The sequence below is a fragment of the Oreochromis aureus genome, linkage group 7 (assembly GCF_013358895.1).
Source record: "Oreochromis aureus strain Israel breed Guangdong linkage group 7, ZZ_aureus, whole genome shotgun sequence".
Lineage (NCBI taxonomy): Eukaryota > Metazoa > Chordata > Actinopteri > Cichliformes > Cichlidae > Oreochromis > Oreochromis aureus.
The window spans coordinates 31,894,067-32,169,508 of NC_052948.1; the positions used below are offsets into that span (position 1 = coordinate 31,894,067).

The 275,442-nt window shown below is 39.8% G+C and overlaps 15 protein-coding genes and 1 long non-coding RNA gene across 28 annotated transcripts; 7 read left to right on the plus strand and 9 right to left on the minus strand.

Annotated features, from left to right (window-relative positions):
• Positions 1 to 272: 272 nt before the first annotated feature.
• LOC116311376 (midasin-like) lies at positions 273 to 12,831 on the minus strand. Its single transcript, XM_039614554.1, has 6 exons — positions 12,770 to 12,831; positions 7,922 to 8,063; positions 6,911 to 7,358; positions 6,387 to 6,629; positions 6,022 to 6,269; positions 273 to 4,117 (listed from the first exon to the last, which is right to left on the minus strand). Exons 2-6 carry the CDS (start codon positions 8,053 to 8,055, stop codon positions 2,119 to 2,121), a joined length of 3,072 nt encoding a protein of 1,023 aa, XP_039470488.1. The 5' UTR covers positions 8,056 to 8,063; positions 12,770 to 12,831; the 3' UTR covers positions 273 to 2,118.
• A 4,807-nt stretch (positions 12,832 to 17,638) lies between these two features.
• On the minus strand, positions 17,639 to 23,208 carry LOC120441281. The gene is made up of 2 exons (XM_039615696.1): positions 23,095 to 23,208; positions 17,639 to 20,419 (listed from the first exon to the last, which is right to left on the minus strand). Exons 1-2 carry the CDS (start codon positions 23,181 to 23,183, stop codon positions 17,683 to 17,685), a joined length of 2,826 nt encoding a protein of 941 aa, XP_039471630.1. The 5' UTR covers positions 23,184 to 23,208; the 3' UTR covers positions 17,639 to 17,682.
• Positions 23,209 to 26,830: 3,622 nt separating this feature from the next.
• LOC120440908 lies at positions 26,831 to 27,772 on the minus strand. The gene is made up of 3 exons (XR_005613615.1): positions 27,554 to 27,772; positions 27,393 to 27,479; positions 26,831 to 27,111 (listed from the first exon to the last, which is right to left on the minus strand). It is a non-coding gene; the product is annotated as an uncharacterized LOC120440908 (long non-coding RNA).
• A 16,456-nt stretch (positions 27,773 to 44,228) lies between these two features.
• LOC116311377 (GTPase IMAP family member 9-like) lies at positions 44,229 to 44,960 on the minus strand (the record flags this gene model as incomplete). The annotated part of the gene is made up of 1 exon (XM_031728477.1): positions 44,229 to 44,960. A coding segment is annotated over one exon (732 nt), but the record flags the coding sequence as incomplete, so codon positions are not given.
• Positions 44,961 to 46,642: 1,682 nt separating this feature from the next.
• LOC120441340 (GTPase IMAP family member 8-like) lies at positions 46,643 to 49,968 on the plus strand. The gene is made up of 5 exons (XM_039615901.1): positions 46,643 to 46,811; positions 47,567 to 47,659; positions 47,856 to 47,893; positions 48,603 to 48,677; positions 48,874 to 49,968. The coding sequence occupies exons 1-5, from the start codon at positions 46,663 to 46,665 to the stop codon at positions 49,497 to 49,499; spliced, it is 981 nt and encodes a 326-aa protein (XP_039471835.1). The 5' UTR covers positions 46,643 to 46,662; the 3' UTR covers positions 49,500 to 49,968.
• A 4,416-nt stretch (positions 49,969 to 54,384) lies between these two features.
• On the minus strand, positions 54,385 to 55,645 carry LOC116311378 (GTPase IMAP family member 7-like). Its single transcript, XM_039615902.1, has 2 exons — positions 55,461 to 55,645; positions 54,385 to 55,306 (listed from the first exon to the last, which is right to left on the minus strand). The coding sequence occupies exons 1-2, from the start codon at positions 55,486 to 55,488 to the stop codon at positions 54,588 to 54,590; spliced, it is 747 nt and encodes a 248-aa protein (XP_039471836.1). The 5' UTR covers positions 55,489 to 55,645; the 3' UTR covers positions 54,385 to 54,587.
• A 9,541-nt stretch (positions 55,646 to 65,186) lies between these two features.
• On the minus strand, positions 65,187 to 81,914 carry LOC116311379 (GTPase IMAP family member 7-like). 5 transcript variants are annotated; one of them, XM_039615900.1, is made up of 4 exons: positions 81,800 to 81,914; positions 81,576 to 81,650; positions 81,076 to 81,164; positions 65,187 to 66,896 (listed from the first exon to the last, which is right to left on the minus strand). In XM_039615900.1, the coding sequence occupies exons 2-4, from the start codon at positions 81,602 to 81,604 to the stop codon at positions 66,154 to 66,156; spliced, it is 861 nt and encodes a 286-aa protein (XP_039471834.1). In that variant the 5' UTR covers positions 81,605 to 81,650; positions 81,800 to 81,914; the 3' UTR covers positions 65,187 to 66,153. The 5 variants fall into 5 exon arrangements, with proteins under 5 accessions (XP_039471834.1, XP_039471833.1, XP_031584339.1 ...); XM_039615899.1 differs by lacking the exon at positions 81,800 to 81,914 and having other exon boundaries at positions 81,576 to 81,736; XM_031728479.2 differs by lacking the exons at positions 81,076 to 81,164; positions 81,576 to 81,650; positions 81,800 to 81,914 and adding an exon at positions 67,025 to 67,187.
• Positions 67,183 to 86,584, plus strand: LOC116311381. Of its 2 annotated transcripts, none has more exons than XM_039615895.1 (10): positions 67,183 to 67,242; positions 67,465 to 68,005; positions 68,493 to 68,530; positions 69,107 to 69,178; positions 70,038 to 70,112; positions 83,415 to 83,489; positions 83,824 to 83,898; positions 84,296 to 84,370; positions 84,640 to 84,747; positions 84,973 to 86,584. In XM_039615895.1, exons 1-10 carry the CDS (start codon positions 67,221 to 67,223, stop codon positions 85,599 to 85,601), a joined length of 1,710 nt encoding a protein of 569 aa, XP_039471829.1. In that variant the 5' UTR covers positions 67,183 to 67,220; the 3' UTR covers positions 85,602 to 86,584. The 2 variants fall into 2 exon arrangements, with proteins under 2 accessions (XP_039471829.1, XP_039471830.1); XM_039615896.1 differs by having other exon boundaries at positions 84,640 to 84,714.
• A 2,132-nt stretch (positions 86,585 to 88,716) lies between these two features.
• Positions 88,717 to 95,820, plus strand: dnajc25 (DnaJ (Hsp40) homolog, subfamily C, member 25). 2 transcript variants are annotated; one of them, XM_031728485.2, is made up of 6 exons: positions 88,717 to 88,747; positions 90,602 to 90,981; positions 93,224 to 93,376; positions 93,468 to 93,838; positions 93,926 to 94,025; positions 94,923 to 95,820. In XM_031728485.2, exons 2-6 carry the CDS (start codon positions 90,640 to 90,642, stop codon positions 95,043 to 95,045), a joined length of 1,089 nt encoding a protein of 362 aa, XP_031584345.1. In that variant the 5' UTR covers positions 88,717 to 88,747; positions 90,602 to 90,639; the 3' UTR covers positions 95,046 to 95,820. The 2 variants fall into 2 exon arrangements, with proteins under 2 accessions (XP_031584345.1, XP_039470483.1); XM_039614549.1 differs by lacking the exon at positions 88,717 to 88,747 and adding an exon at positions 89,570 to 89,595.
• Positions 95,821 to 97,619: 1,799 nt separating this feature from the next.
• On the minus strand, positions 97,620 to 115,838 carry LOC116311386 (spindlin-1). Of its 4 annotated transcripts, XM_039614550.1 has the most exons (9): positions 115,665 to 115,836; positions 115,357 to 115,445; positions 110,582 to 110,685; positions 108,914 to 109,009; positions 105,278 to 105,326; positions 105,032 to 105,167; positions 104,080 to 104,197; positions 103,733 to 103,966; positions 97,620 to 102,178 (listed from the first exon to the last, which is right to left on the minus strand). In XM_039614550.1, the coding sequence occupies exons 4-9, from the start codon at positions 108,951 to 108,953 to the stop codon at positions 101,979 to 101,981; spliced, it is 777 nt and encodes a 258-aa protein (XP_039470484.1). In that variant the 5' UTR covers positions 108,954 to 109,009; positions 110,582 to 110,685; positions 115,357 to 115,445; positions 115,665 to 115,836; the 3' UTR covers positions 97,620 to 101,978. The 4 variants fall into 4 exon arrangements, with proteins under 4 accessions (XP_039470484.1, XP_031584346.1, XP_039470485.1 ...); XM_031728486.2 differs by lacking the exon at positions 115,357 to 115,445; XM_039614551.1 differs by lacking the exons at positions 115,357 to 115,445; positions 115,665 to 115,836 and adding an exon at positions 112,847 to 115,309.
• Positions 115,839 to 120,395: 4,557 nt separating this feature from the next.
• Positions 120,396 to 132,962, minus strand: zmp:0000001301 (rab9 effector protein with kelch motifs). 2 transcript variants are annotated; one of them, XM_039615538.1, is made up of 19 exons: positions 132,824 to 132,962; positions 132,227 to 132,313; positions 130,991 to 131,063; positions 130,855 to 130,897; positions 129,933 to 130,011; positions 128,366 to 128,454; positions 127,779 to 127,925; positions 127,595 to 127,646; positions 126,584 to 126,684; positions 126,117 to 126,202; positions 124,618 to 124,699; positions 124,441 to 124,526; positions 124,251 to 124,338; positions 123,021 to 123,069; positions 122,780 to 122,870; positions 122,547 to 122,647; positions 122,291 to 122,375; positions 121,121 to 121,225; positions 120,396 to 120,752 (listed from the first exon to the last, which is right to left on the minus strand). In XM_039615538.1, exons 2-19 carry the CDS (start codon positions 132,286 to 132,288, stop codon positions 120,648 to 120,650), a joined length of 1,524 nt encoding a protein of 507 aa, XP_039471472.1. In that variant the 5' UTR covers positions 132,289 to 132,313; positions 132,824 to 132,962; the 3' UTR covers positions 120,396 to 120,647. The 2 variants fall into 2 exon arrangements, with proteins under 2 accessions (XP_039471472.1, XP_039471473.1); XM_039615539.1 differs by lacking the exons at positions 132,227 to 132,313; positions 132,824 to 132,962 and adding an exon at positions 131,661 to 131,680.
• A 4,332-nt stretch (positions 132,963 to 137,294) lies between these two features.
• mfsd14ba (major facilitator superfamily domain containing 14Ba) lies at positions 137,295 to 153,372 on the plus strand (the record flags this gene model as incomplete). Its single annotated transcript, XM_031728489.2, has 12 exons — positions 137,295 to 137,450; positions 144,786 to 144,884; positions 145,916 to 145,978; positions 146,221 to 146,348; positions 146,727 to 146,841; positions 147,029 to 147,247; positions 147,675 to 147,788; positions 149,391 to 149,462; positions 149,768 to 149,880; positions 150,018 to 150,115; positions 150,266 to 150,429; positions 151,394 to 153,372. Coding segments are annotated over 12 exons (1,614 nt in total), but the record flags the coding sequence as incomplete, so codon positions are not given.
• Positions 153,373 to 155,441: 2,069 nt separating this feature from the next.
• LOC116311388 lies at positions 155,442 to 164,547 on the plus strand. Its single transcript, XM_031728490.2, has 7 exons — positions 155,442 to 155,632; positions 156,552 to 156,671; positions 157,721 to 158,101; positions 158,242 to 158,355; positions 161,238 to 161,819; positions 162,092 to 162,208; positions 162,293 to 164,547. The coding sequence occupies exons 1-7, from the start codon at positions 155,551 to 155,553 to the stop codon at positions 162,892 to 162,894; spliced, it is 1,998 nt and encodes a 665-aa protein (XP_031584350.1). The 5' UTR covers positions 155,442 to 155,550; the 3' UTR covers positions 162,895 to 164,547.
• A 2,872-nt stretch (positions 164,548 to 167,419) lies between these two features.
• Positions 167,420 to 234,929, plus strand: shroom3 (shroom family member 3). Of its 3 annotated transcripts, none has more exons than XM_031728491.2 (26): positions 167,420 to 168,009; positions 174,306 to 174,460; positions 194,652 to 194,849; positions 208,934 to 209,059; positions 213,169 to 213,381; positions 214,048 to 214,367; positions 214,465 to 214,693; positions 216,678 to 216,727; positions 216,867 to 217,269; positions 217,843 to 218,076; positions 218,190 to 218,583; positions 218,685 to 218,824; positions 218,907 to 219,056; positions 219,143 to 219,618; positions 219,745 to 219,972; positions 220,102 to 220,300; positions 220,438 to 220,741; positions 223,569 to 223,645; positions 226,549 to 226,634; positions 226,769 to 227,495; positions 227,604 to 227,832; positions 228,732 to 228,877; positions 231,506 to 231,605; positions 231,797 to 231,962; positions 232,254 to 232,375; positions 234,136 to 234,929. In XM_031728491.2, exons 1-26 carry the CDS (start codon positions 167,851 to 167,853, stop codon positions 234,520 to 234,522), a joined length of 6,018 nt encoding a protein of 2,005 aa, XP_031584351.2. In that variant the 5' UTR covers positions 167,420 to 167,850; the 3' UTR covers positions 234,523 to 234,929. The 3 variants fall into 3 exon arrangements, with proteins under 3 accessions (XP_031584351.2, XP_039471631.1, XP_039471632.1); XM_039615697.1 differs by having other exon boundaries at positions 214,114 to 214,367; XM_039615698.1 differs by lacking the exons at positions 167,420 to 168,009; positions 174,306 to 174,460; positions 194,652 to 194,849 and adding an exon at positions 203,037 to 204,033.
• A 3,849-nt stretch (positions 234,930 to 238,778) lies between these two features.
• On the plus strand, positions 238,779 to 248,617 carry LOC116311391. The gene is made up of 5 exons (XM_031728492.2): positions 238,779 to 241,244; positions 243,378 to 243,614; positions 243,832 to 244,211; positions 244,398 to 244,585; positions 244,794 to 248,617. Exons 1-5 carry the CDS (start codon positions 238,883 to 238,885, stop codon positions 245,248 to 245,250), a joined length of 3,624 nt encoding a protein of 1,207 aa, XP_031584352.2. The 5' UTR covers positions 238,779 to 238,882; the 3' UTR covers positions 245,251 to 248,617.
• A 2,457-nt stretch (positions 248,618 to 251,074) lies between these two features.
• ccni (cyclin I) lies at positions 251,075 to 273,163 on the minus strand. The gene is made up of 10 exons (XM_031728493.2): positions 272,943 to 273,163; positions 271,503 to 271,662; positions 263,606 to 263,740; positions 258,266 to 258,340; positions 258,039 to 258,179; positions 257,653 to 257,781; positions 255,818 to 255,919; positions 253,360 to 253,492; positions 252,897 to 253,129; positions 251,075 to 252,491 (listed from the first exon to the last, which is right to left on the minus strand). Exons 2-10 carry the CDS (start codon positions 271,614 to 271,616, stop codon positions 252,294 to 252,296), a joined length of 1,260 nt encoding a protein of 419 aa, XP_031584353.1. The 5' UTR covers positions 271,617 to 271,662; positions 272,943 to 273,163; the 3' UTR covers positions 251,075 to 252,293.
• Between the last annotated feature and the right edge of the window lie 2,279 nt (positions 273,164 to 275,442).

A 275,442-nucleotide genomic window follows, 5' to 3' on the forward strand; every position in this document is an offset into this window, starting at 1 on the left:
AATTGATTTTGTTCTCTGTTTGAGCATACACTGATCTGATCACAGGAACCAGACTGACATCAGTCTTGACCGGAATAAACTACAATACTGAAAATGTGCCTATGTAGTACCATTAAGTGTGAATAAATCGTGTGAAAACAAACACGCAGTTTTTGTCTGAAAATTCACAGTTTATAACTTTAATAAAAGTTGCAGTTTGATCTTTACTGTATCATAAAACAATGCAGTAAAGACGCACATCATCATATAAACGTTTAAGACTGATCTCTGCACAGCCTCTTCCATCCAACAACCCCAATATGACATTTTCTTACTTTAGAAATCAGAGAAACCTCAGTCATCTCTCTTAAAGTGCTTCATATTTTACCCTGTCAGTAAATCGTGTTAACCAATTACAGCCATTAGATCAAGATTTGATCAACATTGATTTTTATGTTTTGATGTGGGGTAAACTGTACATCTTTATCACCCTCAGAGCTTTGCTATTTAATGGCACAAACAGTCTAGCAGTGGAAGGCAGTTAGCAGACATTTAGTAACAGAGGATGAAAAAGCAGCTACAACTGTAAACGTGAAAATAATAATATTGTAATCTTACAGCAGGACACTTCCTTGTGCATTATCATTTTTAATATTAAATTTCTCAAGTCAAAGACAAGAATTTTATAAAGTTTAATCAAATGATACTGTGGAGCATCAGCCAGTGAAGAACCCATAACATTTCATGCTTTTTATCTGGATAACTTTTTTTTTAACTGTGAAATTTATGTTGGCCTTTGTGGAGGATATGCTCCCTGAGTGTACTTATCAAATTAATTGCTATAATTTTAGGATGATTAATTATAAATGGGTCTAGAAGGAAACCAAATGTCATGGCAATGGCTAGCACAGCCAAAAGTATTATAGTTTTTAAACTTGTCAGCATTGAATGCTGAGAGTAAAGAGGCCAACTGGCTTTTGGCTCCTTTGCTACATTCTTCTTAAGCTGTCCAGCACTTTATCTTCGTTTCAACCACTCCAAGGCATTTGATACCATATATTAGTCAAACATTACATGGCAAGAATATGCAGCTTTGTGCTGAAGTCTTGAGCCAACACTCATTTCCTTAAATGATGCAGCTATTAACTAAAAAGTGCATTTTCAGTCCAGTACTTGTGTAATTTGGCACTCCTCAGTCTTTCTCCCTGTCTCCCCTCTGTATGAATGGCTTCTCGACAGCCACCTTTCCACTGAGACCATTTCTGATGTGACTTTGGGAAGCAGCAGATGAATCAAAAGCCAGATGCATCTCACTCAATTTACGCCAAGTTTTCAATTAATAGTTCTTTGTTCATGCAGAAATACTATTTCATGGGTTTTATGATTTATGTGTCTTTGTAACAGACTGCTAGTAAAATAATGCTTTAAAACAGGTTCTTTGCTAGGTTATGTATAGGCTACACTGTTTTATCCATTGAGTTAGGCCAGTGTTAAGTGGCTCATGCTTAACAAATACTCAACAAAAAATTATTTCTCTGAAAATGGGAAGGAAAAGGAATGGACTGAAAATGACTGAAAAGAAAAACCTCTCAAAGACCTTCAGAAAACCTGGAGAACTCTTGCTGAAAGCCACTGATAATGAACTGTGGATTTCCGGGCTTATGTTAATGCTATTGTTTTTACTGACTGAGAGCTGGCTAGCTCACATAGCTACTATTAATTGTCATGCTAACTTTGTACTTTCGATTGTTGACATTCAGGCAAGCAAGGAGGCTCACAAAACAGCACCAAACTATATAAGAAGCATAAATTCTCTGAAGCTTTTAAAGAAAGAAAGAAAAAAAATCACGACTCTAGTTTTCAAATCTGTCCCAAAGTAAACACATAAATGGCTAACTGCATTAGCAACTTCCTTCTGGGCATGTGAGGTTGTTGATGGCATCAACAGTTGAAATAAACATGTTTTTGCAGGTTTCCAGTAGCGTAGCCTAAACCTGAACATGCAGAACAGACGTTTGGATTAAATGCATCTCTGTTCAGCGTCTGAAATAAGACATGACAGTCCCAGCTTTTGGCACATTTAGTTCATATCAGGTATAAATACCATCCAGCCCTTCTAATTTCCCCTCTCAGAAAATTTTAACTTTCCTCTTCTTCTTCTTCCTCTCCTTCTTCCTCTTCTTCTTCATCTTCATCTTCATCTTTTTCTTTGTTCATTTTCCAGCTCAGAGTCCACTCACTCTTTGGCATGCCGTCTTTTTCATGCGTCAGTCCCATATACCGCTGACTCCGGTGCTCCATAGAGAAACACACCACGTCATCATCATCTGGCTTCCTATAGCGACAAATCCTCCATGAATCCTTCCAAGCTCTCAACTCCGATTCCTCGCCCGCTTCATAATCCTCATCCTCACCATCATAACCTCCTCTGTGAGCTACTGCCACCATCCATGATTGCTTCCAGGAGGGAAAGCAGGCGTTCAGTTTGTGGAACTGCAGATGGAGTGGGACAACGGGCTTATATTTCATTTGTTTCTGTGACTTCTTCACCTTCTTTTCTTCTTCTGTGTTTTTCCCGACTATAACCTCTGCTTCATTTTCTTTCTCACCAGCCTCCTCCTCTTCATCCTCCGCCTCCTCTTCCTCATCCTTGTGATGGTCAGCTTTTTTGTCATTCTCTTTCATTTCTTCTTCATCTTTCTCAGATATTACACCACTTTCCTCCATGTCAACATTTTCATTCTCCTCTTTGTCTTTACCATCCTCATCACTCCCCTGGTCGTCGTCTGCTTCTTTCTCTTCTTCTTTATCCTCACTATCTACTTCATTGCCTTCATTCTTTTGCACATCATCCTCTTCTTCATCTTCATCAGCTTTGTCTTCATCTTCATCTTTTTCATCTTCCTCCTGATCTACATTAACCCTACTACTCTTATTTCCTTCTGCTTTATTTTTTACATCCCCACCATCTTCTCTGTCTTCTTTTTCTTCCTCCTCCTCTTCTTCTTCTTTCTCTTCTTCTTCTTCTTCTTCTTTTTCTTCTTCCTCTTCTCCCCCTTTTTCTTCTTCGTTTTCTTCTTCACCTTCATCTTTCTTGTCCATCTCTTTGTATTTTTCTTTCTCACATAAATTTGTGTCATCCTCATTGTTATTATAATCCTCATCTTCCTCGTCTTCCTCATCTACCTCTGCATCTTCATCCCTGCCACCATCATGGTTTTCTTTCTCTTTATTTATGCCATTCTTGTTCTCCTCTTCCTCATCTTCTATGTCTTCCTCCTCCTCTTCTTCCTTTATTTCTGCATTCACTTCCTCTTCTTCGTCTGTGCCTTCCTCATTTAGCGTTTCCACTTTGTCATCCTTTTCATGTTCATTTAATTCACTGTCCTGCTCTTCCTCTTCTACTTCACCCTGATCATTTTGATTTGTGTTATCTTTTTCCTGCTTCTCTACCTCAATTTTTTCATCCCCGTCCTCCACCTCCTCCTCTTCTTCCTCCTCCTCCTCCTCCTCATCATCATCTGTTTCATTGCCATCTTTTTGATTGGCTTTTTTGTTTCCATCCTCCCTTCCACCATCTTCATCCTGTTCCTCTTCATTGTCTTCTTCCTCTCCCTCCTTCTTGTTGTCAGTATCTTCATACTCTTCTTCCTCTTCCTCCTCCTCATCATTTTCATCCACTCCTTCATCTTCTTCCTCATCATCCTCATCATTTTCAGACTTCTTGTTAAGGTCTTTTTCTTCTGTTTCTATAACTATTTCTATTTTCCCTTCCTCTTCTGGTTTTTTGTCTACATTATTTTTGTTGAAAGCTTCCTCCTCTGCAACTCCTTCATCCTCCTCCACACCATCCAGATTTCCATCCTCGTCTTCCTCATCCATATCTCCATCCTCATTATCCACTCCTTCATCCTCCTCCTCCCCTGTGTCATATATTTCCTCTGCTTCCTCCTCCTCCTCTGTTTCCTCCTCCTCTACCTTAAACCATCCTCTTGGAGCCTTCCAGGCGTCCATCCACTCAGTGCTGTCTCTCATCCCCTCGTCCAACTCTGATGTCAAGAGGAAGTTTGTAGCTTTGCGTTTTCTCTCCAGCATGGCACTGTGTTGATGATTGGAGTTCACAGAAGCTTTGCACCACCTGTGGATGAAATCATGGTTTGGTTCAATGAACATAAAGAAAAACTTTACACAGAAATATAATACTGACAGTAGAAATAGTAAACCACGTGGGATTCAGGCCCCATCTTATCTTAATGACATGACAATGTCATGACAATGACTCATGACAATGACGTACGAGCATGCGACATCCATGGCAGCAACAGACGTGTGTAGATCAACAATGGATAATATGGAGTGCGGGAGAGAGTACGACCATGTAGTGTTTAAGCTTGGAAGTAAGAAATGACAAAACATTAGCATCCACTGTACACTCTGCGTGGGAAGAAAATGTCTTTCTACAGCGAAAAATTAAACTTCAAATCTGAGCAAGCAAGAAATCCCCAGATGCCCCACTGACATGGCCACTATGGCACTGGGCAAACCTCCACTCGCCCCACTCAAGGTGAAAATAGATTTAGGAGCGACAGGACTTATTATTTTTTGCTTTGTTTTACTTGCATCTATTTGAAAGATTGAGTGTAAACAAAAAACATTATTTTTATTTTATATGCTGGAATATGCAGAAAATAAGTTTAAATGTTAAACAAATTCTTCAAGTCAAAGACTGTTGCATCAAGCAAAAATTAAATTATATGCAATGTGCATAGTTAAAAGATTAAAACTAATAAAACAATTTTTAAAGAAAGACTTTTCCATTTGATAAAATTTTATATGATGGATTATGCATAAAAAATAGAATTGGGCTGAAAGGTTTATTGTTTTATTACATATTCAGGTTGTGTATCATGCTTTTAAAAAATAAGTAGTAAAGTAAGTAGTAAAGTAACTAATTACTTTTGAAAATAAGTAATCAGTAAAGAAACAGGATTACTTTCTTGGAGAAGTAATCAGTAATTAGTAACTAATTACTATTTTCAAGTAACCTGACCAACACTGATCGTTGTTCCTAGAGTATTTCAAAGTAGAATGGGAGGGAGAGCCTTCAGTTTTCAGGCCCCTCTTCTGTGGAACCAGCTTCCAGTTTGGATTCAGGAGACAGACACTATCTCTACTTTTAAGATTAGGCTTCAAACTTTCCTTTTATGCTAAAGCATATAGTTAGGGTTGGACCAGGTGACCCTGAAACCTCCCTTAGTTATGCTGTAATAGACGTAGGCTGCCCGGGGATTCCCGTAATGCATTCAGTTTTTCCTTTCCAGTCACCTTTCTCACTCAACATGTGTTAATAGACCTCTCTGCATTGAATCACACTTGTTATTAATCTCTGGCTCTCTTCCACAGCATGTCTGTTATCCTGTCTTCCTTCTCTCACCCCAACCGGTCACAGCAGATGTCCGCCCCTCCCTGAGCCTGGTTCTGCTGGAGGTTCCTTCTATTTAAAGGGCAGTTGTTCTTTCCCACTGTTGCCACGATGTGCTGATGATGTATTGTTGTAGGGACTATATTGTAACAAAAAACTACTTGAGGGGACCCGTTTTGTGATTTGGCACTAAATAAAACTGAATTGAATCTGAAGACATGTGAACTGATTTGCCCATCAGGTCCATCTTTGGTAAGATCACAAAAACAACCAAAAAGAGATGCAACACCACAACAGAGAGATGGGTCTTGTAGCTGTTTTGTTTCTGTTTGGGTGTCTAGCTTCTCTGTACAAACACTGCTGATTTATTATTTATTTGTTTGTTTGTTTGGTTGGTTTTGTTTTGCTTTGCTTTGTAATAGTTGACAAAGATAACCTGAGTAAATACAAAATTGTTTTTAAATGACCTGTTCATTTATTAGTGAACAAAAGCTTTCAAACCTTTTTACAAAATATCAAGTTGCCTTATCATAAGACAAGATAAGTAGTCTACATAACTCTTATTACAAATATAGCCTTTTTATGTTTACTATCAGGTTCAGAACACAGTGGGAACTCACCTGAGCTGCTGCTTGTATCCCCAGCACGTGCTCCAGCTTTTCTGGCGTTCTTCACCTTCCTCTGGAGGAGCTGCTGAAAGTAGCCAGGATTTGCTCCATCCTGGCACGCACACATCAGTTATAGTCATCATAACTTCAGTGTCTGCACTGAAGGAACTCTCACTTTGCGTCTCATCATCTGTGAACTCTTCTGTTTCAAATTCTGCTCCAGACATTTTCCATGAATCCTCCCAGTCAAAGGGTTCATCCTGTTTGACCATTCAAACACAGAGTGGTAATAAAAATATTAAGAAGTGTATGTAGCATGTGGCCAAACCATAAAGAGCAGAAATCAATGATACAACAGTCATTGTAATGATCCCCACCTCCTCCTCTAGTTGTTGTACTTGATCAAAGTTGTTGCTTAGTTTTTGTTGGTAATCAGGCCAGAGATGATCCCAGTCCTTTTTCTCCTGCCTGAAAGGAAAGTTCATGATCTTCCAGGTGCCAGCCCAAACAGGAAGAGAATACGTTTCTATATCAACCTTACAAACGTTCTCTCTTTCAAATAGAATATCCCAATGAAACTGTTTTGCCTCAGAAAGCTCCAACTGGGCTGGACTCTTCACCTGGAAACAAGAAAAACAAGATATCACTGCAATTTTATCTACAAAATCTGAACAGGTCGTTAATTGAACAGCACACCCTGTTTGATTAAGATCAGGTGACTGACTTGTCCCTTGAAGGATATTTAAAGATTTATTTTGTTCACTTTTTTCTGCCCTTGTTTCAGTGTTTTAGGCGCTTTTACATGTATGGCACCTTGGAAGTTCCTTCTATTAAGCTACGTTGTGTAGTCAGGACTTTACCCAAAACATGTCCCAGACCCCAAAAATTTCAGTGTTTGTACCTGTTTCCAAGATTGATTCCACTTATGCGTAGGAAACATCCATTCACCCTCCAGTCCGCTCCCCTTTGCTTTGTACTCGGTGTTCTTAGTCAGCTCTATGGTTGTGAACCCTAGAAATCTAGTTTGCAACTCTTGGGCTCTCAAAAAAAGATACTTTGGTGGCTTCAAGCTCATCCAGGAGTCCTTCCAGCAGATCCGAAATGCATCAACCTCTACTTTGCGCTTTTGCCTTCGAAGTCTGGGTGACGCTGAACTTCTCGGAGGAGGTGGAGGAGGAGGGTCGGCTTTGGGTTTGGGAGGAGGAGGAGGGACAACTTTGAATCGAATTCTGGGCTTGTTTTTTTCTGCTTCAGCTGCACTGCTCGTGACCCTCCTAAACTCACTTATGCCACCTTTCATCTTGTCTCCATTAGCAACAAGCCAGTGATAGTTCCATTTTGAGAAGAGCCTGCAAATCAAAAGAAAAAATAAGTTGACTCAGTGTACATGTACACAGAATCTTAGGTACAGAAACATTCATCAGCTGTGGACCAAGCAGCAAACCTCCTGGATGGTGATTACAGGCTGGTCTCAAATTATTAATTAAATGATTTATGAAAATTAAAATGTATTTCATGTAAAACTTACTTTTTAAAAATGTTCAACCAGAAACAAACTTGTGTGTCTTTTCAAGTCAGCCCAAGTTCCATAAGCAAGTTTGAGCTGATTTAAGTGATCACTTTGGGACCAGTTAAATGTGGTAAAGAACTTTGGAAAAGCTTTTTCTGTAAACTGAATTATTAGAGATTATTCAGCTTTTTAAAGTAAACTGATCTGTTGACAATTAAAGTTTGATTTTACTGTTGTCTTTGAATGTTGGGGGTGATTCAGGAATTGGTAAAATAATGTGATGATAAATTGGGAAAAAAAATGCTAAAAATGTTTTATCTGAAAATCTTTATAGCTGTATTTTCAAATTTTACAATTTTCTTTACGGTGTACAGAAACCCCCCCACAAATGTTTATTCTCACAGATTGATGGAACTTTTCTGCTTCCACTCTTCCTCTTTTTTGTTCTCGTTGGCGATGCTCTGGGCTCTCTTCTCCCACTGGTCTCTCAGACGCCCATTGCTGAATGTTCTCTGCTCCCCCTTTGTTGACAACATCTTGCTACCTGAGAGATGTTAAAAAAAATAAAAATAAAACAACAATCAGAAGCCCTCAGAGTTTGTTTTTTTCTTCCAAATGACAGAAACCTCATTAGGGTCCAATCTCAGATTCTTAAGGCCAGCTCGGAGACCAAATGTAACCCAAAACTCCTGAACTATAGGCTTGACAGTAGTTTCAGCTTTTTGGCTTTTGAAGGGTTTCTTAATTAGGCAGCAAGATTTGGGACACCTTTATTTTTCCTTTATTTTTCAAGAATTTGCCATCACTATCTTCAGCTATTTATAGCCATTACCCATATAAAAGAAATCACATTAGGTAGTTAATTTAGTGTTTTACTATCACAGTTGTGAAAATAATCATATGGAGTTTTTGTAAGTGCGTTGACTTTCCTCCATAGTGGACACAAAACAGCTGCTCCACAATCACAAAGGTTAGTAAACCTGCGTAGATGAAGACTTGTTAGATGGCTTTATAAACTCATTGATTTGAAATGGCATTTGTGGCGCACCTGCCATGAGAAAATGTAAAAAAAAAAAAGTGGAACATCATTTAAGAAAATTAATAACAAAAAGGATAAAGATTGGAGTTGTTGTATAGAAACAAATCTTGTTTCTCATGATCAACTGTTTAGACCCTAACACATTTTAAAGGGTCATATTTGTCTATCTGAAACTACTCTTGTATATGTTTTTCTTGATTTGTGATCAATTTTAATGTGCGGTTTTATTATGTAGCTGTTTGTCTCAATATTTGGACACGTTTTTGTACACGTCTCTAAAAATAGATCTAAATTTCAATGAGACTAGCTGTTAAAATAAAGATTTTATAATAACATTAATGTGACAGTGGCAGGAAGAACGTGTAAAAGCCAGACTGGAATTGGATGTCTGTATTCCTCATTTAGACCCTGATTCATCCACTGGAAACTGATGCAGAGAGTTGACTGAGTTCCTGTAAAGGTTTTGTCTCTTGCAAAGGCTCCTGTGTTGAAAATGGGGCTTTTTTGTTGTGCTTGTAAAGAATCACCAGAAATCTGCTGATTCTTTTACTCCTCTTGAAAATACATCATGGGCTACTTCTGACTTTAAGTATTATTAGTTATTCAAAATTGCAGGAAAAAACAATAAGACATATGCTGCACGTTCTTGGAACAATGCGCCTCAAAATGAAAATTTTTACATAGATTATTTTTATTAACTTTCTTGTGGGGTCTTGCAACATACAGAGGCACAGGTTTCTATCTGGTCTCAAAGTGGAGCTCTTTGGAGTGTAAGGTGAACGACTCCACTATGGAGCATCATTTGGTTACTCATTACAACATTTTAATTATTGAAATATCCTTTAAATATCCTTTCCAGATTTTTATTTCTTGGTTCCAGATGTCATATTGTCTACCTTGACTGTATTCCTTGAAGTTTAGTTTGGTTTTTCAGTTATACCACAATAATTTCAAAGACATGAACTAAACTATGAAGTAGTGAACCTATTCAGAAGATTATCACAATCCCCACAGTACACAAATACAATACAACACACAAATGTAACATAACATTTGCAGCCTATAAACACAACACACCAAATGTCCATTCTTTACCTTGTTTTCTCTGTATGGATTTTCAAAATATGTTTCCAGTTTTGAGTAATTAGTAAATTAAGTTACTAATACACCACTGAGCTTATCTAGATAAACAGGGTTTCATTCCGTATTGAATTCAGAAACGTTATTCAATATGAAACAGTCGCGACACTTTAAATTGGTACTTAAAAAGTAATCACCACCTCGTCTCCTCTTAGATACATACCGATAATTCAACACAGTTATGAGCCCAGCTTTGGTCCAGTTCTCAGTGCAGCGTCTTGTTGAATACTGGCTCATGTAACTGTGACACCAGACCACCACCGATGCTCTAAAATTAAACTCATCTCATCTTCAAGGAGCGAAAACAACAAAACATCACAGCACTGATTCAGGAAAGATGGTGATTCTGTGTCATTTAAACATAATAATAAAGTCAGTTTCTTCATTTTAATCTGAAAAATGTTATATGTTAATACCTTTGCTGTCAGTCAATGGTTTGTACTATTATGATTCAAAAATAGTGAGAGGCTTTCACTATTTAAATAAAATGAAGATTCTCAAAATCTTCTATAGATAATGAGTCAAATTATACACAGTATATGTGTATGGTACTTTGATAAACTATAATTATATGGACCACAAGAGTCAGAGGTACAGTGAACTCAGAAAAGTCCCCGAATTTAATCTTTGTCTGTCTGGAAAACTGACTCTGGACTTAGCAGTGTCTGTGTAAATAAATGAGCATACTTAACAGACTAAAGATGACCTAAAATTAGAAAATGACCTCACATCTTCTTCACCACCTCAGTGCAGAGGATTTCCCCATTGGACACTTAACAAGAATCAAATGACAATAATTTCAAGAAAAGAAATGACTACAGGCCTGGAAGGGTTAAATATATAAATGAAATAAAACCTTTCCAAACATATCCCAGTTTGCAAGTATCAGCTGTGATAAGCTAGGCTAAAGATGCATCTTTCTCTTTATATTTGACACATAAAGCTAAAACTGTTATCGATCCTCTCCTCGGAGTCTGGGAAAGTAGTTAACAGTTTTCATTTTTCTTTGTAGGTTGGAGGATGTGGTGGTACGAGAACACACAGGTTTCTAAGTGCTCCTGTTCTAAATGAACTTTTGTGTTGAACGTTTAGGTTTTGGCAATAAAATTACTTGGTTAGAAAAGTAATCGTGCCACAACTGGTGGAGTGCAAATATGAGGACCCAAAGGCAGGACAAATGATAATAATAATGGATTGCATTTATATAGCGCTTTTCTAGGCACCCAAAGTGCTTTACAATTGCACTATTCATTCACTCTCACATTCACTGGTGAAGGCAAGCTACAGTTGTAGCCACAGCTGCCCTGGGACAGACTGACTGAAGCGAGGCTGCCATATCGCGCCATCGGCCCCTCTGGCCAACACCAGTAGGCGGTAGGGTAAGTGTCTTGCCCAAGGACACAACGACCAGGACAGACAGAGCAGGGGGATCGAACCGGCAGCCTTCCGGTTACAGATGAGCTTCCCAATCCCCTGAGCCACGGTCGCCCCATAGCAATAAGTGAGCTTTAATGGCTGATAAAAAGTCAATTATAAACTAGGACTAAAGGGTAATGATAGAGAAATTCAGAAAAACAAAAAAATCACACAGAATTGTAAAAATTACAGCATAAGAGAGAACCTAAAACAGCAAATCAGTAAAGAAAAAAAATGGACTAAACATGAACGGTGGACTAATTACACCACAAGAAACAGGAGGGAGCATAAAAAAGCAACCATCAACAGGCGAAGAGAATCAGGGAAACAGGGGGAAGCTATACAGGAAATAAATATGACACAAGGCCACATAAAGAATTTTCAAAGTAAAACAGGAAATAACCAACAAAGAACTAACACAGACATATCAGTGAGAAAATAACACAGGGGGACAAAGGTATTAACACGGTACTACAACTGCTCAGTACATAAATCAGAAAAAAAGATATGACAATAACCTAAACTCTATACTATAATAACCATAAAGTAAAAAATGGAAAAAAGACTTAATATCACATCAATTAAAACTCACAAAAGAGATCAAAAGAAACCAAAAATCCAAACACTAACCAAACAAACCAAAACTTAAGTTCGTTAAAAAAAGAATCCAAGTTCAAAAACACAAAACCAAAGCACCATGACACATGCTTCGTAATGGTGCTAATAAACACTTTCACAATGTCTTCAAAAGCCCTGAAGGCAAACTTCTCTCATATTCTGTACCTGATAAAAGATGTTGCTTTACTGAAGCGAAGTACAGGAATCAGAAAAGTTAATAAAAAAAGGAAATAAGAATAAACCTTGGACAGACATTCAGAGCTCCTGGGCTAGCAGTTAAAGATTAGATGAACGTCTGACCAAAGTTGCCTTTTGTTTTTGCATTCAGCAATATTAATTTATTAATGGATAATGTTGGCTTTTAATTTAACCATATGTAAAATATGCATCAATAAGGTCTTTCAAATACTGCATTTATTACAGTTTTTCTGTGAATGGGTGGAAGTGATTTCTCTGAGGTCTAAGTCATCAGGTGCTAATCCTATCCAACATTTTAGAGAAAAGTAAACAGGCTATTGTGGAAAGGTTTTTAATGTTTGTGAAAATCGTTGTTCTCTATGTTCCCTAATTGATGAGACCTGAGAGAACATGAAAAACAAATTTTAATTACAAAATCTGACTGTCCAGGGTTAGAGTTCAGGTTTGGGTCATCACGGATGGTGATGTAGACCTGAGAGGGTTAAAAGTGTCTTTTAAGTTTTGCTTTTATTAATGTAATCCTTTTGTTACTGTAAGACTTGACAGTCCAAGCAGTTAACCCTGGGAGCCTACATTACCCATAGTGAAACGTGACCACTGACATGTCCAAGATATAAGTGTTTTATGCTTCTAGCAGTTTTTGAGCCTTGAGCTTCTGTGTTATAGTCTAGCCCTAGCTTACAGATGCACACAGACGTGTAATGTAGCTTTCTTCATTCTGTATCTGTAGTATTTTTTCTTCAACAATCTAATTGAAATGACTTATATGAGTAACCAATTCACTACAACATACAGGAAGGTCAGTAAATGTAAAAATAAAAATAACAATTCCAACTTACCTGAAGTCTTTCTGTGTCTCAGTTGTTTTATTTACATTCCTTCTTACATGTAACTCTGCATTAATGTGGATCACAGTTTGTGTTCACTACTGACTGTCTGTGTGCGCGCCTGTCTGCCTCTACACTTTACAACAGCTCCAGAGGTTTCTGTCTTACTCTCTTTCTGTTTTTAGTCCGTTTCTGCTTTTAACTTTTACCAGCGTACACTCAGTGTGTCCTGTGTCTCTGCTCTGTGGTGAGAAGGCTTCCCTTCTTTGCTATTTTTACATCATACGCTAACAGATCCAGAGCTCTAAATTTAGTTTTCAGGGTGAGGCAACGAGAAACAGGACAGGAGCAGCCGGCTGCATGGAAATGCAGAGAAGTGACATGAATTGTGCACAATCTAAATGGATTTTTAATTAACAGGTGCAGCTGCATAGACAAACAGGACAGCTGCTTGCAAGTGTAAACCAATCGCAAACCAAATGGTTTTTAAATCAGCTGTAACATGCACATTTACTATTACAAGGATCCAAGCCGTCGCTCCTCCTCCAGAGATTTCTCAGTCAGTCAGTGCTGATTGGCAGTCAGCCAATCAGCACAAAGAGTCTGAAACACCTCTCCATGTCAGATTGCAGGCATCCAGGCTTCTGTGGGAAAAGCTGGGTTAACTGTCTTCCTGACAGTTGGAGTACTTGGAAGTGAAGCTGTCCTGGTTTACAAAATTGGTTCTAGCTTTCAAAAAGTGTGAAGCTTGTGGGAATGAAAGCTGAAGGAAACTGTGCCATTAGCCTGTGTAATCCAACCAGATGTTTGGGAAAGGGACACTCTGAAAAAGAAGAAAAGGGCAACCTCCTTCATGGTACCCAATTAATTTAAAAGCTGCTAAGTGGGAAAAGTTTCCAGTTTCCTCCACAATAGCAGTTTGTTGGCTGCAACTAAAAAATAAAGGCAATACAGGAGTTTCACCAAGGGTCCCACATTAAAATGTTCAACGTTACAAAAGAAATAAACAAGTGTACAACCTCATAAAAAAAGGTTTCTGTGGAGTGCTTCCTGCTTCATAACAACAGTGAAGTGACAAACCTTTTCACAGCTCATGCTTGAGGCCTAAAGGTAATGATTGTCTCATCTCTGCAAAGGCCTCAGACTGGTAGGTAACCATCTGGAAACCACCGATAAACTGAGAAAAATTTACTCTTTCCAGCTGGTTGGTGAGTGGTTCCTGGCTCTTGCTAGATAGAATCAGTCATAAAGAGGGTACGTCACCAAAAACATCCTTGTGATTGGTACTAAATTGCTACAGTTGCCTGTAGCAAACCAGCAACAGAACATTGATCTCTTCAAATTAAAAGATGTGCCTTGCCACTGTCAGCACACAGTCAACACATTTCAACAGATGCAGTTTTTCACAATTTTTTTTTCTACATTATTCATTTTTGGTGTGTGTTTTCATAATTTCAGTACTGTCTGGACAGTAGTTGCCATGTTTGGAGACAAGTTTGCTAGCAGCCAAACTTTACTTAGGTAAAGTGCCTGACCTTTGGTCATGAAAACCTGGGCTTTCCAAGGTGGATGGGTGACTTAACATTGTCTACATTCACCTTTTATGGTTTTTGAGGCCAATTCCTGTGAAATATTTGGGAGGTTTCAATATTTAACATATACTCAGATGGGGCTTGATTTGTTCATGCTGTCTACACACCTCACCTTTTCTGTGACATTTAGATTTAGTGGTTTATTGTGTTTATTGTGTGATTTATTTCTAGTGATGTTAGCACATTTCCAGTTACTAACTTGGTGAAAACATTATAGAGTCCACAACATCTAATTTCTTCATTATTTATGGGAAACGTCCTGTGGTTTGGACTAATAAAGCTTTGTAAACAACTATTTATACTTCAAGGCTACCTGAGATGACTGAAATAAGGCTGCAAGGCTCAGTGCCGTGTAGTGTGACTCAACAAAATACACTGTTGACATATAAAGACTGATGGCATCACCAGAACTGTCCAATGACTTGTTTGCTGGTCTGCTCATGTGACCATATACTTCCTAAACATCTTACTGAACTCTCTATACATACTGAAGCTACAGACCAGATATTGCTGCTGCTCTCGGGTCAGGTGTCAGTGAGGTCAGACAGCAGCAGGAGTCCACTGCACCTGTAATGGGATCCTCAGATCATCCTGCTGCTGATGACAGAAAACTACAGCAGGTCAACACAATCTGCAGACCAGAAAAACAGGCTTTATCACGATTTCTACAACAAAAATTGATTTAATGTGAAGGAGTCTTCACTAAGTTATAACTGCTGCGTATACAGCATTTCTTGATTCAAATCAAATGTTTATTTAATAAAGTTGTTTGATAAGATTACTGCTGCTTTATTGTGTTAGTTTGTAAGGCAACTAAATGGCAGAACATGTGGGTGGTTACACATGTGTATTTTTTTCACACTCATAAGTTTTTTGCCAGGTTTTGAAGAGATCATCAAAAAAAAAAACCAACAACACTCTGTGGTGTCATTTAATTAATACGACCTTAGCTAATTTTATTAATCCTTGTTAATAAAGTAAATAAAGTCCTTGTTATTAAAAAATATCCTTTTCAAGTCTGACCTGGCAACAAATGCAACAAATTCTTTAAAAGTGTTTTACTCTATAGTGTCAAACGTATTCACTCACCCGTTGAAATCGTTGAATTCAGATGTTCCAGTCACTTCAGTTCACTTCAGTAGAGCTGTGCTGTTATGGTCCGGGTGAGTATTTAAGACCAGCATTCACCACTATCTGCCACCAAGTGATCTGCTAACCTTAGTTAGTGTCGGCCCTCACAGCTCACGTCAAAGTCTAAGTTTGTTGAAATAACAAAGGTCTTCACAGGATCCATGCCGACTTTCTCATACTCACCGCTCATCTCGATACCAAAGTTTTTAGCTGCTAAAGGCTTCAATTTGTTCCTCATCTAGTCTCGATGCTGAGCAGGTAATGAAAAGGGGATATTAGAAATGTACTCTCTGCAGACAGCTACCTGTTCTTACCAATAACGAATAAGATTACAATATAATCTGTGACAGTGAACTGTTTGTTGGTGAGAGAGCAAGAAAATTAGCTGATAGTGTTGATTGTGCTGCAGATAATTTTATCTAGTTTAATAACTTTCATGTTGGCATTGAGATATTATTAGAAAATGACTAATTCTGACTATAATCTCATTAAATGATTATAATAACAGTCCTCAAGTTTTATCACCAAAGTAACCCTTTAATAATAGAGCGTGTTACAGCAAAGTAGTCTCAAGAAATATATCAAGACAACCATTAGCAAGAATAATCATAACTTTATTTATTGCTGTACCATCTGTATTGTAGTACAGGTACATAATTCAAAAACAACACAGAAAACCTTCAAAGCAAACAGCATAATAGCCTCAATGTAATAATAGCAACAAATTTATATTTTCATGCTTATATACTTTTAATCAGGGGAAGCACTAAATGTGTCTGACAGCATTAAAACTCTAAACTTGTTTCATGTTGATCCTGTCCACTAGGTGTTCTCAGTGAGCCTGCTACTTTTATAAGCATGGCAGTATAATAAGTGAATTGCCTCAGCAGATGCTATTATGAACTTATATATTTCCAAAACATGTACTTCATAAACATCCAGATTTTCTGTTTCCTTGGCACTGAAGAGGTCAGATGCATAAGAGTGACATGTATCTGACCCATTATTTAAACCAGGTTGTTTTTAAAATAGCAACAGTGTCTCTGTTAATTTTAACTACAAAGCTTTACTTCTCAAATATCAACTGCTATTAAGAAAACAATCAGCAAAATGTGTAGAGAAAGAGTAAATCATTTTCCCCCTTGGTTTGAACCAAATGAGCTGAAATACAGGTATAAGAGTGACTTAAGGGTCCAATTTTATGGTACTTTTTCTGATGTTCTAACTTTGACATTTGGGCCAAAGTGTGAAGACTATGCATTTTAAAAACTGACCTTATATTTAGCACTGCCCTTCAAGCCAAGATACAGGATTTTAATAAAAACAAACATTCTTTTATTTAATGTGCACCAATATCAGTATTAAATGTAAATATCATGTCCTATAACAACAATGAATGCAGGAAATTAAGTGAAGGAATTATGAAACTGTGATGCACAAACATTTAATGTCTGAAACCAGATCTGAAGTTCCTTTTAGCCACTAACGTACAAGTGAACATGATATTCATAATTATAGTAGTTTTTGTACCACGGTGCAGAAATTCATGAGACTAATTTTTTACTCCCTCAATTGAAATACCCTATTTGACATTATATTCACTTTCATAAACACTACCAAGCACTTTCATGTATCTTTGTCCAGCTACTACAATTCCTTCCTCAACAATTCAAACTTCACGTATAACTTCACTTACTCTGTTTTTCCTCAATCATAAATACTAGTTTTGATTGTGCATACCAGAAATTAATTGGTTCAGCTCTTACAGTAGCCAGAATATGTTAGGGGAATGCTTTAGCGCACTTTAACAAGACTTTTAGCCACTGAATTAATTTTTAAAAAAGGCACATCCTTGCAAATGCTAAAATTAACCTTTGCCTTTGTGTCCTAATGATTGGAAAAAGTGTGCAATGCCAATCAAACATTTTGTCCAGCCTTTTTAAGTTACTTGTGAAAAAGACCAAGAGTCCCTTCCTCTCCTTGTGAAACTGACAATACAATAACTCATCATTTATTTTTAGTATTTTTGTTGTGAAGCTCTTTATACAAAAAGGGGAAAATGTGTAAATTTCTTTCTAGAGGCCAATTTAAAAAATTAGCTTACCAAAAATTAGCTAGCCATTAGCTTGTTAGTTAAGGGTTTGCATATAATCTGAAAGACAGAGATTCACAAATCTAATGAACTACATAGTCATGTTCTACTTATTTTGCTTTTGGGCCATTGAGAGGTTTGTATGGTGGAAATAGGAACTTCCAGGATTCATTCCAACCTGACAGCGACTTGAAGGACATCTGCTTTTTCAAACTATCAGGCCTAACCAAGAATCTCCAAGATTCTTCCCACTCTTCAAGGAACTTTTCATTGGTTTTATCCTCAGGATTTAGCTTTTTTTCAGAACTACCTTTCCTTGAACGTGGTTGGGTTTTGCCCAAGAGGTGGCATCCTGCCCACTTCTTTTCTAATTGTTTGTCCTTGTCATTGTTGGAGTACAAATGCCTTCTTGTTTTGGCTGTTTTTGTTATGATGACCCTTGGGTCACTGGTTCCCTTTAGCTTTCTTTTCTCTTTGTTATGCACCTTGGCACTCTGCAGAAACTCATGGGAGTTTTTCCAAAGGCTGTAGTTTGGTGTATTGTTGTCACACATGTTTCTGATGTTATTTTGTATTTTCTTTTCTCTTGACCATTCGACTGTATACTGATGGTTAGAAGGGGACTCCAGCCAGGATTTTTCCACTTGTGGCATTGGGTTGGCAAGTCTGAATGACTTTCCCCACTTGCATCCATGCTCGTGTGCACTGGCATGTTGCTGTTGAATAGTGTTGCTTATACTTTGCCTAACTATTTCTGAAGATCCAAAATGACTTGGCTGATGACTTAAAAGAGATGCAGCTTTCCATGAAGGGCTCCAGTCTTTCTCAGGGTATCTTTCCCTGAAAATCTGGCTGTCAAAAGACCAGCTCATTTTAGCTTTGATTCTTTCCATGGAAGTCTTCCTCTTTAGGTGTTCGATTTCCAATGATTCATTCACCCAGTTCTCTCTAGGCATTGATTCAGTCCAGTGTGTGTGGTACATCGACCACTTCCAGGCTTCTCTCCACTGAGTTAAGGAGGGTTTATCATGATGCAACTGAGTCTCTGAGACCATCCAGGATGCCTCCCAGTCTGAAATTGCAGTGACATGTCTCCCTTGTGTCCATGATTTGTCAGGATTGTGAGAAGTACCATTTCCTTGGTGGATTTGCACCTTTTTCTGTCCAGGATCTGATCGATTCTGGTTTCTTGAGAACTTCCACGATTCCTTCAAACACCACTCCCTAGTTCCCTCACTACTAGGGAATGCCATAAGTACAATGTGGCTCTGGTACTTTGCTCGAGCTACACGGTTTTGAGCTGGGGTGGACCAACCCTGCTGCCACAGGTCAGGCACTTGGTACAAGGGCTGGCATGTAAACTTCGATGAGTCATTCCACTCTGCAGCAGCTGGCTTCATATAACCCCCCTTTTGTGAATCTTTGAAAGAGCTGAGTAGGTTTATCCTCAGTCTTCTTCTCTCCAACGTCATTCTATGCTTTATTGTCCTCCAAGAGTCCCTCAGTTCTGAGAAAGGCAGATTCTTTTCTAAATATTTCAGAAGAAATAACTTAGACTGGCTGAATTCTCTCTTTGGCTGATATATTATGTTGTGTTTCAGTTTTTCATACTGTAAATCTGCTTCTTCTGAAGTTGAAAAATACACCTTAGTGTTGTTGTCCAACAACTGAGACTCCAAAGCAGTTTCTGCCCTTGGTGGCAAAGCCTTAAGGACTTTCTTTATTTCCTCACACGGTTCTGAGTTGTTTTTGGTCACCTGCCATGACTTGCTCCACTCAGAGACTCCATTAAATTCTTTGCAGTGCTGCAAGTATAGATAGTTGTCTTTATGCTCATGTGACATAGGCATGATTTTGTGGAAACAGGGCTCTTTGTGTTGGTTGTGGTCATTAAAGTCATCATCTTTTCTCAAAATGGGATTTGAATTCTGAGACTTGTTAACGACCACCGTAGCTACTCGCCATGAGTTTGCCCACTCTGGCCTCTGAGATTTTTTGTGTTGAGGCACCTCAGATTTTTTGCAGCTATGGTGGTTTACAAGCCTCCAACATTCTTCCCACTTGGAGCTTATCTCTTGATTGTTGTCTTGCTTCCTAGCAACACACTCATTCAATATACCATCATCTGAAACACTGATGGGATCCTGCTGAATTGCTGACTTGGTTGATCTCCATGACTCACTCCATTCAGATGAGTGCAAGACTTCATCGTGGTGCTCAGTCTCAAGCAGCAATGTGAAAAATCCAGATTTGGGGATATTCTCTCCATTTGTATCTTCTTTGCTGCATGGATCAGATTTTTTCCAGGACATCTGCCAATCTTCAATGGGAAGACTCAAATTTAGCTGCTGTGAATCCATCTTCCTATTGTCAGGTTTTATCCAGACATTAAGGTTCTGTGGATTCATCACATTTGGCTCATTTGACCAACGTTTCCCAGTTTCAGAGCAAGGTTGCTGGGTCGCAAACATCCAGCACTGGCCCCAGTCTATGGCGCTCTCTGTTGGTGATCGCAAGGATTTATTGTACTTCCATGACTTCCCCCACACCAAAGTGGAAGGTTGAGTTTGAGTTATGAACATGAGTAATTGCAGCCTATTTATTTTTTTGTCCTGAGCCTTTTTGTCTTTAAGGTTGGGAACTGCAGTAGAGAGGCCTTTGCTGTGGCTTCTTGGTCTGCTGAGTGGACCTGAGCCTGTGACATGAGGAAGAGTACGAGGAAGCTGGGGCTGTTTGCTCTTCCAGATATTGTTGTCTATCTGAGCCTCAGGTGGCTTAATTTTCCTTTCCACCCTTTTGTATCCTACCACTTTAGCAACCATTCGATTTGCCCAGTCCTGGTTAATTCTGTAGAAACACACATAGACGAAAAAAAAATGCATAACCTATAACAATCATCACACTTTAATGTAAACAATAAGCCCATGATGATTATGTTGTTCTTGCACTTGAATTTTTACAACCTGGAGTGATTATCATGTGATACAACTAATGTTATTCATAAAGTACATAATTCAACTTTCAGGTAAAAGCCTAAATCAGTAAAAGAAAGCTGATTTTGAAATTAGAATAAAGAGCACTTCATGTTTGTGATTTTTACAGTTATAAAATGAGGACTTTTCAGACAAATTGTTTTTATCAGGCACTAATTTGTTCAGGACTGAATGTTTTTAGCTTCATTCAACTTTTTCCAACTACATAAACATGGACATAAATGCAGGAATAATTGCCTTTTTTACAAAAGACTGAAGGCTGGAACTTCATATAATGCTCATCTTGACAACCGGAAAATTTTCACCACCTTTAATTGGAGATTAAGTATCAGAATTTCAGGAGCGGGACCACGCCTCCAAACACGCTCCTTCCAGTTCTCATCTATATAGGTTCCCCCAGTTCTACAAACTGTTCATTCTCGTTTACGTGCCCCACCCACCCTCCCTCCCTCCCCTTTTCAATTCTTTAACTTCTTCACTTCTATTTAGTACATGTGGATCTGCCAGGCCCGGGAGCCACCACCAGTCCCCCTCGAGGCCTTCCCCAAACCGCAGCTCAATTCATGTCCAAGCCATTCACCTTTACCTACTAAAATGCTGTCAAACTTAATATGAGGACATGGGCCTAGCTAGTAAAATCCAGTTTAAAAACTTCTGCAGTGGTTTTTCAGAAAACTCAGGTATTCATTATGAATCAGCTCACCACAATTTATTTTATGTTTATGTTCTTTTACATTGTCCTGCTTATGGAGTCTTACTGTAATATACAAAGCCTGTCTTTATTTGGAAACTTATTGGAAAAATCTTACATAATCAGGAGACAAGAAATTAAAATTAACACACAGGTTTGGCTTAGGGCCCTGAAGATTTTTGTCTATATTTTCATCTATATCATTTTATCTATACTGATTCTATGATATCATTATGCTGCCTAGCAGTCAGGAGGACCATGACTTTACAGGTGACCTTGCACTTCTTAAAGTTGATGGGTTCAGAGAGATTTTACTGTGCTTGTGCCTTAAAATCATCCATTAGAACAATAAAGTCCTGGAGATCTACAGCAAACAAAAGGAGCTATTGGGTTGATGGACAGGCAATGGAAAATACGAATGAATTCACCTTACATGGAGAAAAATAAGCATTTCAAGAGATACAGAGAAAGGCACAGCCAGAATCAAGAAAGCTCAGCAAGCCTTCACAATCCTGCGACCTGTCTAGAGATCTAGAGCTATGTTAAAACCAAGCTCCCAATATTCAACTCTAAACTGAACCTTTCAGTGCAACCAGTCAAATGTCACTCGAAAAATTGTTTAATTGGAATCCACAAGAAAAGGTGAAAAAGAGAATGCCCCAACATGACATGAAACTGCTGAAGCCCTATGCTTCTCAAAGAGTGTTGAAGTTACAGTCACAACTTGGCTTTTGACTTTAAGGTATTCGTTTTATAAGAATATTAGCTCTAACTACTGCTAAACACTGAATTCAAATGCACTTTAATGAATATAGCAAGAGAGGGAAATTCATAGACAGAAATAGAACAGAATCTGATTTTCCTGGTTCAGGAAATTAAGAAACCTCTGTGCATTTTTGTGGTTTAAAGTGTCTTAATTTTTATGTTTCATGTACAGTGAAAAATTACTTCTCTCTTTCAGTGTTGAGTGCCAACTGTAATTTGTGTCACTTTGTTCAGGTATTCATTACACGTCCCAATAAATCAGTTCAGCTGCCTGAGCTACCCAAAGTGTCATGACATCTAATGCATTCTAGCACATGTACCTCCTCTCTTAGCTCTGATATCAGGGTTAACTGTTGACCTTTTAGTCTCGTGATGGATCAAATTCTACTTGTAGGACACACTATAATTTCTACCTTTTTATTATTTTTATTATTATCATCCCTGATATTTTATGTTCATTTTATGAAAGCAAAGTTTAGGCATAAGAAACACTTTTAATTTCAATAATTTGTCAGTCTTTCAGCATTATCATCTATAAAACTTTTCTTCTCTCCCCATTACTTTCACCAGAACTCTGGATTTTCTTGGGTATTAGAGATGAAGAGAATCTAGGTGTCACTGAAAGAAAGTGCTAGTGCAAAAACATGTACACTGTGACAGCAAAGCTCATATTTAGAGAAATACAAAATGTTAGAAGTTAGTAAAAATCTAGTTTAAACCATTTTAAGACATTTTAAGATTTGGGCTCATGTTACTGAATTGGACATAAGCCAAATGAAAAAATGGAAGTGCAAATAAGTGCAACAAAAAGTCATATAGAAACCAGCTCACCTCTGTAAGACTTGCACATCAAAATGACTTGTTCTGCTTTATCAGAAGTAACTGATATTCTGAGAGATTAAGACAGTAAGTTCTGTAACACCGTTATACTTTAGGGCTGTCAGAAGGTAGAGTTTACTGTGCTCTTGACTCAAATAACTAACAAAAATGGTCTTATTAAAGCTTTCATAAATAAAATAAAATAAAATAAACAAACAAACAAACAAAACACGTATACAAATGCATTCCCTTACGAGGGCAGAGCACTCTTCAGTATCCGTTCCTGCTCCAGTTTTATCTTCAGTTCATACTCTCGCATTCTGATCTCCCAGACGTTCTTCATGATGGAGGCACCGCAGCCGACCACCTCTGGGCTCCTCTCACTGGACATCTTTAAGCTGCTTCAAACTCCCTGCACACAGAGAGAAACAGACCATTTGAAAAAGTATTATATTTGTATTTTGACTCAGTTTTGAATGCCATTAATATCTCTCACTTCCTCCAGAGATCAAGGAGCTGTTCCTTGAGTGGTGATAATCTGAGTGAAAAGGGTGGTGACACTGCCAACAGCTCTGCTGCTATATTTACGGACAGTCTGGGAGTCATTAACCTGCTGTTAGACATTTAGATAGGGACAGCCCTATCTAAAAATATAACAGCCTCTAACACACAGACTCACAAGATAATCTACACACATACGCCTGCAATATTACTGTTGTAGTAGCACCTACTGTACTGCAGTTGGATTAGGGAAGGTATCTTAAGTTTGTGATTAAGTTTGTGATTTGTGTATTTTGTTGTACTAATATGCTTGTCTATTTACTAGAAAATTCACCTTGAGATATATAATAATAACCTTGTAAAGCAGAAAGGCTGAAGGCAGTGCCTCTTTACTTTCTGTTGTGTTGAATAAGAACTGAGAGTTGGACAGATACCTACAGAGATTCTGTATAATGTATTCTGTATGACTAATGAGCATAATGAAATAAAGCTCTAGTGTGGAAGTATTCATTGCCATGTCTGTCAAATTTCTTTTTTTCTTTTTTTTTTGTCTGTCAAATTTCTGAGCTAAAGCCATCCCAGAGCTCATACTAGATAAGTTATAGGTATACATTGTTAGCTCTGTTAGACAGACAGATTCTGCACCCTTATTTTTTGGGAATATGTCTTACTTCCACTTTTTTTTTTTTTAACAATGTAGAGGCTGCAAAGCATCCTTTGTCTGATTGCTTCTTGTAGATCAACTTGGCTTGCCGCTGTAGCTCCATAAACTGGCCCTGTTGTAGTCAGTAGTTAACTGATTTTTTAAACTTCTCAATTTTGGCTGAACACAATTAAAAAAAAACATCAGTGCTGCAGTCATGTTTACCATTGTTAGAACTTACGAAGAGCAACAGATATGGACCAGCGCTGGTACTATGTTGCTTGGGTGGGAAAGATTGTTTGTGGCACTCCGCACTGTGACCATTTTTCATCTATAAAATGGTTGGGTTAGAAGAAATATAAGTGAATCCAGTTACCTGGGTCAAACAGCTGAAACACTTCTATTGGTCAAGAAATTACACCCACACTATGTTCGAACGGCACTCGCGTTGACAGAAGTCTTTATTCTAAGTCTTCATCGACTGAGCAGGCCTGAAGCACTGCATGAGTTCAGTCATGAGATAAGTCGGAGACCTTTGGCTGCCTGCAGTGGTCTCCTGCTGGTCCCAAAGCCTGAATCTGATCACCGCTGTCATGTGTTATTTCAGGTTTGAGTTTTATGGAGCGTCTATCAAGCTCACACCTCGTCCCATAAATGTACAGTTGGAAATGTCAGACATCCTGGAACATGCTGAAACAGTCCAGTAAGAGGCTTATCTTACAACAACCAGAAACATTTAGTGCAGACATTATTTTAAACCAACATAACTCCTTTTTTATTACAACAAAATAATTTTTTCTCTTGTTGACAGATCTTTGGCATTCTTTCTGGGCGGCCCCCTAATAGGGGTTCTTTAACCTATAACCTTTCTTCCCTCACCTCCAACCTACAGCTTAGATTTTGCCTGGTTTGAAGTGTGACCCTCCACACCACACCTTTGGAATGCAGAGTCTGGTATTCTGGGAATTCACTGTCCTAAAATAAAATGGATCTACTAAAATAAATGAAAGCCATTTAGTGTCTGGGTATGACATTATACAACTAGAATGGAGTCATACTGAAAAACAGTACTGTATTGATTGACAGGAAATAGATCAGACAGTGATCTGATCTGTCATATAAGTTATCTAAGTATACATGCACTGGCAGCTGCTGCCTTTATAGTGCCACACACATCGCATGTCTGCTTGAATAGTTTGTGTAGACATGGAGGACTGACATCTTCTTTCATACAGAAAACATCAGATAATTCTAGATGATGTGTCAAGAGAAAAGCTGTCCTAAAATTCACTTTATTAAAAAAAAAAAAAAAAAAAAAAAGCGGATGGAGAAAGGGATCCTGGGTGAATCATTCACTCTAAATGGGAATTAATGATTAATCAAGATTTTGGATTTGTATTCAGATCCGTACTGGTTAAATGTGCTTCCTATGATTTTCTTTTTTTCGCTTTGGTATTTTTCATGTTTCTGTATCTTTACCGGTTCTTTAAACATGTATGATGTCTGCTAAAGCCACTTTCCTTAAGCTCTGTGAATCCTCTCAGACTGGTGTTAAATCTGGTGAGGCTCTTACCATCAAATACAAAGATTGCAAAACTTTGGGTACTGATATCAGGTGGCCCCACATTCAAGTTTAACACTCACATGTTCAAGATATTATAAGCCACTTCCAGTTATGTTTTATCTTATATATGGTCATGCACTCATTTACACAAGCGCTCTCTTTAAAAAATTACCAGTCCATTTCACATTCATCACGAGTTCCTGTGACTGGTTGATGCTATTTCCAGCACTTTTTGTGACATAAACAAAGCTGAAACTTGTAATCTAATCATGACCCCCCCCCCCAAAAAAAACCCATAGAGGAGAGAACAAAAAAACTCAACTTTACAAGTGAAAATGCTAACATGCAGCCTCATTTAGGTCTGAAAAATAGATTGCAAAAGATTGACTTATAAGATGTCACAAAACAGAACAAGATTCATTTAAATAACAACTGTGATGGAAAAACCTAACTAATCAGTAACAGTGCTGAAAAGTAAGCATAAAGCAAAGAAAAACAAAGCAAGAACAAAAAAATTTAAAAAACCTTTTAAAAATCTAAACTATTTGACAGTGATTTTAAATTATGGTTAATGATTTGTAATTACCACGCAGTATCATTTTTATGAATGTTTAGTATTCATAACCTTGGCTTTAAATTATATTATTTTGCCTTACCAGTCATTACTGGTCATTACAGTACAGTCATTACATCTTAATTTCAAACAAAACAGAACAAAACTGCTGAGAATGCTCAGATGACAATGACAGTGTTCCTGTCTAACCTTTTATGTTCTTACAACAGGCTAACACATCTTCCTGTGTTAGTTGAATTCCTTATGTAACAGGTTGTTAAATCACCATCATTCATGTTCTTTGACATAATCAGTAAAGACAGTGGCAGTTTCTATGATTGTTTTTCATCCACTTTGCATTGTTAACATCATTCGGTTAGCATCATATCACCTTGAAACATCCATTCTCCACTGGCCTCTGGCATCAACAAGGAATAACCAAGAGAACTGCTGCTCACTGAATATTTTCTCTCTCTCTCTCTCTCTTTGTTTTTGGTTGAATATTAGACAGAAAGAAGAAAGCTGAAGAGGTGTACTTAAAGTGAAAGGCAGACGTACATTTTTAATTCCGTGTATTCAATTTTTTTTTAAAATTATGAGATAACAAATACTCTTATTGTGACCAGTGGTAGGTACCTATTTAAAATAGGACAGAGTCGTAGGCGCAGAGTCAGTTAAGAAGGGTTTAATTTTAATACAAAATAAAAGTAACTGTGTAACAGCGGCACCTAAAAACAATTAAAAACCTTACTTTATTAAATACGATAAAAAACGATAAAACTGTATGATTGCCCGTGAGACAGGATAAGCACTGCGGGGAACCGTTTAAGAACAAATCAACATATCACACAAGTTAAAAAGGGACGGCAACTCACACATAACCCCAAATGGGCAAGACACTATAGAAAAAGGCAAATCTTCAGTGCCGTCTTCACTCAGGCCCACCGCTGTGCATGCAAAAAGCGGCAAGACAAAAAAGGGATTTGTTTTCCACGCAGCGCCTTCACCATCTGCAACAATATAAAAAGGTAAAACACTAAAAGACAATCAACATCTACAGTGCCTACTGATACAGAGGGACAAAACAACAAGCAAACAAAATCGACAGCCGCAGCAGTCAGTCTGTCGAATTACACCGAGTTAAAACAAATTAAAATACAATGATGTGTCGGGTCCTTTGCCTGCAGCCAGAAATCCACTTGGCAAAGCAGCAGCTCGGTACTCTGTAAATAAAAGGCAGGAGATGACTTAACGCAGCGGGAGTATCCCTCAACTGTATTGTTTTCGTTACCTGTCCACAAGTTCGCGTCACACCCTAATAAATGTGGGTCAGTGGTGGTGAAGTCCACTACTCTCACAGGAACGCAATGTTTCCCACCTACAAGGGTGCAAATAACTGTAAATCTCTGCCAACAGCCAGAACTCAAGTGGTACATTTTTTGTATAACCTACCGTTCTAACAGAAGTTTAGGGGGACCCGCATCAAGCTTTCATAGAAAGAAATTTTTTAAAAAAACACCAACTTGCCCAGCTTGGACCAAGCACTCGCAGCTTCAGGTTTGCTAGAGGATACCTAATTGCCCACACCTGAGCTTATGAAAGGGGCAAAGACCCGCTCCGCCCACCAGGGGCGGTTCCCAGACTCAGGTCTCACCTGTCACATTCTCCCCCCTAGTTTTTTCATTGGTGACCCGACAATGAAACTTCAAAGCCACGGTCTGTAAAAAGCTATAACTGAATGTACACTAGGTGGCCTGGCTTCAGCTGATTGGGGCAGATGGTGTGGATTAGAATGGTGGCCAGCTGTTGCGCGTGTCGTTCTTCTAACTGTACCGCTTTCAGCTAGTGGAGTAGGGACACCACACTGTTGTGCTGGGTTACCAGGCTCAGTCCCTCTGGACTGTGGCCTCATTACCGTGACCAGGTCCTCTGGGGGTTGTTGGAGACAAGGTTCAGAAGCCGTTCGTGAACATTAAGGGTTACCTGTCGGGGACTCCCTTCGTTGCCACACATAAAAGTCTCCAGCATCCTCAGACAGGGATAACTGCTCAGGTGAACTTCTAGAGTTAAGAGTTTGCTGGAACTCCGCTTTGATTTTCTCACAGATATCAGAAGGAATAGGCTTAATCAATTGTCTATTAACCTGCCTTTTCTGTTCTGGGTCATGGAGTGGGGCCACTGTATACACAGGACCAGAGTCAGCAGGGACACAGACAATACAATACGGTGTAGCGCCCCCAAAATCTTGGATTTTATTCCGGCCCCGAATGCTATGATCTCTCAAATACACTAACTGATGCAATGGCAAGGGGTCAGAAGCTGGGGCAGGTTGACGATCTCCACGCAGCGTTGCGGCTGCTTGGGTGTGGTTTCTCACACCTTTATAAGCAACATCTAGATGTTTCCGATGCTCTTGGACCCAAGTGTTCACCGGGCCTTGTGTGGGTTCCTCTACTCGGCCTAACACGAAGTCAATTGGGAGCTGGGGCTCTTGGCCAAACATAAGAAAATATGGTGACTCACCCGTAGTTTGATGGATTGTGGTATTGTAGGCAAAGGTAAGCTGCTGTAAATACATGGGCCAATGACGCTTTTGCTCAGGGGGCAGGGTTCTCAACAGATCATGCAGAGTCCGATTAAAACGCTCACACTGGCCATTACCTTGTGGGTGGTAAGGAGTGGTGCGAGTCTTTTCCACACCATATAACTGGCACAGTTGCTGAACTACTGCTCCTTCAAAACTCCTCCCCTGATCAGAGTGGATCCTAGAGGGGACGCCAAAGCGGTAAAACCACTCATAAACCAACACACTGGCCACAGTAGTTGCCTTTTGATCCTTAGTAGCAATGGCCTGAGTGAACTTTGAAAACACATCAGTAAGAATCAATACATTTTCACGGCCATCAGAGGGTTCAAGGCATGAGAAATCAATTGCCAGAATCTGATTGGGCCTCGCAGCCATGAGGTGACCAATGGTTGTTTTAGGTTTGGGATAAACTGCTTTAGCCTGCGCACAACGTTCACATTGCTGACAGTAATCCTGAACCTCTTTAAACATACCTGGCCAATAACACCTCTTGCATATCAAGTCTGCAGTCCTGTCAGTTCCCTGGTGACCATGGTCATTATGCAAGCCATGTAAAACCTCATTCTTGAGACTCTGAGGGACCACTAATTGGCACACGGGTTCCCCCCCATCTGGCTGAAAACTCTGCCGATAAAGGACGCCCTCCTTTTCCACCAGTTTCCTCCACTGGCGCAACATTTCCAGCACTGCTGCTGGTAAATCTCTCCTCTCCTGGCAAGTAGGGCCAGTTCCTCTGCGCCAAAACTTCAAAAAGCCACTAATCGTGGGGTCATCCCTCTGCAAAGTAGCAAGGTCTGCAAGTGAATGAGAGGGTAAAACCAATATCATAGATTGGATTACTTGCTGGGGTGGTAAAACTGTTTGGACTAAAGAGTCTGGAAGCGAAGTACCAGGAAGCAGTGTTTCTAAAGACACAGTTTGCTCTGATGGCTGACACTGTCGGGACAAAGCATCTGCTTTGCCATTTGTACGACCTGGACGATACTTAATTGAAAAATCAAAAGAAGAGAGCTGAGCAGCCCAGCGCTGTTCCAAAGCTCCAAGCTTTGCTGTAGTCAGATGGCTCAAGGGGTTGCTGTCTGTATAGACAACACACTTGTTAGCCAGCAGCTCTAAATTTTTTAGTCATAGCCCATTTCAAGGCTAGGAATTCAAGTTTCATGGAGCTGTAATTGGACATGTTACGCTCTGTGGGCTTTAGCCCTCGACTAGCATAAGCTATAGGACGCACCTTGCCATCAGCTTGCTGTTGTGAAAGCACTGCCCCCAGACCCCAGTGGCTGGCATCAACCTCCAAGATAAAAGGTTGTGAAAAATTAGCATAACCCAATACGGGGGAATGCACCAACCGAGCTTTCAACTCTTGAAAGCTATTTTCACACTGCTCTGTCCAAACATCCTGCAGTGTACGCTTGGAGGGGCGTTTGTGCTTAGTCCCAGCCAGCTCGGCCACCAGCTGGTGAAGCGGAGCAGCTAGGGATGCAAAACCTGGAACAAAGCAGCGATAGTAACTAGCAAACCCTAAGAATGACCTCAATTCAGCAACAGAGCTAGGAGTTTGCCAATTAGACACATCAGATATTTTATCTGGGTCTGTGGCTACCCCATCCTTGGAGATCACATGCCCAAGGTACTTTACCTCTGTCTGCAGAAAACAGCATTTTTCCAACTTGGCCTTCAAGTTTTGTACCCGCAAGGTCTCCAGTACTGCTCCTAGGCGCTGGATATGCTCATCTACTGTGGTAGAGAAGACAATCACATCATCCAGATACAACAACAAGGATTGGTGATTCTGGGAACCAAACATTCGCTCCATCAATCTCTGAAAGGTGCTTGGTGCATTACAGAGGCCAAACGGCATACGGTTGAACTCAAATAACCCGAAAGGAGTGCAGAAAGCAGTTTTCTTTTTGTCTGGCTCAGCAACAGGGACCTGATTGTAGCCACTAGCCAAGTCCAAGGTGGAGAACCAACGTGCACCTGACAACACGTCCAAGGACTCCTCAATTCGGGGCAAGGGAAAAGCATTCTTCCTAGTCCTTGAGTTCAACAGACGGTAATCCACACAAAGCCTGATACTGGAGTCCTTTTTTCGTACTACCACAATTGGAGATGCAAAAGGCCTACAACTTTCTCTGATCACCTGACTCTCCAACAGGTGCTGAATATGGGCCTTAACGCTCTCATACTCTGAAGGTGGAATGCGTCGATACCGCTGGCGGACTGGAGTCTCATCTAAAAGTGGGATCTCATGAGTAATTAAATTGGTACACCCTAAATCACCATCATGAGAAGAAAAAACAGATTGGTAGTCACGCAAAAGGGCTCTTACCCTGTCCTGATCCTGTGCAGTGAGGGCTGACAGATCAATTGCATCAATCCGGTTGTTCAGTGATGACGTGACGAATCCTACTTCCGGGCCTAAAGTAGTCTGCGTTTAATATGGCTTTTGTGTTGTTAACATGTTTAATGCTTTGTATTTTCTTCTATTTAATCTCAAAAAGCTCCTAAAACAGTCAGTGATCACTGTTGACCTCCCTCGGCTTTTATTACTGCTAATAATTTATTTAAGCTCAGTTTTTAAAACCTTACGATGTAACTACAGCACAGCCCATGTAGCAGTATATGAATGACTAACCTCGTATTGTGGATGGATTATCTCACTTGTTCTCCTGGCTGAAGTTTAGTCCTTTTACAGCATCCTGCCATGCGATTACATTTGTTCCTGACCACCGAGAACACTCACGTTAACTTTTATCGAGTGGAAAAAAAGTTAGCTTGTTTATGTTATGCTAACATAGCTGCTAACGTAGCACATCATTATATACCAGCTAGCCATACTTCAGTAACCCTACAAACGTCACTGCTGTTTAGTTTTCTGTCTTCATTTATGTTGTAAGGTATAGCAGAGCTGTACGTTTGAATTTTTTTCCAAAACCCCGCAGTCAGGACATGCTATATTGTATTTAGATAGAAGCTAGCGAGCTAACTTCCTGCTAACTTGTAACGCCGTTAAATGTCATAAATTCCATTTTCATGGATGCCTGGATGTTAAACTCAATTGTTACACCTGGTAGAGCAGAACACTGATCATTTTATTAAAGATGAAAGACTTTAGACAGTTTTTCAACTCTCAGTAATGCCACAGTGATCGTTTGATATATGGACCTGCAGCGGAGTTTAGGCCCAGACACGGCCAGTGACGTCAGACTGAACAACCGGATTGCAGTTTTCAGAGGGTTGGGTTCCACACTCTGAGTTGCCATGGTAACACATTTTCCTCTCCCAAATCTTCCAACAGACTGGTCGAGCCATCTGATTGGCTGACAATTTGCGAGGTGGCAAAACGGCCTCAGTTAATCCCACATTGGTAACGGGGATAAATGCAGTGCCACTGACCACTTGGACCAAAACTGGAGAAGAAAGGAGACCATGAGGCAAACCGGCATCTAATGGTTCAAAAAGCGCTGTTCCAGTGTGTGCTGAAGGGGCTTTTCGACATGTGGTAGGTACAAATTTCAATGTGCCTGCAGGGATGCAAATCTTTCTCCTACACTTAACTTTCACTGGGCCACTAACCTGTGCTTCGGGCTGTAGCTGGGCTATATGGCAACGCTGCAAAGCCTGCTGCCAAGGATCTTCCTGCACTAAAGGAAGGTCAAAAAGAGCAGAGCCATGTTCCAAAAACTCCCTATAACACTTGCGGATCACACTCATGCCGAGTACTTATGAAAGGGGCAAAAACCCGCTCCGCCCACCAGGGGCGGTTCCCACACTCAGGTCTCACCTGTCACATTCTGATCACTACAATTACTCAAACAATGAGTTTGTGGCACCTTTGGACCTATAAAGGTTTCTTTATCAACACACATTTTGGTTTTTCAGTACGACGTCTTATGACACAATGACTTAACAGGCTGACATCATCATATTGTAATAAAAACATCATGAAACCTCAGAGTTTTAGTATAGGCTTTGCCCTTCGGAGGGAGTTGCACTCCCTGAGTGCTCTTGTTACTAGGTGTAATTACTTGCCATCCTGAAAGACTAGCTCACAATTTTGCTTGAAACAGCCAGTGTTCCCATTACTGTCAATTCTTTATATTTTACACAGTTAGCTGTAAAACTTTTATCCACTTTAACAATGAGTCTTGCTGAGTCAAAATGGTGCCTATGTGGTTGGCATGCCATCTACCTTGTCTCATTTTATTGTTTTTAGCCAATGTTGTGTAACATGTGAGTTTCACACTGTCTAATGATTGCCAGACATTATTGAAAATTGATTCATCTACCAAAGTTTTAGCTCGGCTTGGTAAAGGTATCCAGGATTCTCTACCTCCTTATCTACAAGCAATACCATCATGCTCACATCCCATACCACTGCCACCATCTACCTGGAAGCGATGCAGGAGACGGGGTACCCATGGAGGTCGCCTCGCTAAGCTGAGAATCTCGATTTCTTACCTTCCCCGCGATCTTCACTCCATTCGTCAATTGTTTCCACGACTCCTGGTGCCATGGTGCGCTCTGGACCCTCCGGACTCTTGGTTGGTTCCCGTTGTCGGCTCTTCAAGAGAAGCCCTCTTCAATCCTACCCTCCTTCCTGGTTCAAGTTTGCTTATTTCTTTTCAGCCAATTGCTCTACCTGAACTTAGTCAGTAGAGCAATTGTTTACAAATGTGTACAATGATTTGTGTGTAACTGTTGAGGACTCACAAGCACGTGTTTCCACACACACATATGAAGCAATCTGACTACACCTAAAACTCTTTTACAAATGCGTTCATCCAAACCTAAATAATAATAATAATAATGGATTGCATTTGTATAGCGCGTTTTGAGGCCCTCAAAGCGCTTTACAATTCCGCTATTCATTCACTCTCACATTCACACACTGGTGGAGACAAGCTACAGCTGCCCTGGGGCAGACTGACAGAAGCGAGGCCATATCACGCCATCAGCCCCTCTGGCCAACACCAGTAGGCGGTAGGGTGAAGTGTCTTGGCCAAGGACACAACGACTGAGACAGACAGAACTGGGGATCGAACCAGCAACCTTCCGGTTACAAGATGAGCTTCCCAACCCCCTGAACCATGGTCACCCAAATAAATACTGATTCATAATATTGAGTATTTATATTTATATTACTCATTTATGCACAATTTTATTGAGTTCAGCTTCATGACTTGAATAATTCTTCTTTCTCAAAGTCCTTTCTGTGTACACAAATGTTTAAAATTAAACACGACCAGTGATGGGAATAACGGCGTTACAAGTAACGGCGTTACTTTTTTCAGTAATGAGTAATCTAACTAATTACTATTCCTATCATTACAACGCCGTTACCGTTACTAACAAGAAAATGCGGTGCTGTTGCGTTACTATTTTTCAACAAACCGATGGTTGAAGCTGTCTTCAGCTTACCGCATCTTATACCAGTTGCACGGAAGTAGCTGTAAGTAATCTGGGCGCTACAGCTTTAAGCAGCTGCGCGCACTCCTGCGGGCGGCAATCACTTTCTTGCAGACGATCCCTTTTTGGCACAACACCTGGAGCTAAGGGGGCAAAACAATCTCATGAGTGCTGCTGTTTGACTGAGGAAGAATAAAGTAGTCGTGGTAAGCCAATCACATGACCACTTAAAGATTACAAAGCAACAAGGTGATATATACCAGTTTTTAAATTGTGCTGATAGGCCACGTAAAACCACAGTCATGATAAACAATATATACGCCTGTTTTCAGGGGTGGAAGTAACGAATTACAAATACTCACGTTACTGTAATTAAGTAGATTTTGGGGGTACTTGTACTTTTATGAGTAATTTTTCAGGTGTGTAATTTTACTCATACTTGAGTACAACTTACATCATGTAATCTACTTTGCTACTTATAAAATCAAAAGTCGCTACTGAGTACGCCCACAATTTGAATTAATATTCAAAACTTTCATCTGCATTTTTGCAGCCAATAAGGCCGTGCAATCGGGACCATGCCAATTTAAGACGTAAGTGTAACCCAGTGTTAATTTGGTTATCTGATATTGTGTGATATTCAGTATATATGTATATATCTATATTGGGTGTTCAGTTATAAACTGTTCTTTAATATTATAGCATCAGGAATTATACATTCAAATATACATTTAGGACTCAATTACAGTATTTTTGTAGCTATTTAAATAGAAATAAAAAGTATTTAAGATTTGGCACTGAATTTAATATATGTTTATCAATTATTAATCTCAGCAGCAATTTGTTTTCTTACACATCCAAACTCTGTTTCATATGAGCTAAGTTAATGAGAATTCTTTTATATAATACTAATTCTAAGGACAGCTCAAACCTGGTGGTTAAATAATGACCCAGTTATATAGAATCAGTATACTACATTTGTCAAATTTTCCAAACAACATTGAATGTGTCCTTAATTTAATATTATATGTTAATAAGATATAGCTGTTTTGGTAATATAATATGACAAACACTGGCTTATTTCTATTGCAATATCTGGTTTCAGTTTGTAATGGTGGCTTGTTCTTAATAATAAGAAAAAGTAGGATGCAGACTTCTTAAGCAGGGCTTCACTCTTCTCCACACTTGATCAGCTTCACTGCAACAACCTTCCTTTTCTGAGTAATCAGTGAGACTGTGTGTGAGACTTATACTGTGAGCTAATGTGATCTGTCATGGCAGTGCCCGCTTTGCTTCATCAGCTTTATAAAGTCACTGTTGTATTGCATTGTCCATAATACATGAAGACAATACCTCAGTGAGGTTAATTTAACTGACATTGCCTGCTTAAAAATACAATGTGCCAAGTCAGTCCAGCTGATGGTGGTTTGCTTCACCTGCAGACACATGGTTAGATTAATAAGGTTTTGATCCTTTCTGTTATGTCTCAGGTGATCTCTGATGCCAAATAACTGACTGTTTGCTATTACTATTTCTTCCAGGTGGCAGGCATGATGCATTTAATATCATTCTGTTGGGAAACTCTGGGACTGGAAAGAGTGCCTCAGGAAACACCCTCCTGAATGCTGGAACGCATCAGAGTAGACCAGCTCAGCATTTTTTTTCTTACCCAAGCTCTACACCGGTGACCAAAAAGTGTGAGGAGATAACGGTAAAGATGTTTGAGAGATTGGTTAGAGTGGTCGACACCCCAGACTTCTTTTACGAAGACCAACCTGTAGATGAGGAAGAAATCAAGGCGTGTAAGCAGTACTGCAAGTCAAGGCAGCATGTGATATTACTTGTGATTCAGCTGGGCCGGTTCACAGATGGTGAGGCAGGAATATTAGAGAAGCTGGAGAACAAGTTTGGCAGGATCAGCGACCGTACAATCATCCTGTTTACACACGGAGAAAATCTGCATTGTGATGTGAAGCAGTTTATTGGTGAACGGATTCATCTCAAGCGCATTGTGGAAGCTTGTGGTGGTCGTTACCATGTATTCAAGAACACCTCCAAGAACTCCAGACAGGTCAAGGAACTCATCGAGACATTTGAATACATGTTTCCAGATTTCAGAACAAAAGAATCATTTCGGCTGTTCTGTTGCGGCTAACTTTGGCTAATACACACCGAATGCCCAAATGGTAGTTGTTTATAGTCAGGAAATGTTTCCAGCTTTCCCAGTATAACCCTCAATAACCATCATGTGCTCTGTGAACTTTTTATTAGCTTTGGCTGATTCACCTTCCATTACTGAATAAACTTATTTGAAAAGTACAAGTTTGTAAAGGGTGGCAAGTACAAATATAATCATCTGAAACTGTGTGTAATTTACTGTGACTGTATAATAATTATAATTAAATGCTACTACTGCTAACCTTCCACTGAAATCATACTTTTGCCTTTTTTCAGGGTTTAATAATTTTATTTTTACCTGCTCTCTCTGTCCTATTATCTTCATGTTTGCTCTTCCTTATTCTGATTGCACCACAGCAAAGAAAAAGTAAATATCAGTAAATCAGTCATTTTCCTGCTGTTCCTCATATAAACTGCAAAGGTTAAAGCTACAAACTTATGTCCCCACAATTTAAAACTACAAGACAACACTTTACTCAGACTTCACCTCAATTCTCTGACATTAAACGCATGGCTAATTAGCTTTCCAGGTAACACAGCCAGTTGATGTTAATGATGATTTATTAGTACCTGCAAACTGGTAAGTCTGCACAAATTACATTTGTTTTTTGCTCCAAATTTGCCAACAAAGAGTTGGTCGTGTAATTTACAACAATTTGATTTTACAGATGAAAAAGCAAACCAATAGGAAATGTTGTTCATGGTGCCCTGATGGTGGTGCCTGCTAACAGTGGATTGACAACATTAGGCAGTGGTCCCCAGTTAATAATGAGGAAACAAGCATGAAAACCCCAAATGGAAATAAATAAATGAAACTGTACTGACAATGAAGATAACAGATGAAACAGAGAAACAACAAGCTAGGCCAGATTAGGGAAGACCTAAATGAGAATTAGGGCCTGACACCAATGAGTTAATATATTCTGATCCAACATAAGCTTATCGTGTTCTTCACAATGCCACAGAGGACGATTCTACATGTTCAAGTTGGCAGATTTGATAGGAGACCAAACATTTCAAAAGTCTGACCAACACAGACACCACCCATTCTTAAGCAAGCAGAGCATGCCCCACTGGGTATTCTATGCTGTCCTATCCAGCCTAAAAATACTTTTAATAAAAATATTACACTTATTAAGGAACTCATTATGTAATGAACTAGGGACATAATAAGGAACTCGATACGTTTCTTAGTCAGCAGCTATTCAATCTAATAACATCAATCATTGGGAACATCCAGCAGCCACCATCTCTGAGAGGAACACAGGTTTTCTGAATCCATGAGCTGGATATACAGTAAATTCGTTGTGGATAAAATGACATACCAAAGCCTCTACTGCCATCTAGTGGCAAAAACTAATACTGCTGTACACCTTGGCAATGCTGTGACACAGTTAAATACTAGGGGTGCAACGATACACAAAATTCACGGTTCGGTTCGGTTCGATACTTTGGTGTCACGGTTCGATATTTTTTCGATACAAAAAAATGTTCATCCCTTTAATTTGTAATTTATTAAAATTATAAATACATACATACTTCACAGTATGCTTAATGGTCAGCGTGTACTATGGGACTGGACAATTGAACACATGAAGATGCACTCATAAGACCAGTTACCCCGGACAGGATGGCATATCTTCTGGACTGTGTACAATATTGTTGGGCCATGATGCCAGGACACATAACAGGTACAACTGATCTGATGTGAAAATCACTATACTATAGAGCCACCTTGTACTACCCGAAACTGTTCCGTGGAAAATACTTAATCACATGAAGTCATGAAGTGAATAAATTATTTTAAGCAGAAATGATTCACCTGAACTTCAAAATTTGCATGTCACATCTATCAACCATATATAATATTCATAAATTAAATGGTTATATATTTTCATATACTTTATAAAGCAAGGAGATACACATACATGCCTCCAGTAAATAAGTGAGTATTAAAATTGTGTTATTATAAATGGATAAGAAAATGGTTGGTGATGATGGTGAAGCCATGGCTCTTGCCACTACGTAATAATGCAGAAACAAAATTAACTTTTTCATTTTTGTTTATCAGCAAGACATAACACAAAAATGCATTGACTTTAGCAGTGCTATTTATCAAGTAGCGTTTATAAATCTGCGTAAATACACCAAACTATGCACATGCGCATATGTTAGTATTTAACACATGAGCACAGCTGTAAAATTCAGTGTTGCTGTCAGAGTATTATGTCTTGACTGTGACTCCGTAACTCGCAGTGTTGGTTATTTTCCACTAGGTGTCACCTTTGTTTCAGCTGTTAACAGGTATCAGCTGCAGCGTTTGTTTCTGCTTGACTTTGTTTGCAGGGGATTATCATTATACTTTTTTAAACTAAATTTATTTGATTTATTTGACGGTGGGTTGTTTGGATGTTTAGTCAACATTTAATGAAAAAAAAACTTACAGCATTTGAAAATATCTCATTATTTACTTTACATGAAAGGATCCATTTGAATTCATTCTGAGTTTGAAATTTGAGTACAATTACTTCTACAAATTAAACTACACTTCAAAATATGAAAGTATGAATCAAAGTTTATGAAATCAGTAAGAAATTAATCCAAAGTTATTTATTTATTATTATTACTTGACTTCAGATTGGTAGTTGGACTTCCCCAGTATTTAAAAAGAGGTTAGGCTATTAGATCAAATGTTTTTAAATAAATAAAATGTTATATTTTCAATCAACTGTGTGGAATCTGTAGAGAAGATATTTGGTGCCAGACACTTTGTGGTTTCCCTTTGGCATCTGTGTGCTGCTCCACAGTCACATTTGAGTAAGCTTTGGTTACGTCTGGTAAACACTCCTCATGGAGAGCAAAAAACAAACATAATCAGATAACCCTCTGATGACCTCTGATTCAGCCTTTTATTAGCTTTTTAAAACTTGTCTTAGATGTAAGCAATGAACCCAAATGATCAAATTCAACAGAGACTTCCTTGAATAAGTCACTCAGTTCACATATTTGGGATCGTGCAGATGTAGCAGTTGTTGATCCGCTGTTCTCATTTGGATGTAGCAAAATCAATATCGGACTTTTTTCCTTTCTTTTTTTTTTATTATTTCTCAAAATGTTCCTACTAGTTTTTCTCTTTTCAGCTCTCCCTTCCTGTTTCTTCTTACCAGTCAGAACCAGTTAGTTCTGGCATTGTCACACAAAACATATTAATGTGAATAATAAAAATAATTTTAAAAACAGACTAGTAAGAGGAACCTACAGAAAGTTTATAGAGCTCTTCTTGGAAAAGCAGATATGTTTGGCACAACAGGGATCAAATCGATAAGTAACACTGGTAAAGGAATTGCTAAATTCTTATCAATTCCCTTTCACAGTCATTAGACTATCATCTTAGAATCATCTAGCATTTATTAGCTTTTATATGCACATGTACAAAATGAGCAGCACACAAAATAACAAGTCTGTGACTTTATATGGCAAAATTAGAGGTGGTAAAGCACTGGAAATGGAGATAAAGTGGAATTTAGTATCTATTCCAGTTATATATATATTTTTTATTGTTTTTATTTTGTTTTTGTGAAAAAAATTACCAGGAAGTCTTTTTTTTTTAAAAAAAACCTTTACGGTAAGTTCGGTTTGTGTTTCCCGGTAGGTTTGTCTCCACCTGGATGCAAACCAAAGACACTTTGGCCTTTGAATGTAGAACACTAATAAAATACTGATCTGTTGCTTTTATCTACGGGTTTCATTGTGATTTTTATACCTCTGATGTACTTTGGTTTTAAAACTTAAAACTATTTTTATACTTTTACACCCTGTTACTGTATGTAAAGGCCCAATTATGTGCTATCAATAAAGAAACACCCATAACTATAATGCCAAAACCGCTACCATTACTTATTATAATTTTGCTTTGTTAGGAAAATGCTCTACATTAAATTAAGATTTTACTTTATTTGCAGCTGGACAGAAACTGTAGAGACTTTGAAGTTAAATCATATAAATATGACGTTAGTGTGATTTGATGTTGATAAATAAAGGAGCAGTATTTCAGTATGTGTACCAAATGTCATTCAGATCATTAGAGGTGGTGAAACACTTGAAATGGACATGAAATGGATGTTAATTTGCATCATAGCATTTAAAATGTTTGAACAAATATTCCATCATTACTTGTTTTTGATTTTGTGTTCTTAAAAAAAAATTCTCAGTAAAAAGTAGTCTTTGTGAAAACTGTTCTGAAGGACTTCTGTTTATGTTTCCTGTTAGGCTTTATGTCCATCTGGATGGACACCAAAGAGACTTTGACTTTTGAATATAAAAAAGTGATGACAATCTGTTGTTATCCTCGTGTACTGGTTAGTGTTTTCCTTTCTTTTTCATTGTAATAAAGATAAGCGGGAAAAAAGGCTTCTTTTCCCATAAGCTTTCATAAAAAAATACAATTAGCAATTTGCAGTCTCATGAGGTAACACTACAGTCAGACAACATGTTATCTAATATAATAGTGCTGTATTAGATAACATGACATTATCTGAGATTATCATTATCAGCAGTGGCGGTCCTAGCCTGTTTGGCGCCCTGGGCAAACACGCCCTCTGGCGCCGCCGCACCTAACGGAGGGCGCCCTTACTCCCAGCAAATGGGCGATAGAAAACCGATCGGTGCCTACGACTTTCCCAATATGCGCTGGCTGATGTCGGGGCAGCATGAGTACGAGCAAATTTTTTTTTGTTTTTTGTTTTTTGCCGATGCCCGTGATGCCGCCCTGGGCAACCGCCCGTGTCGCCCGTATCAAAAACCGCTACTGATTATCAGGTTATAATGGCATGTTAGTTGATTTTTTATAGTGGGAAAGACAAATGCTAACGTGCTCTATACATAACAGGCTTTTATACCCAAAAAGTCTGAATCTCTACCAAAGTCTGGCTTCCATCCAGCTATCAATAAAAGCTCAAATGTAAAAGCAGACTTCTGCAATAAATTATTTGGTTTCATTTCTTTATTCTGAGACACAAAACTCATTTAAAAGTGATATTTCATTCTCATTATTTCTCTTGAATGAGGCTTTTGTGTCGCCTGCAGTTTTGTAACTTTCTTCCTCATATTTTCCTGTTTCAGTTTTTCTGGCAGTTTACATTATTTTAAGAAGAAAAAAAATATACTAAAAAAACCCCCAAAGAGTGAACATTTTGAATTTGAAAGCAATGAAATGACAGCAGCTGCAGGGTTTTCATTAAAAGAACTGCACTACGACTCCTGGGGGAAAGAACCACACTTCAGTTTAATTCAGTTCAATTCAGTTTTATTTATGTGGTGCCAAATCACAACAGTTGGCTCAAGACATTTTTGGAAGTTTTCAGATTTTTTCAATCAATCGATCAAAAATCAATCAGTTTATTTATAAGCACATTTAGAAACAACACAGGTTGACCAAAGTGGTGTACATAGCAAAAAAGTAAAAAGTATAACAAACACACACAAAGAACAAAAGAAAAACTCAGTCACAATTAAAAGCTAGTGATTAAAGTTCACATTTTTTAGCTCTTATCACAATTACAAAAATAACACAGACACTGGTTTTGGTATGGCTGAGTTATGTATGGTTATATATAGTTATATATGTCTGTGGTCTGAACAATCCATAGGAAATCCTGCTGCTTACTTTTCAGTTGCTTTTAGCTACACAATTTAATTTGCATCACGATGTCTCACCGCTTTAACATCTCTTTGTTTCTGTCCTACTTTCCTTACTCATTGTGAGGGACCAAGCAGCCAAAGCATAGAGGACACAGGCAAAAAAGTATCTTCAAAAAGGGGTTTCTTTATTTTAACCCTCAAAAAGTCCAAAATTAACAAAATTCAAAAACATACTTAGCAGGCCCATAAAAGAGGTCAACTAAATATAACTCTACAAAAAGTAATTTCCAAAAACTTAAACAAAACAAAGTGAGACACAACTTAACTCACAAACTGACCTAATTAGAAAGACACATGAGGGTAGCTTTTATAATGATTTGGCCAAACCATTTACACAATAGGGGGGGAAAACAAAAACACACTAATTTTAACTAAGCACAGAATAACCTAACTAAACCTAAAACACCCCTGTTCCTGGTAAGCCCATGGTTGGTCCTGCTGAGCAGGCATTTTGTCCCCAGAGTCCTCAGCCACGCCTTTTGCCCACACAGGAAACAGCCACCGCCCAAACCCAGGTAACTCAAAGAGAGAAAAACATAATTAATATAACAAAACATTTTAGAAAAACCACACAATGTTACTATGCGCGCGCCTCATAATACCAGTGTTAGGTGTAACCAAATGATTAATGAATTAAATTAATGAAGAAAACTGCAAAGCAAACTAATAAAGTAAAAAATGGACTGATTTACCCCTGTGTGGCTGATGCCATCACACTCATATCTAATGTATTTTAATGCATGTAACTGAGCCAAAACAGGAGTGATGTGATGTGTCAGCTGTTCTCTGTACAAAGTAAAAGTCTGGCAGCTGCATTTGGAGTTGGACAATTGTATGAGTTTAATGACTGATTAAGGGTTAATCATTTTCTAGTTTTTTGTTGTTTAATTATGAGACAACAGTTGTGAAACACTGTCCTGTCACATGCCTTGCAGATTTATTTACTTAAACAAAGCCATTGGCGATGACACTACATGTGTATCATTCCCAAGTCCAACTGAACCACACCCAGACCCACATCTTTAAACAGGCCAGGGCACTAATCACTTAACTGTGCCCGAGCACAGCAACTAGCACACTAGACTACTGAACCGGGCTTTCAGGTCAAACACACTGGGGCATGGTGTGTATCAGCAGTGCGACCCATGACAGGGTGTCCATTAGTATCCACAGCAGTCAAGATCATGATAGAAAAACAGGTCAAAAATCAGTTAAAGCAGAGAAAAAAATTAAAATAATGAAATGTTTTTATGTGTAATAACGGTATGTACCTTTAAAAAAAAAAAAAGTAATTAAATCGTGCATTGTAACCATTACATCTCAAATTAAAGTGTGTGTTGAAATTCACTGCATTATTTTGAGGTCCAGCACAACCTCCAGGAGTTCTAATCCTCTACTGAGATTTCAGTTTTCAAAGGTTTGCTCCATGCATTTACCCTAAAATGTAAACTCCAGATCATCACATTCTGGTGTGGTGAGGAAAAGACAAAATGTTTTAGAAAAAGTTCTTTATTAAATGAAATCATGTCAGGATTTTATGTATATCTCCAGAATAATAACAAGTGGTGTTTCCTATATTTATAATCATCATAAACAATAAAGGCCTTTACACACCAGATACCTAAAATCTTTGTGAATATTTTGAGACTGAAGAAGTCACTTGGATGAGTGACGAAACGTTTCTCCCACAAAACGCTACGTCCAGATGAACAGAATCAACTTTTGGAGCTTTGTGAATATTTTGTGTTAAAAATATTTTTGGATCTATTCTTTATTCAGCCGTTCACACCAACTTCGTGAATTTCCTCATGAGAAGTGGATGAATTTCTCCTTCTATTACTGCTTAGAAACATCAGCAACAGCTCATCATCCTTTCATGTTGATGCCATGTTTTTTCAGTGCATTTGGTGTATAACAACCTTACATCAGTTGTCACCCTTAGCTTGATAATGTTTGCCCTTATACACATGTATTTGGAGTTCGCATATTTTAAGTGATTTTAAACTTAAAGTAGGAACCAAGATGTGACTAATATGTGAACAAATGGGTGAATTTACAGTGATACACCTGACATGGAAACCAATTTCATACCATATTTTAAATGATCAGCATCAGAATCATTTCACAAAATCTAGAAACTAACAATGGATTCTAACCTGTCATTAACTACAAATTATTATCATTAATTAGCTCATCATATGGCAGATGATCAACTTTAAATAATGGTCAAAATGGTCCTGAATCACTGAGCTAGTCCTCTAAAAAAGCCAACTTTTGCTGAAACTGGAGAGTTTTTTGCCGCAGCTCTTCCATGAAGTCACGGTGGCTGAACAGCTTTTCTGGAGTCTTTTCACGCTCGTGTTGCAGAATCTCCCATGCCTTTTCAAACATTTCATCGGTGTAGTGTGATCCTCCATTTGCTGCTACCATCTCATCGATCTTCTTGATCAGCTGAACCACTTGAACTCTGTTCTTATCTTTGTTGTTGAAGACATGATACCTGTTACAACACCTGCTCACTACCTCTTTGAGTTTAGGGTGGCCTTCTGTCAAATACTCTTGTATGGACTTCTGCTCAGCCAGCTTGTCACCATGAGTGAAGACTACAATCATGTAGTTTGATGCCTCAGGTCCAAAGAGTTTCTCCAGGGCTTCCACACTGTTTTCTTCTTCTGGGGTAAACCTTCCAATCTGAAGGACCAGCAGAAAGACGTGAGGTCCAGGACTGGCCATGTGGATGCATTTCGCAATCTCTTTCTTTATGTCATCTGCCTTTTTAAATGTATCCAGAATGCCAGGGGTATCGACCACATGGATATCTCTTTTGCAGTATTTAACTCGCTCTCTTGCACAGGTCTCTGTCACTGACTCTGAACTCACTTCAGATTTAAACAATTCTTTTCCCACGATGGTGTTCCCAACTGCACTCTTCCCAACACCAGTTTTCCCAATCATCACAATCCTCAGTGGGTCACCTGGAGAAAGAACATGTTTTTGTTATACTTATTGCTTGGATGAATATATTTTAAATGGAGCCTATTCATAAGTTAACTGATAAAGTATTGGTATCTAATCTGGCTGTGTTCATAAAGACTTGACATTCTAGTCTTTTTTTTACATCACCTCCACTTCCCCACACTGATTCTTGCTCACCTGTGTGAGCCAATCAGTCTTCGTTCCCCATGCTACAAACCTCAGTGCACTTCGGTCTTTCAGACTGTCATATGACCCACCTCCTTTCCATCTCCAAGTCATCCTGGTTGCTCGGAGCCTACTAAGCCTCCACCTGCTTCATCTCCACAACCACCAGTGAGTAAATTTGGGGGGATTCTGTCCCCCCTCTATTGCTGCTATGTACTGTAGCTACATCAGAATCCAGTCCCCAAGGAGTTAATCACACAATAAATTAAGTTAAATTATGCAAAATGATCTCTCCCTATCAATTCTTTGTGTTATTCAGTTCTGCTGAAACCCTAAATTTAGTCTAAAGCAAATTAAAGCTCCAACTTCACCTTCTGGTATCGACCCACTGTTGCCCATCTCCTGTCTGTTCGCGACTTTATGGAGAATGAACTGAAACGCAACTACACAGATTTAGTGTGAGGTCAAAGACAGCACTCCGCCCACGGGGCGGATCTAATCTCTCAGCCTATATCAGCAAGAGTCTGACCTGTTTCAAAGGTAGTTCAGAGACTCCAGTGAAACCTGCGGTCTTCATGAATAAGCACTTAACAAGATGAGCTCTGCCCAGCCTCCACGTAAGTTACTGCTATACAGCTTTATTACAATATTATATACCGACAACAGATAGATAGATAGATAGATAGATAGATAGATAGATAGATAGATAGATACTTTGTGTTATTTAGTAGCTGTTCTTCAGCTGTGTGTGCGTGTGTGTGTGTGTGTGTGTGCATGTGTGTGTGTGCGTGTGTGTGTGTGTGTTTGTGTGCTTGTGTGCTTGTGTGTCAGCACAATAGCATTACAGCTTTTAGTGAGTGAGTTTTTAGTAAATGTGACAGAAATTTCTCCTTTTTTAAAATTTGAAGTATATTTATCTTTCATAGATACAGATAAGTGATTATATTGTCTGTTTACTGACATTTTCTTAGTTTTTTTTAATAAGAAGTTAAAAATAAATCTCTAGATAAATATAAATAATCAAAATAAGTATAAATACATCTACTATAGAAGAATCACACCCCATAGGTAGAATGTAGGAGGAACATTGACAGATTTAAGTATTGTACAACATTTTTATGTAAAATTAAGTTAGTTTGTTTTTCCTACAGATTATCCTGGGAAGTTGACCATCGCTCTGTTCGGAAAGAGTGCTGACTCAGTGAGCAGGACTGGAAGTACAATCATCAGAGGTCCCAATGCTTCTGTCACAAAACTGGGCAATTTTGTTGAGCGTAATAACAACCAATACAGAATCATCAGTACTTCTGATTTCTTTGAGGAGCAATATGATTCCCCAGATCAGCTGATCATTGATTTCATGGCTCTTTCTGATCCTGGACCTCGTCTGTTCATACTGGTAATAGATTCAAAAAACACACAGGTGGAAAACGTTGTGACTCAAATCTCTCGCCTTCAACATGTGTTTGGAGAAAATGTCACAGAAAACATAGTTATTGTGTTGGAAGAGAGTCGAGAGAATTTACAAGGTCGCATTAAGGAAATGTACAATATCCAGATGGTAACTATGAATGAAAATCTAGCTGTCCAATGTAAGGAGTGGTGTTCACACCAACGGCCATTTCAGTTTGACTACAGAGACTACCCCCAACACACTGTGAAACGAAGGAAAGATCACCTGATGCGCACTAGGTAAAAATGTTGTTTTCTCACTCTGTGCTGTATTTTATTAACAACTAGTTTGTATTTCTCTGTTGTCTCTATCAATGGTGAAATTCCACAATGTTCAAATACTACAAAAAGTTCTATATTGTGAATAATGCTTAGATCACAATAATTAACTAAACATGTTCAGTCCTCACTGATTTAACACTGGAGCTTTGTTATGATGAACTGCTTGTTGTGAAGTTACAGTAGTATTTCTGACCTACATATTAGACTTACACATTTAGCACACATTTTAAATCTCTCCTTCCTAATTTAACAAGTCCAAACTTCATCCTGTAAAGTAAAATGAGAAATTAGTTGTGTTATACATATGCTATTTCGTGGTCTCCTGAGTAAACACATAGGTTTTAGTTTAATATGATTTAGTAATGTACATTCTCCAATATAGTTTTCACTTTATGCATGGCTTTAAATGCTTAGGAAGATACATACACTGACCACAGTTGGTACTGACCGTAATGCTCACGTCAGAATTAAACTCAGTAAAACTGCTTTTTGCTTTTTACTTTTTCTAACTGAGGAAAAATCATTTCAAGTAGTAGCAAATACTTTGATTTCATTAGCTACTATAATTGTAAATTTTCTAAACATTAATATTGTTTTGTCTTAATATTTTATGATAAAATCAACCCTTTTTTATTGAATGTGAAGCCTAATTAATTAACTCATTGAAGAATTTAGTTAAATTTGGTAATTTTTTTCCAAATCTGTTTTATCAGGAGAAAGTGTGATTATACAGGTGAGACTTATCAGAGCAACACCGGCAGGTCTGCCTCTACAGAGACTGGAATGCAAACCAAAGTGAAACATAGGTAATGACAGAATTCAGTCCTTTGTGATATATTCAAATTGATTTTTCAAAGCAAAACTAAAATGTATTAAGCAGAATTATGTTTTATCTTTACAAAAAAGTTAAAGCTCAATGACCAGCATAAGCATCCATTTCAGAAGATTTACTAAAGGATTTCCTTCTCTGTTGATATTTAATGATCACACTTATTGTTTCAGACACACATGGCATGCTCAGAAATCTCCTTGGAGTACAGGTGAGTTTCTTAAGTCCACCTATGTTAGGAAACTGATCTTTTGGCTTTATGTCATGTGTTATATTATGTAATAAATTATGGCAATAAATAAAATATTTTCATCAGCATCTTAAATTAAATTTCAGACCACAGATCAAAATGAAAAATAATTTTCTGATAAACACACTCATATCAGTTCAAACACTTAGTTAAAATGAAAGTATTTGTTTAACATTATTGCAGCCATAAAGACTGCAATGAACTTGCAGTCTCACTGCCTTTTGAATGGTTGCTTGATAGATGGGAAGCAGAACTGCAATCACTCGCATTATGAGAACATCTTTAAAGTGACTTTGGCGTGTCATGATGTTGATAAAATAAGACAGAGATTCTGGTATCAGTTTCTGATGGTATGGAAATTAACTGTAAGTGAAAATCACAGAAAAATACAGATTTCCGGCAGAAATTTAACTTGTTGTAGGACAAAAAACTGCAAAGTGACTGATGCTTGGCGACCGTGCTGTTATAAAGTAATATAACGACAGTCAAGTTACCTACTGAAAAGAGATTCATCACACACACTGCACTCATAGCATTCTCAGCATTTATAAATTAAACAGATGCTCTCAAAAGCTATCACTAACATAGTTGCTCAGAAGTACAGCATTTGCTGTTTTCTGACTATATTGTTATAAAATGACAGTAACAGTATATGACATGCACTTTTTAGGTGCCAGTTATCAAAGTCACTCCAGCTCACAGCAGATTTCCCTGCCTGCAAAGAGAGCACCCAGACAAGATGATGGTATGCTTTAGAAAACCACAATACATGTAACTTTGACAGGAAAATAAATTAAAGTATTTACGTATTATTTGAAGTATTCCTTTATAAATTTAGAGGTTAAAAAAAAACAAAACAGGCAGTCTTAATGTCTGACTCTAGCAACTGCTAGGACCTGCTGCTACAATAACTAAATATTTGGTCTGACCACATCTTCCAGGTGCCTATGGTTCAAGGGAAGGTCTCTATAATGTGGTTCTTCTGGGGAAAAGTGGAACTGGAAAGAGTGCATCTGCAAACACCATCCTGACTGCTGGGAAGCTCATTGGGGATTCAAACCAACATTTTCAGTCTTATCCCAGCTCCACACCAGTCACCACCAAGTGTGAGGTGAAAATATTGGAGATATTTGGGATACCAGTTAGGGTAGTTGACACTCCAGACTTTTTTTATGAAGAGGAACATGTAAACCAGGCGCAGGTAGAAGAGTGTAAGAGGTACTGTCAGGAAGGTCATTGTGTGATGTTACTTGTGATGCAGCTGGGCAGGTTCACAGATGGTGAGAGAGACATATTAGAGAAGCTAGAGAAAAGCCTTGGCTGGAGGATCAGGGAGAACACAATCATCCTGTTTACACATGGAGAAGATTTGAAAGGCAGTGTAGATAAATTTACTGGTGAAAGAAGTCACCTGAAGCGCCTTGTGGAGGCTTGCAGTTATCGTTACCATGTATTCAGGAACAGCTCCAAGGACTCAAAACAATTCAAAGCACTCGTCAAGAAATTTCCAGATATGTTTCCAAATTTCCCAACAATAAGGACATCTACGGTGTTTTGTTTACGTTAGCCATAGCTGCTTTACACAGGAAGTCCAAATAACAAATTCCTTTATACAGAGAAAACATTTCCAGTCTTTATAGAAAAAAAATATCATATGCACAGTGAAAATTGTGTTTTCTTTGGCTTTTTCATATTGAATGTCCAAATAATGTAATTTGAAACTATCTACCACTGTGCAAGATGGCAAGTATGAATATCATTTTTTGAAGCTGTGTGAACTCACTGCTCTTGCATACTGATTATTATTTTGTGATATAAACTCTAACTTCTAGTGTTTTTTTATACTTATTAGCATCATGGTGAAAATATACAAGACTTGTCTCCACTAATAAAAAATCTTTGATCCAACTTCCTGTCCCGCTGGATGTCACGTTGTCTATGTTGTTGTGAAATTTAGATTACATCAATAATGTCAAAAGGCAAACTAATGGTGGCTATTTGACAGCCACCTTTTTCTGAATTTCACATCTATACAAAGCAAGATTGTAGAGAAATGTACAAGACAGTAATAATAATAGTAATAATAAATAAATAAATAAATGATAATAAATCCAGCATTTGTTGATTTGTTGATGTTGATTCCACTTATTTAATTGTGCTTCAGTTTTTTCTATTACTGACTGTTATAGAGTCTGTCAGTGAACTGTGGGTTTCTTATTAACTCAGGAACCACTAGTCCAATCGATATTTAAAAATATTATATTCAAAGACTGAGACAGCCCATCTGGCCGAAAAACTACATCACTGTATTACACTAACAAGAACAAAATCTAAATTTGGGTAAGATGCTTGTGGTGTTTTCAGATTTACTATGAATTCAAAAACATTGGAGTCTTTAGGGTTGATTCTCTATAAAGTATTTTTTTTCCTTTTTCAAGATGTCTTATTTATTTTTCCAGTCTATATGAATAATATTTCATTCCTATATACATTTGTGTCCATAATTTGTTGACAAAATGCACAATTTTTGCAGGTCTGCCTTTGTATATCACATAATATGTAGTAAGTTAACGCTGAACGGCCAGAGTTTCATTGTTAACTTAAGGGTTTTTATATAAAACATTGCATTAACTGTTTAAGAATCTTGGCTTGGTGGTAAGCGGTAGGGTTGGGTTAGGTTTACACACCGTACGCGCCCAGGGAAACTAGTTAAAGGTTATATGGTCAGACAATGTCATTCTGTGAAGTAAAACTTTGTGTTTGTAATATTCAATAGAAATTTTCCATCAGTGGGAAATGATGGTAAATTGTATGAACTTAAGAGCAACTGCATAAGTAAACACAGCTACCAAGATTAAATATTATTTGATTAATAGATTGATGTCACAGCATGTGTATCTGCCTTACTCAAGGCAGATACACATGGACTCTTCACCCTCCTGCCCTCTGGGAGGCGCTACAGGAGCCTCCGGACTAAGACCACCAGGTACCGGAACAGCTTCTTCCCCACAGCTGTCAGACTTCTGAACTCTGCCTCCTGACATCTGACTCACGTTAAACTCATGGACTGAACATACACACACCCACAACCACTAGCACTTTACCACTACTGTATATCCATCCATCCATCCATCCATTCGCTTCCGCTTATCCTTTCCAGGGTCGCGGGGGGCGCTGGAGCCTATCCCAGCTGTCATAGGGCGAGAGGCAGGGTACACCCTGGACAGGTCGCCAGTCTGTCGCAGGGCTAACACACAGGGACAGACAACCATTCACGCTCACATTCACACCTAGTGACAATTTGGATTATCCAATTAACCTATCCCCTCAAACTGCATGTCTTTGGACCGTGGGAGGAAGCCGGAGTACCCGGAGGGAACCCATGCAAACACGGGGAGAACATGCAAACTCCACACAGAAAGACCCCGGCCTGATGGTGGAATTGAACTCAGGACCTTCTTGCTGTGCAGCAACAGTGCTAACCACCGTGCCACCGTGCTGCCCACTACTGTATAGTTCTGTGTAAATAATCATTCTGTACATACAATAATTTTTAATCCTACAACTGTTTATAACTTGCATAGTTCACATTTCTGTATAACTGTATATCTCAGATTTCTGTATAGTTTTTATTTCATATTTATATCCTGTTCATAGCCTGTACATAGCTTGTACTCACTACAGCCTGTACATACTTATAGTTATAGAATATTCATAACATACTTCACACCGTGTACATTATAACATACCATAATAGACCCATTTCTGTAATATACTTACACATCTATATTATTGCTAATATATATTGTAATATATCTATATCACAGCTAAAGCACTTTCTGGATGGATGCAAACTGCATTTCGTTGCCCTGTACCTGTGACATGTGCAATGACAATAAAGTTGAATTCTATTCTATTCTATTCTATACACATGGAGACACAATCAGGTCCTCGGGTGTCTAGTCAAGAAAGTTGAGTGCAAGAGAAAATCCATCAACGCTCAACTTTTCACGAACCAAGAGGAGCGTCAGTATTCATCAGCATTTGTCCGGGAGGGGGACAAGCTGAGGACTAGCCCTGGGCCCGCTGAAGGTCGCCAGGGATTGGCAGATGCAAGTGGACTTGGATCAGAGACTAATTTTTCCCACAGAGCTCATAACAACTACTCTGCGACCAGACCTCGTCCTCTGGTCTAAATCCCAAAAACTTGTGTACATCATTTAGCTGACAGTACCGTGGGAGGAAGCAATTGAGGAGGCTTTTGAGTGTAAGAAGCAGCGGTATACCAACTTGGCAGCTGAGGCAGAGGACAGAGGCTGGAAGATCAAGGTGCGCCCGGTGGAAGTGGGGTGCAGGGGCTTTGTTGCCAGTACAACATCAAAACTGCTTAGAGAGACTGGGATCAGAGGACAGGCGCAACGGCAGGCTATAAGAGAATTGGCTAACACTGCTGAGAGGACCAGTCACTGTGGCTAAAGAGGGCTGACATCACTTGGGCAGCTAAGGCAGTCAGCCAACCGCGAGGCATGCCCAGGATTGAACGATCCGTGGAGGACCTGCCTCAACAGGGGGCGTCAAAAGGGTAGAAAACCTAAGACTAGAAATTTTGCTGGTTGACTGATACAGCTGTCTCAGGGCCTCCTTGGGGCCATGCAGTTAACCTCATGGTAGTGAAACCTAAAGGAGTTTCCACTGCCTCCCTTTTTGGTACGCTTTTAGATACCGGGCGTACAGTCCGATCCGGTGGGGAGGTGTGGGATGCCAGATCAGGCGCCCCCCTTCCGGCTCTCTCTGCTCTCTCCTACCTTGTCCCCTTTGTCTTACTTCTCTCTATCACCCTTTCTGTCCCTTTGAAGAAGTGAGGCTCCACAAATATTAAAGAGGTAAGTATTACTTCTCAGTTGCAGTGAAAGAAAGTAAAGTAAACTGTAGAAAACTAAACAGAAGAAAGTAGAAGAGAAATAACAATTTAAAATAAACCACTGACACACTCCGGGGCCTGATCAATCCTGGCAGGGCTTCCATGTTGAGGGTGTCTAGTGATAATGGCAGAAACACCCGATGAATGGAAGGTCCACTACTGCAGGGCAGATGGTACATCGTAAATAATTGTTTTTTTCTAGTTTTTTTTCTTTTCTTCCTTTCTTTATCTCCTCTTTTCCCTATATATGTAATAGTAAATGTATGTAATGATTTTAAATATATGTGATTCTGTTTGTTTTTTGTTTTTGTTTTGTTTTCGTTGTTGTGCTGATAATGAATAAAAACTGTAAAATAGAAACTTGCCTCTTGGCTTGTTCTTTTTTTACTTCTTTTTACAAGACGTCATGCTGCTTTGCTTGTGTTGCGGTTATTGGTTTGATCTAGTTTGGTTTGGTTTCCATCTCCAGGCCAAAAACACTTTTTAATTGGGAATACAAAAAGGGACGATAGCCTGTTGTTCTTGTCCTGGTCGGTGCTGGCCTTTCTTTTTCACAGTAATAAGGAAAAAACAAGGAAACTCCTTATCTTCATTTCCAGTAATTTGCAATCTCATAAAGTAATAAAATGGCATTCAGGTATTTTGTGACATGATTATGCCTTGATAATTTTTTAACAGCAGTATGCATAATCACTAATGTGCTCTATGGGAGTATAAAACATTTGATAACATGTTTTTATGTTCAGAAATCTTAGTAGTTTCCAAACAGCTTTAGATAAAGGTTAAAATGTAACAACAGGTGAAACACTAATTTGGATATTTCAATCTCACACATAAAACCAGTAAAAATATAAAGTTACTGGCATTTTATTTTGAAAATGAGTCCTGTGGTCTGCCTGCAGTTTTGTTGTTATCAAGTTACTGTAAAAATGTAAATCTAACACTTTTATATAAAACTTCTCTACACTGAGGATTGATTCCCTGTTACGTCTTTTCATTCCCCGGGGTTTAATACACTACTGCCTCATGTAATTTTGTCACCTCTCTCCCATCATCTATACTTTGTCCTTGTTTTCCTTCTCCCTACATTCTCTCTTTCTCAAGAGATTCCAGAGATTTTATTCTGTTAAAAAGATGCTTTCCCTGCCCACATTCACTTAGTTCTCACTCCTACAGGACTGTTTGTTGATGTCTCTAAAAATGTAAACTACATTGTAGGTAAGAGCTGCTTGTACAAGTGTGTGTTGCAATTTGGCAAGATATAGGTAAAACTGAGATCGATGCTCTGACCTCTTCCTCAAATTATGATATGATACCAAAATAGTAAATAGATAGTTTTCAGTTAGTCATTGAATTTTGGCCAAAAAACGATTGATGTATCAACTTTTATGGTTGATAGTGAAAAAAAAAAAGTGAAAAAAAAAACTTTTTTTCAATTCATGTTTAATTTAATTACAGCAGATCTTGAATTTGTATATATTGCTCAAAACATTTACTAATGAAGATGAAAATAAATGTCATGCAGGTTACATACCAGACATACAGACGTAAATTATGTATACATTTGTTCTCAGGCAACACTATTATACACATAATAACAGACACAGGACAGCTTATCAACTAAAAACATTAAGCAGTTTTTTTAAGCTACTGTGATTACAAAATTAGAAACTAATGGCCATTTATATCAGATTAAGGATCCATTATTGACTCAGAAGATTGGCCAGTGTAGTCCTAGCTAGTCCAGCCCTCTGGATTAGCCAATATTTGCTGAAACAGGATGACTTTTTGCCGCAGCTCTGCCATGAAGGCCTCATTTAAAAGCTGTCCTGATGTTTTTAATTGCTCCTGTGCTTTCTCAAACATTTCATCTGTGTAGTGACATCCTCCATTTGTTCCCACCATGTGATCGATCTTCTTGATCAGATGAGCCACCTGAATTCTGTTTTTATCTTTGTTATCGAAGACATGATACCTTTCACCACACCTAGCCAACAACTGTCTGAGTTTAGGGTGGCCAGATCTCAAATACTCTTGTATGGTTGTCTTCTCTTTGGTTAGCTTATCACCATGAGTGAACAGGATGATCGTGTAGTTTGTTGCCTCAGGCCCAAAGAGTTGCTCCAGGGCTTGCACAGAGTTGTTTTCTTCTTGGGTAAACCTGCCAATCTGAAGAACCAGCAGGAAGACGTGAGGCCCAGGAGTGGTCATGTGAATGCATTTTGCGATCTCTTTATTTATGATGTCTGTATTTTTAGACGTATCCAGAATGCCGGGGGTATCGACCACTTGGATCTTTCTTTTGCAGTCTCTAACTCGTTCTATTTCACAAGTCTCGGTCACTGACTCTGAACTCACTAAAGACTGAAAAACCTCTTTGCCAATAATGGTGTTACCAACAGCACTCTTCCCAACACCAGTTTTCCCAATCATCACAATCCTCAGAGGATCACCTGGAGAAATAAAAACTCTATTATACTCATGATAGGTTGAAAATATTTTAACAGCAAGTTACAATAGTTGTATCATTTGATACATTCTGTGTCATTTCATTTAGTTAGCAATCTAAATTTTAGCTGGAAGTCTAAATTAAAGTCTCTGTTTTACCTTCAGAGAATGACTCGCTGTTGCCCATCTCTAGTCTGTTTAGAGAATGAAAGGAAGCAGGATTCCTCTTAGTGTGACGAAGATTATAGCAGTCTGCCCACAGGGTGGATCTAATCTCTCAGCCTTTATCAGCATGAGCTATTTGAAAGCTAGTTCAGAGCGGGAAGCCTGTAGGATTCATCATTAAACAAATGAGTTCTGCCCAGCCTTCGCGTTATTGTTATATAGTTTTATTACTACTTGGCAAAGTTCATCACATTTATGAATCCATAAAAGTTTTACATATACACACATTTACATATCTATAAATCTATATATGGTCCATCTGTTGTTAAGTTGGATTTTTTGTATTACCTTTTTTTATCTGCTTGATTAAAAAAAAAAAAAAAAAGGTAAGTGGTTGAATATTATCCACCCAACATTTCTGTTATCAAAATGGGTGTCAATTTTACCCATTTTTAACTTTTATTAGTAAAACTACAAAAAAAAAGAGAACAGGGATATGATAGGGTAGAACAAGGACGAGCAATTTATACAGGAAACAAGAAAAGTCAAATAATAAGATGTGACTGTGTGGGATTTGTAGCGTGCTCAGTTTTGTCCATTCCAAGATTGAAAGAGAAAGAGAGAAAAAAGACGAGCTAAATACAAATAAAGAACTGAATTGCAATCGTAATAATAACAACATTTGTAACAATTATAAGTTCACCACGGAAGACACAAAGGCTAACAGTTTGCCATTTCTGGGCTGTGCTGTGTGCAGTGAGGAGAACAGAAACCTCAACACTGCTGTTTACCAGAAGCCCACACACACAGACCAGTACCTATTCTTTGACTCCCACCATCCCGAGGATGGTGGGAGTAATCAGGACCCTGCAACTCCGGGCAGAAAAAATTCCCTCTAAGCCTGAAGGGAAAGAAAAAAAACACACACATCATTATCGTTATCATTTTTATTTATATAGCACATTTAACTACAACAGCAACATTGACCAAAATGCTGTACAGAAATACAAAATAACTATAACCAAATAACTGATAGCCTATAATATTAGTACCAAACACCAAATACTAAATAACTCTTATACTGTATTAAAAGCCAGTGAATATTAATGTGTTTTTAGATGAGATTTGAAAAAATTGACAGTAGGAGCCTGTCTGATGTGTAGATTATTCCACAGTTTAGGCGCTACGACTCCAAACGTTCAATCGCTTCTGTAAACCATCCTAGACCTTGGTATGGCTAAAAGCAAAATATCATTTGATCTAAGAGAGGGTGCATAAGGCTGCAAGAGGTCAGACAAATAGCCAAGAACATATCCATTCAGGGCTTTGTAAGTCAACAATAGAACTTTAAAAGCAATTGTTAGTAATACATGTGCATGTGCAGCGAGGAGTGCTCAGACCTCTACATTGGCGAGACCAAACAGCCACTTCATAAACGCATGGCACAACATAGTTGAGTCACCTCAACAGGACAAGACTCCGTTGTCCATCTGCATCTAAAGGACAAAGGTCACTCTTTCGAGGATGCCAATGTTCACATTTTGGACAGAGAGGACAGATGGTTTGAAAGAGGAGTGAAAGAAGCCATCTATGTCCACTGTGAACGACCATCTCTGAACAGAGGCGGTGGTTTACGACACCAGCTGTCTGCCATCTATAATCCAGTTTTGAGATCCCTTCCTAGGTTCCACATAAGTAAGTTACACTATAGGGTGGGGTAAGTTCTCACAATTAGTTCACCCGAAACCTCTGCTGGTTATGACCTCCACCCAATTTCACACCTTGGCTTGTGTGATTAGGCAGAGGATCAATGGGGGTCCATGACCCTCTTAGGGACACTCGTAATAGGCCTGAAGATCTGGGACAACAACAATTATAATTACTGTCTTGAGACCTGGGGTAGAAAGAGATTGAAGTCCCCCCCGCTACCTCTGCACAGCTAAGAGAGGTTAAAAGGTCTTGATATCCAGCCTTATGTGACTAAATATGATCAAAGTACTAAAACAGAGCTTTTCTCCATTTCCTAATAATAAAGGATTTTAATTCTTAATCAAAGACAAATTAAAATATAAGTTTGATCAATATATGAATGAGAAATGTAGTTTGAGTAGTACAAATGACTGTTCTAATGTCTGAGTTTTGTGGTGTTTGTGCACATGAGCCAGCTTCAATCTTCAACCCAATTTTGTGTGTGTCTGAAGGAATGCAGAAAGATAAAAACTGTGTTGTCAATTCATCATACACATAATGCTAAATATGTGTATGATGATTACAACAATAATATTGTTGTAATTGTTAAACACAGAGCCATGATTTATATGGGGTTACTGATGGTTAATACAGTTGCACAAACACCTAAAACTGACCAAAATATAAGCCAACATACAGTCCCAATCAAAAGTTTAAGATCACTTGAAAAATGGCAAAAAAAAAATCATACTTTGCATGGTTTGATCTCAACAAGGTTGACAAGAAATGGGAGTGAGACAAAACATAATTGTTTTTCTTTTTGATCTATTGAAAACAACTCTTAAACTGAAACAGGCTGTTTTACAGCTGTTCACCACACATCCCCAAAAAAAAAAAACCAACGTAACGTATCTAGTCCAGCTCATTAAAAACTTTATATTTAAAGACTAAAGATTCAGACTTATTCGTTTGTAGGAATTTTTGAAGGAAAACATCACAGCATCATGGAAGAAGCATACTTTGTCTAATATGGCTGCTGAGGGCAATAGTAAAAATAGTGGCATTTTCAAATCCCTCCTTTAGATTTACTTTTGGCAAACAACTGAAAAACGCAGGGAAAGTGTATGTAAAGCACTCAGACAGTCGCAATTTTTGTGAAGGAAATGTTTGTATAGGTCATATTGAATTTAAATTTGCCACTGGTACTTAGATTATAGCATTGTAACAATCACAAAAATAAGACTGTCACACTGTACAAGCAACTGAACACAACATTCAGGTCATCAGTAACATGTCAAAAACAAAAAACGTTTTTAAATGAACTTTAGTGCAACTTCAATAGTAATACCAATTATCAAGAATATTTTTCCTCAGCTAATTGTTTGCCTTATCTTACTCATATCTGCCTTTTATGCTGGTACAGATGTAACAGATTCCGTTCCAATCTCATTCCACAGTTAAGTGATAATCACACATTCCCCTCTGAGCCGAAGCTCCTGTAGACTTTCTCTTCCCAACTGCAAAAGTGACATTCTTTAATGTGAAGCTAATGTTAACCTGACATTGTTACTTACTGGGCTAATCTCACATAAAAAAGAGCTTGGAAAACTATAAAACAAGCTCTTTTTGAGCTAGACTTAGTTGCTTCTGATTTTCTCTTCCAATGAAATGTTTTTTTCAGAAGGAAGTTGACTTTATCAAAATGCTTTACTGTAAGTTCTGTTTCCTGGTTTTTATCTGTAGCTGGATGGAAACCAAAGAGACTTTTGAGTTTACAGGAATAAAAGTGATAAACTTTTATTACATACTCTGAGACGCCCAGCTATATGCAGCTCATCAGTTTTAGGGTTTTTATTAATATTATGGTTAAAGCATCTGTTTTTTTTTTTTAATCAAAATTATCCACTAATACTTGTTTTCCAGTTTCTTTTCCTTTGGAATTTTCAGTCTTCTTCTAATTTTTACCTGTCAATTGTTATTCAATAAATTGGAAGCGCTTTATAGCTGATAGCAACTTAAATTCATACCATCATCTTATGGCTGTTTTTTTGTATTCATGAGACTGAGAAATAAAACCATAAAACTATAACAGATGTCATGATGGAACGACATCAGCTGTTGGTCCACATAGCTCAGGCTAGAGTACTTGCTGCAACACCAACTGTCTGCCATGAGGCCTAAGTTTTAGTCCATTTCAGACATCATTCATTGTTCAAAACTCTTCACAATCCTGAAAGAGTCAGAAAGGAGTTAGAGAAGAGCATAAGAGCAGGATTTAAAGGGTGTGCTCAGGGTGGTATGGCCATAAGCCAAGCTTATAGCACCTGATATTCCCAAGCGGTCTCCCATCCAAATACTAACCAAACCCAACCCTGTTTAGCTTCTGAGATCAGACGAGATCGAAATTAAATCCTATTTCGATCCTATTTCCTATTAAATCCAGAATTAAATTCAAAATCCTGCTCCTCACATACACGGTCTTAAATAATCAGGCTCCATCTTATCTTAATTACCTTGTAGTACCATATCATCCTATTAGAGCACTTTGCTCTCGCACTGCAGGCTTACTTGCTGTCCCTAGAGTATTTAAAAGTAGAATGGGAGGGAGAGCCTTCAGTTTTCAGGCCCCTCTTCTGTGGAGCCAGCTTCCAGTTTGGATTCGGGAGACAGACACTATCTGTACTTTTAAGATTAGGCTTAAAACTTTCCTTTTTGCTAAAGCATATAGTTAGGGCTGGATCAGGTGACCCTGAATCCTCCCTTAGTTATGCTGCAATAGGTGTAGGCTACTGAAGGACTCCTATGATGCATTGAGTTTTTCCTTTCCAGTCACCTTTCTCACTCACTATGTGTTAATAGACCTCTCTGCATTGAATCATACCTGTTATTAATCTCTGTCTCTCGTCCACAACATGTCTTCTATCCTGTCTTCTTTCTCTCACCCCAACCGGTCGCAGCAGATGACCGCCCCACTGTCGCCAAAGTGCTTGCTCATTAGATTAGATTAGATAAAACTTTATTAATCCCTAGGAGGTCATATGATTGCTGGGTTTTTCTCTGTATCTATTATTATAGGATATACTGTACAATATAAAGCGCCTTGAGGCGACTGTTGTTGTGATTTGGCGCTATATAAATACAATTGAATTGAATTGAATTTAAAGGGAAGAAAGATGGGTTTTGATATTTATGAATCAGTGAAAAACGAAGTCATATGCTTATGGTTTGGACCATAGTGCCTTATGAATAGTATGCATATGTATGTTACAAGAGTTTCCTCCGCCTCCCTCTTTCACACTTTTGCCGTTATTACATGTGCCATCATCTGGCAAGCAGTGTTGGGAAGGTTACTTTTAAAATGTATTCCACTACAGATTACAGAATACATGCCCCAAAATGTATTTTGTAACGTATTCCGTTACGTTACTCAATGAGAGTAATGTATTCTGAATACTTTGGATTACTTAATATATTATCATGCTTTTTACAACTACATGAATGTGCTATTGCTGTGTGATTTATTACTGTTACTGAAGGTCCGCGGCTCCGAACCGTAGTACAATTAAAGTGTGGCCAGAGGGGACAGGCGCAGTGCTCCAGGACAGATTTAAAAACACAGACTGGAATATGTTCACCCACACAGACCTGGACCAGTACGCCTCATCTGTACTGGATTACATCTCCAAAACCACAGACAGTGTCACCACCCAGAAACGGATCACCATGTACCCCAACCAGAAGCCTTGGATGAACCGGGATGTTCGTCTCCTCCTGAAGGCCCGCAACACCGCCTTTAGGTCAGGCTCACCAGCGCCTCTTCTTCTTGAGGACTCTGAGGAAGAACCACCTGTCCTCAGACATCCTGGTGAACTTCTATCGCTGCACCATCGAGAGCATCCTGACCAACTGTATAACAGTCTGGTACGGGAACTGCTCTGCCTCGGACCGGAAGGCGTTGCAGAGGGTCGTGAAAACTGCCCAGCGCATTGCCGGAGCACCACTTCCTGCCATAAAGGACATCTACAGGAAGCGCTGTCTGAAAAGGGCTGGGAAAATCATCAGAGACCCCAGTCACCCATCACATAGACTCTTCGCCCTCCTGCCCTCTGGGAGGCGCTACAGGAGCCTCCAGACTAAGACCACCAGGTACCGGAACAGCTTCTTCCCCACAGCTGTCAGACTCCTGAACTCTGCCTCCTGACATCTGACCCACGTTAAACTCATGGACTGAACATACACACACCCACAACCACTAGCACTTTACCACTACTGTATAGTTCTGTGTAGATAATCATTCTGTACATACAATAATTTTTAATCCCACAACTGTTTATAACTTACATAGTTCACATTCTGTATAACTGTATATCTCAGATTTCTGTATAGTTTTTATTTCATATTTATATCCTGTTCATAGCCTGTACATAGCTTGTACTCACTACAGCCTGTACATACTTATAGAATATTCATAACATACTTCACACTGTGTACATTATAACATACCATAATAGACCCATTTCTGTAATATACTTACACATCTCTATTATTGCTAATTTATATTGTAATATATCTATATCACGACTAAAGCACTTTCTGGATGGATGCAAACTGCATTTCGTTGCCCTGTACCTGTGACATGTGCAATGACAATAAAGTTGAATTCTATTCTATTCTATTCTAGTAAAGGGACCTCTGGCTAATACGTCGGGTTCCGCGTCGGCTACGAGCCCGACACGGAACCCGTGGGTCTCTCGCAAGCAAAGTTGTCTGGGTCAACTTTGCTAGCGAGAGACAGAGAGAGGCGTTGAAAGGCTGCTCCAACTGAACTTATTGTTTTGGAGGAAAACTCGAACACAGTGTACAGTCGAGTCTTAATAGCTTACTTACAAATGGGCGCGTCAGGCACTCTTCTTGACTGCAGTGGTTATTATTATATTTACATGCTTCAATCTCCCGTTTCTGCTCAGTGACAACTCGTACTTTTCCACTCGCCTTTTTCTCCCTCCCTCGCGCTCACAGACACATAACAGATATGGCAGTCCATTGTCCCTGCAGCACGGACTACACTGCTCATGAGGCTACATTCTTTAGAGCTATGCCTGTAGCATTCTGCCTATTAGCTTAGGACAACAACAAAAAGTCGCTCTCTCACCCAGGAAACACGCAGAGAGAGAGCGCGTCACCCTGTAAGCATGGCAACCGTAACGCTGCCACCTGGAACAACACAACGTAGCTGTCAAACAAAATCCAAACAGTCCTGACCCGCCACAATATGAAACAGGAAAATACCGCCGGGTAATCCATTTATTTCAACAAAGTAACTGTATTCTAAATACCACCTTTTTAAACGGTAACTGTAATGGAATACAGTTACTCATATTTTGTATTTTAAATATGTGACGGCGGTACATGTATTCCGTTACTCCCCAACACTGCTGGCAAGAGATCAGATTTTTAAACAACTGGATGAGATACACAGCCAAAGCTAAACTGAGGCAACAGGCAGTGGGTTCCCAAACAGCAAAATGGTGATAAGGAAACATCAAAAGTCATTAGATGGTAAAGGACTAGAAATAGAGATGAAGTAGATATTAATTTGTGTTACAATTTTTTTTAAAAGCCCATTGGTACATATTTTACATTTGGTTTTGAGTTTGTTTTCATGAGGCATGTTTCTTCTAAAAAGTATTAGTAAAAAACATTTTTGCAATGAGTTCTGATAATATTTCCCGTTAGCTTTTATCTCCATGTGGATAGATGCCATAGAGACTCTGACTTGAATATAAAAACATGACACGCTCTGTTGTTGTCATACTCTTGTACTGATTACCTTTACTTCTCTTTTTGATAGTAATAAAGATAAGCAAGAAAGTCTCATAAAGTCACATAACAAAGTGGTAGTCAGGTAATTTTATCACAGTGCCATATTTAATTTATTGCAGTAAGACTAAGCACCCTGGTGAACAATCAAACAACTGATAACAGTTTTGTTTTTTAGTCAGAAGTCAAAGTCTTAGTGGTTTCCATCTAGCTGTAAATAAAAGTTTAACTGTAAGAACAGACATTTGCAGCTGAAACACTAATTTGGATCTACTTTTTGATCTAATTATCTAATTGGACTGGTTCTTATATAGCGGTTTTCTGCGCTTTATACGACCTACCTCATTCACATCATTTCATACAAGCCCTTTTTTACACTTTTTCTAAATGCTTTTTCTAAGTGTTTTCTATCTAACATTCAGACACCCATGGAAGCATCGGGGAGCAACTTGGGGTTCAATATCTTGCCCAAGGATATTGAGCATGCAGACTGTAGTAGCCAGGGATCGGAGCTCCAACCTTCCAATTAAATGACCTGCTCTACCACAGTGAATAGGCCTGTGAGCTGCCTGTACTTGCTGTCCTCATGTAAATTAACTGATTTTAAACAGTAACCTCATGCTTCTTCTTGCAGTTTTCAGAAGTTTAAAAAGAAAGCTGAAAGACTGAACATTTTGAATAATGAGTTTGTTACTTCAGAAGTCGTTAGAAAAAAACCACAGCCACACTTAGCCTGCATGATGAAGCGATATTGGGGATTAGTAAGGTAATCCTGAGTTTTCCTGAGGGTTAGAAGTGAGATTCAGTTCTTACTAAGTTACTACAAACATGTAGAAAACTATGTTCCAGATAACAGATCAATACATAAAAAATCACCATGTACTAACCTTCGTTTTTTGGGGGGAAGGAGTACCGTTTCAGCAATCTCCGTTGGATCTTACTTTGTTGTAATAGTGAGAGGGTGTGTTGAGAGACTAAATTTTTTTGAAATTCACAGATAAGGATAAATTGAAAATTCATGTACAACTACTACTACTGGTACCTCCACTACGAGGACTAAAATGGACATAGATTTATGCTACTTCAGTTTTGTTGCATTAAATTTGGTAAAGTCACATATAGGAACTTTTAGAACTTGTAACTGAATAACAACAGGCTTACTGATTTATTATTTTAATTTTGTTATTTACATAAACAATTAAAACAATTAAACAGAATCACAATTTTCAAATCGTTTAAGCTGTTTTGAAAATCACACTCTGTAAAAATAATAATGATAGAAAACAAAGGGAGATGTAAGGTTTGCTCATTTAACTGATTGAATAACAGTTGTTACTGATCTTGGAAGATGATGACAAGGTGCTGGGAACACACACATAGCCTACAGATCCAAACGCACAAACACGCACACACTTCTCTTTTTTTGTCTTTTTTCTTTTTTTTCAACTTCAGATGACTCAAAGATGGACTGCCTTGAGGCATATTGATTGGAAATACACACATGTGCAGGTACCAGGACACACACACGCACACATTATCTAAGCCTTCAATTTAATTGAGAAACAGCGTTTCAACACACATAGCACACCGGAGCTACAAGTGGTCCAGGACTCATTCGATCAACATGTTTTTCTAGCAATCGACACGTCCCGCTCCTGCAAACAGCTTGTTAGAAACAAGCTTTTCACACCAGGATTTTGTCTGGCGTCCATATACATTTGCCTTCATATCTACAAAAGATACTCATGATTTACATGAGCCATGTGGTCTGTGTATCAATTCCCTTATCTGTCACTTTGGCATCTCGCTGCAGCCTCTTTACACTGTAAATGGAACCTTGTTATCGCGCTAGCTGCTGTCACATCATGTCAGAGCAGGTGATTTGCTGCAACCTGGTTTAGCTGTGTGTGAGTGACTGAGTGTGTTTATTTTACGCTCTGCTAGAGGGTTAAGCAGGCCAGCGGGATACAGAAGAGAAAAAGAAAAAAGAAAAAAGAAAAAAAAACAGTTGTTACTGATCGAATTTGGGGAAATTCTTTCTTAAAGAAAAATTAAATGTCCAGGGACTTAAAGGGTTTATTTCATAAAACATAGTCAGCCCTTCTGTGCTATTTACCCTATGACAGCTGAGATTCCTCACCATTTTACTGGAATCCAAGCTAATGCCATCCAGACTCCAGATTTCTAGTGTTTAGGTGTTTCTGTGGCTCTTGTCATCCTTGTCTCTATGTTCATGTATTTCGTGTTTTACTTTGATAGTCTCGTGTCCTGTGTTCAGTGTTTTGAGTATAGCTTCCCCCTGTCTCATTATGTCTGATTTGTCACAGCTGTGTTCAACTTCTGTTTGCTCTGTCCTCGCGTCCCTCTGTGCTTCTCCCTGTTCCTCATCGGACCGTCTGTGTGCCTTCCTCCGTGTTGCCCCTGTGTTTCCTCCATCAGCTTACCCTGTGTTTCCTCCATCAGCTTACCCTGTGTTTCCTGGTCCCTTGTCCCTTGCTTCTGGTCTCTATCCTCAGGTTATGTGTTTATGCTTATTTTCCCTGTCCAGGTTTTAGTTAGTTTCCTCAGTTCCTCCTGTTTGTAGTTTTTGTACAGATGACAATAAAAGCTTGTTTTTTTGTTATCATCCACCCTCCTCTCCGTGTGCCTGCATTTGGGCCCTCAGTCTCCTCCCGCCATGCCATGTGCCTCACCAGAGGTGACATAAATGGCAGGTATCTGAGATATTTCAGAGCATCCTGTCATTTTCTTAAAAGGGTAGGGTTTAGTTTCAAAATCTGTCACAAATCATAGTTTTGTCTCTTGTTTGTTGGCCATACTTGTTTGTGTGTGTAGGTGAAAAAGTAAGACAGGAGGCCTTTTGAAATTTAACTGACATTTTACTTTCAACCCCAATTCAAAAGAAATTTTGGGACAGTGTGTAAAATTTATTTAAGAAAAAAACAGAATGCAATGGTGTGGAACAACAATGACATCAAGAGGAAAGAAAATATGCCAGATGTGCAAACACTATTATACACAGAATAAAAGGCATAAGACAGTATGTCACCTTCAATCTGACAGCTTATTCAATTTTGTTGTGCAAAAAAAGCCACCGTGATTACTAAAGATAGGAGTTAAGAGCTGTTTGTTCACCTTACAGACACATTATCGACTCACAAGAATAGCTAGCATGGTCCTAGTCATCAGTCCAGCCCTTTGCATTAGCCAACACTTTCTGAAACAGGAGGACTTTTCGCTGCAGTTCCAACATGAAGGGAGCGTTCTTAAAAAGCTTTTCTGGTGTGTCTTTATCTTCTTGCTGCAGAATCGTCTGTGCCTTCTCAAACATTTCATCAGTGTAGTGTGATCCTCCATTTGCTGCCACCATGTCATCAATCTTCTTGATCAGCTCAACCACCTGAGTTCTGTTCTTATTCTTGTTGTTAAAGACATGGTATCTATTACCACATCGATTCAGCAACTCTTTGAGTTTAGGATGGCTGTTTCTTGTCAAATACTCATGTATGGTTGTTTTCTTGTGAGTCAGGTCATCACCATGAGTAAACAGAATCATCATGTAGTTTGATGCCTCAGGTCCAAAGAGTTGCTCCAGGGCTTGCACACAGTTGTTTTCTTCTTTGGTAAACCGGCCAATCTGAAGGACCAGCAGGAAAACATGAGGGCCTGGAGAGCTCATGTGAATGGATTTTGCAATCTCTTTCTTTATGTCGTCTGCATCTTTAGCTGTATCCAGAAAGCCAGGAGTATCGACTACATGGATCACTCTTTTGCAATGTTTAACTCGTTCTCTTGCACAGGTCGCCGTCACTGACTCTGAACTCACTTCAGACTCAAAAAGCTCTTTTCCCACAATGGTGTTGGCAGCAGCACTTTTCCCAACACCAGTTTTACCAATCATCACAATCCTCAGTGGATCACCTGCAGAAAGAAAAATTTTTTTTTTTACATTTTATCTAAAATTGAGAGTTGTACCATTAAAAAAAATATATATGTTTAGTTAGAACCCCAAATTTAGTTGAAAATCTCATTTATAGCATCAGTTTTACCTTTAGGGATTGAGTCACTGTTGCCCATCTCTAGTCCGTTTGGAGAATGAAATTGAAGCAGCACAGTTTTAGTGTGCACTCCGCCCAGAGGGTGGAGCTAATTCTCAGCCTATATCAGCATGAGTCTGACCTATTTCAAAGCAAGTTCAGAGACTCTGCTGAAACCTACAGCACTCTTCATTAAACAGTTGCCAAGATGAATTCTCCTGAGCCTTCTCGTAAGTGACAGTTATTTAGTTTTATTACTTCTTGTCAAAGTTCATCACATTTATGAATCATTTGCTGGTATAATAATGTGTGAATTTCTGACCTCGAGATACCTGTATTGGGACAAAGTACCACGTATTTATTTGAAAATAACTTGAAACACAAACAGATTTAACCGTTCCTGCATTTTTACAGTGTTTTAAGAGTAACTTATTTGTTCTTTTTTCCTACAGAACGTCCTGACAAGTTTACCATCGCTCTGTTTGGAGAGAAAGCTGGTTTTGTGAGAAAGATTGATAATATAATTCTCAAAGGAACCAACCCTGCAGTGACAAATGTGAACAACTTTGTTGAGAGAGAAAATGACCTTTACAGAATCATCAGCACTGCTGATTTTTTTGATGAAAAATGTCATCAACAAGACAAGCTGATTATTGATTTCATGGCACTTACTGATCCTGGGCCTCATCTGTTCATACTGGCAATCGATGCAGAAAACGACCAAGAAGATCATGTTCGGGCTCAAATACTTAAACTTAAAGATATCTTTGGAGCTAATGTCACACAAAATTTAGTTATGATCTTAGAAAACAAAAAGAGCCATGGTTTACTGGAGAATGTGAAACAAATGTTCTATATCAAGATGGAAATTGTGGATGAAACTATGACTGTTCAGTGTAAGGAATGGTGTTTACACAAGTCATTCCGGTTTGACTACAACAGCTGCAGTAAGGATGTTGTGGAACAGCGGAAAAATGATCTGAAACACACAAGGTAAAAAACTTCATTTTCTTCCTTTCTCTAATATACTGCATTTGAATAACAAGTCTAATTGTATTAACAGCTAGCTTCTGTTTCCTCTAATAAGGGTATCCATCAACGGTGGAAGAAGTAATGAAATCATTTTTATTTAGCTGAAATGACATAATCTTAAAATAATATAATATAAAACATTAGGTTATGTTAAACAAGTTTCATCCATTTCTTGCACTGCTGAGGTTTGGTGGTGTTTCCAGCTTACATAATATAATGACACAATACTATGACACTTCAGGCAGATTTTCTGCATTGCATTTTAATTTTTGTTCTTTTCATTTAACAGTAAAATGGTTCTGGTTAGGGATTAGGTGTTTTATTAGTCCACACTACATTCTCTGAAATGACATGGGCAATTATTTGAGGAAGTGTGATTATACGTGATTATATTTTTTATGTTTTGTCATTTGCTTTGTAATTACAATGATCACAATAACTCTTTCAGAAACACAAAGGTTCCACCTTATAATCCTGCAAGCAAAGGTGAGTTTGTAAATTCAATATACGTTATAAAACGGACTTGTTTGTATTAAATTATAAAGTGAAAGTACACTCACAAAGTTAATCAATCCATTCTATTACTGACTATTGAAAACAGTCATAGTAATAATTTTCTTAATTTTTTACCAGGTTGCATACTAAATTTGCAACAGGTAATGGAATAATGGACCGGTATAATGGAAGTTAAATAAAACAGATTTTTTTCAGAGTGAATTAGAAAAAAAAGTATTTGGTTAGATTTCAAAACATTTAAATATGTTTCATAATGTGATGCTTTAAAAAGTAATTTTACTAGAAAAGTCTTTTTTTTTATTACATGTACACATTAAGAATAGTATAAAATAGACAATTCACACTTTTATCAGTAACCCTGTAAAGATTTTGTAAGATTCTGAAGAACCTGGAATTATCTTGCATAAACCATTTAAGCAAAGCTAGTCGTCTCTACCGTATTATCAATAGTGGATGATGAAAAAGCCTTCTAATATTTATATATAACTTACATAACCAAACCTGCTTAAAAATAACTGTTGTAATGATAAAATAATTTTTTCTCAGAGGCAAGGAATCAAAGCACATCCATCTCAGAGCAGACTGCCCCACCAGCAGAGGCACCTGGACAAGACAAAGGTATGAAAGACAAGATGTGAGTTCGGGAACTGAGTTAAAGACAGTTTAGTGCTATTTTTGAGGCTTTTCAAGAACCAGTGCTCACTCTGCGTAAGACATTTTCAGAGCAGTTTTAATTATATGTGTTCTTGTACAACACTTCTATTGTATTGTAGACCACAATATCAAAGTTTCATTTTTTTCATATTTATTTTTATTACAAACATTATGTGTATGTTTAGCTAACATTGCCAAATATGTCTGCTTATGAATACCAAGTCAGCTGAGGCCCTCAACATATTGTTGTACTGTGACATAATTTTATCCACTTTTCCACATATCACCCACTTTTCCTCTGGAGCAACTCATCAAAATACACCAGCTCAGAGCAGACTGCCTCACCTGCATTTTTTCACCATAAGCTATATCTGTTGTGTCATCTACAACTCCCAATGACAAAACCTTTTCATATTTATATTTTTAGTGAATGTGAGTGCAAATGGTTGTCTCTCTATGTTAGCCCTGCGTCAGGCTGGCGACCTGTCCAGGGTGTCCCCCACCTCTCACCCTATGGTATCCAGGATAGGCTCCAGCCCCTCCGCAACCCTGACGAGGATAAGCGGAAGAGAATGGATGGATGGATAATGGATGGCTGTGTAGTTTAGATTTTTAAAGTATTGAAGATCCTACAAATCGTCCTATGTGAACCTTTAGGTCCAGCTAGTGATCTCTAGTTTATTATCTACTGTTCATGATGACAAAACCTTCTCATATTTATAATTAACTTATCCTATCAAACATGTCTGAAAATGAATACACTGAGGTTTCTGAACATATTGTTGTACTATGACAAAAGTAAGCATTCTTCATTTTTCTTCAGGAGCAACTGATCAAAATACACCCAGCTCAGAGCAGCCTACCACACCGGCAGAAAAAGCACATGTACAAGACAAAGGTATGCTTAAGAAAACCACAATATATTTAACCTCAAAGTAATAGGAAGTGAGACTGTCAGTTTGCTGTTTACTTTGGGTAAGTTTTATTTTTTCACCATAAACTATAACCTAAATTCCAGAAAAGTTGGGAAGTTGTTTAACAGAACATAAGTAACAAAATAAATGTTCAAACTGTTAAGTTTTACAATTTTATGCACAAAATTGGCTAATTTCAAATTTGATATTTGCCACAGGCCTCAAAGTAGTTGGGACAGGGGCATTATTACCATGGTGTAGCATCTTCTCTTCTTTTCAAAAGTTTGAAGACGTCTGGGCATCGAGGTTATGAGTTTTGGTGTTGGGTCCTATTCTTGTCTGATATACACTACTGGTCAAAAGTTATAGAACACCCCAATTTTTCCAGTTATTGCAGTTATTAATTTATTGCAATTCAAGTCATTCACGGTTACCCAACACTGAAAAATAATTAAAAAATAAATAAAAAATAGATTTCAGAATTATACAAAAAGGCCTTTTTCAATGAGCACAAAAAGGCGATTAACAATGGAAGAGAGACAGACCATCATAACACTTAAAAATGTAAGTCTTTCCTATAGAAAAATTGCAAAGACAGTCAAGGTCTCAGTGAGTACAGTTTCCTCTTCACCATCAAAAGGCTCTCAGAAACTGGGGAAAACTCTGACAGGAAGAGGTCAGGCAGACCCAAAGCTACAACTGAATTAGAGAACACGTTTCTGAGAGTTAACAGCTTGTGTGATAGGCGGCTCACAGGACAACAACTTCAAGCACAGTTGAAGTTGTGTGGTCGTAGTAACCAAGTCTCAGTTTCAACTATGAAGAGAAGAGCTGCAGGTTTGACAGGACGAGCTGCAGCAAGAAAGCCATTGCTAAGACGTCAGAATAAGACAAAGAGGCTTGCCTGGGCCATGAAATACCACCATTGGACTACTGAGGACTTCAACAAGGTATTATGGAGTGATGAATTAAAATTTGAAATCTTCGGTTCGTCACACAGGATCTTTGTACGCCGTTGAGTAGGAGAAAGGATGGGTCCACATTGTATGGCATCAACTGTCAAACATGGAGGAGAAAGTGTGATGGTTTGGAGCTGTTTTGCTGGATGCAGGGTGCCACAGGTGGCGACTTTGATAAGTCAAAGGTTTAGAATACATTTTGTATATAAATTGATTCCATGATTTCTTTTTTAACTCCAATTGTTTATTTGTACTATGATTTCATTTCAGAGTGCAATGAGACATTAAACTGCATAATTTTCAATAAAAAAATGGAAAAATTGGGTTGTTCTAAAACCTTTGACCGGTAGTGTAGGTTTCCAGCTGCTAAAGAGTTTCTGGTCATCTTTATTTTTCATTTAGTAATGCGGCAAATGTTCTCTAGAGGTGAAAGATCTGGACTGTAGGCAGGCCAATTCCATACTCTGACTCTTCTTCAACAAAGCCATGCTTTTGTAATACCTGCAGTATGTGCTTTTGCATTGCATTGCATTTGTCCTGCTAAAATACACAAGGCTTTCTCTGAAATAGATGTCATCTTGAGGGGAGCATATGTTGCTCTAAAACCTATAAATCTTTTTGCATTCCTAGTTCCTTCCAAAACATCCAAGCTGCCCATATCATATGAACTTATGCACCCCCACAACATCAGAGTTGCTCACTTTTGAACTCAATGCTAATAACATACTGGAAGGTCTCCCTCCTCTTTAGCCCAGAGGACATGCTGGTGATTACCAACAAGCATGTCAAATGGACTCGTCTAACCAAAGCAAACTTTGAAACAGTCCATTTCAAATGAATCTTGACCCACAGGACATGCAATGCTTCTGGACTATGTTCGAATATGGCTTCCTTTTTGCGTGATAGAGCTTAAGTTGGCATGTGTAGATGGCACGGCGGATTTTGTTAACTGACAGTGGTTTCTGGAAGTATTCCTGAGCCCATTTAGTAATGTCAGTGACACACATGCCGATGAGTGATGTAGTGTTGTTTTAGGGCCCGAAGACCACAGGCATCCAATAAAGGTCTCTGGACTTGTCCCTTAGAGACATCCAGTTTCTCTAAATCTTTTGACTATATTAAGTACTGCATGAGAGTGAGACTTGCAAAGCCTTTGCAATTTAATGTTGAGGAATATTGTTTTTGAAGTATCCACAATCTTTACAAGCAGTATTTCACAGACTTAAGAGGCTCTGCCCATCTTTACTTCTGAAAGGCTTTGCCCCGCTAAGACATCCCTTTTATAGCTAATCATATTACATGTAGCTGCCCACTTGGAATTACCACTCGTGATGCAGAGAGCTTCGACTGATGCAACTTTATTCTCCTTTTTTAACCCACCGACAATATGGCACCATGAAAACTATAAAGATGCACAAACAAATGGCATTATAATATTTAAGTAGAAAGTGCAGAAATGTTCACATTTTACTATATAGAAAATTATTTTGATGAACTCAAATCGTGACATTGACATAAATCAAACAATTATGTTACAGAATTTAATAAAATGAATTAACGACAACCTTTCTGTCTCTTAAATACGTAAACAATCATTTGCAATCATTAAACCAACCTCTTTCTGCTTCCAAGGGTGCTAATCATGGTGAACCAAATAGCCAACCTCCTCCATGCGCATCTCTTAGCCAGTCTTTCCACACCACAAACAAATGACATACATATACAAAAAAAACCCCGAATTCAACCACATTGTGTAAACTTTCAAAGTTATAGCATGTGACAGGTAAATAAAATACATAGTTTTGCATGAGTATTTTCAAAAAATAAAGGTTTTTACTCGCTCTGAAGCAACGTGCTTGTGTCGTTTCACTGAGAACAGAACAGGAAGTCTGACACAATAAAAGAGGAAGTGCTAAGGTACTCTTCAAAATAAAAGCGCAAAGTAAAGTGGTTTTGCCAGCATTTACACTCCCACCAAATCCTGATACAATGAACGAACAAATTCACAAAGCAAGTGAATTGTACAGGATTTCTTATACTACTAAATGGATGACTGAATTGAACTATCAGAGTTATACAGGTAAGTGTACTTCATGCATTGAGATAGTGTATAAACATAACTATTATTGTCTTAACATGTGTTGTTTTATTTAATTCTCAAGGAGTAGTACTAGTTTTTGGATTGGTCTCTCAATAACTGAAGGTTTAGAAGGGACATCTTGCTTTCTTTGAGGCTTTCTCTCCCCGACTCGTACTTTAACTCGACGGACTAAGCCATCATGGTCTTGATTTTGTCTCCACAACTCAACCTAGTTGCCAATGGTTTCGTGGGAGGTTGTCGTCCTTGATAACGATGATATCATTGACCTTGAGGTTACGCCGAGGTGAGTGCCATTTTTGCCTTGTTGATATGTTGAGCAGATACTCTCTTTTCCAGTGGCCCCAGAATTGTTCAATGAGATATTGGACTCTTCTCCATCTTTTTGTAGCATATAAATCTTCCTTCACGAACACTCCGGGGGGTGGAAGAGCCACCTTTGTTTTCATCATGATGAGATGATTTGGCGTTAAAGGTTCCAGTGCATGAGGATCATTAATTCCATCAACTGATAATGGGCGACTGTTGACAATAGCCATGGCTTCATATAGCAGCGTTCTGAGAGAGGCATCATCAAGTCGACCTGGGCACTGTGCGAAGGTAGCATTCAACACATTCCTGACCGTTCTTATTTGCCTTTCCCAGACACCTCCTGCATGGCTGGCGGAAGGGGCGTTGAAGACAAATTCGCACTGTTTTTCAGATAAGAAGGTCTCCAATTGCTTGGCGTCGCATTGCTTAAGCGCTTCCTTGAATTCGTTCCTGGCACCAACAAAGTTTGAACCTTGGTCGCAGTGTAATTCTTGGACAGCTCCTCTAAGGCTGATGAAGCATCTCAATGCATTGATGAAAGAGTCTGTTGACAAATCTTCAAGCATCTCAATATGGACAGCTCTTGAGTACAGACACGTGAAAATCAGACCATATCTTTTGTGCTCTTTGGGTGCTGTCTTTACAATGAACAGGCCAAAGCAGTCCATGCCGCTAAATGTGAAGGGTGCTGAGGCTTCAAGACGTTCTTTAGGGAGTTCAGCCATTCGCTGGCTCTCTGTAGGTCGTCGAAGTTTACTGCAAAGCACACAGGTGTGTATCATTTTGGCCACCAGCTTGCTCCCACCAATGACCCAGAATCCATTTGCTCTAAGCTCCATTTGTGTCTGGCTTTGACCTTGATGGCATGTCTTAGCATGGTAGTGGGACACAATCAGCTTGGTTATATGACTGTTGCTTGGTAAGATGAATGGGTGCTTCACTTTGTGGCAAAGAGACAACCACTTTAATCTCCCACCAACACGCAAGGGTCCATCAGACCAGATGGGGTCAAGACTGAAGAGAGAGCTTGAGTTTGGGAGGTCCCTTTTGGCTTGAAGCGTTTTTATTTCATGAGGGAAGGCGTGCTGCTGTACGATCTTTATCACTGCTTCGGCAGCCTTCTCACGCTCCTCGATCGTCGCATGTTCAGTATGCTTTTGTTGAGACCTCAGTCTTTTGATTCTTGCAATCACCTTTATGAGTTTCGTCCAAGATGAAAACTGATTCAGACGATCGAGAATATCATTGAAGGTACTGACGTCAGTTGCGACCACCTGAATTGTCTTGACTTCGGGATCACCAACAAGTAACTCAGCTGGAGTGCTGGGTGTTAGACGTAACTCGCGTTCCCAGAGAAACTTTGGTCCTCGCAGCCAGTTTGTAGAGTGGATGTCTGAAACATGGAGCCCTCGGGATGCATGATCCGCTGGGTTTTCTGAGGTGTCCACATAATACCATTGATTGGGATTGCTGTTGTCTCTAATGAGTTGAACACGGTTTGCAACAAATATGTGGAACCTGCGAGCGTCATTGTTGATGTAACCAAGTACCACTTGGGAATCGGTCCAGAAGAACTCATCATCAATTTTCATGTCAAGCTCAACCTTTAACAGGACGCTTACTTTTACAGAAACCACCGCCGCTGCGAGTTCAAGCCTCGGGATACTTGTGACCTTTGAGGGTGCCACCCTTGCTTTTCCCATCACAAGGCTGCAATGAACCTCGTCCTTGTCATTTTTATATCTCAGGTAAGAACATGCACCATATCCTACGCAGCTGGCGTCCAAAAAATGGTGTAGCTCTACTCTGACAATGTTTTGGAAGTTGTGTGGGTGGTAACATCTTGGAATCGAGACCTCATTCAACTTGAAAAGACCATTTATCCATTTCTCCCACCGTGGCTTCACATCTTCTGGGAGCGGGTCGTCCCATCCAATTCCTCTGTGACAAAGCTCTTGTAGGATATGTTTTCCACTTAGGCTGAATGGAGCAATAAATCCAAGTGGATCGTAGAGTGAGGCAATGACAGACAAACAACCACGGCGGGTCGAAGACTGATCTTTCAGGCTGATGTTGAAGCTGAAGGTGTCATCCTTTATCGACCACTGAATGCCAAGAGCGCATTCTGAAGGGGATGGGTCAAACCCGTGAGGTTCAATGGTTGCTGCTCTTTCAGAAGGGTCTAAGTTAGAGAGAGCAGCTTCTTCATTTGAGTTGAATTTGTGAAGGCGCAGGCGTCCTTTTCTGCACAACTCTTGTGACTGAGTGATCAGTTCTTTGGCTTCCTCAACTGATGAAACGCTGGCTAATCCATCATCAACATAGAAGTTTTTCTCCACAAAGGCTGATGCTAGAGGATAGTCGGTTTGATGTTGTCGTGCAAGATGCTTTAAACCGAAATTGGTGCATCCTGGAGATGATGCAGCTCCAAACAGATGAACTGCCATTCTGTACTCCTGAGGTTCTTTCTCCAAATCACCTTCTTTCCACCAGAGGAATTTCAGACAGTTTCTGGATTCAGGGGTGACAGCGAATTGATAGAACATTCTTTCAATGTCACAGATTACGGCCACGGCTTCTTTCCGAAATCTGCAAAGCACTCCAACTAGAGCAGGGGTCGGCAACCCGCGGCTCTTTAGTCCTTATACTGCGGCTCCGCATGGTTTGGGAAAATAAATTAGAAGTATTTAGCTGAAGTGCATTTTATTTGTGTTTAGTTCTTTTTTTTTTTTAAAAAACTTGTAGTTCTATATTGGAAGATTGTTGTGATTTTGAAATATAAAATAAAATTATACATACATATATATATATATATATATATATATATATATATATATTATTTATTTATTTTTTTTTTTTTTTTTTTTCATCGCTCAAAATAAGCGTCACACTCGGGAAGCGGTGTACCCGCCCAAACGCCGTGCATGTATCGAGACTTTCAACCCCAGATAGGCCAATATGGATCTTCGGATCCACATTATGTCGGCAGCTGTTCTCAACCGTGAACTATGTTAAAACAAACACCGCTCCCGCCTCACAGATGACAGCTTACAGTCCTGCGTAAAGATGAAAGCCCGATTTGCAGGCGCTGTGCGCAGAGGTTCGGGACCAGAAGTCTCATTGTAAACATATCACGGCAGACCCGGCGATGTTTGCGTGAACATGCTTTTCAGCATCTCTTTATTGACCACTTTTCACACACGGTTGGTGTGCGGCGACAGCCGGCTGTAGCTTTTCAGCTCACAGCCCGACAACACAACAACAGAGAGAGCACAGGCTTTAAATGGCGCGAGGCGCGATTGCAGGTGCCGCTCAGGTGGGACCGACTCCCATTCAGCGGCACTGCAGACCACGCCCGCCACACACATTAACCAGGTAAAATAGATATTTAGGCAGAATTTTGCAAATATCTTTTTTTTTTTTTTTTTTTAGCGGCATAGTACTTTTTTTCCAATTACTTTTTAAAAGGGTATGCTCACAACAGTTTTTGTTTGCTACTTGGATCGTTTTAGTTCAGCTGGGTGTCTTTCCTTTTGTTATATTTCCTTAAGAGTTCAAAATGTGTTCATTACATAAATAAAATGTAATTTTCTCTGTAGCACTTCATGGATTTTATAAGCAACACACCTTAGTTGCTCTGTGGATTCTTTTTAAAAAGCAGTTAAAAACCTTTCTGTTCAAACAAGCCTTTTGTTGATCTATGTATTTTATATTCTTTACATTATTTACATTTGATCTTTTACATTGTGTATAATGTCTATTGATTGTATTGTTTATTTTAATATTTGTGTACAGCGCTTTGTGACTGCCTGTCTGTGAAAAGCGCTTAATAAATAAACTTTACTTACTTACTTTAGTTGTTCACACAAAGCATAAAGGTAAAAAAAAACAGTATATACAGTGTTATCTTCATTTTAGATTTCAAAAAGTATTTGCGGCTCCCAGTGTTTTCTTTTGCGTGGAAACCGGGTCCAAGTGGCTCTTTGGGTCTTAAAGGTTGCAGACCCCTGAACTAGAGGATTGATGAGATCAGGTCCAGTTAATAGGATATCATTTAGAGAGACACCATGGGATTTGGCTGAACAATCAAAAACAACTCTTAGTTTGTCCGGCTTCCTGGGGTGATAGATTTCATGATGTGGCAGGTACCACTCGGTCTGCCCCTGAGATGTTGTAGGAGCAGGCTCTGCATCACCCCTGTTGATGGTTTCTTCCATGAATGTTCAGTACTGATCGTAGTATTGTTTGTTGGCCTTTAGTTTTTTCTTGAGACACTGTAGACGTACCGTGGCTAACCTCTTGTTGTTTGGCAGGTTGGGTGGGCTGTTCCCTTTGAAAGGGAGAGGCATTTCGTAATGTCTGTCTTCCCTTTGTGTGATGTGGTTACTGAGGAACTGTATGAAATGGACATCTTCTTGGGACACATATTTGTTCTCATAGGTTCTCTCAGCAAAATCCGATTCCAGGGCTTTTAGAACATCTGTCGCTGATGGAACAGGCAACTCTTTTACTGTGAGCCGATGCACAAAGCTCTGGTTTTCTTGTCTGTCTAGGTCTGTCTAGGTGAGGGTTTGATTAGCCAATTATACTCCATCCTAGTTCTGACCTTTGTGCGAAGGGTTCATGCTTGTCACCTATGATGACTTCAAGAGGAGCCAGCGCAGATGGACAGTCATATCCAATCAGGAGCCCTACATCACAATCTTGGAGAGGTGGCAACTTATTCGCCAAGCTTCTGAGATGAGGCCATAGTAATGCTGTTTCCTTCGTTGGGATGTACGACTTGTCCACTGGGATAAAATCGTGGCTGTAAGCCTGTTGTAGTTGGATACAACTCTCAGAGTGGAGTCCTCTAACTTGTAAACCATGAACACTCTTACTCGAGATGACTGTATCAATAGCCGTCATGGTACTGAGTTTCAGTTTCACTGGTTGGACATCCACATTCAGCTTATCAAGTATGTCCTCCAAGACAAATGCTGAGTCACTTTGTGTGTCTAGCAATGCATAGGTGAGTATTTCTCTCTGTGGTTCTTGTACAGAAGACACAAAGACTGGGACAATACTTGAGGTGGCTGAAACGCGTTGTGTTGATGTATGAGACATGACCTTGTGTGTTTCCTGGCTTGCAGGTTCTTCCGTGGGAGTGGAACTATTTGTTACTGCTTCTGCAGGGTTTTGCTTTCTGTTTTCGTGCAAGCAGGTTGGATGACGACGCTCACAAATGTTGCACGTGTGTCACCTTTTGCAATCTTTGGTGATATGACCTTTTCTTAAACATCCAAAGCAGAGCCAGTTTTCATGGATGAATGCCTTTTTATCTTCAACACTCTTAGCTGCGAAGATGGGACACTTTGAGATTCCATGAGTTTCATTTTTACAAACAGAACAAGGTGATTTTGGTTTACTAATGTTTGTGTCTTGTTTCTCTTGAGCGGAACTCTTTGGTTGCATGTTTGTGTTGAAGACTTTGGCTCTCTTTGGGATTCAATCATCTACAGGTTTGAAATTCATCAACAGTGGAGAAGCTATCGGGTTGCAAGCTATCTGTGCTTCTCTACTCAGGAAGTCTGTGAAGCATGCAAGATTTGGATAGGTGCCAGATTCGTCAAGTTCATCTACAACAATTCGACTCCACTTGCGCACGATCCATTCTGGCAGTTTTTTGAGCAATTTGTGATTTTCTTCACAATCATTTAGGATAGCTAGTCCTTTGACATGTGGGATTGCTTCAGAGCATCCTTTGAGGAAATCGGCAAACTCTCGTAGCGCTAGTGGGTCATTTGCACTGATTTTCGGCCATCCCATGAGTTTATCACAAAATGCTTTCTGTATAATGAATGAGTTCCCATATCTGTCCTCTAAGACCTTCCATGCTCCCTTGTATGCATTTTCTGAATCTTGGTAAAAGAAACCTTCTACCGCTTTGCGTGCTTCTCCTGCGAGATAATTTTTCAGATAAAACATCTCGCTTGCTGGAAGGGGTTTTCGGTCAATCAGATTCATGAATGACATTTTCCAATCGGTAAACTGCAAAGGGTTCCCACTGAATGTGGCAGGCTCAGGGACTGGCAAGCGATTCATACTTAATGAGCTAGCGATTGCTTGTGCTAAGCTGACAGACTCCTGGGTCATTGTCATTTCTGGAATTGCTTGGTGAGGTTGGAATGATGCGGCATTTGGATTCAGCTGAGGTTCAATTTGCCTTCTGTAGCAAGCAGAGCTAATTTTACTGTCAAGTTCCCCGTTGTGGTTCTCAAACCCTTCAAGGCTGTTGTACGCTTTCACGCGAGCTGTTGCTATAGCAACTTTTTTGTCTGCTTGTAACTGCTGTAGTTTTGCTCTTTCTTGTTCCAACTGTTGTTGCATTTCCACCTCTTTTAGTTTAATTTCTGACAACATTTTTGCCTCTTTGAGTTTCCATTCACTTTCTAACTTGTGAAGATGTGCTTGCTGTGCTCGAATTTCTTCCATAGCCTTTGATTGCTCCAGCTTGGCAGCAAGCTCTGCTTCCGCATCTTCTCTACTGCTACGGGTACAGGATGAGCCAGAGTGATGGCTCAATTGCTCTGACAACTCTATAGAGCTTGCAGTTTCCGTTATGCTGTCGCCAAAAACAGACCCGTATTCGTTCTTGCTTAACACTTCTCTTACTCTTTCTTTCTCAAGATGGTTATCATATTCCTCATGAACAGTCTTTAGACGGTCACTTATGAGGTTACATACCTCCTTTGTTAGCGCAACACAGGCGTCCATTTTGTTGACAATGTCAGGTGTGATGTTACTGTTACGCAGGATAGGTTCATACTGTGAACTTACAGCGTCGTGCTTTGCTTCAATATTTTGCTGCAGTTTATTGAGGTCTTCTGCTGAGCAGAGGGATTTTAGTTATGTTCTAGTTTACCTTTCTACGAGCTTCCAAGAGTTATAAGTCTTGTTGAATGATTTTTCACGTTTTCTGATATCGTGGTTTTGCATCTCTAGGCCTTTCTCTGTTAATTTTCTCTCACGTGAGCTAGATTTGCATGGTGCGTTTGTAGGGTTGCCGGTTTCTTCTTCTGGTGAGCTGGATTCGCATGGTGCGCTTGTGGGGTTGTCTGTTTGCTCTTCTGGTAGTGACATTTTGTTTCTGTAGGTGCCTAAAGTCGACTGTAGCTTTGATTGCCTTACTGCCTGACTATACTTTTAAGCTGTAGTTAATCTTTACCACAGAGTAACGCTGTGTCAAACAATTACTTATTATGGACATTCAAAGGTATGTTTAGTGTAAGACAGCAACAACAAATGTTCATAAATTAGCTAATGAGGTTCACCCTTTAAACCTTTTTATAAACAGACATCCTGTGAATTATTATTCCACAAAAAACACATTTCGCTCACCAAGAAACATTAACCAGATTCAAGAATATTATGTGTTGGAAGTCCATGAATTATTTTGGCCTTGTAATATTATTTAAAGGGTTTCTAGTTATGCATTAAGCTTGTGCATGTGTGTAAGCAGTCCCGTGTTTCTTCTTGGTAGTCAATGTCTCTTTCAGTATCTGGAGTCCTGAGCTTTAGTGTGCTGTTCTTTCTAACCTTGCAAGTGCACTTTGTGGATGCGAGCGGAATCATCTGGCTGGTAACAGGTTGGTAGCTGGATCTCTGATGAAATGGTGTCAGGTTCTCTGCAGGGATGGCAAGTCTCTTGCAGTCAATGAGTTTTCACTTTGCCCCGCTAAGACATCCCTTTTATAGCTAATCATATTACATGTAGCTGCCCACTTGGAATTACCACTCGTGATGCAGAGAGCTTCGACTGATTTAACTTTATTCTCCTCTTTTAACCCACCGACAATATGGCACCATGAAAACTATAAAGATGCACAAACAAATGCCATTATAATATTTAAGTAGAAAGTGCAGAAATGTTCACATTTTACTATATAGAAAATTATTTTTGATGAACTCAAATCGTGACATTGACATAAATCAATAGCTTTTAAACAATTTATGTTACAGAATTTAATAAAATGAATTAACGACAACCTTTCTGTCTCTTAAATACGTAAACAATCATTTGCAATCATTAAACCAACCTCTTTCTGCTTCCAAGGGTGCTAATCATGGTGAACCAAATAGCCAACCTCCTCCATGCGCATCTCTTAGCCAGTCTTTCCACACCACAAACAAATGACATACATATACAAAAAAAAACGAATTCAACCACATTGTGTAAACTTTCAAAGTTATAGCATGTGACAGGTAAATAAAATACATAGCTTTGCATGAGTATTTTCAAAAAATAAAGGTTTTTACTCACTCTGAAGCAAAGTGTTTGTGTCGTTTCACTGAGAACAGAACAGGAAGTCTGACACAATAAAAGAGGAAGCGCTAAGGTACTCTTCAAAATAAAAGCGCAAAGTAAAGTGGCTTTACATTACATACTACCTGATATCAGTTAAGTTAATTACTTGCTAGATATTCTCCCAGTTTAATCTATTTGAACTTCAGAACTGAAGAAGTTTATTGGATGAGAGGTGAAACATCCTCAAGAAACTTGAAATCCAGACGCTTTTCTGTCCAAGCTCCTTAGACCTTTTTGAACTTCCTTTTTAATTTCTCTTTGACATTTGGCCATATTGGGGCCCGATGAATGTAAAAACAAAGAATTACCAGATTTTTTTTTTTTTACCTGATTTTTGTTTCAAAGAAATTAGATCCACATATGAGGATATTCATTTAAAATGTCGATAGAACAGTAGCAGTATAATGTCCTCGTAAGTGGATATCAGGCCCTTGTAGAGCAAAATTGAGTATTTTGGTCTAAATAACCCAAAATGTGATGTCCACATATGTGGATACCAGGTCCTAGGAGGCTAAAATACTCTTACTTTCCCGTAAGGACGCTGCATTGCTAAACCGTGATTTTGTTTGTCAGTGTCTCATGACAATGACGTACGAGCGTGCGTCGTCCGTGGCAGCAACAGAAATGTGTAGATTAACACTGGATGATATGGAGTGCGGGAGAGAGTACGACCATGCAGTGTTTAAGCTTGGAAATACTGACATTACTTTGAGTTTAATTTCGTAAAAAGGGACATTAACGTTCGCTGTACACTCTGCGTGGGAAGAAAACTTCTTTCTGCAGCAAAAAATTAAACTTCAAATCTGAGCAAGTACCGAGCACGCTGCCACGGGAATGTGAAATTCACAGAGAAACCCCCGGATCCCCCCACTGATATAACCGCTACGACCCCGGGCAAACCTCCACCCGCCCCAGTCCTGCTAAACAGGTGAAAATAGATTTAAGAGCGACAGCACTTAGTGCTGCTGAATCTTTGATTTTATTTATTTTCTGCTGTGTTTTACTTGCATCTATTTGAAGGAGTGAGTGTAAACACAAAACATTATTTTTATTTTATATGCTGGAATATGCAGCAAATATAGGTTTAAATGTTAAACAAGTCAAGGACTGTTGCATATAATTTCAATTTTGCTTGATGCATAAAGTTAAAAGATTAAAACTAATAAAACAAGTTTTAAAAAGAGACTCTTTTTATCATACTGGCTCATGTAATTTGAAAGTATCTTAGTTTTCATTTTGTTCAAATTTAAAGAAAGTCCCAATGGTTCTGGAATTTGGGTTGCATATCTGTTGTGTTATATGCAATTCCCAATGACAAAACCTTTTCATACTTATGCTTTTTAGTAAATGTGTAGTCCAGATTTTTTAAGTATTGAAGAACGTACAATTATCCTAAATAAGCCACTTAAGGACAGCTAGTCATCTCTATTTTTTATGACGTAAAAACTTTCTGATATTTATAATTAACTTACATTACCAAACATATCTGTTTATGAATAACGGGTACGCTGAGGTTTCTGAACATATTGTTGTAATAAGACAAAAGTATGCATTATCCACTTTTCTTCAGGAGTCAGTACTCAAAGTACATCCAGCTCAGAACAGCCTGTCCGAACTGCAGAAGAAGCAGCTGTACAAGAGAAGGGTATGCTTCAGAAATCCACAAAACATTTTATCTCAAAATGACAGAAAATGAGACAATTTAAATATCTGTACATGACCAACACATTTGTGACCAATATAAACAAATTCCAGACAATTTAATACTTTTGTTACATTTTTAACACTTGCTGTGTAAGCCATTTAATTTTTTTTAATCATATGTATAAAATATCTCTTTTTTTATTTATAAAATGACAGTGTGAAAACCTTATGTGTATGTGTAGCTAATGTTACCAAACCTGCTTAGAAATAACAAATGTGCTGAGATTCTGAACATATTGTACTGTGACGGTATGTATTATCCACTTTTTCCTCAGGAGCAAGTAATGAAAATACACCCAGCTCAGAGCAGACTACCAAACCAGCAGAAAAAGCACTTGTGCAAGAAAAGGGTATGCTTAAAACAAAAACAATATATTTAATCTCAAAATAATAGGAAGCGAGTAGTTTGCTCTTTATTTTGTATAACACTACTATTTTTTTCACCATAAACTATATCTGTTGTGTTATCTATAATTCTCAGTGACAAAAAAATTCTCATATTGATGTTTGTTAGTAAATGTGTAGTTAAGATTTTTTAAGTTTTGAAGATCCTACAGTCACCCTATGTTAAGCCATTTAAGTCCAGCTAGTCTTCTTTATTTTATTATCTATAGTTCACGATGTAAAAACCTTCTCATACTTTTTAATTAACTTACATTACCAAACATGTCTGTTTGTGAATAACAAGTATGTTTAGGTTTCTGAACATAATGTTGCAATAAGATAAAAGTATCCACTTTTCTTCAGGAGTCAGTAATCAAAGTCCATCCAGCTCAGAACAGACTGTCCTACCTGCAGAAGAAGCAGCTGTACATGAAAAGGGTATGCCTCAGAAATCTATGAAACATATAATCTCAAAATGAAAGAAAGAAGAGACCATTTAAATAATATTTGCACAACATGACTAAAAACATTTTAATTATATTTAAATTGAATAATAATACATTGAGTAATTTAATACTTTTATAAGACATTTTATGTCTTCTTGAGAACTTGTGATCACCCTGTGCAAAAAAGTGAAAATTTTTCATTATATGTGATATGTGTAGACAAGATAAACTTGCTTTCATGATAAAATACCAATCAATCAGGAGCCAGGAATCACAGTACATCCATCTCAGAGCAGACTGACCCACCAAGAGGAAAAGGACCTGGAAGAAACAAGGGTATGCTTCAGAAAACTACATCTAATTCTAAAAGTGAGATCATTTAAATAAACTAATATTTGATGTATATTGTTTTTTAAAATACAGTTAAAAAAAATCTAATTTTAAAGCGGTCACAAGTAAGACAACTTAAACATAACAAAGCTTGGAGATCTAAAATTTTCTGCATTTTATTTAAAGCTGACATATCAGCACCCAGAGGTTGAAAACCAACACTATTGGAAACTACTGATGAAATAATCTAGCATTTACTTTCAGCTGAGAGGGGCAGTGATGCAAAGGAAGATATCATATTTAACATCATTCTGCTGGGACAAACTGGGACTGGGAAGAGTGCAACTGCAAACACCATCCTGGCTGCTGGGAAGCACCACAAGGACAAAGGCCAGGGTTTTGAAGCGAAGCCGAGCTCCATACCAATCACCACCGAGTGTAAGGACAAAATAGTAGAGATATATGGAACAAAAGTTAGACTGGTTGACACCCCAGACTTCTTTTATGAAGATAAACCTACAGAGGAGGCACAAGTAGAGGAGTGTAAGAAGTACTGTCAGGAAGGGCAGTGTGTGGTGTTACTTGTGATACAGTTGGGCAGGTTCACAGATGGTGAGAGAGGAATATTAGAGAAACTGGAAGACAAGCTTGGCTGGAAAATCAGGAAAAACACAATTGTCTTATTTACACATGGAGATGATTTGAAAGGCACAGTGGAACAGTTTATCGGCAACAGGAGTTATCTCAAGTACATTGTGGAATCTTGTAACAATCGTTACCATGTATTCAATAACAACTCCAAGGATACTAAACAGGTCAGGGAACTCTTTGATAAATTTCATGAAGAAAGCTTCTTAAACTCAAAACCACATTCACAGTGCCATTTATTCTAGCTACTGCTGATCCAGGGGTGTGAAGTGTAATTTATTGATGGCATGTGAACTATTTTTACATTAAACCTAGATATCATGATTTGCCATTTTGTTTCATCTTGAATATTTAGCCAAACTGAATGGAATTAGTAAACGATGTATAATTTTTCATAAGACTGCTAAAGACGGTGATACAACTTCTAGCTCTTATGTATGTATATGAAATAGTGCAGTCAGTTATAAAGACTAACTCTAAAAGACTTAGAAACATGTTGAGGAGGGCTTGCTGTGAAATTAAAGTGGTGACTAAGCAACATACAGATAAAATGTTTATGAATAAATTGAATACATTTTTGATTTTATACCTATTTTTTTCTGTGACTGATGTTTGGACAACACAAAAGACTTCAAACAGGAAATGCAGTGAAAAATAAATTATACAAAACACTCACGTAGCCTTAACACATGTTAAAGCTATAATATGCTTCTACTTATTCCATTACTGGCCCATTAGGGTGTTCTCGAGAGTTTGTTGAAATGAGCATTGGGGAAGCTTCAAACTTCTACTTTCCACTGTGTAATCATATGAAAAGTTGTAGCTTTTTATGTTTGTAGCCGGATAATTCAAATTCATCAGATCTGACTGTTATCCCTTCCATATCACATCTACATCAGTGCTTTTTCTCTAGCTCAGTGAATTCCTCTCTAGTCCCTAAATGGATCTTTCAGGCCAAAGCCGTCTTCTAAAAATACATGGGCATCTGGTATTCTAATGACAGCTTGTTTTACTAAACAATAAATGTACCAACAGCATACAGAATACATGGGCTAAACACAAATAAAAGTTATTATTCAGAGGACAAAGGTGACACCTGGCAGTTTGTAATTTGCAGATGTTTGTAGATTTAAACATACATTCATTTTCTCCTCTGAATGGCAATGACTGTAGTATTGTAGAAAAAAAGTCATCAATATATATATTATCATTTGGCATTAATTTTCTCACAGTTCAATTTTTTTTCTTGTTTCTGTGCAATAAACTGTGCCTGCTACCTGTACTCTTGCTCAGGAACACATTCATTTATGATAACATTACTGCTACCATCAGTGAAAAGGTACTGTTAACTGTAGTACTTTATTTTGCAAAGGAGATGTAACTGAGTATGAATATTTTTGCTAAAACTGTCAGGAGTCCCTGAACTAGAAAAAAGAATGTTTGCAAAAGTTAATCAAACATCACTATCATCAGCTAGCTATAAAATAATAGAACATTATTAGCCAACTCTTTAAAATCTTTGTTATATTTGTCAGAAAGCAATGGTTGAAATTATGCTTTTTTTACCTAATAAAAAATGTTGCATAAGCAGCTGATGAAACCAAATCGAACCTGATATTATGCAAAGCGAGAAAATAGAATATGCTTCTAAGTTAGTAAACTTTCTGTCCGGATTAGCCTCAGCCAACTGGAGTGTTCACTCTACAGTGTCTTAGGTGTTTGCCATTTCTTTCAACATTTCTTTTAACACAGTAGGTTAGTTTGATTGCGCCGACAATTTCAGAAACATATGTGGTAAAGATAGTGTTGCTAATGGCAGCGCCAAGTCATAGAGAGCAGATAATGCTTCCTGCTAATATTGAAATAACAACAATAGACAGTGGCTATCACTCACTCCTCACTAAACAGAACTTGAGTGGTGGGCAATTAATTTTCCCAAGGGGTTCCATGAGAAACTGGGATTGTTGGGACCAATATGCTGCACTCAGTTCCGCTCAGTATTAATTTTAAATGTTTAAATGTGGCATGGTTTTTCGTAACAAAGGTCAGGGTAGAATGGCCAAACTTTTGGAGCTGACCGTAACAAAACAACAACTTGTTACAACTGAGGTATCCACAAAAGCATCTCTGAAGCCACAATATGTCAAACGTTGAAGCAGATGGGTTACAGCAGCAGAAGACCAGACTGGGTGCCACTCCTGATAACTAAGAACAGGAAACTGCTACGATTCACACAGGCTCACAAAAATTTGACAATAGAGGTTTGGAAAAATGTTGCCTGGCCTGATGAGTCGCAATTTTTGCTGGAATGTTTGGATGTCAGGGTCATAGTTTGGAGTAAATGCATGAAATCATGGATCCATTCATTTTACATATCAGTATTTGAAATAAATCACAGAACTGTTACAATACTTACCATGGAGTGTGAGCTCAGGAAATCCAGTCTCTGTTGTTACCACAAACTGCCACACAAGGGCGCTCAAGTAGAACACAGATGCTTTACAAAGCATTTTTACAAAGTGATTTACACAAGACAAACAAATATGGAAGCCCGTTTCCACCACAAAAAAAAAGAAAAATATAAAGTTTCGAGTTAAAAACTCAAGTTAGCTCTGCCAATCAGTAATCTACATGGAATGCACTCAAAACCGGATCGCAACAAATTGGCGCTTTCAAGGGTAACAAGGAAATAATGCCATTCACGTAGATTACTGACTGGCAGCGCTAACTCGAAATTTCGAGTTAATAACTCAAAATTTTGAGAAAAGTAATTCAAAATTTCAAGTTACTTTTCTTGAAATTTCAAGTTAATAAGTTGAAATTTCGAGAAAATAAGTCAAAATTTCGAGAAAATAACTCGAAATTTTGAATTATGCATACTTTTTTTTTTTTTTAGTGGCGGAAACGGGCTTCCATACTTCCATACTAGCAGATCATGAAAATCATATAAAAGATTAAAACAGCAGAAGCTAATGTTTATCATCATTTTTAAAGGAGATAAAAAATGAATAAAATAAGAGGGGAAAACTGGGAAATCTTTAAAAGAGTTTATATCTGGGTGACGCTTTGTCTGAACCGCTTCACTGCAACTGTTAAATCAACCACCAGAGGGCGACGGAAAGCCTGTCGCTGGATGCCGCGTCATCGTTCATTCTCAATTCAAAGATTATTCATGTTAGAAAGACGGATCACTCCGAAAATATATTTCATTATTTTTCAACTTTCTCATTATAGATTTTGTCGTTTGAAAACTATAATTGCAATAAATTATTTCCTATAAATATTTAAATTTAATGTTTGACCCAAATGTTGAACACATCTGCATTTTTCTGTGGGAAACAGTCTTGGAATATCTGAGTAACTGGAATAAAGGACGTGATCTTTATCACAGGTAAGTGGGGAATTTTCACTCATCATGGCCGGCGTCAACAGAGGCAGCCAAACACCAATTCTATGTGAGTGGAACATAATTAACTACAGAAACAAGAGCAATGCACCAGTGATATCACACTGATTAAGAGACGGTAGTATGGACTACTGTAGAAAAAAAAATCACAGAAAGAAGAAGTAGTAAACTACTTCTTCTTTTTTTTTCTGATCCATCAAACCTTTCACCAGAATTTTCCCAGAAATGTCTCGTCAAAGCCACCATGCTTTTGATGAGATTTTAGGCCAAAATTACATGTATTATTTATTTATTTGCAGTGTTGGGGAGTAACGGAATACATGTACCGCCGTTACGTATTCAGAATACAAAATATGAGTAACTGTATTCCGTTACAGTTACCGTTTAAAAAGGTGGTATTCAGAATACAGTTACTTTGTTGAAATAAATGGATTACACGGCGGTACTTTCCTGTTTCATATTGTCGCGGGTCAGGACTGTTTGGGTTTGTTTGACAGCTACGTTCTGTTGTTCCAGGCGGCAGCGTTACGGTTGCCATGGTTACAGGGTGACGCTCTCTCTGCGTGTTTCCTGGGTGAGAGAGCGCTTTTTGTTGTTGTTGTTGTGCTAAGCTAAAAGGCAGAATGCTACAGGCATAGCTCTAAAGCATGTAGCCTGATGGGCAGTGTAGTCCGTGCTGCAGGGAGAATGGACTACCATACACGTTGTGTCTGTGAGCGAGGGAGGGAGAGAAAGGAAAAGTCCGAGCTGTCACGGAGCAAAAACGGGAGCTGGAAGCATGTAAATATAATAATAACCACAGCAGCCAAGAAGAGTGCCTGAGGAGCCCATTTGTAAGTAAACTATTAAGACTCAACTGTACACTGTGTTCGTGTTTTCCTCCGGAAAAATAAGTTCCGTTGAGCAGCCTTTCAACGCCTCTCTCTGTCTCTGGCAAGCAAAGTGACCCAGACAACAAAGTAAAGCTAGTTTTCGGCTACCAGCCCGACACGGAACCCACCGTATTAGCCAGAGGTCCCTTTACTACGGTTCGGAGCCGCGGACCTTCAGTAACAGTAATAAATCACAGCAATAGGACATTCATGTAGTTGTAAACAGCATGATAATATATTAAGTATTCCAAAGTATTCAGAATACGTTACTCTCATTGAGTAACGTAACGGAATACGTTACAGAATACATTTTGGGGCATGTATTCAGTATTCTGTAGTGGAATACATTTTAAAAGTAACCTTCCCAACACTGTTTATTTGTGCTAAATCTGACTGCAAAGTGGGCTATGATTTGGTTATGCCAGCCACTGTAGATCTGAAACATTTTATGGTGAGCTGCACTTCAGGGGCTGAAAAAAATATCTGTATCCTGCAGTATCCTGTATCCTGCAGTTTTATCAGTTATAAAAACAATAAAAGGGGATTCCACATGAAATAAAGATACACATCATCCACACAAGAGCGTCAACAAATTCATCTTTGGATAATTGTTTCAACAAATAATAATTTCACTGTAGTTTCACTCAATATTTTCACCTGGAAGTCCATGACGTACCAGCAGCAGTTGACAGTCCCAGAACCATTAAACTATGAGGTTTATGAAGATGACAAAGTGTTGTAGCTACTTAACAAAAAAGAAAAAATAGTATTTCATATATTTGTGCATTTTAATTTAGAGAACTGGAACATTATAGAGCTGGAACCGAAAAATAAAACCAATAAAAAAATAAAAAATAAAAATAAAAACTTGAATGAACTAATCATAGAAATGAAGGAGGTTTCATCTTTCTACCAAACGATCTTTGATTCGTCATCCTTCCGCTCCGGCTCGTTTTGATGTCGTCAGCAGTGAGCGACGGGACAGCAGGCAGGCAGACGGCAGAGATGGCTGCTCCCGGGGAGCGGAGAGGTGGCGGACGGAGCTCCGGCTGTCCGCGGGCGGTGAAGTCGTGGTGGCGGCTCGCGGTGCTCCTCCTCTCCGTGTCCTCCCTGCCGGCGGTCTCGGCGCTGGTGGAGGGTCTGTACTGTGGAAAGGAGGTGTGCTACGACGTGCTCGGCGTCACTCGGGAGGCCTCCAAGTCGGATATCGCCCGAGCTTACCGGCAGCTGGCCCGGCGGTACCACCCGGACCGGTTCAGGCCGGGGGAGCCGGGCTCGGAGGGGGACACCCAGGAGTTTGCACACAACAAGTTCCTACTCATCGCGACCGCATACGAGACGTTGAAGGTTCGTCCGAGAGTGTGGGAAGTTTGAAAGCTTTACAGTGTTTTTCTTTAATTTTCTCATAAAAGTTTCATTTATTGTAATATCCACCTGGGAACTATTTGTGCCATCATGTCTATTTGATCCAATCTTGTATTACCTCAAATTGTGCTGCAGGTTTAATTCCTCACTGCTCTGATAGTCCTAAAATAGACATGAACTCAGCTTATGCTACCGATCCTGTAATATATCCTCTGATATTTGACCATCTTAAAAGCGCCCTACTATTTTTAAGTTATTTTTATTTCCATATTTGTAACCTTGAACTTTTCTAGAGTAACTTTGCATGATTCATAGTCCAAAAATGGGGCCTTTATGCTGGTCAGTTAATCCTGTAAGCAAAGAGCTGTCTTTTTAAGGCCATTTGTCCAAAAAGCTAACTTTCCTCTGATTGGCCAGCTTCCAGAAGTCTGCAGAGGGGTAGAGACTTGTGCTTTAGAGTTGGGATAGAGTTGATATTCAAACCTATAAACAGAAGTTTTCCTCTTAAACATTTCCTTTTAAACCCAGTACAAAAAGATTTTTAAACAAAATAAATCTTTAAAGCATGACAGGAGAAAAAGTAATAACGTGGTAAAAAGCTTCAGACAGCGGAGCAAGGAGCACAAACAAATTAAACACATGCAAGCACTGATATTTTCTGATAACAGATTTTATAAAAACTGGGCTTTCCAGAGGTCATCTCTTCGAATATTTTGAGTGTCAGACTCTTTATTTCTTGTATTCAGGTGAATTTTTGTGCAGCAGTTTGTACAGATTTCTGCATCCATGAACGAATTTGTGAAAAATATCTTTTTTAGTTAAAGGAAAACACAAAAATTAGGCACCACTTGTCAAATTTAAGAAAAGCAGAAGTATAATGCGGCATTCTGTCATTTTCACATGAATGAGTCACATGAACATGAATATTCTTTACTTTTCTCATTAAATATTATCAGAGCCGACACACACATAAACATGATGTATTTCATAGCTGATTTACACCCATGTTCAAAACTTTTAAAAGTTGTCGCACATACGTGTATTTTTAGGACTCATGTTCATCTTGACTTTGTTATTAATAAGTCGTGAGCTGAAAGACCTGACATTTCTTCATCCGGCTGTTCATTTTATTGTTGGTTACTATAGAGATAAAGTACGTAATCTTAAATTCAATACCTTTGTCATTTACATTCAACCAGAGTCTAGAGTTGCAGGTAAAGTTTAATAAGCATAATCATCAATTGCATAAAGTTCAGTAAAAAAAAGAAAAGAAAAGAGTAAAATAAAATGTATTGAACAGTTCAAAATTATTTCTGTAATTGACCTCAGTGCTGCTTTGAACAAAAAATGTAATTCTTTAAGAACTAATCATTTGTTCCACGTTATACTCTATCCACTGGCGTATGCTGTATTGCCAAAAGTCACGCATCCGAATCATTGAATTCAAGTGTTCCAGTCGCTGCTATGTCAGTGGATGTTGAGGCGGACAGTTCACAGAGATCAACAACTTACTGTAGCATCAAACGCTGCAGACCTTCAAACTTCATGTGGTCTTCAGATTAACTCATGAACAGCGTGTAGAGAACTTCATGGAATGGGTTTCCATGGCTGAGCAGCCTCATCCAAGCCTTACATCACCCAGTTTGATGCAAACCGTCGGATGCAAGTGAAAGGAACCCTCAGTGCTTCAGCGCAGACTTCGCAGCGCAGACTTCGCAGCGCAGACTTCGCAGCGCAGTGCATAAAGCGAGGTTGATGTGGAAGAACTTGACTGCCCTGCGCAGAGTCCGGACCTCCACCTGACAAAACACTTTGGTGATGAATTGATTGTTACAGTAAATTTTTCAGTGCAGGAGAACTGGCTGATAAAGAGTTAGAAAGACGGGTGGTGTAGCTTTATTTTATTCCAAAGTAATACATTTACTGTCCAGCAATCTGTCAGATTATAAAATTATAAAAGTGGTCACATTAAATGTAATAAATACAGTGATAACTAACCAACTTCTGCCAGTTAATGTGCTCTATGCTTTATATTGACTGACAGAGAAAATGCAGTGCAGCATGAGAAGAGTAGGATGAGTGGAAACCAGCATTTGACCCAGAGTTTGTTAGCTCTCCTAAGACAGAAAACCAGTGTTTCCCTCATTCAGGATTAACAAACTCAGTTTTCATAGATGTTTTAATTATTGGAGGAATTAAAACCTACTGCTCTTTGTGTGTGCAGGATGAGGACACGCGGCGGGACTACGACTACATGCTGGACCACCCCGAGGAGTACTACCAGCACTACTATGCCTACTACCGCCGACGGCTCGCTCCCAAAGTGGACGTCCGGGTTGTCGTCCTGGTCACCATTTGTGCCATCTCCATCTTCCAGGTAAGACCGCATACTGAGTAAGCCAGGTGATATTCAGGGTTTGCTGAACATCACCTGACTTATTTACAAAACCGTTCTCATCTCTCTGCAGTACTACAGCTGGCACAGCAGCTACAACGAGGCCATCAACTACCTGATGACCGTTCCCAAGTACCGCATCCAGGCCACAGAAATCGCCAAGCAGCAAGGCCTCCTCAACCGCACCAAGGAAAAAGGCAAGAACCGACGCTCCAAGGAGGAGATCCGGGAGCAGGAAGAGGAGGTGATCCGCGATATCATCAAAAACAAGATAGACATCAAAGGGGGTTACCAGAAGCCCAACCTGTCGGACATCCTGCTGTGTCAGATCGTGCTCTTCCCGTACTACCTGACCAACTACGTGGCGTGGTACGTCTCCTGGGTGTACCGCTTCACCATCTGCAGAGAGGAGTATGGAGTTGAGGAGAAGCTCTACATCATCAGGTCAGCTCAGGCTTAAGCTACAATATGAATGCCAGGATGAATGACATGAAACATGTTTAGAAGTTTCTCACCTTGCTTTATCCTCAGGAGGTACATGAAGCTGTCCCAGACTCAGTTTGACCGCCTGGAGGAAAGCACCAAGCAGACCTTCCTGGACAAACAGCTCTGGATCAAAGAAAACTTCGAGGTTGGTCGCGGTCAATTCTTTCTTTTGCTTCTTCCCTCCTAAAGCCTCCTCCTTGGATCCTCCTGGTGCGTTTTTAGTTTCTTCTTCCTTACTTAATTTATGAATAAAAGCTAATCAGCTCCATCCTTTAAAGGCAGCTGGTGTTAGTTTGACCGCAGGTCTTTCAGATGTTGCAGACTTGCAGCTGGTGATGATGGACCTTGTCCTTCTCTGCAGCCTCAGGGAGCTCTGCATAGCAGTTCCAGGTCTCCACCTGCTGCAGGTGGAGTTAAGACTACAGTCAGTAGCTGCAGTCTAAGACAGTGGTGCTCTATATCCATCAAACTGTGAGATGAAAGATTAGAAACAGTTTAATGATATCAGGGAATCACCTAACAGAAAGGAATGGAACTAGCCAGACTGAACCTTCAAAATAAAGGCCATTGCATACCGGTGGTAGGCCGGATTAGTTTATTCAGATCGCTGCAAATTCATCCAGTAAAATTATGTTGTCTGCGTGAGCGTCTTTTACGTGTCTGATGTGTAAATGCCTTAAGAGTGTGGCAGCTTTCCAGAAGTCAGTCATGTTGTTGTTGTGTAGTCAGCATCTTTCAGCAGTTACTCCTGACCAGTCAGAAACAAACCTACCTGTAGCTCCTACTTCCAGCTTCACCTCTTTTGTCCGTGCAGAATCAGAAAAGTTCTTAGACCCAATAGCTGTGATGGGGAAGAGCTTTGGTACAGGCTTATGGTTTCAGATACTGCATCCTCTGTCAATATATTAGCCCTTCGAGGATCCTGCTGGGACATTTTGTGCCATTACGTTTTTTTATTTCCATCCTATTTTTGCTGTGCTAAATTATTTAGCTAATACTTGTTCATTTCCTTACATTAGCTTAAAATGTCTTTGTCTTTCAGGTGTACAGAAAAGAGCAGGAGGAGGAGATGAAGGTGAAGATGGCAACCGACACGAGGATGAAGCGGTACCGCCGCTGGATGAAGAACGAGGGGCCGGGCCGGCTGACCTTCATCGACGACTGACCGGCACAGAAAGCATCCTTGATGACAGACACGCCTGCCTCAGTGCCAACACACACAGAGGGACGCCGCGCTGTGTGAGAAACGTACCTGTACAGAAAGATTATATAGCAGAGATATTTTCATAGCATTCTGGCCTGTTACAGGACGACGGAGGGAATAAACTGTGAGCTGAAGCTTGAGATTTTCAGTAATTTTTTTATATCATGGCGATTTTTTTGTTTTCCAAACCAAGTAGAGGGAAGTTTAATAATGATTCAGTAATTTTTTTTATTAGTATTTTTGGTTTTCTCCTGCTGGTAAAAACACATTGACTGACTTTTGGAGCCTGAGGTGTTATTAAGTGATTTTCTGTTGGATGAATAACCAGGCTGCTGCTGGTTATTATACCAAAGTGTCCTTTGGTAAGACAGTGACGGTTAGAAACATCAATCGGAAGATGTTTAAAGCGCATGAGAAACAGCTTCAGCGCATTATTTCTTCCAGGGCTTTTCTGTCTCTGATGTGCTGCTGAAGCTTTTTTTATCTGAAGAAAATGAGACGTGGTGTTTTGGTATACATTTGTGTAAATGGAAACCAAAGTCACAGCTGCGATTTCACAACAGCTGATCTTTATCACCCGCTGACTCTTTTTATCATCATTGCTCTCCTCAGAAGTTCAGGTGGCTGCTTACTGTTTACTGCATTTCAGAGGTTGATTTTACTCTGTGTTATTTATTGTTTCCACGTTTCGTTTTTTTTCAGTGGCAAAGCGAAATTAAAGTCACTCTGAAATTAACCCGCCCTGTGGTTTTTGGTGTATGAACAAAAGTTTTCTCTGCTCAGCATTCCATAAGCAAACAAGGACTTTATAAATTGTGTATTTTAAGAGAGCTAATCAAACACTGCAAGGAGAATGCTTAAAATGTTCATGCTATATTTACATACATCTCTACTCTATTTGACTCATGAGTTAAAGAGTGTCTAGTTATTATAAGTAATTTGTGGTTAATGTAGTTTCATGCTGACTTCCTTTCTTTTACAAACTTCTAACGGAAACACTTGTTTCCTCTTTCACATGTCAGAGGGGTGGGGCTTTAAACCCTCAAGTCTGAAGCAGCTGCTGTTTAATAGAAGTACCAGAACTGCAGTTCCTCTAGTGTCCACTGGAGGCTGTCTCCAAAAGTAAATGAGTCCACAGTTAAAATAAACATGTTTACAACCTGATACTAAAAAACTGTTCTGAAATCAATTTCTGCCTTGAAAACAACAGCATGATTGGTTGGATATATAGTACCAATTAGAACTGCCACCGCACACCAAGGAGGAGTCCTGATTCAAACCTCAGCTGCTCAGCTACTTGTTAACCCAGATATAATTATAAATCAATTACATGGCATCAACTCAATGCATGTAGGCATTCGGTCATGGTGAAGACAAGGTGCTGAAGTTCAAATCGAGCATCAGAGTGATGAAGAGAGGTGATTTACCTGACTTGCATCTTTGTTGGTGTCACACAGGCTGTCTGAATTTATCAGAAGCTGCTGACCTGCTGGAATTTTCCCCAAAAAACATCTCCAAGTTTTACAGAGAACGGTCAGAAAATATCCAGTGGACGACAGTAGAAAATGTCTTCTTGATACCAGAGACCAGAAGACAATGGCAACTCAAACAACCACTCGTTACAACCAAGGTATGCAGAAGAGCATCTCTGGACTACAGCAGCAGAAGACCACACTGGGTGCCACTCCTGTCACCTAAGAACAGGAAACTTTGGCAAAAAAAACTTGAAAACATGGATCCATCCTGCCTTGTATCAACAGTTCAGGCTGATGTTAGTGCTGTGATGGTGATATTTTCTTGGTACACTTTGGGCCCCTTAGTACTGACTGGGCATTATCTAAACACCACAGCCTGCCTGAGTGTTACTACTGACCAGGTCCATCCCTTAATGATCCCAGTTTACTGGATTCTGGAATATGACATATAGCTCTTTGTACTCAAGTAGAGCACCTTTGGCAGAAAAGGAGATTCACATCATGGCTGTGTAGCAGTCATGTGACACCATCATGTCAATATGGAGTGAAATCTCTGAGGAAGGTTTCCAGCACCTTGCTGAATCTGCCATGAAGAATTAAGACAATTCTGAAGGCAAGTGGGGCTCAACCCAGTACTAGCAAGGTGTACTATAAGTTTATGGTGAGCATATAAAGTAATATATTTTAATATCCTTCACAGACCTCCATATAATACGAAAACTAAAACAACCACTTAAAGCTTTCAAACAAAAAACTAAACTGAGAAGAAAACTATAACATCTCTTGTGACTTACCAAGCTACACGAACCATTCTGTGTTCAATCTGAAGAGCTAGACTATTTGATTCATATTTGATATTTCAGAGTGAAAAATATAAAATAAAATGATTTAAAAATATATGAAATGGCCATGTAGCTCTCTGGGTAAACAGTACTCTGCCCTTGTTTGAACTATGATTAAATCACATGGGAGCATGTGAGCACTACACCCTCATTACTCAGTCTGAGCTCTAAATCACCTGAAAATGGACGATGGCAGAAAGAAGACAACGCACACCGTGTCAGGTTTTCCATTAACAATAAAAATTATTAACATACATTTTTTTAAACATACAAAAACAAACAATACAAGGCAAAAGGATGATAGAAGGCCCATGTCATTCCAACATTAACCACAATAATCTGGTATCATAATAAGAGCAAAAATGAACCGACATAACCTGGCTGGGAGTCGAGTCTTAGCAACGACGCGTTATTTAGTTAACTGATTAAAATAGTGCCGGCTGAGATGATCACAATCATACTTCTTTTTCAATGAAAAACAAAACAGATACACAAGTGCAGAGACTTACAGACCTCACAGAGGGTCTGTCTTCTTCTTTTTTCTTTTTTTTAAAGAGCGGTTATAATAATAAGAGCTTTAATCTGCCTTTGCAACTAACTACATTACAGGAAGTACACACACTGAAGGCTTCACAAAGAAAAACTGTTCTGTACATCGATTCAGCCAAAGCATCCAAGCACATTTCCACCGTTACAAACAGCCTGAACAGTGCAATCAACTCAGCTAGCTGCCCTCGTGTCTGGAGTTCACCGGCTTTGACAGCAGCCTGTAGGAGATCCCCGTTTATCCCACAAATGTAGCCGAATGACGAAACACTGACTCAGAACAGACTCAAGTATTTTAAAGGGAACCTATTATGTTTTTCCTTTTTTTTTTTTCGTCACAGGTGTACACCTACAATTCAGCATCAAACTGCACAGACTCGATCAGATGCACAGGCGCTCACGGAGCAGCTGGCAGAAGGTCAAATCCTGAGAAACCACCTCAGGATTTGAAGTGACTCAGTCTGTCTTTGGGAGGTGTGTGTGTGTGTGTGTGTGTGCGTGTGTGTGCGGGCAACACAATTAGTGAGCAGTTGCCATGGCAACAGAAACGCCAACAACAGTTGAGCTGTTTCTGCAGTAGTAAATAAACTGCAAACCCTCAGCCTGGATTAAGATATTATCATATGTGCATTTGTGATGCAATAAAAATGTTATTTTTAAATACTGATTATGATCATTGTCAGTAATGTTATATTGGCACCTCTTATTAAAACCATTATTGTTTATAAATCTGAAGCAAAAGTTTAAACTTCAGACTGCTTTAAACTCAGTTTTTTTTTCTACTCTTGGCTCTGCATGAAGTCAGAGAGAGTGGATATCCCTAATATGGTCATCTGACAACAGAAGTCCCACCCACCTGTATAGGGGGAGGGGCAATTCAGAACAAAAGGGGAAGAGCTAAAACTGTTTGTTTCAGATAAGCAAGGTTGATTATGATTGTTTTATTTTAAGCTTTCAATTATTTTATTGAATCTGTATGTTATGGATTTAACTTATGAGTTTCATAATTTTTTACTATGCTATTGTTGCTCGTTTTTTCTTTTCCCATGCTAAAATTCACAGCCTATACAGAGGTTTGGCAAGAACCAGCACATCGTGCTTCCTCCTGGAGGGAAATCTGCAGTATAAATGATGTTTTGCTTGCTTTTTAGGGATTATTTTGAATTCTGAATCACACAAAGTGACTCTAGTAGCAGTAAACAGAATAGGTTCCCTTTAACTTCAGTTCAAATAAGTACAATAAACAGTAGTTTTTAGAAAACCTTCAGTCTGGAGTAAATCCAAATAAAATAAAAAGTACATCTGTGACAAAACAAATTCAAACCTTCACTGGCTGTTAATCTCTTTATATACTAAACACGACCGATTGTGTCCTCTCTTACTGCATACATGCTGTGAAGCAGACCGGATCACCTCGTGAGCGCTTTCCAAGATGTCCAGGAGAAGATCCGATCTGCCCACGAGGAGTCTGTGATCTTTTGGTTTGTGTGTAAATACAAACTGGGATATTTTCAGTTATAATGTTATCAAGCCAAACATGGAAGTGAACCGGATTTAGGCTCCCAACGCTCTTGACAAAAGTTTCAGGTCTCACCGATGGTTTCAAGGTTGGAAACATGACTGTAGTGCTACAGCAAATCTGTCTGTCCTCGTGCGTTCTGGTGACTTCAAAAGTCCAACACACAATACAAAGTGTCCAGGAAGCATTCTTCACGCCTCCAACCTTTCAGGTTTAAGTAGCATTAAGTCAGGCTTTCTGCTCTCAAAGTCTGTTTTTCCATGAATAGTGGCACAGCCAGGTGTTTGCCTGCTGTCCATGACAAGTTTTTTTTTTTGTTGTTTTGTTTTTTTAAACAAACTCCAAAAGGACAGAAAGGGCTTTGGCCATGGTTCAGTTTCGTTTTCTCTGCCCCATTTTTCCTTTTTTTTTTTTTTTGACGACTTAGAAAAGACAACACGAGAGTAAATTCAAAGGCTTTAGTGATATCACAAGAAAAAACAGGAAAAAAAGCTGTCCAATCATCTTTAACATCAAACAACCTCACGACAGGAAGGGGGACTTTTGGCAAAGACGAAAACAAAAAAGGAACAAAAACAAATAACTTTTTTCTTTCTTTTTTTTTTAAAAACACAGTTTAGAACTGCTTGAGATTTTAGATGAGGTTTTTTTTTTTTTTTTAAACATGGAGCCTGTGTGAGTAGCGCACAATGTGATGAAAATAACCTTGGTTTCCTCTGTACAAGAGCCAAACAAAAAATGTAGTTTTTCCTTCATCCAATCCGATGGGCCACAAATTGGCGTTTGGGATATTTCCAAAGGTCATTTTGATGTTTTCAACAGTTCCTTTTTCAGAGAGATGTCACCAAACCATCCGGCTTTGATGAAGGCGTTTAGTTTGGGCCAACGGTTTCCAGGCCTTTACAAAGTCCAGCTTTGACATTAAACTGTCAAAATGGAACCAGTTTGTTTCACTTCCTGTCTTATGGAGTTCTGGTGTATGGAAGCCCGTTTGTACCAAGAAAAAAAATGACCATTTAAATAAAACAAAAACAAACCAACAATAAAAGCCTTGCTTAGTCAGACTTATGAGACATGACCCTGTTTTAAAGGCAAAGATTTTATCTCACTGAGCAAGGATGGTAAATCATTCGTTTAAATATTAGCTAGCAAGTGAAAGTATTATTTAATCTGATCTTAAAATGAAATACTGTTTACTTAGTTCAACATCAACATAATAAGTGAATACTTTTGGCTTTGTTTGTAAAACTTTATAATATTAAATAAAACTCATGTCGGAAATGAACCTAAAAAAATAGTCAAGATTCAGATTCAGATTTTCTTTAAACAACTAAACTAACTAAACTTTTAAAATTGTGAAAATGATTGGATGTTTTTGGACATATTTGCTGAATTAACCCCTGGGAACAACCAGCATTTCTGGCTGTCATGTTCTATCTGCATATAAATAAAAAAAAAATAAAAGTTAAATCACTGTCAGACAATCCTCGCTTGCTTTGCTCCGTTTACCTTTGTTACTGGCCAACAGAGCCTGAACTACAAATTCTGTATATTCACACAGAAATGCGAATGTATGAATTCATGATTCAGTGGAGCATATACCAAAGGGCGCATCTAGGTACCCTTCAAAACTATCTGATTATTCGGATTTAGGACGTCATGATTTTTACTTAGAAATATTGTAATACTGCCTTTAGCATGAGTATTTTTTAATCATGGCAGAAATGAGCTTCCATACATGGTAATGCTAGGCAGATGGAGAAGTTATTGTCAACACTGAGATGTGGCGTCTGAGTCCAAACACCAAGTCCTCCTTCATTGTGACTGGAAATGTTCCAGTCCAAGAATCCTTCTTCTTCTTCTTTATCATCATCATCATCATCATCTTCTGTCTGTTTGATTTGTTGATTTCAAGTCAAGTCCCTTCCAACAACCGGCTTCAGGCTACATTTCTTCACTGGGAGTCTGCTTGTTTTTCTGTGGCCAGGTGAGCTTAAGTAGAAAACATGGCACAGAAATCTTTCCAGAAGAATCTTTAAATGCTCAAGCGAAAAAGAGGTGGCTACTATTGATCTATTCACTAGATCGCTGTTTAGTAAAAAAAAAAAAAAAAAAAAAAAAAAAAAAAAAAGCCTCTTCTTGAATCTAATCCATGTTGTATTATTTTCTAATCTAAAATTGATCTTTTATATAACTTTCTTTTTTTCCAGAAATGTAACACAGGGCTTCAAAAGCTTTTAGACCTATTAAAGGTAACTTTTTCCTATTATTTTAAGGGTTTAAAGGAGGTCTTTTTTTCCATTTTAAACGTTCCTGCAGAGAAACAAGTTGACTCGCAAAAACAGCCTTTCTTCTCATTTTCCGCTATGAAAAATCTTCTTTTCAGTCTTTATTTTCATCTTTGATGGTCCGAAGAACAAGTCCGGGTTAAATGCTCCAGATGTCTCCACGTGTGCTGCATTTTCTTTCCATCGCACTGGGTTTGGGTGAGCTTCAGGAAATCCACAGAGTCTTACGAAGTTTTGACCAGGTCATACACATAAATGAGGAAGTCATCGTCAAACTTGATGAAGTAGACGGACGGCTTGGCCTCTACCTGGTGGATGACCATGCCTGTTCTTTTGCCGCCGTCCTCTTTGGCGTACTCGACCTGTTTACCCACCAGGCTGTCCACCACCTCGCCCGGCTCCCTCTCTGTTGGGACGCTGTCGTCTGCAGGAGAAAGTGAGACAGGTGCTAAAACAGATGTGTGTGTTTGTTTGTTTTCTTACATAGATAAAAATGTTACAGATTCACCAACATGTTTGCATTTTAAGGTTTTACCCCATTTTGCAATGTTGAGGTTGCACCATAACTCACAGGTTATCGTTTTAAATCGGTCCCAACACTGAGACAGAAATTACTGTTCCACCTACAAACTCCCGCTAATAGGGGTGGACATGAAGTCTATTTGGACATTTATTTTTGCACTTAGTTTTACTTTTTCTCCATCTGCTGTATAGTTTCATTTCCATGGGCTTTTTATTCTCACTTACTGGTTGGGTCAGGTTTAGGCCGGACTCTAGGGAAGGCCTGATAGTGACTGATAATGTTCCTTTGTGTGTTTCTCTATCCATGTGCCAATCCTTTTACTGCATTGGCAGTGTGTTTGGGATCATTGCTTTTCAGATGGTATTGCACGGTGGATCAAAATCTAATGGTATTTTTCTGGATTCATGATTCCATGATGTCCAGTTGCAAACCATGACAGAGGATCCTCCATGCTTTACATGGCTTAAGACACTCACTGTTGTACCTCTCCCAACCTTCTCTGTACACACTGACAATAAGTTGAACCAAAATATTTCAAATTTAGATTCATCACTCCATCATAGCTGTTGCAACTTATTTTCAGCTCAGTTCTTGTGTAATGTGTCATACCTCAGCATTTTCTCCCCGTTTCCCTTCATTAACAATGGCTTCTTGACAGCCATCCTTCCACTTAAATCAATTCTGATGAGGCTTCAGTGAACAGCAGATGAAACAACTGAAGCTCCAGATATATATCTAACATAACGTGTCAGGTCTTTGCTGGATTTTATTCCTCCTTTTCTCAAGGACATGATGTTCAGTTACTGTTTATCTAGTGTCTATAGTCTTTTTCAGATCTTTGAAAAAGTATCCAATGTCAAAAGAAAACCTGAAAGATTTCCAAAAAGCCTGGAGATGAAGAACGACTGCTGAAGACCGCTTTTTCAAAAATCAAAACAAAGTCTGCCTCCTTAAAAGCCATGTAGTTAAAAATAATAAATAAATAAATTAGGGTTGAAGCAAGACTTCTGCACAGTACTATGCTTGGTTAGGTTACTGTTAGGGGTAAATCTGACCCTTTACACAAGTAATCCTTCAAGATTACTTTACAAAAACTAGTTGTATGCCAGCAGCTTTGATAAAAGTGCTTTTTTTTTTTTTTTACGGTCTATGAATAAGAACAGCATGAATGGCGATGGACAGTTTTTCCCAAAAGCCACTTGCTGCCCAACAACTGCAGCTAACCAATTTATATATAATGTATGTATAATGCATGGAGGTGAGACTGTGCAGCACAACTTTTAGACGAAATTAAAAGCAGAAATATTGGAAAATTTAGAATAGTTCATTTAGAATTTAGAATTTAGAATCCACTTTCATTTTATTTAAACAGAAAATGGCCTTTAATGTGGACAACATATCCAAATATGATCCAAATGCTTCAGCAGAGTCTCTTTAAAAATGAATTTCACTAACTAGAGTCGGGCATGATGCGCAGGTCTCCTTCTTTGTAGTCATCCAGCAGCTGGTACATGTACAGGACAGGGTCTTTCTCGTAGGTGATGTAGAACCAGCTGGTCATGATGGGAGCCCGGGCCAGCACCATACCCCTCCACTCCTCCTTCGGACCCTCCTCCGTCTCAAACATGTGCTCCACCGCTTTACCTATCATGGCGTCGGCCAGGTTGACGTCTGTCAGACGGGACTTAGCTGATGGGGTCAAAATGAAATCACGATTCATGTTACTTGTTTACATGTCTGCTGTGTCAGCACCTTTAGACAAAAAAGAAAAATAAAAGGGTTTAAATTATGTTCAGCCTTACCAAGTCTGTCGGGGAGCACTTCCAGTCCCTGAACCCTCTCGTCTTTATGAAGCTCCAAACCATAAACACAGTCAAATCCATCATACTTTATCAGATAGAGAGACGGGTTCACAGGCACCTGTGGGACACAAATACCCAATTTTTGTGCTTGTGTCCACACAACCTCATAAATTAATGCAACAGTAACATCATAATAATATTTAATAATATGACAGCAACAGAAAAATTAGGGCCAAGTGCCTAAAACTGCAGTTTTTTAAATAGCTTACTAATTAATTATGTAAGGTAGGAAATGCTTTACCTCTCTGTTGGGCGTTACCTTAAGTCAGGGGCAGGCAACTCCAGGCCTCAAGGGCCGGTGTCCTGCAGGTTTTAGATGTGTCCTTGATCCAACACAGCTGATTTAAATGGCTAAATGACCTCCTCAGCATGTCTTGAAGTTCTCCAGAGGCCTGGTAATGAACTAATCATTTGATTCAGGTACATTGACCCAGGGTGAGATCTAAAACCTGCAGGACACCAGCCACTGAGGCCTGGAGTTGCCCACCCGTCTTAAGTAATTCAAGTCACTGAAATACACCTCTCTATAGGGTTTGTAGTTTCTGTCTTGCAGTTACCTCGGAAGTAACTAGCAACTAACTAATAAATAACAAACAGACCACCCATTAGTGTCTCGTTCTGGTGAGTGAAATCCAAGAATTTCATTTGCAGGTATCTCTCTGTGCAATGCTCACCAAGCAAGCCAGCATTAGCTCCAGTTAAGGTCAATTCTGGCTATCAAAAAAATAACATGGCAGCTGCCAAAAGGTTAACACTGAAGCTTCAAAATTGGTGGTATCAGAGTGGTCACATTGTTCTTTTATATCTTTAACACAGAAGAAAGTGAGCTCAGGTGTATACAGACAGAATGAGGTGACATATGATTGGACAGTTAATAGAAGCCTCTGGTTACCTGGTCGAGTACAGTTCCTTTCCAGATCACATGTCCTCCTCCTTCCTTCCAGACGTGTTGGATCCGGCAGCCAACGATGTTGCGTCGAGGCTGTGACAGGACTTTGGTGGGCGGGCCGAGGCTGCTCTTATGCTTCCTTTATGCAAAACAATACAATCAATGCTCTCTGCCCTTAAAAAGCTGCACACAGGAGCAAATATTCAGGCTGAATAAAAAATAAATGAGCCGCAGCGCGTCTTTACTCACTTGTGCGGGTTCTTTTTCTTCATCATATTGGCAGAAACACCTGCATGCCCTGAGGAGAAACGCACGATACAGATCATTTACCAAACGGCAGCTTCCTGCTCAGATAAAATGGTGATGGTTTTATGTGTTCCAGCCTATTTACTGCAAGTCCTGGATATTTCCTGTTACTGCTCGCCTTTATTAGAGACATTTGAATTAGGGTGGAAAAACGCCCAGGCACTGACTCACATACTGCCGCATCACTTTGTAACAAACAGCACACCTTCTGATGTAGACTCGGGAAGCCACAGTTATTATCAGCTCTGAGCTTTCATCAACCTCCTCTGAAAGAAAACTGGTGTTTCTGCTCTAATGCTGTTAAAACTGGATAAAGAAAAAAAAAAAAAAAAAAAAAATCACATTCAATTAGAACTGAACCATCCAAATACTGCATTATAGCCAGAAGATGGCAAACCAACAAAACAAAAGACATATCTATCTGTAAAGGTGTATTTATTTAAGGACAGATGTCCTTTAAATATCTACATGTCTACTAATTCAAAGTAAATCATCCCCTGAACACACCGACCCTCCATCAGGCCAAAGCCATGTCAGGCCATGTCACAAATACATAAATACAGAGGCGATCCAGTGTACACGATAAACCTGCTACTACTATCAACTACTGTTAGTGTTTTACACTTATAAAAACGGGCTAACTAAGACTACATCCACACGTACATGGTTATTTTTGAAAACTGAGATTTTCCATTTTCGTTAAAAAAAAAAAAAAAGAAAAGAAAAAAAAGAATTCTGTCCACACGTGCAGTTTTGAAAAAAATATCTCCATCCACAAGTAAACACTAAAAACACAATGTTGGCCAATCAGAAGTCTAGAAGCCTGGGAGGGAATAAGTAAACAGGGTTTTGCACCCTCACAAAACTTTAAGTGCTTCAGAAAAGTTTTTTGTTTTTCTGGAAAGGGAGCTAATTTGGTGTTACTTTTCAAGTGCCTTCATCATTTCAAATATGAATAACTAAGGACAGTATTTTGGTTGTAGACTCGCAACTTAGGAAAGAGCAAAATGCATACAGCATACTAGTGCTGGGCGATATGACGATATATATCGTGTGGACGATAGAAAAGTGTCTATCGTGCCATTTGTCTTCTATCGTTTATATCGTTTCTAACCCGAATTTTACAAATTATTACATAAAATATATCATTAACCCTTTACAACCGATCGGAGCAGGCAAACTCCGTTTTCCCTCACTATTTTTAAATCCCTGTAGAACTGTAACCACGTAAGGTAGCGCAATAATGGTTTTTTTGCATATGAAACCGTAGGAGTTGTACTTGCATCTTATTCCATTAGCTTGCTCTAGGTCACGGTTTTCTTCCACATATAGCTTTGCAAAAAATTGCATAAAAAGCACTTCCAGCAACAAAAACATAATATTCCAGACTTGCAGCAACAAAAACACAATATTCCAGAAACAGGCTTTGCCGATCCAATCAGCTGTTCATAACACTTCCTAATATAAGTCAGCGCGAACTATCTTATGTCCGCCATTGCCTGTCCGAAACCGGAAGTGACGTCATTTTCGCGGAAAATGTAGTTTTTTAAGCTTCAAAGTCTATGTTGGTATTTTTAAAAGTCATGTTTGACTTTATGCTCTTCTGTATCGTTTCTGGGATGCTTAGAAGTCAAATTACACTGTTGTAAATAGTTTATTTTGATGCACATGCTGTGTTTTTGCAAATTTGCATTTATTTATTTTCATTTTTCCTGTAGTATATAAAAATTTGTGTATCTCAAAAATAAAACTATGAAGACACTCAAAATAAATAAATTTAAAGATAAGCTCTGGCGGACTTGGTTCTATGGTAGGTCTTAAAGGGTTAAATAGCCTGTGCAAATATATTAGTGTTGTCTTCTCACTATACATACTCTTAACTTTATGCAAGAGAAAATAAAGTATAAAAAAAAAATGATATTTTTTGCAAAGAAACTCTGTCTTGTGGTTTCGCAACATGGTGCTGCTTTACGTGCACCCGGATTTGCGACATGCTTTACAGTAACTCAAAACAAAGACTGCACCCTCTCCACTCGCTGTTTAAAGACTGCATACTTTCCAGATGACCACAGGTCAGGTGGTATATCGTGATATATATCGTTATCGTGATATAAAATAATTCATATCGTGATAAATATTTTTTCCATATCGCCCAGCACTACAGCATACACAGATTTATTTTTTTTAATTTAATTATTCAAAACAGAGATCAGAATTTGGGGTGTGAGCGCATCTGTGTTGAACGTAGAAGCCACGTCCGAAGTTCACTCTGCCCCCTCTGTCTTTCTAAATGGAGGGGCAGTAACTGCCTGTGTATATGTAAGCGTGTAAAATTGTAGATAGTAAGAATAACAGCAACAGTATCTTGTCTCTATCCACCATTAAAGAAATTCATCTCGTGGTCCACAGCGTGACGTCAAAAACGGCGCACACCTTTGACGTTGTGTGTCTAAATCTCCGTGTTCCTCGTCCACATGAGAACACAAAAACTGAGTTCTCCAGCCTGGCAGGAGTTTTAAAAAAATCTCAGTTTTCAGTGCAGTTTACATGTGGCAAAAGGTCCGAACGCATAGAAAAAAATCTGCGTTGTCAAAAATACCCATGTACGTGTGGACGTAGCCTAAAGAAGAAAATGTGATGATCACTTGTGTTCAGCTGATATCGTTCCACTTTTGTTCCCTAATTTAAGTAGGCTAGAATCCTACACTGCTTTTACATCATAAAGTCTTTGCTAACCCTTCAACACTGCTGTTTCGAACTACTTTTCACAATCAACCGTCTCTTTTTTGTTTGTTTTTTGTTTTTTTACAAATGTGATGATAAAATCAGGCTGGTACAGTGGTGTCACTTCAAAGCTTGCCACCAGGGTCATTTCTGCACAGATTCTTTCTGGGTACTTTGCCTTCCTTCCACATCCCCCCCCCTCGTGTTCAGCCTGTGTTCTTCAGTGGCTACATTAGCCTTTAATTTGTGAACACTGAGACATTTAAACACAGTGACCGAAGCTTAGGGCTTCAAAAGTAAACACTTGGTTATGTTGGACTCTCTCTTTGCAGCAAGTTTCAAGGAGATTTTAAATGAACGAACCCTCTGAGATCCAAACACGCCTAACCCAAAGAGGTGTGTTATAGTTTCTGTGAGTCTCTAAGGCTGCTAGGATCCACTTGTGTCAAAGGTTCATGAATTTCATCATTTCACAGTGAGGTCTGCACAGAGCTTCGAGTTCACTGTCACGCACTTCTGCATGACTGTCAATTTCTTTGTGGCTGTGTGGCCCACAGAGACTTTGCACCACAGTGCAGCAGCTATGCATGCACCACTCAGGCTGAGTTCATTAAAAGTACAACAGGAATGTCTACTCATCACTGCTGCTTGCAGTTGTCAGTATCTCTAAGTCGCCACTACAGCCATCACAATCTGTGATCTTTGGATTTGACTGACAGGTCTTACGAGGTATGATTAAGACTGGTCAATTATCTGCATTCATTTCTAACACACTGGACTTGACTGGAAATGCAACAGAAAACAAACACTATCTCTGTGCAGCAGTGTGTGTCGGGGCAGTGAGGGCGTCCTGACCTGTATCAGCTGTGTCTCTGTGTCCCGGAGTGTTCTTCATTCATCTGGAGGCAGGGGGGCAGCCAGGCTGCCCGGCCACACAGCTACAGCTCAAACCTGCCAAGGACAAAAAAAAAAAGAAAAGAAAAAAAAGCACAGAGGAGTTATTATCTGCAACTTTACTGACATCTAGTGGTGGAAAATGTTTGTACATGATCAACAAAACATGATGTCAGAGCCTTTCTGTTTTGGGAATTTTCCATTCATACAGGTCCAACACAAGTAGAGCTTGGTGGGGCACAAAGACCAGATGCAGGGGGGAACTCAACAACTGATCAGACACAGAGATTACACCTCCTAACTCTGACCCCGTTTAACTGCTTAAACATTTTAATACCAAATATAATACTCCTTGATCAGGCTGTGCTGACTACTATGGCCTGTATACATGCACATATCTTTACATACATAGAACATGTTGGTATCAAATATTATGTGCACTGGGAGGAAGAGGTGAACTGACATTTTTATACTGCACTTTTTCCTTCAGCTCAAATCACTACACACTTCATCCGTTCACACACCCACTCGCACACAGCCTTAGTCTTTTCTTCCCTCCTTAAGCTTTTTATCTACGGTGCACACACTTACACCTAGAGGCTCGGCACCTTGATACCGTGACTGTTTTCATTTGTATTGTTCACGGAAGACAAAATGTTTAATAAGCACACAATTATGCAACCAGATCTCAGACATAAGAATCAGAAAGATGATGGGACACAACTGATGTATTCTTACATGTGAAGCTGAGTATGAGTGTGGTCCAAATCTATGAAATAACATCCCACTTTCTACTAAAGAGAAACTTCAAATCACCAATATGATTATTAATAATAATAATAAAACAAGCTTTATTAAATTGGGGTTTCATTTCCTTGGGATTAAGAGACATTTTTATGTCAAATGTCAGAAATGACCAAAAAAAAAAAACAGAAAAAAACCACCCATTTCTGTTGAATACCGTAAGAGTAACTTGTTGTCTTTGCTGGATGTCAGTCAGCCGAGCTTACAGTCCTGTGAAAAACTAAATTCACCCTAAGTGCTTGCATAGGAATAAGGAAGGTAAGTAGCAGCCAGGCCTTGTTAATCAAAAACAGAATGGTCCAAAACTGGATATTTTGTGAGTTTTCTGGTCTGGAGCACTCAGGTGTGCACAGGAACAAACCAACAAAAAAAAAAAAGGCTGACAAAGAATCGAGGTGATGCAATGGCCCAGTTAAAGTCCAGACCTCAACCTGACTGAAATCCTGTGGTGGGACCTTCAGAGAGCTGTGAAACAACAAATGCCTGCAAACATCAATAAACTGAAGCAACGTCATAAGAAGTGTGGGTCAAAATTCCTCCACAAGAACATGAGGGACTAATAGTCAAACATTACTTCAGGTTACTGCTGCTAGAGGTGAGTCTACAAGCCTCTGAATCACAGGGCGCACTTAGTTTTTCACAGAGCTGCAGAGAGTCCTGTGGAAACTTTCTTTTACACACGACTGGATGTGCATCATCAACCCACAAAGACCCAACGAACAATTAGTGTTATAATTATCATCACATAATGGCTTTAAAATTACACTCATTTTATCTAAAAGTAGAGACAAACTGAGGCGGTTAATGAGGCTGTGCAGTGGTTACCCGGTCTGCAGTATTCAGCACAGTTGATGAGAGGTTCAGCAGGTCGCTTTCCAGGACCTGGAGCTCGTTTTCCTCAACCCTCTTCAGCAAAACCAGATTCAAACCTGTGACAGAAATAACTTCATTAAACAATTATTCAGCACCGACGGCTTTCTCGCATTAACTCAGAAAATAACCCTAAATGTTTTTAATGTTACAGTAAATGACATGGGTCATAATGAAGCACCATGCTGTGATCACATCACAAAAACATCTTCATATTTAGATTCTCTCTCTGTTAAGGTGTGACAGAGTGAGGGGAGGAATGCAGATCGACCAGTAAATTGACAGCGTTCCCTTCGGGCTCGGCTCTCAGTTTACCACAACAGACCCGACAACATCTGCATGACTGCAGAACATCGCGAATAAAAACAAATCACAAAGTAGAAAAACCTTAAAAAGTGAAATCTAGACAAAATATGGAAGATTACATTCAGGCAAAAGCATCGGGACACACCCAAGAGCCAGAGCCAACCCACAAACAATCTCAATACCGCCTTTAAAGAAAAATAAACGGCCACAAAACCCCCAAATATTAAATAAAAAGAAGCATGTCAATGGATCTTGCCTGAAATGATTGTAGTAAGTCGGTACTTCAAACAAATTTTCTGTGATAAACTGTAACAAATTCACTTAAACGCGTAATTAAAATCCACCAGTGAAAGTTTTGTAAATTTGGTAGTTACTAGAAGTCTTCTATTTGACAGCCATCTTCGAAGCACACCTGTTCCCTCAGTTTTTATTGATTTATAGCCAATTCCAGGTGAGGGAGAGGATATTCAGAACAGGTTTAAGGGACAGAGATGAATCTGCCATCCAAACTGAGCATCGGCCCTGAACTCTGATCGCAGGCTGCAATATTTATCAGACCCTCTTAACTTTGTTTTATTCATCAGACGGGAGCTAGAACCAACACACAAACTCGGTTTCTGCCAGAACAACCAGTCAGTGGTTAACCGCCTTGCTCACAGGCATGCCTAAATTAGACACGGCACACCGCCTGACTGTCAAACACTTGAAGATGACGAAAGATTGTGAAATCTTTAGTCGATATCCTGATCTGAAAACTGACAACACAAGCGCTCACTTATCCGCTATCAGGCGGGAACTGGTCAAATCAGTAATTAGAATTAAAGACCTACCTCTACACGTGCACTACAAAAGCTTTTTCTTGAATATTACATATTTTTTCCTAACTGGCAACAGGCCATGCTGCACCTTGTATCTCACGTTGGAAAAGAGAGAGCAGGTTTCATGTCCTGAACATAAGACTTCAATTATTGATCAGTGGAGCCCGGGAGGAGGGCCTGCAGTGTATTATTTATCTGTATGCGGGGTGTTACGTATCACATCTGACCCCCTAACTGCTCACTGTCTCAACTGTGCTCAAGACTTCAAACCTACACCTTCAAGACTTGCCCCGACTGAACTCCACTGCCATCTTCTTGTTTTTACCCATTTACATCATTATCGCAAATTTCCTTGAAATTTCATATAATTTTGAGGCTATCAGCGAAATAACAGATGCGTGAGAGCTAACGAGGTAACAAGCCAGATGTTGACTTTTTTTTTTTTTTTTTTGTTTTTTTTTACAAACAACAGTCTGATTTTATACTACATTTTATTTAACATTGCCCAAGAACAGAACATTTAACGTGTCTGTGTGGTTTTATTTTAATTATGTTTTACTCATTTTAATAAGATTAAAAAGGTTTCCACACTGTATACTTCTGCAGACGAATGAGCCATTGTGAATCTCTATAAACGCCCACTTTAGCAAAAATTAATGCCATGATTTACTACGAAACTGCCCGAATCTGACTGCTGACATCCTGTTCATGATCTATCCACAGAAAAAATAAATAAAACCACCACCACATAACCTCAGCACCATTTTTAATCTTTTTAAGCGTTCCCTGTGAGCTTCCTCTTCTTTTAACCAACATTTTCTCCCAAGGAAAGCAGCTGGATGTGTTCTTTCAGTACGATGGTATTCTATTCGTTTTAAATAAACCATAATCAAGCTCTATCTTTGTGAAACCGGCCTCAGAGGCTGTTTCCTTTACTCCCTTCACTGCTGATTGCTCACTCGTTGGGTTGATCCATCACCACACGTTTCACAATAAGAGAAAAGATGGTTTGGGCAGCAGAACTAGCGAGGAAAGAAAAACCGGTTTTCTGATGGTTTTATCAGCAGAGCAGATGTTCAAACACGCTCCCGCTCACCTGCAGAGGAGACTAACCCACCAGAAACACCAGAGACGCTCTGCAGTGCTTGGCTGCAGCTGGTGGTGATTTTCCTCTCGTTGCCTGGAGCAACACAGGATTAGTCATCTGCCGTCCTGAGGGGAAGAGGAAATCTGGACAGCAACGAATCGGCATCATTCGGTCCAACTCATAGCTCACTTACATTCATTTCCTGGAGAATTACCCCATCGGGGCTGACAACATTCCCGAGCTTAACCTGTAACCAAGTGTTAGCCTTAAAGATTTAACACCTGAGCTCACAGGGACTGGAAAGAGCTGCACATCCCCGCAAAGTGACGGATCCGTCTCCACAACAACCGTAATACGAGTACTCACACACTCTGTCGGGGTACCGTAAGGAAACCCAGACTAGAAAAATCTATGGAGGAATTCTGGGGTTCTTTCACCTCCCAAAACATCTGGATTACATCAAGTCCCAGCACTGCCCAAACAGGGTCGTGATTCAGAAAGTAAAATAAATCTAGAGTTTCCCTAACATGTGCTTTTAAACAATGTAACACTGAGCTCAAAAAGGTTTTTGGCAGGCTTGGTGTTCTGGTGTCCTTGACGGCATAGCCACTCATTTAGCTTCTTATTATGTTGACTTTTATATAACTTATTCATTTTCTTCATGTTTTTTAACTGGTTTTCTTTCATTAATAAACACCAGAAGGTCGCCTGTATGATTATCACTGACCTCTGGCAGCTTGTGTTATTGACTAAAAGTATCACTGACAATGATGTACATCATTGTCAGTGATAACAATGATGTAGCATGGAAGTGTCACAAACTGCAGTTCCTCTAATGCCCACTAGAGGTTGGTTACAACAGAGTCAGTCCTCATAGACCATCATGTTAAAATGTTTGCAGCCTGATAAAACAGTTTTGGTCTTTATGGATATTTTCCACCTGCTTGCCAACTATACAGTCTATATAACATTTATATAAGTCACCTGTTGTGATTTTGCTGAGGTTTAAAGTTAGGGGCATGGCCTCTTTGACAGACAGGTGGATGCTGAAACAGGTGGTTGTAGCTGCCGACTGTCTGCTGGACTTCACGTAAACTGAACTGGACCTCTCAGCGTGTCTTTTCATAAAAATATCTGACATATAATAATACGGCTCACTGTGAGGTACAGTCCATCCAAGAAGTATGTGCTCTAGTTTTGGTGAGTGAAATTCTAGTATTTTACTTTAGCATTAACACACACTGCCACCTTTATCTGTTTTTTACAAATAATAATAAATGTTAATTTTGGTAATAATGAAACTGCAAAATATGCGAGTAATGAAATTGCATATTTTAGATTTCATTACTTTCCTTCTCAGCCCTCACAACAGCAGGTATAGCTTAAAATTTATGACAAACATATTAAACCGCTGCTTTCAGCTCTTCCTTTATTTCCTGGCTTGTGACTGATGCTGGGTCTCTGTGGCTTTGTTGTGCATAAGGGCAAATTAACCAATGGAGCCACAATATAACCCCCTTTTTTCAGCTCCTGTGTTGCCACAAGGGATCACCACAGCGTGTTTGATTTTGCAGTTTTACTCTCTTCCCAACCTTAAAGCAGATTAGCTTTGAGCTTAGCAACCTTTCACTTGCCAAGTGCTCAAAGTAACCACGACACCACTGGCTTCAAGAAAATTTGTAAACTGTGAAGTTGGCCATTTTAACAGCTTTAACAACTGTTGGAGCCAGCCTCCAGTGGCCATTAGAGGAACTGCGGGGGGGGGGTTTGCTTCATTTTTCAGCACTGGAGGTCTGGAACCTGACATAAAATGGAAAAAGAAGAGGGAGGAGGAGGTGCAGTGACTGGCTTACTAGTGCAAAAATATGCAGATAAACAACAGGAGAGAGACACAGGTAGGCTAAAATTAAAATAGAAATAGAAAAACTAGTAGGTGGTGTTAGGTAGAATCGGTGTAACCTTCAGATTACACAAAAAAGCAGCGTTGGGAAATAAAATATTTAACATCCACTGGGACGCTAAGAAAACAAAAAGACAAAGAGAAAAATACACATTCACTCCCAAACCTTACTACTTTTCTGTTCAGTGAGGGAAGCACCAGCAGGTAAGCTGCAGCTTCACCTGGGGGACCAGCCTCCAAGTGACCTTTGCTTTGATTTGGGTACAAGTTGGCACAGGGGGGCGTAGCTACCATCAGGCTGGAGGATTCAAATCCGCTTCCAGTAACATGCAAAACCAATTACTTTATTGGCTGCATTTGACTGAGACAATGCAGCAAACCCAGAGGCTGACTTACAAACACTGTTTTTAATCTGCAGCATGGCAGCAGCAGCACGAGCCCCCACACCTCTTCCTTTATTCTCTGCAAGGGAGTCTGATGAGCATCGAGCTAACCTGCTCAGTTAGAAGAATTATGTACACAATAATCATCATACAGTCATCATCTGCACTGACAAAACGACCAAGCAGGTTCTGCAGGGCCAGCGTCAGCCATGTTGCTCTGTTTCTTTTATACTCACTATTATTTACAGCTCCAGATGAGAGGAGAAAGGGGCGGATAGGGGCCTCGGAGCTGCGGAAGACAAGGGGGCGTCCGGGAAAGGCATTTCTGCGGAAAAGGCAGCAGTGTCCCAGACAGAAAGGCAGCAGCAGCAGCGGCAGACGGACCTAACCCAGTCTGCCGCTGCTGCTCCCACCGCCCCTCCCCCTCGGCGGGAGAACGTAACCAACAAAACGAGCGCTCACGGTGTTTTTGTTTCTGCTTGTTTACCTGCGCGCTAACTAGCTAGCTAGCTAGCAGACACGTGCATGTTTGTTTCCGTCTTACCGTTGATATTATTTAAAACACGGAGGCCGAAGAGGACCGTTAACGAGGGACTTTCTCTCGCCTCCTGCTGTCTGTCCACAGAGCCCGTTTCGACTTCACAGGAACCTCTGAGACTCCACGGCCATCTCACCACGAAGAGATAAGCTAAAGGCGGCCAGGCGCCATGTTTCCGCACAAGCCTTTCACAATAAAAGCGCCCAAAAGAAAGACGCGCAAAACTTTAACCACGCGAACGAACAAACAGCTGTTTTGTGACGAAGTTATTGGTGACACTGGAGGAATTAAAAATAAATAAATAGCTATAAATTAGGGGCTGGACAAGTAGAGACCAAGCTGGAAAATTTAGTAGAAAAAAAAAAATTTTCAAGAATTGTTTTTGGAACATGTATGAGAAAAACAAGCAAATTTGCAGGAAAAAACAGCCGAATTTATGAGAAAAGGCCAATTTATAAGAGAAGTAAAAGAAATTGACACACTAGGGAGAAAATGTAGGAATATGAATGTGGAAAAGTGTCAGATTCATTAGAAAAAAGGGAACATTTATAAGTAATCTGCAAACTTATTAGAAGAAGAATGGTACATTTATGAGAAAAACGTTTACAACAAAACACAGACAAATGTATGAGGGGAAAAACAAGCAAATTTGTAAGAAAACAACTGCCACATTTACAAGAAATAAACAGGAAAAGTCATAAGAAAAGAAATCTGCCAAATTTATGGAAAAAATTGGTAACTTGAGAAAAAAAAGTAAATTCATGACAAAGTTTAAGGGGAAAAAAACAGGAAAATTTACAAGGAAGAAATTGCGGCTTTATGGGGAAAAAACGTCAATTTTCTATGGAAAAAAGTAGTCTGAGAAAAAGAAAAGGTAAATTTACAGATAAAAGTTATAGTTAACTTGCAAGACAAAGACGTGATATTCTTCATTTTCTGAGGTTGCATAGGAAAGACACTCACATATTGAACTTGAATCATACAAAACATTATTACAACACCAGCAAATTCAAATCATATCAAAAGCATTTAAAGAAAGGAGAAGTAGAAGCTGTTACTCATAGTCCTTCTATATTTAATTTCAAAAAGGTATGTTTTTTTCTTAATTGTCATATGTTAAAAATCTAATTTCCTATCAATTTATTTTATTTAATTTCATACAGGCGAGAACAAAGCCTTTATTTTACTCCAGAGACACACTTCCGGTGGTATTGCTGCCGCCTTCACTCTTCTCACTCTCTCTCCCCGCCCCTCACTCCTTTTGCCAAATAGTGCAACCGAGAGGAAATTCAAGTACACCGACTGGCGCATTACGCTGTTTTTCCCTGCCTAATAGTGATCCGTCCTTCTGTTGAATGCGACAGTGGAGGAGACAGCCAGAGACAGCCAGACACAGGGACAAGCAGGAAGGACAAACGGACAGACAGACCAATAAACTGGCTTGTTCTGCTCTTCCTGTCTGGCCCGTGTTGCTCTGTCAGTTAGTGGAGTTTATTGTGCTCATTTTGATGGGTTAATTTAAAAAGTCGATTTTAATGTCTGCTGACAGTCCTGCAGCTGTAATAAACTCACTGACCACTGAAGTGTGAAAGGTAAAAATGTGAGTTTTTTTAATGATATGGAACGACAGGGTGTCAAATTCACATCACATGAATGGCCAGTGTGCACAGACCCAGTTCACTGACATACTTTAATTTAATCCAAAAACTATGTCTTGTACACCGTCATGGACAATTTGGTCCACATTAAGGCAGCTAATATTGAATCCAGCATGCGCTCAGATAAGAGATCTCCCACACCACTAACTCACAGCAGCCTGTTTCACAAGGCTGAATTTGACAGCTGCTGGTACCCACTGACTCCACCATGTTAGTTGTTTGGACCCAGAAGTGACTGTAATTGGATGAGAGGTTTGTGTAGGGGTGCAAAGCCTAAACACAGATCTGTTAATTAGTGCTAATGAGTAACAGACTAATAAAATACTGAAGTTTCCCTTTCCAAAACTGGAGCCCTAGACAGTCTGTACCACATAGAATTTGATCATGCCATTAAAATGCTCCACAAAGCCTCAACAGCACATAGTGGAGAGGTCCAGCTCAGTGGCACGCGCTTCCAATCCAATCAAGGCAATTTAGGGTGGCCTGCTGGTCACCTGAGGACACTTTAACATGTGCACTGGATTAGCAAGAGATCAAACCATCAGAAAAGCATTTTTAAAAAAGCAGTGTGCAGTCAAAGCTGTGGACAGGATGCTTCTTGGAGCCAAAGGAGAGATTTGGTAAGAAGTCCTAGGAGATTAAACAAAAGTACTACCTCTACTACTACACCCCTAAGCAACAGAAAATGATATACAGTACAGTATGTCATCGTTTATATACAGTATAAAGCTGGGATGTCAAACTCATTTTACATTGTGGGCCACATGCAGCCTGCTTGGAGTGGGCTGGGCCAGTGAATCTCCTCTTTCTGTCAGTGTAGCAAAGTTTAACTTTACATTTAATCCCTGTGATAAGCACAAGTTCAACAGTGTGCTGCTTTTTCTACACGATAAAAAAATGCTAGTGTAGTAAATGACACCAATCAAACTCTTTGATTTAATAATAAATTTAAAAGAGTTAATTCAAAGAAAATGAAAATTTCTTTTAAATATGGACCCACTGTTTAAAAAAAGTCACATTTCTGTAGTGAGAAATAAAATAAAAAAAAACGAACATCTGTCGGTGTTGTATGAATGGCCATGAAAGTGATTTGTTAGGTGTGTAAAACTTGAAAATACAGTTGAGAGTACAAAATTTATGCCTTCTTTCCGTCACATTTTTTAAAAATTGTTCAGAGGGCCGGATTGGAGTCCTTCCCGAGCTGATTGTGGCCCCTGGGCCTTATGTTTGGCACCACTGGTATAAAGAGTCATTTCAGACATCTTAAAGTCGAACAAGTAAGAATTCTAGTTGACTTTTTCTTCAAAAATAATATTTTCTAGCTGGTGTCACCATCTATACTGAAATTACCATCAAAAATTACAAATGGCTAATGGGCTTTATTAAAAATATCACATGTACTCATGATACGTGGCAGCTACCAAATAAAATCATAGAAAACAGAGATAACCACTTATAATTACAGCTCGCTATCACACAGTTAAAATGATTACAAGATCCTGCTGTAGAACTTGTCACAAGTTCAAGCCCATCTACTCATTCATCACTTTATTTTGACTCTTTTCCCACAGTGCAGTACAGAGCTGAAATCATCCGAGCTGTGGAATAACAAATGTTTGTAGCGAACAACAGAAAATGGAAAACAAACTGGGTTTCATATTTAAGATTCCCCTGATTCTTCACAGTGGCCCCCTCTTTGCTTTGATAGCGGCTTTGCACCACTGGAGCTCCTCCAGCAGCTTGGAAGGAGTTCCCACGTCTGCATGCCAAACCTTCTCAGCTGGGTTTAGTTCGGCTGTGTTAAAAGGATTGTAGTGGTTTCTTTGCAGCGGTTCCACCAGGAAGGTTTCATCTAAGGTCTGTGGTCTTATTGTGCTGCTCGCTACTTTCTTCCCTTCCCCTCATTCATCAATCAGTCAAGGTTACCTTCATCTTTTGTCTCGTCTGTGTTCCCGTGTGAACAGCCTGTAAGTGCATATTTGTCCAGCACAAATATACACTTACTGGGAATTACTAACTTTCATCTTAAATTATAATGTGGATTTTCTTTAACCATTACAAGTGACTACTTCATGCAATCAAGAGAAACACTGACTACTTTAAACAATCCAAGTTATGAAACAGTTTTTGCCCTGTGACATTTTTGCTGGGATAAGCTCCAGCCCATGGATGGATGGATTGTTGATGTGGAACAGCTTGAACTTCCCCTTTTAAAGTAGAATAAAACACGTCATATCCACGGTTTCATCAGATAAACAAAATGTTCTACAGGTGCATTTTTACTGTGCTTCCAGTAATTCTGCTGTGAATCATGCAGCTGTTCTGGAGCTCGTCATGGTTCAGCGATTTGTGTACAGACAGACGACAAAAAAGAAACAAAATCACCATGAAACTGGTTATCGTCTTCTTGTGAACACTCAGATGGTGTCTGCTTTTACCAGCAAAGAAATAAAACAAGGAAACAAGTGTGAGCTGCAGTTCCTCCGATGTCCACCAGAGGAACCAAAAGTGAGCCAATCCCCATAGAGTCCCATGTTAAAATATTCAGCTTTACAGCAGAAATAAACATGTTTACAAAACAGTTCTGGCCTCTTAAGTTCTCCCTTTGTCTAAATAGAGTCACTGAAACTAGATAGCTCAAGTATTTCATGGCATTTGTGCCTTTTGGAGCTCTTTAGTCAGATTATCTGACAGAAAAAAAAAATGGCTTCCTGTGAGGGACAGACCATCTGAGAATTTCATGCTCCAGAGTCAGTGCAATTCTACTTTTTCATCAGTCTGTCATTTAGCACTACTCAGCAGGTATCTGTGTGGGCAGTTATGGGTGTAGCTTGCTAAGAAAACTATATTTTGCTAATAATGCAGCACTTGACCCTCTTGTCTAAGTATGGTTACCTCTGGCTCCAAAAAACAAAAACAAACCAAAACTTTAAAAAAAAAAAAATGAAAAAAAATGAAAATGTCAGTGACCATAAATTTAGAATCAAGGCTTCAAAATATCAGAAACATCATGGTTGCATCCATCTTCTTTATGCAGTTTATAGGAAAAACACATCAGGCTAATAAATACTGTTCTAACACTGGGACTACATTAACCATCAGACACTGCTGCAAGTGAGGCCATTTTTTTTATTCTTATGGAAGGTTGTTTATGTTGCTGGGGGGGGAAAAGTTGCCATTCAAAATTTTGAATTATTTTCTTAGACGTTTTGAGTTAGTAAGTCAAAAGTTTTAGATACCGAGTACAAAATTGTAGATAATGACACAAATTTTTGACTTATGATCGCAAAAATTGTTTATTTCTATCTTTCCATCAATCTATCCATCTATCTCACATTCCTTTGAACTGCTGCATGATGGAGAGGAGGTGTTCGCTCCGTTTCTGGATGTTGCTCTGCTCCTCCTTCAGCCTCTCCTGCTCCTGTAACACCACCTCCTGAGGAGAGACACATCGCACCCATCAAATTTAACACTCCCACATATCTCAAATAATGACTAACTGATGAACAGGACTGCACGTACAACAGTTTACCATGGATTTTTGTCTGCTAAGCTGTCATAAAGACACCTTAAACTGAAAATAACATCAGTGATTTCACATTCTGATCGTTTCCCAAAGCCAGCGCTGGAAACAGTGAAGCTCTGATGTGCAGCACATTGTGGACGTAAACCAGGAAGTTAGAAAACTTATTTTATTTGTTTAATGACCGAAGTCTTGTTTCCTGTTTACATGCATGAAATGCAAAAATATGTTAGTGAAGCAGAGTGTGCATGTGTGTTAGTGTGTTTGTTTGTTTTACTGACTCTGAGTCTGCAGAGCTCCCTCCTCTCTCGGTCGTTCTCCTCAGCTCTCGCTCGAAGCCAAGCTTCATTCTGAGAGCGATGTCTGTCCAGCATCTCCTGCAGCTCCTGACACACACACACACACACACACACACACACACACACACGTGTAAATACAGTATATCCTGGGTGAAAACACCTGAAGTGTGAAAACGGCAGATGAAAGCAGAATTCACAATAAAATTGCTCTATTAAGTAAAATAAATCATAACACAGATTAAAATATCTTACAAAAACTATTAGAAACGATATATCACTGATTAACATGTGATTAGGTTTAAATAACTAGATCATACTGGATTGCAATACATTTACTGACTTCCTCTCATGCACTGAATTAGGTTAGTGATCAGATAAAGATTTAATGGTTTTATGGTAGATTAGATTAATGGGTTAGAGTGTGTAAGCAGCTAATGGGTTAGATTAGGCTTAAATGGACTGAATGTAACAAGAACCAGGATAAAGTTCCTGATTTGTTTTTAAATTCATTTCCAGTTTTTACTGTTAAACTTTGAAAGGTGTTTTAACTTTTGGGTCTGAGCAGCTTAAATTTTGTCCTCAAATACTGTTCCAGTATTTTGAGATGACATGCAAAAACTTTGTTACAATCCACCAATCACAGGTGGTCCACTCAGCAGGATTTCACAGGACTAAAACAGGAGTCACTTGGGGTCCTGTGTTCACTTCCTGTCCTCTTGTTGCTTTAGAGCTTGATGGTCAGCAGAGTCACTGACCTCTTTTCCATCTCATTCTTTCCTGATTTTACTCGATTTTATTGCCCTTCTTGTATTTATCTGTTTAAATAATCTGTTGTATATTTTAAACAGTATTGTTTTTCCTCTTTTTTGATTTTACAATCTGCATTCTTGTCTTGTGTATCCCAAGTTTCTGTAAATATTCTTTGTAAATAATAGTTACCAGTTTAAGCTTGGATTACATTCACATTGACCCCTTTATCTGGAGCTTTTACACATTAATAGCACCATCCCTATAGCAGGAATACAGAATAACTGTAAAGACTATATATCTACAAGGTTTCTGAAACTATACTCATGTAGCATGCAGCCTAAACCTGCCCCAGCCCCCGGGGGCTTCACTGTTGACCTGGTGGATGTTAGAAGGCTGTTGAACCTGTTGTTGTTGTTGTCTATGAGCTTCATGAGCGTCTTTCTCTCTTTGCAGAGCAGCTGCAGCTTTAGTCAGCTCTGACTTCTCTCTGAAAGAAAAGAAAACACATTCAGCCTTAGAAGGATGAGCACAGGAAATATGATGTTTAGAGGTGAGGCAGTTAAAACTTTAGCCTGATGAGCTCCTACAGTGGTTCACCTCATGCATGTTCTTGCCCTTTGAGTTGTAGTTAAATGTGTAAATGAAGATGTGCATGTACCGATCTAGTTTGTGGAATTCCTGGTCCAGCAGTGTGAATGCTGTTTGGATCAGTGTCATTGCCTGATCACGCACTGCGCTGAAGTCTCTGTGGACAAACACCTGCAGCAGGAAATGCAACGTTATCTGCGTTGCATATTGAGTTTCACCCCAGTCTTCCAACCCTCTGAATCTGCATGACCTTTTACCATCATTTGAAAAGATTGAATGAGGGCGAGTGTGTTATGTTGATACCTGCGGATTCACCATCGTGTTCTTCTGCTGGACGGACGGAGCCGTCTCGCTCAGTTCGTAGCGGACGTTGGGAACTTTTGTGGGAGTGAAGCTGTTAACGGTCAAAACCAGAATGAAACCAGTGAGTTAAAACCGAGATATGAGACTCAAACAGAGCATGACAAGAGGCTCAAATGGCACACACACGCACACACACATATGAAAGAGAGCTGGTGTGCGCACACAGACAGCAGCTGCTGACCTGTGGCTGATACCCTGGAGACCAAACTCTGACAGGATCTCCTTCATCACTGTGGAGACAAAAGTTTTTTGTTTTTCAGTCTGACACATAAAGTTCATCTGTGAGTTCACATGGAGCAAGTGCAGTGTAAATGATGTAAATGTAATGAGAGCTATTAAACTCACATAATCATGATAGAATAGATCACCCTCACTTTTTGCACACTCTTCTTTGTTGTATGCTTAATTTTAATTGGCAGTTTCATTAATCATTAAGCCTTCATGATTGAAAACTTGTATTTCAGTGTATTAAGTGAAAAACTAAAATCTTTCATTTAAAAAAAAAAATCCAGCCCTTTGCTGTGGCTCCAAACTGTGAGCAGGTGCATCTTGTTTGCTTTAAATATCCTTGATATGTATCTCCAACTTGATTGGAGTCCATCTGTGCTAATTTAAATGAGTAGGAAACAGTTCAGAAAAAACATGTCTGAAGCTCTGAGTGTACTCAGAAACACAAGGATGTTAGTACTTGTAAAGCGGAGGAAGTTTGTAACCACTAGGACACTTTGTTAGGAACAGCTACCTGTCCAAACTCAGTAAATAAGGAGTTACTTGGTCAGTGAGGTCAAGGAACAATTTTAGCAGCACTCCTTGACTGAAGCAAGGTTGAATTGTGTCCACTATGGAGAGGTAAGGAGCCTACTTGACATTTGCCAGATGGCTTTTAAAGAACTCAGAAAGCACAAAGACACAAATTTTCAGGTCTGGAGAGAAGAACATTAAACTGTATCAGGTGAGAACAAAACTCTGCACTTTTTTTACATTTTATTAAAACTACTCACTGTTAATTCCTGTGTTTAAAAAAATAAATAAATAAATAGTTTGAAAAAACATTCAAAATTAATCTAAAGAAACAGCTACTGTGACCTCACTTTCAAAAGCTGCATTTAATGTAGAAGGAGACATGCTGTGGCTGTGGGGAATGTGTGAAATTGAAAAACGTTTCTTTCTTTGTTTTTCTGGAATGAGTTTGATGTGACATAAAAAAAAAAACAGTTTTATTAATTTAAAATCAAAAGTACTGCACAATAAAGTGTGTAAAAACTGAATCCATCCCTGTTGTGCCTATTTAAATGACCATTTGACCTCTCCTCTAGCACCATCCTGTGGACAGCTTTGCCACTGAAGCTCCTGTGCTCTTTAACAAGAGCCAAATCATCCGTATGTTTGACTTTAAAACACTATAACGTACCTGGTTGCCTCTCTGATGGGTTAATGAGCTTCATCACCTTCAGGTCATTGAAATTCTGCTCTTCATTCTTCCCTCCAAACACATACAGCTGCCAATCACGTAGGCACAAAAAGAACACTTTATTTCATATCACATCACAGTAATAATTTAAAAAAAAACCTCTATAATAATAAATGTTATTTTTGCTGACATGGCTGTGAAGGATGAAGGTGGTGTGTCCGTGTCGACGTGTCGGAGGAATCCCGACGTACAGCGGTACCTTCCACTTTGTCTTTGCTGCAGACACACCGTGTGAAGTATTTACAGACTTTAACTCTTCAGATTTACACGAGTCACAGTTTTAACTTCTCTGCAGCATCCAACCCACCAATACTGAGTTTGTGGATTTCACTGGACGACGTCACTGTGCCATCCTCATTGGTGCTTTTGCCACCAAACAGGTAGATGTCCTACATGAGATTTTTCCAAAAGTAATAAACAACAAAAAAATAAATACAAAACATTGTATTCATGAGTCAAAGTGACTGTTTTTTAAAGCTACAGTTATTTTGCTTTACAAATAATATATTTTGATAATTGTATATTTCTGTCTTAACAGCTTTTTTGTTTATTTTGTTTTGTCCATTTTTCTTGTGATTTAAAAAATTATATCCTACTTGTTTTTATACTGTTATTCTTATACAGCTTTAAGGATATAGCGGCTATAGAGGCTCACATATAGCAAGTATCAGTTTTCAGTAGCTAAATAAAACTACTTTTTTTCAGTGTTTTTAAAAACACTGAGAAAAGACTCACTATAAATGACAATAAAGAAAAATAAAGACTTTGCTGCAACACCCTCTAGTGGTCAGAATAATTATGACAGGGAAAAAAAGAAGGACGGTGAGCTCATGGAGGCATCCAGTCAGCAAAAGGAAGAGGTCGGGGTGGACGGATGATAAAAATATTTAACCATGGCTGGTCCAGAACCTAAAGGGACTATTATATATTGCTGTGAGCATGAAAATGGAGGTCCTCTAATGTAATTATGTGCACACATGCAAACTTTAAGTTTAAATATTTGTTGTATTTCCTGCTTCTATAATGGGCACAAATTCACTGCACTGTCTGTTGCTTTAGAAGGCTGACTCCAAGCATTTACAGCCACCCTCCTCTCCCGTCACTATCTCTGCTCCTTGCAGCTTCACTGTTACACCTTCTCTATACCTGAACATCAGACTTGTTCTTAAAAATCAGTAGCAGTATACTTCCTCTCCACTCCTCAGGCATCCTCATTTTCCAAGGTTATATTAGGTACTCTGTTTAAAAGTCCACTGCCCTTTCTCCTGGACATCTCCATACCTCCACAGATATGTCAACTGGACCAACTATCTTTCCACAGCTGCCCTCCCTTCCACTTGAGAGAGCTGGTAACTGTCCACCTCTCTCATATATCCTACATTCATGAGATCCCAAAAGTACTCCTTCCATCTCCTCAACACACATGTGTTTTTTTCTTTTAATATTAAGGTCCAAGTTTCCAGAGAGAGGAAGGTCTGGGTATTTCAGACTGTTGCCTAGATAAACTGCAGAAAAATGGATGGTTGGATGGATAAAAATATTAATATTACGGTAATATTAATTTTAGTACAGCTACTTCTCCAAAGCATGGCATAGGTAGAAACAAATGAATTACAAAAACACCAATTCGATGATAAGTAAAATATATAATAGTATTTTTTTTTTCTTTCCTGCACCTCTGCTACTAGTACATTCATATAGTTCATTTGTGTGTGTGTGTGTGTGTGTGTGTGTGTGTGTGTGTGTGTGTGTGTGTGTGTGTGTGTGTGTGTGTGTGTGTGTGTGTGTGTGTGTGTGTGTGTGTACTTTATCATGGTGTGCAGTCAGTGTTTGTCCGCTGCAGGCTGCAGGTGATTCTCCTTTCACCTCCATTTTCTGCCACTGCAGGTTCTCTTAAAACCCAAAGGACATAAAGGTCAAAGGTCAGATGAGGTCATAAGAGTTATGTGTTAGACTTAATCTGTATATTTGCTGTATATATAAGCATGAATGATCTTTTCTAGATACACCTGTGAATTCTGATGCAGTTCAACATACACTGTTTAAATCTCTGACATTTGTGTAAATAGAATTTTTTTGTTTGATCGTGTGCAAGAAATAAAGTTGCATAAATAAATCTATCTGGTCATTTTAAAGCAAGTAATCCAAAGCTGCACTAATATTTAGTGGATCTCTTTGATCATCTCCATCTCCCCACCAAGTGTAATTATTATGTGCTATATAAAACTAGCTCTGAAAAGCAGAACTGGAAAATGCCTCAGCTTGGCTCTTACCTGTATTGAGAACATAGAGGTCTTTACAGAAGTCTCCTCCTGCTCCATAACCTCCAAACATGAACACCTGATCTCCAACCAGAGCACAACTCTGACCCCATCTACACGCAGAAAAAGGACACATCTGTCAGATTTGGGGGGTTTCATAGATTAGTATGCTGCCAAAATAGAATTATATTGTTTTTATAAAAATCTGATATTCGTGGTCCTGGACTTTGAAGTTTTGGGGCCTAAAGTATTATTTAAATTAGACATTTGTATTATCATGTTCCTGCTCCTGAGTGTAGTAACGGTTTATCTCAGTGTTCAGTTAGTCACTTCCTATTTTATTTTGGTAAATCCATCTCTGTTGTGCTCTGCTTTTAGTTTAATAACATAAAAAAATATTTGCCCCGTTCTTGATTTTATTTTTTTTCATATTTGTCACACTTACATGTTCAGCCAACAAATTTTTCATATTGTACAAAGATAACAGAGTTTTTAAATGATGGTTTCATCCATTGAAGGATGAAAGCTATGCAAACCTATCTGTATTTAGTCAGGTTATCTTTGTGTAATATTAAAATTAGTTTCACAATCTGAAACATCTAAGTGTGAGAAATATGCAAAAAAAAAACTTAAAAACTGGGAAATACTTTTCATAATACTGCATTTCTGCTCTCTTGTTATCCTTGATCAGTTCCACCTGTTTCTTGTCACCCAGCTGTTTCCTCTGCCCACAGTACCCCTCGCTGTGTTCCTGTGTTTGTAAGTCTTTCAGCTGAGCCCTGTACATGTAGCTTTCCTCTCACATTTCCCTGAGCTGCTTGGATTTTGTTATTTTGCCTCAGCTTTAAATTTACGTGTTGGCCTTTTATTAGCTAAATAACCAGCTTGCTTTTTGTTTCTGAACGCTGTCTTTGTGTCTCCAAACCATGACATCTAAATTCATGCTAAATTCCTTCACTGAGCCATGACTGTGAACCTTGAACTACAGTTTTTGTTGACACTGTGTCAGAGAAGAAGTCTCACAGGGCAGGAGGCAGAGATCCACTTGTTCTGACCGGTGTCCAGGTGAGAGACACTGAAACAGAGCAGAGAGGACATCAGAATCTAAAATGTAAAAACATATGTAAATAGGGTGACTCATTTTTATTTAAAAAAAGAAGAATAAGAAAGAAGCTGAAAGCTGCATAAATATAATTTTTTTTGTAACCTGTGTTGAACACCATGAGGTCATCACTTGGATTCCCCTCCACAGCACCTCCGTACACGTAGATGTTTTCGCCAGCAGCAGCAGAGCAGTGTCTGAGAGCTCTGAGGGCCACACCCCCAACCGCTAAGCACTCCCAGGTCAGAGTCACTGTCAGGACATGGAAACCTAATGAAGTGTGGACTTCACTATGGGGGGCCCATTCTGCTTGTTTTGATTTTGGACTAAACCAGAGTAAAATTAAAGCTACCAGAGTAGCTTTGCACAAATAATAGTTTAAAAAAAAAACCTCATCACTTTCATACTGTGCCATTTTAGCTTCTCTCTCTTAAAGCCAACCTTCTTCCTTCCCAAACAAGGTTTTGAACAGCAGCTGGGTGTGACTTCTGTGCCTGAGAAGCCCACACTCACTCTATGACATCATACAAAGCCAGAGTAGAAAAAAAGCATCTGACTTTTTGGCTCAGTCATTACTTGTACAGACCCTAACCTCACTATTTGAAACTTTGGTCATGTTTAACATGAACCACACACAGCACAAATCAAACTAAACTAGTTCATTGTTTCTTCTAGCTGCTGTACATCCTCACCTATATCAAAGCTGTAGACTCCTGGCAGACACTCAGTGGCGTCAGGACTGGACGCTCCTCCAAACAGATACAGGCTTCCTTTCACAACACTGAGAAGGAAACAAAACATGGTGTTTACAGTAAAAATGCATCAGTGTGTTGTAGCAATGCGAGAGCTACGACTGTAATAATGACTATTTTGCTCAATATTTGTAATCTTGAATATTCAACAGAACTATTTATTATAACATAACGTAATGTAACATAACGTGAGTGTCCTGGCCCAAGACAGATAGGATTAGTCTAGCATAGTTTTTAATGGTGGGAGAAGCTCAGTGAGAAGAAAACATGCACACGGACTGGGGGAACATTACAGTCATTGTGCTATCACTGAACTTAAAAAAACACTGTCTTTTTACAGGAGATTTCCTTGACCTTTGGATATAATTCAAGACAAACAGAAATGAATAAATTACGATGGAGGAGTCATCATAAGATGGAGTTTGTTTTTGACAATAAAGCTTGTCTTGGAAAACCAGTTGCTGGTTCCAGTTGCCACCAGGACATGTCTGTGTGTGCAGATGGGGCACCAAAGGGCTTGGGAGCAGATTTACATAATACATGGAAAGGGATGGAGACCGAAGCTGACAATCAACAGATAACTCAAGTAACCAAATGTGAACCAGGTGAGAGATCCTCTGCAACCATTAATGATTCTTCAAGTCCAGCCAGAGAAACCTTATCAGCAATTCTACCTCCTCTAGATCTTATTGACCAATCAATAGGGAAACACAGACAATAACAAGGAGGATAACGAGGGAACAGGCCACAGGTGGGAACACAGCTGACACTAATCTGACTGACGAGACAGCGAAAGCAAAATTCAATATAATACACATGAAACATAAGACTATTAAAATAAAACAGGAAGTAGAAAGAATGAGATCAAGACTAAGATACATGGGTTTGACAGAGCGACTAGGGAGAAAACAGACATGGGTAACATGACTGGGAAGGCTGAGAAACACAGGGATGAGACTAGGGAAGACTGAGCTCGAGAGACACCAATATAGGATGAGAACATAAACCATAACAAACATAAAAACTGGGTCAAAGACCCACAACCATGACACCTTTTTTTTTCTAAATATAGCACACAGCAGGAGAAAAGGCATCTCACCACTAGAAATTCTTTGGTTTTGGGTGATGTTCAGAGCAAGTGTGCAGGAGAAGGACACACAAAGTCCACTTGATTGCTGTGAATTCTGAAGATAGTCACCTCATTTATTGTTATCTGTCTCGACTGGACATTACGAAGACTTTGAACTAGGGTCAAAGTCTGTGCAAGTTGTAAGAAAAGCAGTTTGAGCTTTACTGGCTGCTTTACCTCACACAAACAACTACAGAAAGTATTGGTAATGAGGACAGTACAATCAAGACCAAAATTAAGAATTCAGTGAAGAATATGCTAAATGTGAAAAGAATTTATGTAACGTTATAAAAATGTCTATTTCTTTCCGAAAGTGACTGATTTCAAAACGTTTTAAACTATCAATAATTAGAGTTAAGAGTCAGTGCTGTATTTTACCACAGAGTGTGCCCTTCTCTGGCCGAGGGAACGTCTCCGCTCTGAGGAATCTCCTCCCAGGTCACATCTTCAGGAGTCACTTCAAACAACACCAAAACATCAAATGCAAAGGCCAAAATAACTGATCTGATAACGTCATTTAAAACCAGTTAGTAAGTTAAGAGGTCATAAAAACGTGCCGTGACCTGTGAGGGTGCTTTCAGTTACTGTGGTCATGTTTCTTTGGAACGAGCTGCCTGCTGACGACCCGAGGTCAGTTACATCTGTGCATACATTCAAAAATAGACTCGAAGTCTTTTAGTTCTCACACATCTACACTGAATGTCTGTGTGTGGCTGTGCGTGTGTGTTTGTTAACTTGTGTTTTACTTCTTTGTAACGTTTTATTTTGCTGTTTCATTGTAAAGCTACACCGCTTTGTATGTTTTTAATCTTCTGTTTTAAGCACATTAGAAATAAATTTGCCAAAAATTATTGAGAGAAAACCGTGTGAGGCTTTTATTTTGGTATTCATGATATTTTATATATCATAAATAAAACTGGCCTTGCCACTGTAAATGGACATACTGATAATTTTAATCAGATGTGATAATTATTCCAAAAATATAATAACTTTCTTTCTTTTTATTTATTTATTGTAGCTGCTTTTTTACTCCTGGTTTTATAAAGCTTATGGAGCTTTTTAGGTTGTTTTCTTGTTTTTAATCATCATGGTACAATTTAAAGAAGATGATTTTGGCTTTTTGTCATGACTTTTTCATTGAGCTGGGCTGTGTGTGAACTTAAAACTGAGTTCAGTAAATGGGTTTTGAATTCAGCATCATTAACATCCTAAAACTTTGCTCAATACCACTTCCAGAAGTCCAAACCTCCAGAAATGCATGCAAGATAAAGCACATCAGGACTACAGCTGCATGTTGTACCTGTTAGCATGTAGAAGTCACTGAAGTAAACAACACTGTCCTCCTGAATCAACCAGAAAAGACTGATTAGCAGAAACACAGACCACCCAGGCTGTGACTGTGACTGAATGAAAAGAAAAATAAACAGTGGTCTCACCTCTTGACTGATGCTACAGGCACCTCCGAAAAGAAAGGCAACGTCTCCAGCCACAGCTAAAGCGTGGCCGTGTCTGTGGATTTAAAGAAACACACAGAAATAGAGGCGGGTCAGACATCATCTTCACTGAGCTCAGTATTAGCGGCTGAAACAAAACAAAATTCAGAGTGAAATTGATTAATTTCACTCTGAAATTAATCAATTTTATAGACTTAAATGAACATAGTGGGGACAGTCCCACAAGAGCACGTTATCAGATAAAACACAAGGGCACAATTGATAATTCAGTTCTTTATTAAGTAACTTCTTTGATGGAGTACATCATTGACAACTAACAGGACTGCATTATTTGACTCACTGCAATTAATCAAGAGCCCTAAAATCTGGTTTCCCTTTTCTCTTTTTGATTCAGGTGGAGTTATTAGGCCCATTTGTTGCTTTCTGTTCTGCCCCACAGACGTTCCTGATGAAGCAATCAAAAGTCAAGTATATGTGAGCGGAAGTGTGCAGCAGTTCTTCGCCAGGTTGTTGTCACCAATATGATGAACTTTAGGCCACCTTTGTCTCTAGTGAACCTTAGTCTTTAATGTTATCTTACCCATTGTCTCTGTCTCTCTCCAAGTTACCTTCTTGGACCCTTTCCTGGAAACATTTTTGTTTGGAGACTCACCTGCCCATGGACTGTAGACACTCCCAGCAATGCTGAATAACCTGTAAGGGAAAGACCTCAGCAATGTTGCCTGCCCGCTCTATACCTGTTCATTCCCGGAGTGTCTGAATTTCCCCCTGCTGACCTGATGCTCCTCTTAGCCACAAAACCACCTCTGAGATATGTAAGGCAAAGCTCCAGACTCAGAATACTAAACCAAACACTTCAACAAGCCAATAAAGTCACCAAACTATTTAAAAGACATGCAGTGGAACCGAGGGCTTCCCATAGACTTCTACCCAACCAAACTTATTTTTGCAACCAGAGGAGTTGGCCCATTGGTCATTTAAAAGAATGCAGGTTTAAGGTTTTGATGTGATTAAACTCAGTTTATTTCATTACTTTAACGGTCTACTGACCTGATCGTATCGTGTAAAACAACCTTCACTATAACAATGTCACAATATACTATGTATTATCATATGTTATTTACACACTAATCTTTCAAGAGTGATTGTTACCTGTTTATTTGTGGTATATTCTGCATCAGAGCACCACCTTTATATTATTTAGGTTGGCGCACTCACCTAGGACTTGGGGCTTCTCCTTTTATCTCCTTCTCCAACCAGTGACCGCTGGCCAATGCCATCTTCACACCTGCTGTGTCTCCGTCTCTGTCTCACACACAGTTTTGCTTTATTGGAGTAACAGTTGTAACAAGCACAGAGTTTGTTTTTCAATCATGAAAATGTTAAAAAAAATATTTAACTGAACTTTACTGAATCTGTAAGAACAAGTAACAGCTGCTAATAAAGGCACAGGTGCCAATGTGTTGTTAAAGAGCATCACACCAATTTTTGCTCATAAGCCCTAAAAAGTGAAATAAATCAGCCAAAGTTTTTACTTGTTTTCGAAAACATATTATGAAGATTTTCATTGTTAATACAGTCTGATATTTCATACTCAATGTTCTCTATACAAAATTCTTCCAGGTGTGCACATAATATATCCTTACTCAACACAAATTGTTGTTCTTGCAAAATTCAATTCTCAATGGTGACCAAACCTTAAGTTTTCACGCAGTTTCCCCTGCAGGTGGTGCCACAGATGCAAGGTAATCTCAAAATATGCCTTTTTGTAGCTCCAGTTACGAACACCAGCAGCAGCGGCGGAATAAAACCCACCTGTCGAGGTGTTTGTGTCTGCCAGGAAATCGGCTTCTTTCCTGTTATTTCGTTGTTTTATTGATGCTGGATTAAGCCCACGGATGAGTCATCTCAGCTGCACAGCCTGTCAGCTGCTCTTTGAGTCTCAGCTTACAGGTAAGCTACACTTCCCTCTGCAGGTAGACCGTTACCCAGCAACACCTCCAAACACAGAGCCGAGCCAAGCACGTCAGCATTTAACAGGATGAGAGTGAGAGCGAAGTGGGGGAAAAAGTGAGGAAAACACTCTTTAATCTACACGTAACATGAAATCCACTCATGTTCTGCACTTTGCTTTACTATTCTCTCTTATAACAGCTTCTGTACAATAGGTGGCGCTCACTTATTGTATTTATCCAGGTTGAGTTTACTATCTACGTTTTTCTGTCTGGTTTTCCACTTTTTTCCATAACTGCAGTTATATTCAATGCATAGTTAAGTAATGCACAGTTAAAATAAACCAGTTGGTACAACCTGACCCTCTTTAGCTGAAGTCTTACTTTTTCTGAGACAGGTTTGTTTTCATTAAACATGAAACACACCAGCAGTGTGCAAACATCTTTGTTTCCAGGTGCTTCAAATTTCAGCCCCTTAAAAGTTGCACTAACTTCTAACCAAGCACAGCATTAAATGGTAAATGTCTTTGTTTGTTTTTTTTTATGAAGACCTTCAGCTGCAGTATAAATCTAACTGTAACCCACAGACTGTATTGGCTGCTATAAATACATGAAACGTGCAGGCATGCATTTAGAAGTGAGGAGAGACAGGGGGCGACAAACTCATAAAGAAGTAAAGATGACAGGAGGTGGAGAAGGGCTGGTGGAAAGTGAGAAATCCACAGACATTTTTAGCCTTTGTTGCCTTTCTGTTATCTTTCACTGATAATAAAGATGCAGGCTTGGATGTTAAGGGTTTACTTGCTTTATATGCTGTCAGAAGAAAATTATGTTTTGATCAGTTACATGAAATGTATTCTTTTTATAATTAAGCACATGTCTATGTGACTTTTCACCTAGTAACTTGTGTGATGAACCTATGCAGCTACTAACCGCTTCCTGTCTTCAGAGAACAGAGAAGTTAAACCTCAGCTGTCTTACAAGAACATGCAAATGTAGAGAAGGGGAAAAACTCGCGAGCTCTGAATGACGTTGTTACCTTTGTACACACACACACACACACACACACACACACACACACACACACACACACACACACACACAGAAACATCGTGTATATATAAAGAAACGGTGACAAAGTGCGAGTCCATGAGTGTCTCCTGTGCGAGTGCTCTGTGACCGTCCTCGCGAGTTAAAGAAAATCTGCAGTGTTTGTGTGTTTTCTAACTCAGGTGTCTCAGCTGAACAAAGAACGGCAGGGTGATTTAGAGAAATCCCCTGTCATATGCTTAAATGTGTGTTCAGGCTAAAGGAAAAATGAATGCAGTAGCCTGTTATTGACACTCACAGGGTAATAACTGATCATATTTATTACTTCACTTGAAGACAAAAGAGAAAAGATAAACTACTTTATCCATACTTATTACAGAGTAAGGGCCTGTTAGTCCTATTGTTTGGTGTGTTAACGTGGCTTAATGTCATTTGAATTATGTACTTCATTAAATTTGGTCCAAAATCTGCTTGTTATTTAAAACAAACTGCCTGAATTTCCACTCAGGCTAAATTTGGGCCGTTGAAGGTTTTATAACTTTGATCATTTCAGTATTTTAGGCATTTTCAAACCAAAAAACACAACCCTGGGCTCCATGGAACAGGAAGTTCACAGCAAAACGACCTACACCACATCACTTATGACTCTGTGATGGACCAGTACACCAGATCAGCTGGGAGTCACCAAAGAACAGCAGAACTGGCAGGTCAGCCACTGGTGCCCTGTTTGTTTGTTTTTTAACAGGTTCACGCTGAACACACGTGGCAGATGTGAGAGAGTCTGGAGTGGGGTCTGTCGCTTTGATTTTCAGCAGAGCAGATGAAATGGACTCTCACTGGTCTCTGTTTCTGAACCAACTAATACCCATGAAGTTCAACTGACTCTGATCAGTGTAAATCGATTAATCATTTAATTCTTGATTGCAAAAGTGTTCTTGCATTGGCTGGCGTTGAGGAATTCCACATAGATGTGGTTTCCCTTTAAAGGTCTAAATAAAAGATTAAATGCTTCTGTAAATACAGCATGCCCTTTAAATTGCCCAGAGTCAAAGATTTGGGCTTCTGGTGACTTGAAAACAGATCAAATGCTTCATACATGCGTTTTTGCCAGAGAGACGCTGAGTCACCTGCATTTATCTCCGGATAAGGAGTCTATAAATATGTGTTCTTTCAAATGTATCCATGGAAATATGATTTGCTTTTAACTGGTGGATGCTCCAAGATGCCTGGTTTCTCCTCAGTGCACCAGCTGCTGCAGGTAAACACAGGGCCAGAGAGACATTCTTTGATTTCATCTCTGCAGACACTGCTTCACATCTGATTTCTTTTTTGGAGCACGATCACAGCTCATCTCTGCCTCTGAGGCTCTTCATGTCCGTGTACATCATTCTTATGATCTTTTTGGCCTCACTGGCTAGATTAAGGCACTAAAAAGTGTAATCACGGCTATCCTTAATAGGTGGAGGCAGAATAATGCTTCTAAAATAAGACGGTGATCACTTTAAATGTTTCAATCTGCGTCTGCTTCTCTCCTGATTGATGATACGAGTCGGCCGGTCACGTTTCCCACCGTCACCACTCTTTTTTGTCATGTTTTATTCATACAGACAGTAACACACACACATACATAACGACCACAGCCACGGACACGTGAGTTTCTCGTTTTTTCACCTCCGTCTGCCACCGTCAAACCAACCGGGGTCCAGCCTCGTTTTCAAAATAATACACACACGTTCACCCAATTTCTCAGTACTGGTCTTCAGGCTGATGAAAATCTACTGATTTAAATAAATTATGTATTTAAACCTTTAATTAATTAAATGTTGCAAATAAAAACTGATTCTTCGATTTTTGATTTTTGATTTTTTTTTCTATTCCCCCCCTTCATAGCACTTTTATTGTGAAAGAATTATATCCGCTCTTGTGTTATTGTTCTGCCTTATATAAGACCTTATTGTCCAACTTGACTTAACAAAAACGTGCTTATCCATGGGGGTCCTGGCCAAGCAGACGCTCTCACAGTCGTTTTTCAGTCCCTTTCTTCATGGCTTGTAAATCAAATAGATTGACCGGGTTCTGTTCTGGCCCCGTCAGGCTCAGGGGGACTTTAAGAAAACAATATCTGTAATGGACCGAACCGTACCCAACTGATCATCAGTCAAGTTTAGTTTATCAGACAGGAAATGGAGTTCGGCTTTCAAAATAAAAGAAATTAGCGCTTAGTTTCTGTTAGTCAAATGTGGAAATAAACATTTGTATTTCTTTGGGTCTTTTTAGCTTAAAAACAATAATTAATTCTCTTGTAGTTCTTTTTTTAATTTTTGAGGATTTTATCTAGGTATGCTAGATGCTCTAAGGCTGTTAATGTTAATTTTCTCTTTGTAGTAGCTAACTCTGTCCTGTGTTTTAGATATTAGCTAGGAAAACACAATTGCTTATTGCTTTTCTGTACTGTACATGAGTATGTCCATTTTAATTGTTGAATTGCGGCTTATTTTATTGGGATGTAGTATAAATCTAGGTTTGTTTTGGGGGTTTTTTCTTTTGTATTATTGCTCTAATATTTTTCAAACACTTCAGTTTTGTTTGTGTATAATTGTTTAGAAATGTATGCCCCTTGCCTTTTTAATTCTAGCAGTCTCTAGGGGTAATTACTTTGTCATAGAAGTTGGCTGACTGCAAACCCAGGCCTGGTATTTAACTGTGACTGGCTGTGGGTGACTTATGAGTTGATATGCTCCAAGATAAACGTTACCAAAAGACATAGTGCCTCAGTAACCCTTCTTTGATGCTGAGTTTGCAGCCACTCGACTGAAGAGCATTTTTTTTCTTCTTTGATATGAGAGTAACAACATAGTTGTAACTATAGTTAGTACAGTAATCCATTATGATACTGTATTACTGAAAAGGTAATGGTAGGAAAACTGAGCCGTACTGTTGAAATGTAAACTGTTAACTTTCCCTTTGCTTGTGATGGAAAATATCTGAACTGTTTAGGCTCCAAAATGAGAACTTTATGTCATTACAGTGGCTGCTCAATCTTTTATATACAGTCTATGGAATGATGTGACTATGTTCGGCTTTTATTGTGAAAAGAGCACCATCCGGAAGTCCTCTGCGTGTTAAGTGTAGCTTGACGTCGTCTCCGAGCTGCTGCGGACGTTTCGGTGCTGAAGAGAACGGAGGATCCAGAGAAAGAGGTGCTGTGGATATTACCGGTCACCGTTTCTGTAATCGTTATCCTCCGTTAGCTCAGTTTTAGCTTCTGCTTGGGGATTCATTAAGGAGACACCCTGGAAGCGCCCGGAGAACCGCGGATATCCACGCGGCACGGATGCTTCGTGACCCGCGGCACGTGCGAAGAGACGGCGGGGGAACCGGCGGCAGCCACCGGCCGAGTGCTGTTGGTCAAGAAGATCATCATGAAGGACGGAGCTGGGGTGGGTGCACGACCCGCCATTTTTACTTGTATTTTATTTCTCATTTATAAACGCACAGCTCTGTTTGTCCAGCAGGTGTTTTTAGATATTGATAATCAATACCTATTAATGACGTGTGACGTACATTCAGTCCAGTTCAATCACCCACGCAACCATAATAAGACTCAATTCTCGGCAAATCAATAAACAATTAAAGGGCTGTATGTTTATGACATAACAGGGAATTAAACACATGACGTAAGGCTGGTTTATCAAATCAGTGCGGCTTTAAAAAGAAGATTGTTTTTAGTTCTTTTCACAGCAAAATGCCAACAAAACGTGGAAATTTCTGCTTAAATCGTTTATACTTTACTGTGTTTACTGTTCAAATGATTAAAAACCTAAAACGTAACAAATGTAAAAGGAGAAAAAGGCAAAAATGGGACGTTTGAGTAGTGACAGTGCTGTTATTTTAAAATAATAATGGCAATAATAATATTAATAATAATAATCAGCCGTGACAGAGCAGGTCTGGTCCAAAATGGCTGGAGGTGAGTGCGCAGTAACGGGGAGAGGACAGGACAGGTTTAATGTGGCACACAGACGGCTGCAGCTTAGTGCGATGCTGCTGTGGTCAGGACGGATCCATCAGCTGTTACATAACAGCTCCCTGCGTGAAATTCACCCGGGGAGGGCGCACACTGCAGACTCATCGCTCCGCAGCCTCAGCGTCCATTTTAACATCCCTCATGAAGACGAGTCAGACATTTACAGAAGCTGAAGACCCCCACCATCACCACCAGTGATTGTGACGCAAGTGTGAAACATTTTCTGAGATTTGCTGCTTTTCTTCCTCGGTGAAATGAATATCTTCAGATTTAGTAGGGAAAGAAGACATCTGGGAGAAATCTGATGAGAATATTTAAGACATTAATAAACCAGGAATAAAACAGCAGCAGTATTGTTTGGGGCGTAAATACATCACCTGTGACGACAGCATGTTCACGGTTTTCTGATATTTTCCAGGCCAGGTGATTGAAGTTTAATCAATGGGAATAATTGTTTGATGTATGGTGATCACGGTGTGCCAAAATTAAGAGTACTGAGAGGCCACAAGGACCTCTGCCTTAAAGGGAAAGCGTTTGCCTTTACAGATATTTCACACTACAATTTGTTTGTTATTATTTACCTCAGGCAAACAAAGCGATCCTCATAAATATGTTTTTTAGTGGTTTATCACCAAAGTATCTCTGAACACAAACAATAATAGACAATAATAAAGGATTTAAAGGATTTAAGGATTTAATTTAAACTGATTTAATTTAATTTAAACTGGTACCATTAATTGGAAATATTTTTGATTTAAGCTTTTCGCTTGAATGCGTCACCTATAATTGACAATATAATTTTCCACTATTTTCTCATATTTAACAAGCTGAATGATTTAGTGATTTCCACTGAGAAGCAATTTAAAGGACTAAATATATATGTGCACAAGATTAGCTAAGATTGCTTCATTAATGGGTTGTTTAAAATGACGGTTCTGTCATGAGAGAGAATTTGTTGTTAGTTTATTGGTTTTTTTGTTGTTTATTCCAGAGTAAGACAAAGAAGTCTTTGTTATAATTAATAACTGTCGTAATCCTAACCTTGTTAATAATCAGTATCTTTGAATAATCGCTATCAAGTTGATTAAGTTGAATCCAAGATATGTGGCACAAAAACTTGATACTAATTATTTTTCCTATAAGCTGACAGCAGTCAACAAAGCCAATTTTTAGCCAATAAAGCGGTGCATCCCTGCTTCCTTACTCAAAAGTTAAAAAAAATAAAATAAAATTGCTGAGTCCAAAGGTGGAACCACTGGCATCAACGGGAGCGGTTGTGGGAGACATAACGCAAAGAAATTCCCAAGTTTTGGAGAGATGGAGCAAACAGAGTCAGTCCTCTATGATTTTCTTCTCTCAAAAATGACCCAGAGACCTTCTAGAGACAAGTCTTGCAAATCAGCTGCCATCTTCAATTGCCTCAGGGCACCTAGTTGTTTAGTTATTTTAAGTCATTGGCCGTTTATCAATGCCCAAATGCAGAGATGCGCACTCGCGTTCTCGGTGAGTACGCACCGCCGAGAACGCACGGGAGCACGTACCTGCCGAGAACGCGAGCACGGACTCGTGGGATGTTTCTCAATTCTCAAGTCCGCGAGCGGGGCGGGGGAGATGTGCCGGGAGTCCGCTGTTGAGTTTTGGACGAAATGCATTCTGGGATATTTAGCTGTCCCAAGTCTACACCGATGCATGCTCGATGAAATGGGCGGATCGAGAACACATCCGGGACTTTTTCGCGTTCTCGGCGTGATGCGTACTTCGAATTGGAACAGTACTTGGTCTCCGACTGATGACGTTTCACGAGTACACGAGAACGCAAGTACGCACAAGTACACATATTGATAAACGCCCTGTGTCTCAGTGAACTAAAATTTGATTGGTTAGAACACTTGTCTACTAATTTACTTACATATTTTGCTGAATTTGCCCCAAATTAAGATTGTACAAAGATTTTACCCCTCTGGAAGTTATATTTCTGACACTATTTTTGCTGTAGCAAATTTTCATAGTTGTTTCAATTTCGGATTATTTGAAGTGTCATGTTTGTCACTTAAAATGTCTGCAAAATACCCATACCTAACTGATTTTATGCTAGTGCAAGCATTAGGTAACACATTCCTGGGGAACATACAAAATCCATCCATAATTTGCTACAATTACAGTTCAATGGAAAACTAAATTGGTAAGAGGCTTATATTGCCCTTGCAAGAAAAACAAGTGAGGAGGTGAAGTGACATTAAACATGTGGTAACTATAGTCTGAAGCATATGTAGCTTTATGATCTCTTTCTCTCTGAAAGTGACCAAAATCTACCAAAAGAACATCTTGTTCTATTAAATAAAACTTGAAACTCGCCACTAAGCCCATGAGGTCATCAGCAAAGTGTCTGTTAGAGCAAACAATACAGCGGACAATATGACAAAGGACAAAAAGAAACTGATGCTTATATGTTCACACGACACACTGGGGCCAATCAAGGGGAAACACCTGGGTAACAGAAGACAGCTGAAACTAATCAATGATAACAGAGGAAGTAAAACTAAATACAAAAGATAAAGACTACCAAAATAAAAGAGGAACACCAGTGACAGAGCCTAACAATAAGATATGGGGGGAACAGGAGAGGCGGGATTTTATATTTAACTTAAATCACAACAGGAACTAGATAAACAAAGGTAGCAAGACTAAAACTAATCAAACCTAAAGACTAAAGTGAGAATATAATCATAAAGAAACCAATTAGGAAATATTTGATACATAAAAAGAATACAAAACTCAAAAGAAACTCAAATATGCAGGAATCCAGATATTAATACAAAAAGTCAAACCTCAGGCACAAAACACAGCTCCATGATACTGTAACTGTTGAAGTAATCCCAGAGTATAACTCTGTTTATAACTATTAACTGTTTTACCCATTTACATTGTCTGGCTTCATTTTGGGCACACCTCCTGCATTTTTATGATTACACAGAAAATAGTGATGAAATTTGATAAAATGACAATATTTGAGAAGCAATGATAAGAAAGGTCAGGTTTTTGGGGTGTGCTCTTTAGTAATGAGCTGTAACTGTAACTGACCAATAGCTTTTTTAGTAATGGGTTGTTTGTTAATGTAGTCAGCAGATGCAGTTTGAAAGCGTCACTTAATATTTAATTGTAGCGAAAGGTGAAAGCATGGTTGTACGGTTCATAGTTAATGCATGTCTAGTATAAACTGCCTGAAAATGCCTTTAGGCCAACAGCACTAGTGGCAGCTTTGCAGCTCATCTGGGCACATGCATTACAACCTCTCTAGTGAATCTGTAAAAACACAGCCCCACTGTGTAACGCTCAGGTAGGTGGTTAAGTGCATTGTGTAATAATACAGCAATATGGAGTAAATGTGCTTTGGCTTCAGCAGAGATCTTTCTGCAAGTAAAGCCTCAAACTGCACCTTTTATCACTTCAGGACGCTGACAAAGTCCAGGCAAGTCCAAAAAGCTGGGCTCCGCATTAGATTCATATTTAGTTATTGTTTGATCAGACAATTTATGGTTTATGTCATGCAGAATTTACCATAAAATCATAAGAGTTTTTGCTCAATTTTCTCCAAGCCTTCTTCTATTTCTCTCTATAAAAATGGAGTTGAACCATTCAGTTCCAGCTGCATTGAGATGGTGACAGTAAGCTTGCTGCATATCTGATTGTTGATGGCGTCATGAGACTCAACAGTCGGCGGGATAATCTCGCGAAAACTTGGCTTCACATCTGTTGTGAATGCATCATTACACTTAACATTATTGTTCTTCTTATTAACTGCAGTGGTAACCTCTGAGCAGAGCATGACATATTTCAGTTATTTGCTTTCACTGCTGACATTTTTAAAAATTCATAAGCTTCCAGCGACCTTCTAGAAGCAAGTCTTCCCACTCAGCAACCATCTTTGAGCAGTTATTTTAAAACCTCTATCTATAGTAATGTGGAGAGAGCCATAATAGTACTTTCTGTGGTCTCTGGAGCATCCAGGAGGTCTCCATCGAAACGCAAGCCAAGGTCATTTTTTCAAAGGTTGCAGAGCAGGGTGCAGTTAATGGAGAGGACGTCGATCTTAAAATGGAATCATACTGATATCATTTTTTAATTTCTCTTACATCAGATATGGGAGAGTTCCAGAATATTTAGAAATATTAGTTTAATAAATCATTGTTAAAATGAGGTTATTTTCTCTGTAATTTACAGTTGCAGTTAGGCTGAAGCAAAAATGTCAAATGTTTATTCTAATCCCAGAGATACGCCAAAGTGTCTCATACCCATAGAGTCCTCTATTTAATCATTTACCTTCTTAATATCCAACAGGTCACTGTTTAGGGTTAAGGTCACATCTACCCCTTCATCAATTTTCATAAAGTAGAAAAAGAAGAACTGTACAGCATATTTAATAAGACTTGATTTAAAAATCATCATCTAATACTTAACTAATACTTAACTATGAAGCTTTTCCAGGCAAAATTTGGAGATGTTTATCAGTGGAATCAGGAAGGGCAGTAGGGGGTAAATTCACAACTGAAAATAGATTTCAAGGGACCCTCCATTTCTTCTCGTTTGTGTAGCATTTGTTGCACCTCAGCTTTAAAAAGTCCTGAACAGAGATTTGCAAGTTCATTTCCAAATTTTAGCTAGATTTGTTCATCTCTCAGTCGGGCCTGATCATAGAGACACATAGACTCACTTTATGTAAAACAAATCTCTGAGTTTCTTTTATCCATACAGCCAAAAATTGTTTATTTTAATAGTTGTGGTGCTGTTGACTGAACTTAGGATGTTTTTCCAGACAGAAACTAGTTTGGACGTGAGGGTAAAGCAGTGACTTAAGTCTAAAAATAGAAGACATTAAAGCTGTTTTAGCACCAAAATGACCGAGTGGGGTTGCAGTATTTTATTTATGAGCACTTTTTTTATGTTTATAAAAGCTTTGATCTTTCTGTTATATATGACAACTTTTCTGACATGTTCTAGTGTCATTATTTATAGTTTTCATTCATTTCTGTTTATAATTTTTTTTTTTTAAATACAAATTGTACAAACATTACATTTATGTAGACAATTGTCTCCTCTTACTACTTAGAAATTAATTTTATTTGTTTCAATAATACTAGAAAAAATAGAAACTAAAAGAATTATTAAATGAGTTATGTATTTAGAGTATTCCAGTATGATTTTAACACCATAATATAAATGAAATACAACAACATTTAAATAAACATAAGACATGGGGGATATGGGGTTTGCAGTTTTGTAATATTTCCAATATTTTGTGCACAAACACTAAAAAAAACAGAGAACCATGATTTACATGTTAGTGTGGTAATTAGAAGCATTTATTTCCCACACCATCTGCCACACCAATGGGCTAATTCCTGCAAAAAAACAAAACAAAACAAAAGAAGTTATTACCCATAATTTTAAATTATGCAAATATAATTTCTTTATCATGTCATTTTATGGAGTCACTAAAGAAGAAGTTTGTATTTGGTCATAAAGAAATCTTTTCCATATCACTCCTGCTCTTATGAAAATGATTTGTACAGAAGGACAGCCAAGAGTAATGCATAATCTAAGTGGTTTAAATCTGTGTTAGTGAAACCTGCTTTTAGTCAAACTAAATATAGAAAATGGTCCAATTTGCCACCTAAATCCTGTGTATCTGTGTCAGCCGGCTGGTAATCACTTCATGTGCTGTGCTCCAGTTTTAATACTCGCTGTGTTTAATCATCTATAAAACGTGTTAGAAAATGGGTTCAGTTCAGACTGCAGTTTTACCTGTCTGCCATAAAAGGTTTAACCCTATGTGTTTATCCCTCCCACAAAACCATTACCTCGGTTTATGCTTCTAAAACACTGAAATTCAGTTAAAAACAAACGTAAATCTTGCCTCACACCAAGTCTGGTTCATAGTCACGCTGGTCAAAGCTTTAACGACGACAATGATGATTTGCTTCTCATTCTTCTGGCCATGCAGCCGTGGCGAAGCAAGAAGGAAATGACAGCGGCTGGTACTGTGTTTGACAAAGGATTGTAACGCTGTTATTTGTTTGCAGGAACGCAAAATCTTTGGTTCGTATGAGTGCGACGAAGATTCGTTTGTGTTCCAGTGGTTCACCTTTATCTGGTGGCATTTGTTGTAATGGTGGCCTCAACCTGTGGTGATGGCTCACATAATTCGCTAAATAAGAGGGGTACCAGGTAGGTGGAGAAAAGATGACAAACGTAGCCTGCTGTCTCTCAGCGGCATGTTGCAACCTCATTAAGTAGACACGGATTTATTAGTAAAACCTAATTTTGGAAGACTCAAGAATCACTTTTTCATCATGTGAAGTTTTAGCTCTGGAACGCAAGAAGAAACAAAAGATTTTTCATGAATTTTTGCAAATATTTTGCACATAAATTCTGACTTGGTGTGTCAATAATTTCAGTATTCACTCGCAAATCTTAGATGTCAGACCCTAGGGGACAATTTTGGAAACAGTCCCCGCTCTCAACAACATTACCATGCGATGATGATAATGTCATGTTGAGACACAAAAATGGCAGGTAACCAGGTCTGTGAAACTTGATTTTTGTACCAAAAAACACAAAATAAGAGCCTGGAACGAAGGGAAACCATTAAGACTCGATGGATGATTGTTTAAAGTCCTGCTGAAATACCACCTTAAAATCCATTCGTGATCATATGACACATGCCTGTGTTGTTTCTCTTTTGTTTCAGCTCCAGCAGGGCATCGGCAGGCCCAGCGTGTATCATGCCGTGGTGGTGATCTTCCTGGAGTTTTTCTCCTGGGGTTTACTCACCACACCCATGCTCACTGTGAGTAACACCGATTGGTTTTTACATTAACATCTATATAGCTACCTCGGTTCATTCAAAGCCTCCGTGTGAATAAGACTGAACAAGAAATAATGACATTAAAGATTAGTCATGCTGTGTAGGCAGCATCATTGCAGAGATGGTGTCAGTGTCCTGTTCACTGTTAGTCCGTTTTTCCAGGTCTGCTTTGCACTTTACAATGGATTTAGCACTTACTGAATTAAGACTGAGCTATATTGTTTATAGTTAGAAGAAGATGATGAAAAATCTATATTATTGGATTGTCCTTCTCAAATCTGACTGGCAGTATATGGTTATTTTACATCAATATGGGACAAAACCCCTATTACAACCAAAATGAACCCTTTGGTAGTAATCCAGTCTTTATTCTGTTCTCTGGAAGAGGGGTTGGTTTTGTAAATGTAGGTTTTTGAAGGCAAAATGTAAAGCATTAGGAAAAGTAGTGATTTTGTATTAACAAATCTCATCTACATGCATTTGAAAGCATTAAAATAATACAAAGCTAAATATTGTAAAAGAATAGCCGAGTAATTTTATGTGTTTTGATTATGTGTGTTTCGCAATCCTAGACCATAAATATTTTCAGTGGAGATCTCCACTGAATCTTTCTTTAAGTTTCCGACTAGACTTAAACCTTAATCTGGGAAATTTGGCTGTGATTGTTTGTAAGATCAACAGGTGTATCTTAGTCCTTTGTGTTCCAAAGGACATAAATAGCATATATGTTGCAGATCAAGATGAGTTAAATTTTAAACTTTGGAAATTAAATATGTCAGTGTGTGAATGAAGCTTTAATTTGAGGGGTTAAAAAAACTTTGCAATAACCAGTGAGAAATTACTGTTATTTTTATACACAGAGCCTTATTTCCAGTGGCTTGATTGTTTTATTTTTAATAGTTTTTAATGAAAAATTGTGAAAGTTGTCCAAAACTTTCCAGCTCTAACTGCGTACATTCTGTACCTTGCTTCATACTGTTTCATCCGTGATGGTGTTGTACCTTTTCTCGTAGGTTTTGCATGAAACATTTCCCCAGCACACATTCCTGATGAACGGACTCATTCAGGGCGTGAAGGTAAGAAACTGACTCATTCTGTTGATGCTATACAGATTAAGTGGGTGTAACAGTGATTTAGGAAAATACAATGAAAAGGGTCATTTTTTAATGATATCTAGACTTTAGGCATGAGAAGTAATAATGACAGAAAACTGATCATGAATAAAAGATCAATCAAGCATGGCATGACCACACAGATATATTTCACTGTTGCTGAAACTTTTTTTAAACATTTTTTATCACTGACTCCGCCTTTCTAGGGTCTGCTGTCATTCATGTCTGCGCCTCTGATTGGTGCGTTGTCAGACGTATGGGGCAGGCGGTCCTTCCTTTTGGTCACCGTCTTCTTCACCTGTGCTCCAATCCCTCTGATGAGGCTCAGCCCCTGGTAGGACTCAAATATTCTCTGTTGCAACAATATTATGACTAAAAAAGGTTACATCGGAAAGTATGGCTAGCATTTAGCTAACACAAATGAATAGTTGAAATAGCAAGATTTCAAGCAATTGAAATGTGAGTTAGAATCTTAAGTAATATTGTTGATTAAACTGAGACATGAAGAGTTCAAACTAGTTGATATTGAGTTTAAAATGTATACAGTATTATGCACTTGAACATAAACTGAACATAAATGTTTTAATGAAATATTTCAGTGTGCCTGTCAAAAATCAATTCACAGCTGGATTTCAGTCATTTAGAGAGTCAGAGAAGTTTAAATTCTCGTATCAGTCTTCTTGAAACTGAAGCTATTTTTCACTTCGTCCAGGTGGTACTTTGCCATGATCTCCATGTCTGGAGCTTTCTCCGTGACTTTCTCAGTCATCTTCGCCTACGTTGCCGATGTTACGGATGAGAGAGAGAGGAGTACAGCCTACGGTCTGGTAAGGAGTCCTAATGTACACCCCTAAAATCAAACAGTGCATCAGGCAGACAGATAAACTGTTGATGGTATTGAATTCCTGAAACTGAATCTTACACGAAAAGAAACTGACAGATCAGTCTGTGTGCAGACATGAGTCAGGACAGAAAAATACCTGAGCTGTGTTCTGTTGAAATTCATCCCTTCAGGTGTCGGCCACCTTTGCAGCCAGCCTGGTCACGAGCCCGGCCATCGGAGCGTACCTTTCCGCCTGGTACGGGGACAGTCTGGTGGTTCTGGTGGCCACGCTGATCGCTCTGGCTGACATCTGCTTCATCCTGCTCGCCGTGCCCGAGTCTTTGCCCGACAAGATGAGGCTCAGCAGCTGGGGGACACCCATTTCCTGGGAGCATGCCGACCCATTTGCTGTCAGTAACTAATCGTTTACAGAACCATATTTGATTAGCTGGTTGAATAATGAGCTCAAATCAGATTACTCTGGTCTATTTTGTAGCTGCATGAAGCCTTTCCTCAGTGATTTGACTCTCTTCTCTGTTTTTGGACACAGTATGTAAAGTGGAGACGTGGGCGAAGGCACCTCAATGTTCCTCAACGCAGTAACTTTATTTTAATAATTTAACGATGCTATAACATTATATCATGCATGACAGCTCGTTTCTGCTAAGGGGGGGAGAATAAAGAGAAATGAGATGCTAGTCATTTGCACGTCAGAGCCTGTAACATTGACCCTTTGAATCCCAGACACTAACTGAAAACCAACTGATCATCTGACAGTGTCGGTGTTGTATTTCCTGTCTCTCTGTCCCTCTCTCTTTCTTTCTCTCTCTCCTCCAGTCTCTGAGGAAGGTGGGTCAGGACTCCACAGTCTTACTGATCTGTATCACCGTGTTCCTGTCTTACCTACCTGAGGCCGGACAGTACTCCAGCTTTTTCCTTTACCTGAGACAGGTGAGCCACCTGATGCACTCATTTTCCAAGAATATTAGCGTTAATGCTGGTATTGATGTTGTTAAGGATACTATTACCACGAATGTACCAACAGTCACACAGCAGACAGGGTCATTACCTGTAGCATGAAACACTTAAGGCACGGATCACATTGCTGCATCAAAGGTCAGCTGTTCTTTTGTGTCTGTCGTTACATTAAATGTTCCTCATTCACCAACATGTGTGTCAAAATGTTCTTACCCTGTGCAAAAAATAAGTATATGTGCAAAGTAACTGACAGATTCATAAACCTTTCACACTGGCCATTTTTGTTTATACTACCGTGCATATATTAGTGAATTATTTTAAATCAGTGAGCTCGTGGAAACTCGACGTGCAATCTGCACACTTACATGTCTCTTTATAGTGAGACATGTTTACCTTGAGGTGAAATTGAGAAAGAGGTGGCGATATAAGACAGAAAACCACACGCTAAGCCAAAAAAACCAGGAGAAAACCTGACTGAAGAAACTGGAACAATAGTGTCTGAGGAGGATGCCAGAATAGGCGCAACTGTTAGAAATTCACTGAAATCCAGTTTCAAGATCAGACTATAAGTGATGACATCCAGCAAGGATGGAAGTTTTTAATGAATGAAGAAGATAGGATTGGATAACACCTGTAAGAATACGTTTTCTTTATGTATATTTTATGTCTTATTTTATGCATTTAATTCTAATTCTGAGACTTTATGGCTAATGGTATTTTGGAAAATTGTAAATAATGACCAAACTGCAAAAATAAACATAATCAGTATTAGTAGTAGTTAGTTGAAAGTTGTGTGAATTACTTTTCTAAGTCAGCTAGACCTTCATGTTCTGAGGGAGTCATAAATGAATTCATAGAGTACAAACAAATATAGGTAAGACAAAATTAATGAATCATAGATTTGTGCATAACTTGTCCAGAACTGATAAGGTCTTCCTCAAAGATCAATATTAGGGCCTTTGCAATTTCCTCTGTACAGAAATATCAGCTTTTCAACTGAACATTGCAATGTTAGTTTTTATGCAGATGATATCATCTTATTTATTAAGTAGAGCTCTTGGCAGAGCATGAAGCTTAGGTTTTTATACTGGAATCATTCCAAACATGTACTCTGAACATAGTACTTTATTAGAAGTAGATTTTTGTCAGATCATCTTGCAAAATTCAAGTCAAATGCCGGAAGTCCATCCACATGTAATTTGCTCATGAGTTTATTTCATGGTGTAACTCTTACATGCAGCCATATCCCATTTTTAAATCTGAAAACCATCTGCAACCCACTCAGGTCTTGAATCACAACTCTAATCATCAGATTTGTCTTGCTGTGTTGGTAGTAGTTGCTCACCTGAGAGCTGACCTGTCCACTTTGCATCGGCAGTGGTTATTTCTCCTTTTGTTGCTGGAAGTTGCTGATTTCCTGCAACTCTTTGATCTTAACTATATGTTCAGAATTAATTTACTACCCATTTGGCCCATGTTGAGCTGCAATTCTCTTGTTTTATCAATTAAAAATGTGGAACAAAATTATGTTGTCTTATATAGTATCAATAAAAATTATTTCTTGTCTCTTTCCAGGTCATAAACTTCTCCTCAACAACCCTCGCGGTTTTTATAGGAGTTGTGGGCATTCTGTCCATTGTAGCTCAGGTAACCAACATATTAGAGGCTATTTATTACCCCTTTTAAATGTAAGCCTATTTTACACACACATTAGGATATAATTGAAAAAACCTGTTACAGATCGCTGTTTTATTTTAGTTTCCAGAAACAAGAACAACTTGCCCTCATAAGCAGTGCATCAGTAAATATTTAGGCTGATAGTTAACATACACACTTGGGTGGCTTGTTCTCTGTTGACTTTAAACTTATACTGCTTATTGCGATAAGAGATGTTAATAAATTCTAGTGAACTGTTAAATAATTGTAAATTCCCGTCTCCTCTTTGCCCACAGACTCTCTTCCTCACTCTGCTGATGAGAACTCTGGGTACTAAAAACACTGTTCTGTTAGGTTTGGGCTTCCAGATCCTTCAGCTGGCCTGGTACGGCTTTGGATCAGAGCCATGGTGAGAGTTGCTGAGTGTGTGCTTGTGTAGCAGGCAATTATTTACACTCCATTTTGGTATTTGCTTTAAGTTCCAACTCACAAAAAGACCAGATATGCACATCTTTAACCAAGTATAAATATGTATATTTGCAACAGGATGATGTGGGCTGCTGGTGCTGTAGCAGCGATGTCCTCCATCACCTTCCCAGCAGTTTCTGCTTTGGTGTCACAGTCTGCTGATCCCGATAAACAAGGTGACAAATAAAATCTGTCCTCTTTCACTTCAGTAGGTCACTGTTGTGTAATAGATGTTTCAGATTGTAGTTTTTGTTACTTAACGAGGAAGTAAAATAACTCTTGCATTGCTGCGCCTTCATGACCTTTCTTCTTCCGCTCTGTTGCAGGCGTGGTCCAGGGGATGATCACAGGCATCAGAGGTCTGTGTAACGGCCTCGGCCCAGCCCTGTACGGATTCATCTTCTTTCTCTTCAATGTCGAGTTTAACTCCATGGACCCCATCCAGGGAGACTACAACATCGACCCCCTGCCACTGCACAGTCCCACTGAGGTACAGCATGCACTCCATTCCTGAGAATAATGCCTCTTTTTCGCTAGTGCCTACCTACTACTACTAGCGACTTCTGGAAAAAAATTCAAAACCAGCATTTTTGAAACCTGGCAACAAGGTAAATGGCTGTTAAAAAAACCAGCACTGTGGTCCCTGAGTCTGACAAAAAGCCATAGACAGAGTAACAGGTACACCATCTCCTCGACTTTCTCTATCTTTGTCACCAAAACTGAGAACAGTCAAGTCAAGTAGGTACTAGTGGAGAAGGCTGTCCCTTTTGGAACAGTTATGGCTTCCAGCTCTGTGCTGTAGTGCCTTAAATCAGCATTATCTTTAGTAGCCAGCAGGGTGAGCCTTCTATGGTCCCAATAAGAAGTCTGCAAAGAAGCAAAGAAGCCAATGAGAAAATGACCTTACTCATCTTACAGAGTTGGGGCTTTAAAACTGGGATGTGGTCATCTTCAACATTCACAGGAAAAGTGCATAAGTTAGCGGGATGAGGGAACTTAATTCCATACCGCCATTTAAAATAAATAAAGACATTTTCTTCCTATTGAACCTTTATTTAGGTTCCAGTGATGTCATGGACTGATTGATTGTTTCTAGATGTGTTTTCCACAACAATTTAAAAGTAACACAAGCCAAAGAGAAGTCTTAAGGGCTGTAAATTGAATGTGCCAGAAACTGCAGTTCCTCTAATGGCCACTTGAGGCTGCTTGCAAAATGCAACTTTACAGCAAAAATAAACAAGTTTACAGCCTGCTACAGAGAAGTGGTTTTGGTCTGTAAGGATAGTGTCTCCCTTCATACCAATTGTACAGTGATTTTTGGTTTTTTGTAATTCACACGATTGGCTATTATAGGCTTAAAATTAGCAGGTGACTCCATCCTCATGTCAGTAATTAACTACACTTAAATGTGCTTTGTTGTTGAAATTAGCTTTCTTTTTCTCCCTTTCTCCTAGCGAGCGCTAATCCCAGGCCCGCCCTTCCTGTTAGGGGCATGCACCGTGGTCATCGCTTTCCTCGTCGCTCTCTTCATCCCTGAGAAAACCTCCTGCTCCTCCTCTTCCTCCCAGCTGTCCCTCAACGACAAGCCCCACCCAGACAGCAAAGAGTCCATGTCCTCGCTGGCCGGTGTCCACATCAACACACCGCTGCCAGGCAGCGATGAGGAGAGCCCGCCCGCAGCCTGCGACGCGGACTTTGAGCCGCTGCTACACGACAGCATCGTTTGATGGACAGGTGGAGGGCGGGGCTAAAGGCGTGGTTTGATCGAGTGACGCTTTGTAACAAAGAACACATTTTTTTTGCCATCCGGCAGAACTAAGTGTACTTTTACTGATTGGCTGGAGGAAGCTATTTGCTGGCAGGTGGGACTAACATTTTTATTCACAGATCTGTGACATCATGTGACCAGTGAGGTAATGATTCGTCAAAGAGCTGCAAACAAGATGTCATCATGCGATCGGAGAGAGGAATCAAAGACGATTAGTTGCCTGACAGGAAACAAGAGAAGGGACCAAGTTTTGTGTAGTTTTTTGGGGTTTTTTGTTTTTTTTAATGGCGAAGGAGGCGTGGCTGGCTTAGGGATCCGCCCACTTTAACAGAAAGTATATTTGAGGTTTTCACTGAAGGGTTTTTGTTCATCTTTAATCTTTAAGAAAAGGTGTTTTTACCTTTTAGCTGTATCATTCTGACGCTGTGTTTTTTCTCTGGTTCTTGTACAAAAGAAACACGTCTGCATCGTATTTAAGGCAGCCAAAACATCTGTGTTGATTTATACTCTCTCTTTTTATTGTTGTTGTTGTTAAGGTTTCTTTTTTTAGTTACAGGTAATGCTATTTTTTTAAATTTTTTTTAATTGTACAGTACCTTACTTGCTATGAACTAAGAGTGCTAACTGAGGTGTGAATGTGACAAGCTGAGAGACGACTCAACCACCTGAAATATCAATTTAATCTTTTTCTTTCTTTCTTTCTTTAAATGTAAACCAGAGCAAAACTAAAGCTCAGGCGATCCAAGAGATGCAGATAATTTTTTAAAAACTTTTTATTCTCAACAGAGCCTCTTCACCACATAGATTTTACTTTTATTTTTCCCACTTTAGTGTACCAGTTTGTGACTCTACCTCACAATCAACCTTGTTTTTCTTATCTTCCATCACTTGTGTTTTATTTTTTTATCTTTCAAAGTCACTTTATAAAAGTGCTGCTGGCTGCTGGCAGTGGGAACATCCTCACACGGCTGTACCTGTGGCCACCCAGTGTCTTTGCCTGTCTTCTTCTCTTCAACTGGGTGCTTTAGCCTCGCTGTATTTTCATGCAAGTTTTACTTTTAACTTGCAAAAATACTGCCGACACGACGTGTATGTGTTTCCCCTGCCAGCAGTGATAATTCCTGTGAATGAACTTATACTTGAAGCACCGGAGAGCGATTCTACAAGAGCTTTAGAGAAGATTTCCAACGTATGCTGAGGAGTTTAAGTGTATAAATGGCACAGAGTGTACATAGTGACCGGCTTTATGACCTTAAAATGTAAATGTACATGTGAATGATATTATGGTTTGTACATATTGTCACTGAACTGTGGGATTGGCTTGCTTGTTGTGGTTGTGTGGTAGCTCAGTGGGATGGGGGTGGGGGGGGTTCGACTACGCAGCTAAACTGTTATACAAGACCAACAGTCATTTTTAAATTCATTCAGGTCACACGGACGCCCAGTCCATTTTCTCTTTCTTACACCTGAGTATATTTACCTGCACACTAGTATCCCAATGATCAGTATTTATGTGAAACTCAGTTTCACCCACCAAACAGGTTTCGACTTTCTGCAAAAGAAACAAAAAAAACCCAAAACACATCAGGTTTTAATTTACTGAAACTTAAAATTAACAGGAAAGTACCTCCTGTTAAGATAAGTAAAACAGACTTTTTGCCTTAACCTCTGCAGACCAGTCATTCTTATGCGTACCCCCCACACACACACACACACACACACACACACTGTCTCGGCTAACAATAAGCTTGTCTTCCATTTCTGGCTAATGTCCACATTCTACAGAAGAAAGTCAGCTTATTGGCATCAAACATATTATTTTGTTAAAGCTGAAATATTTTTAGATTGCAAGGATAAGTATTTTCTTCTACTCATGGCATCAAGTGTGAAACAGATGAAACTCGAACTTTCCCATTAAGCACATATTTGGTCATTTTTAGACCATGAAGCATCTATTTTACCTGAGCCTGTTCTACTTATTTCCAGCTCTGTATGTATTACTCTTCAACTTCAGCTTTGATGATTCAAGGGTCAAAATAGTTCCTGTTTATCTTATACGAGGCCTTTGTGCAGCTAAGTGGATCTTTTACTTTAAATCTTAGCCAAACTTATGGCTAAATCTTATTGGGAAGTCCAATCATTTTTTTTTTTATTTTTACCAAGGTCTTTGAGCCAGCCTTTTTCTGATTGGCTGCCCCTCACTAACAAAGACTTGACCAGCACGTGGGTGGGGCTTCTGTGCTGATAACCGTATAAGGACCCTCTCTTTGACATCATACAGAGCGAAGAGCAGAAAAAAACATCTGTACCAAACACTTAGAGCCGTTTGAACTTACTTGTACATACACTGACCTCAATGTTTGAAACTTTGGCTTTATTTATTATAAACATTCGTCACTTGGAACAACAGAAAAGCAGAATAGGTCCACCTTAATAAAATAAAATGGTGCTGGATAAAAGTTACCTTATCTGCTATTTTTTTTTTAGCCTTCTTCATTAAATGAACTCTAAACCTCATTTCACGGTGACTGAGTTTCAAGTACACACAGAGCCCAGATCCTAGCCAGGATATTAGTGTGTATGTGAACAAACTGAGGTTTAATTTGATCCTCCACTGCATACACTCAGTTCCTTCACCAGCAGTCCAGCTGACTCTACAGTGTAAATATTGTACATGGACAGGACATGTGTACATCGGTCGTACGCTGTAAATACACATTGTCTATCGTCTTGTCTGGAAGTGTACGAGCCAGTCGTTGGTTATTGGAAATAAAAGCAGTTCAACAACACTTTGCTTCTGAGTCCTTTCTCCATACTCACACCAGCTGTTATTTGTTTTCCCAAGAGCCATATAACTGCTTCTCTTTGCCCCAATCAGCTGCAGCTCATCATTTTAAAATTTCTTTTTAAATGACTGGATATTTCGCCTGGTTGACTGTGCCCCTCCTACAGTGGCTCTGTATGCCACAACTGGGCCCACAGTGAAGTTCACTCCTTCAAATAACACTCAGAGCTCTGGAACTCTGTTGAAATGCATTTTTCCTGCTGTTATTAGCTGTTGTTTCATAGTCAAATACTTTGTATTTTCCATATCATGAAATGCAGACGATGTCTAATGAGTTTCCAGACCAGTGATTTAATAGATTTAATAGTTACATGAGCTATTTTTAATATTATTGTAGTCAGCTGTTAAGAGTACAACAGCAGTTTGGAATTTATTTTACTTATTATTTTACTTACTGAGCTCATTTTTCTATTTTATTCAATTTAATTCTATTTAATTGAGCCTTTTGGGGTTGTGTTTTTTTTTTTATCATATGCACCTTTTTTGTCCACGTCCTTTTATCCTTTTTTTCCCAATTTTTCTCCAATGTGATTTGAGCGTCTATGTAATAATTTTTCAGTTTGATTTCTTTTTTAAGCTATATTGTTCAGGCTTCCACCATATTTAAGCTCTATGGTTATTGGCAGTTTTTAGTGTTTGGGTGCCTTTGCTATAAGGTGAGAATTAATATTTTAATTTAACTTTACCTTTTAATGTTACTTTTAAAGAGTTATAAAAAATTACTATAAATGTATTTAAATTATTTTTAAAAAGTCAGTCATCTTGATTTTAATCACTAAGCTCAGCAATTTTTAAATAGACTTGAAAAATAAATACATAAAATACATAAAATAGTGTTTTTGTTTGTTGAAGAAAAACAACACTAACCGACAGCGACCTCTACCGGGCAATATGGCTATTTATTGAAGAATCTCCAGAAATCGTCCAATCGGCGCTCGGATTCTGTGTCACGTGACGGTGCAGCCGCGTAGAAGAAGGAGCAAACGGCAACATCAAACATGGAGGTGTCCCCGTTCAGCTTCACTCCGGAGAGGTACTGGACGGAGGAGAAAGAGAGGGCGCTTATAGCGTTTTTCTCCAGTAAGTGGCAGTCTCCGTGGCAGACTCTTTTCACACCGCGTGTAAAGACGTTTTTAAAAGTTGCCCTTTTCGTTGATGTGTCGGAAGCTGCAACATTTGCGGGCAACGGTTGCTGGACGAGACCAACGGCTGTTAGCAATATGAGCGACAGCAGAGAGAGACGAGCAATGGCGACCGGCAACTGAAGTCAAGTTAGCTGGTTTTCGACTGAAATCGGCTGAAAAAAATCAGTTCTCTGCATGTTTTTCTGAGCTGTTTTCTGCACAATTCAATAAAAAAAAAAGACATAAAAACATAATTTTAGCCAATTGATTTAATTTAAATGAGTAGAGCAGACTTTTATATTTAATCTGTATCTAACATTACTCCAGTGTTCATTTTTTTTTTTTTTTTTTTTAGATCTGTAGCGTTTATCATAGTGAATAACAGCTTTAAACATATTTAAAAAATGGACAGTTACTAATCAGTGTGTAGCTGTTAATAATTATAGGTTGTTCGAATAATTAAATTGGTGAATGAAATATCCTTGAAGTAATGAATAATGTCTCCAGATGTTCCCACAGTTTTCCACATAGGAATATCTTTAAAATACTGTTATCATGTATATAACATGGCCAAAGAAAAACAATTAACTTTAATAGAGACTAGATAGCACCACAAGTGCTAAACAACAACCACAGTGATGAAAATGACAGCAACACTGATGTGTATGTTACTGGGATAGGTGCCAAATTAAAGGAAAAATTACAATTTTTGAACCTTGCAAATGTTGTTTTACATTTTTCTAGCCCGGTTTGGCCCCTTAGACAGAGGCGCACTAACAGTACAAGTTTGTTTTGATTTTATTCTAGCTTATCACACTCTAGACCCTTTGAAGCTGCGGTTATTTTAGCTATATCTTCTTTGTTTCATTTCTCAGAGCACAGCTGTCTGTGGAACCACAAGTCCGACGGTTATAAGAACCGGCAGCTGCGATGGAAAACCCTGGAAACACTGAGGATCCTGCTGTCAACTCTCCCACCTCCAGTCCCATTCACAGGTAAATCAGCAGAAAAATAAACCAAATCTGTCAAATTCATAGACCGTGTGTAATAAAAGTAAAACCTTAAACCTGCATTCTCATTAATGGCTAGCAGGGGAATTTCTGTGCCCAGTACTAGGAAGCAAGCTCAGCAATACCCAGGATATATTTTGGTTATCTGGCTTCACTTATCCTAACAACAGCAATCAGGCAGAGCAGTAACAAAGGTGGTTATCAATTCGATAAGTTAACACCGGCTTTATTGAGCTAAGAGGACGTTCTCATGAAAGGGTGGTGCTGGCAGCATCTGAAAAGAATAAAAAAGGCTAGATGATTTTTGACAAAACTATTTTTGACATGTGACAGCTTTGACAGCTGTTTGTACATGCCGGGTTTATTCTGTTTTTATAGTTATTGTTTATCCTGGCTGTTGAACTGCAGCTGAAAAATGAAACCATTTAAACATGGTGTCAGATAGCTGCTCTTTTCCAGTCTTACTGATCAAAGCACTTTAAGTACAGACCATTAATACGAAATTACTGTATCATGCTTTTCCTCTCTCGCACACACTGCTGTTTCTTTCAGTCTGTTTTGTGTGTTTAACCTCTTCATATCTTCTCATAGTACAAGTTTCATCTTACTTTGAAAAATCAGCTGCTCTGTTGCCAGTACACTTATCAGTAATTGTGGTCAGGTACTGCCAACACCCCTTTCATTTGTACACACAGGGGAAGCCCTGGGTTAACTTAACAAGTTGTTAACCAGCTTTGTGTAACCGCTTATGCTGCTTGTCAGTGGGTATGTTGAGCTCGCTTTGTAGCACTGGGCTGAGGGTAATCCCATTCAAGCTTCTGTGTGAGTCTCTGTGGCCTCTTTCTTGGCCACTTTCTTGATGGCTCAGTCATTAGTTGAAGTTTTTTAGTAAAATATTAAGTCCATTATTTCAAATTATTGCTATTCTAAAAGTGAGAAAACAGGATCCGGTGTGCGCTCATCAGCTGACGAGTGTGAGGTTTGACAGTCAGATGTACCCTTTAACTAATTTACATGGGGTTTTTTTTCCCAAGTGGAAGACATCAAAAACAAGTTCAAGAACCTCCGTACAACTTTTCAGCGTCAGTACAAAATGGTTAAAGCAAGTAAGGTGTGCAACCCGGACGACGAGTTTGTGCCGCAGTGGAAGCACTACCATCAGCTCATGTTCCTGCAGGGCTGCTGGGACCAGGACGACCACGACTCCGCCGCCGGCGAACCGCCGCTGTCACCACTGAACGCTCTGCAGGAAGAGGGCCAGCCTGTCCTCACCTCCCCAGGACTCATCATCTCCTTCCTCCCCACCCCGTCCACGTCATCCGCCTCCTCCTCGTCCACCTGTGTTCCCTCCAGTGTCATGATTAAATGTTACTGGACTGAAGAGAGGGAGCGAGCTCTGATTTCTTTCTATTGTGGTAAAGAAAAGATCTTTTTCAGCTTCAAAATCATGAGTTTTTACTGAAGAGCAGTACATACTTAGACAAAAACCTCAGATTAAGTAACTTTTTGAGTAGTTTGATAGCTGACGGGATTCCTGTGTGGTTTTTTTCCACAGAGCACAACTGTCTCTGGAACAAGAAGTCTGAAAACCACAACAACCGTCAGCTCAGACTGAGGTTGTTGGAGGCTCTGAGGAGCCAGCTGTCCGACCACACAGTGTCGTTCTCAGGTAAACAGCACCGTTTTTCACTTTTTTTGTCTTGTTTTCTTACAGAAGGAGCAAACTCAGGATTATTCACCTGATTGCGTACCTCACACTGTTTGAGGGCTTGTGTCCCCCAGGTGAACAGCCACCTGCTTTAAAGCTACTTTTTTTAATTAGTGTATGTGAATTTAGGCTAAAACTTGCACCACTAGGGGGCGTTTTACTGGTGGCTGTACTGTTTTCTGATGTGTGGTAGTTCTTTTCAGCCTTGCCTTTTCCTCTTTTTTTTTTTTTCTTTTTTTTTAATTTGTTCATTTCAGGCACAACAATAAAGTTGAACATAAAGTGCACAAAAAACAAAAACAAACAACAAAATGTACCTGAAAAGGAGTGGGATGAAGAAAACTTATTAAATCCCACCCCTATATTCACTTATCAACAGAAACAATAAACTTCCCGCAGCTACGCCCAAGCAAAACAAATAGAACCTTCATAACTGAATACAGAATATATTAATTATAAATTGCATTACCACAGGTAACAGGCAATAATAATTACAAGTAACAAACACACATACATATACATACATACATATATATCTACACACACATGTACATATATATACATACACACACTTTTTTTTTTTTTTTTTTTTTTTTTTCCCCTTGGAATCCATACCAGCAATGGTAAGAGAACAGACATTTCAGAGCACACTAACACCATCATTGATTATACTGTGACCAGACCAACTGTTTGTAGAGAAATTTAAATCTATGAATATTTTTGCATTGTTTCAGTTGTAAACTCAGACTGTTCCAGATTTTCACACCACATACAGACACACAAAAACCTTTACGGGTTGTTCGAGTTCTGGGTAATTTGAATTGTCCAAAGCCTCTCACATTATAAGCCCTTTCTCGAATTTCAAATATAGATTGTAAATTTGTAGGTAGAAGTTTATTAAAGGCTTTGTATAAGATTATGGATGTATTGTAATTAACCAGATCCTGGAATTTAAGTAACTTTGCCTGAAGAAAGAGTTTGTGAGTATGATCTAGATAACCAGCCTTGTGAATAATACGCAGTGCTCGTTTCTGTACTGTGACTAATGGATTAGTTGTGTTTTTATATGTGTTTCCCCACACTTCCACACAATATGTAAAATATGGAAGAACCAGAGTACAGTACAGAGTACGAAGTGCATCTTTATCAAGGTATGGTTTCACTTTATTCAAAACTGCGAGGCTTCTGGAAATTTTGGTTTTATGTGTCTGACGTGGGGTTTCCATGAAATTTTGTTATCAATTATGACTCCCAAAATTTGTTTTCACTCACATTATCAATGGGTACACCTTCTATAGTAATTGGTAATTCTATATTATATTTTAAATTACCAAAAAACATTGCCTTAGTTTTATTTATATTTAATGATAATTTATTTATATCCATCCATTTTTTAATTAATTTTAGCTCCCTGTTTACGGTCATTACAAGATCGGTATAATCATCGCTACTGAAAAATATGTTAGTATCATCTGCGAACAGTATGAGTTTAAGTACTTGAGAAACATCAAAAATATCATTTATGTAAACATTGAAAAGTTTTGGTCCCAACACTGACCCTTGGGGAAGAAATTTGACAGGTTAAATGACAGGTTAAATAAAGGTTACTTTGACTGGCTGCCCCATCTTGTGGTACAAACTGGTATTACATGAAAGCAGAGCCCAGTCCCAGTTCAGCTTCAGCTAATGTCTCCTCAACATCACTTTTTTGAATGGCAGTTGCTTCTTCACATTCTCTTGATAAGTTTAGTTATTTTGGAAGCTTTTAAAGGAATCATTCAGTATTTTGGTAAGATTTCTTTGGAAACCTTCAATGGCTCTCCTGGATTGGGCTTTCGGAGTTGGTAAAGAGTGAATGAGGCTCTATGGAAATTTCCATCATGTTACTCATAGAAAGGGTCACAACAATAGAGTTCAGTTTGGGGAATTTTAGAGGATTTGATTGTAGTAAAAATCCTTTCTGTGTGCATTAGTGACGCTACAGCACCTTATAAACCTTTATGGCAGAAAGTCAGACAACTTCAACTACCACCAGCTTCCTTTACAACCATGCAGGTTTCTGCTGTGATTTAACGATCCTTCTAACCACTAGTTAATGTTTGGAAAGTGGCACCGTCAGGAGAGAACGTCCCATTGTAAATCCTTAACTGACCAGTCAGTGCTGATTATAAGAAATGCGCTGTTTACTTTTGTTATAGCTTCACCCTATGGTGAAAAACTAAAGGATATAAATGTTGTCTTGTTTCAGTTTGGACACATTATCAGTACGGTCTTTGTGAAAAATAAAATAAAATGTTGGTCTTTTTGTTTAATAGTGTTATTTTGACCCTACTCTCTGCCGTTATTGAGAGGAAATGCCATTCTGCTGCTCACAGGATGTGCTCTTGCTCTACTGAAATGGACCACCATTCCCAACAGTTATAGCCCTGTAAGCTGTGCTTATCATACCTCTCCATAGTTTGTGTCTCTCAAAGTACTCTGTAATTAAAAGATTTGCACTGGAGCAATTTAACAGTATGAGTACCACTCACCCAAAGCACAGACTATAAATCTTTGGGAAATACTAATTATCACTCTCCTCAGCTCACTGTATTTGTGAAACTGTTCCTTTATATATGTTTACTTCATTTTAACATCAGCTGAAATATACACACGCAGTGATTTCATACAGTTAGATGTCTGCATACTTGTATAAATATTCTAAAATAGAGAAGATGAAAGAAAAACATTTTTTTTTCAAAATGATAAAGTCGTGTTTGTGTTCTTCAATTTCCAGAAGCTCTGAGCTGCTAAATGTTTCAGGTTTCCAGCATAAAGTGATTTCTGTGTTGCTGTTTTTGCAGTTGAAGACATAAAGTGCAAGTTCAAGAACCTACGGACTGTTTTTAACCGCGAGTTCAAGGCGGTCCAGGCGAGCAGGGTGTCTGACAAACCCTACGTGTCCAAATGGAAACACTACCAGCAGCTGCTTTTTCTCTGCGAGTCCTGCGACGAAGACGACGGCTCTGAAGATCTGCAGATCCTGACACCGCAAGAAGACAAGGATCGGGAGCACGGAAACCAGACCCCGTCCTCCACCCTGAGCAGTTTCTCCTCCAGCTCCAACCAAACCAGCAACATCAAACTCAGCACCGCCTCCGCCCCCTCCAGCTCCACTCAGAGTGACGCCAAAACCGGGACAAGCGCTGGGTACCAAATCTTCCTCCCTGCAGCTCCGGATAACCTCAGACTAGGCAGCCAATCAGCCACTTCCACGTTGCCAACTTCTCCATCCAGTTCACTGCCAGATACCAGATCCTGTACCAACCCCTCCCCTTTAAATTTTTCTACAGCCAGTTCGGTTCAGCCAGACAACAGACTGAGCGCTGACACCCGCTGCCTCTGGAGCGAGGCCAAAGTTCAGCAGCTCATCTCATTTTACTCCGGTAGGTGGCAACACTCATCATGAATGCTTGTTACCCTTTAGACTTACCCTCTGCTTGTTATAGCTATCACTGCAACAGAGAGATGTTAGATTTTTGTTCTTCTGTGGAGTTTGTAGGGATGTGCTGGGAGCTGCGTGTTTGGTTATAGTGGTCATCAGCTGTTAGAGGCAGCTGAGAGAGTCTCTGTACGTCTCAGACACTGCCATGCATGGTTAAAAAAGTTGCACGTAGCAGGTTTGATGTGAGAATTGATGTTTTTTCTTCTGTTCCAGAGCACAGCTGTTTGTGGAACCACAAATCTGAGAGTTATAGGAACCGTCTGCTGAGACAGAGCCTGCTGGAAACGCTGAGCAGCATCCTGTCAGACAACGAGACGGTCCCATTCACAGGTAACGCTCCTGCCGCCTAATGTTGTCACCACACGGAGCCTTTAATCTGAACTCACAGCATCTCTGTCGTTTCTCATCCTTTAGTGGAAGACATAAAGACGAAGTTCAGGAACCTGCGAACCATCTTCCAGCGTGAACACAAGGCGGTGAGCTCCAACAAAACATGCGGCTCAGAGGACTTCTACCTTCCAAAGTGGAAGCACTACCGCGACCTCATGTTCCTCTGCGACTCCTGCGACGAGGATGAGCAGCCCGAGAACGTCCACTTCTGCCAGCTGCAGGACGCCGGTCTCCTCCACATGGACAGCCAAGCCCCACCTCCCCCCTTACACTACCGTGCCACCAACCAAACTGTCTCCAAGCTGAACACGCGGGGTCTCAAAGCCCCACCCTCACCTACACCCCCAGATTCCCAGCACTCCTCCCCTTCCTCGTCCCCCTCCCCTTCCACATCTTCCTCCCACACAGACAGCAGAGTATCTGGACGCAAGCGCACGAGCCACCGGGCGACCGCCACCGAGGTGCTGGACCTCATGAGGACATTATGTCAGACCCAAGCAGCATCCCCACATGCAGGGTTCCTGAGGTATGTGGAGGAGTGTCTGAATGAGACGCCGCCTGACAAAGTGAGGAAGCTGAAGAAGAAGATAATAGAGACGATTCACAGCATGTCAGAGGATGTTTAGTGTGCTTATTCATTCATTTCATTCTTGTTCTCAGCCCGAGTCTAGATCTCGTGATCATCTTTTCTAATAGCTGTGACGCTTTAATCTCAAAACTTCGGTACAATGATCATAATAACCATGATTTCAGTTTTCAGGGGCTCTTCCAACATGGAGCTGTTCCACTTCCTGTTCATCCACATCATGCAGGATAGAAATGAACTGAGCTAAACAGCTTAAATAGTGAAAAACCCACATTTCATTTTTTAGAATGCTTATCAAAACGCAGCATCGATAATGTAGATTAAATAAAACACTTGTGGCATTCGGCTTTAGATTTAATGTAGACGTAGATGCTGTGACATATAGTGACCTAAAACTCATAGAAAACTGTTTCACCGCAATTCAAAACTGTCTTGACCACTGTCATCACAAACATGATGAATATGTCAGCAAGAAAAATTGTAAAATTTACACTCCTTCCAATAAAAACATTGTCCCCCCCCCAACAAAACAAAAACAATAAACACATGACCCCACATTTCTGGGGGAAAAAACTTAACTATGTAAGTAATACTGTAACATACACTGAAAGCATCAATATAGCTGATAAACAATAATGTGACAGGAACACTTTTAAGCATTTTATGCAAAGGACAAAGTCCTGAAAATAATATGATTTGCACAAGCTATGATTAAACTTAATATGTACAGCCTGTGCTAAGAAATGTTTCCAAATTCTGTAGAAACATTTAAACCAATATAAAAATCAGTTTCTAAACAAAAACACAGATTTGTGAACAGACACTATATAAACACTAATTAAACGTATATAATTCACTTCCTGGCTCCCTAATTCTGCACTTTATTGAAATTTTGCAAGCCCTTCTTGCAGATTTTGCATGGATATCATAGATAACAGCAAACTGATTTTTATTTAGAAATTGTTTGAGAACACTACAGCAAGCTGAGGCATCTTCCTCCTGTGCAGGTTTATCCCAAAGTAATGAGGTTCATCCCAAACTGGTACATCCACCACTTAAAATCAGCATCACCACGTCCATATTCAGTGTTTACAGAGATACAGTGAAACTGCGCTCAGTCCTCTGTGTAATTTCAGACTTGGTTGTGACATTCACGTATAAAGACTTTATTGATCAAGAGTCCTTTGAAAGTGCCAAAGTTTAGAAAAAGATGGGCTCAGCACTCTGTCAACAAACCGGTTTTGGACATTTTGAAGAGCTGCGCTGTCGACAGTGACTGACCACAGATCCTGTAGAAATGTAATCAAACTTTTCATGTGTGTCCTCTTTATTTAACTTGTTATAATCCTATTGTGTCATAATATTTAAATAATTTGCTTTTTTTTTTTTTTTTTTTTAACAAAGCCAGAAATGTTACTTTTGTTAAAATTGTATAAACTTCTCTTAAAATGTAAAAATGTCAACATGTAAAGAGTTAAACCTTTAGTTTAAATGGTTTTGATGCAATAATGAACAATTGCAGCACATGCTATAACTGACAGTTTAGTTATTATTATTATTATTATTTTTATTATCATTGTGTAATTACTTTTCTTTTTGGCTGGCATTTGTTTAAATTCGATTCAGTGCCTTATCAGAATCACAGTAACTGTGGACGTTTTTGTTCAAATAAACCTACATTTACAAACCTTTATTCACTTTGCTTTTTGACACATCAAACCAGGTTTAACTTGAGCTCTGATTTGAGCAACACGATATTACAAGTTACAGTTGACCTTTCAACTTGGCAGCAATTCCCATCAAAGGGATGTTTTTAAAACCTGCTTTTACCTCATCTGAAGAAGAATTACAGTTTAACTTGAAATATAATGCTGTTAAGTAGCTTTTTAAAGTACTGGAATAAGAGTACGTGTAAGCCAAGCAGTCCATATTCATTTTAAAATGAGCTCAAGCAGTTTATAAGAAGAGGTTTTGGAGTTATAACAGTCAGGAAGCACTGGGCTCAAAGCAACCCAAAAACATTTTTAAAGATGCAGCTGGAAAAAATAATTTGTAATTAGTAAATATTTATTGACACAGCCTGACCGAGATCACGATCTGGGCCTTGAAAAATGTGAATGAGATTTTGGACTTTTAGCTGTATTTTCATAAGTTTCACTTTTCACTTTCACTTAAGATCAAAGTGGGCTGCTTGTGGCTCACAATGTAAAATTAGTTTAATATGCCTGATCCATACTATCAAGATGGATAGGGGAACAAAGTCAAATGACGTTGGTATTTTACAGCCTTTTGGTTGTAAATCTCTTGCAATCCACTAGATGGCAATCTCTTAACATACTGCAGTCTCCTCAGCACCAGCCTCGGCTTCCATATATCTGTCATGCCTCAGAAACTACAGCTGCGGGGATCATAGTCTCTTCCTGTGGAGTTTGTCTTGAATGTATTACACAGTATTTGTATAATACAAACACTAAACAGTATCCGATACCCTCGAGTTTAAAAGATTTACCTGCGAATGAAGCAGATAGGAGCTGCAGACAGAGTCATACTGACACCTGTGTCTGACTCACCTGCCACCTGTTTGACCTGCAGGCTGAGCTTCGGGTGAAAAACGTCACTGTGTCACCTGAAGCCTTTTCATTCTCTACTCTCGATAGTAACCCTGTGACCTCTAACCCTTTGTTAGATGATACACTTGATGATATTCACTGAAACCACATTCCTAAGTGCTAACACACCCAGCTTAAGCCAAAGCTCTCCACCCACCAACTCACCACATAAAGGACCATTTGGCGTCACATTTAAACACGTTGGATACATCGTTTTTCAGCATGTGGTGTTAATGATGTGAGAGGTGACTGAAATTTGTAATTTTTCCGTGATTAAAATGTAACCAACAAATAAAAGCGAGAGAAAACAAAATGTGGAACACAAAAGTGTCTTTGTGAAATCCCTTTCATGGACTGACAGGAGAGATTTATGGTATCTAGATATGGCATCACAACAACTTTGCTAATTATTGAGGTTCAAATGTGTCAAATGTGTTTTTTTAGTATCACAAGCTACTGAATCAGTTCATTAGAAAAAAAAATGCTCAAAAAGAGCAGTAAACCAAATAATAAGGGCTTGATTTACTTTGTGCAGATTCCTTTTAGCTAACATTCATACTATGATGAATGAAAGCAATTTGGAGTTAGCTACCTTGGATACTTTGGCATGCAGACTAGAACAGCCAGGGATTGAACCACCAACCTTCCGATTAGTGAACAACCTTCTCTACGTCCCAAACCCAGACACCCTTTAGAAGAAGCAACTTCTGCGACTTCAATCTACAGCTCGTGGTCACAGATGAGGGCAGGAATATATGCTGACCAGTAAATCAACAGCTGTCTACTCACTGCAACAAACCCGCAAAGCATCCATTTCACTGCAGACACCCCAAGAAGAAGAAGACACAAAGATGCTCCTCCACTTGGGACAGCAACTTCTGCCCCACCCAGAGTGGGAGCTCCACCCTTTGCTGGCTCAGAACCATGACCTCAGACTTGGAGGATACCACTCAATGAAGCCAAAAAACACCACATCATCCACAAAACACAAAAGCTGTGATCGTGATGCCAATGGAGTATGCACGACTGTGCAAGTTTGTAAAGTTACTATTAAAGGTTTTTTTCCCCCTTTACTTTATTGTATTTATTTTTAGGGGTGTTTGTAGCCCAAACACCCCTAAGAGTAGGTCATCTACTAATCAGAGGGTTTGTGGTTTGATCCCTGGCTGTTCCAGTCTGCATGCCAAAGTATCCTTGGGCAAGATATTGAACCCGAAGCATCCATGGGAGTGTGAATGCTAGATAGAAAGCACTTAAGCAAAAGTGCTGGTGTGAATGGGGTATGTTGTATGAAGAGATTTGAGCACTTAAGTATAAAAGAACTATATAAGAAGTCCATTCGGTCCATGTTGGTTTTAAACCTCGCTGGGACATTTGTTCCGTCTTACTCTTACACTGTTGTGTTTAATTTTTTAACTGTTGTAACAAAGAAGTTTACAGACTTTGGGAAAAAATATAGATGATCTTATTTTGTTTTGTATTTTAAGCCGTATGGTATGTTTTTAATGTGTTTTAAGAAGGAAATCTCCCAACTTTTGAGGGATAAATAAAGTAAGCCTATATTCTGGCTTTTTGTCAGTTTACTGTTCAGCGTGTAAACGATTTGATCCACCAGGAAGTTTAATCCAGTTTAAATCCAGTAATCTGGCTCCAGTGTGAATAGAAAAGGATTCAGATTCAGTTGCGGAGGATTGGATTATTGCTCATCAACACACACACACACACACACACACACACACACACACACAGAGGAAACACTCAGCTTTTTATCCCAGTGTCCTTCTTTAATTCACACCTTTTTTTAAACTCGCCTTTCAGAGTTTCTGTTTCCTCTCTTATCTTCCCTTTCCTCTTCTACCTCTCCTGTCCCTCCCTCTCTCCCCCCTCCCTCTGTCTCTCTCCTTTCTCCTCGCTCAGTGAGTCGCAGTAAATCCTATTGTGATGCTAAACTGATTTTTGGACGAGACAGAGAGAGCGAGAGAGAGAGAGGGAGAGGGAGAGTAGGTTTGGATTTGTGTTTGAGCAGATCTGATTCGGGCTGCCTCTCGTTCATGTGGAAGTTTGATGGCCTTCTCCTCTCCGTAAACTTTTAGGACTCCCTTCAGACTCCTACGGAGAAGTTTCGGGGTGTTTTTTAGGAGTTTCTCCGGCGGAGGATCCGCCGCTCTGCGCGCTCCAGGAATGCACTTTGCAGGAAACGCAACTCGGTGCACGGACACCTCCTGCTCTCTTCGCTCTTAACGAGGAGTTATAAATGAATGACGGCAATGCGCTCGTGAAGGAGAGCTCGTTTTCTTCATACCGGTCCCCCCTCCCCTCCACCTCCTCTTTATCCTCCTCAGGCTGAGGACACAGGAGCCGGGAGTGTGCGCTCCCCCTGGCCAGGCATGGAGAGAGGTGGCCGGGCGGGGCTCCAGCAGGCGGCGGGCGGTGGAGGAGAAGGAGGCGGCTGGGTGTTGGTGGAGGCCCGGCTGCAGGGAGGAGCGCCGTGGGGCTTCACCCTGCAGGGTGGCCTGGAGCACGGAGAGTCGCTCATCATCTCCAAGGTAGGAGACAGGAAGTGTGAGGCCTGCTGTGTTTGTGACCTGTGCTGCACATGACGGGAAGCCGGAAACAGGGAAAGAGTGAATCATTATCCCAATCATATCGATTGATCTTGCATGAATCATTATTTCATTATTTCACTAGTTACAGTTTATAAATATAAGTTATTAAAGTTGTTGTAATTGTTGCGAACACCTGATCAACACAGAGATTGCAGTTCAAAGGGGCAGTCCAGCCTTTTAGTAGCACTTGCCTCTAATTTAATGTGCTGCATGAAACAGAAGGACAATATCTAAGCAGGTGAGGCCGAGATCTTCTGATTTTTACATCCTAGAACGGGGCAAGCTTTAAAAGACACCACAGAGGTTTGGAAGATGAAGCCAATGTGGAAGAGCTTTAATTCTGCAGTTTGTTTTTCTAATGACCAACAGGGGGCGACAACTCTGGTTTGAAGTCGGTCTGTATAGAAGTCTGTGGGTAATTGAGCCTAATTCTCGAATGATTTATGATCTGAATACACACTTTACTGATGAGTTTATGGTTTCATTTGCTCGTTTTAAGTCTTATTAAATAGATTATGATGTTCATTTGATAAATTATGGTCCCATTAGAGGCAGAAAGGAGGATGAGGCAGGACAAAATAAACACATACATCTGTAGCTCATAAAAGGGTGTGATCCACGTCTCACTCATTGTGTCTGGTTTCAAAACACCAAGAAGGCCATGTGGGCAGTTTTTGTCATGGACTGAGAATGATTATGTTTGTAGAGACACATGTACATGTGTTTTGCTTTTATAAAATAAACAAACAAATAAAACTATATATTCAGGAGCAATAATCAGCTGCCTCTTCAGTAGCTTCCTCATCCCTTGGATGGGCTTTTAACTCTGCTGCAAAACAATAACCGCTGCCTGCTCCCAGCTGCAGTCCGTGAGGTGGAGTTAAAGTCTGTCCGACCCCCAGAACCGAGACTAGAAAATGCAAAGTGACATCATCAGCTGCTAGAGCAGAAACCTGACCAGCGAGAGTGTATGAAACATGAGATGAGAAGGATTGCAAAATAAACTTGTGCAACCTGTGTTGGGGAAAACCTGAGTAAAAAACAGAAAAGGAAAGACAACACTTGGCTTGAGGCTTCAAAATCAAGACTTTACTGGTGACTACATCCATTTTTTCACATGTAGTCTTTGCTTTCAAGCTTCACTGTCTTTGAGGCTTTTTGCCTTTAACAAATTCTAAATAAATAAATCACTCGATGCGCCAATAATCAGTACCCCCTATAACTATGTCAGTAATGAAAGTGTTACTCTTTACCAGCTGCTTCACTGCCCAGAGTCATCCCAGACGGCAGAGAAATATGGGTCCAAGTTGGGCTACTTTTGGCACTCATGGCTTAGTTATGGCCCTGGTTAGTGTAGTGTGAGCCAGACATCACAACATACTTGACCTCTAGCTCATATAAGATGGACCTCTGGGTAAGCTGAGTCAGCCTGAGTCAACATGATCAAATATGGCCCAATGAAAGCTGTAGATGTGAGCCACACTTTGGCCAAAGATTCAGTGATATCTGTGATGGGCTTTCTAATTCTTCTTCTTTTTAAAGCCAAGAAAAAAGCCCAAAACCTTTGATATCATCATTAGTAGATGACCACTAATGATGCCCCTTCCGTCCTTACAGCCATCCTGGCCTCATTTTATTAAAATGCAAATCGCCAGGCTGGTACGTGTGTGTGCGCATGTGAGTGTGTGTGTGCGCATGTGTGTGTGTGTGTGTATGTCTTTGTGTGAAGGTTATTCTGGGATGGAGGCCAAACACTGTAAAATAGGACAAGAATTTGAATAATGTGTTTTCCTGGTTGCTTTTGAATACAATCATGCTTTTATTTTGTGCTGTACTTCGGCTGGCGTTAGCACAGTTCTCCATGTTTGACCCCAACACCAGCATGATGTCGTGCTTCAGTTTTTTGCGTCTCTCTTTATGTCCCGTCTCTTTTTCTGTTTGTGTGTCTCACTCATTTCTTCTTTTTGCCGCCAACCAACCGTAAAAGAGACCTGGCACACTTTGCTTGTTTTGTATCAACGCCGTGCTGAACTGGGGTCAGAGGTCACAGCGATGGCTCAAGGCAAGTTAAACCTTCAGATTAAAACTTAATGAGTTTTAATCTGAAGGTCTCATGACCTGTGTGTGTGCCAGAGTTACACCATCAGTGTAAAGGTGAACAGTTCAACACAAAGTCTTTGCCGGGACTGAAATGTTTACTCAACCTGAAAAAGATCCAGGGCTTTATTCAGTTTTGCATTGTGCAACTTTTTAAAATGCTTTTTATTGACAATTTATTATTATGAGTTAATTTAAAACTGTGTTTCTTATAAAAGACTCAAGACATTTTAAGTGCGCTTTGAGGATCAAAGCTAGCTTTGTTTGAGCTAAAGGTAGCTAACAAGCTACCTAGCTTACACAAAATACTGTTTTTAGAGAATAAGTCGGGCAGTTCAACCAAACTCAAGACTAACCAGGAAAATTATCTTGCCATTAAGGCCACAAACTAACGATTGAGAGCCTGGATAATTTGATAAGATGGCTAACTGCACCTTGGTTGCAGTGTCAAGCTAATGGTCAGAGTTTTCTGTGTCATGAAAGTGGCTCTTTTTTTTTTTTTACCTGGCTAATTCACCATGGTAACATGCTGAACACATAACCTGGTCAAAAGCGGGTTATGTTCAGAGTTTTGGTTTGAGATCATTTGAAGGTGCCATGTTTTCACTGATTCTTTTATTTACAGCCTGTTTTAATGATTGCAGGTCGGGTGTGTTTTATATGTCCCAGTTTTTAAGCCGTATAACTTTTAAAAACCACCCAGTGAATCACAGGAATGTGCATGTATTAATCTGGTGATGCAAAGATGTATAAGTGTTTTTACCGTTAATCTGCTGATACGCCTCCTTTACACTCACAGTGTTTTCACCAGTCTCTCAGCTGTTGAACAAAACAGCCTAGATGACACGATATTGAGATTTTCCAGAACAGCAAAGACCAGTAGATCCATTTAGACCCAGCTCATGGCTGAAGATTTATAGATTATAGATATAATCTATAATCTATAGGGTTATGTCGGTTGTGGCCAAGCAAAATACACTTAATACACACCAGTTAATGGTGTGTATTAAGTGTCACACTAGTCCACTGGTTCTTTTAAACAGGTTCAGTATCTGTTTGGTTTTGAAGCATGAGAACATAACCTCGAATATGTCATAATGACAGCCATTAGATTTATTTCAGAACCACAGTGTTAAAAACTGGAAATGTGAACAAAGAGGTGAGAAGTCCTTGATGAATAGATGCTGCAGTATTTCATTGTGGTAAATGTAGGATCCAGTGTTTTAGAGTTAAAGCATCAGGATATCCTCATAATTCTTTTTAAATATGTCTCTTGGGAGTACACCAGCTTCATGCAATTACAGTACTAAGTGAACTGGCTTACCCGTTTATATTACACATCTATATCCTTTAATCCTGGAACTAGAAGTCAGGATATTATATCTTCAGGATGTTTTATTTGTGCTCTTTTTTTTTGTTAAACACTGGATATAATCACCTCTAAATATCCCTCAGATTAATAAATAGAGTTGCATGTAACTTATGAACATGCCTAATCCTTAGCCTCTAATGAGAGGTCAAAAGTATGGAAACTTAAGGTTTTCACAAGCTAGAAAGGCAGTGAACCTGAGTCCAGCTCTAAAGAAGTTTAGAGAGAGAGTGCTTTTCCTTGGCCGAGGCCCCCCATTGCTCACAGAGGATATTTTCCCAAATCACACAGTCTTTATTGATTAGAGGAGGTATGTTGTTTCAGTCACGGTATGAGCGGGCTGAGCCACTCTGTTTAGATATCTCGGTCTGCAGGATAATGAATTTCAGCTGGAATACCACAGTCACTGACACACACACACACACACACACACACACACACACACACACACACACACACACTCGTGGAGTTACTGAGTGATTCTGTGGGCCTTATTTGGGTATATTTATTCCTGAAAAAGGCAAACAGTGCAGGCATGTGCATCGTTCTGCAGAGCTCGGGAATGCTTTAACACAGTTTTCCTTCACAGCTCTGAGAGGATGTTTCTTTTCCCTCACATCAGTAACGCTCATTAGATACTACTCATTTGTGTTAATCAGCGCTAGTGTAGATAAACACCTGCGACCGTGCACTAATGTTTATCTCCTCAGAGTCGGTGATTAAAGTCGCTCAGCGCAGATGGTACATGTTCATCAGAGCTTTGTGTTTTCCTGATGCTGCAGCTGTAGCATGTGGGTGAAGACGCATCTTTTTTTTGTTGAGAAGTAACACGTGTTGTAATTCAGAAGAGCTTCAGACACTCCCTGCAAGACATTTTTGGCAGTGGTTTTAAAACTTGAAGAGTCCCTGCTGGGTGGGGTTTATTGTTTCAGAACAGAGCGAGACACCTTTGTCGATCACAGGAAAATATGTGCAAACAAACACAGTCATTCTCGTGTGTTTTTTACCCATCGTGGTTAATCTGACCTTTCCAAGTGCAAAGCTTAGCAGCCTCAATAGGACCAAACTGATGAGATATGTCTTCCAAAACGACTCTGCTGAGTTTAGGCTCTGAAAAATGTCTGCTGCTGCTCACTTCATGCCTGATATCCAAATAGTAAATGCTATAAAGTAGCTTATGGTGTTGTGACATCTCTAATACTTACTTATTACAATCTAAAACAGGAATCAACAGGACAATAAGGCATGTTATCTTATCAATAATGCATCTTTCCCATCTGGGAACTCACTAGTTACACCGCTGGTTTTAGCCTCGGGAGCAAGTGGACCGGTGCCTGTTTCCTGTTCTGTGTATCACCTAAAGTTTAGAAATGCAGCTAATAAAAATCTAAATGGTCTTCAGATGACAAGCAGGGGTTTTGAGATTACATTTAGGCAAACCCAGTCCTCTTTCTGATCTCCACATGCACTGTGTATCTATAGGATAACGAAGGGAAACTTCCAGAAGCTTTCAGTACCAGAACGCTCGTCCTCTGTAACAGTGCACTACTGCTAATAAATCAGTGCACTTTGAGCAGATGACGCTTGTCCAGAAATATTTTGATGAGCAGCTCAGGATTTGATTGAGTTTATCTCACGCTGAACAAGATGATGTGACCTTTAAGAGGAAACACACACACACACACACGCGCGCACACACCCGCACACACACACTGATAAACAGGCAGTCGTGTGCTGTGATACTGATACACACACAGTGACAGGCTGCTAAGAGTCATCACTGTCAGCAATGATAAAGTAGCAGGGTCACACTGATAGCTACAGTTTGTGTGTGTGTTAGAGAAGGAGCGTGTGGGAGTGATCAGAGACATTCGAGTCACATTTGGGTTTGCTCTGATTTTGATTTGTGCTGTAATTAAAGTGAAGGTTTACTTCAGCTATGACAAAATGAAAAATGTATTGTATGCAGCTGGTAAAACGCCAAGTTCTTCCCCTGCTTACTGCTACCCCTGTCAGGCTTTCCAAACACGTATGCAGTTTCCAGTATGCAGCACTCAGACTGAGAGCACTGAAACACTGATGCTTCATTCAGAGACTCAACCAAACTTCACTTACAAAAAGAACCTCAACAACAGCGTTTCCTGTTAACACTCATCTAATCTGTTTTTGTGTCATTAGTGCTGATTCTTTTCTAAATATAAATGCTTTATTATTTTGAACTAGTTTAGGATAATTTTAGAATATTTCCTTTTTAAGAAAAAAAAAGCAAAACAAATGAAATAGGAATAAAAACTGATTAGAAATGACAAAACTGTGATAACTCTGACGTCTAGAGGAAGGAAACCTACGAAGAATTGAGAGACACACAGGATGTAAGGATCACAAACACCCAAGACCTCTCCATAACACACACACACACACACACACACACACACACACACACACACACACACACAGGAGAGCGAGTCCTACCAGAACAATAGACGGCCTGATAGCAGCTGCCAGAGGAAGTGTAGCCCAACATGTTTCATCAGTTTGTATGTTCAGCCTAACTCAGCACAGACACCAGTCGAAGTTCAAGGTCACTAAGATCTTACAAACCTCTTAAACCTTGGCCCCTTTCGGCTCTCAGACCTTTCATTTGGAGGTCAGTACCAGGAGCAGCCTTGCGTAAAGAGGTGCTGCCCCACAAACTCGGGTGCTAGGAACTCACACTTTGCAGCCACACGTTTGGACTGCATCAGCTGATGTTGTGTGTTTGTTTGTGCAGGTCGAGGAGGGCGGTAAGGCGGACAGTTTGGAGCAGCCTCTGCGGGTGGGTGATGAGATTGTCATCATCAACGACATTGAGCTGACCGGTTACCGTCAGGAGGCCGTCGCTCTGATAAAAGGATCGTACAAGACTCTGCAGCTCACCGTCCGCAGGTACGCACGCCAGTTGTTGAAGCTCAAACCAACAAAACTGAGGCAAACGGACCACAAACATCTGATTCTGAGACCGACTCAGAGCTTTCTGCAAGCATGCAGGGTGGATATTTCTCTTTCTAGCAACAGCCTGAAACCTGATAATCCCAGCAGGCGGAGGTTGAGTGTGTTTGGAGTGTAGCTTTACTTGCTGTAAATGTTGGTTTTATTCCAGCACTTGGTTTCAGCTGTGAGTTTTCAGTGTAGTAGTTTATTAAATTAAAGAAAATCTGGAATGAGTGACCAACAGTGTAGTACAAGGTTGGAGTGAGCGCAATCTGTTGCCCACGTCTAGACTTTTACCCTAAATAATTAATTATTATCTATGATAATAACAGCTCAGACAAGCACAGACTGGCTGGGGATTTGACTCAGTTGACTGTGTGTTATTAGAGGCTGTCACCATGTCAGCGATTAATAGAATTCACTTTAATGATATTATTGGATGTCTGGTATAGATGTTTTGGGAGTGACAGCTGAGCCCAGCGTGCCCAGCACATAGTTTGATTTGGGGATAGGATTTTAGCTCAAAGTGGAGCCTTTGTTCCAGGAGCCGTCATTCATATCGTGCTGATTATTTATTATGTTGTATTACACTTACAATTAGGTTCATAAGTTATTGGCCAAGGACACATTTAGTCATTTTTGCTTCTATACACCACCAGACTGCAAACTTCAGGAAGCTTAATTACAACATTCTTATACTCAAACCAAAATGAGGATGAAAGACTCACCTAACTACCAAACCAAGGGCCAAACAAAAGGGCAAAATAGCGTGTGAGCGCACGCCTTAAATAGCGCTCATAGGTGTGGTTATTTTTATGGGCGATTTATAAAAGTTGCCCCATTTTCTAAACACGAGGGTCTGCAAGCTCATTCATATCAAGCACAAAAAATAAGACATGCTTGTTTTCTTTGGCGTTAAATATTGACATAATTAGCAGTAAACTGCATGTTATAATTATGTTGACCGCTAAGTGTTATTCTGTTTATTCTATTTGTTCTTATTTGGGAAACAAATGTCATTCTTTCATGTTTTTAACATGCCGAATGACAATAACTTGATTCAACCACATTTAAATATGGTTGGGGTATTTTGCACCTTCAGAAATATGCAACAGAGTCAGTTGCAAAAAGTTCCCTTCTCTCACAGGCAATCCTGTCACTGGGCTCTCTTTTTAAATACCTGACAGTACTTTTTTTATGCCTGAACCCAGTTTGGGCTGGTGCAAATCTGACCTCAACCTGAGGCTCAACATACTCCTGTTGTTGTGATACCTGTATGACCATAAAGTAGGGAAAATGTGTAGAAATTTGTTTTTGGATTACTTCTAGAGCTCCAGATTTTTAGATCATAAAGCTGTGACATAAACATTTAATGAAAAGGAGAAGCAGTGTACTGAGCAGATGTGGAAAAACAGACATCTTGTTGAAATTGCAGTTTGTTTTCTTAAGGAGTCTTGTTTCAAACATGTATCAGAGTGACGCATTTTGAGCTATGATAATACTGGAGTGGTTAAACTAGCCTGCTTCTGGGTCCTGTAGGTGAAGCTTCTACATTCTCCTGAAGGCAACAAGCACTTCTTCACATCCGGTTAAAGGTTCATCAGACCAGGATCACATGCTGATTAGACCCATTTATGACCTCTGATATCCCCATGTGCCAACTTCAGCACTCGTTGTGTGATCAGCGCTGATGTTCAGACTTTGTCCAGCGTTTAAAAGTCGGCTTCGAGGTTAGGCCATATGAAAACATGAGACTGCTAAGACGCAAACAACAATCAACCATTTAATCGTAAAATAAAGAGCAGGAGACCTCAGCAGAGGGTGTGTCGTGCCACCCAGCATCTCTCCCAGTGTTGAGGTTGATGCACTGCCAGGTACAAAGCCAGGTATGTGTTTGGGTTTGGGGTGTGACTGTGAGCGAGGCCACTGTGGCTACTGCAACTTCTGTTTACTGGAAGACGCGTGAGACGCCAAACACAATGCAGGACTTTAGACTTTAAACACACACACACACACACTCTGTGGGACAGGTGTAAAGACACACACACAACACTGTGGAAAGGCGTGGCGACAAGGGAAGGCTGTGTGTGTGTTTTGGTCTGATTTGCTTCCTGTTTGGATCTGAAACTGTGAAAGTTGGACACTGCACGGGTTCAACATTTCATTTCTAGTCCTCAAATATGCTTATTCGATTCTGTTCTGCTCTATTCTATTGTGATGGGACGGTACGGAGGCAAACTAGAAGGTTTGAACTAGAGATGGACCGATCCGATATTACGTATCGGTATCGGTCCGATACTGACCTAAATTACTGGATCGGATATCGGCGAAAAATAAAAAAATATAATCCGATCCATTAAATATCAAAAAAGCATCTCACGAAACTTGCAACACGGCGTAACTCGGCTCATAACCGTAGCACGTTGCAGCAGTATGCGTCATGTGATAGAGCGGCTGTGTGTATTTGTAGCCTCACTACCAAACCAGCATTTCATCTCTGAGGAAGTTATCCCAGAGAGACGTAAAGCAAGTGTGTAAGTTCATCTCTGAATGTTTGTAAAGCGTTCCCATGTTAAGCTTAACAACCGATATATAGAGCGACTGCCTCTCTCTCTCCCTCCCTCTCCTGCCGCTACTTCAATCGTGAAACTGATCAATGATCAGCTGATCAGCTTTTCTGCCGTGAGTCCGTCTCTCTTCTTTGTTTTTGGCCCACTTCGCGCCAGAAAGAGGAAACCAGCGGCTGAACAACAGCAGCACGTTTAAGCTTGATAAGCTGTTGTTAGAATGTATTTAATATTACTTTCTACACCAGGATCCTTTTCTACGTAGCTGACGGCTGGTAACTGTGCAGGGGCGGATCTAGCAAAGTTTAGCCAGGGGGGCCGATAGGGCATTAACAGGGAAAAGGGAGCACAAAGACATACTTTTCTTTCTTATTCTCATTTAAAATATCTAGCTTTTAATAAATAATTATCTGAATCTTACACCCAAAGTTTTAATCTGATGTAAAATGTATAGAAGTCCATTACTGTATATAGTAACTGTTAAGTCTAATATACCCTAGTAAGCTATAGTACTTTTTCCTTTGGGAAGGTACCATCTGTGAATTCTGCAATTCTGTTGAAGAAAGATGTTGAATCTATTTAATTATTCTTGAAAAATAATTTGTTTCTGTGCATTTTTTTTCACCCTGCATCAAATTAAAGTTGATTATGTCGATTAAGCATCATGAGGTGGAGGGTGGGGGGTGGTTCCCTTTTTTTTTTTTTTTTTTTTTTTTTTTGCTGGGAGTTTGCAACCCTATTAGTTAGTTTGCTTAATATTTCTGCTAAGTACTCTTTAAAATACCAGAATAGGGAGGATGGAGTAGGTTTAAGTTAGGTTTTAAGTTAGGTAAGGTTTATTAGATTGATCAGTGTTGCTGAACTATGAAATATTTTGGGTGCAGTGTATTTTTTACATACAGGTATAACAGAATAGCTTTAGTGTTGTTGTTTATTTAAACTTGATTATGAACTTATACAAAATGCAGCAAGATATTAAAAAAACAGTTTTATTGATTAAAAAACACACAATATCGGATTCATATCGGTATCGGCAGATATCCAAATTTATGATATCGGTATCGGTATCGGACATAAAAAAGTGGTATCGTGCCATCTCTAGTTTGAACATTGGACCCTGGTGTGCATGTTGATGTGCAGTCGACGTTTTTTTTAGTTGCTTTTTAGTGTCATGAATGGGCCCGGGGTAAATAGCAGTTTGTAAAGCAGTCACAAAAAAGCAATTCATTTAATATCACAGACACAGTTTGTCACGTTTTTTCACGAGCACAGCTCTGAAAGTGCTCTGCTTTGGCACGAAGCATATTCATGTTTGCAGCTTGTATTTTGTCCAGAGAAAGCAAGAAAATGTAAAACAAGTTTCGACTGTTCTACTTTTACCCAAACTGATCTGTTCCAAACCAAACCAAAGTCATTTTTATGAATCAAAGGACTTCAGTCACTTCGAGCAACTACAGGCAACCCTTCCCACACCGGGAATGCTAAATGGGCAGGCCCAAAAAGGCTTTTCTTAACTTCGATGAAACAGGAGCTACCAATGAGACTGGTGATTGACACATGACGGGGTAGTAAATACATTAGAGGGTTATCTAGGCAGCTGCAGCAACCAATCTTTAAAACAATGCACGGCGAGCCCTGTGTGGGCGCTTCTTAAGAGCCAGACTTGGGTCTCTGATGTGACCCCCTCCACCATCAATCCCTTCAACCTTTTTATGTGGACACAAATCAGTACAACTGAACTCAACCAGATGAAAACTCTCATCCAGAGATGCAAAAAATAAATGAAAAGTCATGCCCAGAAACACAAATCAAAGATAGATAAAAGGCTGTGACTGTGCGTTTACGTCGGATGGACCCACCTGAGCCTCGGCCGTCCTTGCTATAGACCTGAGAAGTGTTAAAGTTCAGTGGTTCTGCAGGTGTCAGGATTTTCAGTCTAATAATGTTTGAAAAGTCTGAAGGAGCTGTATCATTTTAGAACTTTTCTGTCTTATGGGAGTCTTTATTTTGAAGCCTCAACATTAGCACCACAAAATGGTGGTTATCAACTAACTGCTGGGAAGTTTAGTTAGCAAGCTGGCAAAAACAGACACATAGCTGCTAACAGTGTTATACGATACAAAGCTATAGTATTTTTTTGTATAATTGCATTAAAACACAGTCCAAAGATCCAGTTCAGTTACTTGAATTACTGTGATGCCAACCAGTTTTGAAGCCTCAACACCAGCCTTCTGGCTGCTACCAGGTCACGTTTCTGGAACCATTAGTGCCCATATTTAGAAACAAGGGTTTGAATGATAATCCCACAAAAAAAAAGTCCCTTAAACTTTACTGAAAAACCTACTAAAGTGATTTTAATCAGAGCAGGTGAAGCCTTCCTTGAGTCAGCCTCAAGTGCACATTAGAGGAACTGCAGATTTTGGACACGTTTTTTTGGGGGGTGTTGGTACTTTTCACCTTTACCTTTTGCCATGACTTCTGTAGGTTTCTTTCTTTGTGTTACTTCCCGTAATGTTGATCCAAGGAAAGAAAAGTTTGAATGTGTATTCTTTCTCAGCCTAACACTAGGATTAGGGTTTGTCTTGTTTTGTGAGAAGCATTCATCACCTCGTCCTGCAGCTCCTCCATCGTCTCCAGCTGCAAAGCAACAGCCTCTCGGTAGGGTAATAAAGATTTATTGAGCTGAACTGATGGTTATTACCGCAGAAGACCAAAGTCTCTGTTTGTGTGTATGTGTGTCCTTTATCCGGAAGGCATTATAAAACTATGTGTGTGACTTTAGCGGGTATTAGCTGCTTTTATTGTTGGTATTGTGTGTGTGTGTCCTCCATCCTTGGTGTCAGTCAGACAAAAGGCGCATGATGTCGACACCAAACGCACCTGTCAGACCACACCTTCTTTGTCTCTCCTTCTGACTTTTTCTCCTCCATACCTGACTGTGCTCTATCTGATTGGTGCCTTCAGGTGAGCCCTGATTGGCTTGGAGACACGAAAGCAAAGAGAGACACACACAAACACACACTCACAGAGGGACAGACATTCAGAGGGAATCATGCCATTAGTGTACTCACAACAAGCTGAAAACAAAGCAGAAGGATTTCAGAGGAGCTGCCCGTCAGAGCTGCAAGTGTATGTAAGTGTGTTTTCTATAAGTAGTGGGAACAAATGAAGCAGACTTTAAGTTAAATTTGTATTTAAGTAAAGATGTCTGATGTCATTTCAAACTTTATAGTTTCAAGGTGACTATTGTGATATAAAGTCAGCATATTAGGGTTTAATTTAAATCCATGTAGTTTAACTCCTTAGTTATAGCGTCATGTTCTCCAAGGTTTGGGGAACATGGTTAGACAACACTTAATTGTTTTTCAGTCTGAAAGGCTTCAGTAGGTAACGCCCATTCCAGATTATTGAGCTTGGCACCTTGAAAAGCCTTTAAATGCCTGGAGGGTGTTTGTTTTCAGTGGAATGTTTTTTTTGCTCTGGGAGATTTCTCAGATTAAAGGTAATTTCTTGTACATTCTTGTGTTTAAAAATAGTTTAAAACCTGCTGATACTAACTAAAGCCATCGAAAGCTATCTATGCAAAATATGTTTATGTTGTATCGAAGAGATAACCCCTGAAGTCAAAGCAGGGCTGTACTGCACATTAGTGCAATACCGATTTGAACCACAAGATGGTGCAGTGAGTCAAATGGGTGGGGCTAAAAAGAGATCATGAATGTTAAACAGCAGCAAACATCCATAGACATCTTGACACACCTGCTAGTAAAATGCTGCCCCCGGTGGTGAAAGTTGTAGTTAAATTAGAAGAGACTGATTACAAGGGATACCTTTAAGTACGTGGAATCCAGATGTGGGTAATACGGGCAAGTCAAGAATCGTGAGTAGAGATGTTTGAGAAAAATCTTTTTGTCATGATGTGAAGTGTCTGTTTGGTTATTTCCTATTTTACTTTGTACCCACTGGTTCTTCCCTTGGTAGTTTTCTTGGGACAGCCTCCCCTGTGTTGTATTTGTCAGTTCCTGTTTTATTCTGAAGTCTTGATTTTGTCTTCTGTTTTGTTGCCATTGTTCTGTTTTTTTGTCCATTTTTGTTCACACCTAGGCCTTCGTGAGGCCTAGAGACTGGTTGGCAACCACTGATCAATAGGGAAAACTATTTGGCAATAGTTAGCAAGTGGTTGCCAGAGGTAATTGCTATGAAATCGGTTGCTGAGGCCTCAGTTATGCAGGCTTTGAGACCAGTTGGTGACCTCCGGAAGAATTTCCTGACTGCTTGGTGACATATAAGGTGCTGCAATTGCTTTGGCTGCTAGCAAGTTGCCACAGTTGACACTAGTAGCATTTAGGACTTGTCTCCAAATATTCACCAAGTTTCTTTTTGCTTTATCGTTTTGTTTTGTTTTTTGTCTTGGTTCATGCAGATAGTGACATTCAATTATGTGAACATTTAGTTGCATACATGCAACAGTTTATTCAACAGTTTTTCTTCTTGTAAATTTCCACAAGCAGTAGGTGAGAGATAATGTCAGAAGGAATCTAGTGGTAGTTTTGCAGAAGATCCACAGTCTTTCCAAAACCTTAACCTCTATGTCTAAAAACTTACAGATTATTGTTAAGGTCATTGGTTGCTGACTCAGAACTCTGGATTGGCTTAAATTCCGCATATAGAAGTATAACCTGCAGGGATATAAGTCAAAGTCATCGGTTTTTAAGCATTTTTCTGTCACATTTTACTGGTGATTACATATTTTGAGGGGTTGACTCTCTCCTTATTCATCAAAATATTCATTTTGGTGTCAGAATCACTGTCTAGAGTGGCAGGAATTGCTTCTAAATGGGATCACTTGCGCATATGCTGATGTTATTAACTGAATCTTTGGCCATGCCTAAAATGAACACCCATCAATGCAACAGTATAGATATACATGAAAGAAAAAAGGGCTAATCTTAACAGGTCTGTTTGAATGTACCAGTGAAATGGTGCATTGTGGTGGCTGGGCTGTTTTTATTAAGATTTGTTTTCTACAGTTTCGTTTACACGTGAGGGTCCTCCTCTATGTTGGGCCCCTGGATGCAAACTGATGTAGATCAGACTGAATGCGAGCCGGCTCCAGCCGTACGATACTGCCACATGTAGCGCTTCTCAGAGGGAGGTACTTCAATTATTTCTCAGCAAACAACAGATGGGTCTAGTGACATCACAGAGTCTTGTCATCACCACGGGGTTGCTGGGAAACAAACTGCACCAATGTGGTGAGCGGGTGAATATGTTGGTGTTTGTCGAGACATAGTACCAGCATGTACCTCTAGTAGACACTATTTAAAAAATGGACATTTGGCTGAATACGTGATAATTTGTCTGTTAATTAAGTTGATTTTCTTAACGTCCCCCTAATTCCAGTCTTTATGCTGAGCTCGCTTGACTCCTATTCTGTATTTGACACATAGACACTGTAAAAATTCTTAGCCTTGTGTCATTTTTGGACTCCTTTATAGTTTTGTGTAGAAAAGAAGCTGGTTTAGCTTCACAGGAAGTTTAATGTCTCCACACATTAAACCCAGAGGAGTTTGTTCTGCTCTTGGGTTGAGTTTGGATTGGACAAGCAACTTTGGGTTGTGGGTTGTGAAGGTTGTGACACTGTCCACCCAAAGGTTTTTTCTTAATGAACTTCCTTATTGTGTGTGTGTGTGTGTGTGTGTGTGTGTGTGTGTGTGTGTGTGTGTGTGTGTGTGTGTGTGTGTTTGCGTGCGTGCTTGCGTATGTGCATGCGTGTGTGTGTGTGTATCCACAGTGGACCATGTGTGTAGCGAGTGTGTAGATCTTGTTTTTTTCTTCTTTTAATTGATACCTGACACTTGCTTTCCTCATGAGTAAGGTAATATTACCGGGGCTTACCCCTGCTGTGTGTGTGTTACCTGTATTACCTTTACTACTACTCCCCTTGCGTCTTGCAGCTGCTGTAACCTGCGTTTTGTCTTCTAATCTCCAGTAAGCAGCGGCATGCACTTAAGCAGTGTTACATTACACATGAGGAAAAGCTTTTATTTCCCCTTAGGCAAAAAAACTAAACAAAAAAACAGAGTGCATACAGGAGGCGCTTGCTGGGTGAAGTGCATGCATCATGTTTAGGGTTTTTTCAGAGAGGGAAAAAAAATCTTTAGTCACTGTTTAGTTGCATTCCTGCTCGATGCCACAATGTCAAGGCCACTGCAGGTGTGTCTTTTTTCTATGGCTGCTTTTTCTAAAATAATCTTTACTCTGTGGAAAAATCAGGATAATGCCAAATCTGTGCTTCTCCAACAGGATTAATAATCTACAGCCTGGTAGCAGCTCTGTGATGATTTTTTTTTTCTTGGCATAAAGTTGAGCATTTTTTCCATTGTTGTCTGCCAGAAAACATCAGAGAAACACAGACTTAATGGATTGGAGTATTTTTAAAGGAACTGATTACATAGCTGATATTTTAAATTACAGTAAAAGCTAAATATAACAAACTGCAATGTCCTCAAAGTGTCTTTTATAAAATAACTACATATATACAATATATATATATCTATATGCACACACATATGAAGTTGTTCTTTGCATTGGCCAGAGGAAGAATCGTGATCACTAATGATTTTTCCTTTAGCTGAGGTGTTGATGATGAAGCCTTCCTTAGCATTAACATGCATGGTTACTCTTGTTAGGCAGCTGGGTACTATTGGACAACGACCCAGCAGCACTGTGTCTGTCCTGAGCCGCCTTTACTGTCCGTCCTGTTGCTTTAATGTCTGCGACGTGTTTGTGACTCCAGGTACTCCGTGGTCATCTCCTTTGTTATTTATCCTTGTGGATTCCAGGTCAGAGCCTGTATTGTAATGTTGGTTGTTGGCTTTCTCGTGGTATAACTGAGCTGCCCCATCTCCTTCTCAAGAGCTGCTGCCACAACTTAATGCTGCTTATTATTTCTGGTCTTACAAATACTGCCTGGGCCTTGCTGATTCAGCATCTGTCCCACCTGCTTGTCTCTCATGCTGCCAGTCTACATGAAGGGCTTTAGTTTAGTGTATTTTAACCCAAACCACATTCTTTTGGTTCAGAGCCTTAGATCGTCAGGTCTGTCTTTCTGAGGTTTAGACTTCACGGCTGATTTACATCTGCGGTAAGTCTTTGTAGAGCCTGCGATGTGACCCTTGTAAGTGGTCAACACTGTTACCAGCGTTCATGCTAGTTCATGGTGTTAATTACCTTGTGGCTGTGTCATAGTGTTTTGTATACATTGGCAGCCACGACAGAAACAATAAAAACCTGGAACTTTTTCCCCTCCTGGGTCCCCGCTTTTTGTTGTGGCCTTTTGCTTTATGCTTTTCTTCTTTTGTCCCTTAAGCTTTTCCACTTCTTTGTACATTTCTTCACATCCAATAGTTTCTGCAGTTTCCTATGGGCTCAAATTGTGGTCATAAATATTCTGTACTCGTAAATCAAATGCGTAGTTGTGAACTGAGTTTTGTAACCTTGTAAACCAGAATATCTGAAAATTTTATGTTTATGCATCTATAGATGAAAGTTTGTGTGTCTGTAAAAAATATTTACACAAGTTAAATTTTTGGGGGGTTAAGGTCTGGTTACAGATACAAAGCGAAAAACTCTGTAAAACTCTGTGCTCAAGTTCCCTCGCTTGTGTGTGAGTTTCAACTTGCAAGAACGAATTTGACCAGATTTTTCTTCCTTTCAGCTGATTGGTCAATGTCATGTCAATCACAAGTGTAACAATCCAATCAGAGAACAGATGTGTTTGGCTGTCGGAGTGGCGTTTTACTGAGCTTCAGGACCTGGAAGGGTGAATGTCCTTTCATGTGCCAGTGTTTTCCTTCATCACCACGAAGGAAAACAGTCTGCGTGTCCGAGTTCGGTGATTTTCTTTGTCACAGGTTTACGTGCTTATACAGGGACCTCCAGAGCCTTTTCAACGGATCTGTGGACATCAGGGGGAAAGCAGTGTTGTGGAAATGACACACTCTTCACTAGTCAGGATAGTTACAAAGCTCTCTTCATTATGAATGAGTGATACATGTTTTTATTGAACATTTGAACAAAATATAACACAAACTCTTGTAGAGGATATAAAGCCAGAGATATACGTCTTTTGAAACGACAAGGAGCAGTCACATCTAGTACATGTAGGGCTGCCGCAAAATAACGACAGAGCTCTGTGGCCAGTGCAAGAAATTTTTCATCCTTCGCTCTTAGTTAGCGGTGAGCGCAGCGCATGCCGTGTTCGTTGTGAAAGGGCCTTTATGCTGTGCAGCAGAATCCATTTGGTGCTCGATTCTCAGTCCTGATACTATCAGAGCTGCTTCAGTGTTATCAGTGACAGCGCCGGTGTGTATGAGTGTGTATTTTCTCTGTGGGTTTGTTCTGTCAGTGTCCTCCTTGTGCATACGTTGTAGTTGGTCGGTCCTTTGTTGAGCAGGTTTGGCCGCAGTCTCCTCCTGTTGTTCTCTGTAATATTTGCATGTGCTTTGTTTCGTGCTGATTGAGTCACTTACACTGAATTCAAAACCGATGGAGAAAAACAAAATCCTGCTGCTCTGGGAGGGACATAAACCAGAACACGAGATAATAAAATCTGCAACAGCCTTTTGCTTGTTGTGTTTTTAATAGCGTTTATTTGTCCTGCACGTCTTTATTGTCACCTCACATGGAGAGATGAAAGGGCTGTTTTTTCTGAGAGCAGAGAAAGTCTATGTAGGGAGGAGATCGGGGTGGATTGATGGTTCCTGACTTACTTTTTTTTTCTTACAGTGACAACAGAGCTTCCCTGAATTTAACAAACAGTGATGATTTTCTAAATCAACACTTTTGTTTGATTTTAAATAATTTTGTCCGTAGTAGTTCTAGCATATATTATATTATTTTTCACTGAAATGATAACAGCAGATGAGTGTTTAAAGGGCATTTAGGGTGTTCCTGCATCCAGGTTTTTATAACGTGAAATATTGTAATAATATTCTACATTTTTAACACATTTTTAAGTTTAAGTTAAAAAAAAATCCAGCTCATATGCCTCCCAGTGATTTGGTCCACTGCCTGTCTCTCCGCAACTCCTCAACACCTCATTTAAAAAGCTCCGCCCATGTTCCCACTCATAGATCATACCATTCTTTCTGTGGTACAGACCTGCTGGAGTTTGCATGTCCTCTCTTTTCTTTTCCTGCATGTGCTTTTCCGGCTTCCTCCCACAGTCCAGACACATCAGGTTAGCTGTTATCTTATTCTATAATGTCCAGCTCAAAAGGTTAAACTGTATAAAATAATAGATAAATGAGACAGGGGTTAAAATCTGAGAGCAATAGATAAATCACGGTCCATTTTGATTATTCCAGTTCATTTTGAGCAAATTTTGAGTAAATTTTCAGAACACTGCCCAGTTAAAACCGGGTCGCCTATCCAGTCTTTAAGTCTGATGTCATTAGCCGTTTCCAGGTCCAAACACTGCTTCAGGTCCCAAAGTCAAACGAACCCTGCAGCATCACTGAGAGTTACAAACTGTCTAAATTCTTTCATCTTTAATAAAATGATCACTGTGGCTGCTCTACCAGGTGTAACAATTACGTTTAACATCCAGGCATCCATGAAAACAGAATGTATTAAATTTAACGGAGTTAGAAGTTAGCTCGCTAGTTTCCAGCTAAACATGCTCTGACTGAGAGATTTCTGAAAAATTAAAACGTACAGCTCTGCTATCACTTCCGACATAAATGAAGACAGAAAACTAAACAGAAGTGACGTTTGTAGGGTTACTGACATTGGACTAGCTGGTATATAATGATGTGCTACATAATCGCTAGCGACACAGCTATGTATAGCATAACATAAACACAGTGAAGCTGGAGGATGAACACTAACTTTTTTCCACTCGATAAAAGTTAACGTGAAGGTTCCCGATGGTTAGGGACAAATGCAATCGCATGGCAGGATGCTGTAAATGGACCAAACTTCAGTCAGGAGAACAACTGAGATACTCCATCCACAATACAAAGTTAGTCATTAATTTACTGCTGCATGGGCTGGGCTGTTGTTACATCGTAAGGTTTTAAAAACTGAGCTTTAAAATGAATAGAGGTAATAAAAACCGAGAGAGGCCAACAGAGATCACTGCCTTTTTTTTAGGGACTTGTTCAAATTAAATAGAACAAAATACAAAGCATTAAACGTGTTAAAAACATAACAGCCTTAATAAAGGCAGAGTAGTTTGGACCTGGAAGCAGGGTTCATACGTCATCGCTTAAAGACCAGATTATTGCAGTCATGTTTATTTCTGAGGTGAAGTTGGACATTTTAACGTGGGATTCTATGGGATTGGTTCATAATTGGAGGCAGCCTCAAGTGGCTATTAGAGGAACTGCAGTCCTTTAATATAACGTGTACATTCACCCAGAAAATTGGCACCTGAACCAGCAGCCTCACTGCTGAGTCATCATCCAGCTCAGTCACTCTCAGTGTAAGAGCAAAGCTCCGATATTAAAGATTAAAACTTGTAAATATTCAGATTTAGGTTTTTAGGTGCTCTGACCTCTGGGTAAACTGACTGATGATAAACTGTTTTTCTTTCAGGTTTCTTGATCACTGCAGTTACAAAGTAAATAAAACCAGATGGACTGAATTTGAAAACATTCGATCATAGTTGCGTAGCCGTCTGTAGGTGTCCCCTCCGCCTCTTTCCTCCCAGTCCCTCTCTCTCTTTGTCTTCATCCATTCATCTCCGCTGACTCTCTGTCTTTGTGCTCTTTTGTTGTCAGTTGACGTAATCGAGCTGAATGAATGTTTGAGTTTCTCTGCTCAAAAAAAGACGAGGAGGAAGTCATTACAGGGATGAACCGCCTCAATAGTTTCCCAGGCAACCCCCTGCATGTGTGTATGTGTGTGTGGTGACGGGGGGGGGGGCAGATTTGTGTGCACAATGACTTTGTGGGGACCCATATGGACACTTTTAACACCACAAAAAAATCACTGTGAGTTCACACAAAACCCAGTTTGGTTCTGTTACAATATTTTTTAAAAGGTCTCCAAAGACATTTGTTGACTCTTTGAAGGAAATCCCAACTATTTCAAGTTACAGCCCTTATTATGATATGAATGCGCAATCTTTTCACTGTTTTATAAAATCAGAATCTTTTAACACATATTTTGATCTAGAAAGAGTGTCATTAGGTCAATAGCATGAATTCTGGGGCTATTATTATTTCTATTGGCCTGGAGTTTGCAAAGTATGAATAACATGGCACAATGAGCCTTGTTTTGTTAAACAGGAAACAAGGAACATTATTAAAGAGGTAAGTATTATTTCTCAGTTACAGTGAATAGATAGGAGAAAATAAACTGTAGAAAACTAAACAGCAGAAAGAAGAAGAAGGGAAATAACAATTTAACATAAACCAGTGGCACACTCCAGTGCCTGATCAACCCTGGCAGGGCCTCCTTGGATGAGGGTGTCTAGTGATAATGGCCGAAACACCCGATGAATCCAAGGTCCACTACTGACGATGTGTCCCAAATCTTAATATGATAACCTGGATCGGATCTCTAATCCCCCCAAAAATGGCAGATTAGCTTGGGTAAAAGACCGAAAGTTGAGGCACACAACGACGTGTGCCGCTGGGAAAGTTTCTGGGCTGCCTTTCCTCATAACAGCCACCCCTCAAGATTCTCGCCATTTAAAGCAATGCATTGTCAGGGACTACAACATCTAGTCCTTTTACTGAATTCTATTTGATTTAAAGTACTGATGTTCCTTTTAACTTAGCTATAAATGTCAAAACATTAAAATGTCAAATAAAAATTTACCCAGCAAGTAAAATTTCTATTTCAAATGCATAAAACCCCCTCCACTGAGTATTTTTACTCAATAAATCAGTGACTTTAGTTCATGTAATGGAGTAAATGTAACCTCTCACATCTCACCCTTCTCCACACATGCATGCAACCATATCATGTGACAAAATTCCACACGCAGGTCACGTGACACTAAACTGTCTCCATGGCAGCTTGGTAAAACATTTCTGCTGAGGAAGGTTTCAAAATAAAAGCTTCAGAAACAGATACATTGGACATACGGCAAGTTTAACTTAGTAATTATTTACTTATTTAAAATTTTCTTGTGTATCTCTGTGCGCTTTAACACCACTGTTTGTAACCCAGAAACAGCAGAGATCCTTACCTGATCTTCACCTGCTGGATGGGTCATTTTTACCTCTAATTATTGAAGTGTGACATAAAACCAGTTTGTGGGCTGATTGTTTCCTCTCCTGTGGATGATTTCAAATATTTTTCCTCCACTTGAGCCATATTCAGACAGATTTGGTACTTTTTTGAGAAATGTTATCAGACCATCTCCAATTTCAAATAAAACTACTGTTTATGATGTTTTTTATTGATTTTTTCATGTTCAGTTGTGACTCACACTGCTATTGAACTTGCTGAACTCAGGTGAGGTCAGTGCCAAAACGCTGTGTGTGTGTGCGTGTGTGTGTGTGTGTGTGTGTGTGTGTGTGTGTGTGTGTGTGTGTGTGATGAGATGGAAAGTGGAATGTGACAACGCGGTCCCTCCTGTTCTGGTGATTTCTGGGTGTTTGTGGCTGCCTTGCATTCCTCCGACCAGCCCAACAGGTTTTATTTTAATGGGCCTTTATCTATGCGCCTGTGTGTGTGTGTGTGTGTGTGTGTTTGTTTGTGTTTGAGTGTGTGTGTTATTCAGTGTGTGTGTGTGTTTGAGTGTGTAGGTGTTTTTGAGTGTGTGTGTGTGTGTGTGTTGCTGATAATGCAGTGGTGGAATGTCCTCAGTTCATAGTATAACCCTGAGTGTGTTGTGTTTTGTGCTCTCTCTCTGTTTTTAAAGGTGTTGTAGATATAAATGGCTCTGCTGGGTGGAGGGACGACAGAGAACTGCCTTTGATTTGATTTTGCAACAGTTTCCAATCATAACACACTGCTCAGAATAAGGCGGAGGCCACAGATTTTTCCCTCCTCATCTTTTCTGTTTTTTCACTAGTTTTCCATTTAGCTAGGGTGGTGTCACTAATGGTAGTGTGACCCTGGACCCTACAGAGGTTACACAGGTAGTCCAACTCCCACAGGATGGTACCTCAATGTGTGCCATTGCTCGAAGGTTTGCCGTGTCTCCCAGCACAGTCTCAAGAGTCTGGAGGAAATTCCAGGAGACAGGCAGTTAACCTAGGAGAGCTGGACAGGGCCGTAGAAGGCCCTGAATCCTTCAGTAGGACCGGTATCATGATGAGCACTGCCAAAGCTACAAAATGACCTCCAGCAGGCCACTGGTGTGAATGTTTCTGACCAAATAGACTTCACCAAACAGGCTACCCTCCGGATGGTAGCTGGAGGGTATCCAACATTCTCTAGGGACCACTGTGCTCACTACCTGGCACTGTGGAGTTTGACTGACATATGCCATAGAATACCAGAATTTGATGGTTTCAACAGCTGTGCCTATAACCTTTTGTTTATTTAAGAACATAATTTTCAAAGCATGCGAGAGTAATTGTTTTACTTCAACTAGTGTAGAAACCCTTAGCAAATGTGCAACCCATGTTATTTTACATGTTATGTATGTATGTATATATATATATATATATATATATATATATATATATATATATATATATATATATATATATATATATATATTTTTTTTTTTTTTTTTTTTTAATATCCCCAGTAATAGGGCTGTTCGATATAACGATATATATCGGATGACGATATAAAAACGTCTATCGTTTCATTTTACGCTATCGTTTGTTTCGTGGTGTCGCAAAATAAACTGTTTACGGCAATATTTTTTCATTATTTTGATGGTCACTGTAGTGGCTATATTAATTTCCTAAAGTTCTCTCTTTCTCTTATATTTAATATAACCACACTATAGACGGACAAGCGCTTGTTTTTATGCGTTGTCGTTAGCAACAACGACGGTAAAACCACCGCATGTCCGCTTGTTTATTTTCCACATAAACCTTTCACAATAAAGCTCAAGATCCTGTTAAGACTTTTCAAAATAAACTGAATCACGTGAAAGACGCAGAGTATTTACGGATGAGAAGCAAAAAAGAGCCGTCAGGTGCTAAAAAATAAACCTTAGACTCAAACGTTAGAACAGGCTTTTCCCCGCAGCACGCTGTGTAATAAATACTCATAAAGAAAACGGCGGCTGTTACAACCTATGTCTAAAAATGTATAGTTTCATGCATCAGTTAAAACACTCGACTCCAGGTACGCGACGCCCAGCTGGAAACACTTCACGCAAGTCGAGCTGCCCGACATTCACAGAATTTACAGAAAATGTTACATTTTTGTGATTTATATCGTTATCGGACGATAGATGTCTTAATATCGGGATATGAGATTTTGGTCATATCGCACAGCCCTACCCAGTAACACCTCAAAGGATACACAACCCACAGATATATATGCCCATATCAAGATACACGTGCACCCGCACACACATAAACACACATCAGCATTATGAAAATATTGGACAAGAACCCATTATCAGAGCTCTACCTCCTCCCTGTACCCAGCAAAAACCATACCCTTGAACCGCAACTTTGACCCTAGCATCCTCATCTGTCACGCCAACCCTCTGCATGTTCTCCTTCACTACATCCATGAATCTTCTCTCTGGTCTTTCTTTTTTCCTGCTGCCTGGAAGCTCCAAATTCAACATCCACTACTTACTTATTTATCCTTACTAAAGTGTGCATGTTGAGATGGGTTTTATGGTGATGTTTCATACCTTGTGGGACAATAAAGTAATCCTTGTGGGGCAATAGAGTTAATGCTGTCTAATATATAAAATATTAAATGGGATAGTTAACTAGAGACCTTAACAGGCTGTAAGCATCTGTATTTTTGCTGTAAATTTAGATATTTTAACATGAAAGTCTGATGATGATGATGATGGCAGATTCAAAAATTAAGATTTTTAAAATGATTCCCTGTGGAATTGAGGTTTTTTTCTAAATCAGAGACAATCATAGCTGCAGTCAGGAGTATATCTGTACAAGACGTATAGTCCAGATAGTAGACACATCAGGGCCTAATGTGTGCTGCTTTTAACACTAACTGTATTGAGAAGTGTTGCATGTACCACAGGTGGTCATGAGCTACACTGGAATTTAGTTGTGTTGAGATTTTGTAGGCCATATGTGTCCTAAATACCACAACACCCCTGATATTTGGCCCATATAAGGCAAACACACTCACCCCGAGTCAGTTGAACCAAAGAAAACTACAAAGGGTCCAGATTTAGGCCAAACATTCAGAACCATGCAAACATCATGAGCCATATGCCATTTCTTTATATTTTGCTAGGAAAATGGGAAAATAGGTACAGAATTTTATTGAAACATTTGCAAGCACACATGGAAATACACTATATAAGGTAAAAACCAAGCTTTTACAATTCTAATGAGCTTGAAAGTCAATATTTGGAACAGACCATGAGGCAGACCCAAGATACACAGCAGAGATTATGATTCTATGCTGGGGAAAGAGTTGGTGATGGATGGATGGATGGATACGGCCTGATTTAAGCAAAACACTAGTTATGTTGGGTAAAATACAAAATAAACCCAGAGTTGAAAACAAAGTGGTTCAAAATTTTTAGTTTATCAGTCTAGTTATGTCTCTGGCTAAGACGGAATCTTGTCACAAAATGACAGTCTTATTTTTGCATTTTTATTTCTACAGCAAAGGTTAGAGAGGAAGAGAAGTCAGGTGAGTGATTTGTCTCTTTATTGAACTCTTATTGAAATGATGGACGTTAAATACTGGACTGTCTTTAAGTACAGATGTACAAATAAACAGTCGTGATGATTCATCTGTGGCTCCCATTTGTATGTGTGTGTGTGAGCAGATGGATGATTCACTGGCCCACAGAGTAAAAGCAGAAACTCATTTTCTGTGTTCTCATTGTTCAGATAACAAAAGGACTCACAGGAGTTTTTCATCTTCCAAGATCATGTGACCTCCGACCTCCCCACTGTTGTTAACGCCACAGCTGACCCTTTAAACTGCAGCTCATTGAGCGCACTCTCTTATTGTTGTCCGACCCCTTGTGGCGTTTGATGAATGTCTGAATTGTGAATGCGATCAGAACAGAGAAGAGGCATGTGGACTGTCCTGTCTGAGCCTGTCAGACCTGAACGCAGCGGAGTTTGGTTTATTTTAGCCGGCAAGTTTTGATTCATTGCAGATTAGCCAGATCTGCTCTGGGGGAGAAAGTCAGCGCAGCATGACTCGGTTCAGGTCAGAAAAAACAAGGTCAGAAAACTAAAAAAACCAAACTTTAAATGCATTTTTGAAGCTTTCACTTCGTCTTTGCTGACTCAAAAAGATACAACTCTTCCCATTTCCCTTTCATGGGAGGTTTTTATTGTGAAATATAAAGGTTACTAAAGGTAACCCAACAGAGATCAATAAGTGACTGAAAAAGGGAGTGAATGGATCGTGTGTGCCAGTTTGGCATTAAAAATAATACCTTAGAACAGCAGAGCAGTGACTATGACATGACTCATAGTCTCTCTTCATTGTTTATTACCCAGCTTTATCAGGGATTGGTCTTTGTTTGATGGTTTAAGTAGATGTGCCGCAACACATCACTGAAATATTCACCTTTTGTTTTCTAACAATGCTATTGGTTCAGAGCCTGTTAGGACACAGAATATGGCAGGTTATTTTTTTATATATATACACCTGGCTCCTTGGCATAGGTGCAAGCCAGATCTCTTGGATTCAACCCAGGAAGATGCAAAAATCCCTTCTTGAGAAGGAAGGGTATAAAAAACCTGCCAAATCAGACAATCAGTGACCGTTTAGGAATAAGTGAGCAGCTAAAAGTAGATTTATGTTTTTAGAGCTACAGATTCCAGAGTTCCATTTAATTCATCACATGAAGGTGGTCATAAAGGCAGCATTTTGAAATGAAGACCTTTGCAAGGATCATAGACTAGTTTTATATATGGATGTGGCCACTGGGATATCAACCAGTGGCCATTTTTTGTTTTTTTAGCCGCTGCCTTGTATGGTTTTTGGAGCCCGAAGTAACCATATTTGGATAAGAGGGTGGTGTGCTAAGTTGGATGTGCTGTATGACAAAACAAGCCTTATTATATGTCCAATAATTCCATTAAAAACGGCCCAAAAACCAAAACCAGGAACTTGATTTTAATTAGAGGAGGTGAGGCCTACAGCGGTCTGTGCCTCTACTCCTGTCAATCAACCCCAAATTTAAGTAAGTGACTGATTTTTAGAAAATTCCCCTGAAAAGTTTCTCTAAAGCAGGAAACTAATCATAGAGACCAACTTATTTTTCATAGCAGGTTTTGACCCTTTTTATTTCTAATGTAGATTTGAACACTTCAGCATTGCAGTCTATGAGGGCTGCCTCACTTTTAGAGCCAGCCTCAAGTGGCCATTAGAAGAACTGCAGTTCCATGTTGGCTTCCTTGTTCAGCTGCAGATGGATGAAACAGAAAAATTTAGTTTAACTGTAATTTTCTGTATATGTTTTTCTTCAGGGAGCTTGATCCGGGATACATCGAAGAGTTTATGCCTTCAACGGCTTCTCTTCCTGCTCTTCCTGCTCCTCCTCCTTCTCCTCCTCCTCCTCCTTCCTTTCCATCGCCACCACCACAAGAACAACAGCAACAAAAAACGCACCGGTCATCACGTCACAGCCCACCATGTTCGGCAGTCCAACTACGCATCAGAAACAGGTAGGAGGTGGCTGAAAGCCTCCATCAACTCACCTTTCAATCAGCTGTGCCCTCAAACGGCAGTTGTTCAATCATTTCTTGCCACCTGTCTGTCTTTGGAGTTCTCCACATGCGGCTGTAGTGTACAAGGGTTTTCGATCGTGGCTTCTTTTTTCTGCCTTTCTAGGCAAGAAATATAACCATGGAGAAGAGTTTCTGTTCATGTGGTTATGATATAATTGGCTAAAATTAGCTCGCCATCGATTAAATTTTGGGATTTTTGGCTCAGGCTCTTAGGATCAGGATTAGGATCAGGAGCTGTTTGAGAGACAAAAAAGGTACTTTAGCACAAGCTCTCACCTTTTTAAATCAGTTGCATTAAAATTACTAAGAAACTTAATTTATAAGAAATATTTAAAGGTACTTTTTGTAATTACCTACTGCAGGAAAAGATCAAACTTTTGATGTTTGAAAACGCTGTGCCGGGAGTTCGCTGTTCTCGCCCCGGCTAGCTATTGAGCTGTTGGGTAACAGACGTATCCGAAAACGTTGGAGCACTTTTGTAAATATGTGATGTCTTGATAAACCGAGCAGATATTTGAAGTTTACAGAGCTGCATTCTCGCCTGAAAACATCTTAAAAGTTTGTGACCCAGAAAGATTAATAAGAGTAATATTAAAACTAAGTAGCGGCCACCATTGTTGGGAAGTGGAACTGGCTGGGCCCCGCTATGAATTTTGGGATATAGTGGGCCACGAAGGATACACCCGACCCATCCTTCGAATCTGGGGAAAAGGAGGACGCATTTGTCGGCCGCATTTGGAGGAGTCTACGAATTTGGACAGCCTTCGTCGCGCTGCTGTGATGTAATCGGTCTATAAATGTGGCCTCAGGAGGATGCAGCCTATGAATTTGGACACCCCTATTGTAAGCAAGAATGTTTTCTTTTGCCTGGTTAAATAAAGGTTAACTTGACTCAGTGCTGCATCTTGTGGCAGAAATTGGTATTACATTGTAGTACAGTCTGGGCAAAGTTTAACTTCTGTTGATATCGCTTCAACATAATACAAGGACATGTTAGAGCTGATGGCTTTGGTTAATTTTGGAAACTATTTTTAAATGCAGAAATTTAGAATAAGAAGTATTTTAATGTCAGTATGTAAGTGACATCATACACATTTAAACAAAGAGGGCCATAAAAAGAGAGGATGACAGTGTGCATGTAATCATGGCTACAGCCATTGTGTTGCTCACTGGGATTTCCTGGCAACTATTCATGAACACTTCCTTCCAGAGTCAATAATTCTCCCTTTATTTTCCTAAATGTCAGTTGGGTTTATGCCATGCAGGTTAAAACAGGAAGTGATGTTGGCAGTCAGCTGAGGATGTCTTCGGCCCCGGTGTTGGGATGTCCTGCATGTGTTTCCTTTGGGTGTGATATTTATTGCGATGTCCTGTTGTGTGTTTGTGACCTTAAAAGTCAAGCTCAGCTCAACAGGAAATAAAACTGTGTTGTTACGGTAATCGACAACCAGTGACTTCATCAGCAGCATCATCTTTAAAGCAGCTTCCTGTAATTTGCGTAAACTCTGTGATGTCATCAGCTTTGACCATTTTGTTCCTATTTTTTTCACAAAATTCAGACAGTGTTGAAGAGCTCATTTACAATAAACACTTGAAACGATGTTCCTGATTCTTACAGGATTTTAATTTCTTTGGAACTTGAATTCAATCTGCAGGAACAACTTCTAAGATAAGCTGCACTTTAATATCATCCATCTATTTACTTCCGCGTATCCAATTCAGGATTGCGTGAAGCCTATCCCAGCTGTTATAGAGTAAAAGTTGGGGTAGACATTGGGCAGGATGCCAGTCTGTCACAGGGATATGGGCAATTTAGATTCCCTAACTACATGTGTTTGGACTGTGGAAGGAAGCACAAACACAGAGAGAACATGCAGAAAGTCCTGGTCTGAGTGGTGGATTCAAACCCATGACCATCTTGCTGTGAAGCAACAGTGCTAACCTCCTGCCCATTTATATATCACTTATGAATCAAATAATAATCATTTGGTTTATTTCTATATGATAAAAAAATAATTGGGGATTGATTTCACAATCCAATACAAAAATAGATTTATCTCTTAAAATTTTCATTTGCAGACCTCAAGGACCTTTGACGCTGAAACCGCCTTGTCGTTTTAGTGTTATTTAGCTCTGCAGTCAAAGGTGTTTAGTTTAGTCTGAGGTAAACTAAAGAACTGACGAATTATCTGCGGTGTGGACATCCATCAGTCTCTCGCGACAACGTCTATAAACACTAACACCACTACAACAACAACACAATACGGAGCTCAGTTATTTATTCACCTTTCAGTCACTTTAATTTTAAAACTGTGTATATACTGTATATTCTGTGTATTTATTATCTCACTCTTATTGCCTGTTTATGCCCTGTTCTTATCTTCAACGTCTTGCTGCTCTGTTGTATCTTAATTGCCCCTTGGGGATAAATAAAGTCTTTCTGATTCTGATTCTGATGTTCTGGAAGTATTTGTGTGTCTGTAATTAACATCACAGACTCAAGGGGGTGCTAGTGTGACTAAGCACAAGCTTGCACACCAAACTGTTTTTTTCCCTCTCTCTCCCTTTTTGCCTTGCACCGTGTGAAACTCATAGTTTCATGACATATCCAAGACTTTCATTGGGAAAGGGTGGCTGGGGCTCCACAGCAAACTTCCTGCACATGCTTTTGAGCATGGTGCCTGCAACAACACGGTCATTAAAATGTACTCCAGCAGTAGTCTCAAGGAGCCAAATAAACAAGCATAGTGACTCCATTCTCCCACAATTCCCTGGGCCCTGGGTGGTTATCAAATGCCACTGAGTGGTGCTCGTGTCTTATTGGTCGTCCAGAAACAGGAAGTGGGCCATCAGAGTCCCATGAGGCTGGGTGTTAATCTGGAGAGGACAGACAGAATGATTTATAAACACACAGGCTCTATGCCTTCTTCATCCCTCTCTCCCTCATCTCTCCTACAGTCTTTCCCTTTCTCTTCACTCCTTTTTCCTCCTCAGAATATTTCTTTAGTTGAATCACCACATTTTTCTGAAGCAACATCATCACATAGTTGCTCACATACACTACTCTAACACAAACAACTCCCTCTCAGGCACAGCTCAAACACAAACAGAGCAGGCCAGTCAGTGCATGCGTTCACCTCGATCAATCGATTTGAGGATTAATCATACCTCATAATCTCCATTTGGCTTCACTCTGGTTTACTTTACTTAGGTTAACTGCTGGGGATTACAATAAGGCATTATAAGGAAGAGACACAGCACTCAAAGCATCCTGAATAGAAATCTTTGGTTGGTCTACCATGATGTCATGCGTCCCCATTCTGAAGCCTCGTGATGAGTGTTTATGACGATTGGATGAACCAGGGGGCGATCTGACTGTGTAGTCTATCTTCCTTTCTGATACTGGATAAGCCAAAATTTACAAAATGGACTTCACATCTGACCCAAAAATAGCGACTAAGCTCATTAATTCATTAGAGAGGTGTTTACTGAGGTCCCATAGAAGTCTATAGTGGCCTTTAAAAATAATGCAGATTTAAACCAACACAGGTTTAAATGTGGGCTTCAGTCTTCAGGTCTGACACTACACCTGTCTTTGACTCTGTCTGTTGCTGTGGTTGAATAAAAAAACCCTCCTAACTCCTTTTCCTCATCACTTTACCTTAGCTTCAATGGAAAGCACCAAGGGAGTAAAGAAAAGGTGTGAAGAAGAAGGTATAAGGCATCTTTGGGATACAGCAGACTCGTGTAAATAGCATCCACCATCACATTATTAACCTGTGAGGTCTTTATTGCTGATGACCCGTATCCTCTCTAACCCTATTTTTGCCTTTCTCTGAAATATAGGATTAGGACTGGTATCATCACTGATCTGATAATGACTTACACCTCAAGGGGTTAAACTGAAAATGCGACTTAAGCAAACTGAACTATTTTAAACCTAAGGCAGATGTTCCTTATCCATAACTTGAACTAGTATGGCGTTAATTCAGAGGCATCAAACCAATCTCTGAGTAGGTTTCAGGTGTTCTAATAGACTCAAACGCACCTCAGCTGAGTGGAAACCCGAATTATTGTTTTTCTTGCATAGTGTGTCCAGTTATACAGTTTAAACAGACACTGGAATAGTTTCTAAGGGTCTAATAGTCTATAGGGACATACCCAAAACAATGGAAGGAGCTCCAGTGGTCCCTGAGTGAGCACATTAACTGAGATATTGTGTACTGCTATTCTTAGTCTGTGGTTTGCAGTATTTTGATTAAATACCAAGTGATTAAATTGTTGATTTTAAAGATATATAAAGAAGATATATATTTAAGATATCTATATGTGTGTGTGTGTGTGTGTGTGTGTGTGTGTGTGTGTGTGTGTGTGTGTGTGTCTATATATATATGTGTGTGTGTGTGTGTGTCACAAGTGTGTTTTGACACAAACACACTTGTAACACAAACTCTCTTCAATTTTGGATTTTGGGCAAGTGAGAAAGCTAATTATGGGCTGGAACAATTTCCCTCGACAACAGATGGTCTCTGTTCAGAAAAGCACACACACTCTCAGAGAAAATTAAACATTTATTTTTTCTACACCAAACAGATGCTGTTCCAATAGTTTTAAGTGAACAGATATAATATATACTGCAAACTGATTGAACTTTTCAGTCTTTTATAAGACTGGACTTAAACAATTTACTTGCCTGTAGTCTATCCTTCAAGCTATGGTTGGTGAACATATTAGTATTTACTTAATTACACAGTATTATAATTATTTCAGAGTGGGGGATGGGGGGGATGGCACCAACCAACAGTTTTCCATCCATTTCCGTATTTGAGCTAAGCTAAACTTAGCTGAATAAATAAACTGTGGAAACAGAGGACTTGCTAAATTATCCGTTTCATTTTTCCTTCCTCAAACACACAGTTTAGAGATTGTTGTCCTTCTGCAACAGAAATGTTTCAGATTAATTTTTAAATTCCTTTGTTTCATCAGATGAGCATTAGCATGTAAAACACAACCTTGGCTACTGAGGTATAAACGATCTTATAATTATGGCTTCTTTTTAACCATTACTGTGATAGGGAAGTGGACAAAAGATAAGAAAGCTGTGAGGAAGACTAGGTAAAGAAGTGCAGTAAATGGCCTCTGGGATGGATTCAAATCCTGGCCTCTGCTTTAGCTTAATGACATATAGAGCTTGCACATCCCGTTAGCTTGGATCCTCACAGTTTTAAATTGGTTTATTTGTCATAGTAGCTGAGATTTAGCTTCTTTTTTTTTTGTTATTATTATTATCATATGGTTAGCTGTTAGGTCTTATTAAAGTTAGCTTATCTTATCTTAATAGCTTAGAATTAGCTTCTTGGTTCCATTAGGTTAAAATTATAGAGTGCTTGTTAGATGAGAGTTAACATCTGTTTCTATTAGATTTCTCTCTAAATCTTAAAGTTGCTTTTATATAAGTTAGCTTGGTTCAGTTTTTTTTTAATTTAGCTTATATTTTAAACTATTAGTTTAGCACCTAGATCTTGATACACACAAGACATTTATATTTAGGTACGCAGCCCACAGGTTCTAGTGAGGCAATAGCAATGTAGTGTGTGGCACAGTCAGTTTTGCTATCTTGATAGAACTATATGCTGTATTAATTATCCAAACTATATTTAAAATATGATTTTAAATATGACTTTCAAGCTCATGTCCGCTTTATATTCTATCTTTGTATGAATAACTACTTGTGTGGAGCTGAATTAGGATGCCATGCTCCCTAAAGTCCACTACTTTCTGATTGACTGACCTTTTTATACATATGGAATGGCTTATTACTGAACATATGAATCTGAAGCACTGGTGAAATATACAGATATCACTGAAGATTTCCATAGCTTCTCTCATGCACACAGCTCTGCAGCATTAGGACAGAAATTTGAGTGAATTTTTCTAGAACAGAGCTGCAGGTCAGACCGTCCTTGGCACCTGATTCAGACACTACAAAGGGAGAGGATTTCCTCGCCGCCTCATCATCCCTTTCTCTCCATGATCTCAGATACATCTAATGACATTCCCATGACACGTGACTCCAAGGAAACCCAGTTGTAGGCATCTGCTACCGAAGTGGGAGGAGTTACACTTTCATTCACCTTTTGGTTAAACCTGCAGCAGGTTACTCATCTTTTAGATATGAAAGCTTAATCAAGAATATACAGAATAACATCAGGGATCCGAAACAAACACGTATTTGCAATAGTGCAGGGAAGGTCACCTTCCTTTAGGTCATCAATAATGTCTATAAAGAAGTTTTACTGGTCTTAAAAGAAATTACTGCTACTAAAGGAAGGATAGTCCTCAAGTGTTATCTTGGGTTTCTCGGGAAGCTAACTTGGATGCAGTGGTCCTTGTTTATGTTGAAAGGTCCTTGAGAAATTATGGGATGTCTCTAAAAAGAGTAAAATAATCCAAAGGGAAGAAGACTTCAAGAAGGGGTCTTGGAAAGAGATAAGGGTGGTTCTTAATGGAGATGGAGATCTGAAGTAGCTGGTGTACTCGATGTACTGAAGGAACTGCTTCTTCCAGGGGCTTTCGTTGCTTCAAACTGGCTGGGTTGGTTTATTGTCACCTACCTTGCCTTCATTTTCATTTCTATATTTCCTATTTCTATACTTAAATAAACTAGAGTTTTTCAAGGTTTTTGGATGGTAACCATTTATAGGGCTTACTGTGCTTTTTATGGCTTAACAAAAACTTTAACACAAATGTCCAGTGCAGTTGGATCAGACATAAACCTTTATTTAACCTGCCAGTTCCTTTAGTACAAAGTTCAGGTGAAGGTGGATTGCGCCAGTGTGCAAATAATGCAGGCAACTAAAGTACGTGTGGTATTCCTGGTTGTATTTATAGCAGTGTGATCTGAAACACACTCTCTCCTGTAGACTGTTACATGGAGGGGCGGGGGGGGTAACAAGTACTGTTAACATTTGTTATTTAGCATATAATAATGTCTAAATTCCAAGGAAAACAAAAACAAAATGCCATTGAATAACCTCTGGCTGACCATCTTCTTTTGACAACTAGTTTTGGTTGAAAATTACTTCCAAAATCAAAGTTTAGGGGATGTCAAACCTTGCCATCCACCGGATGTGCTTTTTTTAAAAACATTTTTAACAAACTCAAGTTTTTTTTACAGGAATTATATTATCCTTGAATATTATCCTCCTGAGAAAATTAACAAACTCAGCAAAATTCTCCACAAGGGAGACAGAAACTGGCAACCTCCATTTTTATCCTAGTGAAGTAACTCACCAAGCTCCATCACCATGGGTTTAACATGCTGACATCAGGAGCAAAGAGTTAGTGGATGTGACAGTGCAACAATGCAAGAAATGCATAAATATAGCATTAAAAAAACAAAGATGTGCATTTTCTTTTACTGCAGTAACATTATGAATATTTCATTCCTTTTAAGAGATTATGACTGGACTGGAAACGCCAACATATTTCTGCGTACGTCAGAGTTATTGCTGTTTTACCTCACCCAGTTTGGACTGGTGAAGTATTTTATTGCCAGCGATGACATGCTGCTAGCAAGGCTGAAACATTAACAAACCTGTTCTGTGATAACCTGCTTAATGAAAAAAAAGCCTTTTAAGTTTTTAACTTTCCCTAACCTCCAATCAGTGATCCTTAACCTTTTTCAGTACGTCACCAGTCCTTCTGAAAGTGATCCCCCGAGCAGTCAACAATAATGGGTTCGTTGTTCACATTAGGACCACATGCTGCATCATGAGACATCTTTCTCCCTTCGGCTTCAAAATCCATTTTTGCTGAAGTGTGGTCAGCAATCTACTGTTTTCAATAATTCTCTCTTTTTCTGTTTATCTCTTCTCCCTTTTCTTCATCCTCTTCCTCACTGTTCTGGTCCTTTTCCCTTCCTCTCTCACCTTTGGACTTGTTATTGTTTATTTCTCTGCTTGCTTTGGTTGCTCCTAATTTTATTATCCTTTATTTCCTGCCTTTGACTCTGCCGAAACTCCTTACTTTATCTGGCTCACTAGCCCTCTTTCTCCTATCAGTTCTTTTTCATACCTACTGTCTCCACCCTGATGGTCTAACCAAACTTTATCTCCCTCCATCCTCCCTCCCTTTTTTGCTACTCATTCTATCTCGCCATTTCTCAGCCTTCCTCTCCCTTTTCCTCCCTCCCTTCTCTCTCTGTCTCTCTCTCTCTGTCTCTTCTCAGATTCTCAGTGTCTCTCTACTCATACACCACATCAACAGCTACTGTCCAGACCGAGCTTTGCCAGGGATGTTTATTTCATGCTTTTATCATACGGCAGCCTAATGACGCATAATCGCTTCATTTGCTTAACGAGCTGGGAGCCGGGGGCCGACACAGCCCGACTCGACCTGATCTGCCATCATCAAACTGAAAGTGGAGCAAAGAGGCAGATCTGAGAGTGGGATAGACAGGCGATAGAGACAAGACTTTTTGCAGAAGTTTAGATGGAAAACAGGAGCAAAAAAACTCCAAAATAGGGCTGTTGGATAGATTTGTTTTTGTTAGTTATGAATAGACGCAAGGTAGAATGGAGGTAAAAGGTGGAAAAAGCTAAAAAGTACTTCAGAAGTTAAAGAAAAGTATGTCAGGAGAAGAGAACCAATAGTTGGAGTAATGAATTAAAGTTCAGCAAAGTAGATTTTAGTTGAGAGTAGATTTCTGTACGGGATATGACATTTTGGCAGTCTATCAAAGCATGTAGTTGAAGTTGAGTGGAGTTCAGTAGAAATTGGTTTTTAGAAAGACGTTTTTTTAGAAGGAAACACATCAAAGAGTTCCGAGGAGCAAAGGATAAACTGTCTGGAAATGGATCTTCTCGGGACTTTCTAAAAGAAAAAGACGAACCTTGGGAAGTTTTAAGGAGAAAGCAATAGAGAAGAAACTAGAATAACGTGGACTGTAAGTCGAAGCCATGGAGCTGCTGGAGGCATTCTATCGAAGGAAGCTCAGGAAGAAGCAGAAGAAACCGGAGCTGGGCCGGTCAGACGGGGCCCTGTGTCGGTCACCATCAGAGGCCAGCGTCAACAGCCTGGCGACCGGCCTCATCTCCAAAGTCCTCAGGTTCACCTCCAGGTAAAACAGGGTCATGAGTAATTTATGTCCTCAAAGACGAAAGACAGGTTCATGAAAAAAGGCCAGAATTTGGTTTGTTTGAGGTTAGGAATGGTTGCGGTTTGCTAAAAGACTTGTGATAAAAGTTTGCATAGTTTAAACAAAAATCAAGCTTTGCATGTACACAGTATTTGCAAACCACAATCAAGAGTCAAAGAGGATGAATGGATATTTGTGAAGATTATTTTCTGGAATTTTTGCCTTTATTGGATTGCGTGGCAGTGAAAACAGACAGGAAACTGAGGAGAAAGAGCAGAAAGTGCATCTGAGAGATTGTTGTAAACTTAGCTTCATACTGCTGTGTTGCTTATTCAAAGATATTGAAGTTGATAATTGTAAAGTAAAACCTTAACTGATCAGAACGTCTTAATCCATCTATAAAAATTCGTAAAAACGCAGAGACTTGGAAGACGAGAGAAAAGTCATAAATCTAACTTGTGTTAAGTTGCAGGAAGCCTGAAATGTTAATTGCTGATAAATCTAAGAAAAACTGTAGCCACCTTTAGCCACAGCCCAAAGAATCTCAGGAATCAAACAAAAAATCAGGTTATGCATCAATGATTTGGATAAAGGTTACAGCCAGATTTTCCAAGCAAATACTTTCTGTGTGAACATCTGACTCAGCTTTGACATTTAGGCCTGTGATATAACCTTTAGCCACCTACAGACGTGAAAAATTAAATAGAGAACCCCATTGGTCACAATAATAACCTATGTGCTGAACCTGGCAAGAGTGAGAACTCCAGCAGAACCACTTTTAGGGAAGAGCAGCCATATGAAGCCTAATCAATTACTTGGACATGACCTTGAAGACTGAGACATTAGATTGATTTGAAAGTGCCATCTATGATCTGGACATAGTCTCAGTCACTCAGGCAAAATTTTAGACCCTCTGTCTTGATGTTTATGACTTGCAGTAACATTGACGATCTCACCAGTGACCTTTTTAGGGTCTCAGAATCTTCTGTTTGCAGATTTTCCATCTGAATTCCTGCATACAGAAATTGTTGTTGGAACCCACCCTAAAAAGAAATCCTCCCTGTTCAGTAACATAGTAATGAAGTTATTTTATCTGGTCTCTTATTGGAGTTTAATTTAATTAACGATAGTCATCATTTTTGGTTATAAAACGGTCACAAATAAGAGGAAAATAGTTAACTGTATCAGTGCTTTTATTTTGTGGAGCATTCATGCTTAGTGCCACAGTCACATCCCAAATAAAGCCCCCACCAACGAGTCAAATCTATCAAGACCAGCTAAAATGAGAACCATAAGTCAAAACCAGCAGGACCTTCTCTAAGCTACAACTAAACGAGAACTTTTCCTGAGGTTTTAAACCTAATATTGGGATTTGCTAAATAATGTTTGGTGTGTGAGCTTTGAATCTTCCAAATAACTGCAACTGACTTTGTAAATTTCATGGGAAAATGATAATACCATCTTACTGTGAACACAGGGCCAAAATGAAGTTAAAATAAAAAAAACTTTGTTATACTTTAGAATCAGAGTGAACTTCAGTACATTCTCTGCAGAGCTAATAGAAAGGGTGTAAATGTGTATATGTACATCAGCAATGATAAAGTGTTGAGGTATTCCAGTCATGTCCTGTCATTACCCAGGTTCCTGTGGTTCAGAGACATACAAGCTTTCATGTCTCTGTCTCCTACTTAGTCAGATAAAATCATTTCCTGTTTATCTGTGAGCATAAATACAGAGCAGGAGGATATGTCATATATGAGTATCGGGAGAAATTATTTTAATGTCAGTATCTCTGTAATCATAACTCATCTGCCAACACGTTCAGAGTATGATGATGGTGATGTGATAAAGTTTAGCCCTGCAAACAAAAATATGATAATTATCCCTGAAACAATATCTGTGTTTTTTTAACCAGCTTCAATCTTTACCTTGATTTAGTGTGTTTGCATGTGAGATTCAAAAATAAATTGTGAGAAATCACGACAGTCAAGACACCGGTTTATAATTTTTACATTCTGGCTTGTCTGTGATGGAGTCCATTATAACATTTTTCAACCTTAACCACTTTATATGCTACTGAGGAGCTAAACTTTGATTTTGACTCTGTGGCTGTTTTAACTGCTCTCATTTCAAGCTTAACTTTATTAATGTTGTAATCTGCAGGTAACAGGTATGCAAAGCTTTAAAATGAATGTAGATGCAGTTTCTCCCATCCCGAAGGTACTTTGCTAAAGAAATCTGCTAAAATAAAAGATTGTGCCATTATGACACATCCACATAGCTTTAGTTTTCACTTGTTCTTAATTCAGTTTGACTCTGTCTAACATAAACCAAGTCATCATAGGTGCTGCCACTGATCTGAACTCTAAACAACCACCCAGGGCATTGTAAAGCTTGCATTTTAGCCACATGTTAGAAAGATGCTGCCTGTCAAATAAAGTCTCATGTTATTTGATCTAACAGTTCTTCCAAGATTTTCCTTTCGGTTTGAAATATACTTAAAATGTCATAAGATTATAGAAATGATCCTAAACTTAATCCTAAACAGGAATGCTAAATTGAATATCTTATCTAGAAGTCATAACAATGTGACTACACATATTAGAGAGCTAGTCACTTACTGGGTTGTTGAACATTAAAACAATGTGTAATGAATGACCACTTGGAAGCTGTGTCTTAAAGCATTTCATCGTGATTATTACCTTTTATGTGTATTATTAAATTTCCTGGTGTTGTCGTACATTCATTGAAACACTTCAGTAATTTTTTCCCTTCCTTGGGAATGGAAGGGAGAGGCAGAGATCGGCAGAAGGTGAGTCAGATCTCAGTGGAATGAGGCCGTGCAGCTGTGTGTGCATGTGGGAGGACACAGTGGGATAATATTTAATGCTGAATTGATCGTTTTTTGGGGGGGCAGGGGGTCTGGTCCCAGCTCTTATAATAATCTCTTTTCAGGGGTTCAATCCCTGCAGCGGTTTGAGGCATCTAATGGCGCTATGACTGAAAATATGTGCAGAGTGAAAGGGGACAGAGATGGTTTAAATTATAAACTGGGAATGTGGTTTAATGTTGTATGTGGTGCAGCTTTTTGTAAGAATCCTCACTACTACCTAATACACAGCATGTATATGAGAATTACGTAAGAACTGTTGCTGTGCTACATTAAAATTAAAGTTTTAGAAAAGAAAATTGCAGTTAGTGTGAGTACACGAACATCTGTTTAGCTCAAAGTACAGATGAATTTGTCAACTTAGTCTGAGGTCAGCCTAACATTGTTGCATAAAGTGAAACCGCTACAGAAGAACCAAAATCTAGATCCAGCAACAAAAAAAGAAAGAAAATACTGGTTTTATTCATCAGTTTATCCATAACTGATTCAACTTTCTCAGAGAAAATTGGGCAAAAAATGTGATGTTTTGGGTGATTGTTATCCTTCCAGTGATTCATGATCCTCAAGAATATCCAGAAACCAACTGAACTGCTGAAATATTTAGTTGATTGGTTAAATATGATGCCACAAATCAAATTATGATATCATATAAACAAGAGCCCCAAGGGAGTTGCCTGCTTTGCCTATCTGTCATGACTTTTTGGAAGAATTTCTCAAGAAAATTATGTTTTTTTCTTTTTTTGAAAAAGAAGATTTGATCCTCCATACAGCAAGACGATTGTTGTGCAAGAACGTATGAAAAGAAAGCTTTTGGTTCTCTCCATTTTGCAGATGCTTGAAAAACTTGTGTAGCACATGTATAACAAGCAGCTGAGCAGCTGATTCATTGTTTGATTAGAGTGAAATGTAATGTGATTCCTGTATTGTGTTGCTTTTAAATGCATTAACCACCAGGAGGATGGGCTCAGGTTATGGTTGGTTAAGGTTGGTCTGAGTTAGAGTTAGATTAGGGTTGGGCTGGATTTTGATAATGGTGGCTTACCTGAATTTGAAGATTAGACTTGGATTGGACTGGAGTTTGGTTAAGATTGGGAGGTTTTGGGTAACAGATTTTTAATGATAGTGGCTGACCTGGAACTGGGTTAAATTAGGCTTTGTGCTTAGCTTTATCTTGGACTGGGGGTTAGGTTAGGATTGGGTTTGTATTAAATTTGAGGGCTTTGCTTGCATTGGATTGGAATTTAGGTCACGATTAGGTAATGTTTGGGGTTGAGGGTTGGGGTAGTTTGGGGTTTAGATTAGGACTGAGCTGGGGTTTGAGTTTATTTGGGTTTGGCTTATGAAATGGCATGATCTGAATTAGTAGTAACGCTAGGGTTTTGGTTGAGTTTCTTTACAATTATGCTAGGTTGGGTGGGGTGTTGGGTTACAGTTGACCTGGATTTCATAGTAAGGTTATGGTTTGAATTAGGTTATGATCAGTTTAGGTTTGGGGGGGGTGCTGGGTTGCAATTGGGTTTGAGATTGAATGTTGAGGTGGGTTGGGTTTTAGGTTAGAATAGTCTTTGGTTTGGTTGATAGCAGCTGACCTGAAACTGTGGTTAGGTTAGGTTTTATGTTTAGCTTTATCTTGATTTTGGACTCTGGATTTTGGACTTTGGATTAGGATCGGCTTGGATTGCAGATGGGTTTGGGTTGGGGTGAGTGTAGATGATAATGGCCAGTCTGGATTTGCGGATAAGGCTTTGAGTCTGGCTTGGATTGGGATACCTGGGTTCACGTTGGAATGCGTTTGAATGGTAGTGGCTGATGATGTTAGGGTCGGGTCAGAAATAGAGATGAGGCTGGTTTACCCTGCACTATCCTTCACAGCTAACTAATGTCGTGCGTATAACCATCAAAACACACACTAATTGCAGCATTTAGAAATGGAGGTCACACTGTCCAGTACTTCACACACTTTAAATCCCTCTCAATGTTTTCACCCTACAGACGCGCTGAGCCGGCATCTCGTCCTCATTCATGGCATTCATCAAAGCTCGATGAAGGCCAGCAGGAGCTGGACCCAGGAGCAATGGACAGCATGAGCAGCACGTGGCACCACAACTACCACGCCAGGTTAGTGTTTGTTATATATATCTAATGATTATCTAAGCCCCTGATGTTCAGTATATTATCAATTTCACCATTTCCTGAGTGAGATTTTGCTCAAGTTTTGATTTTTAATTGAATATTGTCAGTTCATGCTGGGATATGTCATTAAACCAAACATCGTCCTGTTTCAAACAAATGCATCTTCATTACTGGCCTCAGATATCTGGACATCACTACATATGAAAAAAGTAAATCTCCTTTCTTTTGACATCTCAAACATCCAGACATTAAAGAAATTAATAACTGGAAAAGTCAGTAAAGTCAAAGATAACTTGATTTGTAGATTCAGTGGATGCTTCTTCTTGGAGGTAGGAATGCAATAACATTGTGGTAATAAACACATATACACATTTATGCACATTCCAGTAAATGCGATAACAGCACTTGAGCTGCTGATCATCAGCTTTAGAACTGCGTTTACAACCAGCAGCTGTGGTAAATAACCCTCCTCACAGGCACACCCTGCAGGTAATAGCACTTATTGATCTGTTGTCAAAATAAGAGCCTGAGACCCGCCTGACCTCAAACATTTCCAACACAGTCTGAGGACATGTTTAGAAGTCTGGATTGTAGGTTTACTTGACACCACTATCTGTAAGTCACTCAGAAGGTCAAAGTTCATGGTTGCAGACACTCACGTGATGTCTTGTGTCTTATCTCAGGCCAATATACATGCATAGTCTAGTGTAGTCTAAAGACCCCGTGTGATACAGCCAAGCTTCCTTCATTTTTGTGTTATTTAAAAGCTAATCTTATTTTACAAAATGTTATTTATAAATTTTTGCCTTATAATGTTGGTGTTTCTTTTTTATCACGACCATCTTAATGTTTAAGACCCTGTGGTGCATAACAGAACAGACAAGAGACACAGCTGCTTACTGCTGTCTCACAAATGATGTGAACTTTGACCCCCTGAATCCTGGATTGTCTAAAAGCCAGTTTGTCTACACCACTAGCGGCCTCTGAAGTTCATTTTATATTCATGCTTAATGATCATGCTTAATGATGAACTACACTCTGAAATGTGTAGTAGAAACCTATGGGAGGGAGACATTTGGACTTGAGCTCGGTTGACACTTTCCTAATGAGTTCATGGGCTCAGTCACTCACTTCGGGTCATAGTGAATAAAGCATTGCCTATTTGGTAAATTTTGGTTAACTTGAGGTTTCTAAAGGAGAATTATGTGAGGTGTGTTCAGTGATGAATGACGTGCCACTGACAAGCTGATGGAGAAAAAAGACATTTTGAAGCTTGAGGCTTCAAAACAGAATGACAGAAGCTCTTGGGTGATGTAATGGTGTCTATGTTCATCTTTCATATAATCTATGTCTGGAACACCTGTCTGTCAAAACAGCCACCTTCCGTTTTGTTTCTTACATTTACTGTTGTTATCCTCGTGTTTTGTACTCTTACATTCCCATATGTTCCTGTTGTTTATGTGGACTCTCCCTCCTTCAGTTCTTGCTTTGTTTTGAAAGTTAGAGCCTCACGTGGCTTTCTGTATTTTACTTCTTCCTTTGTTTGTTTTATTTGGGGGGTTTTTTTAAATCCTGTCCTGAGTTCACCTGTTTCTTATTATCCTTCTTTCACTGCTGTGTATTTATTTATTATGTTTCCCCTCAGTCTTTACCAGGTGGTGGTCTCTACTAACCCTGATTCCCTTCTGTTGCATTTTTGTTGTTTTATATCATTCACTGTATTAGCAACAGCCTGCCTCATCGTGCAGGGCGTTTCTGAGTAATAAAGTTCCTTCTTTTTCATCCACCTTTCTACATCTGTCTGCATACTTGGATCCACTTTAGTCCTTTCTGAAGAATGGTGATGGTAGCTGACATGGCTGAACTTGGACATTTTACCATGAGACTCACATTTGGAGCCAGCACTGCCACTTTCACATTGGCTGAATTTCATCTCCCAGAGGTTGCCCTTTGGCTGGAGCCTATCACAGTTGACACTGGAGGTCACAGGCACCATGCCCGTTAACTTTACATGTTTTATGTGAAGTGGACTTGCTGGTCAAAGGAAGTTACATCACCGATTCTTTGAAGCACCAGTGAGGGGAAAATAAAAGCCTCTGATGTGGCTGTGAGGGAGAACGGAGCATTGGCGTTCCTTAAGCCCACCTCCCCCCTCTTTTAGGTCTCCCATGGAAACCCCTACTCATCCACACACACAAACACACACACACACACACACACTTGGTTGTCCTGATGTATCATAATATTTTTGCATTCCTTAATCCCCTGAGTAGAGGTGGGATTAAAACACAGAGAATGAGACATCCAGCTGATGAAGAGATGGATGCTGAAAGTGAAGTTAGACTCACAGAAGTCCGTGAACACAAGCAGACGCTGTCCTCTTTTTCCACAGTCGTAATTGCATTGTGTTCGGTTGAAGGACTTGGTGGGTCAAACTGTGACGTCAATGCGCATTTACATTCCAGTCAGTCATTCAGAGTGAGGTAGCGGCGCATTCAGCTGCGGATCACCAGCTTTACAACTGCTGGTTGTAAAGGACACACACCTCATCATGTCGGCGTTCTGGCCCTTTTTTTCTCTAAGAGCCTGAGTCACTTTCAAAGAGACGCTACAATGCCAGTCTGAGCAGTCTGTCAGCTCTCCACTCGGCTTAAGACCGAACATTTGTGCTGTGCAACAGGGGCTTTTTCAGGATGCTTTTTTTTTAAGTGGGGTGGCAAGAACAAAGTAAGGCGAGCACAGGAAATCAGAATATTTGATCCTAAATAACTTCAGGGTAGAAAACTGGTGTAGAAAACACAGGCCAAAGTTTTCAGGCTTGTGCAGCTGGGTGCACTCATACAGTGAATGCAGTGCCACTTTTGGAAGGTTTTCAAGATCTGCAGAGTAGAGTTTATGTTACAGGAAAGTTTTTTCAAGTATTTTGCAAAGTGGTGAAACAAACTTTTCTGCTTCAAAATATACTTAAAGTAAAAGTGCTCATTACACAGAATCATTAACATAGATCACAGTTATTGATTTATTAATGTTTACGTCACTCTAATGTAGCAGTTGGAGTTGATTTAATCACTTATGTACTGCTGGGTAACTTTATCTATAATATAAGCAGCAACTAAAGCTCTAAAATGGATGATATGGGGGAGGAGAGAAAAAAAGCTTTCATCTCACCTTCAATAACAATCCAACCATCACAGAAATGTATAGTTACCAAGAGGCATTAAATGAGATTTCCAACCTTATCAACACCATCTTCTCTTTCTATATGTTTCTAAAAGAATAAATGATGATCCACACCACTGTGAGGGGGGACAGTCTCTTATACTTGAAGAAATTCATGCATTCTGTGAGAAAACATTTGTTCTTGTTGGGATAATTTCCTTTAAACTCACTCTTTTTTCTCATTTGTAGTCGTTACATTCATCAGTACATTACTACAGCACTATACAGTATATCTCCCCTTACTATATAATTTCTCCCAGAAAGTCCTTTAAGAAAAAGTCTAATCCTGCAGTAGGCAGATGGTGCAAATCATACAACTGTGGCACATCAAGCCACAACTAACCACCAGCACAGCTGATCCAGCTGATCCACAGCTGCACTGGTGGTTAGGAAAAACAAAACTGTCAGCAGACCATATCATGAAAGCGCGAGCCTGAGTGAGTCATTTTACCACAGTTGTTTAATGCAAACATGACACCAAGAAAGCTAAAAAGACACTTGGAAATCAAACATCTCTTCAGAGAGAGGCTTGGCTTCACTACAAACAGTGCTGAATCAGAGGCAGCAAGCCCATTTCTTGGATTGTGTGAAAGTGTCTCATAAGGAGATGAAAGCATGTTATTGACCACTGGAGTGGTGACTCTCGTGCATAGAAAAGAAATTGAGATGTAATGTGGTGTCCAGAAGTTGAGGCTGGGATGTCTAAAGTGCCCTTCATGGTTCAAAGTCATCGTCATTGTCCCACTAAGGGAAATTTTGACAAAATAGCTACAAACTAGCAACATCTCCCCAGCCTCAGCTGTACTTTGTGATTGGTTCTAATTAGATTTTAATGAAATGAAGCACTAAATGTAAGAGTTGTTGTTGTCTCTCAGTGTCTCGACCAACGATCTGTCCGGCGGATTCGACTCTGGCTACCTGAGGAAGAGTCCGGACCAGTACAGCTCCAGGGGCAGCATGGACAGTCTGGACCATCCCCAGTCCTCCCAGCTTCACTCTGGAGCTCAGCACCAGCACTCACTGGGCCACCACAGACTCAGTGGACCCCACCCAGCCTACTCCTCCTGCCACCAGCTGTCCTCAGCCAGGTGCATATAAACCAAACACTCCTCAGCCTTAATTGTTAGGTAGAAGCTGAAAAGTCAGTCTAACAGCAACTCCAATATTTTCTAATTTATATATTAATCATTTGTCAGTTTTACCTTCCAAATTTAAAACTGACGTTACATTGAAAGCACAAAGAGAGGTATCCAGCCCTTTTTATATATTTTTACTTATTTGAAACATCTAAATGTGAAACTAATGCCAAAGTAAATTAGAGGTCTTTTAAAACTGAACATCTAGGTCTTCAAAATTTGCCTGCTTAGCATGTTGCCCAAACAGAACTTAACCCTAAGCCTAAACCTGTCCCTGGTTCAGTCATTGATAATCTGGTGGTTTTAAAGAAGTTGTCTTTGAACCAGTTAAACTTAGGTTACATTTAAGCCACTTGGTAAACCAGCCTAGTTTCAGAAAGTTGAAGATAATGCCTTTCAAATCAAGTTACGGGGATTGGTGTTCAGCAAGGTTAAAAGCACCACCTGGGTATATTAAATGGGCAAACAAAGATCCAGAAATATTCCCTAACTCTAAACATGTTACTGACAACATGATGGATTTTAAGTTAAATCTCTGTATGCTTATCCTTTGAACTAAACCTTAATCAGTGAGATCAGGACTAGTGTCACAGTCTTGAACTACTTGTTGTGTTCCAGGTCGTCCAACAGCATTGAACACTTGCACAGCAAGAGAGACTCTGCCTATTACTCTTTCTCCACTAGCTCCAGCATCCAAGAATACCACGCCTCCACCCCCTCAATCAGCCCAGAGCGCTCCAGTTCACTGGACACCGTCCCTCAGAGAGCAGGGGGAAGTGGCGAGATGCACCAGTCTGACATGCGTTACGCCCCGTCAGTTTACGACACCCAGCAGGGCATCTTTCAGGAGCACGAGCTGAGCTCCAACTCTGCCGTGTTCTTACGCAACAGCGACTCCAGGGGCGGAGCCAGGTCAGGGATAGGTCGAGATCCGCAAGGTAATGTTTCTGTTACTGGAATGTTTTTTGGGTTTTCAGGTTTTCAGGTATGGTAACTTTGATTCAATAACGTCATTGTTTGTCCATTGTACTTCAGGTTCAGCTAGCGGGGTCTGTTACCGTGGCAGCAGCAGCAGCACCAGTGGTGCACCGGCATCAAACAGGCACAGTGTAGGACCAATATGGGCCCCGGCAGCGAACCGCAGCTCCTATGAGAGCCTGAAGGGGGCGCCTGCTCCACCAAGGCGCAGTGATAGTTATGCCGTCATCAGGAACCACGAGAGACCAAACTCCTGGTCCAGTCTGGAGCACGCCAGATCACTACGGTAACCAGGTTCCATGAAGTTAGAGTGAACATTGATTCTCATACAGTGCTTCACAAATTTATTGGAGCGACACCCAATGTATGGTTTATGACACAGCAACCCTAAATTAACCGTATTGCTCATTTTAATGGTTAATCCAGCAGCATGAGCAAACTCTTTAATCAAAATTATGTTTTTAATGTTAAAATACAATTATTGTTCTTAATAATGCATGTTCAAATGTATTGTTTTAGTAAATAAAAAAAATCACATTATTATTTTTTGATTAAATGTCAAATTACAGTTACTTACTTGCATTCCTGAACAGAAAAATTAGTTTTAGTGGCTTAGTGTTGTGCTTGATTCTCAGAGAAATCCATTGTCATCATCTTTTTATTTCAGTATAAGAATTCACTATATTGCACAATATTTCTATTTAATACAATATTGTATCAAGCCATGTGGCTTGCTGGATAGAATGAGTCCATTTCACTTTCACGTTTTTTTTTCCTTTGGACCAAGTTATTTGGAGAAGTGTTTTTCTTTGAAGCTTTGCCACATAGTAAGAATTTAATTATTTTGATTTTAGAATGCTTTACAATAACTTTCAGTTTGCAGTGTGAAAAGATGAATTAAACATGTGATACAATATGATATGTTATGTTCAATTCAATTCAATTTTATTTATATAGCGCCAAATCACAACAAAAGTCGCCTCAAGGCGCTTTATATTGTACAGTAGATAGCACAATAATAAATACAGAGAAAAACCCAACAATCATATGACCCCTATGAGCAAGCACTTTGGCGACAGTGGGAAGGAAAAACTCCCTTTAACAGGAAGAAACCTCCGGCAGAACCAGGCTCAGGGGAGGGGCGGGGCCATCTGCTGCGACCGTTGGGGTGAGAGAAGAAAAACAGGATAAAGACATGCTGTGGAAGAGAGACAGAGATTAATAACAGATATGATTCGATGCAGAGAGGTCTATTAACACATAGTGAGTGAGAAAGGTGACTGGAAGGAAAAACTCAATGCATCATGGGAATCCCCGGCAGCCCACGTCTATTGCAGCATAACTAAGGGAGGATTCAGGGTCACCTGGTCCAGCCCTAACTATATGCTTTAGCAAAAAGGAAAGTTTTAAGCCTAATCTTGAAAGTAGAGATAGTGTCTGTCTCCCGAATCCAAACTGGAAGCTGGTTCCACAGAAGAGGGGCCTGAAAACTGAAGGCTCTGCCTCCCATTCTACTTTTAAATACTCTAGGAACAACAAGTAAGCCTGCAGAGCGAGAGCGAAGTGCTCTAATGGGGTGATATGGTACTACAAGGTCATTAAGATAAGATGGGGCCTGATTATTTAAGACCTTGTATGTGAGGAGCAGGATTTTGAATTCAATTCTGGATTTAACAGGAAGCCAATGAAGGGAAGCCAAAACAGGAGAAATATGCTCTCTCTTTCTATGTTATGGCACAACTTTATAAAATCCAGCTTGCCACACTACAGTACTGTGTTCATACATTGTGATTACAATGTGATATCATATGCTACGTAATGGTAATATGGTGTGCTTTGGTATGATACAATACAATAATGTGTAATGCAATGTGATATGATTTAATGTAGGCTACAAGCTAAAATAACTGACATGGAATGATACAATGCAATATAATACCATACTTTATGATATTCAGTACAATATAGTAAAATATGTAACTCTACAATTCAATATGCTGTACCCAAGAACCATCTGCTTTTTATATAACACATCCTGGTACAACACAATAGATTGGTACTACACTATAAGCTGCAGTATGAGTCAATATAATGCAGAGTGTTATTATGTAATACTTTATAATGCAGACAGTGTGCAGAATGGCGCCATGTGTTTGTAAAGCAGCCATATCCAATGCAGTAGTGTACTTTAGTTGTGAAATATTTTCTACTTGTGTAAATTGGAAAGTCAAACTATTTTATCTAATCAAAAGTTTTTCACTCTCTCTTAGGTCTCTGCAGAAAGGCTCCTGGCATCACTCCAGTGGTAACGTTGCCTCAGGTAATGTCTACATTTACATGCTCCGTGAATTAAACATGTAGAAACAGGTTCAAACTAAGACGATGACATATGACATGACTTTTTAGTACCTTTATACTGTATAGATGAGAAAACTGACTAACTCTGACTGTTGGTTCAGCTAAAGGCTCGTATGGTGCTGAGGGTCAGCTCCACACGGTGATAGAGAAGAGTCCAGAGAGCAGCCCCACCACAAGGCCCCGTCAGGGTGGAGGCTTTCCTCAACCCCCGTCCCCTACCGGGCCTTCCTCTGGATCTGCAGACCCCACGCCACAGGCCAGCCGGCTTATTCTTCCTACCAGCATTTACCCCGTTCCCCAGCCTGAGCCACACTACGCACAGATGCCCAACTCCCCCAGCCCAGGCCCCTCTGGAGTCTACCCAGCCTTGGCCAAGGAGAGCAACTGGCAACAGCAACATGAAGGAGCAACAGAGGGGCAGAGAGATGGAAGGATGTCAGCCACGGAAAATGGATACCCAACTAACACTTCATCCTACCCCCACAGCTCTTACCCAACAGACAGGTGATGGTTTGTTTAGATTCTTGGTTTCTTTTGCTTTCTAATTAGCTAACATCTAAAACATGTTAGCAAAACTGTTCTTACTTCTCTGAGAAATAACCCCCTCTTTTAATCTTTTTGTTTTTCCCAATACATCCACAACAGTCATGTTTTGCCAAAGTCACAGACATCATGCATTTCTTTCTGGTAGTTTTGTAGCAACATTAGCATTTGTTGCATTAAGTCACCATGTTAAGTCAGAAGTAACCATATTTAGGTCGAGGCTGGAGTCTAAATTGTCAGCTTGGTTGTTATACTGCATCCATTATGATCCAGCTCAATGGATGTAGTAGTGGAGGTGAACTCTACAGCAGCCACGCCCCTAACTTTAAACCTTATTGAATCCAAACAGGTGACCCTTCTGTACATGTATGAAGGGGGAAATTAGCTGATCTTTGTATCAGGCTATGAACATTTAATTTGGACCTTTTTGTGAGTCTTTTGGAGCCAGATTCGGTGCTCAGAAGAACTGCGGTTTTTGGATAGAACAAGCATTAAGATGCTTTTGGTGCTAATTCAGTCTCATGCGTTTGATAGGCATCAACAGGAAGAGTCCAACTTTGGACCCTACAACCCACACATCAAAACTACTGGAGGGGGAACAGAGAGCGAGATAGTGGTCCAAAGAGCCCAGAATCATCAGAGCGTCCAAGAGCAGAAACAGGATTTTCATATTCCCCAAAATTACTCAGCCCCTGAACTCAGGCGTGCATCACCACAGGAGAGGAGCGACCCCTATGCACCTGTCCAGTCCTGGGGAGACCAAAACAGGTACAGTTAGAGTGGGTGGGGTCTTCGAAAGTTCATGATTGTTCAAGAGATCAGAGTCTGCTTTCAAATCAAAAGTCGCTTCATGTCTGTGATGTCTTTTGATCTCTTTTCAGATCAGTAGACCAGTCCAGTGTTCATTCAGAGCCAGTGGCATCTTCCAGGCTCGTCCATGGACAGGTTCCACCCAACCACTCACCTGGTCAGCCCCAGGCTCAGGCTCCACCCTCTTCCGCCTCACATCATTCTCCCCGCCACCTCAGCGATTCATCCGCTCTGCAGTACCAGAACTGGGACCACAGAGAGCAGGACAAAGATAAAGAGCACCCACTGACACGCCTGGAGCTCGCCCTTGCCGAGGTCCAGCGGTGCGGCAGCCCTGAAAGCGATGCCCCCCAAGGGCCCGCTCGCAGCCTCTCCGTTTTGGAGAAAGTGAGTCGCTTCGAACGTCAACAACGCAACGGAAAGCAGCGCAGTCACAGCACCTCGCACAACAAGGCCCATCTACGGGTAACTGCAAACAAGATTAAAATATTTCTTCTGATGATCTCAAAAGTGAAAAGGCTTCCTTATGCTTAGTTTCTTTCAATGCTTTATGCTTCCTTATTCAGAATCAGATCACAGACAAAGGTCGCAGTGCCCCTTGTGGAACAGAGGACCTCAGAAACATGCTGGAGAGAAGCACCAAGGGCATCAAAGTCCAAAGGACTCCGAGCTACAGAGGAGGCAGCAGTGAGCATATGAAACCCAGGTAGAGTGATTCTGAAAATACACGAGTATATAACTAACTACTGCTCTAGAAAATGTTGCTTAAACTTCTGTGTGATGTTCAGAACTCCAACAGATCCAGTTTCAGCCCTGCAGAGGAGTCGCAGCAGCTTCCATCTAGATGGATCCAAGGAGGAGGACAGCAGCAAGGACTTCCCCTGGAGACAAGAAATCCAAGAGCTCATGGCCCCAATGCAGGACACATCCACAAACAGGTCAGAGTCCTTTAACAAGTCATCACAGTGACACATCCAACAGGTCAGTGTGATGATCCTGATCCAGGAAATGTCTCTCCAATCAGATCTTACAGGGACTCCTTGAAAGACGCCCAGTCTAAGGTCCTACGATCCACCTCCTTCAGACGGAGGGACCTCACTTCATCTGGCAGTGCCCAGCCTCCTCCAGCTCCTCCTTCTGTCTCCTCCTCCGGCAGCCAGCAGCCTCCACCCGTCCCTCCCAAATACCACTCACTGGAGAAAAAAGGCCCCACAACCATGCCAAAGCCACGGGGCATTGTCATCACGCCGCAGTCACAACCTCTGGTCACTTCCCCTCACACCCCCAAGGAGAGGCACGTGGTTACTCCCGATGTTCGAGGCCCTAGCCCGCCACCCCTCCCCAGCGTCCCACCTGTTGGACAGCCTGCTCTACCGCGGATTTGTGGCCGCAAGCGTTTGACGGCAGACCAGAAGAAGCGGTCATACTCAGAACCAGAGAACATGAACGAGGTTGGAATTTCTGACCCAGAGACTGTGTCCCTATTCCGACGTGGAGGAGGTAAGATTTCCAATTTTTAAAAGCAAACTCCCTTTGCCTTCGTGTGGTAAACAAATTATTCAAATTATTCCAGTTTAATTACTTTACTGGAAATGCTGAAATCCTTTTTTTTTCTTTCTCTTCCAGAAACCAGTGTGGCAGACCGTCGGAAGATGTTTGAACCTGCTGCAGGTTCAGTTGGGAGTGGAGCTTCTCAGAATGCCATTTCAAGGTCCGACCTGCGACAAGTGCAGCAAGAAGCTCTCGCCAAGTACATGGAGAGAAGGAGAGGCGTGAGGAAAGATGAGGGAGCACAGAGGAGCATCTCAAGGCCTCGCAGTGCTTATTTTCAGCCTGAAAATGTTAACCATGCAGGTGGGTGCAGGTGCCTAGTAAAGTATCCAGGCAGAAAGGGGGAGGAGTGAGGTTTGATACATGGATAAATGAAAAGTTTAAGTGAGAGGTATAAGGTAAATCATTTTTCTTCCTTTCCTTTGTCTTCAGCCTCCTCCTGTTACTCAGACACCCTCAGCCTCTCCTCCGCTTCCAGCCTCCTCTCCCTCCAAGACCCATTTCCAGCTTCTCCTCAGGGGGAGAAGCACCCCGACTCAACCCTCCTTCCTGACCTGCGGAGCCACCAGTCTAACTTCTTCTACCCAGGCAGGGTCACCACACCGAGGCCACCAGCTCACCCACCATCAAGGTATGCAAGAACAGGCCCCAGCTGAATCTAATTCTCTTAGTAGCGTTGTTTAGGACGCTCTCGTTGATAAAACTGGATGACTTTGGTGGCTCCCGGTTTTATAAAATGTTAAATCTCCTCCTGCTTTCTTCTCTTAGCACTCCTTCTGGCTCCAGTCTTGATCAGATCTACCAGGATCTTGTTCCTGAAGCAGAGCTCAGGAGACACAGCCAGTCATCCATCAGAGAGCCGAACCTGAGCCGTGAACAGCAGGTCGCAGAGCCTCAAGTCAACCGGGAACTGTCTAAGCAGCTCAATGTTGCTCTGCAGAAGGCTGGGTCAGCTCACAAAACCGGGAAGTCAGCCTCAGCTGAGAATCTCCTGGAGCGATCTGAGGACACGCGAGCCCCCCCTCAGCACTTTCGCTCTCGTTCATCCCCCATCATGGAGAGACTAAATGAGGTAATGCTCAGCTCCGTTGCGGTGCTCACAGCGGTTATTGTTGTGAATGTAGAGGCAAGAAATCGCTCATTCAGGCAGACAAGGAAGCATCAGCCAATCTCGCGCCTGCACACCAGCTTCTAGCTCAGATATCCTTCTACTCATCCATTTTCCAAATCTCATATAGGAAGTGCTATTTAAGCTAAAGGGCATCTGCAAGCCGCCTCCACCCTACCTCCTCCTCTTCATGAGCTATCTGTGGTATCTGTGGTATCTGCTTCCTGCTTCGTTCTGTATGGGAGGTCTTCCTTTCCTTTCTTTATGCTTTCCCTGATTATTTATATAGTGGTCCTTAATGAACTATAATGAACATATAATAAAGAAATTACAGTAATAAGTATATCTAAAAAAATTTTATCATTTTAGAGATTGATTGTCATTTCTGTAATAGGAAGGATCTTGCAGTTATATGTTAATAACATTGGGACTTTAGAAATAACAAATAACACAGCATCTCACCTTTTCTAGCTTTTTCCCATCACTCTGTCGATCATCCGGGAATCTTTTTTTCTTCTGCATCGATACATCATTTAAATGCCGGCCATCAAGCATCAGGTTAAAAAGATCAGAAGATGCACATCAAGCACCCTGCATGCAGCCAGCAGCTGTGACGTCACAATAAAACAAAGTTTTATGTTCAAACTTCAAGATTCAAAAGGCAACAGCTGCCAACTTAACCCATTGTGAGATAGTGATTAGAAAATGTAGTGGAAGGATAAACTGTAGGTAAAATGTTTAAGGTCCATATTTCAAACATTATATTAATCCAATATGTCAAAATAATTAGAAATAATAATATTTCCCAAACAGGAGTGAAACTGTCTGTTAATTTTGGTTACATAACTATTAGGAAACAGAGAAACAAAGAGATTTTTACTTAGAATTGTTTAAGTCAATGTTTGCAGATGATACAAATATTATAGTTATAATCAGCGTCTGTCCTAGAGAGGTTTTTGTGTTCCAGCGACTCAGAGAGCGCGCTATAATCCAAATATAAAAAAAGGGGTTGGGAAAACAAGCGGCTCAGCCTTTGCCAACAGAGACTTCAGCGTCATGTGACTCAGCCCAGTGCTGCAGAAGCCAATGAAACAGGAATGCATTACTTTGTAATGTAAACTGAATATTTCTGCAGCTTACTTTTAGAGTGTCGCAGTGAAAAATAAGATAATTCACACCGCGATAATAAAACGCTGCAGTGTTTTGGTGTCTGATAAACCTTCATGAGTCTGTCACTTCGTTCCCTTCCTCCACTTTGGCCTAAAGAGGCATTCATGGACCTGTTTGCGTTTCCACTTATTTGATCACATTTGCACCAGAGTCACACAGGAAATAGCCCGAATCCTCAGGGTTTCCTGTGAGGTGCCAGTGAGCCGGGATGGTGACTGGGCGCTGTCTGATGCAGATGATAAGAAACACACACACACACACGTTATGCACGTGCTTACTTGCATCTTAAAGGAATGCAGTAACGGATAAATTCGTCCTTTATCTCCTTCAGTAATCAGACCTGCCCGTGTCACATAAACATCATTACAGCTCAGTCCAAGTTTAGGGTTTGAGTTAAATTTACCTCTTTTTTTCCAGAAATCTTTTAACGACAGCCAAAGGCTTGATTTGAAAGGTAACATCTTCCGATTACTGAAGCTAGAGGCTAAAATGCAACCTAACCCCAAATCCTGCCTTTAAGTGGTGGATGTTAAGGGGTTAAATTTAAGAACTTTATGTTCCCAGATCGTTTCCGAAACATGCCAAAGGAGAGATTACAGGTCAAAGTCGGCTTGCTGGAGAGACATCAGTGCATGTGGTCCTAATGTGTGATAAGGTCTGTGGTCAGACTTGTGATCGCTGATGGCACTGTCTGGGTTTTTCAAACAGCTCAGAGACACAGGAACAGGAGTACTTAGTGTTTCTTGCTAGTCTTGATTTATAAAGTCCAAGAGCTCAAAGAAAGGCGTTAAACATGAGAGAAACCCCTTGATTCAGATAAGGATAATTCTACTGTACACACACTGTGATTTATAGGAACAGAATGATTTCATTAAAGTAAATAAAGTGATTACACATTACACCTGGTTACTGCCACTGCAGTAATCAGTTTTGTAACTAAACTATGGCAAACTCAATGACATTTCCATGCTTTTCAGCATTCTTTATTACTACACACACGTTTGCTGTTCACAAACACACACGGCTGCAGGTTCCAGCCGACAGCCGAACACACATCACCAACAACAACACCTGACAGGACTCTTTCTGCTGGTGAGGCGTGATTGCAGATGCTGCTCGGGTGCGTCCGCCTCCCCTGCAGTGGCCCTGCCACAAGTGTATTATCATTATTATTATTATTATTATTCAGCAACCAGATCAAGACAGAACCCTTTAATTTATCATCTCCATCTGCATCTAAACCTGGATAATCATAGAAAGAAATTGCAGAAAGCATCTTCTGGCCTGCTTTAAGGTTAGGTTTTACCCACATGTTAAATAGCCAAATTTATACAAACTTCATCAACTAATTTCATTTTTGCTTTTTTGTATTTCCACTCTCTTTTTTTCAAATATTTCCATTTGGGTGACCCTAAAAGTGGAAAAATCTATAATATATAAAAGGTTATTTTGACATAAGGTGCCAGTGACTCCTTGGATATCAAGAAGTAAAACTGTACTTGACCTTAATGTACCAAGTGTTTTTAGAGGCTATAAGCTTTGATTTGGCTAAACATGCATACATTAATATGTATAAAACTACAAGAAATTGATTATTCCACTTTCTCTCTTTGTGTTTCAGGACTTCCTTCCAGACGATGTCCGGGTGTTTGGCGTCTTCATCTCCGAACATGAACGCTGTGCTCTGGCTGCCAACAGGTACGTCGCGTTTCTATGACCACCATGTCTGGGTTTCACCTGGTGGGTTCTTCTGGTCCTTCATTACTATTTTCCTGTCATATGACCATCAAGGATCCATAACTTTATTTACAAGTGCAGCACTATGCAAGTGATTTCTTGGTCGTCATACAGCCCAGTGTGAGCTCAAGTGGGTCAGACAATCAGTAAAACAAAAGCATAATAACCTAACTTTCCTTGTAAAGGAGTAAAATTAGAGTAGAAGTAGAAGTAGAACAAAAGCGTGGTGCACAGGTGTCTCTGTTACCTCTGTGCACCTGTGCATGGATTTCATCTGTTGCAGGACGTTGTGGTCTTCTTGTAATTAAAGGTGGTTTGCTATGAGACTTGCTTGATGTTTTGGCTCAATGGGACAGATCAGATACCTGCCTGAGGGTATTGGAGGTGTGGTGGATAAGAATTCTGCTATTTGAAGTGTCTGAAAGTTTAGTCGGTCTTCATCGATGCATAATCAACAAAAGTTAAGATCCTGAACGCCGCTCTGCAGAGCCTTTTCTCTGGTGATTCGTTCAGTTTAGTAGATAAGGTTTAAAATGTGACTAAGGACTGAAGGATCGTGGGAATTCAGGTTCATTCCTGAATCCAGTATTTTAGCTCTCTTCCATAAAAGGCTGTTGACTCTCAGACTGTGCTTGCTTTAGGCTCTTTGCTATTTTAAAACCAACTTGTGCCCAGCTGCTGGCATCACGGAGAGAAGGACACATTTAGGAGGAGAAAGAAGGAAAGGAGGACTGGATATAAGGGATTGGGGTGATGGAGGCACAGGGGGAACAGCTAAAGGAGACACAGAGCTAAAGGAGCTAAAGGAGAAGGTTAAATGAGATATGGGTGAAAGGAGCAACAGATGACATGCAAGAGTTGAAAAGGATGAATTAGGAAGGTGGTGGTAAGAAGGAAAGAAGAGGAGTAACTGAGAATCAGTAAAAGTAAAAAAAAAAAAAAAAAGAGGAAGGAGGTGGGCAAAAGGTGTAAGAAGATTTTACAGCTTTACTTCTTCTGTTCTTTAGAAATGAAACTCCGGGCAGCTTTCTGAAAAGCTTTTAGAGAAAAAGAAGGGAGTATCTGTTGTATGAAATGGGAACGGGGAAGAGGAGGTATGGTATTTAAAGTTAGTTGAGAGGAGGAAGAAAGGGTATAAAGTTACAAAATGAGGCAAAAGATTGGCCTGTTCGGAGTTCAGGAGAGGTTTAAAGGATGGAGTAAGAAAGAGAAGAAGGAGTTAAATGAGGGAGGAATGAGGAGTTTTTAAGAAGCAGGAAAAACTCCCTGGCATTGAGAGGGAAAAATAAACAGAATACCAACTCTTGTCTGCAGGGATTTATTAGTTACAGACATTTAAATATGTTTGCCCTTAAAATGTGAAGGTGAAAAGTCATTCTGAGGAATTCTGAGTGTGTGTTTACACAGATCAGTCTGGTGTCTGGATATAACCAGGAACATGAGTGCAAAAATCCAGATAACTGAGCACAAACAGCTGATAAGATCAAAAGTAGTTTAGATCACATTTAGGACACTGGATGTTAGGAACAACTAAAGGTCCATAGCACTTTATTTAAACCTGAAAACAACACATTGCATATATTTTATATTACTTTCTGGATTGACAGCCAGTAACATCTCCTAGAGCAGCAGTACTAGATTCCATCCATTTGTCTTGTGCTTATCCGGGGTCACAGTTCCAGCCAACTAAGTGAGTTATTTCAGGTCAACCCGAGGCGTTTTTAGGCCAGTGTGATCTATAGTCTCTGCAGCATGTTCTCAGTCTAAGCCAGGACTCTCCTACCAGTTAAAAGTGCCTGGAAAACCTCCAATTGAAGACGCCCAAGAGGCATCCTGATCACACACTCAAACCAAAGATGTCTGTCTTCTTTAAAGTTCTGTGGGTGCTTTAAGAAAACATGAAACACACACAAGACAACACTCTGACCAGCTGCCAGAAATAATGTTGCAGCTATAAACCACTGCAGACCGAGAAGAATTTTCTCTAATGGTCTTCAGTCGACCTGGAACTTTAATTAAAGTCGATTACTTTATGTCTGCAAGAGGTTTTGCCAAATTAAAAAACCCACTAATGCAAATTCTGTGAATCCAACATCACTGAGTTTGGCATCCAGTTTTCATAATAATCTATGGTTTACCCTCTGGGGAATAGGAATGACATAAAATGATAAAATAATAATTAAATCATGACACACCAATCCATGCAACGCTTTTCTACCACTTACCTGTGTCTGGGTCACAGAGGCAGAAGTCAGAGTTACTTAGACCTCCCTCTCCTGTCCCACCTCCTCCAGTTCATCTGGGGCAACACTGAGGCATTCCCCACCCAGGCAAGAAACATAGTCTATCACATGTTTCCTCGCTCTTCTTTAGGGTCCTCCATCCCATGTAGGGGGAGTCAAGAAAGCACCGTAGTGAGATGCTGACCCACATCACCAATTCCTTTTGATGTTAAGTAGAAACATCTTTAGTTGGAATCCCTCCCAAATGACTGCGCTTCTCTTCCTATCTAACAGTGGTCCTAAACACCCTTCAGATGAAACTCATTTCTGCCTTCTGTATCCGCGCTCAACATCCACGGGTTAAAATATATACACGAAAAGCAAATATATTATCCTGAGGCCACTGAACCGGAAGCTCCTGGCTGTGCCTAGAAATTCTTTCTATAATGAACAGAATCGATGACAGTCAGTTGACCTGCTAGAGCTGAACGCTAACCAGGAGCCACTTATTGTCAGATAATAAGATATCCCATTGGTGTCCAAATTTTAAAGCAACAAAATGTGCTTAGTTGTAGAGATATTTTCAGTACCACTGTTTTCCTCACTTTCTTTATTCCTTTTTTCTTCATGTCTTCCTTTAAGACCTGCAAACGTCCATGTACCAGAAGACTTCATCTCTCCATCCCAGAACAGCATGAACACCTCCCAGCCCATAGGACCCTCTAAAGGTGAGTGAAATTAAAAAAAAAAAAACAAGATTAAAAAGTGTGAAATTTGCGGCCTTATTGGTTATTCTTCAATTACGACACACTCCAGGATTTACTGAATTGAACTCACTAGCCTCCTTGTTTTTAAATCCCAGGCGTCTCCCAAACACCGGTCATTCGTAAGGAACGGCAGAGGAACAGCGAGCGCCAGCGTGCCCAAAGCACCTCCACCTTGGCGGCCTCTGTTGGCCTGCCCTACCCCTTGTCCCAACCCAGGACTCAGGAAAGAGGCAGCGATGAGTGGCAGTCAAGCGAGAGGTTGAGCCAGGCCAATCTGGCCGGCATCACTTTCCCTGGCATCCAGCAAACGAGTGTAGGCAGTGGTGAAGAAAGTGACGTTTCTGGTGTTGAACATGAAAAACAGAGTAGACACAGTTTGAGTGACGCCACCCTGTTAGAGGACACTGCAAAGCACACTTACAGAGGCAGAGCCTCCAGTTTAGAGATGAGAGGCGGACTTTCTGAAGAAAATGTCAAACCAGTGTCCCCAGTGACACCAACCTCACCTAAAAGGAAGGGTAGCGGAAGCAGCACATCCTCTCCGCTGCCGTTCTCCCATCCGACTGTCCACCTGTCCTCACTGCGAATCTCAGAGACCAGCCTCTTTGGCTCCGTCAGCCAACAGCAACCTCCTGAAACTTCCACAGGCACACCACTGGAGGACTATGACGAGGTCTTCCTCCAAAATCCTGCACCACCTCCTCCACCTCCTTCTCCACCTTTTTCTCCTCCAATCAGGGAGACAAACATCACTGAGGATTTCCCTCCTCCACCTCCTCCTGTGGAGCTGGAGCAGGAGACTAAGGAGGAGACAGTGGGAAGGTTTGTTTTACAATATCTGTGTGTTTTATTTGAAATGTCATTACTGTTGTTTTGATTTTTAAAAATTATTTTCTTCTTCCATTTATTTTCCCATTTCTCCAACTTTAGTTCCACTTCGGAGTTCTCCACCATCTCCACAAGAAAGTCTTTCCCCCAGTCTTTACCAGTCAGCTCTTCTTCTGTGCCCAGTCAACTTCCTTCATTGGAACCCTCCACCATCACTCCAACCACCACATCCGCCACCACAGAGGACAACCTAAGTCTTGAGTACCAGCCGCTGCCCAAAAGGGAGAAGACATCTGAAGAGCTGAGAGTGGAGGCTCTGGCTCAGCAGTTGGTGAGTGTCTGAAGTCAACCAGTATCTTGCTGGAGAGTCTCCAGACTTTGTGTGTGGAGGAATCATCAAATATTTTGGGGCTTAGCAGACAGAGAACAGGGGAAATCTACTTCAAGAGTTCCCGTTTTTTACTAGGGATGAGATTTCAAGTAAATATACAATTGGACATTTACGAGGAACTGTTTGACTTTTCTTCAAAGATACCAACCTAGCCTCCCAAATGACATGGAATAGTTTTGGCAGGCTTGTGGTGTGATAAAAAGTGTTTTACAAATGTAAAAAGTTGCATAACTTAATAGCATTCGTGACAACCCCAACCCCAAACCCACCCTAGGCAATCGGACTATGACTCTGTTTTTAAATTGTTCTACAATGGCAATCACAAGACAAAGAAAAGAATCTTTCTAACCAACACACACAAAAGTCCTCTTCACTTTTCTCTAAAGGGTTAGAGCAGGGATAACAAACTCATTTCACATTATGGCCCACATAGAGTGCACTTTGATGTTAAGTGGGCCAGAGCAGTTTAACTCCCCTTTTTGTCAGTGTAAAGAACTTTAACTACACTTTCAGTCTCTCAGATTTTTTTATATAAGAAATACAAGTGCAAAAATTCAACAATACATGTCAATTTGTCTTTGTGAGAAAATGTTTCTCTTCAGTGTAAAAAGGTACAGCCAGTATTTATTCCTGGGTCTGGAGTTCACTCCACTGTTTATGGTCTTCAACTCCAACTCCTTTTCCCCTTTTCCAGTGCAATGCTATGACTGCACAGCACTGACTTATTCAAGAAGCTTTCAACCACTGTTCACTCACCACTGATTTTGAAGTACAAGAAATTGTTTAATTTTGACTACCTTTCTTTTTATGCTTAGTTTTTATTCTTTTCTTTTTTCCAGGTGTTGCAGGACCCCTCTCTAGCACCCCTCTTGGACACGTGGGGAGGTAAATCCACTATAGAGCTATTGGAGGAGATCTTTCCAAACAGCAAATTGATTGGGAAATCACAATGGACCCACGGAGGCAGCGGCCAAGAGGATGACAGGTAAGCAAACCCTTTTATTTCTGTCTGCATTTTCTTATGCAGACAGAAATAAAAGCAGGCTTTTGCCCTAAAGCAAAGCCTGCTTTATCATCTATTTACCTCTAAATTGGACCCAAGTGTACAAAAAGAAAACCAAACTCTATTAAATTAGACTTGAAACTACCTATCAAGGCCATAAACCCATCAGGAAAGTGTTTACTGATCATAGATCAAAGGAGAAGGAGGCTCAATTTCTAATAGACGTCTATATAATCTGACAGGCAGAGTAGCTGCCCCCTGCTGGTAATCTAAAAGAATGCAGGTTTAAGGCACTTTCCAGACACAAAAGCTGCCTCCCTCTGTGACAAAGGTCACACTTCTCAGCTAACATGACTCAAGACTCGCTCTTGAGGTAATTCAACTGAGTTTTATTATAAACCAATAATGGATTTCTTATTTCTGAATATTGAGAGAGTCCCACATATCTAAGTTTTTGTTGCATTAGCTGGCTTGACAAAACCTAAAAATGTGATTCAGACATAATGGATATCACAATGTTGCTTATTCTCTTTATTTATTTTATTTACTCAGGCTTTCTACTTCAGGATCTGTGCACATCTGCATAATGACAGCACACTCTAAGTGCTTTGAGGTTTTATAATGTGTTTAATAACCATGTCTTTGATTGGTCACATGCTGTCAAATCATCTATTCATGTGAATGGGCTCCTAGCTAGATTAAGAAAGACTGGGTTGGCATATAAAGTTGATAACCAACTTCATGTGACCACTTAGCCCAATATTCGTGTAAGTTAAGCCAGTTACGAAAATGGGTATGTAGAACTTGCTTTATAGTACAGCGCTCTGGTGTAACCTTTCTAGTTTGTTTATGGTGTCGGCAGATGAACATGTCAGATTCACTCAGAATCATTCCCACTCTGATTCCTCTGATACATCCACTTACACAGAAGGAACAAACAAAGGCTTACAATCAAAGATAGTTGGTTCCAAACAGTTGGATAATTACAACACTGAAGTGCACTAAACAGTCTGGTGATGCTGTTTAAAGTGCTTTATGTAAGGCAAAGCTAAAGGCCTCCACAATGACTCTGTTTATTTAGCCTCAAGAGCAAAATTGCACAGAGTGACTTTTATGGGACTGAAGCACGACACGAACATTTTTGGGGGTAATGGACTTCCTGTAAACCAGCATTTATCACCCTTGGTGACAGCCTCCTTCCTCTTATCTGCTGCTGTCAAAGCAAAGGAGGAACACTGGGAGCTTCAGCTGTCCCTGCAAGTCGCAGCCTGTGAAGTCAGTGACATCTCGAGTGTGTTTTGATTCACTGGCGAACCCGTTGTTCACGGAAAGAATGAGAAGACAAAAAGCCGTCATTGTACAGGTTGTGCTTTTGACCCTCGTTGATTTTCTCTGCTGCTACACTCCTTGTGAAGACTATATAAGGGGTCGTGAGTGAACCCAGCATCATATTTATTTAGATTTCTCGAGGTCTTTAACCCTGCTCGAGTGGATGAGGTAACCTGCGGGTTCAAAATCAGCTTCCTTTGCTGACTGAGTGTCAAAGTTAGACAGGTGAGACCAGACAAACCTGATCAACAGCAGCACAGTTTGGACAGCGTGTTCAACCCCCATGAGAATTTCTTAAACATCATTACCTGAATGGGATGGTATGTATAGGGGCTAAAAATTTTAAAAAAGGACAGTGAGTTAAGTGCAACATTTAAAAGGGGTTTTACAACCAAGAAAACCAAGCAACTGTTTTTCTACTTTTAGTGGACTTGAAAGGGTGCCCAAAAAAACTTAAAATGAGTTGTATGGTGGTGCGCTATGACTTACAAATCGATAATCACCCACTTACCCCCAACCACTTGTGGCAGATGGCTGCCCCTCCCTAGCCTGGTTTCGTCAGAGGAAAAGGAACTTTTTCATTCCCACTGTCTGGAATCTGGCATTTCCATACTGGTGCAGTTTTACCAAATTGAGGGACTGCATGTGCCTTTTCATGTTATTTAATAACCTGGATATACAGGTAGAAAAATGAAGCTAATGCAGGTGACTTTTTTAACTCTGTGAAACAAAGAGTGTGTTCATCACTATTTACATTTAGAAAGTTCAGAAATCTGCAATATGAAAATACACTTTGACACAGTGCAAAAATGTACCTAAAATGTGTCTTAATACTGGATTATTATTACTAATGAGTTAACCCAGAGGCAGTATTTTACTGCTAGAGCTGATGAAGGTGGGGCTTCTTTTGCCTGTTTTATAAACTCTTGTATCTCTCTAATCCAAAAGAGCACTTCATATTTTATCTGATTATATTGTTTTAATGGAAAGGCCACATGTAGGAATAAAACAACTTTTTTTCATCTTCCATCTAATCAGCCCTTCAGGCTTATTCCTGCAACAACACTGACACCTAGTGGTACTGTGTTGCTGGCATAACAGACTGGATCTGGTCAGTAAAATGTGAGCTTTTTCTTTAACGTGCGACTCCACTTCATCAGCCTGGTTTTTAAATCGACTTTGAAAAAGTGTTTCTGTTCTTTCAAGTGCTTTAAAATGCATAAAATACAGGGCTGTCACATCAAAAATATCTGTTTTTAAATAGTATTGTCTTCTTTGTAGGACCCAGGCTGGCATCTGTGATCCTGCTCAGAGCACGGCGGCAGATCAAAAGACGGAGACCAATCTGGATGAAGAAGACAAGGATCTCAACACCAGGAAGGTAAAATAAAAAATAAAAATAATACTTTCTCATTAAAATGTGAATAATTAACAGTGTTAAGGTATATTTAGGTGCACAAACATATATCAATAAATCTGTAAATGGGTCTTATTTTTAAATATTTGCCTAAAATCCCAGCAGCAGAAGGTAAAACTGCCAACTGTTTTCACATTTCTCCTGCTGTCCACCAGGTGGAGCTGTGTGAAGCTCTTAGGCGCAGCGTGGTGGCTCTGAAGCGGGAGAAAGAGGCGCTGTGTGAGGAGCAGAAGCATCACAAGTCGCTGGGGGATAGCATCGAGACAATGGTGCAGGACCACCTCAAAACCAACGAGAAGGACAAGTACAGCGTGTTCATCGGTATGACATCAGAGTGACGCTGTGACAAAAAACAGAAATATGTCATTTTCATTACACATCCACGACAGATAGGCTTTCAGGGACCCCAAGTTTCAGACGTAAGTGTTTCTATCTTCAGTGGAAAGAGGCTTAATGACCTTGGAGAATATATAAACAAATATTTAAAAAAAAATATAATAGGACCTAAAATCGAGCCTTGTGGAACACCGCAGGTAATATGAGCTGCAGACAAGGAAATAGGTTCTTTCTAAAAGGTAAGAAAAATGTCTTTGACCTGTTTGTTGTTTGCAGGTGATCTGGAGAGGATCGTGAACTTGCTGCTGTCTCTGTGCAGCCGGCTGTCGAGGATTGACAGATCTCTGCTCGCTCTGCAGAGAGACGGGCTGTCGCCAGAAGAAGCAGCTGAAGAGAGGGTGAGGGTCCACCTCCCTGCATCACACCTGCAGCTCTGTGATTCAGGCAGTAAAACAAATGGGACAATAACTAAATTAAATTCATTTTAGGTTTAGTTTTGCCCTTCATACGGTGACAGTTTTCCTCTATACACCTTTAATGTCTTTGGCACATTGACACTTCAGACACTGAAGTGTCAATGTGCCAAAGACATCAATCAAGCCTTGTGGAACACCGCAGGTAATATGAGCTGCAGACAAGGAAATAGGTTCCCTGATATCCAGAGCAAGGCTCTTGGGGGTCAAACCATCTGACTTTGAGTTATGTGATTTATTAGCAGTATATGTAGGCATGTGTGAAAAGAATAATAGAGAATTAGATTTAGGGAAATAAATATGGATAAATTCCAGAAGAGGTGAAGTGACTAAAATAAAACAGAAAATTAAGTAAGCAAATGGGAAAAGTAACACAAAGCTAAACTGAAACAAGATTGTAAATTTCTGCCAGATTTCATGAATTAATTTCTATATTTATTTACATTTTTGACTATTTTAAATACATATAAATATTTGTAAGAATCCTGATATTGTCAGTTTTGGTCCTCTATAGAAAAGGGACTTTAACTTAAAATATAAATCTGAACCCATTTTGCACCACACTATCTGCCTCCCTGCTGTTTTCCTTGTTATTTGTTTCCCTTTCTTTACCTGCATGCTTTCAAATTCTATAGAGTCAAAGGAAGACGGTCCAAATTTACAAAAAAAAAAGTTTCTTCATTTTTTTGGAAGGTCTGTGAGTAATTGTGTTTAATAACCCTGATCTCAATAGTGTGCAGTTCTGCTGTATGACTTAAGCCATGTCTGTATTATCTCAGATATTAAAAATAGTCCCAACAAAGATTTCAGTCCCAAATATTTTGATATATGAGAGTTCATTTCAACCCCTTTCACTGAACAAAGGAGCACACAGGAAAAAAATGAGCTTGAATCAGTGAAGACAATCTATGTTTGACTCTGTTAATGTTTGCTGTATCTTTATCTGCTCTCACCCGATGACATAATAGGTCTAAACTTTTGAGTGAACTCACAGATGAAATATTAACTTCTACCTCGTGGTTATGTGCTGCCCTGGCCTCAAACTCAGACCAATTCTGGTAAATGTGTTATAAAGGCAGTCAGTCGTGTTCAGTGGTTGTTTTTTTAAGAAGATCAAACAGTTGATTTTATACAGCTTATCAGTTGTTTCTGAATACTTTAAGGAGCTTCTTTTTGTTTTTTTGCAGTCACGTTTAAGAACACTTTGTAAAAGGAAGAAGTTTTCCCATCTGTAGCCACAAGGGGGAGCTGAAGTACTATCCACTTGTTTACCCAGTGCCACTCTTATAAACCAATTGGTAGTGATTTAAAGAATTAAGTCACAATGTCCTATTGCATGAAGTTCACCAGGTAACACAAAGACAGCAGTTATTAGAGACAATTTATTTGTATAACAACAGTCGTCTCAAAGCATTTGGTAAAGATAAGGTTTACCTTATCTTTACTTCACTGCAACACTGGAAAGAAAACCCCAATAATCAGGAGATCCACTGTGAGCAAGCACTTGGGGACTGTAGGGAGAAAGAACTCCCTTCCTTGTGGAGAGGCAACAAACAAACAGGACAAAATGCAAGCTACAGGAGAGAGAGGACGAGCATTATTTGCATGTGATTTTGAAATATATAAACAAAGAAGATATATAGATGTATGTGTTTGATATATGTGTTTGTTTTCCTCTTCCTCAGGACTCCCTTAATCACAAGCGCTCTCTCCTCCTTCGCCAAACCGAAGACGCTCGAGAGCTGAAGGAGAACCTGGACCGGCGGCAGCGCGTGGTCCACGCCATCCTGTCCAGTTACCTCAGCGAACCCCAACTCCAAGACTACCGGCGCTTCGTCAGCACCAAGCCCTCCCTTCTGATCCGCCAGCGACACCTGGACGACCTCATACGACGGGGAGAGGAGCAGCTGACGCGATTGGCCGAGAGCCTACCAGCAGAGCTGGCAGAGGCCAACGGCTGGCCTGCAGCAAGCCCCGTGCCCTGCTCTTCTTTGTTTCCACCACTGCTTCCACCTGCTACAATTATAAGCCCTAGCCACATGGTCAGATCTACCACTGTGACATCACTGTGACATCACGAACATGAAGGACAGGTAGCACCATAAAAAGTGAAGGAGCTTTACATGAAGGATGCCACAAAACAGGCTCCGCCCATTTTGAAATGACTATGCAGACTTCACACATGAAGAAAAGCCTTTAATGTGCCTCTTTCTGTTCACGCCTGACTGCACATTAGGCCTCTGTTCACCTGAACACCAGCAGCTAGACAATATTTCTAACCACATTCTGCTCCAATGAGTGATTTTAAGATCAGAGGAATACCAGGAAAGTTTATCATCAAATCCTTCAAAGGACAATTCCAGCATGGTGGATAATTTTCTCCATTTTTTTAAACACTTAGACCTTTTCTGCTTTTTGGGGTTTTTTCTTGTTATATATATCCTGCTTCAGTGATAGATTAAACATGGCCAAAGTTTCAGACTGTTCACTTTTTTTCTACTCTGGGATCTGTGTGGTGTCATAAAGAGGGGATACCCAGTGTTTCCCACACATATCCTTCTTACCCATTTCTCAGTTTGTACTTCCTCCTCTTCTTCTTGCATCTTAGTTCCTCCCACCAGAGAACTGAAAAGAGAAAGTGAGGAAGAGACACAAGGAAAGAGGAAGAACAAAATGAGGCACTGCTGCTTTAAAGCGATCTCTGTTAGACATCAAATGTGGCATATAGTTCCTACTGATGTATTTTACGCAGCAAGCCTTCATTAGCTTATCAAAAAAATCCACAAAAAAGGAGTCCTGGAAGTGCAAGTAATGAGAGGTAGATGAAGAGACCAACAGGACTATTTATACACACTCAAATGTGTATATATAGTCCTGAGGCACAGGTGGGAACAGTCACACACAGGTGAAACTCATGAGTGCAGGGCAGGCAATCTCAAAAGTGGAAGTAAAACCACAACGAGACACACAAAGACAGAATAAAAGACAGACATAGCTTCCAGGTTTAAAAAGTAATGTCAACATACAAGTGCCTTAAAACTGCATTCTTCATAATGGACACCAGAGGGCGATAAGTGGTTACAAAAATGCCTCTGGTTCTATGGAAGTCTACAGGAGCACAGTTCTCTGCTGTGACCTATGTAAACATTTTCCTGATGAGTTTATGGGCTCAGTCACAAAAAAATCAAAGCTTCAAAACATGTGACACCACAGTGGCTACAGAAAACAGGTCATAGCCAATTACATAAAGAACACTGAAGCAGAAACACATAGAAAGGACAGGAAAATAACACGCTGGAGACTATTTATGAATACAAAATAATGCTTCAGTGTGGAGGCTTTCAGGCATAAAACACCAGAGGGAAAACACTTGTGTATCCTCACTCTGCTCTGACCTCCAGATGTCTTTTAGAAACTGGGACATCCTTCAAGATGATTCTGTTAGACTGATTTCCAGGTCAGGGCAGGAGGAGAATGCACAAAAAAGAGCAATGAAAAACTCTGTAGACTATGTGTACTCAGGTCCGCCCGTGTGAGAACACCATCCATGGTATAGTTACTAGTGGACAATCTCCTTGCTTTTCTATTCTGATTTCATCCAGCTGCTTCTCTGTAAAGGGTGTTATCCTTTGTTTAGATGGACTTAAACTCCACCACCTGCAGTTGTTGTACAAGTTGTACAATGGGGTCAGCCAATCAGAAGTAAGAGCTAAATCCGCTTGTTACAGGCAGACTTGCCCCAGTATAAGATAAATAAAGATTATTTTGAACTGTGAATTATACAAAGCTACTCTAGTAGAGCCCAAGAATAAATTATATGGAGGTGAATTTAATATTACTACACTGGAATTGTCCTTTAACTGACTGGTGATGCTTTCAGGAGCCTCAAACATTCAGACCACGAGGTCTTTCTATCTGATAGCTGGTGCACATAAGCAGTTATCTCCCAAAGAGAAAGCACCACCATCTTTAAAAGATCATCATCTTTCTACAGAGCCTGCCTCACTCTCACGTCACCTTAACCTTACTGAACACCAAAATCAGAGGGACTACGATCTTGTTTCACTGTTTCACTGGACAGAAAGCAAAAAAAATCCTGAAGATGAGCTGTAATCGTCACTGTCATGTTAAACTGTAACACAACTACTGCCACTGCTGTCTGCACATCTGCAGCTTGTAGCACTTTGTAGCAGTCCCACTGCTGTTTGCAGCAGAAATCACACTGATCCATAAACACTGTCGTATGCCTCTCATCAAGTCTGACGCTTCACGAGGAAAAGTTCCGATTCCAAAGACTTTCCCAGGCTGAGATTTCTTCCAGATTTCATCTTGGTTCAATTTTGGACTTCGGAGGGGTTTTTTATGTCAGAAATGTTGACAGCTACAGTAGTCACCTTAAAATCCACTGATTTCCAACAGATATCAACTTAAAAAAGAATAATCGGAAAAATAACCCAAAGATATTTAACTTTGTGATGACGAGAAGAAGCAAACCTTTACAATTGAGAGGTTGTAATGTTCTAACTTTCGGATCATTTATAGAAACATTTTCAGTTCCAGGAAACCTTTAAATTAATAATGTTTCCCACTGTGTAACATGACATTTTATTTTAATTATCCTTCTTTCAGAAACTTCTCCAAATGACTTTCAGTTTCATAGAAAACTGAGAAACATATTTTTAAACTCCTTTCAGTCCAGCTCTCCCAGAGAAAAGAAAGACCCACACTGTAAACCCTTTAGACGCCAGTTTTATCGCTTTATTTTTAAGCCGTGCATCAGTTTCTTCTCTTATCCATCCATTCATTCGTTTTCTGCCACTTATCTGAGTGCAGGCTGTGGGAGTAGCAGTCTGAGCTCTCCTCTCCCTGGCCCCCTCCTCCAGCTCTTCTAATAGCCAAGAGATCTAATCTCTCCAATGCATCCCGGGTCTGAACCAGGCCTCCTCCCAGTTGGACATAACATAAAACACCTCATTTAGGCGGAGGAGGCATTGTAGTATGTCATTTAACCTCAGCTCTTTCTCCCTCTCTGCCTGACACCATTTAAGTCCTAGCAGAGGATGAAGAAAGAAACACCATGAAAATACCCGTAGCCTTACTCTATGTGTCGGATCCAACATCACTGCGCTGACATTTTAACACAAATTCAACTGGTGGCTGTTTTTTTTTTTTTTTTTTTAAATTGTTAATCTAAAAATTTCAGGATGTAGGACCTGAACTTTTTTGGCCTTTGAAGCCAGGCGTCCCAGGAAAAAATTAAAATATGAGTTCTGTTACTCAATGAGATTATTTCTCAAGCTGTGTTTACACACGTACCTGAACAGAGATGTTCAGATTTAAAACATTATGGTGATAAAACTGACTTAAAATTGGTGGTGTGTCCCTTTAATTCTGTTTCGGTTGACCCCACTGATTTCTTACCTAATTAAATTTAGGTAATATTTTTTTTTTAAACACACAAAGTACAAAAGGAAACAAGTGCAAAATGGTGACCTTTTTATTTTTAATCTTAACATTTTTTCTTTGTTTGATACATTTTTGTCATATCTGGGCTTCCATAGATCCTCCGTGACTCATTACAGGATTAGGTTTATAAACTTTTCTCACCTTGCTGTATAACAGGCACCATTTGGCTTCCCTTCCCTTCATACAAACTCCGAATGGTTTCATTTCTGCAGTATATGATATTTATTTGCTTCTGATCAGTGGAGGGTTTTTATCTTTTATTCCACGCCTACGTGTTTAGTTTTGAGAGCACCTTTTAAATATTCTCCAAGCAGTACAACACACACACACACTGCCGTATGCCCTCGTCTATAACCCCAGTTGTACTGTTGATTACTGTTTATTTTCAGAGGCACTAAAGAATATCTCGAAAAGATTCTGTTTTATTGTTGAATGAAATTCAATGTTTGTTTTCTGAAAGACTTAAGAACAATAAATAAAAAGTAACAGCTTTTTTTTTTTTTGCTAAATAAATGTTTTTTGTAAATACTGTCAGACTCTTTCTTCTCATCCTGTTGATCTGCACACACACACACACATATAGATGAATACCATCACTGCAGTAATAAAGTTAGAAAGAATCGGGATATTTAAATGATGTAAAACAGCAGCAGGTGAGCTCTCGGACCTTTTACAGAAACCTGCTGAAGTTTTAGAGCTTCCCTGTCTGCAGTGCTACAAACACATGATTATTATCACGGCTTTACTGCACATTTAGTTCCCGAAATAGGAGCTCGAAGTTTTTCACTTCATTTAGATCCGCAACACACATCCGGGTTACCTGCGGGGATGCAGCAGGTGAGAGTGCGGTTAATTACCTGGGGTGGGCGGGGTTTATTCTGGTCTGACAGAAACAGCTCCTGACCTTTGGGACTAACAGGGCGGGAGAGAAAGAGAGGAGCTGCATAACGCACATATCGGAGCGTAATGGCCTCGGAGTTCACTCAGGACGCGGTGCTGGTGTTCCTCCAGAGCCGCGGAGGCACGGTGAAAAACTCCGACTTGGTTTTGCACTTCAGAAACTTCATTCGAGATCATGCGGACCAGGACCGAAACCGAGAGCTCTTCAAGAAGTTCGTCAACTCCGTGGCCACCGTCAAACAGCTGGACGGAGTGTCTCATGTGATCCTCAGGAAGAAGTTCAGAGGATATGTGTCAGGTAGCGGGGCTGAAGTGGGCTCCTCCGACCCTCCGTGGGTCCCGGTCGGGAAGGACGCCGAGACTGCCGCCTCTAACAAGCCGCGACAGAAACCGCAGCAGAAAGAAGCGACTGCACCCGCCCCGTCGGGAGAAACTGCAACGAAAACAATCCTACCTGTAGCTGGCCTCGTCCAGACCAACAACAACAGCGTGCAGGAGAATTTCAACCTGAGGCAGCAGCAGGTACACAGCACACCTGACCAGTTGATACCACCGGTGACAGCGCAGTCAGTGAGTCACAGCCCACAGACACCACAGATAAAGACACCCAGTCTGCCCACGCCTCCTGCCCTCGATCAGGCTTCTAAAGTGGGGAAGGGGCAGCAGAGAGTGGGTTTTGGTCCACCTTCTGGTGTCACACCTGCACCTCCTCACAAAGCAACCAGCCCAGGGTCAGAGGCCCTCACAGGGCAGAGGCAGCCAGAAGCCGGTGTTCATGCTCAGCGTGCCCCCCGACGGGCGAGAAACAGGCCGAGCTACAAAACTGCTGTGAGCCGAGATGATGAAGAGGAGAAAGAGGAGGAGGTCACAGTGACGAAGGGTTCAGCAGGAGGAACACAGCCCCTGAGCGCTCCGCTCAATGCCCCGGTGAGGGTCACGCCTGCTCCTCCTTCAGGCCAGAGGAGTTACAGTCAGGGTACTGAGGGGCAAATGCTCACCCCTCGGAGTCCAACTAGGGTCATTCTGAACAACAGCAACTTTGACCTGAGACAGCAGCAGGCACACAGCGCACCTGACCAGTCTATACGACCAGTGACAGCACAGGCGGTGAGTCACATCCCACAGAAACCACAGCTGAAGACACCCAGTCTGCCTACACCTCCTGCCCCAGAACAGGCTTCTAAAGGGGGAGAGCTGAGAGGGGGTTTTGGTCCACTTCCTGGTGTCACACTTGCATCTCCTCACAGAGAAACCAGCCCGGGCCCTGAGGTCCTTACAGGGATGAGGCAGCCAGAGGAGGATGTTCACGCTCAGCGTGCCCCCCGACGGGCAAGAAACAGGCCAAGCTACAAAACTGCTGTGAGCCAAGATGATGAAGAGAAGGACGAAGAGGAGGTCATAGTGACGAAGGGTTCAGCAGCAGGAGCGCGGCCCCCTAGCGTTCCGCTCAGTGCCCCAGTGAGGGTCACGCCTGCTCCTCCCTCAGGCCAGAGGAGTTACATTCAGGGTACTGAGAGGCAAATGCTCACCCCTCGGAGTCCAACTAGGGTCATTCCGAACAACAGCAACATGGGGGTGAACTTTGACCTAAGACAGCAGCAGGTACACAGCACACCTGACCAGTCTATACGACCAGTGACAGCACAGGCGGTGAGTCACATCCCACAGAAACCACAGCTGAAGACACCCAGTCTGCCCACACCTCCTGCCCCGGATCAGGCATCTAAAGGGGGGGAGCTGAGAGTGGGTTTTGGTCCACTTCCTGGTGTCACACCTGCACCTCCTCACAGAGAAACCAGCCTGGGGTCAGAGGCCCTCAGAAGGGGGCCCCAGCCTCCAGAAGGTGGTCTTCATCAGGAGCCTCCTGTGCATCCACAGTGCACACAAAGGCGTTTGAAGCACAGACAGAGCTACAGAACTGCTGTGAGTTATGATGAAGATGATGTAGAGGAGGTCCCCATGAGGCGAGGTTCAGGAGGAGGAGCGTGGCCACTGAATGTGGCGCTCGGTGACACAGTGAGGGCCATGTCTTCCTCATCGCCGTGCATCATAGACACGCCTGCACCTTCATCTGTCCCACAGATTTACATCCAGGGTGCTGAAGGGGAAAAGCTCAGCCCTCACCATCCAGGTTTGAGGGGGCAAACTGCAGGCCCTAGGCTGGAACTGGGCGAGACCACCAGACGCAGCCTGCCTATGGAGACGGCCCTCCACCACAACATCCGGCAGGGCCACCAATACTCACCACTCACAAGGGAACCCAAACCGGAGACCAATCAGAGCCACGGACTATTGATGTCGTCCAGCAACAGCAGCAACTACTTGCCCTCATCCGCTGGCGGCTTCCACAGCACCAAGTGGCCGCCGTCTAACTCCACCAGAGCATTGGGATGGACCAGCAGCTCCTCAGATCTGCAGATCAGAGCAGGTACGCTAGCAGGTCTTTTTGTTAATGTTAGCTGGTTAGAAGCTTGTCAGTATTAATCCACCACTGAAAATGGTCCCCATCAAAATCACTCTTTCCCCTGTTTGAATGACTTCCCCTGACTTTGTCAGCGATAAATGTCCTCATGAAAACCACCTCACTCTCATACACAGGCAGAAATGTGGAAACTAATGCAGAAAGTAAATTAAGTGATTATGTCAAAATAAATGACTACTAAATCAGTTTAAAAATCAATATAGCTGAAAGTTCAATACAAAATAAAATAAAGAAATATCAACTTATGTCATAGTTTATAGATTATTGCCTCCATTTATTTTTAATATTAATTTTGGTGCATTTAATTACATATTAGGAAATTTATTGAGTCACTTTTCACTGGATGAAAAAGTCCAGCTCTTATATGACACATGAAAAACTTATATGTATGTAAACAAGCATCTAGATTTATTTATTTATTGATGTTTAATTTATTTCATTACCTAATACATTTGCTTTTGTTTGTTAAATTTTAGAAATTATCATTGTAAAATTACTCACAGCCACTTTATTAGGTACACCTTGCTAGTCCTGGGTCAGACTCTTCAGAGCTGCTTAAATTTTTAATGGCTCAGATCGAAAAAGGTGCTGCAAACTTTCCTCAGAGATTTCAGTTCACACTGGTATGATGACATCACACAGTTGCTGCAGAACTGTCAGTTGCACATCCATGATGTGAATTTCCGATTTCACCTCATCCCAAAGGTTCTCTGTTGGATTTAGATCTGGTGATTCTGGAGGCAATTTGAGTACAGTTATATATTAGAAAATGAGCTTTGTGACACGGTCCATTATCCTGCTGGAAGTATCCATCAGAAGATAAGAACACTGTGGTCATAAAGGGAAGGACAAGCAATGCTCAGGTAGGGTGTAGGGTTTAAATGATAATCAGTTGGTACTAAGGAGCCCTAACTGTGTCAGGAAGATATCCCCCTCTAATTTCATCCTGTTTTAGTGTGCCTGTGTGAAGTTTCTTTTTTTCTTAGCTGATGGGAATGACTCGGGTTCTGCCGCTGCTTCAAGGTTTTACGTGTCTGCATACTGCATACTTGGGTTGTAATATGTTGTTATCTGACTTACTGTTGCCCTCCTATCAGCTTGAAACACTCTGGTCATTCTCCTCTCACCTCTGGTATCAACAAGGCATTTTCACCCAGAGAACTGCCGCTCACTGGATATTTACTCCCACTTGATCAGCAGTTTTTGAAATGCTCAGACCGGCCTCGTTCAAAGTCACTTAAGTCACTTTTGTTTCTCATTCTGATCTTCAGTTTCAACTTCAACAGCTCGACTTTACCGTTTCTACATGCTTAAACATGTTACATGCTGTCACTTGATTGGCTGATTAGATGTTTGCATTAACAAGCAGTTAAACAAGTGTACCTGACAAAGTGGCCGAAGGGTATATTAACACAAACAAGTGAAAATGATAGATTTTCCTTCTGTTTGTCACAAAATGTTACTGTACAAATCATATTTGATCTATATCATTTGCCATAATCACAAGAGGATTCTTTTTTTTTTTTTTTTTTTTAATTAAGTAAAGATTCCTGAGATAGTCATTCATTTAGGTTATTTAAGATTTTGGCAGTTGTGGTCCTCCATACAGCTCAATTGGTAGGAGAAGAGTACATTTAAAAAGACATTTAAAAAAATGATCAGCTTAATAGTCAGAAGTGATACTTAATTTTTTTTTTTTAAAAAAATATTTATTTATTAAACCAGCATTCTTTTATTTATTTGAAATTTTTTTTTAAAAAAGTGATTATAGCCTGAGAGACATTTATTGGGTTTTTAATAGTACATTTTAGCAAATTGATAAGAAAATGATTTACATTTATTATATTTATGAATGACTGATTTTTGTCAGTTTTGGTCCTCTGTACATTTTAGGCTACATCAAAGTTCATCTCAGTAATAGAGTCCAACTCATGCCTGACACATAATGAACAGTATGTACTTAAACAAGTTGCCGTCCTTGTTTTGGGTTTCCTGTTTATGCACCTCTGCCTAAGGTGCATTAAGCAAAAGTGGTAATCCAGCTGATGACTTGTCTCTGTAACATTTCTGTGAAAACAGGTGTGCCTGTAGGCGTGCCCAGAATCCAGGAAACTGTCAAACGAACCAAAGAGAGTATGCCGGACTCCATGATGAGTCGTGCTGACACTAAAACAGTGCCTTGGCATCGCTCCACCGGTCAGCTCTATGATGAGCAGGAGCCCTCAGCTCGTTCGTCACCGCTGCATCGCTCCACTGACCAGCTCAACGAGAACCAATGCTCTCTGGGCCGAGTGCCGCCGTTTTATCTTTCCACAGGTGTGACCCGAAGTTTAATTTCACTATTCACTTCAAAGCATTTAAAACAGCAGTTTCTTTCCTTTATCAGCCCTGTCTTTCATGTTCAAATTGGTTAATTGGAAGTAAATTTTAAGGAACATCTTTTCAAACTTGCCTTTACTTTCCTGGTGTCCTTTATCCCTGGGTGGGAATCAATGATTTATACCACACTGAACGCTTCCCTCTGTCTAAAAAGGTGATCTCTGTGATCGTGAAGACGCAGCGTCAAGCGATGGCTCCGTCTCCTCACCTTGCCTGCGGCAGCGCCCAGGGGCCACCAACCGGATGAGCACAAAACAAAGGATGTCCCTCAGCATGGGAGCCGACCTGGACCAGATTCTTCAGGGGGAGGCAAGGGAAGGAAGAGGAACCGAGGAGGCTCGGAGGAGTCGCCTCCACCGGATTTCTTCCTCGCTCAGCCTCCGCCACAATCTGTCGTGTTCCTCATTATCATCCTGTTCCACGCCGCCCCGAAGCCACAGCCTCGCCAGTCTGGACGAGCCAAAAGGAGAAAAGATGAATCTGTCTACAGAAGCCTCACCCTCCTCCAACCACCGTGACAACCACGGTCGACAAGTAAGACTTATTAAAACTAACAACTGTGATTAACATAATCACAAGTATTAATTACTGTTCACCTGTTCATAGGTTACATGCTTTTAGCATAGGTCATAAAACCTATACTCTCCTTTTGCCCCACACATATCATATAATACATGATGAAGCTTCATTAATTAAAATTATGTTTGCTCCTGTCATCAGTCGCTGGTTCCTTTGGAGCCGAGGGAACATATCTGGCTGGTTAAGGCGGCGGCGGGCAACTGGCCGGAAATCTACACCCTCTTCAGAGAGGAACCGTCCCTCCTCAACAAAAAAGACTTCATCTCAGGCTTCACTGTGCTGCACTGGGTTGCCAAACACGGCGACCACAGAGTCCTCAACACTCTAGGGTACGCAGCAAACTTGTGACCTATAATTAGGAACGTGTGAAGTACTTGCATGGATTAGTGCTAGTGTTGTCTGCTCAGGTTTAATAGTGGAAGGTAGACCAATGACCCATGATTCTCTTGTGTTGACAGCAGCATTTTAAAATCTGTAATGTGTTTATTATTTATAGATGATAAATGGCACTCATCCATCATCCATTTTCGGTTTCAGGTATGGAATTGAAAAGCTCTCTCTTACCTTCGATGTAAACGCCAGGTCTAACAGCGGTCACACACCTCTCCACATCGCTGTCATGCACGGTCACAAAAACATAATTCGGTTGCTAATCAAGAAGTTCCAAGCTAATGTGAAGCAGAGAGACATGGCAGGTAAGAGACCTTGGCAGTACCTGAGCCTCGACGCGCCGCTGGAAATGTTCCACTTGCTCGCAGCGCCGATGCAGGACGTTATGACAGGAAAGAAAGGTGTCGAGAAGGCAAACACCAGCTGGGAGGAGCAGCAGAAGCAAAGCCGCCGCCTGCGTCACCATGCCTCCTCAGCTTCAGGAGAGAGCCCGCTGACTATTGCGAGTAGAACGAAGGTGAAACGGTCAACTTCACTTGCTGCGTTTCTTAAACACAAATCGTTAATACGATTTCAAGGACATCAGGTGGACTCCTCAGCTTAAACTTCAGGATTAAGCTTGTTTCAAGAGTCTTGCAACATGGACTAGTCAGAACAGCTAGCTGGTTCCCGGGTCTTAAAAACTACCAAGACGGAGATTAAGAAGTGGCTAACGGTTTGTCACACTTGTTCCTTTGTCATATGCTCGGGCACCAGCAGTGATTCGCATACAGTAGCAAAAAATATTTTCTTTCCCGAAACCAGCAAAAACTGCCAGAAACTATTAAAAGAACAAGCCATGATGATTAGGCCACTGCATAATTCACTTTAACCTTGCAGTGTTCACAGTAGCAGTCACTGTTACCACCTTATTAATTATCTAGCTATTTAACACAGAAACAAGTATTAAATAGTTACATTGTTTCCATTAGTGGAATGTTGAAAATTAGCATTCCCCAACTGGTTTAAAGTGTTTGCTGGAAGCTGCTGGTAGTCACTGAGAAAATATTTGCTAAAGCCCCAGCAACACAGGCCTACAGACCCCCATTTCTCAAAATATGTATTTTCTGACCAGTTGGCAACCTCTTTGTGATTGTTTTGGTTGCTAGTATATTTCTCGACATGAAGGACTCGTCTACAAACGCTGTCCAGCTACTTTTGGAGCTGTAGTGAAGCTGAAAAGAGCAACGCATAGTGGAAAGAGGGACCATTTGCCTGCAAAGTAGAAGTTGCACCTTCTGAAGCATGTCGGTTGCAGCTCTTGAGGGAAACCTCATCCATTTCTGGCTTGCAACACAGTTTCTTGAGTTGTATTATTACTCGGCTAGTAGTTAGTGACCATTTGCAGGCAATCATGAAAAACTAAAGGCAATATGCCAGCAACCAAAGCAAACATCAGGTGGTTTTTAGTGTACAATCTTGAGGAATGTCTGCATGACATCATGTGAAAACACCTCAATACCTGCCTGGGGAACGGTTAAGCCTCTTGTGGGAAAAAAATTCATAAAACTCAACACACCCTCTGGTGGTAGTGCTGGTACTTCCGAAACATGCCTTTTTAAGAATGACCTTGTTTTACAGAAAGGGCAGTGGCATACTAATAATCGCCCTTTCTTTCAGTGAAACTGAAAATATGCAACAGGATAAACAGGATTTCTTCACAGTGGATGTATAGAACTGCACATTTTCAGGGTATGTAGGACTTGACTCCCTCCTCTCTCCTCTGTAAATACCTTTCTGAACTATAAAACCATATAAACAGATAAATCAGCTCTTTCAACAGCAGCTGTGAGCTTTGGTTTTAAAGCCTCATTTGTAGGTCCTTTTCTGCTGTTGATTGACTGTCAGAAGCCTCTCTAACTGGATAAATCTGCCATATATTATTTCACCACTTCTTATTATAACAAAAGAGAGATTAGTTTTTTGAAGGCCAAAACCTTGAGCTCAGGTGAAACAACTGCAATAAAGAGAATCATGAGTTTCCATGGCGGACTTTGAATGCCCAACAAGAGATTGTATCACAAAGAAGCTGAAATATGATCTAAAGAATGCAATGGTTTAAGCGGGGATCTGATCTGCGAGCGCTTGACTGGTTTTCAGCATGACTTTCTTATCTTGCTGTTGTGACAGGAGAACATACAAGGTGTACTTTTACAAGCCACAGGCTAACAGGAGAGCCAGTTCGTTTCAGCCGTGATTCATTTACTGATACTCATTTGGAGTTTGGAGTACACACCGCTGCTTTGTTAATGTCTGTTTTACATTCCTCCTGCTGTTTACAAACCATCCATCAGTTTGTTCAGTGATTTTCCCCCCCCCTTTCTTTTAGCCAGTATTTAGTTTGACTTCATAAAGAGATTATAGACAAATCAAGAATTAAAGTCACTCAGAAAACAACTTGTGAATTAGATTGGCACAAGTTAACTGCCTCCTGGGGAGTATGCATTTGTGTTATTGATATGAATCCATAATAATGTTTAACAAAAAATAAGCACATATACCAAAATTTCAAATTCTTCCTTTAGCTTACAACTTTGTCTGTATTTTCCGAGTGCCAATAATCTACACATTTAATTAACATTTGCATTATTTTTTCCACCTTTTTAATTTGAGTGTTGTTTTCATGTTATGTTGTTGTCAACATCTGCAGTTTGGTTTTCAGTGGTTGCCAATTTTGACTGGTGACCATTGGCTTGACGTAGCTACTGGTAGTCAATTTCAATTAAATGTCACTTGTTGTCAATTAATTTTGGCTGCTAATCTAACATGACCACTGGCTTGAGGTGGCTCAGGCTATTTAATGTCAGCTAACTTTGGCTGTTAGCTTAGCATTATATTTGCTTGAAAAGGTTAAAAGTAGCTATTATCAGGTAACTTTGTTTACTAGCCTAGTAATGACCATTAGCTTGGAATTGTTATTGCTAGTCAATGTCTGTTAATTTTGGATACTAGTCTAGCATGACATTTACTTGAGGTGGCTAATAGTAGCTATTGTCAGCTAACTTCAGCTGCTAGCCTGATATAACTATTCGCTTGAGATGACTACTACTACTACTACTACTAGTTGAGCTAATTTTGGCTGACACCAGGGTTTAATGCGACCATTAGCTTCAGATGGCTAATACTTGCTCATATATTCATTAGCCTGAAGGAGTTAATACCAGTTAACATTAGCTAACTTTATCTCCTACAATCCCCGAAAAGCTTTGAAAAGTTGTACTTTTATCTAAATTTACACTTTTCTGCATTGGTTTATACTTTTGTCACAGTTGAACTGAAGTTGTAGCTGGTGGATAGGGGCCAAAATTATTTTTGTGATATTAATTACTCTGACAAATTATCATAATCAATGTCACCACTTTGTTTCTTTTCAGTTTATCAGTTGTCAAAGTGTGACTGATTATTCTTTTACCCAATTTCTATTGTGAATATGTAATGTTACAAAAAAACAGATTGTATGAATGAGTGAATGTTAAATGTGGAAAAAAGTTTACAATCATCAAGTAAACATGTAAAATTTGTACTGGACATCTTTGACATTTTGCTATATGTGCACCACCACAACAAAGTATCACAATCTCTCTCATAAACATTTTGTGCGACACCTTTTTAACACACAAAATGCTTCTCAGCAGACCTTCTAGAGGAACTCAAGAAACTACTGATGGAGAATTTGTAAAATGCTGAGGAGGAATTTGTAGTTGTGGGGGTGTAAAACATGTAAAAGCACAAGTATTATCCTTTCACAACCACCAGGGTACGTTACATTTGTTGTTGTTGTTTACTTTGGCAGATACACATTATATTTTTAACGCCACTGAATATTAAATATGTTTCACAGTTGGATGTGCTATGTTTTTTGTATCTATATTTGAAAGGCCTGATGAAGGTCTAGTCTGAAATGTTGCAATTAAATATAAAGTCTGAAAGTCCGACAGCGTGCTGGAGTGTGTTTCTGAAACATTGGTGTGAGGGTTTCTGTTTCTGTGTTTCAAGACTGTTCTTCACGCTCACGGGCATGTTCAATCCTGATTTGTTGTGTTGTTGCTGTGTTTAGGGTGGGTATGACTGTAATGGGGACAGTCACATTATGCGAACTTAAAGGAAATTAATATTAGTCAGGGTTCAGGGTGCTGCTGTTCTTGTAGCTGTAATGGCATTTTTTAAAAATCCTCTTTGAGTATTCAAAACATGACTTTTGGATTATGTAATGTGGGTATTTCAATAGAAGTGTGTATGTAAGTGTATGTGTGGTTTTTGTCTGAACAAGCCCAGCAGCAGAGAGTCCCTTCCTATATAACCGGTCTGACCTGTAGCATTACTCCGCTCCATTTCAGTATCTGATAATACACCCAGCTGGGATACATTATTGCCAAAGTTATTTACTATAAATTTGTGAAATTATGCTCCATTTGTCCTTCCCTATGTCATTCCTGTTTATCCAAATTTAAACTCAGCAGGTGTGTTGGTGGGGACTCATAAGTTTGGTGCCAAGTTTGACATCATTTGGATCAGCAGTACTTGTATTTTGACAAAAACTTGGCCGTGGTTCCCCTACAGTCTGCTGTGGCCTCCACTCTTGTGTGTGGGGTGTGGGTTATAAACTCACAGGCATGCTTCTTCTTTGACATTAATGCATTCCCAAGCTTTTCGGCCCAAAGTTTAACCCTCAATGAAGTGCCAAATCCTTACAGTAAACCTAACCTGTGAAAAATGAAGCACACCTCATGACTCAACAGCTTGTGACTTAGCAGCAGTGACTTAAGTAATCGTTTTCAGCTTTCTCCACTCCCTCATCAGCAGCCAGGTCCAGGAAGAGGAAGATGGTGGAAAAAACAGAAACAAAACAAAGGGAGAATAAGTCCACTGAGGCCAGAGAGACTGAAACAGTGCGTCTACCATGACGCTGTTCTGCCCTTTGATGTGATGAGGTTACAAGAACTCAGAGTAACCGAGAGCTCGAGACAATGCAGGGAACAAAGGTTAATGGCCTGTAATGACACCACAGGCACAGAGCACACAAGAAACAAAAGGAAAACCTGGGGAGGGCCCTCGCTTTAGTTTGGACTTGATTCAAAGCTGCAGGTTTACGTGTGGGAGATCTCTCTGTTTGAGCTGCTTCCCTTTTATCTGTGTGCATACATGTGTAAAAACTAATCAGTGCAGCTTTTGCTCTCAAAGCATTTTACAAAGTTCTGATTCTGGGACAGAATATAAGCTGGGCGGGGGGAGTGAGGGGGGGAAATCTCTTAAATATGCTGAACCCTTTTTTCTGGGATAATCAGCTGAAATAGTCTTAACAGATTTAAGGGATCAAGAACATGGTCCTCTGGGCCTTTTTGTTCTTAATATCCTGTTGCACATGTTCTGAATGTTTTTTTTGTTTTTGTTTTTCAAATCGTCTTTGTAGTTTATGTCACAGGTTTTATCTTTGCAACCTGATGAGCTAGGTCCTGCTGATACTACATGCTTTAGTTGGTTGTGCAGAAGGCACATGTTTTTATTCTTGAGTCAGTCTGCTGCCATGTTTGCTACAGTTCCAGCTGTGGAAAATTGAATATAGAATATTATTCAGTCTATTTGTGAATAAATCATCTGTTCTTCATAGATCTTCATTCCTGGTTCCTTTGAGAACATCTCTGGCTGAAGCAGATGGCCCTCACTTCATCTGTGTTGTCCAGAAGAGTCAAATGATCGATGAGATGCTCTCCTTTTATGTGAGTGTGAGAGATGGTAAGAAGGATCACAAGAAGTCTGAGTTAACAAAGAAGGTTGATAACCATGGTGGGGTTTTAGGTTCCATCAAGCCAGCTAACACAAAGAAAACCTGTCTTCATCATTAAAAACACCTCAGTTTTCTGCACTTCATTTTATTTTCCCGTCTCTACTCACCCCACCAGCCCATTTTAAATCCTGAAACCTCTCCTAGCTATACCAGGTGTACTAATGGACAGATGGTTGGATCCAAGGTCTCCTAGCAAAACCTTCCCTGAAGCAGACTCAGAGCTTGTGATTTATTACACCAACGCTACCTTCTGATTGTTCCACAGTCCACCATATATTTAAGAAAAATGGACCCTTGTCCCCTGTTTTAATGTTTACCATGTCACTGATGACCCACCTGGGCTTTGGGTTTTATTCTAGCCACATTCAAAAGTAAAATGTTCAGAAACAAGACGATGATGGTAGATGTTACCTTTCAAATAAATCTTATACTTTGATTTTTAGTGTTGAAACGACATCAGGAGCTCGCCTTACTGCTTCTATAGCAAAGCCAAAGATCTCCAACAGCTGTGGGTATAACACTGTCTTTTTTGCAGTGATACTCTTCACCCATTTTCTTATTTAGTGTGAAAGTGATCTGGAACAAACGGAAGACACAGCACATGCTCAGTTTCATATTCTTTATTTACTGGTGCCGTGGTGCGTTCGGGGACCTGGCATGGCCACCGGCAACTCCTACAGCAGGAACAACAGAGCTTTTTTCATGAAGGAAAATATACTGAACATGAAGGAATTTAAAAAAAAACAAACAAAACAGAGTGTTTTAGCTTTGAACATCAAAGTGAAGATAGTCACTCAACCCCATAGAAAAAACAGCTTAAAACACATATTTCTGTCTATTAATTTTAAGCAGCCGCTTAACCAAAAAACACAACTCAGGATTGGGGATAAATGTAGCTGGATAACATCATGTTAGCCAGGATTAGTTAAGTCAGAGTTGTTTTCTTTTTTATTAACTCTCATGCCTCACAGCCAGATTGTTTTCTTACTTTTTCAAAGCACACAATCCACAAATAGCTGCTTTTCGGGCCCCAAAACAAATAGTAAACGAACCTTTGGTGGCCGAAACGCGTTCATTCAGTTGAGCGTCACAACAAGCTTGAAAGGAAAGTAAATGTTTATATCAGCATCTTTTTAACAATCAGATTTCACTAAAAACAAACAAAAAAAACCAAAAAACATTTTTCCCCCCAACAGGGTGAAAACTACAGATAATCTACACAAACCTTCATACGTTTGATTCAGACTCTCTATGAATATGTTATAAATAGGCAGATTGAGGAGGGACGGGATAGAAGTATAAATATATGAAAATAAAGACAAATATAAGGTGACAAACAGATGCAGGAAGTCAAGTCTAGGTTTTTTTCAGTATTTTCTACTTATAATTTTTTAGATGATTTTTCTCATATTTGTGTTCAACAAATAGAATTAATAAGAACAGAGTAGCAGCGGCAGGTTTTTTAGTTTTTGAACGTTTAAATATTTTTTTGGGCTCTGTTGTCCCCGCTGCAGGGGATGATGGGAGCTGACTGCAGGCCACACGAACAGCTCAGCATCACACCGAGTTGGGGGGGGGGGAGCGGGACGGGGGTCGTTTCACCGCAACCAAAACAGTCTTAACCACCAACATCATCTTCTTTTTAGCGGCAACTGTGACGGGCAACTTTCCCCTCGGAGCTGCTGCTTTTCACTCGGAATCTCTCATGTTTAAATTTTTTAAAGTCGGAAAGATTCATTTTTTTCTTCCACGACAGTTTCCTGAAAACAGGAAGATGATGTTGGCGTCAAGGCGGTTTTGGTAGACGGCTTCCTGTTTGGTCTCTAGGAGGCGCTGGCTGGCTGCAGAGGCGGGCAGGGGGAGGAGCTGCCTTCCTGTCGAGCTGGCAGAACCCCTCCTCCTCCTCCGGCTATTGGCGTTATCGCCCCCTCCTGGACGGCGGTGGTATTGGTGGTGGTGACGTCTTCGTTGTAGAGACGTTTAATGCCATCGTAAAAGTCATCCACCTCCATCTCCTCCACCTGGACAACGAGAGATTTTTATTGCTGCAGCTACTGATTCTCATATTCTGCTTATTTTCAGCTCCATATTTTTATTTTAGGGTAGCTTTGCATGATTCAGAGTTCAGAATAAGCCTCTTTTGTTCTTGGTTGAGCCGCTCAGTTCATCCTCTGTTTGAAGCAGCCTCATTTAACTCCATTTCATTCCCTTAGAACTAACTTGTCTGAGTGATTCACCCTAGCAATTAGAATATTTGAACATCAGGTGGGTGGAGCTTCTGTGCCTATGAGGACCAGAGTGAGGCTTTCCCTTCTGTCTGACATCATCAAGAGGAGAAAAAAAGTGCAACAGTGCATATATGACAGGAAACAGAGAAAATAACATCAGGTCGGGTCTAATATCAAATGTGAGAAGAACAGAGTCACCTTGCGTTTGGTGGAGGCCTTGCAGCGCAGTGTGACTTTCTGCAGGTGATTAAGATGGTGGAGGTGTTTGGGGGGAGAAAGCAGGGCTGGGATGCTGCCGTCTGCAGAGGAGGAGGAGGAGATGGCACTCAAAGGCTGCTGGCTGTCCTCCTCTTCCCCACCACCAGCAGTAGACTGTGGCTGGGCAGAGGTGACGTGGTCCCTGGAAGACTCGGTGGTGGAGGTGATGGTCCCTAGAAAGGAGGACGTCACAAATACAGCTCACGCCCTCTGATGCCAACACTTGCTTTATGAATATAAAATGTGGCTTACTAAGAATTTTTTTTTTTTCTTCAGTGGCAAAACACTTTCACAGGTCCGAGTTGGTGACTGGCTCAGTAGCATAATGTGCTTCAAGAAAGAGTTCAGACACTGTGCTCCAGCAAAATCTGATAAGCAGCTCTGATATAGAAGTCAAACATACCCAGTGTGCAGCAGGGTGGTGTAGGCTGCGGGGGCTGGTAGATGTACACGGTGTTCGGAGGCAGGGAAGCTCTCAGTGTGGAAAGACTACGAGCCACCAGCTCACGGCTGCGAATCAGCTCAGAGCTGTCGATCTGAGGAACACAGAGAGAGACTTCTCTTTACACAAGCTCTGCAGCCCTGAGCTGATGTGATGGACAGAGAAGCACGTGTGCTCGCCTTTAACTAGTAAAATTCATTTTGACCACCGCAGCTTGTAAAATAGTCTTAACTTCTAGTGCAATCGTTCATGTTTGTGTTCACAATTTTTCATCCTCCTGCTACACAAAATCAACATTTTCTCATTTTAAAAGGTGAAAAAGTCCACACTTGGAGAGGCTGCCATTATTCGAGACATACGTGTCGTCATCTTTAATCTGTTATAAAGTAAAAACATGTTCCCCGTTTAGGTTTGGTCAAAAATGACTTTATGCTTTGGCTTAAACTGCAGTGGTTGCCTACTTCTTTGTGGTCATGGTGACGCCTCGCTGCTTTATCTGGACAAAATACTACAGACATGAAACTAAACTAAAAAAAAGTCTTGGTATGAAAACAAAAAAAGTGATAATTTATCTTCATGAACACACACAGATTATGAGAATGCAGCTGCTTTGTTTACCGCTTCTGAATGGCTGTCATGTGACCTGTGCTTTGTCGCTGATGGTCAGTTGACAGCAGACATACCAGGCTCCTGTTGCCTGGGTAACCCTCTAATATATTTACTACCCTGCCATACATCAAAAAGCGAAATCTTGCGCTCTCATTGGTAGTCACTTCAATTGTTCGCCTGGACATTCAGAAAACTTAAGGCTTGCCCACTGCACACCACCAGGACTCGTTTCAACTGACGGTGCTTGACGCCACTGATGATCACTTCCTGTGTGGACACCACTTACGCTCTGCCACTTTTCTCATCAAAGTAAGAAGAAGGAAAATTTATTTACGTATTCCAGTTAAAATCCCTTCATCCTACTTCAATAAGCATGTTACACGCCAATATAGAAAACACATGAAAATATTCCACCTTTAATGTTCCTGGTTTCAGAACAGTGAATTTATTATATACAGTAAAATATCCTTTCAGTATTTAAGGGACAGGGACAGAGCTGTTTTTCTGTTTCTTACACCTAGTCACATTTTTTAGTATTTTTGACTAATTACTGTAAAACACAACTCATTCGATGGAGATCCTCTATTTCAGCGGTCCTCAACCTTTCTTTGCGCCACAGACCGGTTTATGTCCGACAATATTTTCACAGACCCGCCTTTAAGGTGTTGCGGATAGATACAACAAAATAAAACCAGTACCGCTACCAAAAAAAGAAGATTTATTCATAACACATGGGAAAAGACCCAGGGAAACCGAGTTAACGATACAGTCCCTGAAAACCATAAATTTCACACCTGAGCCTCAACTCTCGCGGCCCGGTACAAAACGACCAGTCCATGGCCTGGGGGTTGGGGACCGCTGCTCTATTTGGCCCATTTCCGTACAGTTCTACTCTGATGAGTCACAAAGTAAAGAATGAGGTAAAAACAAAGAGAAGGCCCTCCACAGATCTGTGTTTATTATGAGTGAGGTGACCGCTGGTGCCCTTTGTCTGACAAAAGAGCTCTCCTCCTGTAAGTCATGATGCTCAGTAGTTGCATTAGTTCCTCTCCTTGTTTTTCCTCATAGTATTTCTTCCCTTTCTGCTGCAGTCATGCTACAGGTGTAGCGCCCTCTGCTGGTATTTATTTGCTCTTTTTTCCTCTCTGTGTTTCAGCCTGTTTGTCTTCCTGCCATCCAGAGTGAGTCATGGAAAAATAAATAACAAAACTGATTTAAGAAAAAAACAAAACAAACAAACAAAGAAAAAAACAAAAACAAAAAAAATCACATAATTTGTTGTTGTTTTTTGTTTGTTTGTTTAATGCTAACAGGAACTTGGAAAGGAACTCGAGGAACTTGAGGACCACAGTTTCCTTTTTGTTCAACAGTTTAAAGTTCTACTTTCTTAAATGAGGTAAATGGTTTTACATCTGCAGCTGGTGCTTGGCTAAAGCCTCAAATGTCTTTCTTTGCCTATAGTTATTGGTTGTTTATTCTTAGGATGACAAAAACCAATCAGATTCCAGGTTTTTTATCATGCCACACCAGAGAAATATTACACAATGTGCGTGTGCTTGTTTTCTCGAACTACTGAACAGCAAATAGAGGAACAAGCCTAACAGCTTTTACTTCCTCTTGCTGCTCTCTGACACATCTTGTATGTTAAACATGGCTGCCCATCAGTGTAGACTTATAATGACATTGGAAAGCTACAATCAAATCCCAATCCCACAAAGAAGTTGTTGTTCTAAAGAGGTCACACGAACGCCTGAAGTCTTCAGAGATAAACCGAACTATGACAGAGCTCCAAAGACTGACAGACTGATACCTGCGCCTTCCTCAGCAGCTCGATAGTGAGAGCCAGCCAGTCTGGACAGCAGTTCTCCAGCTCCAGTGTGAAGAGGGCCAAGGCCAGCATGGATCCTCTGAGCTATGGAAACACATGAGGGACAAACCTGTTCAAAAAACCAAGCTGAAGTTAAGGTTACAAAATGACACATTAAATAAAAAGAGAAGCAAGTGAAAGTGGAAATGTTAAAGGTTCGTGCCCAGGTTAAATTTGGTGCCGTTAAATTGGTCTGGAGTCACAGCTTGTAACAGCAAATGTGTTTTATAGTAGGGCTGCCACGATTAGTCGACTAGTCACGATTACGTCGACTATCAAAATCGTCGACGACTGATTTAATAGTCGACGCATCGTTTGAAGCTTTGTAAGATCACAAAAGACGCAGGAATAAGTAGTAGGATTTAAGAGTGTAATAACGGACTGAAACAGAAGATGGCAGCACTGCATGTACAAGGAATGCCAGCTGCCGTTACACTCGAAGAAGAAGAAGCAGCAGTGTCCCAGAATTCAGCGCGGCCCTGCTCAGTTTTCAACAATGGCGGCAGCTAGTTAGTTTTAATATTACTTTTATTAATCTTTCTGGGTCACAAAATAAACGTTTAACATATTTTCAGGCGAGAATGTAGCTGTGTAAACCTCAAATATTTGCTCAGTTTATCAAGACACTGCATATTTTCAAAAGCGCTCCGACGTTTTGAGACGTCTGTTACCCACTAGCTCGATAGCTAGCCGGGGCAAGGCTCACTAGAGCCCGTGAGAACACCGGACCCCGGCAAATCGTTTTCAAACCCACCACTGTCTTTTCGCTACTCAGGTTAAACATATATAAGTCAGTTAGATAACTTAAAAAATGTTATTGTTTGGCCTTTTTTTGAGTATTTTATTTGTTCCTGAGTAAATCGGTTTGGCTGAGATTAAAGTTTTAGTTTATACACGACTGAATAAACGTCAAGCAGACAACTGATTATCAGAAGTGAGAGATGTTCGAGAATATACTCCGTGTCCCGTTATATTTTAGATAGCAAGGAGTTTATTAAACTTTACGAAACAATCTGTAAATCTCATTAAATTTAATAAACTATCATCTTGTCTTTATTTTTAGTTAGCACATACCCCTAAACACTTAAAACTGTAAGCTAATGTTATATAAGAGCAGATGCTGCTGGTGCAATAAGCTGTAATGTTTTACGTCCAATGGATGCATGATCCGATTAGTCGACTAATCGCAAAAATAATCGGTGACTAGTCGACTATCAAAATAATCGTTTGTGGCAGCCCTATTTTATAGACACACTTTTGATGAATGACTGTGGTAAGCGGTGTTTCCTATGATAAAGATTATATTTTTGGTAAGTGTGGCAAGTTTGTGACCTTGTTCTTGCTCTGCAGGTGCTAGTCAGAGTGACCCTAGAGCTCACAGCAAATATTGAGAGCAGAAAAGAGCATCCATTCCAGCAGGACAAGATCAGATCTACACACCAGCAACCTGGCCAGTGAGCAAGCCAGCAGGGAAAACCTGAGACATAAATTGCCAGCGCTAGCTTGTTAGCAAAGCTTTCAAAATAGTAGTAGGGGCTTTCCACTGTGGGGCGACTATAAGTGGTTATACTTATTGATTATTAACCCTTCAAAGACTCACTCTTAGCCAAGACAGCCCTTGACATTGAGGTCATAACACTGCATATATACATAAATATCATAATTTTATTATTTATTGTGTTATCTTAATATTTAAATGAAAAGTGGTATGAAAGGCTCCGTGCTGAAGGCATAACATCTTCAATCTGTAAAGTAAGAAAAACTGAGTGTGTGTGTACCTGCATGAGTGTGTGGTCAGCCAGACAGTGGTAGAGTCGCTGAGTGAGCAGGGCGAGGTGCTGAGAGCGGTTAAGTCCCAACATGGAGTCCAAGAACCCGGAGCGACACGACAGCACCATCGCGTGGAACTGGAGAGGAAGGAGAGGAAAAATTCATTGATCTGAATGAAGAAAAGAGAATCTGTGAAATTAACTGCAGACTGGTTTGAATTAGAAGCAACAATAGCACGAAAAAGCACTTCTAAAAACTGGATTTAAGTGCATTAAAATAAAAACAAAGAAAACCGCAGTGACTTCTTTTTGCCCCCAGGTGTCACTAGCTGACTTTAATCACTTTAAAAAGTAATAATGTGTAAGCATTTGTGCTTGTGTGTGATTAGATGTACAATGTGCAGGAAGTCCAGCGCAGTGGCGGTGTGCAGGTCCCAGTTCAGTTTGTCCAAGATGATCCTCTCCATCCTCAGGATCTCTGAGGGAGAACAGCCGCACCCGCTGGAGGCAGCGAGCTCCTTCAGTGATGGCACACACTGGCAAACACACACAAGGAGTCAGCTCTAACTGTCCTGATGCACTGCCTACAATCTAGTGTGCGTGTGTGTGTGTCTATGTTCACCTCATCCTCCTCACAGGTCTTGGCAGCCAGGAAGAAGCAGGCGATGGCAATGCAGCGCAGGTACTTTGGACGGGCCTGACAACAGTTAACATGATCAGTGAATCAGTTACGTATAATTTAAGGATTATATGTTTAATCAATCTGAAAACTTTTCACCATCTACTCTGTCTCTCTGGGTTCAGTTTTAGCTACTACCGTACTCTGGTTCTTCCAGGAGAATATCAGAGTGTTCCCAAACCAGCCGAGAGACTTAAGGGTCTCATTCATGAATGTGTGCATAACCATATGTATGAGTGTTTTGCACACAAATCTGTGATTCATCAACATTTTGTTACCTGAATTTGGTTTTTACTTTACCTTGTTTGCATCACACCAAATGATGAAGGTCAGTCCTGTTTTACAGAGTTTTCACAGATCTTTAAACTCATACTACTGCTGCCACCACCAAAAATAACAAGAATAACTCTGGACTAGAAGAGCCAGGGAAACTACCAATCTTCTGACTGATAGATGAGCAGCCACCCCTATTTCATCAGAGGGGATTTCTGTATTGCTCTTAATCTGGCCCCTCACTCAGGACTGATTTTCCTTGGGAGACCCTACCAGGGGCAAACTGCCCCTGACATCATGGTTCCTGGGATAATTCGGGCACACACGCCCCTCCACTTCCGGTTTTTGCTTACCAGTTGGAAGGGACTGAAGTGAGAAAGGACAGGTGCACTGGTGCAGTGCCTGTAGTAATATGAGCAGTATACCAGTTGATTGTGGTGAAAGTAAATCTGATAATTTGCCAGTCGAAGTACACTCCCGCCCTCACCTGTGGTCATCAGCTGTGAGTAGAGACTAGAGATGGCACGATACCACTTTTTTATGTCCGATACCGATACCGATATCATAAATTTGGATATCTGCCGATACCGATATGAATCCGATATTGTGTTTTTAATCAATAAAACTGTTTTTAATATCTTGCTGCATTTTGTATAAGTTCATACTCAAGTTTAAATAAACAACAACACTAAAGCTATTCTGTTATACCTGTGTGTAAAAAATACACTGCACCCAAAATATTTCATAGTTCAGCAACACTGATCAATCTAATAAACCTTACCTAACTTAAAACCTAACTTAAACCTACACCATCCTCCCTATTCTGGTATTTTAAAGAGTACTTAGCAGAAATATTAAGCAACCTAACTAATAGGGTTGCAAACTCCCAGCAAAAAAAAAAAAATAGGGAACCACCCCCACCCTCCACCTCATGATGCTTAATCGATGTAATCAACTTTAATTTGATGCAGGGTGAAAAAAAAATGCACAGAAACAAATTATTTTTCAAGAATAATTAAATAGATTCAACATCTTTCTTCAACAGAATTGCAGTGTGCGTGTGTGTGTGTGTTCACAGACGTGGTGTACCTTCCCAAAGGAAAAAGTACTATAGCTTACTAGGGTATATAGACTTAAGAGTTAGAATATATAGTAATGGACTTCTATACATTTTACATCAGATTAAAACTTTGGGTGTAAGATTCAGATAATTATTTATTAAGGATTACATATTTTAAATGAGAATAAGAAAGAAAAGTATGTCTTTGTGCCCCTTTTCCTGTTCATGCCCTATCGCCCCCCTGGCTAAACTTTGCTAGATCCGCCCCTGCACAGTTACCAGCCGTCAGCTACGTGAGAAAAGGATCCTGGTGTAGAAAGTAATATTAAATACATTCTAACAACAGCTTATCAAGCTTAAACGTGCTGCTGTTGTTCAGCCGCTGGTTTTCCTCTTTCTTTGTTTGCATCACACCAAAACAATGAAGAGAGATGGACTAGCAACAGAAAAGCCGATCAGCTGATCATTAAGCAGTTTCACGATTGAAGTAGCACAGGAGAGGGAGAGAGAGAGAGAGGAAAGTCGCCCATATATCGGTTGTTAAGCTTAACATGGGAACACTTTGCAAACATTCAGAGATGAACTTACACTCTTGCTTTACTCTCTCTGGGATATTTTCCTCGGAGGTGAAATGCTGGTTTGGTAGCAAGGCTACAAATACACACAGGATAATTCTATCACATGAGGCATACTGCCTGCAACGTGCTTTACGGTTATGAGGGACTGAAGCCGTGTTGCAAGTTTTGTGAGATGCTTTTTGATATTTAATGGATCGGAGTGCATTTTTTATTTTTCGCCGATATCCGATCCAGTAATTTAGGTCAGTATCGGACCGATACCGATACGTAATATCGGATCGGTCCATCTCTAGTAGAGACAGAATGAGACTACAGATACAAGATGGCAAAACGAGCTTCCTCCAAAGGGAGCTCTCAGAGATGGGCTGAACCAGGCTCAGAGTAGAGCTAATACTCCTCTGGCTAACAGAAGCCATGTTTCTTTCCAGTTGTTCAATCTATGGCCCTCTGCTTACTGTATCTGAGTCAGTCCAGCTCCAAAGTATCCAAATGTATCTGCAAGTGAGGACTAGAGATGGCACGATACCACTTTTTTATGTCCGATACCGATACCATAAATTTGGATATCTGCCGATACCGATATGAATCTGATATAGTGTGTTTTTTAATCAATAAAACTGTTTTTTTTAATGTCTTGCTGCATTTTGTATAAGTTCATACTCAAGTTTAAAAACAAAACAAAACACTAAAGCTATTCTGTTATACCTGCATGTAAAAAATACACTGCACCCAAAATATTTCATAGTTCAGCAATACTGATACTGATAAGCTTAAACCTACTCCATCCTCCCTATTCTGGTATTTTAAAGAGTACTTCGCAGAAATATTAAGCAACCTAACTAATAGGGTTGCAAACTCCCAGCAAAAAAAAAAAAAAAAAAAAAAATAGGGAACCACCCCCCACCCTCCACCTCGTGATGCTTAATCGACATAATCAACTTTCATTTGATGCAGTTTGAAAAAAAAAAATGCACAGAAATAAATTATTTTTCAAGAATAATTAAATAGATTCAACATCTTTCTTCAACAGAATTGCAGACTGCACAGATGGTACTTTCCCAAAGGAAAAAGTACTATAGCTCACTAGGGTATATTACCTAGTGACTTAATAGTTACTATATACAGTAATGGACTTGTATACATTTTACATCAGATTAAAACTTTGGGTGTAAGATTCAGATAATTATTTATTAAAAGCTAGACATTTTAAATGAGAATAAGAAAGAAAAGTATGTCTTTGTGCTCCCTTTTCCCTGTTCATGCCCTATCGGCCCCCCCTGGCTAAACTTTGCTAGATCCGCCCCTGCACAGTTACCAGCGGTCAGCTAAGTAGAAAAGGATCCTGGTGTAGAAAGTAATATTAAATAAATTCTAACAACAGCTTGTCAAGCTTAAACGTGCTGCTGTTGTTTAGCCGCTGGTTTCCTCTTTCTGGTGCAAAGTGGGCCAAAAACAAAGAAGAGAGACGGACTCGCGACAGAAAAGCCGATCAGCTGATCATTGATCAGTTTCATGATTGAAGTAGCAACAGGAGAGGGAGGGAGAGAGAAGAGGCAGTCGCTCCATATATCGGTTGTTAAGCTTAACGTGGGAATGCTCCGACGTGCTAAGGTTATGAGCTGAGTTATGCCATGTCACAAGTTTTGTGAGGTGCTTTCATGATATTTAATGGATCGGATTACATTTTTTATTTCTTTCCGATATCCGATCCAGTAATTTAGGTCAGTATCGGACCGATACCGATACGTAATATCGGATCGGTCCATCTCTAGTGAGGACAGGCCAAAATGTCCATGATTCCAAGGTCTAAAGCTACTCATGAAGATAGCCACACAGCACACACAGATACACAGTGTTAGGTAGTGTTTGCTATCACAAATAAACAGAGACCAGCTCCTGATAAACCTCAGTAAGAAACTTCCTGTCTGTGTGGAGGGATGCTGACGGGGCATTTGGAGCTCACGCTTCCTGTTCCTGTATGAACGCAGACCATCAGCTATGAGGCAGGAAATTTAAAGAACAATCAAGAACGTTCTGACATCGCCCCTCCTAACAAGCTGAGGTCTTGTGAGAAGACCTCTGTTTCCTTTACAGTCTGCTTCCTTTATGTGCTGTTACACTTGAGCAGCAGATTTTAGCTTCCATACATAAAAATCAGACATTTTCTAGTCCATCAGAGTAGACAAACAGCAAAATAAATCCTGTGTTTACAATAAAAAGATTGCACCTTAATGCAAATTAGGGAATATAGATTATGTCTAACATGATACATTTAACCTAGTCTAATGATTTCAAGTTCAAAGAGAAAACTGAGTCACACTAGGATCATAGGATATTCTTAGTATTTTCATATTCTGGAGTATCTGGAGGAAACCAGAATTATAGAGATGTTATCACTCTCATTCTCGATTTTGGGCTACGTGAGGCCCCTGAGGAATAAAAAGGACTTTAATAAATGTTATGTGTTTTATAATAGTGGCAGTCCAAACATCAAGGCCTCCATTCACTCTGTTGTTAATAAGATGACCTTCATTGATGGCAGAGTCCGATGTTTATCTGCTGTATCTCATATCTGAGTTTCAGTATCCTGATAAAGGTCTAAGACTGACAAACGTTTGATTGTAGTGAAGATTTCTTTAGAACAAAATTGAAACTAAACAACAATGAAGAAAAAGAAATGTCTGTCATTTGATATATGCTTACAGGAAAACACCATCAATGCGAGCCTTAAAAATGACTTTACACTTTTAGTTTGTTAGCCAGAAATGTGTATTCCCCAATTGCCTGATGAGTGGTTGCTGGAGGCTGTTGTTAGGTGCACCAAAAACATCATGGCAATTGCTTTAGTCATTTGCAGACTACTGTGCTTGCAGAGTCCTGGCAACAGCAAGACATAACTTTTACTCTGAAGGCAAATTAATGCTAAATCAATGGTCTGGAAATGATTTTGTTTGATGGTTAAATTTTTTCCTTTTGTAGTCGTCAACTGTCTGCGAGCTCCGTAAACTGGCAACTAGCCATCAAACCTTTGACAAGCCTAGTCTTAGACAGGCTCTAAAAACCATCGAGTGATCTTCCAGGAATGATTAGTTAGTTAGGCAAACATAGCCTGCTTTGTAGCATAAGTTGCCATGGTGTTGGCACGAAGTGAAGTAAACGATGTAAGTGAAGTGAATGGTTCTGAAATCTTAAACCCTCCCTTAAACGCACATTTTTCAATCACTTACTGTCTGTTTATTATGAGTTCTATTACATTTACTTTTTAAAAGATTCCCTACACTCAGATTTTCTGATTTGAGGTGTAGGCTGCTCTCTGCAAACTCTAACATGCTAACAGCAAGATTTACAGCACACCTGTTGCTCTCTACGTACCTTGATGGGAGCGAGAAAGCGATCCAGGATGCTGACAGCTAACACCAGCGTCTCTGGGTACAGCTGCAGCCTGCCATGGAGCTCCGTCAGCCAGCGCACCGCCTCGTCCCGCTGGGCCGGGGAGATGTCTGTATCCTGCAGACAACAAAAAAACCCCAAAACATTAAGACTAACTCAAGGGTTCGATGTCATTCATGATTCCCTACAATATACAACAAAGTATGCCACTGTGCAATTTTCATTTACATAGTTTTATATTATATATATTTTCATATTATTTATAATTTTTTAAAACTTGTTTATTTAATGCTTTGAAAGCTACTTAAATGTGTTGTATTTAATAATAACTATTAGTAGTCCTCTTCCGTTACCATTTCTACAACGCAGTCCTGCAGAAACACTGAGGTTTAAGCCCAGCGTTATACCCAACACTGAACTATTTGTGGAACAAAGTTGGAAAAAAAAACAAACAAACAAAGAAACTGGAAATCTTGCAGAGCCTTTTTTCTCAAAGACTTCCTCGACAGGGCAAAATGGGGTTAGACAGCAAACTGGAATCTGATTTCAGGTATTTCAGGACAATCTTGAGGAGGCTTCTGCGACTGACACACTTCTACTGAAGGGCCAAACAGGATCTTAAATCAGCTTGGCAGGCGGATTAGACCTGCCAGCAGATCTGCCTCAAAAACATTCCAAGAATTCTGAGAACTGAAAGAATTCACCAGCTGACGCACCCTTCTCACAAGTTTGTAACACTGAGATAAAATGGATTTATATGCCATGCACAGGCTTTCAGTTTGGAAACTCCGCTGGATTTTTAATTTGTTGGTTGGTTGAATGGTTCAACATGAATTATCTTGAACTGCATTTATTATATAATTACTGCAGAATGACAATAACCCTGCAACAAAATCTGTTAGAGCATGATGACACACTGCAAAACCCATGTGCACAATAATAAACTGTAAAATATATATGTCTACTGAGCCACTTTAAACTTATCCGACCTTTGCTGTGCTTTTTTTAACAAGCCATCTCATTGTTTTATTATTCTGCAGTACACTGAATTTACTGGGGTATTTTGCTGCTTTTTCAGCCCCTTTATTTTATTTGGCTACAGTGGTTTAATGTAATCTTTCCTGCAATTCCATGTTGTCATATTTCATTTTATGAGCTACTTGACTTTATTTAAGCTATTAAAGTTTTTGTTGCTGTAACAAAAAAATGTAGCCTACCGATTTTTGGGAAAAACAAAGTGCATCCTTAATATAAACGAGTAGAAAATGTGACAACTGCAGGTCTGACATATAAAACCAGGTGAAAAACGGCTTTAAATGAAGATAAAAGAGAAAGAATGTTTCAAAAGATGGATTTTTTTTTTTTTAGCCAAATCCTACTATCATAGGGCGACCATATTTTGATTTCCAAAAAAGAGGACACTTGGTGCAGTCATGAAGAACTTTAATAATAGTGTTTGCTTAAAAAAAAAACTTTTACATATTTAAACAATGCCTTCTCTGTGCGGTTAATGAATGGTGAAATCAAAAATGTCATATAGGCTTTTACAAGTCAACAAGTGCAAAAAAACAAAAAAAAACAAAGAGAGGACGATTGGTCACCCTATACCAGAGGTGGGCAACTCCAGGCCTCGAGGGCTGGTGTCCTGCAGGTTTTAGGTGTCTTTGATGCAACACAGCTGATTCAAATGGCTAAATTACCTCCTCAACATGTCTTGTAGTTCTCCAGAGGCTGGTAATGAACTAATCATTTGATTCAGGTGTGTTGACCCAGGGTGATACCTAAAACCTGCAGGACACCGGCCCTCGAGGCCTGGAGTTGCCCACCCCTGCCCTATACTATCGAGCAGAGATTTTTTTTCCCCACCCATCCATCTATTCTTTGCTACACTCGTCAACTGTTCATCCTCTTTAGACTTGGTGGATGTGCTGCTGAGCATCTGCTGCCTTAATGTTATTTCATATTCAGTGTTACCAGCTTGTCCCTTGGCTTTCTTTGTGTGGACAATTATTAATATGAATGCATCACCAAACCTTTAACTATCACTCTACAGTGCCAAACCCTAACACAAATTCTGACCATTTAAAAACTGTAAAACAGAGTCTTAACCCCTAAACAGGCATTTTGAGACCTGAAAGTTTAATCACTCTGATGGACTAAAACTTACATCGGTTCATAAAAGAGAACTGGACACATTTGATTTAACCTTTCCTCTTTGGTGACGAAACACAGATTACAAAACAATATAATTTCAGTTTATAGCTCAGAGCTTTTTACCCCTGTCGCACAAATATTTAGTTTTACTAAAGGTTTTGAGATTGCTACAGTGCTTAAACCATCAAACAGCACTAAAAACCTCAACAGCAGCATGTTTCTACAAAAACAATGACCCTGTTAACACACAAACATCAACAGGTCTCATTACAGTCAGGCATCTGTGCATCAGACATGAACCAAAAGTTCATTTGTGTGTGAAAGTGGTTTGACAAAGGTGGTAATTACATTTCAAAGCTGCCATTAGCTCCAAATTACCAGACACTGTAACCACATGTAACAGTCAGTTATGTGCCAAAACTGACACTAACCTAAAACGGACATTTTATATATTCCTGTACTCTACTAAAGTGGAGTAGTTCAAAATAACTTGTCTCTCTTACCCCTATGGTACTTTAGTTCATCTTCCATCTAAAACAAACCATTTTAACTGGCTACCCTCATCATCAAAAACAGTAAGTGGGTGGGGCTTCTGAGCCTCTATGACATCACAGAAAGCCAAGAGTAGAAAAAACTTTCTCAAACCAAGCGTTCACAGCAATCTGAAGCCTGAAGTTTTGTCTCACAGGGATCACTTGTACATATGCTGATGTTCACTTCTGGAACTATAATCTATATAGGTATACGAAAATAAAGAACAGAGCACAATAGGTCCACTTTAAACCTGCTGGTGAATGTATTGGACTGGCCATTAAATGATCAATTTTCAGAATGAACCAGAATTTAAGATATTTAGTTTTTATTTTGATGTTTCCGTGTTTAAATGAAATGCTATAACAAAACTTCAGACCAAAAAATTTCTGATTCGTCACAGAGCTTCTGTAAGTAAGTGGCTTACAGTTTCCAACACTGGATTTGCAGGAGAGGCCAAAGGTCAAAGCACAGCTGAATGTACTGGCCAATTAATCTGCAATGTGACACCATCTGGCCTCTCAGCTCTCGACTGTCCAAACTAAAAACAACTGGCCTACTTCCAGCCTGTTTGTACTGGCTGGACACATAAGACAAGCTCAGTCAGAGGCTAAGGGAAGTAACCCAGACACCAGCTTAAATTAACTTCTTTCATCTCTTTCTAACGATTCACCGGCTACATAGTCTCTGCAGTGTCTTCAGGGTAACTTGGGCCAGCCATCCCTTATCATTGTTATCAGAGGGATGGTCAAGGCTTCCTGTGACTTCCTGCAGGGTGTGCCAGTCAAGTTAAGAATCTCTTCAAATTCTCCAATCTAAAAATGCTTTTTACAAAAAATTACAAATGCCAAAAAGCTACACAACACAAGATTGTTAGCCCAGAAATTCACCACCAAGTCTGGATTTATTTTTATCCAAAATGTGGATGTTTCATTGAGTCTAAGGAGCTTGGAAAGAAAAGCATCTGGACTTCTTTAAGTTGCTTGAATACAATTCACTTCTCATCCGAGAAGCTTCTTCACTTCTAGGGTCAAATGGTGGAGAGTCCCAGATTTACCCAGATTTAGTCCCAGATGTTTCATTGACTTTTTGCTTAGTGACTTTTGCTCACTGTGACTGTAGTGTTTGAGCACTCCTTTTGTTTTTAACACCCTGATTAGACCGACTGCCTCCTTGACCTCTAACACTGGGCTCCACTCTGCAAACTTGGCTAAAGGCACTGATAAACATAATAACTATCTGTTACATCATTTGCTGGAGTTTACTGGCCTCTGTGTTATCAGCTCAGTACTACGAATGAGCTTGGCAGGTTCATTTGTAGTACTTTTTGCTATTTTAAGTAAGGTTAATTTCAGTGTTCCAGTAACATATGCAATGCCTCGTTGTTAAACTTTATATGCAAACATAAGCAGGTTTCTGACCCAGTAAAACTACCCAGGTCTACTATTGGTTTCCAGATGAACTTTCTGCAGATCGGAGATGTTTCAAAATATGGTCTACAGCCCTGAACTTTACTAGACATCACCTGATAGAAGCTCATGTGACAATGCACATGTTGACATAGCAGGATCAGAGACTAAACAGTCTTTAACCAGGCATCATCTTCAGATACTGGTTGATTTTACTTAAGCTACTGGTTGAATACTAAAGTATTAGTCAGAATAATCTCAGTGATCTTCTAAGTGGATGATGTTATGACTGAAGCAGCTCCTATGTGGAGATGCTCTCAATATACCTGCTGAAGGGTATAAATAGTATATTAAATCAAATATATCCCATTTTTTCCATGTTTAAAAGTCTGTGTCAAAAATCCTCATTTAAATGAATGTGAAATCTTCATGAAAAGTTACAAACCCAGCCTAACCTGTAGTCGTTACTCTTGGGCATGTTTTAGGGTAAAAATGTCCTTCAAAGTTTAAACAGGTCACTAAAATTTGGAGTTTTTGTATTAAACCTGTGCAGTTTTTTTTTTTTTTTAAATTTAACCAAAAACTAAAAACACAGTGTCTCTACCCTCCACCAATTCCTCCATAATACACAGAGATGTCAAAATGAAGGTTTTTGTCAACCAGAAGTCACGGCCGCTCTCAGTCAGAATTTGTTTCTATTCAACTTTCACTTTTCACATGATAAATGTTTGTTTGAGCCCCACTTCTTCATCTGCATCTATTTCACCCTCTGGATGCCTGATGCAGACAGTAGAGATCTACCCCTCCCACCCCAAATTGTAGAAGTTGCCATGGCAACGAGGCTCTAGAGGTGACTTTCTCCCTTTTACCCTTCCAAACTAAAATCCCTGCAGTATAAAAATGACCTTTCAACACCTGTTTCTAGCTTTTCCACAAAGAGACAGAGGTTGACACACTAATTCTTGACCTTCTTCCGCATTTAAAATAAGACTCAGCCAGATGTTTCTCTAAATATAGCCCCAGTTAGCTGTTGTCTAACCCTAGCTTCCAGGATTTAGCTCCCAGAACATCTTGCTATCTCCAGATAGCTTCTGATGGGTCCAGTTAGCTCCCTTGAACTCCTTGTTGATGAAGCAGTAGGTGAATCTGAACTGCAAACTTTCAGTAGAAAAGTTCTATTTTATCCTTTTGTTTGCCACAAACTAAACGATAAAAAGGATGTTTCATGTTTATTGTGTTCTGCGCTTCTCTCATATACCCTAGTCTTTGTATTCTCGCATACATAGACTGTTAAATTGTTTTTCAATATGCTATATAAATAAATAGGTACTTCAGCTCTAATCTGAATACTTCTGGCCATGACGTGTGCCTGCTGCAGCGCACGTAACCATGGGACCATAAAAACACCTGAGTCACCTAATGCAGGTGATGTTATGTGTGTTATCATGACTACCCCTGCATTGCTCTCTGGGTGTATTTGGACAATGGTATCAGCACTCAGCAGACAAAAAAGACAAAACCTTCTGTATTTACCAAACAGGGTGATACCTGAGAGAACACCACCACCTTCAACAACAACAAAAACCTCCACCAGCTGGAAAACACAACAACCGAGACACGTGACGGGACGATCGCTGCACTGAAAAATATGTTAGTAAGGAATCAAAATCCACCACAGCACCACACAAGGATTATTGACCCAGGTCATGACCCGAGACAGAGGAAAAAGGTCACCTGAACCTGTCAACCCAGCACAAGGTTCATGCTGCTTGTTTGAATAACCAATCCTATTTCACTAACTAGATAACGTGTTTTTGAAGAACATACCTGAATTAGTTGCTAGAGACATATGTCTAATATTTAGCTAAACAAGATATTTAGCTAAACTAATGCTAAGCTTAAATTGGGCTTAAAGAGGAGAGGAAATACAAAAAAATATAATATATCTAAATTGAACTAAACTAGTTATAGCTCATGTTATAAAAGGCATGTAGGAGGGTTATTCTTGACTAAAAACTAAATCTCCATTTTCTAAACATTTTCTTATTTTTGACCATCTGATAAACAGAACTGTGCAATATCCTTTGCTAATAACCTTCTTGGTTAAGACATAGTATAAAGAATTTCACAGGTAAGTGACATCACGTGAGAACGTGCACGTACACTGGGCGAGACCACCCGAGGGTGTGATGAAACGACACCTCTGTGACGTCAAATAACGACATGTCGAGACGTTCCCAGTAAACGGGGCGAGACCAGCTGAGCCGAGTGACTGTTCAGTGACTCAACGCCATGTTTCTTCTGCCCTGCTGCTTTGTGATTACACGGTGTCTGTCTATGGTAATGTCTGGGAGCAGACTACTCTCTGCAACTCCATTATCAACATGCTGATATGGCGCCATTCGAGAGCCATAAAAAGAATGACAATCATTAGATAATCAACAGAAATCAAGTCAGTTTTGTTGGACCTGTGTTGTCTCTGAAAATGTGAACTTTCAGTCGCCTAACACATTAAACCTGTCCGGTATTATTTGTCCAATATTTCAGTGCTGACATTTAAAGACCTTTCAGTGCTGACCCCTTGGCCTGCACCTCTATTTATTGAACTGGTGCCAGCTCCTTTCAGTAGCCTCGTCTTAAATTCTTGGCTCTATGTTTCAGTGTGTAGATGGAAACCCAAGCCTGTGCAAAAGATTACATAAGATGGCCAGTAAGGGCTGAGGCCTTGTGGCAGTAAAGCTCACTAAAGAACCATTTAGGCAGCCTGTAAAACATTCACCTCTTTGTTTCCTATAGGATGAATGGATTTACAGATACACATACTAGTTTCTCTTTGTCATTTACCTGCATCCTTAAGTTTCTCCCTCTCTATCTGCGCGCCTCACTTACAGTTCGCCTGCTGCATGTGGGAAAATTGTGTCATTTCACACTGCATTTGTGAATCAGGAGGTCCCAGAATAAAAGAAAATGTGCTAATCAGGTGGGTTACTGAGATAAAAAGGCAAAGAGCAGATCACAAACATCCACAGTTCTTGGAGGCAGTTGGATATTTACTTTGATTATTTTTGCTATATATCTCTTGTTCCAGTGGTGGTTGTTCACATTAAAACTGACTGAAGATTAAAACAAGGTTCTCAGCGTATGTACAAAAAAAAAAATTCCAGTGGACCAAAAGCTTGCAGTCACACTATTTAGAAGTAATCTGTCTTTTAAAGAAGAAACACTTTTTTTTTCTTTTAATCGGCTGAGATGTAGCTATACACGTTTGCCTTAGTATGCACAGATTTGTGGTTACTCTTCCACTCTGTATATCTGTGAGCCCCACTCACTCATGGTCTTCTCTTGCTGCATGGTGCTAACAATGTATTTGTTGCACAGCATGAGAGAAGCTGGGAAAGGCTGGCCAAGAACCAAGAATCCCAGCCAAACAATGAAGCAAACAACAGATTTTTCCAGTATTTCCAATGTTTATTATCTCAGCTTCACTATCTACAAATACCTCTCATAACTATGTGAGAAAAATATAGCTTATTGAATTTTCTGATGTATAAACTGAAAATAGTTCATGAATTCCAAGCTAAAAAACATCGAATAGACGAGCCAACAATAATTCTCATCATTCTGCTTTAACTACCAACAGCACCACCTCTAAAGGGAAACATACTTTTACATATAAATTTGCTGTAGTGCAATTCCCACACCGGTGTTTCCATGTCAAATCATAATAATTACCTATGTGAATACATCAGTTACATAAACAAGGGTGACTCGAGGAAGCGTCTCACCTGTGAGGAAGGCTTCTTTGGCACGTAGACCTTCCACATCTTGGCTTCCCTAGAGGCGGCCTTTTCCAAAAGAAAAGACAACCTCTGGCGTCCCCAGGGTTCGGTGAACTTCATCGTGTCCTCCCTGGGCTGAGCCTACCTCCCCACTGGATACAGCTACCTGTACAATTGGAGGGGCAGGATATTAGAACATTGCCACCAAGAAGGACTGCACCAGTGCTTTTATACTCACAAAACCACGTTTAAGGGATCATTTTTAAGGAACAAAAATCTGGTTTTCCAAAGCATACGTCTTTATTTTTCAGCGAGGGATTAAAAATAACAAAGAAGTGACAAATGTTTGAATTTTGTATGTGTAATTTTATCACTTTAATCTCTAAATACATTAGACATTTCCCCCCCTGTCATTTGACGAATCCCAGAAAATATACTGTAAATTTACCACTGGAATCTCTAAAATTTATTATTTTCACCGTGCTTTTGTCACTGTAACTTCTAAAGACTTTAATTTTTCCTGCAATTTATCAAGATAATTGTTTTCTGTAAATGTACCATTTTTATCTCTGAAAATATACACAATCTCTTTATTATGGCTCATTTTAATCTCTGGGTTAAAAAAAAATCTATAATTTTAGCATTCAATCTCTAAAAAGGTTCCGTTTTCCACCTGTACTAATACTAATGTCATTTCAAACTACACGTCATTTTTTTGTCATTTTATTAATTTTATATCCTTTTTTTCCCCTGCAAATTTACAGCTTTAATCTATGAACATTTTTTACCCTCAGAAAAAATACAATTTTCCTGTAAATTTACCATTATAATCTCTCAAAAATGGAGAACATTTTTTATGTAAATGTATTGTTTAACCCTCCGAAAATATAAACGTTCTAACCCTACATTTCCTGTAAGGCCGTGGGTGTTTATTTGGGGGTACTGAAGCTCCTGGAGATGCTTAAACTTTGTGACCTCATTGATCTGAAACGTTAGCTTTGAACCTAGCCTAGCTAACCGTAATCACATCAGTCATCGTCTAATCTATGACAAACTAAAATCAAACAATTTCTCCTTTTATCGGGAAACTACCGTGAATATCCAACCGGGAAGTCCCTTTCACTTTGGGAAGCACCGAGGCTTCAAGAGCAGGTGTATTACCGACCATTTCCTTATGATATAACCCCGAATCCGGCTATCTTCTGGAGCTGAGCTAATCTGACGTGGCTAGCTGTTCGCTAGCTGACGTAACATGCTATTACATGTATATCCGCTCTTGTTTAAAAACACAAACATCGCTGAAAATGTTGCTCACTGCTCTCCACTGTTGTGAAACAAAAAAAGGCTGTGGTGCGTACAAGAGTCTCCAGACTGCGTTAATAACACAGCAGGGACATTTAAATGGCTGAGTCAGACCCAGTAAGTAGCCGGAGCCCGGAGCCTTACCTCCCCTGCGAAGCGGAGAAGACCACAGTTGGGTTTCATCCGGTCCACTCGGTTCAAGGACGAGAGAAAAGGGTGAAAACGGGTACCCGCACTTCACTTTAGTCGTCCATCGTTATTCGGGATAAAAGGGGGTTGTTGTATATAAAATATATAAAAATAAAAGAACGGAATATAGACTGATACGTCTACTTCCGAGGAGGGGACTCGGGGGGAAGAGCGAAACACAAAGTCTCCGCCCACCTCCACGCTGAACGGGAATGCAAAACAATCAAACCTTGGCAGAGGGTCACGGTCATACTAATGATGCATGTACCTTCAGGGGGAGTTTGTTTAACAGTTTACAGTGAACCTACTGTACTCAAGACCATCTTCTCTGAAGAATTTCACATCCTTCACTTTATTTTATTCCTTATACAAATAGTAAGTGCGTTTTATTTATATAGCAATTTTTTTTAATAGTTTTACAATACAAATTAAAATGTATTAAAAGTAAAACGTAAAAAAATCACGTTTACACTCTTTACAGAAAGTCACACAAATAAAAGGTGTCTTCAGCGTAGATTTAAAGTCACATCTGATGCTTGTCTAAGATCAACTGTGAGATGGATTCAGCATAGCTTCTACATATGTAGGTGCAACCCTGTTTAAAACCACAAACAGTACCACTTTATACTGCACAGGGAGCCAGTGCAAGGCTGCTGACACTGGAGTAATGTCATCTCTCTTTTTTGTCCCAGTCAGTAATCTGGCTGCAGCATTTTGCACTATTAATAGACTAGCAACAGATGATTGATTAACTTTAGTGTACAGTGCAATAAAGTAAATAAAGTAAACATAACTCTTTTCTATTAAAAAAATAATAACAAAATTACATTTAACAAAACGATTTTAGTATGTGTTGTAACAAAAGTAGTTAAAAGGTACAGTTTATCTGTTAACCCCTCATTAAATAGTCAAGGGACAAACAATATAACCTGCCAAAATTTTTTATTTTTTTTTAAATATATATTGCAAATGCACCTTCTTACACAACAGTGATTTCTAAGATTCACAGCTAAATGCAACTGTAAATGATCTGCATGGCAATGACTCGAGAGGTTATGTTGACAAATAACTGGAGGTAGAGAGAGCATATACAAAGAAAAAAGAACAGGCCCCAAGACAGACCCTTGTATAATTCTAGATGTAACACTCAAATTAGTTAAGAGGCAAACCTTTGACTCCTGCAGTATCAAAAGCAGAACAACCACCAGAATCGGCACCACTTACAATATCGTTTGTGAAAGGACCGAAACCCGACTGAAAGGGCTAGAAAGGATGACAGTTGAATAAAAACAGAGTTGTGTCAAATCTTAGCTCGTCACAGATTCTGTTTAAGAGAACAGAATTAACACAAAGCTTCTTTCTGGATGTTTCTGTGGGAGTGTACAAGCATTTGTCCCAGGAAAGACTCCATTATGTGGTTAAAAACAAAAGAAAAAAGCTGGGTCTTTCTCTGGTAATCTTCTGTGGGCCAGTGTAACCAAAACGTACTGATCAGTGTGCTGAATGTGGAGTTCATCATGGAGTATGATGTATGGCAGGGATTTATGTTGTGTTTTCCTATCAGCGTGTGGGAAGTGGTGGTTCCTCAAAAGCAGCTCCAAAGTAAATGCTGACGTAAGGGTTGACTTCTGCCTTACAATATGACAACGCACATTATCAGTGACACAGACAGCTAGACAGAAGTACTGACATCATTAGTGGTCTGACTAACAATCTTATGACAGTTAAATGAAATTTTAATGCACCTTTCTGGCAGGAAACTGCAAACAAACTCCTTTTTTTTGGCTTCTGAGGGTTTTTTTCAAATATATTTTTCTTTCTTTGCTTAAACTGTCTTCTCTCAGGCAAGAGGAAAGAAAAGCTCCTAAAATGTGGTCTAAAATAAATGTTCATTTACACATTATCTAAGGAAATGTATGTAAATTAGTGCATATTTAGATATTCCAGTACCCACTGATATTTGCCTATCAATGGATTCAGCAGTCACACCTTTCCAGCAAACCCTGGCTGGTGTCCCCACCCAAAGTTGCATAAAAGTAAAATCATGAACTCTCATATTTAATATTTTTATTCTTGAAGTTCTTCTGTGTTTCATTGCGAAGGTTATAATTCAACAAAACCATAGTTAAAAACATATGAGAGACTTAAAGCTTATAACGCCTTACTTTAGTGTTATGTGATCTGATTCTATACATGGTGTTTTCATGTTTCATGTTAAATTGGAATTTTAGTCTATACCCATTAATTTAGACTGGGGTCTTAAAACAACTAACCAAATAACTCCAGACCTTTGCTCAACATATCAGAAGATATTCTCATTCTGGTTCATTGTGACGTTACATGAACCCAGGTGTAGAATCTCCCATTCCACTTGTTTTTATAAACTTGCACGGGCTTGCCACAATATTTTTGAATTTAATCACTTTTGTGTTGAATTCTCATTTAATACAAATAT

Excerpts from the sequence above, each read along its gene's own strand:
- LOC116311378 (XM_039615902.1), bottom strand. The coding sequence starts at position 55,488 with ATGGGCAACAGCGAGTCATTCTCTGAAG. Across the intron at positions 55,307-55,460 it reads CAGCGAGTCATTCTCTGAAG|GTGATCCTCTGAGGATTGTG; the intron begins GTAAAACAGAGA and ends TTATTTCTCCAG.
- ccni (XM_031728493.2), bottom strand. The coding sequence starts at position 271,616 with ATGAAGTTCACCGAACCCTGGGGACGCCAGAGGTTGTCTTTTCTTTTG. Across the intron at positions 255,920-257,652 it reads CTGACCACACACTCATGCAG|CTCAGAGGATCCATGCTGGC; the intron begins GTACACACACAC and ends GTGTTTCCATAG. Across the intron at positions 253,130-253,359 it reads ACCACCCTGCTGCACACTGG|GGACCATCACCTCCACCACC; the intron begins GTATGTTTGACT and ends CCTCCTTTCTAG.
- zmp:0000001301 (XM_039615538.1), bottom strand. The coding sequence starts at position 132,288 with ATGGCATTGGCCAGCGGTCACTGGTTGGAGAAGGAGATAAAAGGAGAA. Across the intron at positions 124,339-124,440 it reads CCTTCATCCTTCACAGCCAT|CTGTATGTGTTTGGAGGGAA; the intron begins GTCAGCAAAAAT and ends CGTGATTGGCAG. Across the intron at positions 122,376-122,546 it reads GAATTCCACAAACTAGATCG|AGAGAAGTCAGAGCTGACTA; the intron begins GTACATGCACAT and ends CTTTTCTTTCAG.
- LOC116311379 (XM_039615897.1), bottom strand. The coding sequence starts at position 80,253 with ATGGACGCCTGTGTTGCGCTAACAAAGGAGGTATGTAACCTCATAAGT.
- LOC116311386 (XM_039614552.1), bottom strand. The coding sequence starts at position 108,953 with ATGAAGAACACTCCGGGACACAGAGACACAGCTGATACAG. Across the intron at positions 105,327-108,913 it reads CAGAGACACAGCTGATACAG|GGCATGCAGGTGTTTCTGCC; the intron begins GTCAGGACGCCC and ends GTTTCTCCTCAG. Across the intron at positions 102,179-103,732 it reads GCGCATCATGCCCGACTCTA|ACGACAGCGTCCCAACAGAG; the intron begins GTTAGTGAAATT and ends TTTCTCCTGCAG.
- dnajc25 (XM_031728485.2), top strand. The coding sequence starts at position 90,640 with ATGGCTGCTCCCGGGGAGCGGAGAGGTGGCGGACGGAGCTCCGGCTGT. Across the intron at positions 93,377-93,467 it reads GTGCCATCTCCATCTTCCAG|TACTACAGCTGGCACAGCAG; the intron begins GTAAGACCGCAT and ends ATCTCTCTGCAG. Across the intron at positions 94,026-94,922 it reads GGATCAAAGAAAACTTCGAG|GTGTACAGAAAAGAGCAGGA; the intron begins GTTGGTCGCGGT and ends TTTGTCTTTCAG.
- LOC116311391 (XM_031728492.2), top strand. The coding sequence starts at position 238,883 with ATGGCCTCGGAGTTCACTCAGGACGCGGTGCTGGTGTTCCTCCAGAGC. Across the intron at positions 241,245-243,377 it reads AGATCTGCAGATCAGAGCAG|GTGTGCCTGTAGGCGTGCCC; the intron begins GTACGCTAGCAG and ends CTGTGAAAACAG. Across the intron at positions 244,212-244,397 it reads GTGACAACCACGGTCGACAA|TCGCTGGTTCCTTTGGAGCC; the intron begins GTAAGACTTATT and ends TCCTGTCATCAG.
- LOC116311388 (XM_031728490.2), top strand. The coding sequence starts at position 155,551 with ATGGAGGTGTCCCCGTTCAGCTTCACTCCGGAGAGGTACTGGACGGAG. Across the intron at positions 158,102-158,241 it reads TCTGATTTCTTTCTATTGTG|AGCACAACTGTCTCTGGAAC; the intron begins GTAAAGAAAAGA and ends TTTTTTCCACAG. Across the intron at positions 161,820-162,091 it reads GCTCATCTCATTTTACTCCG|AGCACAGCTGTTTGTGGAAC; the intron begins GTAGGTGGCAAC and ends CTTCTGTTCCAG.
- LOC120441340 (XM_039615901.1), top strand. The coding sequence starts at position 46,663 with ATGTACAATATCCAGATGGTAACTATGAATGAAAATCTAGCTGTCCAA. Across the intron at positions 46,812-47,566 it reads GATCACCTGATGCGCACTAG|GAGAAAGTGTGATTATACAG; the intron begins GTAAAAATGTTG and ends CTGTTTTATCAG. Across the intron at positions 47,894-48,602 it reads GAAATCTCCTTGGAGTACAG|GTGCCAGTTATCAAAGTCAC; the intron begins GTGAGTTTCTTA and ends TGCACTTTTTAG.
- LOC116311381 (XM_039615895.1), top strand. The coding sequence starts at position 67,221 with ATGAATTCTCCTGAGCCTTCTC. Across the intron at positions 83,899-84,295 it reads AGCACTTGTGCAAGAAAAGG|GAGTCAGTAATCAAAGTCCA; the intron begins GTATGCTTAAAA and ends ACTTTTCTTCAG. Across the intron at positions 84,371-84,639 it reads AGCAGCTGTACATGAAAAGG|GAGCCAGGAATCACAGTACA; the intron begins GTATGCCTCAGA and ends CCAATCAATCAG.
- LOC116311376 (XM_039614554.1), bottom strand. The coding sequence starts at position 8,055 with ATGTTGTCAACAAAGGGGGAGCAGAGAACATTCAGCAATGGGCGTCTG. Across the intron at positions 7,359-7,921 it reads CAGAAAAGTTCCATCAATCT|GCTCTTCTCAAAATGGAACT; the intron begins GTGAGAATAAAC and ends TTTGATTTGCAG. Across the intron at positions 6,270-6,386 it reads TACAACAACTAGAGGAGGAG|GATGAACCCTTTGACTGGGA; the intron begins GTGGGGATCATT and ends ATGGTCAAACAG.
- LOC120441281 (XM_039615696.1), bottom strand. The coding sequence starts at position 23,183 with ATGAAGAACGTCTGGGAGATCAGAATGCGAGAGTATGAACTGAAGATA. Across the intron at positions 20,420-23,094 it reads CTGAAGAGTGCTCTGCCCTC|AATTAACCAGGACTGGGCAA; the intron begins GTAAGGGAATGC and ends GTGTTTCTACAG.
- shroom3 (XM_031728491.2), top strand. The coding sequence starts at position 167,851 with ATGGAGAGAGGTGGCCGGGCGGGGCTCCAGCAGGCGGCGGGCGGTGGA. Across the intron at positions 216,728-216,866 it reads CAGTGGTAACGTTGCCTCAG|CTAAAGGCTCGTATGGTGCT; the intron begins GTAATGTCTACA and ends CTGTTGGTTCAG. Across the intron at positions 217,270-217,842 it reads AGCTCTTACCCAACAGACAG|GCATCAACAGGAAGAGTCCA; the intron begins GTGATGGTTTGT and ends TGCGTTTGATAG.